General features: G+C 55.7%; 9 protein-coding genes, 4 long non-coding RNA genes and 1 other non-coding gene across 37 annotated transcripts; 8 read left to right on the top strand and 6 right to left on the bottom strand.

Annotated features, from left to right (window-relative positions):
- On the top strand, positions 7,360-11,965 carry MAPK7 (mitogen-activated protein kinase 7). 3 transcript variants are annotated; one of them, XM_021067952.1, is made up of 6 exons: positions 7,360-7,966; positions 8,503-8,668; positions 9,243-10,321; positions 10,421-11,007; positions 11,265-11,398; positions 11,505-11,965. In XM_021067952.1, the coding sequence occupies exons 1-6, from the start codon at positions 7,735-7,737 to the stop codon at positions 11,659-11,661; spliced, it is 2,355 nt and encodes a 784-aa protein (XP_020923611.1). In that variant the 5' UTR covers positions 7,360-7,734; the 3' UTR covers positions 11,662-11,965. The 3 variants fall into 3 exon arrangements, with proteins under 3 accessions (XP_020923611.1, XP_020923612.1, XP_020923613.1); XM_021067953.1 differs by having other exon boundaries at positions 7,362-7,966; positions 11,508-11,965; XM_021067954.1 differs by having other exon boundaries at positions 7,861-7,966; positions 8,508-8,668.
- MFAP4 (microfibrillar associated protein 4) lies at positions 11,889-14,615 on the bottom strand. Its single transcript, XM_021067955.1, has 6 exons — positions 14,492-14,615; positions 14,247-14,325; positions 13,927-14,081; positions 13,423-13,519; positions 13,165-13,347; positions 11,889-13,031 (listed from the first exon to the last, which is right to left on the bottom strand). The coding sequence occupies exons 1-6, from the start codon at positions 14,495-14,497 to the stop codon at positions 12,784-12,786; spliced, it is 768 nt and encodes a 255-aa protein (XP_020923614.1). The 5' UTR covers positions 14,498-14,615; the 3' UTR covers positions 11,889-12,783.
- Positions 19,212-23,654, top strand: LOC110255907. The gene is made up of 4 exons (XM_021066319.1): positions 19,212-19,243; positions 20,345-20,442; positions 20,997-22,274; positions 23,042-23,654. Exons 1-3 carry the CDS (start codon positions 19,212-19,214, stop codon positions 22,145-22,147), a joined length of 1,281 nt encoding a protein of 426 aa, XP_020921978.1. The 3' UTR covers positions 22,148-22,274; positions 23,042-23,654.
- Positions 32,032-38,651, top strand: RNF112 (ring finger protein 112). 3 transcript variants are annotated; one of them, XM_021067942.1, is made up of 15 exons: positions 32,032-32,472; positions 33,382-33,593; positions 33,771-33,811; positions 34,369-34,651; positions 34,746-34,952; positions 35,052-35,180; positions 35,297-35,401; positions 35,783-35,833; positions 36,086-36,142; positions 36,221-36,295; positions 36,389-36,506; positions 36,660-36,826; positions 36,902-36,955; positions 37,077-37,151; positions 37,305-38,642. In XM_021067942.1, the coding sequence occupies exons 2-15, from the start codon at positions 33,540-33,542 to the stop codon at positions 37,773-37,775; spliced, it is 1,887 nt and encodes a 628-aa protein (XP_020923601.1). In that variant the 5' UTR covers positions 32,032-32,472; positions 33,382-33,539; the 3' UTR covers positions 37,776-38,642. The 3 variants fall into 3 exon arrangements, with proteins under 3 accessions (XP_020923601.1, XP_020923603.1, XP_020923602.1); XM_021067944.1 differs by lacking the exon at positions 32,032-32,472 and having other exon boundaries at positions 33,228-33,593; positions 34,749-34,952; positions 37,305-38,651; XM_021067943.1 differs by lacking the exon at positions 32,032-32,472 and having other exon boundaries at positions 33,230-33,593; positions 37,305-38,651.
- On the top strand, positions 41,615-134,927 carry LOC110256117 (multidrug and toxin extrusion protein 1-like). Of its 7 annotated transcripts, none has more exons than XM_021067949.1 (18): positions 41,615-41,701; positions 48,995-49,119; positions 107,345-107,446; positions 108,909-108,977; positions 110,757-110,905; positions 111,856-111,898; positions 113,307-113,351; positions 116,304-116,401; positions 116,617-116,714; positions 116,825-116,938; positions 117,019-117,086; positions 120,649-120,757; positions 120,859-120,934; positions 125,055-125,124; positions 125,334-125,466; positions 132,175-132,269; positions 133,292-133,370; positions 134,325-134,927. In XM_021067949.1, exons 3-18 carry the CDS (start codon positions 107,360-107,362, stop codon positions 134,549-134,551), a joined length of 1,560 nt encoding a protein of 519 aa, XP_020923608.1. In that variant the 5' UTR covers positions 41,615-41,701; positions 48,995-49,119; positions 107,345-107,359; the 3' UTR covers positions 134,552-134,927. The 7 variants fall into 7 exon arrangements, 6 of the variants coding, with proteins under 6 accessions (XP_020923608.1, XP_020923607.1, XP_020923605.1 ...); XM_021067948.1 differs by having other exon boundaries at positions 41,662-41,742; XR_002337386.1 differs by lacking the exons at positions 41,615-41,701; positions 48,995-49,119; positions 134,325-134,927 and adding exons at positions 98,702-99,313; positions 128,318-129,014 and having other exon boundaries at positions 133,292-133,330.
- Positions 82,126-82,197, top strand: TRNAW-CCA. Its single transcript has one exon. It is a non-coding gene; the product is annotated as a tRNA-Trp (tRNA).
- Positions 135,933-179,075, top strand: LOC102157639 (multidrug and toxin extrusion protein 2). Of its 6 annotated transcripts, none has more exons than XM_021067938.1 (19): positions 135,933-136,637; positions 136,828-136,929; positions 145,175-145,243; positions 148,722-148,870; positions 150,219-150,261; positions 150,876-150,920; positions 151,298-151,345; positions 153,822-153,919; positions 156,036-156,133; positions 162,150-162,263; positions 163,185-163,252; positions 166,358-166,466; positions 167,604-167,679; positions 172,783-172,852; positions 173,747-173,879; positions 175,951-176,058; positions 176,926-177,020; positions 178,109-178,163; positions 178,449-178,704. In XM_021067938.1, the coding sequence occupies exons 1-19, from the start codon at positions 136,470-136,472 to the stop codon at positions 178,685-178,687; spliced, it is 1,887 nt and encodes a 628-aa protein (XP_020923597.1). In that variant the 5' UTR covers positions 135,933-136,469; the 3' UTR covers positions 178,688-178,704. The 6 variants fall into 6 exon arrangements, with proteins under 6 accessions (XP_020923597.1, XP_020923595.1, XP_020923598.1 ...); XM_021067936.1 differs by having other exon boundaries at positions 156,036-156,181; XM_021067939.1 differs by lacking the exon at positions 151,298-151,345.
- LOC110256119 lies at positions 147,477-149,700 on the bottom strand. The gene is made up of 2 exons (XR_002337392.1): positions 148,431-149,700; positions 147,477-148,100 (listed from the first exon to the last, which is right to left on the bottom strand). It is a non-coding gene; the product is annotated as an uncharacterized LOC110256119 (long non-coding RNA).
- LOC110256118 lies at positions 157,809-202,376 on the bottom strand. 4 transcript variants are annotated; one of them, XR_002337388.1, is made up of 4 exons: positions 202,187-202,357; positions 195,953-196,047; positions 177,096-178,459; positions 167,270-173,507 (listed from the first exon to the last, which is right to left on the bottom strand). It is a non-coding gene; the product is annotated as an uncharacterized LOC110256118 (long non-coding RNA). The 4 variants fall into 4 exon arrangements; XR_002337387.1 differs by lacking the exons at positions 167,270-173,507; positions 195,953-196,047 and adding an exon at positions 157,809-163,553 and having other exon boundaries at positions 177,096-178,813; positions 202,187-202,311; XR_002337389.1 differs by lacking the exon at positions 195,953-196,047 and having other exon boundaries at positions 202,187-202,376.
- LOC102157481 lies at positions 195,645-196,262 on the top strand. Its single transcript, XR_002337391.1, has 2 exons — positions 195,645-195,877; positions 195,975-196,262. It is a non-coding gene; the product is annotated as an uncharacterized LOC102157481 (long non-coding RNA).
- ALDH3A2 (aldehyde dehydrogenase 3 family member A2) lies at positions 202,426-219,265 on the top strand. Of its 3 annotated transcripts, none has more exons than XR_002337385.1 (11): positions 202,426-202,529; positions 202,666-202,826; positions 204,497-204,728; positions 205,374-205,459; positions 206,793-207,001; positions 208,011-208,128; positions 209,751-209,892; positions 210,889-211,055; positions 212,305-212,404; positions 213,516-214,505; positions 218,108-219,265. XR_002337385.1 is itself a non-coding variant. In XM_003132032.5 (11 exons), the coding sequence occupies exons 2-11, from the start codon at positions 202,674-202,676 to the stop codon at positions 218,120-218,122; spliced, it is 1,458 nt and encodes a 485-aa protein (XP_003132080.1). In that variant the 5' UTR covers positions 202,426-202,529; positions 202,666-202,673; the 3' UTR covers positions 218,123-219,265. The 3 variants fall into 3 exon arrangements, 2 of the variants coding, with proteins under 2 accessions (XP_003132080.1, XP_020923604.1); XM_003132032.5 differs by having other exon boundaries at positions 214,270-214,505; XM_021067945.1 differs by lacking the exon at positions 218,108-219,265 and having other exon boundaries at positions 214,270-215,593.
- Positions 220,208-236,550, bottom strand: LOC100525483 (multidrug and toxin extrusion protein 2). Of its 4 annotated transcripts, none has more exons than XM_021067932.1 (17): positions 235,561-236,550; positions 234,131-234,232; positions 233,858-233,926; positions 233,115-233,263; positions 232,401-232,443; positions 232,113-232,157; positions 231,905-232,002; positions 231,503-231,600; positions 230,613-230,726; positions 229,882-229,949; positions 228,947-229,055; positions 228,395-228,470; positions 227,912-228,069; positions 222,869-223,001; positions 222,695-222,789; positions 221,541-221,625; positions 220,208-220,748 (listed from the first exon to the last, which is right to left on the bottom strand). In XM_021067932.1, exons 1-17 carry the CDS (start codon positions 235,696-235,698, stop codon positions 220,325-220,327), a joined length of 2,004 nt encoding a protein of 667 aa, XP_020923591.1. In that variant the 5' UTR covers positions 235,699-236,550; the 3' UTR covers positions 220,208-220,324. The 4 variants fall into 4 exon arrangements, with proteins under 4 accessions (XP_020923591.1, XP_020923594.1, XP_020923593.1 ...); XM_021067935.1 differs by having other exon boundaries at positions 228,000-228,069; positions 235,561-236,542; XM_021067934.1 differs by lacking the exon at positions 235,561-236,550 and adding an exon at positions 235,155-235,481.
- Positions 240,959-242,197, bottom strand: LOC106505534. Its single transcript, XR_001300054.2, has 3 exons — positions 241,764-242,197; positions 241,500-241,672; positions 240,959-240,997 (listed from the first exon to the last, which is right to left on the bottom strand). It is a non-coding gene; the product is annotated as an uncharacterized LOC106505534 (long non-coding RNA).
- Positions 250,203-260,627, bottom strand: ALDH3A1 (aldehyde dehydrogenase 3 family member A1). The gene is made up of 11 exons (XM_013981363.2): positions 258,569-260,627; positions 255,808-255,974; positions 254,109-254,340; positions 253,590-253,675; positions 253,188-253,396; positions 252,441-252,558; positions 251,913-252,054; positions 251,548-251,714; positions 251,010-251,109; positions 250,523-250,653; positions 250,203-250,433 (listed from the first exon to the last, which is right to left on the bottom strand). Exons 2-11 carry the CDS (start codon positions 255,967-255,969, stop codon positions 250,419-250,421), a joined length of 1,362 nt encoding a protein of 453 aa, XP_013836817.1. The 5' UTR covers positions 255,970-255,974; positions 258,569-260,627; the 3' UTR covers positions 250,203-250,418.

Below are 262,597 nucleotides of genomic sequence, written 5' to 3'. Positions count from 1 at the left end.
TCCTCAAGGACGTGAAGGGGCGAGTCGTGCGTGGATGTGGGGTGGACGTGCCCGCCCCACAGTGTGTGCAAAGGCCCTGGGGCCCGATGTGCTGAGGAGCAGAGGCAGACTGGCGCCTGCTTGCACAGCCTCATGCGGACACACCAATGAACTGTGTGCACCTCTGCCTTTAGTGATGTGCTGCCAGCTTGAAGTCCGCCACCACGGAAACCGGCAAGTGCTGAAATCACAGGGCACTTTGTTCTCCCATCGTGGCGCAGTGGGAACGAATCTGCCTCGGAACTGTGAGGTTGCGGGTTGGATTCCTGGCTTGGCTAAGTGGGTTAGGGAGCCGGCGTTGCCCTGACCTGTGGTGTAGGTCGCAGACGCGGCTCAGCTCTGGCGTGGCTGCGGCTGCGCAGCACCAGTGTCGGAGGCAGGTGGAGAGAGCACCCAGGGCGGGTTTTGAGCTGAGGAGGGCTTTGACTGGGTCTCTGGCCACCGCGTGGGGCGGGGGCGGGGTGGGGGAGGCGGGGGAGGATGAGGTCGTCCAGGAGGGCCGCCAGGTTTCGCCAACGGAAATACAGGGTGCACGTGGGCCATCCAAAGCCAAAGGAGCCCTCACGGTGAATCTGACGGTCAAGCGCAACCGGGGATTGCGTTTCACCGGCAGCCCGAGCCGTGGGTGCCAGGCCAGAGGAGGTGGACGGCAACGCTGAGAGGCTGGCCCGGTCCCAAAGGGGCCTCCCCCAGGGCCCCTTCCTCCTGGGGTGACCCTGGCCCCTCCTCCCCGCCGGCCCACCCCCAGCTACCCTGGACCTGCCCCACCTGCCCATCCGTCCGTCAGCCGGTCCCTTGGGGCTTCCCAGCGGGTCTGCGGAAGTCAGCGGATGAGTGGAGGGGTGATCTCACAGGAGCCAGCCGGCCGGCCCCTTGCCACTGCCACTCCCCCGTCTGCCCCTGCCTGGCCGAGCAGGGCCTCGCAGGCGCGGGGTGGACCTGACCCCTGAGACGCGGGCGCTGCTGCAGACACGCAGCCTCATCTGTGTGTTCGGAAAAGTCACTCCGGCTGCTGTGCGGAGAGTGGGTTACAGAGGCCAGAGAGGAGGCCGGAGAGGACAGCAGCTCAGGAGACAGCGCTGGGGCCGGGACTGTCCACCAGTCCTGCCCGCTCCCCTCCTCTGCTGCTCCGGGTGCAGCGGCCATGCCAGGTGCATCCCGCCCAGGGCCGGGCACTCGCTGTCCCCTCCGCCCCGTCTCGCAGGGCCCGTTCCCACCCCGTCGAGGCCTTGCTCCAGCGTCACCGTCTCTGTCCCGCCTTCCCTGCGAGTTCCATGTGTTTCTGTGTCGTGACTGAGTTTTATCCGGGTGTAATGGACTCACAGTGTGGGTTTCGGGCGTTCGGCAGAGAGAATCGTCGTCCATACAAGCCTATGCCTTCCTTCTCCCACGAGGTTATGACACACTGGCGAGTGGATGCCCCTGTCCTCTGCAGGGGCTTCCCTCACCGTCTGTTTTGTATGGTCGTGTGGAAATACCACGGCTGGTGTGAAATCACACGCTCCTCTGGACGTCACACTTCCCACGTCTGTGCCCGGCCGTCTCTCTGCTGGTGCCTGTCACCTTCTGAGACGCCGACCCCTGGTGGGTGCCCTCCTGCGCAAGCCTCAGTTTCTCGAGAGCAGGCATTTCACCCGTTTTGTTCCTGCGGCCTCCCCAGCACCCGGGCAGTGCCCGATGCGCTGGGTATTTGGTGACGGGATGAATGACGGGTTTGGGGTTTGGGGCCTGCTTCGAAAGTGCCAGCTCGGTGTGAGGGTGACACGAGGGGCCTGGGTGGGGTGCCGGAGAGTGCGAGTGGTCCCAGGAACTGGAGCACCTGCAGGGTGTCCCCGGGAGGTGTCTGGGGAGCACGGGGGCTGGACTGGAGCAGGGCAGAGCCTGGGGAGGAGGGCCACGAGAGGGGACAGGACAGGCAGGTGGCATCCCCCTCACAGAGGACAGGCAGGCCCAGTGAGGGGACCACAAGGACCCCCCCACCAGGGGCATGGGCAGCCCGGGTGTGCAGAGGGTGGAAGCGGGCGCTGAGAAAGCACAAGCGGCCCAAGCCGAAGCTGTCAGGCCAGGAGGGGCCTCGGGCGGCCAGGGACAGCCACCCCCCTGCAGGCTTCCTGCTGTCCCGCCCACCAAGAGCACACTGCAGCCAGTCACAGGCGGCCTTGGGGAGTAGCCCCCTGCCCTCGGGAGACCGAGCCGTGGCCCCTGCCCACGCCCGGCTCCCCCACTCTGTGTCCCGTGGGCAGTCCTGCCCTGCATCCAGCCGCGGCCTTGCAGCTGGGCTTGGGCGGCGCCCCCGCCCCATCCCTCCTGGCCTGGGCTCAGCTCTCCAGGTTGGAGGCGCTTTCAGACAGAGACCTGTGGGGATGGAGCCAGCCTGGAACTCTGGGTGTGGAGGCCAAACAGACCCACGAGAAGCCCTGGAGGGAGGAGTGTGTGTGTGTGTGTGTGTGTGTGTGTGTGTGTGTGTTCCCGGAGCGCAGGTCCCAGTCATGCGTGCACCTGTGTGTGTCCCTGTGTGCACGTGTTTGCCCACGTGCGCAGATCTGTGCCTTTATGAATCTGTGTTGCAGTGTGTGTGTGTGTCCCCGCAGCCCTGTGTGTGGAACATGTGTGTCTAGCACTGCCCCATGCCAGCCTATGCATGTCACAGTGTGACTGTGTGTGACCTGGAGGGGTAGCCAGAGCTGGCAGCCAGCACCTGCCTCACTCCCAGCCCGGCCACACTGCTCGTCACCTGGAGATAGTGGCTCTGGGCCGGCGGGGGCCTTGGCGCCCGCCACCTTTGGGAAGGAGCGTGGGGCGCCCAGGGCTGGGGGATGTACTGGGGAGACTGCGGCCCAGAGTAAAGGATCCAGGGTCTCAGCCCCCAAGGGCCCCTAGAAGAGTTCTGCCTTGGTCTTTGTCACCAGGGCACCTGCCACTGGCCCTCCCGACCTGTAGATGCGGCTTTGCCCCTTCCACCTGTGAGCTGCCCACCCGGTATCTGTTCTCCACTTCTTCCTGACAAACCCTGATTTGGGGGCAGCAATGTGCCTTTCTAAGCCTCCCTCGCAACTGGGGGTGGCCATGTGACACAGTTCTGTGTAAGGGGATGGAAGTGCTATGGGGGGGCTACCAGGAAGGTGTTTGCTCTTGTGGTGAAAGGGGACAGATGTGGCACTGTGTCCTTATCCCTTTATCCTGCCTGGAGCATGAATGTGATGGCTGGAGTGCAGCAGCCATTTTGCAGCCACGAGTTAAGAGAGGCAAAATGTTACGAAGATCATAGCAAAGCAGAGGGATACTGCCTTAGCTCCTGACAGGCTTTATCAAGCAGCCAAACCGAGTGCAACAAAGTTCTTTGGATTTCTTGCGATGTAGGAAAAACGAATCTTCATGTGTTTAGGCCATGGTTGGTGGCCTACGGTTATTTCCAGCATGATTGTACCAGGCGGAAGCCTGGGAGAGCCAGCTGCCCTGGCTTGCCCTGTCCCTCCAGCCTGTCCAGAGCCCTGTCCACTCCAGCCTCTGCCTTTGTGTGGTTAACAGCAGGCCTGGAACCACTTATAGCTGAGACCGGCTCTGTGTTCACCGGATCACTACCTCACTACACAGACAGGGAGACGGAGGCTTATCTAAAGCCACCAGCCGTGGGAGTCGTTGCAAGGGCTCGTGAAAGCAGTTCTGGTTCCCAAACGCCCCTCACCACCCTGTCCTCCTAGTGCCTGAGGGCCCCGCTGAGAGCAGCCAGTGTTCTTTGCAGGTTCTTCCGCTCTGCGGGTGCCCTTCTTGGCAGGGTTCATTCTGTCCACAGTGCCCATGGGTTACCCTCTCTGATGGCGGCAGGAGCGGGAGGGCGAGGGACCCGGAGGAGCTACAGGCTGACAAGCATCTGCTCTCCAGAGAGTGGGCCCTGGAGCAGCTTCCTTGGCCTCTGCAGACGGCAGCGGGTGTGAGCTGCCTCTGGCCGCACCCCAGCCACTCACGGGTGACTCACGGCTGCATCAGAGGGGCGTGTCTGTGTCGGGAGAGGGGACTTGGGTACAGGAAGTCCCGGCGGCAGGGGGGCCGGGGAGCCCACCTTCTCCCACTCCCGCTGAGCCCATTTCTCAGCTGTAAACCAGGACTCCGCCTGGAAGAAGGCGAAGGTGCAGGGGTGCACACCCCCGAGACACGGCTCCGATGCCCCTGGGTCTGGGGTGGGGCGGCCACGGGAGTGACCATGGCTGGACCAGCGCCTCTGAAGGGCCAGGCCAGGGCCTGGGGCTTTCCTGGCTGTCATTTCTTAGAGCCAGGAAGGTCCCACCGTCCCGCTTGCAGCCCGAGGACAGGGCCTCTGCCCTCCCTCTCGGCCCGTCACCTTATGTGACCCTCTGCCGGCCGCTTCCACGCAGGTCTTTCTGTCCTCGGATGTGCCCTGTGCTCCCCCCGCGCCCTCTGCGGGCGACCCTGGACGTGCATGCGGCCCGGAGGGCTGAGCCCGGGTCTGTAAACGGGTGGTCGTTGTGCCCCCGAGGGCTGCCCTTGGCCTCTTCTTCCTCTTCTCCTCCTTTTTTGAGACGTGCCCTCCCAGCCTCCCTGTTTCCTGCTCTTGATAAGATGTAAGAACAGTGGTCCATGAACAGCGATACATGCCGTGGGACCGTCAGCCTTTGCTGGGGAGGCGGTCGGGGAGCCATGGGGACTGGGGTGAGCCGGAGAGCCCCCCCCCTTTCAGTGGTGGGGCTGCTGCCCGGTTACCGTCCACTAACACCTTGTGGAAATGCAGCTTTTGTGGACAGATCTGACTTTTTCCACAAGAAACCAGACATCAGGATTTTGAGGGGATGTCTCCCCCTTGTTAACACGGGCAAACGATTTCAGGCTTTTTATTTATTTATTTATTTATTTATTTATTTATATTTTGGCCTTGCCTGTGCGTGGGGACATTCCTGGGCCAGGGGTGGAACCCAAGCCACAGCAACAACCAGAGCGACAGCAACGCCGGGTCCTCCTGTGGCTCATTCTTGCGCACTGCTCGGGAAAGAATCCCAACTGGTGTCACTTCTAAGGACAGGAATGTGACGTCACACATGAACATCACAAGAGTGGATTTCCCGCTGTGGCGTGGCCGGTTAAGGGATCTGGCGTTGCCACCACTGCGGCTCAGATTCGCTCCCTGGGCCAGGAATGTCCATGTGCCACGGGGTGCAGCCAAAAAAGAAAAAAAAAAAAAATCGCAAGTGCAATACTCTTTAACTTGGCATACTCCCACCTCTGGGTATTTTATACACTCAGAATGAGGTGTTCAGGATAATGTTATCGTCACTTGGTTTGCCATAGCAAAAGTTTTGAAGGACTCTAAATGTCTGAAAAAGAAAAATAAAAAAAGGTTGACACATGCCACAACAAGGAGGAAACTTGAAAATGTTATACCGAGTGAAAGAAGTCAGGCACAGAAGGTCACAAACATAGGATTCCATTGATGGGAAGCATCCAGAATAGGCAAGTCCAGAGACAGGAAATAGATCAGTGGCTTCCAGGGGCCGGGTGAGGGGAAATGAGTGACTGATGGGGTTTTTTGGGGGTGGGGTGACAAAAATGTTGTGAAATCAGGCAGTGGTGATGGTTGCACAACTCTGCGGACACACTAAATCCACATACTGAACTGTACGCAGTATATGTTTTATGGTATGAAAATTGTATCTCAAAAAAGCTGTTAAAGAGTGAGAGATCCCCCTAGCTTTGATACTCAGTGATCATCAGGAAAAGAGTAAATGATTTGTTATCTCTTGTAAAGGGGAGGTGGATAAGAATGTATATTAATGGAGTTCCCGTCATGGTGCAGTGGTTAACGAATCTGACTAGGAACCATGAAGTTGCAGGTTCTATCCCTGGTCTTACTCAGTGGGTTAAGGACCCGGCATTGTCCTGAGCTATGGTGTAGGCCACAGAGGTGGCTCGGATCCTGCGTTGCTGTGACTGTGGTGTAAGCTGGTGGCTACAGCTCCCATTGGACCCCTAGCCTGGGAACCTCCATATGCCACGGGTGCGGCCCTGAGATAGCAAAAAAAAAAAAAAAAAAAAAAAAAAAGAGGGAGAGAGACCAAGATTTTTTTCACTTGAGTATTGTTTGAGTTTTGAGCCATGTGAAACAACTTTTTCTCAAAGTAGTCAGTTGTCAGATGCAGCGAGCTCATAAGGCAAGGCTGAAGAATGTTGGTTAACTGATGACTTTGGAGTTCCCTGGTGTCTCAGCGGGTTAAGGATCCAATGTTGTCACTGATGTAGCTTGGGTTTGATCCCTGGCCTGGGAACTTCCGCATGCCTCAGGCGTGGCTAAAAGAAAAAAAAAAAAAGGTGATTGATGGCTTTTCCAGGACGGAGTCACGGTGGAAGTAAAGCAGCTCATGGCGCATTCAAAAGTGAGTGAGAAACGGAGTTGTTGCCAGAGAATGCCTGTAACTTGTCTACCCATCCCAGCTAAAACATGCAGAGGAAGCACTTGAACGATTCACAGTTTGTCAACCTCTTCTGATACTTTCTGCTTTATTCCCGGATCAGACGGGACGGTCACACAGCCAGCCATCGGGTCCCCTGCGGCCTGGGGCGCCGCATCGGCTCGGGCCCCGCCCTGCCCTCTCCGGGCACAGCTGACCCTGCGGGCCTGTCTGCTGCCCCGCAGCCTCGGCGCGGGAGTCGCTGCACCCAGCCACCCTGCGGAGGGGTCGCGCCCGAGGCCGAGGCCCCGGGCCGCCGGAAGCTGAGCGGAGAGGACCAGCCACCGGAGGACCGGGATCTCTGGTGGGATGTGGCCGACCACCGGCTACCTGGGATGACAGATTCCCAGCGTTGGGTTCCCGGGACCCATCGGGGAAACGGAGGACGTAACCCCAGGGGTGGTAGGTAGGGGCTGACAAGGGAAGAGGCGCCTAAAGGAGGAGGACGTCCCGATGCGGCCGCCAGGGTGGCATCCGGCCACCTCATCCCCCCAAGCTCCCGGGACCAGCCGCGGCAGCTGGGCGCAGATGCCCCTGCCCGTGGGGAGCGCGCGCGCGGGGGGCGGTGCCTCCCAGTCTCGCGGCGCCCGGGGCTGCCAGCGCGCATGCGTGCGAGGCCGGCGCCAGGCCGCAGCGCCCCTGTGGAGCGCCGAGTGCCTGCTGGGCGGCTCCCGCCAGCGGACTGGCCGGCGGTGCGCGCGCTGGTGGAGGCGGGGCTTCCTCGGCAGGGGGGCCCGGATTGGGCTCAGCCAGTGGAAGGGGTGGGTGCCTCCGCCGAGGCCATCCAGGGATTGGCCAGAGCCTGCGGAGGCGTGGTCTCGGGGGGCGGGGCGGGGACCGGCCCGGCAGAATGCGCGCCGCTGAGGTGGTGGTGGAGGCGGCGGTCTAGGGAGCGGGAGGGTCTTCGGGTCCCCCACCCCGACCGGGGGCCGGGAGGCCGGGGACCCCAGGAGGCGGGGGCCCGCGACCTCCAGGGCTCGGGCGGCGTCGGGGTGAGGCGCCGGGCGCCGAGCGCGGCCCGAGAAGAGCGGGCGCCCCGCCCCTCGCTTTCTTCCTGGACCGCGCCTCGCGGCACCTCCCCCACCGCCGACCCCGCGCCCCGCGCGGACCTGAGCCCGGGGCCCGCGCGCGCGGTGGGGGACGCGGGCTGCGCGCATCGCTCGCTCGGGCCGGCCGGGTGCGGGGCCCCTGAGCCCGGCGGCGGGCCCCTCTTCCCCAGCGTTTCCGCGCAGACGCCATGGCCGAGCCCCTGAAGGAGGAAGACGGCGAGGACGGCTCCGGGGAGCCCCCCGGGCCGGTGAAGGCGGAACCCGCCGGCCCCGCCGCCTCCGTGGCGGCCAAGAACCTGGCTCTGCTGAAGGCCCGCTCCTTCGACGTGACCTTCGACGTGGGGGACGAGTACGAGATCATCGAGACCATCGGCAACGGGGCCTACGGGGTGGTGTCTTCCGCGCGCCGCCGCCTCACGGGTGAGCGCCGGCGGGCGGGCCGGGGTGTGCACACTGGGGGCCAGGCGCCCGGTGCCCGCTTGTGCAGGGCCCAGGTCTCTGCAGCCCCGGCGCGGTGGGTGCCAGCGCATCGGTTCGCGTCCTCCTCAGAAAGTCGAGCGTCCGGGTGAGACCAGGGTGCAGATTTCCCGGAACGTGTTCCGGAGCCGAGGCTGGCGCAGGCGGTTGGCGGTGCCATAGCTGGGGGCAGAGATGGGCCGAGCAGGGCGCTAGCACGGCGTTGGAGTCTAGACTCTACCCCTCGCCGGCTGGCAGCGCCGCCCGCAGGGAGCCCCGGCTCCACGTGTCTTCGTGGGCTCTGAGCACCTGCCGGGGAGAGGAGGAGGGGCAGCTGGTGGTGCAGGTGCTGTGCTGAGCCCAGGACCGGGCACACAGTAGGCGCTCGGTGCAGGGAAGCTGTTGTCCCTGCGTCTTAGAAGGGAGGGGGTGAAAGGGGCCGCGCGCCACTCCGAGCTCCGCCAAGGTCCCTCAGGGCATCCGCTTTCCCTGCGCCCCAGGCCAGCAGGTGGCCATCAAGAAGATCCCTAACGCTTTTGACGTGGTGACCAACGCCAAGCGGACCCTCCGGGAGCTGAAGATCCTCAAGCACTTCAAGCACGACAACATCATCGCCATCAAGGACATCCTGAGGCCCACCGTGCCCTACGGCGAGTTCAAGTCTGTGTAAGGAGGGGCGGCGGGAGGCAGAGCGGGCACCTTTTCGGAAGGCTGGGGCCATAGCGCTCAAGTTCTGGACCTTGTGCAAGGCAGGCTGGGCAACCTCCCACCATCCCAAGACCAGGGCTCCCTTGGGGTTTTGCCGGGGCCACCCGAGATTCCTCCGGAAGAGCGTGAGGTAGCTGCGTAGGATGGCAACGCGCGGGCTGGCAGAGGGAAGCCCCGCATTCCGTGTCTACCATGGCTGCTCCCCTAGCAGACATCACTAATCAATCACAGACTACGGAAGCCCCTCCCGTCTCCATCACCGTCTTCCATGAGCCACTACCAGACCTCCCCCGACAAAACCTATTGGCCAGGCGGGTTTAGCCCAAGCCCACCTTTTCTCTGGTGGCGACACTAGTAGTTTCCCTTAAGTTCATGGAAAGTTGTAGGACATCTAGAATCTTCACACCACCTGGGTGGCGCCTACAGCATCTGAGAGTTAGGCCCCGACCCGTCTGGAGCTGGGAGAGCTGGGTGAGGATGGGGCTGGAGCGTCACCAGGACCCCCCGCCCCCCGCCTCTCCCCTGCCCTCAGCTACGTGGTCCTGGACCTGATGGAGAGCGACCTGCACCAGATCATCCACTCCTCGCAGCCGCTGACGCTGGAGCACGTGCGCTACTTCCTGTACCAGCTGCTGCGGGGCCTCAAGTACATGCACTCGGCTCAGGTCATCCACCGCGACCTCAAGCCGTCCAACCTGCTGGTGAATGAGAACTGCGAGCTGAAGATCGGGGACTTTGGCATGGCCCGCGGCCTGTGCACCTCGCCCGCGGAGCACCAGTACTTCATGACCGAGTACGTGGCCACGCGCTGGTACCGCGCCCCCGAGCTCATGCTCTCGCTGCACGAGTACACGCAGGCCATCGACCTGTGGTCCGTGGGCTGCATCTTTGGGGAGATGCTGGCCCGGCGCCAGCTCTTCCCGGGCAAAAACTACGTGCACCAGCTGCAGCTGATCATGATGGTGCTGGGCACCCCGTCGCCGGCCGTGATTCAGGCCGTGGGGGCGGAGCGGGTGCGGGCCTACATCCAGAGCCTGCCGCCTCGCCAGCCCGTGCCCTGGGAGACCGTGTACCCGGGGGCCGACCGCCAGGCCCTCTCCCTTCTGGGCCACATGCTGCGTTTTGAGCCCAGTGCCCGCATCTCAGCCGCTGCCGCCCTCCGTCACCCCTTCCTGGCCAAGTACCACGACCCGGATGACGAGCCCGACTGTGCCCCGCCCTTTGACTTTGCCTTTGACCGTGAAGCCCTCACCCGGGAGCGCATCAAGGAGGCCATTGTGGCCGAGATCGAGGACTTCCACGCGCGGCGAGAGGGCATCCGCCAGCAGATCCGCTTCCAGCCTTCCCTGCAGCCTGTGGCCAGTGAGCCCGGCTGCCCCGACGTTGAGATGCCCAGTCCCTGGGCTCCCAGCGGGGACTGTGCCATGGAGTCCCCTCCGCCGGCCCCACTGCCGTGCACCGGCCCTGCGCCCGACACCATCGATCTGACCCTGCAGCCACCCCCGCCGGCCAGTGAGCCAGCCCCTCCAAAGAGGGAGGGTGCCATCTCGGACAACACCAAGGCCGCCCTCAAGGCCGCCCTGCTCAAGTCCTTGCAGAGCCGGCTCCGAGGTGCGTGGCAGAGGCGGTGGCTGGCTGGGGAGTGGGGCCGAGGGGACCCCCCCCAGCCTGGACGGGCTCTTAGTGTCACCCTGCCCGTCTTCCCCACAGATGGCCCCAGCGCCCCCCTGGAAGCTCCTGAGCCTCGCAAGCCGGTGACAGCCCAGGAGCGCCAGCGCGAGCGGGAGGAGAAGCGGCGGCGGCGGCAGGAGCGAGCCAAGGAGCGGGAAAAGCGGCGGCAGGAGCGGGAGCGCAAGGAGCGGGGAGCCGGGGCCTCGGGGGGCCCCTCCGCCGACCCCTTGGCCGGGCTGGTGCTCAGCGACAATGATCGCAGCCTGCTGGAGCGCTGGACTCGCATGGCCCGGCCCCCGGCCCCCGCTCCAGGGCCGCTGCCAGCCCGGCCTCCCAGCCCACCCTCTGGCCCCGCAGCCCAGCCCGCTGCGCCCCCGCCGCAGCCTGCCTGCCCGGCCCCGGGCCCTGGGCCTGGGCCTGCTCCACTCCAAACCGCTGCCTCCTCCGGCCTCCTGGCCCCGCCGTCGCTGGTGCCTCCCCCTGGGCTGCCCGGCCCCAGCGGCCTGAGCGTTCTGCCTTATTTCCCCTCTGGCCCACCCCCTCCAGACCCCGGGGGCGTCCCTCAACCCTCCACCTCAGAGTCCCCCGACGTCACCCTCGTGACCCAGCAACTGTCCAAGTCACAGGTGAGGGGAGAGGCCTGGCTGTGGGCGCACGCGGATCTGAGCCTAGGGGGAGGGTTTGGGAGGCCCTTGTTCTGTGCGAACCGAGCGGCAGGCGGGGCACCATCCCTCCTGACGGGTCCCCTTGCTCCCAGAAGGAACTCGGGTCTTTGGGGGCACCAGCTGCTCAGCGGGTGTCCAGGCAGTGCTGGGACAGGCGCCCTGCAGACCTGGCAGCTCTGGACGGTGCCTGCGTTGTAAGTTGCCATCGTCCCCTGCAGGTGGAAGACCCCTTGCCCCCCGTGTTCTCGGGCACCCCAAAGGGCAGCGGGGCTGGCTATGGCGTCGGCTTTGACCTGGAGGAATTCCTCAACCAGTCTTTCGACATGGGCGTGGCTGATGGGCCCCAGGACGGGTAAGTGCTGGGCCTCCGCTGGGGCAGGGGGTGCGGCTCCCCGGGCCGGGGGCCCTGCCTGTGGGACAGGCTGACGGCGCCTCTGCCTCCCCACCCTCCGTGTCAGCAGCCAGGCAGACTCGGCCTCGCTCTCGGCCTCCCTGCTTGCCGACTGGCTCGAGGGCCACGGCATGAACCCCGCTGACATCGAGTCCCTACAGCGTGAGATCCAGATGGACTCCCCGATGCTGCTGGCTGACCTGCCCGACCTCCAGGAGCCCTGAGGCCCCTCGTCTGTGCCTTGCTGCCAGGGGCAGACCCAGCTCCAAGACCCCTAGGGACAGTCCCCAGGCCTCCGGGACCCACAGGGACGGTCTCCAGGGCTGGAGCCGAGCCCAGCCAGGAAGCTCAGCTCGGTTCTCCTGCAGGTTCATCTCACACCCACCCTGCAGCCTTAAGCAGCCACCTGAGCCAGCACGAGCCACAGCAGGAGGGGAAGCCTTTATCCCCGTGCGATTCTTCTCAGTATTGTATTTTTATTATTATTATTATTGTTATTATTATTATTACACAGTTTTTGCCATCAGAGTGAAGCCTGTGAAATACAAGGTTCCTTTAGCGTCGTCTGCAGGGCGTGATTTTGGAGCTGGGGGCAGGGTGCTGTCAACGGGGCACCAGACACGCTGCATGCACTACAGCCAAGGCCAGGTCCTGAGGTTTATTGAGACCGCCACTCGCCACCTGCCCTGCCCCACAGAGGCGGCCCTCTGCCCTCACATGCTCACAACCGCCCCCCAGGGCAGGCAGGGGGCCCTCGCTCCATGCCTACCTTGGCTGGGGCTGCTGCGGGCTGGCCTGCGGTAGCTGTAGCGGAACACAGCTTTGGGGCTGTGCTTGGTGCCCGGGGCGGGCAGGCGGGGGCAGCGGGGGTCCCTGGGCTCACTGCTGGGGAGCGAGCTGGCGGGAGGAAGGTGAGGACGGGAGATACTCTGCCAGCCGGCGGGACTGCTGGGGTGTGGCGGCGGCCTGGCGTGTGCTCAGGGAGGGCCTGACTGCGCCGGCCAGACGAGCAGGCCACGCTCCGAGGCCGGCCGAGGTGGGCCACAGGCCCACAGCCTGGGAGAGCAGCGCCCAGCCCTCAGGCTCTGGGACAGAGTCCAGGTCCAGGCCGCTGGCTGTGCCACTTGGAGGAGGCCTGGGGCGCTGCTGGCAGTGTCGCCTCCGGTTGGCGGGAGGGGCGGATGCAGAGGCCAGGCCGAGAGCAGGACGCCGTGGGGGTGACGGGAACGGTTGGGCTGGAGCCACAAGGGCCCCTGGGCGAGGCCGGTGCTGGGAGGGCAGCAGCAGCACCAGGTGGGAGGCTGAGGGCGGGCGGGCCGGCAGCAGGTGCGGGCGTGAGGCCGCCCTCAGGCCCGGCGAATCTTCATCTCCGTGCGCCTGAGGGAGTAGTAGAAGCCCTTCCACTGGGCCCAGTTGATGCCGTTGGCGTAGGAGAGGTGGGAGCCGCCCAGGTAGAAGCCGTTGAGGTTGGCGAAGTGGCAGCTGCGGAACCAGAAGGCGCCCGAGGACAGGGCCGCGCAGTTCTGCACGAAGAGGTCCTGGTCCCGGTCGAAGGTGGAGAACTTCTGGCCGCTGTGGTAGGTCAGGGAGTCGCCTGGCGGAGGGCAGGGGCCCAGGGGCTGCTGAGGCGGGCGGCAGCCTGGGGACGGGGCCCCTCCAGAGCCAGAGGGCGGCCAGCGCCACCGCCTCCCCCCGCCCCCCGCCCCGCGAAGGCCGGCCCGGGGTACCTGCGCCGCCGTCCTCGAAGTCGGCCACGTAGAGGGTGTAGCCGTCCTCCTCGGCGCTGACGGCGTTGGGGGAGATGGAGAAGTCGTGGTACTTGGCGAAGGCCGTGTTGTTCTCGAAGTCCTCCAGGTCCACCCTGAGCTCGTACTTGTGCTTCAGGGTCAGCAGGTGCAGGTTCTGCAGACCTGGGAGCAGGGGCAGCCAGTCAGCACAGCCCTGGCCCGGCGCCCCCCGCCCGCACACACGTGGGCCCTACTTACCCAGCCAGTACTCCCCGTCGGCGCGGCCGAAGCCCAGCTTGTAGTCATTCCAGCCCCGGAAGAAACTCACGGAGCCGTTGAACCTCTTCTGGAAAACCTGGAGCAGAAAGGATGGGCCTGGGAGATGGAGGGCCCCGGGGGGCACGGCCCCTGGGACGCCGAGGCGGTTTGGGAAAGGACCGAGCTGGGGGCCAAGACAAGGCACGTGCCGGCACCAGGCCCCGCGGCGAGGGGAGTTGTGGAGTTGAGGCACTTGGGGCTGAGTCCGGGCCTGGCTGTGTGACCTTGGGCAAAGTACGGCGCTTCTCTGGGCTTCAGGTCCTCACTGCTGAAAGGTTCTTTGCTCCCAGGCGCACCCTAAGCCCCCAGCGGTGAGGGCGGCAGCCGTCACAGACTCTGCTGTGAGCCTTGGCCCCACTTGAGAGCAGCGGGCCCAGGCACGCAGCGGTGCGGCCGGGTCGCACAGCCGGGGGAGGACCAGGCCTCGGTGCCCCCCCCACTCACCGTCCACTTGCCCCCCTCGGTGGTCATGTCGCAGAAGACGGGCACGGGCAGGCTGGGGCCCGAGGGGTAGATGAGGTACACGCCGTCTATCTGGTAGCCCTGGGCGTAGATGTCGTCGCAGTCCAGGGGCTGCTGCGGGCAGAACTTGTCCAGGGCTGGGGGGGAGAAGGGACTGGGGCGTCAAGACCCCCTCAGCGCCCGCCGTCTCGGGGTCGGGGGGGACCGCCTGGCCCGGCCTGCAGAGCAGAGGCGGCGTCCTGCGGGGGGGCCCGGGCCTGACTCCCAGATGGGGCGCTCGGGGCGGGCGGGTGGCAGCTTACCGTCTCCCCGGATCCCCAAGACCTGCGGGGCGCAGCGGTCAGCGGATATGAGCAGCAGCAGCGGCAGGGCCAGGAGGGCCTGGCGACAGGAGAATGGGGTCACCCCAGCCCCCCTGCCGAGAACCCCTCATCTGCCCTGCCGCCCGCCCCCGCCCCGCCCTCTGGAAACCCCACTGTGGGACGGGCCTGTCCGGCCAGGGCCCTGCCATGGGGTGGGCTCCGTCCCCCAGCCCGGTGCCCGGTACCTTCATGCTGCCGGTTCAGCTCCGAGCGGCTGGGCGGCTGCTGTCCCAGACTGCGCCCCAGACAGCGGCTGCCCGGAGTTATGCGCTGGGCCCCGGCCAGCGGGCCGGCCCGCCTTTGCGGCTGCGAGGCCCCCGCCCCCCGGCCCCGCACCAGCTCGCTGTCTGGGGGCCCGTCTGGGGCCGGGGGGCGGGCCTGCGCCAAGGGGCCACCTGTGTCTCATTAGACCTGACGGGGCCAAGCCCCCCGCCCCCGGGCAGACATCCCCCGGCTGCGGGCTCAGACTGCTTCCCCAACCCCTCCACGCTGCCCCTGGACCCGCAGCCCGGCCCCCAGCGCCCCCAGCCCCTGCCCGGGCCCCCTCAGGCCCCACGGCCCCCCCCTGCACGCATCTGTTAGTCTCCTCTCCGTCCCTGGCTGGGTTTCATTAGCCGTCGGAGGCGGGGTGGGGGGGTGCTGAGCGGCCGTGGAGGGTGTGGGTATGTCTGGGTCCGGGGGAGGGAGGCGCTTGCAGGGAGCGGGGGGGGGCGGGGGTGGGCAGGGGCCGCAGGGCCAGGCGTCTCCTGGCAGGGCTGGGACATTGCTGAGCTGTGAGCACAGCCTGTAGGCGTCCAAGTGCCGGCCGCCCAGCCCGAGCCAGGGCCCCTTCCAGCCCCCCCTGCTCAGGCCCCCTCCTTTCTCCTCTCACAGAGGCCGCCTCTGTTTCCTTCACCTCCCCCACGCCTTCCTCCCCGCACCCCCCTCAGCCCCCCCGCCCCCAGCAGTGTCCTCAGCCCTGGAAGCCCCCCTGTGCCGCGGAACCCCCAGCCATCTCCCCCTCAGGTCCCGGCCTCCCCAGGACCCCGCCCTTCTGCACAGGCTGCCAGAACGGTCTTCCTGGGGGGCCGCTCTGCACCCCCAGCCTCAGGGCTGAGGCACGCTTCTCACCTTGGACCTGAGAGGAGTTTGGCGTCTGGCTCGGGCCTACCTCGTGGACCTAGTTCCTTATTGCTCACGACTCAGAGGATGCCCCAGCCCCGCGGACTCCACGCCCTGGAGCCCCCCCAGCCGAGAGGCTTCCGTCTCCCCCCTTGGCCTGGAGCGTGGGGTCAGGTTCTGCATCTCGGGCCCGCACCTGCGTCCACTCACGTCCGCGGCCTCCTGAGCACCTGCCTGTGCTGGCTGCCCCGGGGTGGCTAACAAAGCACCAGAAGGTTCTCGAGCACATTGCACGTGTCGTGAGAACTTTTGCGGGGTGTTGAGGGGTGACTGAAAGGTGCAGAGGCTCAAAGTAAGAGAGCAGCTCTGGCCCCCCACCCCACCTCATTCCCGAATCCAGGGACCACTTGGAGGCACCCCATTCTGTAACCTGGAGAGAGGTGCCCCTTGGTCGATGGGCCATGTCCGGGGGGAAGGGGGCAGGCTGCCCGCATTCAAATCCAGCTTGTGCCGCCTGTTAGCTGGGTGACCTTGGACAGGTGACCTAGCCTCTCTGTGCCTCGGCTTGCCCCTCTGTAGAAGCAGGATAGCAAGTGTCTCCTTCCAAGGCGGGCTGAGGATTGGGTCATTCGCACCAGGTCCCAGCACCGCGCCCACCAGGGGTTTGGTAAATTTGCTGTCACCGTCGCAGCGACCGTCCTGGGAATGGACCGCCCTGGGTGCAGTTGTACCCTTGGCTGCGGGAGCCATGTTTGCCTTCCTCTCGAAACCCTTCCTTCCCTTCGTCCTGAGAAGAACGGTCCTGATCTTGGGGAGGCGTTTGGCCAAGAAGATGCAGATGTGGAAAGGCAGCAGCTGCTCGCTCTCCCTGCCCTCCGTCCTGTCGCTGGGCTTGATGGCTGGCGCTCCGGCCGCAACCTTGGACCGTGAGGATGAGGCCCCTTCAGGGCGGCGGCGGGGTGGGGGCGGTGATCAGGGGGGAGGAGCTGGGTCCCCTGGACTTCGTGAGCGGATCCAGAACCTGCTCCGGACTGCCCTTCTCGGGGCCTCTCCTGCAGCAGAAAAAGAAACCTCTATCTAGTTTAAGCCTCTGTTGTTTTTTCTGCTACACACACACAGCTGAATCTAATCCTAAGACAGCTCTCTTTTCAGCCAATGCCAGCTAATTTTAGCCCAGGCTACAGAAGGGAAAATAAGGAAAAATCAGCCATCTGAACAAATAATAACATACGTCCTGAGTCAAGTATCAAAGTCGTTGGCTGAATACAACTAAGAAACACGGGAACCCACCCAAGCCAATCAGAAAAACCCCAAAAACAAAAAAGAAAGGGAAAGAGAGAATTGAGCAAGACGGTAGCAGTCATGTTTGGCCCATTCGTTTTTTCCTAAAACCTGAGCGTGTGCGCGTGTGCAGAGCAGGCACGCTGCTTTTGGGATGTGGTTGGGGGTTTGTTTAATGCTTTCGGGGAAGAAATACGGGCACAGGTACCGGGAGTCCGCTCTCCCTCTGAAGCTACGGCCTGAAGGCGACCCTCGGACGTAAGAACAGCAGCGAGGGGCAGTCAGTGGACGTGTTTCTGGCTGCCCAGCATGGGCATTTCTTCCTGTGTTTGGGAGTCCCCTGCCTGGAATGGGGGTGCAGTTGGTTGCTCGAGCTGATCTAGCGCACTGCTGAGGGCTCCACTTTGGAAGGCGCTGACTTGAGCAGGAGCGGGAGGAACCTGTCCTCGGGGTGGCGGTCACCCCGGGGGCCCCAGCATCCTGGGTCTCTGGCCGCTTGGTGGTGGCTTTGCAAGCGAGATGCTGAGTCCCGTGGGCGCTGCCTGGGCTGCGAGCCCTGAGCCTGGTGTGCTCTGCAGGTGGTTGTGAGTCTGAGAGACCCCACCTGCTGCGTGTGCCTGGGAGACCCGGGTGGGCAGGAGTGAGGGGCTCGTGGGGGACAGGCTGTCAGGGTGCTGCTGCCCACTGGACGGGCCCGAGGTGTCGTCTGCTGAGGAGCCCCATTCCAGGAGATGGGGCTCCCCTCCCAGGGCCTTCCTGGGGTCAGGTGCCACCCCTTGGCGCTGGCCTCTGCACGCCCCCTTTCTCTGTCCTGTGCCATGCCAAGGGCGACGCGGTTCCCACGGTCTCTGGCTCCCGGCTGGACTTGGCCCATGGGAGGCCCTGGCAGGACAAGGGGACGAGAGGTTGGGGTGTTTCTCGCTGGCCTGTCCTGCCCAGGCCTGCGGTTGTGGTAATGGCTGTGCCCCCTCCTCACCCCCGGTGACAGCTCCTGCCGTAACCCCCCTCCCCAATCACCTGTCCCCTGTCCCTTCCCTGCAGCCTCGGTGGCCCTAGGAGTGGTTTCCTTAAGGCCCACACCCAGGTGACGGGGCCATCACGAAATGCCTTTAAAAACAGAACAGCTGAGGCTGCCTTTGTTTCCTGCCAGGACCCTGCTTGACCCACAGCCTTCTTGGGTTTTGCCTAAAAGCCCAGCAGCCTTGGACTGACTCGAGCACAGCTCCGGACAGGGCCCCGCGGTCTCCCGCAGAGACTGGGTCTTCTCGTGGGACTTGCCACCTTCGGCCCAAGGAGGCGAGAGGGGGGAAGGGGAGGGGGAGGCAAGGGGGTGCGGGGGAGCCGGGCTGCCTTTTTGGGAAGCAGGGAGTCTGGCTGAGCCGCTGAAACCAGGCCCCTCCTCTGGGGCTGCTGCTGCCACGGGAGGGAGGGCAGTGGGGGTGATGGCAGCGGGCAGAGGCCAGGGCCCTGGTGGTCCTTGCAGGACAAGGACGTGATGTCCCTCGGGGTCCCGGAGGTGGCGTCAGCCCCCCACCCTGGAACCCCTCTAACTTACCTCCCTCAAGGCGCTGACTCCAGATGGTCACATTCAGAGGTCCTGGGGTCAGGGCTTGGGCGTGACTTTCAGGGCGCACGAGCCAGCCCATAAGCCCTGCGTGGGCAGCAGTGGACGGACACACAGCCCCAGCCTTCTGGAGCCAGAGAAGGTGACAGGGGTGGGGACAGCAGGGTGAACGTGGGCGGGAGGGGCGGCCACATGGGGGAGGTGACAAGGGCCTCCGGCGTGGGGTCCCGTCCCTCAGTCCCGTGTTTGTCTTCCTGGAAGGGAGGAAGTTGGGAGGGATTTGGGGGCCCCCTTTCTGGGTTGGGGGCAAGTTCAGTGGCTGGAGCTCCGAGTGTGGCCAAGAGAACCTGCGTCGTGTGTGGGGCCGTCGATGCGGGGCTCAGACCAGGGAAGCTGCGCCGAGTCCTCTGGGGTTGGAGGGTCGGGGCTTCGCGCCACTGGCGTTCATAGTTTTATTTCTGCATTTGAACTGCGCGGACGCACGGAACGGGGGAGAAAACTCAAATGGAAGTTTGGGGGTTTGTTCTAAATCGAATCACCGCGGCACATCTTGGGGCAAAGGATGCTTGAGGGCCCTCGCGCTGCAGGCAGTGCCCGCCCTGGTGTCCGAGTCCTCGCATTTCGTCGTGTGGCCACTTGGTGGCCCTTCCATGTGGGAGCCTGCGTCTTCCTCCGGAGACCGTTCTTAGCTGTTTCCTTCCGTCTGGCTTCTCTCTTTTCTTCCTGGTGTTTGTTTGTTTGTTTGTTTTTTTAATTTTACGACCACACCTGCAGCATATGGAAGGTCTCAGGCCAGGGACTGAATCCGAGCCGCAGCTGCAGCAACATCGGATCCTCAACCTGCTGCACCGAGTTCCCATCGTGGCTCAGCACTTAACGAATCTGACTAGCATCCATGAGGATGTGGGTTCGATCCCTGGCCTCACTAGGGGGTTAATGATCCGGCATTGCCATGAGCTATGTTGTGGGTCGAAGACCCGGCTGAGATCTGGTATTGCTGTGGCTGTGGTGTAGGCTGGTGACTACAGCTCCAATTCGGCTCCTAGTCTGGGAACCTCCATATGCCGTGGGAGCGGCCCTAAAAAGCAAAAAAAAAAAAAAAAAAAAAAAAAGACTAAAATCCCACCGCACCAGGCCAGAGTTGAACCCACACCTCCGCAGCGACCAGAGCTGCTGCAGTTGGGTCCTTAACCCACTTTGCCACGGTGGAACTCCTCTCTCTGATGATTTTATTGGTTGGGTACCAGGCGACCCAAATAAATTCATCCTTACTTGTTCTTATCTTTTCTCTAACTTTTCATTTCTGTTTTTCATTCTAATTTCTGTGCACTCTTAATGTCCAGCTCTCCTACTGACCTAAAAAATTTAGCAATCAGGAGTTCCCGTTGTGGCTCAGTGGTTAACGAATCTGACTAGGAACCATGAGGTTGCGGGTTCGATCCCTGGCCTTGCTCACTGGGTAAAGGATCCGGTGTTGCCGTGAGCTGTGGTGTAGACCAGCAGCTACAGCTCCGATTCGACCCCTGGCCTGGGAACCTCCATATGCCACGGGTGCAGCCCTAGAAAAGGCAAAAAGACAAAAAAAAAAAAAAAAAATTAGCAATCATAGTATTTTTATTTTCCAGTTCTTCCCTGTTTTGATGATAACTTTTTTTTTTGCCACCTGCGGCACACGGAGGTTCCCATGCCAGGGATCAAACCAGCACCACACCCATTGCAGAGGCCATTGCAGTGACAAACAGGTCCTTAGCCCACTGTGCCACAAGGGAACTCTCTTGTTTTGATGATTTATTGGGGGTGTTACCGAACTGAACTCAGGTCTGCTTGCCCGCTGTGTGGCAAAGCCTGTCCGCGGGCTCCGGGTGGTGCAAAGGGCGGGACATTGTGAGTTGCAGGCCCAGCAAGGAGACTGGGCAGCTCGTGCTCACGAGGCCTGACCCCCCCCTCCCCCCAGGGCTCCCAGGGGAGGGTCTGTAAAGGCCACCCTCGGGCTGAGGGTCGCAGGGGCCTGACCCGCCTGGGCCCCGCTCTCTGACTGGCTGGAGGGAGCAGGGTGGTGTCTGCAGACTCCGTCATCGCCCTGGGGTCCCAGCCCGTCTGGGGTCTGCGTGCTGGAGGTCAGCCTGCAGTTCCTGCGCCTCCCCTGGTGGGCGTCTCAGTGCCCGCAGGACAGCTCGCAGCCGGGCTCGGGTCCGGTCTGCAGCCCACAGCGGGGAACTAGAGATCCTGCCTCCGTCTTCGGGCCAAACTTGTGTTCTTCGGCCTCGCTTTTTCCCCTTTGTTTCTGCATCTTCTCACTCCTGTGATTAAATTTCTTCTTTGGAGGTCAGGCCAGGCTGAGGAGGCCAAAGGTTTTCTGCAGACGCGAGGCGGCTGGGGGACACGGGTGGGGCGTGTCCGTCCTGGGAAGGCCCCATAGGGTCCTGCTTGGTTACAGAGGTGTAATTTACAAGCTGTCAAGCCCACCCCCTGTGAGCACACAGTTCAACAATTATCCCTTAAAAAAAAAAAGACGTGGTTTTTCCGAGCACTTTTGGGTTCCCAGCAAAACTGAGAGAGAAGGGACAGAGCCCTCCTGCCATCCTCTGCCCTGACCTGGCACGGCCTCCGCCAACGGCGCCCCCCAGAGGGGACATCTGCTGCATGTCTGTGAACCTGTAATCGCCCAGACTCACCGCCGACGGCAGGTCAGGCGGCTCGTGCAAAGGCCCTGAGTCGGGAGGTGCCCTGTGTTTGAGCGGCAGGGTGTCAGCTGGCTGGCCGGGCTGCGAGGACACATGGGGACACAGGAGAGGCTAGAGGAGGCGGGGCAGGTCCTTCGGGGCCTCGTAGATGCCGGAAGGACGTCCTCGGCTTGTGTGTAAACAGCGGGAGGCGGGGGTGGGGGGGTGCTGTGACCGGTGCCAGGACCGGGCCTCATTGTCCTGAGGTGGAGCTGAGAGCCTGTTCTTTTTCCTGCGAAGGGAGCTGCTCCCTAAAAAGAGAGCCTCCGTGGGGGAGGAGGACCTCGCTTCACGCCCCTCCCTCCCCTCCCCCCCCACTGCGTTGTGGGGGGAGCGCAGGGCAGGCACCCTGCCAGCACCCAGCAGACTGGGGCTGGGCAAGGGTGGGGAGGGCCTGTGGGTTCCCCAGGGCCCAGCTCTCCCGGATCCAGCAGTGGCCTTGCCAGAGGGTGTCCCGTGACCTCCCAGGTCTGTCCTGGCTGGCCGAGGGTCATCTTGGCTCTTGCGGGGGGGTGGGGGTGCCCTCTGATCCTGGCAAGCTGAAGGCTGGTGTGGGGAGGGGTGGGCTGGGCCCGGCCCGCCCTGGCGTTTCTAGTGAGGCAGAATCCAGGACCAAGGTGCACCAGCCGGTGGAGGGGGTTTCTTTTTATCTTGCGGGGGCTGCAGCTCAGCGAGCTCCCCCTGGGCCACGCTGCTGTGTCACCTCCTGGGTCAGGAGGCAGGAGGCTCCCAGCGCTGGAGGGCCCAGCCCAGCGCGAGGGAGACGCTGTCTGCCTGCGGCAGCTCCGCTTCTTCCTGAGCTTCCCAGAACCGGAACCAGTCATCGCTCAGCCCCAAAGCTTCTCGCGTTTTTATGGTTCCGTGGAGTCGCTCTCAGTGTCACCTGGAGGCTCCTGAGGGTCTCCCAGGCCCTTTCCCGCCACTGCCTGAGCTTGCAGAAGCGTTTTCACAGCCACCGTGGTGTGTCATTTGTGCCCCCTGCCCCCGGCCACAGGCTGAACAGAGACACAGGCCCCCAAGCCCTCCTCCTCCCTGTTCTCTGTGCTGGGAAATCCTTTTTTTTCCCTTATGAGGGCCACACCTTCGGCATATGGAGGTTCCCAGGGGAGGGGTTGAATTGGAGCCGAAGCTGCCGGCCTACGCCACCGTTCACAGCGACGCCGGATCCTTAACCCACTGAACGGGGCCGGGGATCAAACCCGCATCCTCATGGTTGCCAGTCGGATTCGTCTCCCCTGCGGCCCATCGGGAACTCCTGACGTTCGGTCATTTTTAGGGAGACGTTGTTTCTGTGAGCAGGTGTGTTGTTGTTGTTTTCAGTGAACTGCTAAGTACACGTGTTGGGGTGTCAGTTTTCCTTTCGGACAGTGGACGGGCCGTGGGCTCCCCGGGGGGCCCGTGCGTGTCCTTCCCGCTGGCCTGTGGTGGGCATTCGGCTTGTTTCCAGCCTGGCCATTGTGGATGAGACTGCTGTGGACGTGTCTTCATGGACAAAGCCTGGCTCCCCTGGCATGTGCTGGGAGGTGGCCGCACTCACTGAGGGGGGGCGGTGGGGAGAGGCGGCTGCCACCGTCCCCAGCGCTTGTGCTGCTCACGTCAACGGTGTCCTGGGAGCGTGGCCCTGATGCCCCTGGGTTTGGTGGCTGTGCTGAGTCCGGCACTGGCAGACAGCGGCTCCTCCGCAGGGTCACTCTGGCGTCCCACCAACGTGCACAGTGGGTGGCCTTCCGCGCAGGCGCAGCGTGTACCCCCGGGGGGCTGTGAGCCGGGCGAGCAAGGGGACCCGCCCCCTGGGGAGCCCAGGAGGTCCGAGCAGACACCTGAGGATGCTGGAAGCTCCAGAGAGCAGGCTGGACGGATGGCAGGGGGCGCAGGGACGGCCGCGGGGCCTCTGTGGGCTGAGCTGGCTGAGGCTGAGGTGTGGGTGAGGAGGTGGGGGCTGGGGGACGCGTGGTGGCGGGGGGCAGGCCGTGTCAGAGTCTGACTGCCCTCTGGGTGACAGAAACCTGTCCAGTTTCCAGCAGAAGGGGACACCTGTCTTTTAGATGTTTATTTTTCCTTTTCAGCTGAGACCTGGTCTTGAGAAGGTCGTAGATGCACGTGCAGTTGTGCAAACGGACAGAGGGAGCCAGGGCGCCTCACACCCGGGTCCCCCCGTGGACTCCTCGGAAAATGGTCCTTCGTTTCCACAAGCGGGAGAGCGCCGGATGCCGGGCGTTGCCAGGACCGCTGGGTCCTTGTGTGGCCCCTTTACGGCCACACTCACGTCCCTCGCCCGACACCCTCCTCAACCCTCCAGCCGCCACCGGTCGCTCTCCATTCCTGCCCCTCGTCGCTTCAAGAATGCCGCGTAAATGACTCATACAACACACTGCAGCCCTGCGGACCTGGCTGTTTCAAACCTGAGTTTCCGTCGGTTCTCGGGGGTTGCTGTGCGTCAGGAGGCCCTCCCGTTATTGCCGGGCGGCCTCCCCAGGTGGACCTGTGCTTTGTTCAGCCGGGTCGTTTCCAGCGTTCTGCTGTGTCCTGTTCCGAACACTCGTGCGCAGGAGAAACGCCGCCCAGGGACGCGATGGCTGGGTGCTGTTGAGATGCATGCTTCGGTTTTTTTTGCCTTTTTGCCTTTGCTAGGGCCGCACCCCGTGGCACATGGAGCTTCCCAGACGAGGGGTCTAATCGGAGCTCTAGCCACTGGCCTACACCACAGCCACACAGGATCCGAGCCATGTCTGCGACCTACCGCACAGCTCACAGCAATGCTGGATCCTTGACCCACTGAGCGAGGCCAGGGATCGAACCTGCAACCTCCTGGTTCCTAGTCGGATTCATTAGCCACTGAGCCACGACGGGAACTCCGCCTGTTTCATTTGTGACGAGGGTGCCGGCTCGTTCTCCAGCGTGGTCGGCCGCCCGCTGTGGGCGAGTGGTCCCGTGTCTGCGCATCTGTGCCAACATTCGATCGTGCCATTGCTTTGTACTTGAACCCTTCTGATGGACCCGTGGGGGTGGCTCCTTGTGCTTCCAGGGTTCCTAACAGCCGATAACGTGGAAGGTGTTTTCACGGGCTCCCGTGCCAGCCGTGCGTCTTTCGCAGGCAGACGTCTGTGCTGGTGGCTTTTGCTCACGTTGGGATTGCGGCGTCTGCTCTTTGGCCGCCGAGGTCTGGGAGGTCACTCTGCGTCTAGACAGCAGGCCTCAGTCAGATCCGGGTGGGCAGATAGATGGTCCAGTCTGTGACTAGCCTTTCCACCCTCTCGGCAGGGTTGGTCTTTCATAAAGCAAGCACTTGCCATTTTGACGGAGTCTGACTCAGCCCTTTCTTTACAGATTGTGCTCTTGGTGTCCTGTCTGACAACTTTGCGGCTATTTCTCGGTCCCAGTGACATTCTCCTATTCTTTTTTCTTTTCATTTTGCCCCCACGGCATAGGGAGGTTCCCAGGCCAGGAATCGAATCTGAGCCGGAGCTGCAACTTAAACTGCAGCTGCAGCAACGCCAGGTCCGTGACCCACTGCACCGGGCCGGGGATTGAACCTGCACCTCCACAGCGACCCGAGTCACTGCAGAGACAATGCTGGACCCTTGAGTGGCTGTACCACAGTGGGAACTCCTCTCCTCTCGTTTTCCTAAAGGTGTAACAATTTTGCATTACGGCTGATGATCCATGTTGAGTTACTTTTGAATGAAGTGTGGGGCTTAGGTCTAAGGTTTGGTTTGGTTTTGCCAATAGATAGACCCCATCGCTCCAGCATCATGTGTTGAATTATTTGCGTACCTTTGTAAAAAAGTCAGTTGGCTGTATCTGTGTTTCTTTTTTTTTTTAATTAATTAATTAATTAATTAATTTATTTATTTTTGTTGTTGTTGTTGTTGTTGCTATTTCTTGGGCCGCTCCCGCGGCATGTGGAGGTTCCCAGGCTAGGGGTTGAATCGGAGCTGTAGCCACCGGCCTACGCCAGAGCCACAGCAACGTGGGATCCGAGCCGCGTCTGCAACCTACACCACAGCTCACGGCAACGCCGGATCGTTAACCCGCTGAGCAAGGGCAGGGACCGAACCCGCAACCTCATGGTTCCTAGTCGGATTCGTTAACCACTGCGCCACGACGGGAACTCCTGTATCTGTGTTTCTTTTGGATACATTTGTGCTCAATGCAACAGAGAGAGAAATGTATTTATATTACATGTATTTATATTTCTCCCTATCTATTCTATTGACCTGTGTGTCTATCTGCCTGCCAATACCCCAGTCATTTTTTTTCGTCTTTTTGCCATTTCTTGGGCTGCACCCATGACATATGGAGGTTCCCAGGCTAGGGGTCGAATTGGAGCTGTAGCCACCGGCCTACGCCAGAGCCACAGCCACGCGGGATCCAAGCTGCGTCTGCAACCTACACCACAGCTCACGGCAAAGCCGGATCCTTAGCCCAGTGGGCAAGGCCAGGGATCGAACCCACAACCTCATGGTTCCTAGTCGGATTCGTTAACCACTGCGCCACGACAGGAACTCCCACACAGTCTTGATTACTATAATGATATAGTAAGTCTTTTTTTTAGGGCCGCACCCACGGCATATGGAGGTTCCCAGGCTAGGGGTCCAATCAGATCTACAGCTGCCAGCCTACACCATAGCCACAGCAATGCAGGATCCGAGCCACATCTGCAACCTACACCACAGCTCGCGGCAACACCGAGCGAGGCCAGGGATCAAACCTGCAACCTCATGGATTCCTTTCCACTGCGCCACGATGGAAACTCCTGTGTGTGTCTTAAAACTGGCCAAACGACTCTGTCTCTCTTTATTTTTCTTTTTCAAAATGGTTTTGACTCTGCTGGTTCCTCAGCCTCATGGATGCTAGTCCGGTGCGTTAACTGCTGAGCCACGACAGAAACACCTCTGTTCATTTCTCTTTGGTGCATCTTTTTCTTTCTGTCGTCAGCTCGGGGAATGCCTATTGTTTTATCCCAGCTACTGCGGATCCCACCCCCGGAGCCTTTGCTTTCGGTTTTTGTACGTTTCAGCCCTCCAGTGTCCACCTGGTTTCTCTTTACAGCCTTCGCTGAGGCGTCTCTGTTTCCATTAGCTCCTAGTGGGCTGCTGCTTGTTGAGGCCTCTTAGCGTGGCCGCCCAGCAGTCGGTGACCGCCTAGTTCAGCATCTCTGTTGTCTTGGCCTCTATTGACTGTTGTTTTCATTCGCTGAGAGGTCTTCCTGGTTCTCGACGAGGTGACACCTGGATGGTTTTGACGTCTCATCACATTATGTTGTAACTGTTTCGGTTTCTTTTTGTTCTTGTTTTTTGCTTTGTAGGGCCGCACCCACGACATATGGAAGTTCTCAGGCGAGGGGTCAAATCAGAGCGGCAGCTGCCAGCCTGCACCAGAGCCACAGCAATTAGGGATCTGAGCCGCGTCTGCGACCTACACCACAGCTCACGGCAACGCTGGATCCTTAACCCACTGAGCGAGGCCAGGGATCAAACCCGCCTCCTCATGGATACTAGTCGGATTCGTTACCCCTGAGCCACAATGGGAACGCCTGTAAGACACTGTTTAAACCTGCCTTGGCACTTTCTCTGGCGCCCCCTGGCAGGGGAAGTGTGCTGCCTGAGGATGCAGGTGCAGGTACCTGTCCAGGCTCCTCATGCCACCTGCCTGACACCCCAGGAGGGGCTGTGACGGCTGAGCGGGTTGAGTTTGGGCTTCCCGGGTGGCTTTCACTACTGCTTTGGGGTCAGGAGAGCGCTGGTCACTGGAGGGAAAGTCCAGGCGCCCTACTTGGCCTCTGCTGGCGTGGACGGGGTGGGGCTGCGTCCCTTCTGCAGTGTGTGGCTTGAGCGTCTGTTGTCTACAAGTTCCCGCCTTGCCAGGCTGTCCCTCCCCTGGTTTGTCGGCTAGGGAGACAGGCTTTTACCGGGGCTGCTTTTGTCAGTGTCCATGGGTGTTTGCAGGCTGCCCCTGGGCAGCTCCTGGTCTGGAACAGGCGAAAAGAACACCCAAGGCACAGAGTTCCCACTGTGGCGCCCCAGAATCAGCATCATCGCCTGGGGAGCTCTGGGGCGCAGGTTCAATCCCCAGCCCAGCACGGTGGGTTAAGGATACAGGGTTGCTGCAGCTTAGGTTGTAACTGGGGCTGGGGTCTGACCCCTGGTCACGGAGATCCATAGGCCGTGGGGTGGCCAAAAAAAAAAAAAGAAAGAAACTCCAGGGCACCCACCCCCGCCTGGCTCCTCGGGGCCCCAGCCCTCGCTCTCCTCTCTGCCTCTAGAGTCTTCTCTCACCTTCTGCCTGTGTCCAGGGCTTAGCGGTCCTCGCACAGGAACAGGAGAAGGCGCACCTTCTCCGCCCCCGTCCCCGCGCCTGGGAGTCACTCAGCCCAGCGCTGATGCGGTGCTGTGTGCCCCGGTGCCTGTGCCCGGCGGGTCCCCTGTCCCAGGAAGGACTCCCTTTGATTTCCTTTCTTTAAAACCCTGGCTGGCTGGGCAAGGAGGGTGGGTTGGCAGGAGGCCGGGGAGGGAGCGGCGGCCGCTGGCGGAGAGCAGAAGCACATTCCGGGCTTCGGATCCCGCCTTTGTGACCTCCGGGGTCAGCTGATCAGTGCCCGTGACCTCATCTCACTGCACGCTCGTTTGGTCAACAAACAGGCTGTGGTGGGTCTCAGGGGCCCGGCTGCTGCGCTCAGCCCGGCCCGGGGTTTGAGAGAGGCGGGCAAAGTGTGTGTGTGTGTGTGTGTGTGTGAGTGCGACAGACAGGGAGGGAGGCCGGCAGAAGCCAGGCTGCCTGCCTGTGCCCCGGGCAGCCTCAGTCTCCTCGTCTGTACAATGGAGCAGTGTCTCCCCTGTTTTCCTCCAGGTCAGGAGGACGCGGGATCCTGTTGGTTGAAGCCCTCAGCGTGCACTCACTCTCATCAGTGGATGAACGAGCTGATGGCACTTTCATCTGTGGGCGTCGGGCACGAGCCCCCCACCCCCGTACCCCTTCCTTAGGAGTCTCCTGGCTTTCTTTTCTTTTCCAGTCTTTTTGCCTTTTCTACAGCCGCTCCTGCAGCATGTGGAGGTTCCCAGGCGAGGGGTCGCATCGGAGCTGTCGTCGTGGCTTTCATTTGACGGAGAAGGGGTCAGGCCCTGGGACGGAGGCCTCAGGGTCCAGGCGGGGGGCGCAGCACCTGGGGAGGTGCGGACCCAATGAGGGGAGCCCAGGCTGGCATTTATGGAGCACCAGCTGCATGCAGGCTCTCCATAATAACCCTGCCCGGGGGGGAACTGTTGTCTTTGGTTTTACTGCTGGGAAACTGAGCGGGCGGGCGGGGCAGAATCAGTGTCTGAACCTGCCCAGTACCCTGCCGCTGGTCCGGTCCGCGCTGGGGGGTGGCCTGGGCCTGGGCCCACAGGCCACTGGAGGTCTGGATGCAGAGGCTGGGCGCGCAGGGCCCGGCTCCGTGCAGTCTGGCTGGCCGTGTCCACCTCGGAGGGCCTGGGGGACCGGGTCCAGCTGCACGTAATCTGCGGGGGGCCGTTTGCTCCTCAGGGGCCAGCTGGCCGCGTCCCTCGCATCCTGGCCACCCGCCCGATGCTCCAGACCCGTGGGGGCTGGGAGTCCCAGTAGGGTGGCGTGGGGGAGGGCCTGGAGCCCGGACAGCCGCGCATGAGGGTGGGTCGGCTGGCAGCCAGGGACTCCCAGCCAGTGTGAACCCCAGAATGGTGCTCGGGGGTCTTCGGGCATCCTTGATGTCACCTCCTGCTGCCCCCACAGCAACCCGTGCCCCCAGCCTGTGCATCCAAGCTCCGCAGCCCAGCCTCCTGCCCCCAGGTCGGAGTGTTGGCTCCTGTGCAGGCGCGTCCAGCTTCTGCGTGAGGACCCGTGACCCACTCAGCCTCCTGGTCGGCGGCGCGGGCTGTGAGGGTGAGGAGGTGGGTCTCTCCCCCGTGCCCCCTCCCCCCCAGCCCCACCGACGGGCCCCCTGCCCCTGCCAGGGCAGCTCCCAGATGTACCCCAAAAAGCCCAGTCTTGTCACCCCGCCCTTTTATGTCTGGGCCTGGTGTTCTCAGCCTGACCCCAGGACCCTCCGCGCTCCTCTCCTCGCCGTCACGCGCTCGCGGGCCACTCGGGCCCCGTTCTGGGCTCAGTGTGCGCCCTCAAAATTCATGCATTGCAGCCCTAACCCCGCGACCTCAGAGCAGGACTGTCTTTGGAGGCAGAGCCTTTAAGTAGGTCACCGCGCCAGAATGGGGTCACTGGGCTGGCCCTGGTCCAGAGCCTGGGTCCTCCTGAGAAGAGCAGGCGGGGACGCAGACGTGCACAGAGGGACGGCCATGCAAGGACACGGAGGAGGCGGACGTCTGCACGCCAAGGGGGGCCTCGGGAGACCCCAAGCTGGCCGGCGCCTTCATCTCCGATCCCAGCCTCCAGGACGTGGGAAATATGGGTCTGTGGTTTAAGCCGCCCGTCTGGGTCCCGGGCGGGGGCGACAGTCTCCTCCAGGGCCTGGGACAGGCCCCTAGCCCAGGGCCTCACGTTCCGATCTCCGACTTTCGTTGCCAGCTGAATTCCTTTCTGTTTAAAGATCCATTGTAAACTCAGAGAACACGCGTCGCCTTCCAAGCCTGCTTGGCGGGGCCTCATTTATCCGCAGGCCAGAGCCTCTCAAACAGGGCGCTGGGCCTCCCTCTGCCTGCGGGCCGCGTCCCCCCTTCTTCTAAGGTCCCTGGGAGCCCTGTCCTCACAGGGCCTGCCCTGCCCAGGCCCGCGCACGAGGCGCCTCTGGTGCTGTTGCTGTGCCAGGAGGTCTGCCCACGGCGGGTGCCCCGTGTGTCTCGTATGTTCTGATCGGAAAGGCACTCAGCCTCGGTGGCAGGGGGCCGGTGCTGGGGGCCTCGTGGTCAACGACAGCTCCGCCCACGGGAGCCTGTGTCCGCAGTGTAACTATGTATTTATAGCTGGACACTCAGGATAAGTTCACGCTGCCTTCTCATGATCAGGAACCGTGTGTGCTTTGGGCGGCCTGACAGTCTGCGAAGCCCAGAGCCCCAGATCCAGAGACAACACCCAGCTTCGTCTTCATCGTGGGTGGCTGGAGCTGGCAAGGCTCAGGGTTGGCGTCGGGCGGGAGCGTGCAGCACAGCCGTCAGCGTTACAGCAGGACGCTGGCGACGCTCCGGACGCTGTCCCCTGAAGTCTGGCTTACAGACGAGCTTCGTGCCCAGAGGTGCCCGTGAGAAGCCGCCGGGAGCAGCGAGGTCCCCTCGAGTCTGTCCGTGTGGGCAAGGCGGTGGTTCAGGGATGCAGACCCTGTCACGTGCCTCCTGCTCAAGGTCACTTATGGTTCCTAGGGTCACGCGAGGGGAGTCTGGGATCTGCCCGGTGTCCGTCCGTGCTCTGTGTTCTGCTGACCACACCCCGGACCCTGGACCCTGGACCCTGGACCCTGGACCCTGGACCCTGCCTCACTCCCCTGACCCCAGCCTGGCCTGTGCACGTGCTGTCCTGGTGGCCGGCCCGTGCCCCCAGCTCCCTTCCGGCATGGCAGCCTCAGTGGCCCCAAGTCTGGGTGAGGGGCTTCCCTGGGTCCCAGCGTCCCCTGGGCTTCGGCGCCAGCAGTGACCACAACGAGGGCAGTGGTCTGTCTCCGTGTTTCGTGTCTGAGCCCAGCCTTGAGCTCCTGGGGCGGGGACCCCATCTGTGCCCTGTGGGCCTGGCAGCGTGCTCCGTGCTTGGTACGTAGGGAGCGTTTCCTAGATATCTGAGCACGGGGATGGGGAGAAAGGACGGAGAAGCTTCCTGAAGGGCGTCTGAGCCAGCCTGGGCCTGGGGGCTGCGGGGGACCCTCTGTCTGCACGGAGCCCACAGCGCGAGGGCGGCGAGGGGGCGCCATAGGCCTGGGCCTGCCCTCCTGGGCCTTGGCCTCCCCGCTGGAGGAGCTGGGCTGCCTCTGTCCGGGAATCAGCGGAGGCAGCTCTCGGCAAGACCTTGTGACCCTGGAGCGCTGAGCAAAGAGGAGAGGACTCCTGCTGTGAAAACGGGATGTGGGGGGTCGGGTCGGGGGGGGGGGGCTTTCCTCCTGCTGCCCGTGGGAAGTCCCTGGCGGCTGGCAGGAGAGGGGGTGCAGGGTTCCGGGCCCACACTGGCCTCTCCAGTGTCTGGACTGTGTCCCGCCCGGCGTGAAGCTCAGGGACCGGGCTCGGCGCCCCCCTCTGCTGGCCGCTCCCCACTGCCTCTGGTCACAGAGGCGGAAAGGACACACCCCTGGCCGGTGGCGGGAGGGCCACCGCCCTGGAGTGCGGCTTTCAGTCGCAGAGCCGTCTCAGGCCAGGGCGGGAGCCACCTCCACGGGAGGGGACTGGTGGCCCCTGGGGGGGACCATCCAGGAAGTGGAAGCCTGGTTTTCGCTCTGCAAGAGCAGGGCTTCCCCACCATACGAGGCCTCATCTTCATCTTTATTGGAAATAGACAGATGCCAGGCAGACAGGGCTGCTGTGGGGAGCAGGCCTCTCCCCCCAGCTCTGTTGTCCCTGGCCTGGCCCTTGTCCTTCCCCCCAAAGCAGCCTGACCCCTGGGGCCGGGTCTCTGATGCTCCCATGGGGGTCTGGCACGGACACACCTTGGTGAGGCTGGGTGGTCCCGGGCACGGAGGCAGCTGCGTCGGCCTGGGTGCCATACTCGGGGGCTGCTGCCTCTGCCTCCTGTCCGGAGGCTCTTCCTGATTTCAGTTTGAGTTTGTTTTATCAGCGAATTCTAGTGGGAAACAGAGCCTTCTCTGGGGATCTTGGGGCTCTGCAGGTTGCCTTCCCGGCTCCCACTCCTAGCCCCGGGCACCCCTCCATGCAGAGGTCTGAGCGTGGGCTCAAGCAGAACTGGGGACCGCCGAACTGTCGCTGGGCATTTTGGAGTGGGGCAGGGCAGGCCCAAACCCCTCCTTGGGACCCACATCTGCCCCCAGGCTCAATACGGTCCCAGCGGGAAGGTGGGTGCGGGTAGTGGGCCCGCGGGAAGGGGAGATTGGTTTTCAATCCAAATGCCCCCACCGGGGGTGCCTTGAGATGAGGGAACGGAGGCTCCGAGGGGACAGGGCGGCAGGCAACGTGCCCTGATGTGTCCAGCACCCAGGCCCCCCGGCCACCGTCTGCCAGGGGTGTGAGGCCACGTGACTCCCCTGCGGACGGAGCGCAGTGGACGCAGCCCTGCCCTCCCGACTCTACCACCAGCAAGGCTTTGCTGCCGACCAGTGGCTCGAGGCCTCTTGCTGCGTCTCTGCTCTGATTCAGTCCACAGAGGGGGTCCTCCGGTCCCTGGTTCGAAAGGCTGGGGTGAAGAAGACCCAGCCGGGGCAGCAGAGGGTCCCCGCCTGCCGTCTCAGGATAGGAACCCACCCCCACGCCTGCATCCCGGCTCAGGAAGAGCGCTCTTCATCCGGACAGGTGGCCTCCGTCTGCGGCTGTGACCCCTCCAGGAGCTGAGGGGCAGCCCCCGGCCCGGCTCACAGGCGCAGCTGCGAGGGAGCTAGGTCAGCCTGGGCCACGCCGAATCTGCCAGGGTCAGGTGCCTGGGCCCTCAGACCAGGTCCAGCAGGACAAGCGAGGCAGGGAGCTCCAAGCAGAGGCGGCCCCTGAGCTGGGCCTGCGAGGGTCTCCGGGGGATGGGGGGGCGGGCACTACAGGCAGAGGACTCCCTGAGCAAAGCGGTGGAGGTGGGGGAGGCAGGGCGGCTGACGGCAGTTCAGGCTGGTGGCCGCAGGCCGGGAACTGTGGGTTTTGAGCCGATGGTAGTAGGGAGCCATGGCAGGTGTTTGAGCAGCACGAGGTCGGCCGCGCTCAGGCGTCCATGCTGGCCGCACACGATGGGGGTGAACGGGAGGAGCCCAGGTGAGAGGCAGTCAGAAGGCCCAGGAGTAACCGCCAAAAGCTTGGACGATGGAAGCCCCCAGCAGAGGAAGACTCGGTCAGCCGAGGCTGCTGGGGGAGGAAGCGCGGGCCGAGTGCCGTGGGATGGCATCACAGTCCCTGTGCTTGGCAGCCGCGCAGGGCAGCGTCCGTTGTGGGAGGAAGGAGGCCCTCGAGACCCTGGGTCGGCGCCGGGTCCCACACCTCTGCCCTTTGCACCCCCTGCCCCAGGGCCCCGGAACAGCCCCCTGGGCCAGCAGGGGCAGTGCCAGCCTGCCTTGCGCGTCTGCCACGCACCCATATGGCTTCCCTCTCCATCCGTCCTCCCCCGCCCTGTCCTTATCTTTCCCTTCCGTCTCCATGGCGACTCACCACCTCGGCTTGCCTGCATCCCAGCCTCTGCCAGGGATTCTGAGCCTGGCGGTGTCCCTCCTCCTCGGAGCCCCGGTTCCCGCAGTCCTGTCTCCGCCCCTGGGGTGAGTCCAGAGGCAGCCTTGTCTTTCCCGACTGTCACTGTCACATCCATCTTCCAGCCCTGCCGAGTCGGCTCCTCCGGGGAGGACCACCCCCCCCAGCCTCCACCTGCCACAGCTCGGCCAGCCCTGCCAGGAGAAAAGCCCCCCTCCCGGCCCCCCAGGGCCTCTCGGCCTCCTCTCTCTGCTCCCAGACCCTCTCCCGCAGCCAGCCTCCCATGCCGAGGTCCGCCTTGTCTGTCATTTCCTTTTGTCACCGGCTTGGCAAACAGGCAAGTCTTTGGTCCTGAGATGGGGGAGGTGGGGGGGGCTGGGAAGGGGCCACCTGGGGGTGGGGGATGGGTCTGCGGAGGGGGAGGAGGGGCGAATGGAACCCAGGATGAAGAGAGAAGTCTGGATTCTCTTCTAAATAACGTTTTGGGGGTCCCCCCCACAATTTTCTCTCCAAGGAGAGAAAACGTAGCTTCATGGGCAATAGCAGCAACAGTTGGTAAGTGGCAGGGCCTGCGGGGTCGGGGGCCGGGCAGGAGCGCAGAGGCCTGCGGGGGTGGGGTGCCAAGCTGGCTCTGCCAGGCTGTGAGGGAGGGATGGGGGTCGGTGGGCACTGCAGGGAGGCTGGTTCCAGCTCAGAGCTGGAATCTTCCCAGAGTCGGAGCCATCTGTCCACCACGGAGGCCCCCACCCTCTCCTTCTGGTCCCACCGCCTGGCCTGTTTGAGCCGCCGCAGGGAGGTGGTAGAGGCTTCTCTGCTCCCTCGGGGTCTGGAGGAGTCGGTGCTCCTGGCCCCCCGCGCAGCCGGAGGCCGTGGGAGAGGATTACTGTGGGCATCTCCGGGCTCCGGGCAGGGCACTGCACCAGCTCCATTTTGTCTGGTGGGGAGGCAGGTGCTGCCAGCCGCCCCTCTTGGACCGCTGCAAAGGGGCTGGACGGGGCAGGACCTGCCCAAGACGGTCCCATCCGGGCTCTCCCCTCTGGGGCTCGCTCTCACGGCCTCGCCGGGGTCCCTGCACCCCGCATGCCGCTGTCCAACGGCCCGCCTGCCCCCAGGTCCCACAGGCCATTCCCCAAGTTGGAGCTGGGGCTGGGGTCCCGGCCCGCGGCACCCCGGGAGCTGCCCGCCTGCTCCATCTGCCTGGAGAGGCTGCGCGAGCCCGTGTCGCTGGACTGCGGCCACGACTTCTGCCCGCGGTGCTTCAGCACCCACCGTGTGCCCGGCGGGCCACCCTGCTGCCCCGAGTGCAAGAAGACGTGCAAGCAGAGGAAGGGCCTCCGGGGCCTGGGGGAGAGGATGAGGCTCCTGCCGCGGACGCCGCTGCCCGCTGCGCTGCAGGTGCCAGGGCGGGGATGGAGCGGGGGGACGCGCTCCAGACTGGGGGGCCCGCACCCGCAGCCCAGGTGCTCAGGAGCCCCCTCTCCGGGCCCAGGAGACCTGTGCTGTGAGGGCTGAGCCGCTGCTGCTGGTGCGCATCAACGCCTCTGGGGGCCTCATCCTGAGAATGGGGGCCATCAACCGCTGCCTGAAGCACCCCCTGGCCAGGGACACCCCGGTCTGCCTGCTGGCCGTCCTGGGGGAGCAGCACTCGGGAAAGAACTTCGTCCTCAACCACCTGCTCCGGGGCCTGCCTGGCCTGGTGAGGGCGGCCTGGGGGGCAGGAGGGGGTCCCAGCCTGGCCTGGGGAGGGCGCGGGGGCCGGATGGTCCAATGGCTGCTGTGTTTCTCTGCCCCGCAGGAGTCCGGCGAGGGCGGCTGGCCGAGGGGAGGGGGCTCCCTGCAGGGCTTCAGATGGGGGGCCACCAGCCTCTCCAGGGGCATCTGGATGTGGAGCCAGCCCTTCCTGCTGGGGAAGGAGGGGAAGAAGGTGAGGGGTCTGGGGAGGGCATTGAGCAGATGGACCAAAGGGCAGGGATCCGCAGGGATGCTGCGGGGGTGGGCGAGGCGGGCTGACCCCTCGGTTCGCACCCCGCCCCCACCCAGGTGGCCGTGTTCCTGGTGGACACGGGGGATGCCATGAGCCCCGAACTGAGCAGGGAAACACGGACCAGGCTGTGCGCGCTCACCTCCATGCTGAGCTCCTACCAGGTGAGGCCCGCCCAGCTCTCCACACCTGGCATCTCCGCCACCTGGCCCTCCGAGCGCCAGGACCCCCTGATCCCAGAGGCTTCTGGGTCTGCGGTCCTTGCGGGGCTGGGGGGCCCCCAGTCCGCGAAAGCGGGAACGTGGTAGGTCGTAAAGGCAGGTCAAGGTCCCTGGGGGCAGCTGAAGGTCTGTGCGCCCAGGCCCGGCCTGCCTTCCAGCCCTCACGGCCGGCCAGCCCTGCAGGCTCAGGGGCCCGGGCTGGTCCCTCGCGCGGACGGAGCCCCGCGGTCTGCCCGGGTCCCTCCTCGGCGGGGTCTTCCCAGCGCCTCTCTGCCTTCACAGACCCCCCCCCCACCCTCCCCGCCTTGTTCTCCTTGGTTCCAGATCCTCGCCGCCTCCCAGGAGCTGAAGGACACGGACCTGGAGTATCTGGAGGTGAGACCCCTGGTCCTGGGGCTGCCGCCTTGTCCCTGCAGTAACCGCGAGGCCAGGGCCTGGACCAGCCGGAATCAGGTGTCCTCTGGCTCAGGCCCAGGATTTCGAGACCTGGAGCAGGGTGGGGGTCGAAGGCAGAGGGGTGGACCTCCGGGTGGGGAGAGGTGGGAGGTTTTGGAGCTGGGAGCCCCAAGGGAGGGGAGGCAGGGTCCTTGGGGTGACCCAGCCGTGACCCTCTGTGCCCGTCCCCAGATGTTCGTCCGTGTGGCCGAGGTGATGGGCCGACATTATGGGATGGTGCCCATCCAGGTGAGATGCCCGTTTCTGGACTCGCCACCCCAGGCCCCGGCCCCCTGGCTGCTGGCATCAGCACCCCTTTTCTTACAGCACCTGGACCTCTTAGTGCGCGACTCCTCCCACCCCGGCAAGGCAGGGCAGGGACACGTGGGTGACATCATCCAGGTGAGGGAGGGGCCGGGCCGAGTGGGCGGGGCAGGGATTCAGGGGGGCCGGCGGGGTCCTGCAGAGCTCAGAGCGCTCTCTGCCCCCTCTCAGAAATCCTCCGGCAAGTACCCCAAAGTTCAGGAGCTGCTCCGAGGGCGGCGCGCCCGCTGTTACCTCCTTCCTGCCCCCGGGAGGCGGTGGGTGAGCAAAGGCCACGGAAGCCCCAGCGGTGAGTGTCCCCAGGGGCAAAGCCTCCCTCCCCCGCCCAGCCTGCCCTCCTCCCGGTGAACAGCCGGTGCCGCCCAGCCCACCACCCCTTCTCCTCCGAAAGCTGCTCCCGCTCCCCACCGCTCCCCCTCAGCAAGAGGACTCTCTTCCCCAGACACAGAGGACGACACGGGCCATCTCCGCGCCTACGTGGCCGATGTGCTGAGTGCGGCCCCCCAGCACGCCAAGAGCCGCTGCCAGGGCTACTGGAGCGAGGGGCGCCCCGTGGCCCGGGGGGACAGACGCCTGCTCACGGGGCAGCAGCTGGCTCAGGAAATCAAGGTGTGACAGCTCCCCGGAGCCCCAGGAGCCCCACTGGCCCCCGCGCCCTCTGACCCTCCGACGCTGTCTCTGCAGAACCTCTCGGGCTGGATGGGCAGGACGGGGCCCGGGTGCGCCTCTCCGGACGAGGTACGGGGCTGCGGGGAGGACGCACCGGGAGGAGGCGGGCGGGCACCTGGGATGGAGCCCGGGAACCGGCAGCGCCTGGCGGGGGTGAAGGAGGGAGGCAGCCGGGTTTTCCCGTGGACAGATGGCTGCTCAGCTGCACGACCTGCGGACCGTGGAAGCTGCTAAGAAGGAGTTCGAGGAGTACGTGCGGCAGCAGGTGAGCCAAGGGCCCAGGAGAGACCAGGGGTCTGGTGGGAGGGAGGCCGGGTGTCCAGCAGGTGGCAGCCCAGAGGTCCAGAGGGAGGGAGGCCAGGGGTCCAGAGCGCGGCTCCTGGGCTCTGGTCAGGGCCCCTTCTCTCCTCCGTCACAGGACGTGGCCACCAAACGCATATTCTCTGCGCTCCGGGTGCTGCCAGACACCATGCGGAACCTCCTGTCGGCCCAGAAGGACGCGCTCCTGGCCCAGCACGGGGCGGCCTTGCTGTGTGCGGGCCGGGAGCAGACCTTAGAGGCGCTGGAGGCCGAGCTGCAGGCCGAGGCCAAGGCCTTCATGGACTCCTACACCGTGCGCTTCTGCGGCCACCTGGCCGCCGTGGGCGGCGCCGTGGGTGCGGGGCTCATGGGCCTGGCCGGTGGCGTGGTGGGTGCGGGGATGGCCGCAGCGGCGCTGGCCGCGGAGGCGGGGATGGTGGCCGCTGGAGCTGCGGTGGGGGCCACGGGGGCGGCCGTGGTCGGGGGAGGCGTGGGTGCTGGGCTGGCGGCCACGGTGGGCTGCATGGAGAAGGAGGAGGACGAGCGGGTGCAGGAGGGGGACCGGGAGCCCCTGCTCCAGGAGGAGTGACCGCCCGGGAGCTCCAGGGAGGGGAGGGGGGACGTGGCGGAGGGCCCCCCCCCGAGTGCCCCTCCTCCCTGGCTGAACGCCCCGTCCAGACAGACAGACAGGCGGCCCTGCGAACCTGTGGAGGCCTCGGGCCGGAGGCAGCGTTGGGGCTGGGACAGCGTCTGGAGGCTTTCTGTCGCAGACGACTGCTAACCTGCCACAGTTCCCAGATGACCTGGGCCCTGGAGTCTCCCACCAGGAGCGTGGCCCCCTCCCCACCCTGGCTTTCTTCTGGGGTCATAGGGGGCTGAGCGGGTGCCGTCCTGCAAGTGTCTCCTCTCACAGATGGCAGCAGCCCTAGGATGGGTGAGCTCAGGTTCAAGGCCAGGGGGCGCTGAGGAGGGGCTGGGGCCAAACCAAAGAGTCCGGCTGAGGTGGACAGGGGCCGAACCCCTAGATCAGACTCTTTCCAAAGCAACCGCAGCGGGTCGGAGGGCCCCTCCTCCCCAGCCCCAGGGCGCCCGCACGTGCGCTGTGAACGGGTCCCTGTATGTGGGCCTCGTGGCTGTGCCCTCTGTCCAGCCTGGTCGGCGCCCGTGTTCTTGGAGGATGGCCGTCCCTGCAATGGGTCACATCCCAAAGACAAACGCCTGCCGTGGCACTCTGAGCTGCGCTGACAGCCCCGTAACAGGTCCTATGGAAGTCCCGCAGGGCACAGCGGAGGGGACACGGTCGCGGAACACACCCCCTGAACCCTCTGTCCGCGTTGGCAGGAGACCTGGGTGCACCCCCCCAGCCAACCTGAGCAGGACAGGGAAGTCCCACGGGGAGGACTTCTAGGCTATTAAGCAGCAAAGGGCGCATTAAATGAAAAATAAAATGTGTGTGTGAATGTCAGCTTCCCAGTAAGTTACTGCGCAGATTCCCAGACTCAGCCTCCACGGGGCTGCGGGCTGCGGGAGGAGGGCCCAGGCGCTCCGTGACGGCGACCTGTGGACGGCAAGGGGGACTGAAATTCCAGAGATCTGGGAGCTGAGGGCACGGCCATCTTCCCAGGCCTGTCCCCTAGGACCTGGGGTCCTCTCCCCTGGTCTCTCACGGTGAGTTTGCCACCTGGCATCTGGCTGGCAGCAGGAGAGGGCGGAGGAGGGGGAGTGGCTGCTGGAGCCTGAGGCAGGAGGAGCAAGGACCGCTCCCTTGGGCCAGCCAGCCAGGCACGTCCCTGCTGCTCCGCTCCCAGCCCCCACCTCAGAATTATAGCAGCTGTGGCTGCATCCAAACCCTGCATTTGACAGACACCAGCCCGCGGAGGGGGAGTCCCAGCTGATGCCCCCAGGCTGGCCGATGGCAGAAGCCAGGGAGCTCTGAACTCCTGATCCCTGAGCAGCCCTTCCCTGCAGAGGGTCAGCTGCGCTGAAACGGAGATGCTCCACCTGCCAGGTCCAGCTTGGCGAAGCAGTGTGGGGGCAGGGGTGTGGGGCTGCCATCAGCCGGCCGGGGACAGCATAAGAGGCCCCAGAGCTGGGCTGGCCGTGGCTCTAACTTCTGGGGTTGGGGCCCAAGCTCTGTGCTTGTCGAGAAATGTTTTCTAGAAGCATCTCGCCATGTTGTTCCCTTGTCATCTGTGGACCCATGAACTCCAGAACCCCCCAGACTTTGAGGCTGGCAGGCTGAGGACCTGGGGAAGCCTCAGAGGAGTAGGTGGGGGGGCCGCCTAGCTAGAACCCCACCCCCAGCACGGAGGGCCCTGCAGAGGGCTGCTCCCCTTCTCTGTGGACAGAAGGGAAGACTCCTCGTGTCTTACAGCTTCCAAAGCATCTTCCCAACGTCACCCCCCAGAGCCTGGAAGCCACTCTGCGCGGTACATCAAGTACCCGGTTTTACAGACGCTCCCAGAGATGACGTGTCTCCCTGAAAAAAAAAAAAAAAAATGGTCAGAGATGAGCCAGGGCTGGGACACGCCATCTCGGATGCCAAACTCCTTGCTTGGTGAGCCCGCCTCCACCCCCACCGTCTCCCAGATCCGGAGACCGGGACTCCGGGTCCCAAGCCCACTGCTCCCACGTGACTGTGTGCGGCGTCCCAGCCTGCTGAAGCTGGCTGGCGTCTCTTCTTGCCGTCACTTCTGTGACAAGCGTCGGGGGTTGGAGACCTGGTGATGCAGTGCCTGCCTTTGAGGTCACCCTTGTGCTGAGGACACGGCAGCACCACGAGACAAGGACAGCTGCATCCTCAATCCTGCTGTGGTCTGGAGTCCCCCCACCCCACCGCAGCCCCCACCCCGTTCCCATGTTGATATCCTAAGGCCCAGGGGTATGGTATTCGGAGGTGGGGCTTTGGGAGGGAATCAGGGCTCGAGGGTGGGGCCCTCGTGTATGGGGTTTCAGCCCTCGTTAGGCATTAGAGTCCTGGCTCAGTGGTTAACGAATCTGACTAGGAACCATGAAGTTGCAGGTTCGATCCCTGGGCTTGCTCAGCGGGTGAAGGATCTGGCATTGCCGTGAGCTGTGGTGTAGGTTGCAGACTCGGCTCGGATCCTGCATTGCTGTGGCTGTGGCTCTGGCATAGACTGGCGGCTACAGCTCCAATTCGACCCCTAGCCTGGGAACCTCCTTAGGCCATGGGAGCGGCCCTAGAAAAGACAAAAAGACAAAAAGAAAAAAAAAAAAAATCAGAGTCCTTGGAGTTCCCATTGTGGCTCAGAAGAAACAAATCGAACTAATATCCACGAGGACACAGGTTCAATCCCTGGCCTTACTCAGTGGGTGAAGGATCTGGCATTGCCATGAGCTGTGGTGTAGGTCGCAGATGCAGCTTGGATCCCGTGTTGCTGTGGCTGTGGTGTAGGTCGGCATCTGTAGCTCTGATTGGACGCCTACCCTGGGAACCTCCATAGGCTGCAGGTGTGGCCTTAAAAAAAAGACAGAAAAAAGAAAAAAAAAGAAAAGAAATGAGAGTCCCTGCAGCGCTCCCTAGCCCCTTCCACACGTGAGGACACGGCTGTCTCTGCAGTGTGTCTCTTGGCCCGGGTCCTGGACGTCTGACCGCACACCTGTGAGTCATGACAGTGGATTAGAAGCGGCCTCATCTGTGGATTTTGTTGCAGCAGTGCCTTGCTGTTGCCATTGACAAGGGGGGGTCTTTCCCTGGGCAAAAGCAAAAAATCCTTGGCTTTTCAATTCTGGTAGGAGGCTTATTTAGCCTTTAAAAACATTTGCATACATACCAAAAGGACAGAGCAAGCATTTACAAATACTAGTTTTCTCTCAGAAAAGCCCTAAGAAAACAGGGGGCGAGAAGAACTCTTTCCCTTTGGTCACAAGAAAAATCCAACCTTATCCTTATTTACCCTGACAAGGTCCCCCTGCTGTTGCTATTTTAGAGCAACGAGGTAGCTTGGGACCTGGGACTCTTTCCTGGAGGGCTTGCACCTGGACAAAGTCTCTTAGGTAACAAACAAGAAAACTGCAAGGGAAGTAACGCAATAACAAAAGAAAAATATCAAAAGTACAAGGGAGGTAACAAAAATACGAGGACACTAACCCCACGCAGGTGCCGTCGGGGCAACGCAAAGCAGCAGGATACAAACAGGCCACGAATCAATTACGGGGAGCAAAAGCAGGGTCCTGCGCATGCTCCCTGCACACGGCCCCGCCCCCTAGACCCGCCCCCCTCGCCCCCTATGTAAGGACCGGCTCTCCTCTCTCTGATGGAGTCTGGCGTCGGTTACTTGTTTTTGCCTCTTGGGCTGCAGCCTGAGTCCCGGAAAAGTCTTACCCGTGTCGCCTCTGCCCTCTGATCAATTTCGACTGATTACAGAGTCTAAGGAGCCCAAAGCAGGCTGCTAACACACTTGGTGGCAACTCTGTCCCTGGGGCCTTTTGCCCTTCCACCTCCCGGACGGCCAGGCACCTCTGGGACCACCTGACGCAGCTTCCCTGCCAGCGGTAAGCGCCGCCTGCACCTCCTGGTTCTGCATCTCCGTTTGGTAGGTCTGCCTTCGTCACCGCGAGGCCTCAGCGCCGCGTTCAGGCCCTGCCGCCCCGCCCCTTGTCCCCCTCTCGGGGTCTCACCTCCTCGCGCACCCTGTCCTCCCGAGGGGTGGCTGTGGGGCAGCTACAGCGCCGCTCCTCCCAGCCATGAGACTGGCTCCCTCCGGCCGGCAAGACCACCTGGACAGGTGACAGGCGGGTGGGCGAGCTTGCCTGGGACCGTGCAGATCGTGGCCCTGCGGGCAGTCTCTGATGGTCGCCTGAGCGGGCCGAGTCTGATCCGCCCAGTCTTGTCACCTGTACTTGCCTGCTGCCAAGAGACATCCCGCGGGAAATGGGCTGGGCACAGGTTTCTCCATAAAGACACAACTGGCCGGTTTCCGGGCTTGCGCAGCCTGGGGGGCAGTGGACAGGGTGGCCCTCCTTCACTGGCCCCTTCTGGAAGCAGGGCCTGGGGCCCAAAGAGACCTCGGCAGGGGACAGGTGGAACCAGCCGTCAGTCCCTCTCTCCCCCCACCCCTCCTCTTTGTGCCTTTTTCTCTGTCCCTTCTATGCCTCTTCCCTCCTCCCTCCCTCGGTTCTCACGCTCTCATCCCTTTCATCCTGGAGACTCTGTGCTGGGTCCCCTTTTTCACCACCCCCGGCGCTTTTCGGCATTGGGTTCCCAGCTCCGGCTGGCACAGGGGCCGTTTGAGAGAGGATCTGGGCTGGACAAAGTCCGCCGGGGACCATGCGTGGCGAGACCTTCTCTTTACTTCTTGTCCGTGTCTTGAAGTTTCTGTTGCTGGTTCACGTTGGGTCTCCGTCAGGGAATTTAAAATGATCTCTGTTGGATGTGGTTTGGTCCATCCAGCCTTGAGTCTCCGCTGCCCTTTATGCCTCCAAATGCAAGACAAGCCCACACTGCTGGAGATCCAGCCTTTGAGCTACCTGGTAGGACTTAAAAGGATAAATCTATTGATGAAAGTGTCCAAGGACCTGGGCGGGTCCCATGAACACCACAGTTTCTAATGATCTCCGCTGCCGTGTCCACCTTTCTCTTGGTATTTTGCAGCCCTTGAAGTGGTCACCGATGCTATGGTGAAATGCAAAGCCGAGAGAGGATCGGAACCACGAGTGGATGAATTCGAAAATTCAGTCCACTGTGGGATTTGGGGAGACCTCTTTCAACGGACACCAGGATTAAACTTGTAAAACTTTCTCGATGATATGAGCGGGATAATCTTGCCTTCAATTTGTTAAAACCAGACACCAGTTCTAACATGGAGTCACTGATGCTAAGCTCCACATCACGAAACTGGGCTTAAGTGCAGTTTCGGCCTCTCCCGGAAATGGGATCTTAAACCAATGAATCAGGAATCGTTGCTGGGCACCAATGAGGTCTCGTGCCTGGAGACCTCTGCCATCCCTGAAGGGTGCTGACCCGCAGCAACCAAGCCTGCACTCCCTCTCCCCTCTGTCTTTCACTTTGTGTAGGTCCTTGGGCCCCGTGCTGCCTGCTGGATGGGATGCTGTCCATAATTTATGAGTCATTGAGGACAGCCAATAAGAGCTTGAAAATGTCCTGCATTTTGTTTCTTAACATAGTCATCCAAATTCTCAGCTGGGGCCCCCGTAACCGAAGCCAGAGTAACTAGAGAAAAGCACCCAGATGTATCTGATGTAAGTTGGATGTGACTCGGGAGCCTGAAGAAGGGGTGACCCCTGAGTTTTTCGGCCGGGCTGGACCATGGGGGACGGTCCTGGAGAAAAAGGGAAGAGAGGAACAGACGAGAGCCACGCGGGGTGACCTGGGGGGACTTGGCGAGACCTGTTCTGCCCTCTCCTCCTCTCTTCCCTCCACCCTTGGCGATAAGGCTGCTCCTTCCCCCCCAGTGTGGGAGGGGGTCACCTCTCACGTGACAGTTGCACAGGTTTTGGGGGAGGTTCAGAAAGTGCTTCCTGAATGTGCTGTTTCTCAAAGTCCTTCAGCTTAAAATATTCAGCATGCCAAGGCATCAAATTTGGGGGCAGCGTGTCCTGAACCCCTTCGATAAACCACATGCAAAAGTTCCCCTTCTGAGGCACTTTTTTTTGGGGGGGGGGGCCATGCCCACAGCCTGTGGTTCCCAAGCCAGGGATGGAGCACAAGGCACAGCAGTGACATTGTGGGGTCCTCAGCCACGAGGCCACCAGGGAACTCCGCCCTTCTGCACGTGAATTTTACAAACGCATCCCTCGATGGCTGGCACCTGAAGACATTCAACTACAAATTATCCTTGAGTGTAATTTGGTTGTTACTCTAAGTCTCACCCAGTCTTGGCCTCGGGGAGAGGGTAACTCTAGGGTCTAAGGACCTAGCGTTCTAGGTGCCCTCCTTGTAAGACCTGGCACGTTTGTCCTGAGTTCCCTCAGTCACACGGGTAGCCCTGCGCTCCCAGGATAAGTTAAGTCCTTCCGTAACAGTCCTTTCCCAGACACGAAGCGCAAAGACACCCTGGCCGTCACCCAGCATCAGAGCCGTGCTGTGAGGTATCCTTGGGCGGGGTGCAGACTCCCTTTGCAGGGCTCGGGTGGGTTGACGTCTCAAGGACAAGCCCACTGAAGGGCCATTTTCCATCTCATTGCAATCGAGAGTGGGGTTGTTGGGGCGGGTCCGTCACGCTGAACTAGCGATGGGGCCTCAGGGCTGCCTTGCGCCAAAGCTCAGCGGTGCCTCCGAGACCTTGAGGGCGGTTTTTGTTCCAGCGTGAAATTATTTCCAAGAGCCCAATTCCAGAGTCCCCTCATTTCCACGGCAGCGGTGTTACGTGTTTTTGCCATTGTCTCAAAAGACTACGTTTATTAGTCAAAGTATTAGCATCCAAAAGCACCAGCTCCATCGCGCCTGTCCCATTCCTGCAAGGGTTGCATCTAATTGGTCTCCTTCTGTCCTTGGATGACCCCAAACGGGCTGCTTGGTAAACAGGCTCCAGGGGACCGGACTCCGAGTGTCATGGTGTTAATTAGCACCGTGGCGTCTGCCTTGGGGTTTGGGTGTGACCGAGACCCTCGCCTTGACCGGAGCTCTCGTCTCAGCCAGGCCCTGATTTGTGTTGCCTCCGCTGTTTCCTTCTTAGCATCAGTCGTTTGAGCCAGCATCTCGTCTCTCGGTATCTGACCGCCCTGGATCTCCGTCCCCCGGCCCCGCAGGCGATGTCCCGTCACCCTGGCTGACCTTCAGCAAAGACACCTGTGAGCTGGGTTCAGCCAGGCTCCCCCCGTTCCCTGATGTTTCCTGTTAGTCATTCTCCAGCCCCTGACTCCCACCCAGCTCCCACTTGTTGTACCTGGAACTGAGCCCAGTCTTTCCTACTGCAGGTTCCTACACTGACCTCAGTGGTGCTTCGTTTATTTTATTCATTTTTATTGAAGTATTTGAAGTTAATTTACAATGTTCTGTTAATTTCTGCTGCACAGCAAAGCGATTCAGTTATAATAGGTATACACTTTTTCTTTCCTGTATTTTTTGGCTGCCCTGTGGCATATGGAGTTCTCAGGCCAGGGGTCCGATCCGAGCCACAGTAGTGACCTATGCCGCAGCTGCAGCAACACCAGATCTGTAACGCACTATGCGGGGCCAGGGATCGAACCTGTGTCCCAGTGCTGCAGAGACACTGCCAATCCCATTGCATCGCAGCAGGAACTCCAATATGCATTCTTTTTAAATATTCTTTATGGGTTTTTTTTGTTTTGTTTTGTTTTTGTCTTTTTGCCTTTTCTAGGCCCGCTCCCGCGGCATATGGAGGTTCGCAGGCTAGGGGTCGGTTGAATTGGAGCTGTAGCCACTGGCCTACGCCACAGCCACAGCAATGCCAGATCCGAGCCGCATCTGCAACCTACCCCACAGCTCACAGCAACGCCAGATGGTTAACTCACTGAGCGAGGCCAGGGATCGAACCCGCAAACCTCATGGTTCCTAGTCGGATTCGTGAACCGCTGCGCCACAGCGGGAAGTCCTCCATTACGTTTTATCGGCAGGATACTGAATATATCTCCCTGTGCTCTATACTAGGACCTATTGCTTATCCATTCTGTGTGTCATAGCTTACACCTGCTAACCCCCAACTCCCTCTCCGTCCTCCCCTGCCCCCCTCCCCCTTGACAACCACAAGCCTATTTTCTGTATCCGTGAGTTCGTTTCTCTTCTGGAGATACGTTCATTTGTGTCATATTTTAGAGTCTACGTATAAGTGATAGCATATGGTATTTATCTTTCCCTTTCGGACGTACGTTGCTTAGCATAATAATCCCTAGGTCCGCCCATGTTGCTGTAAATGGCATTATTTCATAATTTTTTTATAGCTGAGTAGTCTTCCATTGTATGTATGCACCATGTCTTCTTAATCCATTCATCTGTTCGTGGACATGTAGGTTGTTGCCATGTCTTGGCTGTTGGGAATCGGGCTGCTGTGAACATGGGGTTCGTGTAGCTTCTTGAATAGTTGTTTCCAGGTATATGCCCAGGAGATTGGTGGATCACATGGTAGCTCTATTTTTAGTGTTCTGAGGCGCTTCCATACTATTTTCCAAGTGGCTGCACCAATTTACATTGCCTCCAACAGTGCAGGAAGGCTCCCTTTTCTCCACACCCTCTCCAGCCTGTGTTTGTTGTAGACTTATTAACGAGGGCCATTTGGACTGCCGTGAGGTGGTCCCTCATTGTAGTTTGGATTTGCATTTCTCTAATAATTAGTGAGGTTGAGCATCTGGTCATGTGCCCATTGGCCATCCTTATGTCTTTGGGTAAATGTCTATTTAGATCTTCCACCCATTTTTTGGTTGGGTTGTTTGTTTTGTTGTGGTTGAGCTATATGAACTGTTTCTATATTTTGGGAATGAAGCCCTTATGGGTTGCATCATTTGCAAATATTTTCTCCCATTCTGTAGGGTGACCTTTTGCTTTGTTTATGGCTTCCTTTGCTGTACAGAAACCTTAAGTTTGATTAGGTCCCATTTGTGCATTTTTGTTTGTAGTTCTATTACCTTGGGAGACTGAGCTAAGACAGCATCGCTGTGATTTATATCAGAGAATGTTTTGCCTTTGTTCTCTTCTAGGATTTTTATGGTATCATGGGTTACGTTTCATGGTGTGAGGGTGTGTTCTAACTTCGTTGGTTTACATGTGACTGGCCAACTTTCCCAACACCATTTTCCAGAGACTGTCTTTTTCTCTTTGTATGTTTTTGCCCTCTTGGTTGTAGATTAATTGACCATAGATGTGTGGGTTTATTTCTGGACTCTCTACTCTTTCATTGATCCGCATGTCTGTTTTTGTGCCAATACCATGCTGTTTTGATAACTGTAGCTTTGTAGTACTGTCTGAATTCTGGGAGAGATATGCCTCCTGCGTTGTTCTTTTTCTTCAGGATTGCTGTGGCAATTCTAGGTCTTTTGTGATTCCATGTGCATTGTAGGATCATTCTAATTTTGTGAAGAATGTCATGGGTCATTTGATAGGGATTGCATTAAATCTGTACATTGCTTTGAGTAGTATGTCCGTTTTCAGTACAAGAGCATGGGGTACCTTTCTGTTTCTTTGAATTCTTTTTAATTGCCTTTATTTAATTGCCAAGTTTTCCACCTCCTTGTTCAGATTTATTCCTAGGTATTTAATTTTGGGGGGATGCAATTTTAAAAGGTACTGTTTTTTCATATTCCCCATTTCTATTTTTAAATGTTTTAATTATTTTTTTAGGGCCACACCCGCAGCATACGGAATTTCCTGGGCTAAGGGTCGAATCAGAGCTGCAGCTGCCAGCCTATGCCACAGCCACAGCAATGCCAGATCCAAGCCATGTCTGCAACCTACACTACAGCTCACAGCAACACTGGATCTTTAACCCACTGAGCAGGGCCAGGGGTTCAACCCACATCCATGAGCGGGTTTGTTATGTCTAAGCTACAGCAAGAACTCCCATATTCCTTTTTCATGTAAGTATACAGAAATGCAATTAGATTTTTGAATGTTAATCTTATATCCTGCTACCTTGCTGAACTCATTTATTCAAGTAGTTTTTGTGTGTAGTCCTTAGCGTTTTCTATGTATAATATGTCATCTGCATATAGTGACAGTTTTACCTCTTCCCTTCCAATTTGGATACCTTTTGTTTCTTTTTCTTGTCTGAGTGCTGTGGCTAGCACGTCCAATCCTATGCTGAATAGAAGAGGTGAGCGTGGGCATTCTTGTCTTGTTCTTTGACTTGAGGTCTTGGGGCTTCCAGGGAGAGCAGCCCTTTTTGGTCTTGAACCTGATTATGAGAGAAGCCAGCACGGGAGTCCTGTGCCCACAGGGTGTGGACTCAGACCCAAGGTCATGGACTTGCCAAACAGGAGTCCGTAGGTTCAGAGGGGATGGTGGTGCTGCCGGAAGGGCCGCTCCAGGCTTCCCACATGCTTGATGGCGTGTGAAGCTTCTAGAATTGGACACATCCACCCCACTGTCTGGAGGGCTCGGGGGCCAGGGTGTGTGCAGCTCGATTCCTGAATGACAGTGGATATCAGGCCAGCTGGACGTATGGCAAAACCTCGGCACGAAACCTCCCACCTTCGCAGGTCTCAGTCCCGTGGAATCCACGGCCACCAGCTGCCTGGCAAAGTGGGCCCAGGAAATGTCCTGGCCTTGCCTAGCAGCAGGCTGCAAAGATTCCACTGACAAGCAGCACGGCTCTGGTACACGGTGGGCGCTGCCACCTGTGTGGTGACTCTAGGGTCCATCTTGGACAGTCCACCCACATGGTTCTGCAATGACACCTGCGACCAGGTGGGCAGGAGGTGGTGCAGGAGCTGTTTTGTTAGCTGATGGCCAGTGTCTGGTTGAACTTATTTCAGCCCCTTTCTCAACCTCTTTTTCCATCCCCTTCGTGAAGTTTTTTTTGTTTTTTGTTTTTTTGCAAATGAACAGCAGTTACTGTATCACAAGGAGGAACCGCAACATTTCGGCAGGGCTTCTGCGGCTGTGTCAGCAAATCCGCCCCCCTTAGAAACCCACGTGGATGCCCCCATGTGCCAATGCACTGGCTGTAAAGCCCCTGACAGCTCAGCTGTCCACTAATGAAGAACTGTAAGATAGTTCATTTCCCGCCGCTGCCAAGAATCCCCTGGTTTTCCAAATTTGCCCTGCTGCAAACAGAACAGATGTTTGTATGTCTGGAGATTTAAGTCCTGGACTGAGAGTGGTGGTCCCAGAAATGCTGGCAGTTAACTGGGTTTGTGCTTATTTCATTCCAGGCAGGACCTAAGCTTCCAGGATTCCAGGGGCACCCGTGGTGGCACAGGAAGTCTCAGTCATTCTCATCCCGCACATGACCCAGCAGGGACCGTAATTGAATCTGAACACGGGGCAGCAACATCAGGTGAGTCAGACTGTGTCTGGTGTCTTCCTCAGCTGCTGTTGTGTCGCCCGCCTGGCCGCTGACCTGGGCCATCACCCTGATGACGCTGGTCCACAGTGAGCCGCACAGAGCGGGGTCCCACACTCTTGAGAGAGGGTTCTCATGACACGTGGGGCATGCAGATAAATCCCATGACCCAAAGAGGGCTTGAGTCCTTTCAACACGTGCGTCCGCTGCTGCAGCTCTGAGGATAAATCCAGAAGCCCTGGGAAGCAGGATGGGGCCTGGAGTCTGAGGCTGACTTTGTTTTCCTAGCAAATCATGTGGAATTTTTTTTTCTTCAATATGTGGACTCCTCAGAGCTTGGGGAGAGATTCCAGGCAAACACAACCATTCAGAAGCTTCTTCAGGTTCTACGGATCGAATCTGAGGGTTTAGACTCTTATCAATCAATTGGTCCTTTTGAGGTTTTCGCCTTTGCCTGCAAAAGCTGGAATCCACTATGGAAAATCTACAAATTCCCCCACTTGTCTAAGTTCCTCCTCTGCCAGAGGGTGTTTCATCTGCAAAGGTGGCCAACTCCTAGAGGCCAGCATTCTGTGGTCTTCCCTGGCAGCTTCCCTGAGTATTTGACCTCAGACTGGCGATCCTGCAGTGTGTCTAGTGAGGTCTGGGTCTCTGCCGGGCGGGGGAGGAAATGTAACAAACTGGAGCATCAATTTCGTGTGACTGTTTAGTTTCCAAGGCTGCCAGTAAATCATCTACATATTGAATAATTTCGGATTCTCCCACAGGGCAGATTTTCCTAAGCTGTGCTGTCAAAGTCTAGACAAAACACTGGGAGTCCCGAAAAATGTTGGGAACTGTTCGCTATAAATGCTGAACTCCTGCATAGGTAGAAAGCCAATGAAAATGTGGACCCATGAGTTAGAGGGACAGAAAAGAAAAAAAAAAGGAAAAAGCAGAACGCAGGTTGACTGCAGAGAACAAGTTTGCAGGTGACAGAATTGACGTCAGAAAGAGCTGCAGAATTAAAGGGATGAGGCAGCAGAGAGCAGAACAGTGAGCCCCGTGACCTCTCTGAGACCTGCTACGGATCTGCACAGTGGCCAAACTTCTCTCCAAAATGTTGACAGGGCGTTGGGAGTATGACAGCATGAGTGTCTTATTAAAAATTGTCCCTGTTTCTCTGAATTTTTTAAATAACTGGTTTGATTTCCTCGAATTGGGCCCTTGGCAAAGCATAGGGTTTACACATGGCCTTGGGTTCCCACCCCCGACTCCCTGGGAGCAGTTTTTATTGGTCCTTTATCTTCGGTTAAACCAGCATCATTATTCCTGGGGGCCCAAGAGGTGCATGGACCTGCCTCGGCCAGGACTCTTTTCCAGCATGGGTGCCACCACCCCACCCACTGCTCTCTTCTGTCCCAGGCACCGGGTGACCAGGTCAGGCTCTGTGACATTCTCACCCATCCAGACTAGGGCAGCAGGGGGGGCTCTCCCCACGGATTTGTACTAGAAACCTGTAAAGAAAGCAGGACTGTCTTTCCTCTGTCAGAGGACCTGACTGCGTGGGGAACTCTGACAAAGACAGACTGTTGAAAAGATTCTATTGTTGTGGATGGAGTTGTTTTAACGTGTTAATTAGGTCAATGTTGATAGTGTTGCCAAGTCTGTATCTCAACTGATTTTGAACCTACTGGCTTATCAGATACTGAGAGAGGAAGGCTGAACCGCTAGCTCTCAGGTGGACCTGTCTCTGCCTCCATGCTTCCTGAATTTTGAAGTTCTGCTCTCTAGGTGCATCCATTATAGAAATGTTCAGTCGTCTTCTGAATGCAGCGTGATAGCGTTTTTATCTGTAACTCTGGTTATCGTCCTTTTGAATCCCCTTTGTCTGACATTAATAGCTCCTCTAGGAGTTCCCTGGTGGCCTAGTTGATAAGGATCCAGTGTTGTTGGTGCTGTGGATCAGGTCACTGCTGTGGCACAGGTTCGATCCCTGGCCCAGGGACTTCCACATGCCATGGGCATAGCCAAAAAATAAAAATAAAAAAAGCTACTCCAGCTGTGTTTGATTCAGTCGTTGCGTGGAATATCTTTCATCATTCCTGGACTTTTAAGTATCTCTGTCTTTATACTGAAAGTGATTTCTTAGGGGCAGCATATGTTTTGCTTTTTTCACACGTTCTCATAGTATCTGCCTTGTGTTTGCAGCATTTAGGTCATTTACGTTTAAAATAATTGCAATAGGATGTGTCTTTGTGTGATTATTTTTCTTTATGGTTTCTGTGGTTAGGGTGTGGTGAGCGTCTTGCATCTGTTCATTCCCATCAGTTTGAAAAATTTCAGGACATTACTCTTCAAAGTTTTCTGCTCCAGGAGTTCCTGCTGTGGTGCAGTGGGTTAAGGATTTGACTGCAGTGGCTCAGTTCTCTGCATGGGCATGAGTTTGATGATTGATCCCTGGCCTGGAGCAGTGGGCTAAAGGTCTGGCATGGCTGCAGCTGAGATGTGGGTCACAGCTCTGGCTCCGAGTCAGTTCCTGCCCTGGGAACTTCCACATGCTGAGTGTGCAGCCCTTAAAAAAAAAAAAAAAAAAAAAAAAAAAAGGTTTGTGCTGCTCCCTCTTGTCCTTGGACTTGAAAGACTTGAGGGACTCATTGACACTGTCTCACAGGTCCTGGGTGTTCTTTTTCCCACTTTGTTCATCCTTTGCCTGTCTTTTCTTCTCTCTTCTCGGTAATGTCTGCTCTGCTGTTATTAGTCTCAACTAGTCTGTCTTGTAATGTCTTCTTTCTGTCCTGGTCATCTGCCTTCTTGAGCATCCATGGCATCTTTGTGAGAGCTGTCTCTATGTCTTTGTCTTGTAATTGCCTCCTCTCTGTTGTTGCCGGGTGTGATTCTACTGATACAATTTTCTCCTACTTGTCACATCTTCCTGCTTCTTTTCACGCCTATTGGTTTATTATAATTTAAATGTTTGTAAAATGTATGTACCATAAAATTGACCACCTTCATCATTTTTTTTTTCTTTTTGCCTTTTCGGGGGCCACATGAGTAGCATATGGAGGTTCCCAGGGTAGGGGTCTAATCAGAGCTGTAGCTGCCAGCCTACACCCCAGCCTCAGCAACGTGGGATCCAAGCTGCATCTGTGACCCACACTGCAGCTCACGGCAATGCCGGATCCTCAACCTGTTGAACGAGGCCAGGGATCCAACCCGCAACCTCATGGTTCCTAGTTGGAGTCATTAACCACTGCGCCACGACGGGAACTCCAGTGTACAGTTCGATGGCCTTAACTATAGTCAGCAGCCCTCTTGCACGACTGAAACTCTGTCCCCGTTAAACCCTAACTGCCCTCTCCCCATCTCTGAAGCCCCTGGAAGCCACCCTTCTACGCTGTGAGTCTGCCAGTTCTCGGACCCTCATACGAGTAGAGTCACACTGTACTTGTCCTTTTGTGACGGGCTGGCTTCCTGGGGCTTAACAACCCAGGCTTCATCCAGGTTGTAGCACGTTCGCAGTTCCCTTCCTTTCTAGGCCATGCCTGTTGATTTTCAGGTGGATGCTTTTGACATGATGAGAGTGACATTTTGGGGTTCAAGGTATTAATTCCAGTAAAGAGGTGTGGGATTTTCTGTGAATAAGTAGCTTGAAAGGATCACACCAATCCCTGGTAGCTTTACTGTGTTCCCAAAAAAAATGCAGCAGCCTGTCAAGGAAGGCAGTATCCAGCCTCATGAATTATGGGGTCTTTGCTGTGCTGGAGTGCGTCCCAGCAATGAGGGAGCCCCAGCAACGGGGCCTCTACAAGTTCCAGATCAGATTGCTGGGGGTGGGGCACAACCTCAGGGGCATGGAGCAAGGTCCGTTTGAAATACCATTTTGGTGTTGGTGATGCCTCAAGACACCATAAATGAAAAACACAGGTCCGGTCGACCGATGCCTCTTATAATAAAGGATGCTTGTACTCCCAGAACAACGCAAGCTCCTCTGGGATGGTACTTCTCGTGTTCACATCACGCTTACCCTTGCCTCTCATGTTTTAACGTACCGAGTGTATTCTGAGTGCTCGTTAGAGCCATCCAGATGCTTAAAACCGCCACCGCTCCAGTCAATCGTAAGTCTGAAAAAGACTATTCAGGAGGTCCCGCATTGGGTCAGCAGCATCTCTGCAGCCCCCGATGCCTGGCCTGGCCCTGGGGGTTAAAGGATCCGGTGTTGCTGATTCCTGGCCTGGGAACTCCATCGGCCATGGGGTGGCCAAAAAGGAAAAAAGGAAAAAAAAAAAAATATCCAGAAGCTTCTAAAACATATGAACACAAGTCATTAAAAAATAACTTTTAGAAGGGAGCATCGATTCCCTTTTTCATGCAAACGCCACAAGAAACAATTCCCACAAGGGAACCAAAACCACCAGAAAAAGTGGTTCAGCCTTGTCTCTAGCCTTCACACAAGGCATCAATGAGCCGCATGTGTTCTGAAGGCCCCACTGACTAATCGAAATGCATTTGCTAAAGCAGACACTGGGGATCAGATAGCCCTTGAGTTGCCCTTAGCTTATCCAGAATTTTTTTTTTCAGATTTTTTTTCCATTATAAGTTATTACAAGATGTTGAATAGAGTTCCTTGTGCTATCCGCTAGGTCTCTGTTGTTTATTTTATTTTTATTTTCATCTGTCTTTTTGCCTTTTCTAGGGCCACTCTCGTGGCATATGGAGGTTCCCAGGCTAGGGGTCAAATCGGAGCTGTAGCCACCAGCCTACGCCAGAGCCACAGCAATGCAGGATCTGAGCCATGTCTGCGACCTACACCACAGCTCACGGCCACGCCGGATCCTTCACCCACTGAGCAAGGCCAGGGATCGAACCCGCAACCTCATGGTTCCTAGTTGGATTCGTTCACCACTGCGCCACGACGGGAACTCCTGTTGTTTATTTTATATATCGCAGTGTGCATCTGTTAATCCCAAACTCCTAGTTTATCCTTCTCCCACCTTCCCCCTTTGGTGACCATAACTTTGATCTCTGTGTCTGTGAGTCTATTTCTGTTTCGTAGGTAAGTTCATGTGTGTCATTTTAAAAACTCCACATATAAATGACAGGATGTTTGTCTTTGTCCTTGGCTTATTTCACTTCCTATGATCCTCTCTAGGTCCGTCCATCCATGTTGCTGCAGATGGCAGTATTTCATTCTTTTTTATGGCTGAGTAGTATTCCATTCACCTGTTGATGTGTTATTTCTGTGTCTAGTGCTGCTCTGAACATCAGGGTGCATGTATCCTTTCAAACTCGTTTTCTTCTTTTCTGGGTATATAACCAGGGTGGGATTGTCGGATCATATGGCAACTCGGTTTTTATTGTATTTTTTTTTAAGGAACCACCGCTACACCACTCTCCACAGTAGTTGCACCAGTTTACTTTCATACTAACAGTGTGGGACGGTCGTCTTTTCTCTCCACCTTCCCTGGCATTTATTATTTGTAAACTTTTTGATGATGGCCGTTCTGGTGTGAGGTGATAGCTCACTGTGGTTTCAATTTCTATGTCTGTAATAACGAGCAGCGTTGAAGATCTTGGCATGTGCCTGCTGGCCATCTGTGTGCCTTCTTTGGAGAAACGCCTCTTTCCTTTTTTTTAATTGGACTCTTTTTTGATGTTGAGCTGTATGAGCTGTTGATAGGTATTAGATGTTAACCCCTTGCCAGACTCATCCTGTGCAAATATCTCCACCCATTTGGTAGGTTTTGTCGATGCTTTCCTCTGCTGTGCATACGTGTTCGGTGCAGAGTTTTAAATGCTACTGCAAGCCATTGTCGCATGGCACGTTTCAGCAGTGCATCCTGCCCAGAAAGGAAAGGGATTAACCTGGAAGCAACGAAAGAGCACGTGTAGTACAATCTCTGTTCTAAGTCCACCGTCTCCACAAGGGTGAAAATCACGACATCACGGGTGAATGTTCTGTGGCCTGATGACATCCGTCTTCAGCCAGCAGAGGCACTGGGCGGGGGGGGGGGGAAAAGCAGGCCCGGACATCTGGAACTGATCTGATCCTCGCAGCTGGATCTCGGCACCGTCACGAGCTGTCTGAGGCTCACGGCCAGGCCGTTGTGTGCCGCTGGCCCCCAAACCCTCGCAGGCTGTCAACCTCCGAGGTTGCCGAGGTTACTCAGAGACCAGGGTGAAATGAAACGAGACGAGGCCACTGCGTAATCTTGTCTAAGAGCAGAGACACAAAGAAGGTGACCCTCAAAGCACCCAGGCATGGAACTGTCCCCAGCTGCCTGGTGCTGGTCCCTCCAGAGCAAATCCCGGCCTCTGTAGATGCTCCACCAAACCCCCTGCCCAGTGCGCAAAGCCTGTACCGGATTCTCCCCTCCGCTGAGGCCCCCTTGCTGCCCACGGTCCGTGTCCACCTTCCCTCCAGCCTGTGAGAGGCCGACGTGGTCATTCACACACGTTCCTGATGCGCCGGCCGCAGGGCGAGTGGACGCGCCCACGAGTGCCCGTCCACGGGGCAGGTGTGCCGGGCTCTGCCACTTTCCTGCTGCGCTCCCTCGTCCCGCCACTGCCACTCCCCGGGCCCCCGGCCCCCCTGTGCAGACCATAGGAACATTCTATCTCAAAGGGGGCTTGTGGCGGAGTGAGAAGAGGCTCCCGACTGGAGCACGATGGAAGCGAACATGCGAAAAAAATGCGTGTATATGTACAGGTGTATATACGCCTGGGTCACTTTGCTGTGCGGCAGAGGTTGGCACAACATTGTAGATCAACTATAATTTAAAAAACCATTTTTTTTTAGTGAAAAAAAGAGGCCCCAGAAGTAACAAAAGGTAACAGTGACATTACAGCTTTCTTGCCTGTCACTACTCCCACGTGTCACTACTCTCGCCTGTCACTGTTCTGCATGATTCCAACCACAGCTCAATCAAGGTCACCTGTCTTCCCAGGGGACCAAATGAGTCCAGGCCCAGTAAGAGGCCTGTGGCCGGCCAGGACCCTGGCCGTGGTGCCCACAGTCTCCCTGGGGTGGCGGGCAGGGTGGTCCAGGCGGAGGGGAAAGGCAGGCTGTGCTGGCCATGGGCCCGGGCAGCTCAGGCAAAGCTCCTCATAGGGCAGGGCCCCGAGGTCCAGAGCCAGCACCGCGGCTCCCCAGGCCCCCCAGGTGGGCCACGTTGGCTCAGGGAAGACTCATCCTCTAGGTGTGCACGGCGCCCGCAGGCAGGCACCCAACACAGCCTCACCCCCTGGGGTCTACCAGTGATTTCCTAGCTCCACCAAAGGGTACAGTGTTTTCTAAAGGAACAGGTGGTCAGACCCCACCTTGTGCTTGGGGCTGAACCCCGTCTCTGGCCCGTCCTCCCCGTGGCAGAAGGGAGGGGGTTGCAACAGGTCTCCTCCCTCCCAACCCCCCACATCCTCCACCCAGATCCGGGGCGGGGGGAGGGGGAACTGCACGTTTTAATTCACCCACACGTCTACATTTGTTTCAGTGGAAAGATTAATCTATTGGTTGTTACCGTGATAAGGATACATATCACGCAATGTACTCTTTTGACTATTTTTCAGCGCACAGCTCTGTGGCATTGAGTACAGTTTGTACCGCTGTGCAACCATGGCCACCACCCATCTCAGAACTTTCTCCTTCTCCTGAACTGAAACTCTGTCCCATTAGACATTCCCTCCCCATCCGACTCCCCTAGCCTGGCACCTCCGTTCTACTTTATAAATCAACTATACTTTAATTAAAAAAAATAATGGGGGAGTTCCCATCGTGGCGTAGTGGTTAACGAATCCGACTAGGAACCATGAGGTTGCGGGTTCGGTCCCTGCCCTGGCTCAGTGGGTTAACGATCCGGCGTTGCCATGAGCTGTGGTGTAGGTTGCAGACGCAGCTCGGATCCTGCGTTGCTGTAGCTCTGGCGTAGGCCGGTGGCTACAGCTCCGATTCAACCCCTAGCCTGGGAACCTCCATATGCCTCGGGAGCGGCCCAAGAAATAGCAACAACAACAACAACAACAAAAAAAGACAAAAGACAAAACAAAACAAAACAAAATGTGCCAATTTCTGCTGTACAGCAAAGTGACCCAGCCATATGCACGCTCACGTGAACACACACACACACACACACACACACTCCCTTTCTCATATTATCTTCCATCCTGTTCTATCCCAAGAGACTGGATCGAGTTTCCTGTGCTGTACAGTAGGACCTCATTGCTATCCATTCTAAATGTCATCGTGTGCCTCTCCTAACCCCAAACTCCCCATCCATCCTGTTCTCTCCCCCCTCTCCCTTGGCCACCACAAGTCAGGTCTGTTCTCTATGTCTGTGAGTCTGTTTCTGTTTTGTAGGTTCATTTGTGCCATATTTTAGATTCTGCATATAAGCACATCGTATGGTATTTGTCTTTCTCTTTCTAACTTCACTTTGTGTGAGAATCTTTAGGCGCATCCATGTTGCCGCAGATGGCATTATTTTGTTCCTTTTGATGGCTGAGTAGTATTCCATTGTGTGTATGGACCACATCTTCTTTATCCACTCATCTGTCAATGGACATGTAGATTGCTTCCATGTCTTGGCTGTTGTGAATAGTGCTTCTGTGAACATACGGGTGCCTGTGTCGTTTTGAACTGTAGTTCTGTCTGGATATATGTCCAGGAGTGGGATTGTCAGATCGCATGGTGGTTCTGTGTTTAGCTTCCTGAGGACCCTCCACACTGTTTCTGTAGTGGTTGTACCTCTATTCTGCTTTCTCTAAGTCTGACTACTTGAGATCTGTCACTTAAGTGGAATCACAGTGTTTATCTTTTTGTGACTGATTTACATCACTTAGCATAATGTTTTCAAGGTTCACCCATGTTGTAACATGTGTCAGCATTTAATTCCTTTTTTATGGCCAAATAGTATTCTATTTGGTGTTTACACGATGTTTTATTTATTCATTCATCTTTTGATGACCTGTGGGTTATTTCCACCTTTTGGTTATTGCGAATAATGCTGCTGTGAACATAGATAAACAGATACGTTGTTGGAGTGCCTGCTTTCAATTCTTCTGGGTATACATACTCAAAAATGGAATTTCTGCGTCATGTGTTAATTTCACATTTAATGTTTTGAAGAACCCCCAGGCTGTCTTCCACAGTGGCTGCAGTATTCCGCATTCTCACTCTCCGTGCGTAAGGGCTTTGATTTTCCCACCTCCTTACCAACACTTGCTGTTTTCTATTTTTGTTTAATTTTTAAAATTAAAACAAATTTTTTTTAGGGCTGCACCCACAGCATTGGGAGGTTCCCAGGCTAGGGGTCAAATCGGAGATGTAGCTGCCGGGCTACACCACAGCCCCGCCAGATCCGAGTTGTGTCTGTGGTCTACACCACAGCTCACGGCATCATCGGCTCACTGAGCCAGGCCAGGGATCACACCTGCATCCTCATGGTTGCCAGTCGGATTCATTTCTGTTGAGCCACGACAGGAACTCCAAAAAATTAAAACAGAATTGTTGGCTACACCTACGGCATACAGAAGTTCCCAGGCCAGGGGCTGAACCCAAGCCATGGCAGTGACAAGACCAGATCCTTAACTGCTAGGCCACCGGGGAATAATAGCTGTCCTGGAGTTCCCTTGTGGTGAAGTGGATTAAGGATTTGGTGTTGTGACTGCCGCAGCCTGGGTTGCTGCTGTGGCATGGCTGTGGCCAAAAAAAAAAAATAGCCATCCTAATGGGTGTGAGGTCGTATTTCATTGTGGTTTTGATTTGCATTATCCCAGCGACTGACCCTACTGAGCATGATTCATGGCTTCTTGGCTATTTGTGTATCTTCTTCAGAGAAATGTCTGTCTACCCCCCTCCCTTCTTAAAATTGGATTATTTGTATTTATCTTGTTGAGTTGTAAGAGTTCTTTTTTTTTTTTTTTTTTTTTTTTTTTTTTTTTTTTTTGCTATTTCTTGGGCCGCTCCCGTGGCATATGGAGGTTCCCAGGCTAGGGGTCGAATCGGAGCTGTAGCCACCTGCTTACACCACAGCCACAGCAACAAGGAATCTGAGCCACGTCTGCAACCTATACCACAGCTCACGGCAACGCCAGATCCTTAACCCACTGAGCAAGGCCAGGGACCGAACCCTCAACCTCATGGTTCCTAGTCTGATTCGTTAACCACTGCTCCACGACAGGAACTCCCTGTAAGAGTTCTTAATATACTCTGGATACTAGACTTTTATCAAATATAATTTGCAATTTTTTTTCCTCATCTGTAGGTTGTCCTTTTATTTTCTTAATGGTGTTCTTTGCACAGAAGTTTTTAATTTTTTTTTTTTTGTCTTTTTGTTGTTGTTATTGTTGTTGTTGCTATTTCTTGGGCCGCTCCCGCGGCATATGGAGGTTCCCAGGCTAGGGGGTTGAATCGGAGCTGTAGCTACCGGCCTACGCCAGAGCCACAGCAACGTGGGATCCGAGCCCGTCTGCAGCCTACACCTCAGCTCACGGCAACGCTGGATCCTTAACCCACTGAGCAAGGGCAGGGACCGAACCCGCAACCTCATGGTTCCTAGTCGGATTCGTTAACCACTGCGCCACGACGGGAACTCCAGAAGTTTTTCATTTTTATGGCATGCAATCTGTCTATTTTCTTTCACGGCTCATGCCTTTGGTGTCATATATAAAACCCATTGCCAAATCCAAAGTCATGATGGTTTATCCCCAGGTTTTCTTCTAAGAACTTTATGGTTTCAGCTCTTTATATTTAGGTCATTGATTCAAAAATTAGTTTGTAGGAGTTCCGGTTGTGGCTCAGCAGGCCAAGAACCCAAGTGGGATCCATGAGGACACGGGTTCAGTCCCTGGCCTTGCTCAGTGGGTTAAGGATCTGGGTTTGCCGTGAGCTGTGGTGTCGTTTGCAGATGCCGCTCTGATCTGGTGTGGCTGTGGCACAGGCTGGCAGCTGTAGCTCCAATTCGACTGCTGGCTTGGGAATTTCCACATGCTGCAGGTATGGCCTTAAAAAGCAAAAAAAAAATTTTTGGAAATCAGTTAAGAAAGGAGATGAAATAGGCATTTACATCAATTTTTATAATCACAAATCATCTCTCCACATTCCCTCTCTTTTTTTTTTCTTTCTGTTTTTGTGTGTGTCTTTGTGTGTGTGTCTCTCTGTTTGTGTGTGTGTATGTATGAATTTCCATCTGGGTTCAGTTGCTTTCAGCCTGAAAAACATTCTTTAGTATATTTTAAAGGTGGATCTACTAGCAATGATTCATTTTTAATTTTTCTGAGGATATGTTTTCTTCTTAAAAGATGCTTTTGCTAGATAGAAAGATTCTTGGTTGACAGTTATTTTTCCTTTGAGCATTTTTCTGATGAAAAATTGTTTCTAATGAAATGTTATATCAGGGTTCCCTCGTATGTGCCAAGTCATTTTTCTCTGGCTGTTTTCAAGATTTTCTCTTGGTCTTTTGGTATTTTTACTACGATGTGTCTGGGTGTGGATCTCATTGTATTTATTCTTTTTGGAGTTCCTTCATCTTATCGGATATGTAGCTTAATGTTTTTCAGCAAATTTGGGCAGTTTTCCGTCCTTTTTCAAGGACAATTTTGTTGGGTATAGAATTCTCAGATGACAGTCCCCCCCCCCCCCGTACTTTAAATTTGTCATCTCACTGCCTTCTGGCCTCCAGGATTGCTGCTGAGAAATGACTGACAGTCATGCTGAGGATTGCTGGGCCCTGAGGGTTCCTAATTTGCCATTTTGCTGATGCACATAGACTTTTTTTCCCCCCACTGTACAGCAAGGGGATCAAGTTATCCTTACATGTATACATTACAATTACATTTTTTCCCCCACCCTTTGTTCTGTTGCAACATGAGTATCTAGACAAAGTTCTCAATGCTACTCAGCAGGATCTCCTTGTAAATCTATTCCAAGTTGTGTCTGATAAGCCCAAGCTCCCGATCCCTCCCACTCCCTCCCCCTCCCATCAGGCAGCCACAAGTCTTTGCTCCAAGTCCATGATTTTCTTTTCTGAGGAGATGTTCATTTGTGCTGGATATTAGATTCCAGTTATAAGTGATATCATATGGTGTTTGTCTTTGTCTTTCTGGCTCATTTCACTCAGCATGAGATTCTCTAGTTCCATCCATGTTGCTGCAAATGGCATTATGTCCTTCTTTTTTATGGCTGAGTAGTATTCCATTGTGTATATATACCACCTCTTCCGAATCCAATCATCTGTCGATGGACATTTGGGTTGTTTCCATGTCCTGGCTATTGTGAATAGTGCTGCAATGAACATGCGGGTGCATGTGTCTCTTTTAAGTAGAGTTTTGTCCGGATAGATGCCCAAGAGTGGGATTATGGGGTCATATGGAAGTTCTATGTATAGATGTCTAAGGTATCTCCAAACTGTTCTCCATAGTGGCTGTACCATTTTACATTCCTACCAACAGTGCAGGAGGGTTCCCTTTTCTCCACAGCCCCTCCAGCACTTGTTATTTGTGGATTTATGAATGATGGCCATTCTGACTGGTGTGAGGTGGTATCTCATGGTAGTTTTGATTTGCATTTCTCTTATAATCAGCAATGCTGAGCATTTTTTCATGTGTTTGCTGGCCAACTGTACATCTTCTTTGGAGAGATGTCTATTCAGGTCTTTTGCCCATTTCTCCATTGATTGATTGGTTTTTTTGCTGTTGGGTTGTATAAGTTGTTTATATATTCTAGAGATTAAGCCCTTGTCAGTTGCATCATTTGAAACTGTTTTCTCCCATTCTGAAAGTTGTCTTTTTGTTTTCTTTTGGGTTTCCTTTGCTGTGCAAAAGCTTTTCAGTTTGATGAGGTCCCATGGGTTTATTTTTGCTCTAATTTCTATTGCTTTGGGAGACTGACCTGAGAAAATACTCATGATGTTGATGTCAGAGAGTGTTTTGCCTATGTTTTCTTCTAGGAGTTTGATGGTATCCTGTCGTATATTTAAGTCTTTCAGCCATTTTGAGTTTATTTTTTGCATGGTGTGAGGGTATGTTCTAGTTTCATTGCTTTGCATGCAGCTGTCCAGGTTTCCCAGCAATGCTTGCTGAATAGACTTTCTTTTTCCCATTTTATGTTCTTGCCTGCCTTGTCAAAGATTAATTGACCCTAGGTGTCAGGGTTGATGCACATATACTTTAAAACACAGTGTTTTAATGTGTATGCACAGGGACAAACACAGGGCTTGAAGGGATATCACTCTTCTGGATCAGTGATGCCCCATCTCTGTGTCCCTAAGGAATGGAAGCCACTCTCCACACAGAGACATCTCAGCACTGAAGAGCCACTCAGCTGATTCCCTAGGGCACAGTGTTTCCACATATCTCACTCGCAAGAACATGCATAACATGTCCTGAAAGTAGGGTCTCACAGAGAGAGAAATCCCTCCAAAATCCATGACCACAGTGATCTAAATACACTTCCTTCCAGAGTCATTACTGGGCAGTGTCAGTGCAGAACAGTATAAGATCAACACACAAAAACGAGTTCTATTTATACATGATAACAATGAGTAAAACCAAAAAGGAAATTAAGAGAACAATTGCACTTAAAATAGCATCCTAAAAGAATGAAATGCTTAGGAGTAAATTGAACCAAGGCAGTTTAATACTCATACTCCTAAAAACACCAGGATTGCTGAAAGATCTAAATAAATGGAAAGACATCCTGTGTTAATGGACTGAATATTGTTAGGCTGACATTATTTCCTAGTGAATTATTTATTCAAGGCAACATCACTCAAAACCCCATTGGCTTTGTTTTGCAAAAAATGGAAAGTCTGACCCTAAAATTTGTATAGGTCCCTGTTTTCCAGCCTCATAGGGCTCAGGTTGTCCTTACTGCTAATGTTTGAATAACTGTCAAATAGCTGGTGGGTGATGATTGTGGAGGATAATGAGAGCAGGGGGGGTATACAGTTTGGCTCCTGGTACAAGCAGAATAAAACATCACTCAAAAAAGAAAAAGGAGAAAATATGCATGAAGAGTGAGGTGATGAACACGTCAGTGTGAGGGACGACGTGGACCTGCTCGCCAGTGGAGCTGGTGAAAATTATAAAAGCACAACCATTTAAAGTCTCTAGAGCCATCTGGGAGCATAGACAAAATGAAGAAATATTTATTCAAGAAGATTGACTAGAGGTCAGTAAGCATGCCAAGTGTTGGTAGTCTTTGAATCAAAACCCACCCATCCTCCCCACTCAGCTCAGTGAGGCTGGGGGCAGCACAGGGCTCCCTTTCACTCCCGTTTCCACAAGAAGGTCTATCATCCCAGGAAGGGCAGGGCTTCAGCATTTCTCAGCTACCTGCCCTCAGCTACCTGCCGTGGAAGTTATGTTCTGTGCAAGTGCGGCCACGAGGTGGGGGTCCCTTCCTCCACAGGCCCTACTGGTGGGACAGGGTCTCTACCCTGGGTTCACCGCCATCAGGAACACCAAGGTCCTGACTGCCATTGTCTGAGTTTGTAGGGTGGTGCTTCCACACCCGGAGAGACAAGCCAAGAAGAGCTGTGTTAACTGCCCACCCCTCCCACTGAGTGCCCAGCTTCTCTTGGGCTGATAGCACTCAGAAGGGAGCCATTTCAGTCATCCTCAGGTCCAGACTCTGGCTCAAGAGATTTTGCCCAGGGCAGATGCAGGCCATAAAGCAGATATAGTCTCAACTCTTCCCAGAGGAACTGACTTCATTTTCAATAGAGCATGGAGAAGGTCAAGCCTAAGGGAGCTCTCAGCACTGGAGGATGTGGTGAAAGGCAGCTAGAAGGAGATTTGTGGGATCACCAGACACATTAGCTAACTGCAGGCTGCGTGGTTTGCCCAAAAATCAGGAAGGGATATAGCTGATCTCAAACACTCTACAAATATCCCTTCAAAGGAGTGGGAACTTTATGAGTTTAGGCTGTGGGGCAATTTATGACCCCAGGGTATTGTTGAAGCAATAGAAGAATCAGCACATAATTAGTGGTGTGTAACAGCTGGATGCAGTCAGGGAAAGAGAGAGTCAAAGAGAGTCCTGCCCGAACCAGTGTCATTCCAAGATGACAGCATGCACATCTGAGGCTGTGCCCCCAAGAACCTTATAAGCTTAATGCCACAGGCTTGGAAATAGACTAAAATAATTCATCTAATCACTAAACAAATTTAAAAGTCCAGGAGGAGGACCAGGACCCAGAGTTGCTATCACATATCCTCCAAAATGTTCAATGTCCAACAGAAGAAAGATGAGACATGCAAATAAACTGGAAAGTATGACCCACTCACCAGAAGAAGGAAGAAAAAGCAGACACAGAAACTGACAGTGAATGAGACCAGATGTTGGTTTTAGCAGACAAAGCCTTCAAAATAGCCATTATACATAAATTCGGAGAATAAAGGAAGGCATGATGACTGTGCTGCATCACATAGAAAATAAAAACAAAGTTAGAAATTGTTTTTAAAAATGAATCAGGAGTTCCCGTCATGGTGCAGTGGTTAACAAATCCGACTAGGAACCATGAGGTTGCAGGTTCGATCCCTGCCCTTGCTCAGTGGATTAAGGATCTGGCATTGCCGTGAGCTATGGTGTAGGTTGCAGACGCGGCTCGGATCCTGCTTTGCTGTGGCTCTGGTGTAGGCTGGCAGCTACAGCTCCGATTAGACCCCTAGCCTGGGAACTTCCATATGCTGTGGGAGTGGCCCAAGAAATGGCAAAAAGACAAAAAAAAAAAAAAAAAAAGAATCAAATGGATATTCCAGAATTGAAAGGCCAATAGCTGAAAAATGAAATCACTAGGGGAGTCTGACAGGAGATTTGTACCGGAAGAAGAAAGAATTTGTGAACTTGAGGACAGGTCCATAGAGATTTTGCAATCCAAAGAACAGAGAGAGGGGAAAAGGGATGAACAAGAAATGAACAGATCCTTTGAAAAATGTGTGATGCTTTTAAGTGCATTAGCATAAACATAATAGAGACAGGGGAAAGAACTGAAAAAAGTATTGGACACATAAAGGCTGAAAGGCCCCCCCCCCGATTTCTTGGTAGAAAAACATGTGCAGTTGGACTCACTGAACTCTAAGTAGGGTGGATGGGAAGATATCTACAAACAGAAACACAATAGTAAAAATGTTGAAAGCCAAAGACCGAAAAAGTTTTGAAAACAGCAAGAGAAAAACAGACATCTTCTATCAGGAAACTCAAATGAGGCTGACAGCTAACTCCTTCCCCAGAAACAGTGGAAACCAGAAAACGGTGGGATGATGCAAAGCATTCCGAGGAAACAAGTGTGAGACACAAAACCATGTGTCCATCAAAGCTATCTTTCAAAAAAAGAAGGCCAAACAAGACATTCCCATATAAACAAAAGCTGGGAGAGTTTGTTGCTGGCAGACTAACCTTACGTGAAATTCTAAAGGAAAGTCTCAAGCTGAAAACAAGTGATTCCAGATGGTAGTTCAAATCTACATGAAAAAACAAAGAGAAAAAGTAAAGCTAATTACATAAGTATTGTGGTAAATGCACATTTCCTCCTTTTCTCTCTTAAGAAGCAGTCATGTAACAAAATATGTATATAATGTATGCTTGGGCCAATAACATATTAAAATGGGATGTTTTTGCCAATACCAGCACAAGGGGGTGAGTGGGTGCAAAAGGAAATGATTCCAGAATTAATAAGAACAAACGAAAATAAGCAGAAAGGATAGATATAAGGTTAAAACAGCCAAAGCAATAAATATATGCTTTTATTTTCCTCTCTCAGCTTCTTTAGAAGACGAAGTTATATAAAGTAGTAATTATAAAAACACATTGTTGGGGTAGTAAAATTTATAGATGCTGCGTGTATAAGAACAGCACCACGAAAATGGGGAACTGGGAGGGGAGCCATATAGGTGTAAAGTTTCTATACTTCACTGGAATTAAGTTAGTGCAATATCTGAAGCCAGTTCTGATGAATTAAGATGGATATGGCAAGCCCTAGAGTGACCACTAAAGAAATAACTAAAAAATATATAGTGAGAAAAATCATTAGAGATTAAAATGCTGTATTAGAAAATATCCACATAATGCGTAAGGCAATTAAGGAGAAACAGGAACAAAAAACACACGAGACACATAAGAGGCAAACAAAAAGCAAACATCAGGTAAATCTGAGTATGCTAATAGCAATATTAGGAGTTCTCTTTGTGGCTCAGTGGTTAACGAACCTGACTCGGAGCCATGAGGACGCAGGTTCAACCCCTGGCCTCACTCAGTGGGTTAAGGATCCGGCATTGGCGTGAGCTGTGGTGCAGGTCACAGACACGGCTCGGATCTTGCGTTGCTGTGGCTGTGGTATGGACCGGCAGCTGTAGCTCTGATTGGACCCCTAGTCTGGGAACTTCCATACGCTGCAGGTATGGCCCTAAAAAAAGCTCCCCCCAAATTAGTAATATTAAATGTAAATGAATAAAACAATCCAAACAATAGGCAAAGTTTGTTGTACTGGATTAAAAAAAAAAAAAGAAGATCCTGGCTTTTCCCTGTGGCATTGCTGGTTTGATCCCTGGCCCAGGAACTTCCATATGCCATGGCTATGGCCAAAAAAAGAAAAAAAAAATCCAACTATAAGCTGTCTACGGGAGATACATTTTAAAGATACAAATAGATGGAAAGTTAAAATGTAGAAAACAGGTATCGTGTAAACAGGAACCACAAATAGGCCTGAATGGCTGTGCTAACATCAGACCAGATAAACTTAAAACAATTCCTGAGGGAGTTCCCATCGTGGTGCAGCGGAAACGAATCTGACCAGGAACCATGAGGTTGGAGGTTCAATCTCTGGCCTCGCTCAGTGGGTTAAGGATCCAGCGTTGCTATGAGCTGTGGTGCTGGTCGCAGACATGGCTCAGATCTGGCGTGGCTGTGGCTGTGGTGGAGGCCGGCAGCTGCAGCTCTGATTCAACCCCTAGCCTGGGAACCTCCATATGCTGCGGGTATGGCCCTAAAAAGACAGAAGACAAAAAAATCTTGACATATAAAGGGATAGTTTATAATGATAAAAGGGTCAATTCATCAGAAGCTACAACAATTTTAAACATTCTTGTACTTAATAACAGAGCATCAAAATACATAGCAAAAATGGGCAGGAATGAAGGGAAAAACAGACAATTTCATATTAATCATTGGAGACTTCAATACCCCACCCCCCTTCAATAATGGATAAAACAATGGATGAGAAGAAGGTCAATAAGTAAGTGAGATTTGAACACCACCATGAGCCAGTTAGACCAACAGGCAGCTTTGTGACACGCCACCAGACAACAGCAGAATATGCATCTCCTTGAGTGCCCATGGAACATTCCCCAGGGTAGATCACACGCTTGGTCACAAAACAGATGTACAATGGCAAGAATAAAATCGAAGTTAAATAACAAACCGAAAAAGAAGGCACCTAGCCTTACATCCTCCTTACCTTTATCCCTCCTCGTATCACCCATGATGTCTCTGGAAATAGATATTGATAACATCCCTAGAAAACCCCCATAAGTTCAATGAGTGTAGCTCAAACCTGGCTCCATGGCCTCCTTTGGCGGCCTTTTTCCTGGGCTTCTCTCCTATCTCAGGCTCCTGTCTATCTCCAGACTGCTCGTGCCACTTCCTCTGCCAAGAACACCTCACTAAGTTCCTCTGGAACATCTCAAGACGTAATCCTAGCCCCCCTCTCCTCTCACCCTACACACTGTCCCGTTGACTTACCTGTTTCCCCTGTTGCTGCTTCTTAGCCCATCACAATCTAATGGGCACAGCAGTGTCCATGACCTTTGTATGAATTTCCCTGTCGGAACCTAAAATGAAGTAACATCTCCTAGGGAAGCCGGACCTTCCCCTACCCCCAAACCAGCAGAGCTTATTCCTCCTTTAGTCACAAATCAATTAATATGTCCCCAGGCATCCGGAGATTAAGCTCTGAAGCTCTTCTCAGAACTACACAATTAAGCATTGCTGTGACCTCCACGTTGAGCCATATGTCCAACACACAGTCTTATCCCATTCTCATGTTCTTTCAGTCTCGGCTGGTGTTAATTTCTCAGAAACCTCTTTTCTGAACTCCACCCTAAATTCCATTGCTCTGCCTTCTTTTTGTCTGTTTTCTTGAATAAAACACTACCTTCAATACAGACTTATCTCTTTTATCACTATACAATTCTTTCTTTCTTTCCTTATTCTCCTACTGGAGCAACTGCAGAAAAATCAACCCCAGAATACTAAAGTAAAGCAGATTTCCCTCTGAATTATGAATCCAGAGGAATTCCTTGCCCACAAATCTGCCTTGGACTTCAATGTCCTTTCCCTAAAAATTGCCTGTCGTAGGCAGATGAGACAGTTATTTTCAGACTTAAAATTGATGAAACAGGAGTTCCTGTTTGTGGTGCAGTGGAAATGAATCCAGCTAGTATCCATGAGGATGTGGGTTCAATCCATGGCCTCATTCAGTGGGTCAGGGATCCGGCGTTGCTGTGAGCTGCAGTGTAGGTGGCAGACACAGCTTGGATCCTGCGTGGCTGTGGCTCTGATTTGACCTCTAGCCTGGGAACTTCCATATGCCACAGGTGCAGCCCTTAAGAGCAAAAGTAAAATAAAATTTATGAAATACAGTAGGTCTACCCTTATACACTACTGTATATAAAATACATAAACAATAAGGATTTACTGTATAGCACAGGGAACTGCATTCAGTATCTTATAATAAACTCTAATGGAAAATTATATATTTATATATATAAAATATACTCCATGACCTCCTTTGGGACCTGACTTTTTCCTGGGCTTCTCTCACATCTCAGGCTCGTATATATAACTGAATCTCTTTGCTGTACACTAGAAACTAACACAGCATTGTAAATCAGCTATAATTCGATTGAAACAAAGTAGGACTGTCCTGCCTGGGAAAAGTTCTAGTTCTCACCAGAACCCAAATCAATGGGAAATCTAGGGACACTGGGTTGTTGTCAAGGATACAATCACCACATTCCTGAGCCCCAACTCTCTTTCTTGTTCTAGAAAAGACATATTTTGATGTTCTGTCTTTTTAAGCAGTTGATAAACTCGCCAGTGGTAATTTGCAAAGGACACACCTGGTTAACTTGGATGCTAGTCAAGAAAAATCTCGTCAAGATAAGCCTTCAAAAAATTCCCCTCTGTTACATGAGTCATGTATATACGATTAAGGGAAGGAGGTTATGTCTTAATGCTGCCATCCTTCTAAAAGTGTCCAGAAACATCTGCATCCCTTTGTCTAGCGTCCTCATTGGATTTGGCTTCGTGGACTTGATGTTCTGGGCAGTGTTACAGAAACTACACAGCAAGAGCATCTGTCTTGCTCTTCAATTGTAAGACCTGCAGACTACCAATGTATAATCCTTATATCTTCCTAGGGAATTACTCTTATCGTTATATAATGTCCGTCTTGGTCTCATTGAGATTTTATTTTTGATTTTTAGGGCCGCACTGGTGACATATGGAGGTTCCCAGGCGAGGGGTCAAACTGGAGCTACAGCTCCACAGCAACACAGGAGCCGAGCCGCATCTGCGACCTACACCCCAGCTCACGACGGACGATGCCAGAGCCTTAACCACTGAGTGAGGCCAAGGATCAAACCCACAACTTGGTGGTTCCTAGTTGGATTCGTTTCCACTGAGCCACATCGGGAACTCCCTCACTGACATTTTTTGACCGAATGTCTGTTTTGTGTGATGTAAGCATGGCCACCCCTGCTCTTTTGGCTACCATTTGCATAACACTTTCTTCCATCCCTTCATTTTCAGCCTGTGTGTTCCTACGTCTAAAAACGTCTCTTGGAGTTCCCTCCAGGCGCGGCAGAAGCAAATCTGACTAGGAGCCATTGGCCTCCAATGTTACAGGATTACAGGATTCCTGTTTGTTTGCCGGAGAACTTTATGTTTCCATATGCTTTCACATTCCTCTCTAGCATCCTTCATTTTAACTTGAGGGGATGCCCTCCAGCAATTCTTATACAGTAAGTCTTGTGGTGACGAACAGTCTCAGCCTTTGATTATCTAGGAAGTCCCTTATTTCTCCTTCATTCTTGAGAGATAGTTGTTTCGGCTATAGTATTCTTGGTTGGCAAGATTTCTTTCTTTTACTACTATGAATATACCAACCCCCTCCCTTCCAGCCTGTAATGTTCCTGCTGAGAAATCTGATAATATAATGGGAGCTCCCTTAAACATGACAAGTCACTTTTGTCTAACTGCTCCCAAGATTTTTTGGAGTTTCTGTCATGGCTCAGTGGAAATGAATCTGACTAGCACTGGTGAGGACACAGGTTCAATCCTTGGCCTTGCTCAGTGGGTTGAGGATCCAGCATTACCGTGAACTGTGGTGTAAGTTGCAGTTGTGGCTCGGATCTGGCATTGTTGTGGCTGTGTGGGTGTAGGCCAGCAGCCACAGCTCCGATTCAACCCCTAGCCTGGGAACTTCCATATGCCATGGGTGCAGCCCTAAAAAGAGAAAAAAATTTTCTTTTACTTATATTTTTTTAAGGCTGCACCTGTGGGATGTGGAAGTTCCCAGGCCAGGAGTCAAATTGGAGCTTCAGCTGCAGCCTACACCACAACCACAGCAACACCAGATCTGAGCCATATTTGTAAACTACACCACAGCTTGACGCAATGTTGGATCCTTAACCCACTGAGTAATGCCAGGGATTGAACCCACATCCTCACAGAGACATCAGGTCCTTAACCCCCTGAGCCACAGTGGGAACTTCATCTCTTTTACCTTTGAGAGTTTAATAAAAAAATGTGTCTCAGTGTGGGCCTCTTTGGGATTATCTTAGTTGGAGTTTTTCTGGCTTCTTAAATTGGATGTTCATTTCCTTCCTCAGAGTTTGATAACTTCCTCAGACCATGATAACTTCAAACGAATGTTTCATTCCTTGCATGCGCACTCTCTCTCTCTCCCTCCTCCTTCCGGGTCTCCCGTAATGTCTGTATTGGTTAACTCGAAAACATCCTATGAGTTACTTGGGCTTTCTTCACTTTTCACTCTTTTCCTCTTTTTGCTTCTCTGACTCTACTTTCAAATGATTTGTTTTTGAGTTTGCTGATTCTTTTGCTTGATCAAGTTGGCTATGGAACCCCTCAAGTGAACTTTGAAATTCAGTTACTGTGTTCTGCAGTTTATACTTTGTATGGTTTCTTTTAAATAGTTTCTCTCTGTTGATGTTCTCATTTTGTTCATGCGTCATTTTTCTGATTCTATTTAGGTGTCTGTCTATGTTGTCTGGTAGAAAACTGAGCTTCTTTTACAGTTACTTTTGAATCATTCATCGGGTAATTCATGGATATCTGTTTCTTTTGGTTGGTTTCTGGAGATTAATTTTGTTCCTTTGACTGAAACATCTTTCTTTTTGTTCATGTGACTTGTGATTATTTGCTGAGTTTTATGCTTCGAAAAAGTAATTTCTCCTAATCTTTAGGGACTGTCTTCAAACAAAGAAAGATCCTCACTAATTAGCCCATCCAGAGATTCTTGGGCCTCTGAAATCTTGGGGAGCAGGTGCAAATTCTCTGGGTGGTTGTTTTGTTTTGTTTTGTTTTGAATACATAATCCCTTGCTCCCTCTGGTGTCTGTGTGTGGTACTGCATTTCCCTGGTTCTCTGTTGGTTCTCTGCAGCCCCCAGGCATCAGAGTTGGCCCCCTGCCTGTCAGCTCCCCAAAGCGAAGGAGATAGACACCAGCTCTCAGGCAGATCCTCCAAAAGCCAGGTTGCTGGACTCATGCTCTTCGTGTCTCCCTCTCTCCTGGGGAAGAAGCTGCTAAGTTGAGCATCTTCTGATCACACTGAGCTGCCCTGGCCTCCCTCTGCAGCACCACGGGTCCCATGTGCTGCTGACAGCTGCCCTCATTCATCCTTGCTTTCTGCACCCTCTGGACATCCAAACTGCATTGGCCTCTTTGCCCTCTGAGTCCAGAGAGACAGAAGCCATTCCCCGGAGAATGGTGACACACACCCCCCACCCCCACCCCCAGGGACAGGCTGTGCTAGCTGGGGGAGGGGCAAGCACAAACAAAGCCAAGGCTCTTCTTATACGTTTCAGCGTGGCTGTTCTTGGCTCTGCCTTTGCCTGGGGATTCTGCTACTTCTTAGCCAGTTTCTGGAGTTCTCCTGAAGGTATTTTGGTGTTTCCGATGTTAATTGGGTGTCTCTGTTGGGAGTAAGGGATGAGACCTCCTATTCTGCCATCTTGCTGGCATCCCCCCGGCTCCTGTTCTTTACTGTGAAAGCTCCCGTGAGGCGGCAAAGACGGACAGAGCCCATGATGCCATATCTGTTGAATGCAAGGCTGAGTGAGTGATGCAGACCAAGGGAAGACCAAACCTCCTTTAGGTAGTGAGGAAACGAAACATCACGAAGGCTATGGGAGATGCCCAAGGTCAAAGTCTTAGTCTGGAGCAACCAGAGACCCAGGCCATTTGCAAGCAAGAGACGGATCTGCAGTGGGTTGAATAGTGTCACCCAAAAAGGCATATACCCACCAAGAACCTCAGCTGTGGCCTTATTTGGAAACAGGATCTTTGCAGACACAGTTCAGCTAAGGATCTCGAGATGAGGTCACCCTGGATTTGAGGTCGGTCATAAATCCAGTGACCCATGTCCTTGTGCGAGAAAGGAGAGGGAGATCCGAGACAGACACAGAACTGAGGACGTCGTGTGAAGATGAGGCTGAGATGGGAGGGGTGTGGCTTCAGGCCAAGGGCTTCCAGCAACCCCAGAAGCCAGGAGGGAGGCAGGGAACAGGCGCGCCCTCAGAACCTCCAGAGAACCACCCTGCAACCACCTTGACTTTGGACCTCCCGCCTCTGGGACTGTGAGAGAACACACCTCTGTTGGGTTCTTTTGTTTTGGCCTTTTCTAGGGTCACTCCCATGGCATATGGAGGTTCCAAGGCTAGGGGTCCAATTGGGGCCGCGGCCACCGGCCTACACCACAGCCATAGCAACTTGGGATCTGAGCCGCGTCTGCGACCTACACCACTGCTCACGGCAACGCCGGATCCTTAACCTACTGAGCAAGGCCAGGGATCGAACCCACCACCTCATGGTTCCTAGTCGGGTTTGTTAACCACTGAGCCATGACGGGAGCTCCACATCTCTGTTGTTTTAAGCCACCCAGTTTGTGGTTCCTTGTTGCAGCAGCCTGGGGGGTCTAATATAGCATCTTACCTCTCTCTCAGAGCCATAACTTCTACTCATAATCCCACCACAGGCCTTGAGAAGGGAGTAGAGTCTGTCAAAAAAAGGAACAATAGGCCCCAAATTGCAAAGAATAGCTTAATATCTAAACTAATATCTCAACGTAATATCTTAATATCACTCGCAAAGAATAACTTAATATCTAAACTAATTGCCGGGAGTTCCCGTCGTGGCGCAGTGGTTAACGAATCCGACTAGGAACCATGAGGTTGCGGGTTCGGTCCCTGCCCTTCCTTGCTCAGTGGGTTAACGATCCGCGTTGCCGTGAGCTGTGGTGTAGGTTGCAGACGCGGCTCGGATCCCACGTTGCTGTGGCTCTGGTGTAGGCCGGTGGCTACAGCTCCGATTCGACCCCTAGCCTGGGAACCTCCATATGCCGCAGGAGCGGCCCAAGAAATAGCAACAACAACAACAACAAAAAGACAAAAAGACAAAAAAAAATAATAATAAAAAAATAAATAAATAAACTAATTGCCATCAGCCTCTCCCAGGAATAAGACCTTTAACAGTCAACCTGGAGTTGCCAGACCAGCACTAGGAGCTCATCTGCATGATGGACCCCCACGCCCCCCTCAAAGGAAGGGGACCCTGCCTGGAACGGTCCACTCTTTGTTGGAAACTTCTTTTTGCATTCCTTTTGCCTATAAAAGCCTGCCTTCTGTACAGCTCCTCGGGCTGCCTTTCTCCTTGCTGGATGAGAAGGTGCCTGATTCAGGAATCATTGAACACAGTCAATTTCAAGTTTACTTGGTTGAATTTTGTTTTTGAACAAGTCCCAGGCTTGTCACTGGTTGGAGAGCAAACTTGTAAAGACATTTGGTTGGGCTGTCTGACTGTCCGCCTCCATTGCAAATTTTATTTTGTGTAGCAGACTTAACTATTTCGTAGGAGCAGCCGTTGTAGACATTTCAGTCTAACGAAGCCGTGAAGGACCAGAGTCTGCAGGAATCCCCGAGGAAACTCCCTCTAAGCCCGAGGTCATCCTGCCGTGGGGACCCAGGCTTGCTGTTCCTCCGTTGATGGACGTTCTCAGACCCCATCTTTTTTCAGACTCAAGAGGAAACAGCAACAGTAACCGCTGAGGTTCTATCCTGAGCCATTACCCACACTGTTCGCCGCAAGAGGAAGGAACTGAAACTACAAAAAAGAAAAGCCAGGCGTTCCCACTGTGGTGCAGCAGGTTAAGGATCCAGCGCTGTCTCTGCAGCAGCTTGGGTCTCTGCTGAGACGCAGGTTTGATCCCCGGCCTGGTGCTGTGGATTAAGGATCCCTGGTAATGGGAGTTCCTGTCGTGGCTCAGTGGTAACGAAACCAACTAGTATCCATGAGGACGCAGGTTCAATCCCTGGCCTCGATCAGTGGGTTAAGGATCCCCTGTTGCCACAGCTGCCGTGTAGGTTCTAGCTGTGGCTTAGACTCAATCCCTGGTCTTGCAACTTCCATACACTGCAGGTATGGCTAAAAAAAAAGAAAAAAGAAAAAGAAAATCCAACAACTGGGAGGGAAACCACAGAGAAATTGGTGTCAGAAAAATCCATTCCATGGTTACATGTGGCCATAAATCCCTCTGAAATCTAGGGACTCGCCCGTGGCTAGACAAGAGACAGGACAGGAGGTCTGGTCTTCTAGGTACTGGTACCCTGGAAACTCACCAGAGAAACCTCCTCTAACACAAGGGATGCAAGGAATTGTTTTCCTATTAACAATTAAGCGAGGAGTTCCTGTTGTGGCTCAGTGGTAACGAAACCAACTAGTATCCATGAAGACGCAGGTTCAATCCCTGGTCTCGCTCAGTGGGCTAAGGGTCTGGCGTTGCCATGAGCTGTGGTGTAGGTCGCAGATGTGGCTCAGATCCTGTGTTGCTGTGGCTGTGGTGTAGGCCGGCGGCTACAGCTCTGATTCGACCCCTAGCCTGGGAACCTCCATATGCTGAGGGTGCAGCCCTAAAAAGACAAAACAAACAAACAAACAAAACCTGGAGTTCCCTTCGTGGTTCAGTGGTTAATGAATCCAACCAGGAACCATGAGGTGGCGGGTTCGATCCCTGGCCTTGCTCAGTGGGTTAAGGATCTGGCGTTGCCGTGAGCAGTGGTGTAGGTTGCAGATGCGGCTCGGATCCCACGTTGCTGTGGCTGTGGTGTAGGCTGGTGGCTATAGCTCCGATTCGACCCGTAGGCTGGAAACCTCCATATGCCGCGGGAGCGGCCCAAGAAATGGCAAAAATACCAAAAAAAAAAAAAAAAAAAAAAAAAAAACAAAAAACCAAAAAGCAAAAACAACAATTAAGCAAACAGAAATGCATAGACTGAAAATTTCCCATCCCAGAATTATATAACTCTCTCTAGAGCTCTTGTACTTATGTATTATGTATTACTTACAGTACTACTTTAATATACTTAAAATATACAGTTTAGAAGCAGATTGCAGTTGCCTAATGGCTCAGTGTGTTGAAGATCCAGCATTGTCCCTGCAGTGGTGTGGGTTTGATGCCTGGTCTGGGAGCGTCTGCATGCGAGTGTGGCCAGAAAAAAATATCAGATTGTATTATATGCATAGTTCTTCAACTTTTTTTAAAAAGCATATTAGATATTTTCAAGTAGCTAAATATACGTCTACCTCAATTTTTTATTTTAATTAATTAATTAATTTATTTATTTATTTTTTGGTCTTTTTAGAGCCGCACCTGCGGCATATGGAAGTCCCCAGGCTGGGGGTGGAATCAGACCTGTAGCTGCCGGCCCACACCACAGCCACAGCCATGCAGGATCCAAGCCGAGTCTGCAACCTGTGCCACAGCTTGTGGCAATGCTGGATCCTTAACCCATGGAGCGAGGCCAGGGAGCGAACCTGCGTCCTCCTGGATCCTAGTTGGGTTTGTTACTGCTGAGCGGCAATGGGACCTCCTACCTCAGTATTTTTAATTGCCACATAATCGCCACATTCACATTCAGTGAATGGCAATACGTTTTTATGTTCCCACTGGGTGGCCCATAGACATTCTTCCACTGTTGCTGATACAAACCATTTAATGGGAATAAGCTTTACATGCCTCTTGTGGTTATGCACTAATATTTCTCCAGGAGAGTTACCTAAATATATAATAAAACTATTGGTTCTAATGACCAAAAAAAAATTTACGTTGATAGATTCAGTCAGATTGACCTGGAAAACGTCCTTCTACAGTTTGTGCTTAGTTTCATGTATCAGCTTGACTGGACCACGGGATGCCAGATATTTAGTCAGATACTATGTGGGATGTGTCTGTGCGGGTGTTTTGGGATGAGATGAAAATTTGAATTGGGGGAGCTCCCTGGTGGCCCAGTGTTAAGGACTCGGCACTCTGGCCCCGGTTCAGTCCCTGGTCTGGGAACTGAGATCCCACCTCAAGCTGCTGCAGGTTGTAGCCAAAGAAAAAAGAAAGGAATGGTTAACTGAGAAGGCGTTCCGCCTGTGGGTGGCCCCCATCTAATCTATAGGGGCCCGAGCAGGACACTTGCTCTCCCTGAGGGGCTTTCGGCTGGGCCCCTGGTCTCTCGCGTTCAGAAAGGGGCTCGGACCGAGTGACACCATAGCTCTCAGATGGGACCTGTGCCACTGGTCGTCCTGGGCTCCAGGCTGCCGGCTGCAGCCTTGCAGCGTCTCAGTCTCCAGAACCACCTAGAAATGGTCACGCTACGAGAAGTGAGTCAGACAGTGAGACGCCAACCGCAGCATGTGGAATCTAAAAAAAAGATGACAATGGACTTTGCAGAACAGATACTGACTCACAGACTTGGCAAAACTTCTGGTTTCCAAAGGAGACAGGTTGGGGGGTTGGGGATGGCCATGCGGTACAGCTGGGTTGCGATGACCTTTGTACACCTATAAATGGAGTCAAATTCACTGAGTGAGTAAAAAAGGACCAGCTGAGACGACCCGTCATTCAACTCATTCAAATGCAGGGATTCTGGAGCTGGCAGCCCCCGCCCGTGAGGTTGGAGCTTGTGGTAGGTGACAGCCTCCCGTCTCTCCTTTAAAGGGGTCTCTTCCCCTCCTCCACCTCCGGGCAGCAGATTTTAAAGACGGGGGACCTGAGAAATGGTGGCAGCCTGAGATTGATCAGTCCAGGCCCTCACTTTCCCAAACCCGTGAAAGACCCCTAAACGGAAACCTTTTGAAAATCACAGACTCAGCAGGAGGCATTTTGCTCTACCTCCGTTCAGAGATGCCAGGTCGAAGAGGAGAGGCACACAGATGGCGTTGGTGCTTCAGAGTCCATGGTCCAAAGCCAGGCCTGGGTGGACAGGGACCTGCAGCGGTGGTTCTGACCCACCCACCCTGGGCCATGGGCCCCCACGCTCCTGGGAACCTCTGCTCGCCGTGTGAGTTTTCACCCTTCGTCTTCAAGTTCCCAGATCCGTTCTCACTCACGTCCCCAGTCTGAGCCCACCACCCATGCCCCAGGAGAGCATCCGGTCCCCGGGCTGCCTATGGCATCAGCAGAAATGGCCAGCAGGAGAGCTCCATGGCCTCAGGACCCACTGCCCCTCTGGAAACATCCATCCAAGAAACTGCATTGAGACTATAGGAAATTCCCGTTGTGGCTCAGCAAGGTACAAACCCGACTGGTATCCACAAGGACGCAGGCTGCCTTGCTGGCCTCGCCCAGTGGGTTATGGATCCAGTGTTGCCACAAGCTGTGGTGTAGGTCATAGATGGAGCTCGGATCCAGTGTTGCCCTGGCTGTGGTGTAGGCTGGTAGCTGCAGCCCTGATTTGACCCCTCGCCTGGGAACTTCCATATGCTGCAGGTGCGGCCCTAAAAAACATAAAAATAAAAAAAAAAATGAGCATATGGGAACTACAGTAGGCTCATGGCCTGTAGAAGAAACCCAAGTGGAGCAGGAGGAACCGGGTCCCAGGAGTGGCGAGAAGTTTTGACAGGTGCAGGCAGCCTAACATTGCAGAAACGTCGGAACCTCAGAATTGGGCTTCGAACCCCGGGTCGCAGAGGTGCGGGGGTGCAGTTCTCCCTCCGGAGGGACCCCTGGGTTGGCTGGCCAGTGGTTGTCCTGAGGGAGATGGGAGCCCAAGGCCCCGGCCGGAACTTCTTGAAGCCTCCTGGGCGCCCGTAATTATTCCTGTTTTATTCTTAGGATCACGCCCCCTCAGAAAGAGAGCATCTCAGCAGACAGGACAACAGATCAAGTGTTCACAGTATCTCTGCGAAAACGCAGGCGTCCTTATGATGCCAAGATGCGAATGGAAGCCCAAAGCTGAAAAATCCCTCCGGAAATTAAAAAAAAAAAAAAAAAAAAAAAAAAAACCCACCAGCAAAGGCTCCCCAAAGGGAGTTATTTCGAGAATGAGGAAGAACGGAGAACAGTGCACAGAGACTGCTGTTGGGCTGCAGTCCGCGTCCTCACCGGCCCATCGCTGGCTCCCGCGGGCCGCGTCCTCGCCCAGCCGTGGGCGGAAGATCGAGCCTGGAGTCCGGACGGAGACACGAGGATTTGTTGGACGGACACTCTTTCAAGGGAAAGGCGAAGGCCCTGGAGGACCCCCGGCCCCCCGTAGGGCAGAGAGGACAGGGGGAGGAGGCCCTCCTGGTAGGGGGCGTGACATTACCAAGGGGGGCGTGGGTGACAGGGGGCTGCTGGAAGGAACGCCGCTGGCCTAAGAGCCAGTGCTTCCTGCTGATTAGAGAACGTGCTGGAGCCGTCCCGTCCGAGGGCTGGGACGGTCGGCTGGGGGCCGGGCTGCTCGCGAGGCGCTGGCTGCTTGAACTTTCAGATTCAGAGGAGAGGCAGTCATGCCCATAAGGTGAGGGTGAGGCAGGGGATGAAGGACCGTATAAGATGCCTCCCATGGTGCCAGGGACACAGTGGGGCTTTGTAAAAAGTCATCGGCAATGTTGCAAAGGTCTGAGTTTCCAGACCACTCAGATCGGGTCGATGAGATACCTGGGGGTCATGACCCCCCATGTCCTCAGCCATCGGATGACACAAGGTCACACTGGCTAGTCCGGGCCCGCAGTTGGGGTGATTTGGTTGGATCTCATCACAGCCGAATCAGAGGAGAGCAAAATACACATTAGAGAGGAGAGGAGTTCCCTGGTGGCTCCGAGGGTTGAGGACCCAATATTGTCTGAACCTGCTGCGGCGAGGGTTCGATCCCTGGCCTGGGAACGTCCACATGCTGCGGGTGCAGCAACTAAAGTTTCAAAAGCAGAGGAGAGAGAGAAGCAACGTCGAGTGAAGACAGGAGCTGTGCCATCTGGCCTACGTGAACAGTAATTAGCAGCAGGCTGCAGCTGGAGTCTCAGCCCACTGCGCCCTGGCGGGAACTCCCATCTTGATTTTTCACGGAGACATTCTTGATTTCTGGTCACTGCAGCCTGTTCTTTCCTGGTGAGGGCAGATGGGCAGGGTGAGCCGAGGCCTCACGCGGGCGGTCTTAGCTACCATACACTTGGGTTAAATCGCGTCTAAGCCGGAGTGGCATCCCCACTCCTCGGTATAGGAAGACTTTTTCTGTTGTCCCCAGATCTGCTGAGGCCAGAGGTGTCCTGATCTTCCTTCACAGGCTGTGACTGCCCTTTCTTGTCAATAAACCAGGAGGCCACAGCTCCGAGACCTGTCCTCAGCCTGGGGCTCTGTATTACCCAGCACGACTCTCAGTATTTCCAACTGCAGTTCGGGTTTGATCCCTGGCCCCGGAACTTCCATATGCCACAGGCGCAGCCAAAAGCTATTATTATTATGTTTTTGGTCTTTTTGTCTTTTAAGGGCCTCACCCATTGCATATAGAGGTTCCCAGGCTAGGGGTCCAATCAGAGCTGTAGCCACCAGCCTACACCACAGCCACACAGGATCCGAGCCACATCTGTGACCTACCCCACAGCTCACGGCAACGCTGGATCCTTAACCCACTGAGTGAGGCCAGGGATCAAACCCCCATCCTCGTGGGTGCTAGTCAGGTTCGCTCACCGCTGAGCCATGACGGGAACTCCCAAGAAATTAATTTTTTAAAAAATTGATGCAAAAAAAAAATCCACGATGAACAAGGTATCAAAATTTTGAGTAAGAGGACCTGACCTGCACAGCTGCATGGCTGCCTCACCCCTGCAGCCTTGTGCGCAGCGGGCGCCCCCACCCTGTCTGCACCGACCACTTTAATCCCTTGGTCCCAGTCATGACTGCACCTCACACCTTGTGTGGGGGCACAGCGGTGCCAGGATTAAAAGCCGGGTTTTGCTTCCACTGCTGGGACGTGTGTGTATCCAAAGCTCTGAGCAGGGCTTCAGGAGCATCTCTGGTCTTTTCTTGGGGGCGAGGCATTCCTTGCTGTGGACTCGGCCCCGGACCTCGGTGGGGAGGCTCTCAGCGCTTGGCTGTGCAGCAAGTGCCAGAGGGTTTCAGCCGGGAGAAGAGGGGGATGTGTGGTCAGCCCGAACCAAGCCTCATTGGTTCCCACCACTCTCCCCCCCACCCCCGCCCCCATCAGGGTCCACTTCACCCCCTGGGTACCAAAAGCCCAAAGGAGGTGACTGGTCTCTGGCACCTAGGAATCTGGACATGGAATCAGAAATCATGCACTGGGCTGGCTGGCTGTCCCCACCAGGGCCCCGTGGAGCCTTGGTCTCTGACAGCCCTGGGGTGAATCCCAAATGCCTGCAGGTGTCACACTTGGCCACAAACACAAGCTGCCAGAGTCCTTTCCCGAGAGACAAGGAGGGCTCTCAGCTCCCCCCCAAAGGGGTGGTGAGCGCCCCCCACCCCAGCCCCAGCTGCCAGGGAGCACAGACGCAGCTCCTCTTCCTCAGCAAAGGCTGGGTCTTGCCTTCTCCAAAGAACACCAAGGTTGTGCCTGCTGTGTTTATTGAGCTGACTGATGCTTCCTGTCCTTAGACTGGGGTAGGGCTTTCTTGTTCAGTAGCTTTTTAAGACCATATTTACTCGTGTATTGAATAGCTGTATCGTTCTCATTTAAGAAAAACGTCCCTGTCCAAAAGCAGGGACTTAGGACTCCCAAGAGGTGGACAATGAGCCCTTTAAAATGATGCTATAAAATATCTTAACTGAAACAGGCGGACTCTCGAGTGACAAGTGAGAACATTAACAAGATGTTAGGGCAATAGCATCTCAGCAATGCATTCGAAGTGACTGGGAGGGCGGCGCTCACGTTGTCTCTCTGGATCTGGACGCTGGACACACACGGGCGTTCGCACTTTGTGAAGATGCACGGCTGTTTTTCTGGATGTGTGCTGCGGGTTCACTGAAAGTTCAATGGCATTTGGGATGTAGATGCGGCCGGGAAAGATCTGCAGCATTAGCCGTGGTTTTGTCTGGATGGTGGATGGTCAAAGATTCTAATTTTCTTCCAGACCCCGCTCTGACTTTGCTCAAAGACAATGCTTACTCTTACAGTTTAGAAATCATAATTGTAAATCAATTTCTTAAGCTTCAGTTAAAAATACGAATACAATGAGCTGATTTGATGAGTGAAAGGATAAAGTTGTTGCCTTTCGCAAGCTCGCTTATTAAGCCCTAAGTTTCTCCGCGATGGGAGACCCCACCCCTTTGCGGGTTTGGGGGTCACTGGAGGGAGCCGGGTCCCCCAAGCTCCGCCCCGCCTCCGTCCCGGGGTCGCGCAGGCGCCGAGCGGCCCGGGCGCCTCTCTCGGGGGAGGGCGGGCGACGCGGACGAAGTTCCTCCGTCTCCCAGGCCGCGCGCCGGCGCCGCCTCAACGAAGCCTTTAGCTAAGCGGACGCACTCACTTGCTGTGACCTCGTGGCGCAATGGTAGCGCGTCTGACTCCAGATCAGAAGGTTGCGTGTTCAAGTCACGTCGGGGTCACGTTGGCTTTTTTTCCTCCCAAGTGCAGGGGGCCGAACGATGGCCCTAAAGCCGGGATTTGGCCTCGCGCAGGGTAGTTATCCTCCGACAGAATTGAAAACGCGCTCATTTTCCTTCTGAACACGCGACTCGGCCGGGGACAGGCAGGGGGCGGTGCCTCGGGGCTGCCCCGCCCCTCGTCCCCCGCCCCGCGAGCCCCGCCCGTCGGGGGACGTTCTCCGGCCAGAAGGTGGACCCGGGTCCGGGAGGCGGGGCGCCTTCCGCACGTGTCCCCGCGAGCCATGCCCCCTCCCCGCGCGTCGCGGGTCCGGCCGCTCGTGAGCCTGGAAGTCCGCGTCCGCAAGTTGGTCCGCAGGTCGAACCCGCACCGGGAGCGTGGTTGACGCGCCGGGAGCTCCTACTTCCCTGCGGCCCTCAGAGCGGCGCCCCCCGAGGTGACCAATGCCCCGGGGCACGTGGGGACCGCCAGCAGCTCTGCGCAGCCCCGAGGCCCCGAGATCGTCCCGGGAGGTGGGATAGGGCTTCCCCGCGATGTGGAGCAGCCGGCAAAGCCCGCTTCTGCCCGATCGTGTGCAGGTCCTGAGCCGACGGTCGCCGGGCACGAGGACCGGCCCTGTCCCCAGGTGGGCAGGAGAGCCGGCCAAAAAGAAGAACTTTGCAGTCTTCAATGCTGCGCGGTAGCATCCGCGGCTGCAGACTAGCAGCCGGTTGGCTGAGCCCGGCGGGGCGGAAGGGCACGGGCCTAGCAAGCACCTCTGTGCCCTCGCAGAAGTCCCTAAGGGAAGCACGAAGGGGTGGCAGCGAGCACGGGCGTCTGGGGAGATTTGAGGTGGGGGCGAGCCTCTGCATCCGGGGTGGGGTGGGGGAGAGCAGGGAGAGCAGGCCCAGGAGTGGCCAGTAGAACCACAGTCCTGGACGAGAACCGCACCGAGCCAGAGCGAACATAATTTGGGAGTAAAGCCTTTTCAGGGGGTGCTACTGCGTGAAAGGAAGGATATTTATTTCTTTTTCTGACCTTTGAAAAATTATAGTTGATGTACAGAGCTGTGCGGATCTCTGCTGTACCGCAAAGTGGTTCCGTCACATATATGTGTGTGTGTGTGTGTGTAGATCTATATATGCACATTCTTTTTTTCATGTCACTTTCCATCACGGTCTGTCTCAGGATCCTGGGTATAATTCCCCTGTGATTGTTTGACCCTAAAGGAAAGATATTTATTCACCAGAGGCCACTAAGTATGTGAAAATGTAGGGTAATCTCTAAAGCAGCAGAGCTAATTGGTTGATGATGCAAACAGAACAGGTAATGATACGAAGATTTGACTAATTAATCATGTTGATCAGACGGACGCAGAACTTTGCGTAGGATAATTAGAGAGTGATGCTCTCGAGTCCCATGGAACAGTGGGAAACACAATCGCCTTCTAGACTATAAAGGAAAGAGCGAGTTTCAAAGCGTATGTGTTATTCAGGCCATTTTCGCTGAGCAAATTCCGGTTACATAATAAGCTTATTCAAATGAGGATATTTGAGAACTATTCCAAGTTACTCCATAGGTCAAAGACACTTAGACAGTTTTTAAAAAGGAGGTATAGGTATAGGCTCAGCGGTTAACAATCCCGGCTAGGATCCGTGACGATGCAGGTTCGATCCCTGGCCTCGCTCAGTGGGTGAAGGATCCGGCGTTGCCGTGAGCTGTGGTGTAGGTCGCAGTTGTGGCTCTGACCTCATGTGGCTGTGGCTGTGGTGTAGGCCGCCGGCTGTCGCTCCAACTCGACCCCTAGCTTGGGAACCTCCAGGTGCTGCAAGTGCGGCCCTAATAAAAAAAAAACAAGGTGTAGACATTGCAAAGGAGGAAATAAAACTCTCATTATTTGCAGAAGATATGATTGCATAGAAAACCTAAAAGAGCTGGAATTTATTAAAAAGAAAGGAAGTCGAAAAGGTAGCGAGATACAAAAGTAATGGTACAGAAACTGATAGTTTTAATAAAATCCACCAATGACGAGTTAGAAGGAATACGTTTGCAAGAGGGCAGAGATGGGACCAAACGTTGCACATGCATTTTTTATAATGTTTTGATTTTTGGCCGCAGTATGAGTATGTTACCTAATCCCAAACAGTCCCTAACGCCACTGAATGTCGTAGCTTCCCAGGGACACTTGGTTGTGGATAGTTTTTGAGGGCAGGGTGTTGGGCTGGCGGGAAGGGCAGACAATAAATGATGTCAGGGGCTGAAGGGTCAGGCAGAGAAGGTTCTAGAACAAAATCTCTGACAGAGGTGTCTAAGGGCTCTGGGATGGGATGCCCTGGTGGTGGCTTGTGTGAGGATGGGTGGAGGCCCCCGTGGGACCCCATGGGTGACTTCTGTATGTCGTGGATGTGACCCATTGTCCCTGACCCTGTTCCAATGCAACTTCTCTCCCGGGTCTCCCATGTGTGTCTGCATTTATAGCCCCTGTGTCTGACCCAGTGTATGACCCCCCCCTCCCCCGATGTGACACCTCTGTGCACTGGTCACGTGACCCTTGCCATCTGGCTTCCAACCAGCTGGCTGGTGCAGGGCACAGGGCAGGAAGGAAGCAGAAGGTGTGGACATGAGACCAGCAAAGGCTCTTCACATTGACCTGGGGTGAGGGCTCGGCCTCTGGCATGTGCACTTGGCAGCCACTCAGAGGCAGGTGGAGGCGGGCAGGAGTCCGTGGGCCGGAGTGGAGGCTTGGGGAGGCCCTGGTGAAGGCCATTATCCTGGAAATCTGGAGGCTGATGGGAAATGGGGCGTGCATGGGATGGGTCAGGGGGCGTGTTTGCCTTTCTCTGAGGTCCTGAGGTGGAAGCAGGGACAAAAATTAGGGAAGCTCTCAGTTACTGATCAAGGCTTGGAGGAGTTCCCGTCATGGCTCAGTGGTTAACAAATCCAACTAGAAACCGTGAGGTTCAAGGTTCGAAACCTGGCTTTGCTCAGTGGGTTAAGGATCTGGCGTTGCTGTGGCTGTGGTATACGCCAGTGGCTACAGCTCCGATTGGACCCCTAGCCTGGGACCCTCCATATGCCCTTGAAAAGGCAAAAAGACAAAGAAAAAAAAAATGGCTTGGACACATGGGGGTCATTGTAATTGGCGTTATTGTTCAGCTTCCTGGATTGTTGCTGGAGGCGGCAGCCTGCTTCCTGGACTGGTGGTCGCAGACGACAGGTTGGTTTCCTGGGCTGGTTACTGCAGAGTGTGGGTTGGGTTCTATTTTATTTGATTTATTTTTATTTTTGCTTTTTAGGGCCACACCTGCAGCAGATGGAGGTTCCCAGGCTAGGGGTTGAATTGGAGCTGTAGTTGCTGGCCTGTCCCACAGCCACAGCAACACCAGATCCCAGCCACCTCTGTGACCTACACAACTGCAGGCAAAGTTGGATCCTTAACCCACCGAGTGAGGCCGGGGATAGAACTCGCATCTTCATGGATACTAGTCGGGTTCATTGCCTCTGAGCCATGCCGGGAACTCCTAGGTCTGTTTACATTGGTCTGACTGTCATCCATATGTATATTCAGTCTCTCAAAGGGTGTGAATTCCCCAGCTGCCTCCCTACATCAATGAAACTGCAGCCTGGACAAGGGTTCACAGTTCCTGACAAGTGACTCCATCCCTGGGCCTTCTGTCCCCAAGTGCTGGGGCCATGCCTCCCCCAGGTCTGCAGGCTCCAGGGTGGCAAAGCCCAGGGCACTGTACCTTCCAGGACCTGGGGCAGGATCTGTGTGCTGAGGCTGATGCTGCTGCAGGGCCAGGACTCTCAAGAGGACACAGGCTGCATCCTGCTCCTTGGCCGCAGGGAGGTGCCGTGAGCTTGGGCATCAGAACCTGCCTCCCAGTAGGCTGAGTTCAAGTCACCAAGCTGAGAGAGTTCAGCAGCCTGTGTTTTTTTTTCTCTCTCTCTCTTTTCTTTTTTTGTCTTCTTGGCTTGTGGAGTCCCTGGGCCAGGGATCAGATCTGAGCCACAGCTGCTTAACCCACTGTGTTGGGCCGGGGATCGAACTTGCATCCCAGCGCTCAGAGGCACCACGGATCCCCTTGCACCACTCCTCCTTCTGTAAAGAATAACGGCCAGGAGTTCCCATCGTGGCTCAGTGGTTAAGGAACCATGAGGTTGCGGGTTCAATCCCTGGCCTCGATCAGTGGGCGAAGGACCCGGCATTGCTGCGAGCTGTGGCGTGGTGTATGTCGCAGACCAGGCTCAGATCCTGCATGGCTGTAGCTGCGGTGTCGGCTGTGGCTCCAATTCGACCCCTAGTCTGGGAACCTCCCTGTGCCATGGGCGCGGCCCTAAAAAGACAAAAAAAAAAAAAAGAAAAGATCAGTGTCTCCACCTGGAGTGGGAGGGCCTGGATCTTCACGTACCTCCGAATAAAAGAACTGAGTGAGTGAGTTTGCCGAGAGTGCTTCAAACGGGGCCTGGCTCTGTGGTTCGTATACCTTCCTAACGTCGGTACTATTTCCAAGGCTAGAAACCCCTGTTAGATGAATGAGTAAGAGCAGACGGCCGCCTCTCTGACCCTGGGGACGGGTCCTTCAAATCCCTGACCTGTTCCTGCTCCTGGGCAGCCGCGGGCATCCTGGCTCCGGCGAGGCGCGCAGGCGGGGATCCGGACCGCCCTGGGGACCAGAACCAAGAGGCCGCAGAAACGCAGCTCGCCAGCAGAGGGCGCCAGAGGCAAAGCCAACAAAAGCGGGACCGCGAATTCGGAACCTCTGGTCCCTTTAAGGTGAGACGTGCGTGCTGAGCCTTTTTGTCTGAGCGCCTTTCAAAGGATTTCCGGAAAACGGCGTACCCCTCGCATGTTGTCCAGTGGTCATCTAACCCCTTATGTAAGCGTGGCGAGGGCTGGCATGACGGAAATAGTAACATGTTAAAATGAAACGGTTACATCATTGTTTTAAATATAAACTGCAAGGTATAAACGCCACCCTGAGTTGATCTTAGGAGGGATTTAAAAGTACAAGAACGAGCTTTTCTTTAATAGATGTTTTGCATGTCTCCTTTTTCTCTTTATAGTTCCATTCCCTCCCCCCATGCATTTATGATAACATATTTTTAGGCTGAAAATCTTTATTTACATACACTCTGCCATAGGTCTCGCCACAAAGACACAAATACAGGCTGTAAAACATTAGTACAAATGTCTCATTTCCTGAGATCTCAGAGGCCTGAAGTGTTGATGTTTCTGTGCGATTGATGTTACTAATAATTAGTGTAATTATGAATAACCAGTGAATTAATATCATTAATATTAGCACAGCGCTGATACGAACTAGACAAATATACTGAGTTTTGATCCAGTAATTTGAAATGTCCTCTTGGCACTTCAGAAATCTTCACAGAAAGAATTTACATTTTTAGTAAGCCATGTAAACACAGTTTGAATGTGGGGAAATTAAAATATTTGAAAACCAATAAATAATAAATAAATTAATTAAACATTTGAAAACCACCTAATTGTTTTTATTAAAGTTTAGTGGATTTAGTGTTGCGTTAATGTCTGCTGTGTAGCAAAGTCATTCCAGTACAAATATATTCTTTTTAGTATTTTTTTTTTCATTATGGTTTATCCCAGGGTATGGAGTATAGTCCCCTGTGCTATATGGCTTCACATTAGGACCTTGTTATTCCTAATTGTTTTTGTTTTTGTTTGCTTTTTAGGGCTGCACCGGAGGCATCTGGAGGTTCCCAGGCTAGGGGTCGAATTAGAGCCGCAGCTGCCGGCCTCCACCACAGCCACAGCCATGCAGGATCTGAGCCGGGTCTGCAACCTACCCCACAGTTCAGGGCAACGCCGGATCCTTAACCCACTGAGGGAGGCCAGGGATTGAACCCGCAATCTCATGGTTTCTAGTCGGAGTCGTTTCTGCTGTGCCACCATGGGAACTCCCCTAATTGTTTTTTAATTTTGAAAAACAGTGATGGTTGGGAATTGAATGCAGGTTGAATCCCTGCTTTTTGAAGGTGCTATGGGATGCGTGGTCTTAGACGCTTTGAAGTGGCATGAAACGTGTGTCCTGATGTTAGGTATATTTCCGTTCAAATCCTGGTTGGATTGTGTTGCTTCTGTACAGGCTTCAGTTTTCTTATCTGTGAATGATAATTAGAGGGAATAACAGTGCCTGCCTGTGTTCCTCCCTCTTTCTTTCCCTTTTTTCTTTCCTTCCTTCTTCTTTTCTTCCTTTCTTTCTTGGAACCAAATGGGATAATTTGTTGTAGGGGCTGGCACTGGAGATGGCCTCTGATGGGGGTTAGTCTCGTGGGGATGCTGGCCAGTGGACAGTGTTGTTTTTCTGCTTCGCTTGGTCTCAGGGCCATGCCCTGAGGACACCCTGGATACTGTATGGCCCGTATCCAGTGTGAACCCTGGAATCTTCCCTCCAGCCCTGCTGCTGGCAGTGTGGTCCTCAGACCACGTGGAGATGTGTCCTCTCCCGCCCCTCGCCCTGTGCCACCCTCCCCGCTGGCTGTTCCTGAGTTCTTTCCTTTTGTCACCACACACAGGGTTGTGTGGCCGACACACAGGGAGGCCAGCCGAGCGGGGATGTCGGAATTTTGCCGCAGAGAAAGGGTGGCTGCAGGTCTGGGCAAGGGGCGCGCGGGGCGAGGGCCAGGGCAGGCAGGCGGCTCCCGCTCAAAACCCCAACGTCCCCGACGGTTTTCATAGATGGTTTTATAGGCAAAGTCGGGGCCAAGGGGGGCAGGTGTGTGGCTTTCTTCTGATTGGCTGGTGGGGAGGTCACTCCCGAGCATGCCCGTCAGCCTTGGGGGCAGAAGAACTCAAAGATAATAGGACATAGATTCCTTGAGGAGGAACCGGGACCCTGTCCCGCTCCTTCCCCCATCAGCAACCCTTGGAATCTGCTCTCTTGAACAGATTGAGTGAAGGCGAGTGAAGCCTCTTTCCTGCAAACGAGGAACAGGGGACACAGAGGGGACTTGCTCCCAGGAGGGCACCGCGGGGTCCCGGTCTGTTTCACTCTTATGATAAACTGGCGCGCAGTGTGTAAACTGAGTTCTCTGAGCCACTCTAGCAAACCGGTTGGACCCCAGAAGGGGTTATTGGAATTTACAATCCATAGATTCCAATCTGTAGCCTGTGGGTCAGAAGCGCAGGCGACCGCCTGACTGGCCATGGGTGTCCGAGGGAGGAGGGGCCGCCTCGTGGGCCTGAACCCCTAACCTGTGGGCTCGGACACCATCTCCGGGTAGACGGTGTCCGTGGAGTGGAAGGTCCCCCAGCTGGTGCCAAAGGGTTGTTTGGTGGCAGGGAGCCCTCCCCCACCCGCCGCCGCCACCAGGGTCCGGAAGCCGTTGTGGTTGTGATTAATATTCCTGGGGATAGAGTCGGATGGGCTAAGGGATAGAAAATGCTTCCAGCGCTGCCCCCGAATAACCCCCACGTCCTGAAAGGTCCCTGCCCCATCTCTTAGATTTCCTTTCGGGGCCGATGGAGCCCTGAGCCCTAGGGAACACCTCACACACGTGGCTCAGAGACGCCTGAGATTTGAGTCTTTGTGATTCTTACAAAAACAGTCCCTCGGAGGACTCCAAGTTGCCATTCTTAGCTGCACAGAACTTTCCAGAATGGAGGACGGGGTACTCTGTCTCCGCTGGGGGATGCTGTGTCTTAAGCCTCTTCTGTCTTCCCCCAGGCTGGTGCAAAAGCCTGCTCCCCTCAGCTCTCTTTAACCACGTGCTAAAGATGCAGTGCGTGTGGAATTTATGTTTTATGAGAACGAATCCTTCTTCTGTTGTAGACTTTAATTTCCTTAATCTATAGATTCTTGGACTTTTTAGAAATAAGATTGACACACTGCCTACTGCGCTAAGGAGGCAACTTCTTGGCCTTTATTTAAAAAAAATACAATGTTGTGTTAGTTTCAGGTGTACAGCAAAGTGATTCAGTTATACATATATGTGCATGTATATTTTTAATTCCATTCCATTGTAGCTTATTACAAGATCTTGAATCTAGTTCCTTGGTACCCATCAATTTTATAAATGGTGCTGTGCGTCTGCTAATTCCCACAGCCCCAGTTATCCCTCCGACCCTTCCCCTTCAGTATCCGTAAATTTGTTTTCTGAGTCTCTTTTTGTAAATAAGTTCATTTGTACTATTTTTTAGATTGCACATATAAATACTATGGTATGATATTTGTCTTTGGCTTACTTGACTTTGTCTGGTCATCTCTAGGTCCATCTATGTTGCTACAAATGGTGTTATTTCATTTTTTACGGCTGAGTAGTATTCCATGGTATAATTGTACCACGTCTTGTTTATCCATTCATCCGTGGATGGACCGTTGCTTCCATGTCTTGGCTATTGTGAGTAGGGCTGCTGTGAACATCAGGGTGCATGTAGCTTTTTGATCTTTTCTGGATATAGGCCTGGGAGTGGGATTGCTGGATCATATGGTAGTTCTATTTTTAGCTTTTTAAGGAACCTCCATACTGTTTTCCACAGTGGCTGCACCAATTTACATTCCCACCAACAGTGTAGGAGGCTTCGGTTTTCTCTGTCCCCTCCCCAACATTTATTTGTAGACTTTTTTGGGTCTTTTTAGGGCTGCACCTGTGGCGTATGGAAGTTCCCAGGCTAGGGGTTGAATCGGACCTGCAGCTGCTGGCCTACCCCACAGCCACTGCAGCACAGGATCCAAGCCGCATCTGTGACCTACACCACAGCTCACGGCCATGCCAGATCCTTTACCCCACTGAGCGAGGCCAGGGATGGAACCTGCATCCTCATGGATACTAGTTGGGCTCGTTACCACTGAGCCACAATGGGAACTTCCTGTTATTTGCAGACCTTTTGATGACGGCCGTTCTAACTGGTGTGAGGTCATACTTTATTGTAGTTTTGATTTGTATTTCTTTAATAATTAGCAATGATGAGCATATTTTCATGGACCTATTGGCCGTCTGTGTGTCTTTGAAGAAATACCTATTTAGGCCTTCTGTCCATTTTTGGGTTGGGCTGCGTGATTTTGTTAGTGAGATGTACGAGCTGTTTGTATATTTTGGAAATTAGCCCTTGTCGGTTGCATCATGTGCAGACATTTTTTCCCATTTTGTAGGCTGTCTTTGCATTCTGTTTATGGTTTCCCTTTGCTGTGCAAAAGCGTATAAGTGTGATTAGGTCTCATTTATTTTTCATATAGTCTTTTTAGGGCCACACCTGTGGCATCTGGAGGTTCCCAGGCTAGGGGTTGAATGGGAGCGGCAGCTGCCAGCCTACACCACAGCCACAGCCATGCAGGATCCAAGCCATATCTGCATGCTACACCACTGCTCACGGCAATGCAGGATCTTTAACCCACTGAGCAAGGCCAGGGATCAAACCTGCATCCTCATGGATACTAGTCAGATTGGTTACCACTGAGCCACTGGGGGAACTCCCCATTTATTTATTTATTTTTGCTTTTATTTCTATGGCCTAGGGAGACTGACCTAAGCAAACCTTCATACGGTTGATGTCAGAGAGTGTTTTGCCTGTGTTCTCTTCTAGGAGTTTTATGGTGTCATGTTTTGTATTTGGGTCTTTAAGCCATTTGGAGTTTATTTTTGTGCATGGTGTGAGGGTGTGTTCTAACGTCACTGGTTGACATGCTGCCGTCCAGCCTTCCCAGCCCCATTTGTTGAAGAGACTGTTTTTTCTCCATCCTATATTCTCGCCTCCTTTGTTGTAGATTAACTGCTGTAGATGTGTAGGTTTATATCTGGGCTCTGAATTCTGTTCCATTGACCCATGTGACCATTTTTCGTGCCAATACCACACTGTTTTGATGACTGTAGCTTTGTAGTATCATCCGAAGTCTGAGAAGGTTATGCCTCCAGCTCTGATGGTTTTTCCTCAGGATTGCTTCGGCATGGATTCTTGGCCGTTAAAATCACAAGTTCATTGAAAGAAATTAAGAGAGTAGGTTGCAACTCAGAGAATAGTAGTACATTCTTGTAGGACACACATTCTGCAAAGGATTTGTACTCAACATATATAAAGATGTCCTATAATCCATAAGAAAAATAGGCAACATGTAGCTCATCTAATAGAGAAAGACACAAAAGATGTGAATGCACTTTAAAAAGAATACACTCGAACAGCCAAAAAATATCTGAAAAGATGACCAACCTTATTAGCAAATGGACACTTCCTGCACTGCCAGTGGGTATGTCTGTGCGGCGGGTTATGTGGGGTTAGGGTTAGGTATGTGGTATCATCATAATTACGTAGTACAGTCATGATCAATGAACAACCTGCAACCACGCGTCCATCAAGGCAGACAAACCCCTGCATTGAGATAACAAGGGGGGAAAGAAGTCAGACCCCAAACACGTGTGCTCTGTAAATTCTGTTGGCATAAGTAGAAAACGGGAAACCAAATCTATGCTTATCTTGGTTTCCTAGGGCTGTTGTAGCAAATTGCCACAACCTTGATGACTTTGTTGTTGGTTTTTTTTTTTTTTTTTTTTTTTTTTTTTTTGGATCTTTCTGCCTTTTCTAGGGCTGCTCCTGTGGCCTATGGAGGTTCCCAGGCTAGGGGTCCAATCGGAGCTGTAGCCACCAGCCTACACCACAGCCACAGCAACATGGGATCTGAGCCACGACTGCGACCTACACCACAGCTCACAGCCACGCCGGATCCTTAACCCACTGAGCAAGGCCAGGGACCGAACCCACAACCTCATGGTTCCCAGTCGGATTTGTTAACCACTGCGCCACGACGGGAACTCCTTGACGACTTTGAATAAAAGAAGTTTACAGTGGTTAACGAATCCCACTAGTATCCATGGCGATGCAGGTTCCATCCCTGGCCCCACTCAGTGGATTAAGGATCCAGCGTGGCCATGAGCTGGGGTGTAGGTCGCAGATGCGGCTCAGATCTGGTGCAGGCCGGCAGCTGTAGCTCTGATTCGATCTCTGGCCTGGGAACCTCCATATGCCGCAGGTGCGGCCCTAAAAAGACAAAAAAATAAATAAATAAACAAACAAGTAAAGTCCATTCTCTTATAGTCTGGAAACCAGGAGTCCAAAGTCAGGGTGAACGTACGGCTGCCCTCTCTGAGAACATCACTGCCTTTTCCCGCTTCTGGGGCTCTGGGCTCCCCGTGGTCTTGGGCTGCCCGTGGCTCATGGCCACCTCCCTCCAGTCTCGGCCTCCACGGCACAGGGCCTTCTGCTCTGCGTCCGTGCCTTCCCCTCCTCTGTCCCTGCGCAGACTTGTCACTGGACTTGGGCCTCACCCAGCTGACCCAGAACAGTCTCCCCTCCAGATTCTTTTTTTTTTTTTTTTTTTTTTTTTTTTTTTTTTTTTTTTTTTTTGTCTTTTTGCTATTTCTTTGGGCCGCTCCCGCGGCATATGGAGGTTCCCAAGCTAGGGGTCAAATCGGAGCTGTAGCCACTGGCCTACGCCAGAGCCACAGCAACGCGGGATCCGAGCCGCGTCTGCAACCTACACCACAGCTCACGGCAACGCCGGATCGTTAACCCACTGAGCGAGGGCAGGGACCGAACCCGCAACCTCATGGTTCCTAGTCGGATTCGTTAACCACTGCGCCACGATGGGAACTCCCCAGATTCTTAATTACATCTACAAAGCCTTCGTTTCCAAATAAGCTGACGGTCCCCCCCTGTTCTGGAGACTGGCGCCTGGCTCTGTCTGGTGGAAGGCATTCAGCCCACTACTGTGCAGCTGAAAGCCGAGACCAGGCTTTTATTGGGGAGTTTACTGACAGGCCACAGGGGCTTTGGCGGGGGGAGTGGTCTGGGTACCGTTGCACAGGTGCGTCCGCGCTGCAAAAATTCATCAAACTCCGGGCCCGTGCTCTCCACACTTTGATTCATGTATGTTGAGCTACAATGATTTTTTTTTTCTTTTTTTGGCCACACCCATGGCACGTGGAAGTTCCTGGGCCAGGGATCGAACCTGCATCACAGCAGCGACCCAAGCCACAGCAGCGACAAAGCCAGGTCCTTAAGCCACTGAGCCACCAGGGAACTCTGACTTTTTTTTTTTTAATAATTCAGAAGGATTGGTAAAAATTGCTTACAGGCTGCCACTCTTGCCCAAGCCTTACTGAAGGGGAGACGGCTTTTCCGGGTCACCCCCCCGCCCCCCCACATAACTAACTTCCCACCCTTCACACCCTCTTGTGTCTTTAGTGGAGGATAGAATTTCAGGGAAGGGCTTTGGTCCTTGGGTGACTTGCTCAGTTTTCCTGGGTCTCTCCCATGTGTACAGGCTCTTAAACTCCTGGTCATCTGTCTCATGTCAGTTTAACTCTTAGATCAGCCAGAGAACCTCCAAGGGTCCAGCACAATGCCTTTCTCCCCGACTCAGGGGGGTTTATTCCAGGAATCAGTGGCGGTTACATGCTAGGAAAGCGACCATGCACTTCCTGCCCTAATAGAAAGGACACTGAAAAAATAAAAGTATGATAAAAGTCAACTTCAATACATAATTAAAAAAAAAAATCTCTTAGCCCAAAAAATTTTTAAAAAAATTCGGAGTTTCCCCTGTGGCACAGCAGAATTGGTGCTGTCTCTACAGCTGGGGCTTACTTAGATCACAGCTGTGGCTTGGATCTGATCCCTGGCCTGGGAACTCCCTATGCTTCAGGGAGGCCAAATTAATAAATAAATTTTTAAAAATCTCGTAGCAAGTTAAGAGCCACATTTGAATGTGATAATGACTGCTTATCAAAACTCCTTAGTAAAATCAGCAAATTGCAGAGGAGGCGAATCGAGCCGATTGGACTCGAAGAGTGAGTGGTTCTTTTGGTTGTTGCTGGTTTTGTCTTGTTTTGTTTTTTGCTTCTTTAGGGCTGAACCCATAGCATATGGAAGTTCCCAGATGAGGGGTCGCATCAGAGCTGCCAGCTGCCCGCCTCCGCCGCAGCCACAGCAATGCGGGATCTGAGCCACGTCTGCCGCCTACACTGCAGCTCTTGGCCATTCCGGAGCCTTTAACCCACCAAGCCCGGCCAGGGAACAAACCCGCCTCCTCATAGACACCAGGCAGGTTCTTAACAGCAGGAACTCCCAAGAGTCCGTGTTTTAATGAGGCGCATTCTTTCCGAATAAAGCTGCAGATAAAATGCAAGGTCAGTCAAACCCCAACAGCTGCAAGTTGAGCAGGCTGTTCCCCAGCCCCGGATGAGGTCACCCTTCCCTTCTCCGTGGAGTCCAGTGCCTGTCACATCCGCGACAGTCTCACGGGGGACAAGGTCCCTGGGCAAGACCTCCTTCTTGGCTGCCCGATCTTCCCTTGGTCTAAATGTCTGGTCTTAGGCTAACTGTATATTGGTTTAAAACTAATTATTGGGGAGCTCCCGCTGTGGTGCAACGGGACTGGGGGCAACCTTGGGAGCGCAGGGACCCGGATTCGATCCCCGGCCTGGCGCAGTTGGGTAAGGATCCAGTGTTGCTGAAGCTGCGGCTTATGCCGAGACTGTGGCTGGGATCCCTGGCCCGGGAGCTCTGTATGCCATGGGGTGGCCAAAGTGAAAAACAAAACAAAACTAATTATCAGCCAACAGAACTCTCTCCCCACTACCTTCTCAGAAAAAATTTTTTTTCTGCGTCTCTGCCTGTTTACACTCTCACAGGCACTTATAATCACTATTAAGAATTTTTAAAGCGTGAATTGTTTTGGAGGGGACTAAACCCCAATCTATTCATTGCAAAAGACTGGTCTCTTCAAGATCATGCACTTCTAGGAGTTCCCTGGTGGCCTAGTGGTTAAGGACTTGACCTTGTCACGTCTGGGGCTCAGTTCACGGCTGGGGCTCAGGTTTGATCCCTGGCCTGGGACCTTCTGCATGCTGCAGGTGCGGCCAAAAAAAAAAAAAAATCATGTATGTGTTTCTAATTAAAATATTTTCTAAAATTCATAAATGGACATCACATATATTTCACATTAAGATTCTTCTCCAGCAGTTTTGAGGATCCGCCCCAGCACAGAAATGCCTGTGCTCTGGCTGGAGTGCGTTTCGCTTTGATTCTTTTAATCCAGTGGCTGAAAACTGAAGAACATCCCAGCACACAGACCGGTGAACAGTTTCGTATGCATGCTCTTCCCTATGCAGAGTAAGCCCCAGAAGACACGTGCAAGCCCCAGGAGTTGCTTTGCAGGTGGAAAAGTGTTCCTCACGCCCCCAGCCTGTTCCGCTGGCTTTGCTGCCATCACATGTGACTCCCTGGAGGGCGTTTTCTAGCCATTTGCCCGTACTTGGAGGGGGTGCTCCGGGTCTTGCTAAACAGTAACTTCCAGGCGCTGAACCGCCACTGATGTACCATCACCGACTGAGGTCCCTGCCGCGATCGCATTTCCTTAGTTCTTGCCTAAGGTCCTTTTTCTGTCCCCAGATCGGCTCAAGCTCCACGTTTCCTTTTGTCCTCCTGTCTCCTTAGGCTGCTCTTGGCTGTGACAGTTTCTCACAGTGTCCTTGGTTTTGCTGACCTTGGCAGTTTTGAGGGGTACCGGTCAGGTGTTTGTACAGAATGTCCTTCAGTTGGGATTTGCCTCATGTTTTTCTTTTTCTTCTTCTTCTTCTTTTTTTTTTTTTTTTTTTTTTTTTTTTTTTGTCTTTTTAGGGCAGCACCTTTGGCATAGGGAAGTTCCCTTCACCACGGCCACAGCAACACGGGATCCAAGCCGTGTCTGTGACCTACACCACAGCTCGCAGCAATGCTGGATCCTTAACCCACTAAGTGAGGCCAAGGATTGAACCCGCTTCCGAATGGATACTAGTCGGGTTCGTTACTGCTGAGCCATGGCAGGAACTCCTGCCTGACTCTGATATTTTCCCTATGATTAGGTGGGGGGGAAGGACCTCGGCGGTCAAAGTACCGTCTTCATTACATCATGTCAAAGGCCCTCAGTTGAACAGGGTCCCCTTCCCCAAATCCACGTCCACCTGGAGCCTCAGCACGTGACCTTATTTGGAAGCAGGGTCTTTGCAGATGTGATGAGGTTAAGATGCGGTCGCATGGGTTGGTGGGTCAGATCCAATGCTTGGTGTCCTTATAGGAAGAGAAAACAGGGACACCAAAGCAGACACACAAGGAGGCCATGTGACGGCAGGGATGTTTATCTGCGGCTGTTGTGAACGCGGTTTCTCCTTCCACTATTCTTGTATACGGTATCACCAGTCCAGAGGGCTGATAGTATCGATTGGAGGACTTAGGTGTAGCAACGTGATGAAACCCCCTTAGTTAATCCTGTGAGCTCTTTTCCCCGTGTAATTTCCTTGGATTGTCTGGAATTACAACTGTGAGCACGGCTTCGGTCTCTTCTTTCTCACCGTGTACGCGTGACGTTTCGCTTTCGTGTCTTATTGCGTTGGCTGGCACTCCAGGAGAGGATTAACGAGGAGCAGCGATTGGAGATCTAGGGTACATCCTAGGATTTCTGTCTGTCGGGATCCCATGTGTAGTTCTGGTGGCATGACTGCCGGTGACAGACACCCAGCCCTTCGGGTACAGAGCTGAGCACAAGGTCTGGGGCTATTTCCCTGACTGTTCCGAAGGTGGGCAGGAAAAGTACACAGAGCCAGCCAATTTTTTTTTTTTTTTTTTTTTTTTGCTATTTCTAGGGCCGCACCCGCGGCATATGGAGGTTCCCAGGCTAGGGGTCCAATCGGAGCTGTAGCCACCGGCCTACACCAGAGCCACAGCAACTTGGGATCCGAGCCGCGTCTGCAACCTACACCACAGCTCACGGCAATGCCGGATCGTTAACCCACTGAGCAAGGGCGGGGACCAAACCTGCAACCTCATGGTTCCTAGTCGGATTCGTTAACCACTGCGCCACGACGGGAACTCCAGAGCCAGCCGATTTTTCTCCCTGTTTTTTGTTTGGAACTAAGGAGAAGCGGGGAGAGCCTTATTATCTGTATTACAGGGTGGGAAAGATGGGGTGAGGGTTGGGGGAGGCCCTCCTGAACAAGCAAAGAGAAGCTGCCTAAGAGAAAGAATGGGTGAGGAGAAAACAGAGAATATGGGAGAGGAGGGCAGGGGAGGGAGCTGGACACTCGTGACCTGGTTTAAAGTCCCCGAAGCCAAGCTTGTGGGTTATGTGAGGCTCCCCAGATTTATGCCTTCCTGTTTCTTTGCTAATGCTGGGTCCCTTACAAGAGAAGGAACTTTGAGGGTTACTGAAATATTCCTTGCGCGGGTAACCCACCATTTGTTAGACAGATATTGGGCACCAGGCTGAGAGCACGGTGGTCCACCTGTACCGTCCCACTGAATCCTCACCACAGCGGGCGGGTGTAGATATGACTTCGAGTTTACAGGTGGGAAAGCTGAGACTCTAAGGGGCCAGCACGTTGCCCGCACTCTCGGAGGTGGGGGGGGGGTACGCGGCAGGTGTCTCGCACGTTTGCTGACCGCACACAGCCTCCTGTTCTCCCCATCGGGCTGATGGATAAACAACCCAAGATCAGCAACCGTGAACCGCCGCCCTTGGAAAAGCGGCCTTGCTGCTCCCTCCCGGGAGAGTCGACGTTCCTTCGTGGGAGAAGAGGGGTACACACATTCCGAGTCCGTCTCCAAGGCTGCGTGCGGGGCGCGCGCCCTCAGAGCCAAGGGGTGTGTCGGCGCCGGCCGGCCGTGCGCCCAGCCAGCGCCCTTGGCCGCAGGGCTTCCCCGCCGCACTTGCAGCCCCTGAGCCCCGGGGGGAGGCGCGGAGCCGACGAGCCCGGCGCCTAAGGCTCCGAGGACCCAGCCCCGCGACGCTTTCCGCCTCTTTCCAGAGCTTCGGGACTTTGCCTCCGAGGCCGGAGGTCAGCGGGCCTCGGCGAGCGGCGCGGGCGGCCCGGGCGCTGCGGCGGTGCCGCGGGGGCCCAAGGTCGCGGGCGGCGGGCGACCCGGGGCGGGGACTGGAGCGCGGAGGCCCTGCCTTCCACGCGGCCGCCTGCGCGCGCCCCGCCGCCGGCGCCCGGCACATGGAGGCGGCCGAGGAGACGTCCGCGCCCGGGCAGGGAGGCCCGGCGCCCGGCCCCGAGCGCCGCGCGCTTTGCAGCCTGCCGTCGGCCGCCCTCCGCCGGGAGCTGCGGGCGCTCCTGTTCCTGGCGGGCCCCGCGGTGAGTAGGGGACCTCGGCCGGGGGCCGGGGATCAGGGGGCGCAGAGCGGGCCGGCGGCGGGCAGGCGGGCGGGCGCGGGCCACGGTTCCCGGAGCCCGGAGGCGGGCGGTCCCTGAGCCTCCGCGTGCACAGCGGGCGCAGCTGGAGCGCAGGGACCGGCCACCTCCAGGCTCCCGCCCCGGCACCTTCTCCGGGTGACGGTTCCCGCGAAGCGGACAGAAGCCACCGGAAACGCAAAACCCTGGAAAACTTGAAAACACGGAAAAACTAGCAGTCGAGTCCCGGAGCTCAGGTCTGCGGAGTCGCTGGGGGCAGGAGGAGGGCGGTGGATGGCCTGTCTCAGATTCACATCCCCAGAACGGTTTCTTCGGAATTTTCTAGAGCCAGCCTGAGCACGAGGAAACCACGGGCATTCTGTCCCACGCTCCCCCCCCCTTTCTTTTTCTTTCTTTCTCTTTCTTTCTTTCTTTCTCTCTCTCTTTCTTTCTTTCTTTCTTTCTTTTTTTCTTTCTTTCTTTCTTTCTTTCTTTCTCCCTTCCTTTCTCCCTTCCTTTCTTTCTTTCTCTTTTTTTTTTTTTTTTTGGCTGTTTTAGGGCTGCGCTCCAGCACGGCCTATGGAGGTTCCCAGGCTAGGGGTCAAATTGGAGCTGTAGCTGCCAGCCTACACCGCAGCCACAGCAACACCAGATCCAAGCCGCGCCTGCGACCTACACCACAGCTCACGGCAACACCGGATCCTTAACCCACTGAGCAAGGCCAGGGATCGAACCCGGATCCTCATGGATCCTAGTCGGGTTCGTTAACAGCTGAGCCACGAAGGGAACGACCCCCCTCCCCCGACCCCATGATTGTGTTCAAAAGAGTTTTGATGTGGTTCTCTTTGGGGTGGAGGTTTTTGTCTTATCATTAGTTTAGGGCTCTTTCCGTGTTGTCTCTTCACAAGTAATGTGGGTTTTCAAAACCACAAGAACCACAAAATATATAATCCCTTCCCTGTTCTGCCAGTTGGGGTGCTTTTCGTGTCCACGGGATAGAAGGAGCCCTTTAGGTGAACGCGAGGAATCCGATGTGGTTTGAAGGCAAGAATAAGCCTTTGGGCACGGGAGGGTATTTTGCACCTGCAGAGGCCGAGGCTGGTGGGCATGACCGGGCATGGGGACCCTGCTGCCGTGGGACCCTGAGATGCCCTCTGTGCTGTGCACGGGCGCAAGGACAGGGCCAGGGACAAAGCAGTGGCATGAAGATCCGTGTCGCCGGAGCCGTCGGTGCCGTGCTCCTACCCACAAAGGAACACCTGGTTACGAATGTCACCGCGTGGGGCCCAGCTCCCTGCTGTGAGCTCACGGGGGGCGGTTAGGAAACAGCTGCGTGAACCTGAGTACTGAGGAGGCATGAACCTTGTCCAGCCTCTGCTCGTCCATCCACAAAACCAGGGTAATAAGACGTGCTTTGCCCAACGCGCTCCCGCAGAGCTGCTCTGAGAAAGACCTGCCAAGACTGCGCCGCTCTGCTGGAACCAAAGAATAAATGAGTAAGCCAGGCAGTGTTTTGAGACCCAGCCCCTCCCAGGGCAGGCCTCTTGTCCCTGCTGTCCCCCCGCCATCGCCTGGTCCCCTTGATGGAGGGGACCTTGTGGTCTCCAGGGGGACCACACGAGGCTGACAATGCCGCCCCCCCACCCTTTATGTGTGTATATGTGTGTCCATGTGTTAATTACGCGTGCAGCATAGATTCCTCCAGGAAAAACAGAGAACCAAGACAAACAAAGGAAAAGTGTCTGAGATAGTTTGAGATGGTCTGAGAGAGAACTGGGCAATGTTCTTTCCGGCCCTCTAAGGGCTCGTTCCGAGGGACCGCTTTACCCAGTGAGACTGGACAGCTGTGGCACCTGCTGAGTCTCTTGTGGGTTGTGCGGGGGCCGCCTCCTGCTTTGTCTCCATCTCTGTAACCCTCTGCTGTGGGTTTTCCGTTTCTGGGGGCACGAGGGAGAGGAAAGGTACCCTACATTGCCGGTGCGGTGGCCCCCGCTCTGCTCGCCAAGGCTCCACTGTCAGTTAGGGGCGTGATGCTCTGGGGTCTCGTCTCTGGGGCTTCGCCTTCCCACTCTCCCTTCCAAGCCTCTCATATTGACCCTGACCCCCTGGGGATCCGAGGGAGGCTTCAGGCTGAGGCCTTTGGACTTTCTCTCTCCCCGGGAGCTCGCCGTGAGGGCTGGAAAGCGAGATTAATGCCCAACAGGGAGGAAGGAAAGAAATGAGCCAAGCGCTTCTGCTCAGAGGCTGGGGCACATCCTCCCTGGACCAGCAGAAAGCTTAGCGGCCACTGTGCCTTCGCTGCAGTCATCTAGCCCCAGGCATTTCCATCTTGCGTCCTCTTTGTCGTTAGCATCTCTCGGCCAGACTGAACTGTCAGTCGTGAAAATAATCCCCAAGGGGGCCTGGGCTGAGCACTGCCTTGTGGAGGATGCAGGGAGGTGGGGATGCAGGGAGGTGGGGATGCAGGGAGGTGGGGATGCAGGGAGGTGGGGATACGGGGAAGGTGGGGATGCAGGGGAGGTGGGGATGCAGGGAGGTGGGGATGCAGGGGAGGTGGGGATGCAGGGGAGGTGGGGATGCAGGGGAGGTGGGGATGCGGGGGAGGTGGGGATGCAGGGAGGTGGGGATGCAGGGAGGTGGGGATGCAGGGAGGTGGGGATGCAGGGAGGTGGGGATGCAGGGAGGTGGGGATACGGGGAAGGTGGGGATGCAGGGGAGGTGGGGATGCAGGGGAGGTGGGGATGCAGGGGAGGTGGGGATGCAGGGGAGGTGGGGATGCAGGGGAGGTGGGGATGCGGGGGAGGTGGGGATGCAGGGAGGTGGGGATACGGGGGAGGTGGGGATGCGGGGGAGGTGGGGATGCGGGGGAGGTGGGGATGCAGGGAAGGTGGGGATGCAGGGGAGGTGGGGATGCAGGGAGGTGGGGATGCAGGGAGGTGGGGATGCAGGGAGGTGGGGATGCAGGGAGGTGGGGATGCAGGGAGGTGGGGATGCAGGGAGGTGGGGATGCAGGGAAGGTGGGGATGCAGGGAAGGTGGGGATACGGGGGAGGTGGGGATGCAGGGAGGTGGGGATGCAGGGAGGTGGGGATGCAGGGAGGTGGGGATGCAGGGAGGTGGGGATGCAGGGAAGGTGGGGATGCGGGGGAGGTGGGGATACGGGGGAGGTGGGGATGCAGGGAGGTGGGGATGCAGGGAGGTGGGGATGCAGGGAGGTGGGGATGCAGGGAAGGTGGGGATGCAGGGAAGGTGGGGATGCAGGGAGGTGGGGATGCGGGGGAGGTGGGGATACGGGGGAGGTGGGGATGCGGGGGAGGTGGGGATGCGGGGGAGGTGGGGATGCGGGGGAGGTGGGGATGCGGGGGAGGTGGGGATGCGGGGGAGGTGGGGATGCGGGGGAGGTGGGGATGCAGGGAGGTGGGGATGCAGGGAGGTGGGGATGCAGGGAGGTGGGGATGCAGGGAGGTGGGGATGCAGGGGAGGTGGGGATACGGGGGAGGTGGGGATGCAGGGAGGTGGGGATGCAGGGAGGTGGGGATGCAGGGAGGTGGGGATGCAGGGAGGTGGGGTTGCAGGGAGGTGGGGATGCAGGGAGGTGGGGATGCAGGGAGGTGGGGATGCAGGGAGGTGGGGATGCAGGGAGGTGGGGATGCAGGGAGGTGGGGATGCAGGGAGGTGGGGATGCAGGGAGGTGGGGATGCAGGGAGGTGGGGATGCAGGGAGGTGGGGATGCAGGGAGGTGGGGATGCAGGGGAGGTGGGGATGCAGGGGAGGTGGGGATGCAGGGGAGGTGGGGATGCGGGGGAGGTGGGGATGCGGGGGAGGTGGGGATGCGGGGGAGGTGGGGATGCGGGGGAGGTGGGGATGCGGGGAGGTGGGGATGCGGGGGAGGTGGGGATGCGGGGAGGTGGGGATGCGGGGGAGGTGGGATGCGGGGAGGTGGGGATGCGGGGAGGTGGGGATGCGGGGGAGGTGGGGATGCGGGGGAGGTGGGGATGCGGGGGAGGTGGGGATGCGGGGGAGGTGGGGATGCGGGGGAGGTGGGGATGCGGGGGAGGTGGGGATGCGGGGGAGGTGGGGATGCGGGGGAGGTGGGGATGCGGGGGAGGTGGGGATGCGGGGAGGTGGGGATGCAGGGGAGGTGGGGATGCAGGGGAGGTGGGGATGCAGGGGAGGTGGGGATACGGGGGAGGTGGGGATGCAGGGGAGGTGGGGATACGGGGGAGGTGGGGATACGGGGGAGGTGGCGGAGCCTGGGCGAGGACAGGGGCCCTTATTTCCATTTTGGAGAAGGGAGTGCCTGGAACCCGGAGAGAGCGTGGGGACTTCAGGACTGCCGGGAGAGACCAGCCAGGTGAAGGGTTTCTGGCGAGACTGGTCCCCTGCATTCGGGATGCACATCCTGCCGGCTGATGGTCTGACGTTCATCCTGTAGGCAGCAGGAGATAATTACCAGGCAGCGCTTAGTGACATTATATAGGATTTGGTTGCTCGAGGCAGAGTCTGGGCAGAAAGTGACAGGGCCTGAAAGGAGGGGACAGTCCATCTGGGAGGCGATTCACAGGGCGGTGGATGTGAGGCCGAGGGGTATTCAGGGATGGGGCCAGTGGGCAGGGGAGACCTGGGTGGGCGTGGGTGTGGTCCCGGCCCCCCCGCCTCCTCCCCCGACTGCCTCTGTGGCCCCCTCTCCGCAGCCCACTGCCTGCTCCCAGCCCCCAGCTGGCTTCTCCTCTCTCCAGTCCGGCTGCCAAAACGCCCCGCGTGGAGCCACCAGACGCCCCTATCAAATGAGCTGTCACTGCCTTTCCCGGTCCTGTGAGGCCCTAGAGTTTGGCCCCTGCCCCCCACCCCCACCCCCCCACCTCGTTCTCTGTTCCTTCTGCCTGGAACGTTCTCCCAGATGGACAGGCCGCTTTGTCTTCACCCCCCTGTTCGCCGTCAGGTTCCAGCGGACCTGCATTTCCTCCAGAACCTTCTGTGACACCTCAGCTTGCTGTCACAGCCCCTGTGTCCTTCGTAAGGCCCATCCCGTGCGACCAGCTGTGTGGTTTCGTGACCATCTCTCCTGCGGCGCTGTGCGCTTCCTGGGGCGGGGATGACCACGTGTGTTCGTCTTGCCATGTCTGTACCCCCGTGCTTGGCGTGGACTCTGTGCCCACAGACGCTGGTGGTTCTGGGCGGAGAGTCAGGTGGTGGGTCCTAGCTGCACCCACGAACTAGCTGCATGCCTCAGGGCCGGCTGTTCAGCCTGCTCGCCGGTCCTTGTCCTGGGCTTGTGCCTCTGATGACCTGGCAGCCCTGCCAGTGCTGGCCTTCCCGCATCCCTGGGACTGCGGGTGGGTGGGCCCCTTGGGAACTGAGTCCGTATAGCACAGCGGGGTGGGGGGGCACCCCTTGCCCCTCTGGCATCTGGCTCCGGAGAGCACCCTTCCAAAGCTGCCCCGGGGTAAGACTTTAGTTCATGGTTGCGTGGCCAAACGTGAGCAGGGCGTCTGTGACCAGAGGAAGAGACAGGTGCGCAGTCCGCCTGGCTGCCCCTCTGGCCCCCTTGACTCCCTCTGAGCCCCCGACAGCGGCCCTTGAAATGCAGGGGGAGCAGACCTGCGTGCCGATGGGTTAATTCTCCGGGCACAGTGGCAGGTGTGGATGGGATGGTGCTGAACGGTCTGGTCTGTGACGCTGCCTCTTGATTGGGTGTGTGTTTTGGGGGGATATGTTGAAAGACAGATCTACAGCCGCTCTGCAACCCCCATCCATCTCTTGAGATGGGGGCGGGCAGCATGCTGAATGACGACACCCCCAGGTGACCCTCAGGTGCCTCCCCCTCCAACCCCCAGAGGCCTGAAACCAGGACCCGAGAACAAGTGTGTGGTGAGCAAACATGAGCCCTGGGCCGGGTTCCCCAAGACGGGGCTCAGGAAGGACTATGTCTGGCAGCAACGGAGAAGAAAAACCCAACTCAGCCAGACTTCCTGGCTTCTGATCTGAGGGAGCTTGCTCTTTGCACCCTTGCACGGGGCACTCGCCCTGAGAAAATGCCCGTCTCCACCCAAGTCAGAGGATGTTCCCTGCAGCAGGTGTGTAAAAGCAAGACCTGGGAAATGGCCCAGAGGCCTGGCCGTGCCGGACGGGAACAAAAGCCGCCGTCAGGTGGCCCCCTGGGGGACAGGGGCTGAGTTCTGGACGTATGGGTTGCACGGAGGTGGGGAGAACAGGTCCACAACAGCAGTTTGCAGTTGTCTTTGCATGTAGAGGCTTAAAAACAACCTGGGGCGGGAGTTCCCGTTCGTGGCGAAGCGGAAACGAATCAGACTAGGAACCATGAGGTTGAGGGTTCGATCCCCGGCCCCGCTCAGTGGGTTAAGGATCCGGTGTTGCTGCGGCTGTGGTGTAGGCCAGCGGCTGCAGTTCTGATTCGATCCCGAGCCTGGGAGCTTCCATATACCTTGGTGTGGCCCTAAAAAAGAAAACAAACAAACAAAAAACCCTCCCAAAACCAAAAACCAAACAACAACCTGGAACAATTTGAAAATATGCTGAGTTTACCCACTAAGGGCCCCGCGACCTTTAAAGTGATATATTTCACAAAGAGACGCCAATTCCACTCAATGAAACCACAGAATATCTGCCAGGTGGTAACAGTACCTAAATTGTGGCCGGTCCTGGGTTCAGGCCTACGGGGAGCGCCGGGTGGGGGGGCACCGCTCTGGCTTTGGGTTCTACAGCACTGGGTGGTTCACACCAAAAGCTTTTTCTTAACACCCTGACCCCCAGCTTGTCTTTGTCCCCCATCTTCTGCCTTTTGTTCTGGGGAGTTTTTTCTCTGGGAAGCGAGTGGGGAGGGCAGAAGGCCCCCGGGGCACAGCGGGAGGTTGATAAGGAGAGGTATGCACCCCCCCTCCCCAGCCCCACGGGTAGGAGCGGGTCTTCCAGGGTTTGAAGATCTGGGCCCAGCAGCAGCCGCCTCTTCCCAGATGCAGTGGGAGGAAGCGGGCAGTCACCTGAACTGCCCTGGGCAGGGCCAGATCTGGTCCCCATGTGGCGATTTGGGGTGACTGCTGCGTGGGCAGGTGCGGGGTGGCCGGTGGTGGTGGCATGAGGACCCCTGGGAGCCTCTCTGGGCTCAGAGCAGAGGCGCCTGCCCTGGGGGACTGAGAGGCAGCAGTGCCCGCTGGACCCTAGCGGTCAGCTTTGAACGGGGCTCGTGGGGCGGACTGGCATCCTTGGGCCTCGATTCTGTCTCCCGGGCAGGGGGGGTGGTCAGAGTCAGATGAGTCCCCTCTTGGGCCACAGAGGCTCCCAGGAGAGAGGGACTTTCGCAGGAGGTTCTGGGGGCCCCCCTGCCCCTAGCCCACAGACTGTGGGAGGTCCTTTTAAATGAACCTAAGGCAGCAAGATACGGGCCTAAAGCTGAAGCTCCAAGGTCCTGGAAAGTGAGCGAGATTGGCTCAGGGTTCCAGAAGCTGCATTTGCCCACATGTCTGAGGCCTCACCGAATCCAAGCATCCAGGCTGCTTGGCCTCACCCCAGAGCCTGCAAGCCCCCCGGTCCCCCGGCCTCGCGACCACGTGCCCTCCGTTCCGCCTCCGTTCCCCCTCGCTCTGGACGGTCTTGCTGGCTGTCGAGGCTGTGTTCCGCCGCCTTCAGCCGGGATCTCCGAGCTCGGGGTCCTTCCCCGGAGGCGGCAGTTTCAGAGGAAATACACACGCAGTCTGTGGCTGAGACTCTAGAGTGGAAAAGAAATTTCCAAGGCCAGCAGGGTCTTAGAGACGTGATTCTGCTGGCGGCAGCCAAGGAACTCAAGTCGTTTTCAAGAAGCGCCCTCAGAAACAGCTCCTTGCCTACAGGAGTCGGGAGAGGCTCAGGAGGGGCGGGTTCCTCTCTCTCCTCTCCGGGGGGCTGACTCGGGGAGGGTGGGGGGTGCCTGGGACCCCCACCCCCCACCCCCATAGTGTTGGCCCTCGCCTGCAGCTTCTGGTTTCCTGTCTCTTCCCAGTTCCTGGCCCAGCTGATGGTTTTTCTCATCAGTTTCGTGAGCTCCGTGTTCTGTGGGCACCTGGGGAAGCTGGAATTGGACGCGGTCACGCTGGCGATTGCGGTACGTGTGGGGCTTTCTGGCTCCAAGGTGGGAGGCCCGCCTGCCTGTCCGTTTGCTCTTTTGCTGTCACCCCGTCACCCCCACTTAGGGGCTTCACATAAGACAAACATCTTAGCAGTGCTGAGGTCGGAGCGGGGCTTCGCTGGGCTGAGATCCAGGTGTGGGCAGAGCTGCCACCTTATGTCATCTGTAGCCTAAGTTTCCCTGGCCAGGTGGACTGGCAGTGCCCAGGTGCCAGGGTCCGGAGTTGGGGGACATCTGGAGGGCCGGGGTTCTGCCTGCAACACCAGCTGATTTGTCACTCATGGAGCTCTGGCTCCCGCCCTCCGCCCCTTTCTGGGAGGCAGGCATCGCGAGGGGGCTGAGGTCTGATCTCACCAGGAGGAGCCCTGACACACACACACACACACCTCCCCAGTGTGTCTGCCGCCCTGAGATGCAACTGGAAGAGGAAACCCTGGTCCTGGCGTCCAAACCCAAGGTCAGGAGGGACCCCCACGTCCCCTCTGCTCTCCAGATGTGGCCCCACCACCCGAGAGAGCGGTCTCTGACCTTGGCTGGGGTTGGCCGGCCAGAGGGCCCTGCCAGCTTGTTTGGTTCAGCCAGCTGGGTGTTTCTAGGGGAGGGAGTTCGATGGCTTTCTGCGGGTGGGGGTCCCTTCCTGGGCCTCCCTGAGACCCCCGGGAGGCGCACGTCTGCCTCACCCGCCCGGTCCCTCAGGCCTTTGGGTTTACCACCTGTGAGCCAGGCAAGACCGCGCCGAAGCAGTCCCCAGGTATCCACAGATGGTGTCGCTTTCAGGGCAGCATGGACAAGCTGGGTGTCACTACCCCATTTGGTTCTGATGTTTGGGAATTTGGAGGGGACTCGGCAAGCCTCCCGCAGATCCTCTTGGCCAAGGAGGTGCAGGGAAGCTGGTGCGCGTGGGCTGGGCCGGCCTTGGCCATGGTCCCTGGGGGAGGCGGCAGGTGGGGGCAGGCGGAGCGCCAGCTGTCCTGTCTTGCCACTTCTTGCTTTGGGGGTGCTGCCGGGGGCCCCAGGGCTTTGCTGTTGACCCTGAAAGGCCTCGGGCAGCAGCCTTGACCCTGAGACTTGCCTCTGTGCTCCCAGAGTCCTCAGGACATGATCTGGGTGGTGCTCGGTCTCTGGCAGGTGGACCTACCGGGACTCCTCTGTGCCATCCGCAGTCCCCTTGAGAAGGACTCACGTTCCTCTGAAACCAGGAGCAAAAGCCCAAAGGCTTAAGAGAGAAGAAGGCGGTTGATAACCCCTGGCTTGGCATGTCCATTTCTCTCTGCACCTGCCTGCCCTCAAATTTGGGGTCCGAGGGGTCTGTCTGCACAGGGGCCCCAGGCAGATGGCAGGGCGGACGCGCTGGCCGCACCCGGGCTCCGATCGGGGCGGACCGAGAGCTGCCTCCCGCCTCCGCTGACTGTCCGGCCCTCCCTGTGCTTGTTTCCAGGTGATCAACGTTACGGGTGTCTCCGTGGGGTTTGGCTTGTCCTCTGCTTGTGACACCCTCATCTCCCAGGTAAATGGAAGCCCCGGGTCCCCTTGCTGTGACCTCTGGAGCTGGAGGAACCCCCAGGGGGGCAAAGGGCGGGGCCCCCCAGGCAAACCCTGCCGCATTCCAGCTCTCCGCTGTCCCTTTGAAGTGTGGCTGCAGAGGCTTTATCTGCACTGCTGCCTTAAGCCACATTTTCACAAGGGGACGTTTTGTAAAAGTCGCTTTTATCGCTTTCCGCCTCTGAGCTTGGTATCCTCCAGGGGTCCTCAGTCGTGAAGCGGGGGAACGTGGAATCACCAGGTCTGGGCGGGGGAGGGCGAGGTCTCCCGCTACAGCTCCTTTCAAGCTCCCGAAGAGGTCACTGAGCAGGGAGCTGGGGAGAGATGGGCACCGTGGGCTCACAAGCAGTGGGTGCTGGCCCCGGCCCCCCACGGGCTGTTCCCCACGGCTCTGCATAGTAGGTCTGGGGTGGGGCCCAAGACGCGGCTTTTCTAATAGGGGTCCAGGGGCTGCAACCTGTCTGCACGTTAGGATCACATGGACACTGGAAGCTCTTACCAATTATTGGTGCCTGGAATCCAGACTTACCTTTACTGAGCTCCCGGCATCAGTGATTTTAAAATGTTCCCCCCATGCAACAACCATTTATGATGATAACGCTCCAGAAGACGGACACAGAAGGAGCCTACCTCGACACAATAACAGCCATGTATGGCACACCCACAGCTAACATCACACTCGGTGGTGAAAACCAGAAAGCATTTCCTCTACGATCAGGAATCAGACAGGGATGTCTACTCTCGCCAGTCTTCTTCAACATAGTCTTGAGTTTTAGCCACAGCAATCAGACAAGAAAAAGAAATAAAAGGAATCCGAATTGGGAAGGAAGAAGTGAAATTGTTACGCTTTGCAAACAACATGAACTATACATAGAAAATCCTGGAGTTCCCATCATGGCTCAGTGGTTAACGAATCTGACTAGGAACCATGAAGTTTCGGGTTTGATCCCCAGCCTTGCTCAGTGGGTTAAAGGTCCGGCGTTGCCGTGAGCTGTGGTGTAGGTCGCAGACACGGCTCAGATCCAGATCCCGCATTGCTGTGGTTCTGGTGTGGGCCGGTGGCTACAGCTCCCTTTCGACCCCTAGCTTGGGAACCTCCATATGCTGCAAGTGTGGCCCTAGAAAAGACAGAAAGACAAAAAAAGAAAAAAGAAAAAGAAGAAAGAAAATCCTGAAGGTGCCACCAGGAAACTGCTAGAACTCGTCTGGTAAAGCTGTTGGATACAAAATTAATACACAGAAGCGGGTTGCATTCTGTACACTGAGGATGACATATCAGAAAGAGAAATTAAATGTTCCCTAGGGAGTTCCCCTTGTGGCTCAGCAGTAATGAGCCCAACTGGTATCCACGAAGACACGGGTTTGATCCCTGGCCTCACTCAGTGGGTTAAGGATCCGGTGTTGCCAAGAGCTGTGGCGTCGGTTGCAGACGCAGCTGGGATGTGGTGTGGCTTCGGCTGTGGCGTAGGCCAGCAGCGGCAGCTCTGATTCACCCTCTAGCCTGGGGACCTCCATATGCTGGTGGTAGAAAGAGACCAAAAGAAAAAAAAAAAAAAGGTGTTGGTTTCCTCCAAGGTGCGGCCCTAAAATAAAATAAAAGTTCCCTCAGTGATTTTAATGTGCAGCCAAGTTCGAGAACCGCTGGAATCTGAAGAATGAGGTTATCCGCCTCGTTATGAGGCGCGGTTGAAGGTGGGGCGGCTGCCCTCCTGTGCTGACAGGTGTGTTTTGGCTGTGCCCGCAGACATATGGCAGCCCCAACAAGAAGCACGTGGGGGTCATCCTGCAGCGGGGCGCCCTGGTCCTGCTGCTGTGCTGCCTCCCCTGCTGGGCGCTCTTCCTCAACACCGAGCACATCCTGCTGCTCTTCAGGCAGGACCCGGCCGTGTCCAGGTACCTGCGGGGACCCTGGGGAGGGAGCCCCCGGGGAGCCCCCCCCCCTCGGGCCGGTAGTCTCCGGGTCCCAAGCGCAGCCCCTCTGGGGGCCTCGGGGGGCCGGTTTGGGGTCCCCCACCCAGCCTGCTGCTCTTCAGGCCAGGGACAAGGCTGTACCTGTGGTGGGGGGATCAGCTGTCCTCAGCTGACTTTCCGCATTTGGCCCCTGGCATCTCGACCTGCCCCCACCTGGGTGACATCCAGCCAAAACAGCTTTGGGTGAAATAAGAGTTGCACACCCCTCCGTGTGCGACAGTAGTTTGTGGTGTGTGTTCCTGGTTTTGTGGTTCTTGTCCCTGGCGGATATAAACAGCACCTGGCTGCTTTTAAAGCCCACCCCCGGCGTGGTTCCCCCACCCCCACCCCACCCAGCATTCTGGTTTCGTTGGCCTGGGGTGCGGCCTGGGCATCTGTGTTGTCACACCTCCCCTGGGTGAGTCTGCAGGTGCTGCCGGGTTTGCGACCTGATGGTTTAGTTGCTAAAGACCTTTAGGTCCTGGGGCTGGACCCGTGGCTCTGAATCCAGCGGTGGGGGGCGGCGGGTAGAGGGGGGGGAGAGTTGAAAGGCAGGAGACCTTTCTGGATGTCAGAACTGGTGTTGGGCGTTGCTGCTGGTAGACACCCAGGCTGCTTCGAGACATCTCTGGACGCACAGGCTGGCTCCCTTGGCGAGAATTACCCAGCAGTGCCGAGTCTGAACCCACTGTCCTGGATCTAAAGACTCGGAGGAACCGAGCAGGGCCCCCGGGGTTGTGAGGGGCCCGGCTCTGTGTCAGTGTTCCCGTGGCTCCAGCACGTGACGCCCAGGAATTGAGGGCGAGCCAAGAACGAGGAGGCGGTGTTGGTGCCCGCTGCCCTCGCTGCCCTTGAGGGAGGCCTCTGACGCGGTTTTTCCCTCCGTCGCCCAGGCTCACCCAGAGCTACGTGACCACCTTCATCCCGGCTCTTCCTGTAAGTTTCTGGGGGAAGGGGGTCCCCCCTCGAGGTCCCAGGTAACAGGCAGCTGAGCTGCTGGGCTCAGCCCTGGGAGCCCCACGTGGTGCCAGCTCCTCCCAGGGATCGAAGTGTGAATTCTGCCCAGAAGGACACAAACACTCATCCCTAGAGAAACACCAGGGGCAGGGCGACCCCAGAGGCCGCTGTCCCCAGCTCCTGAGCTGGGAGCCCCAGGCTCACGCACGGTGGGGAGTCAGACCTTTTCTGCAGAGGCGTCAGTTCCTCCCAGCCCGGAACCCCGAGGGCCCCTCGGAACCCCGAGACTCCTGCTTGCTGAATGTGACACTGGTACCCCGTGCCTGTGCCCACCTGGGCAGTGGCCAATCAGAGCTACCTTTATTCAGATAAGCAGTGTAGCCGGGTGAGTCTGGGCTGCTGTCACGAAATGCCACGGGCCAGGTGCTTAAACATCGGTAACCTGGTTCCTCGCGGTTTTGGGAACTGATAGGTCCCAGATCAAGGCGTGGGTTTCTAGGAGTTCCCATCGTGGCTCAGCAGGTTAAGAACCTGACTAGTACCCAGGAGGATGTGGGTTCCATCCCTGGCCCCCACTCAGTGGATTAAGGATCCGGCGTTGCCACAAACTGCACCATAGGTTACAGATGCAGCCTGGATCGTGCGTTGCTGTGGCTGTGGTGTAGGCCGGCAGCTGCAGCTCCCATTCAGCCCTTAGCCTGGAAACTTCCACATGCTGGAGGTGAAAAGAGAAAAAAACAAAGGGGTGTTGGCTTCCTCCGAGGCCGCTCTGCTTGGCCTGCAGACGCTGCTGTCCTGCTGACTCTCCCCGTGGTGCCCACCCTCCCCGTGGACCTGTGCCCTTGGCATGTCCTCCTAGGACACCAGCCCTAGTGGATGAGGGCCCAGCCTGGTGGCCCCTGTTCAATGTCATCACCTCTTTAAAGTGTGTCTCCAAATACAGCCACACTGGGCGTTCGGGCTTCAGCACGTGCCTCGGAAGGGGTTACAGCTTAGCTCTTAAAAGTGGCCGTCTGTAACAAAATGCCACAAAATTGGCTTTGTGGTCTCTAAAATATCCTTTAAGAGGTAGCGTTCTTGAATCAGTCCACCGAATAAGACTATAGCCCAGTTGATAAAAGGGGGTGCCCCCAAGAGTTTGTGCAGGGGCCCCCTTTGCAGCCCTCCTCCCCGCCCCCCACCCCAAGAGTCCGGGCCAGATGCGCAAGGAAGCTGCCCTTCTCCGGACCCCGGGGATGCTAGGACCCTGTGGGTCCGCAAGAGGGGTGTTGAGAGACGGCCCCCCTCTGGCGCTCTGGGGGTGCAGGGGGGAGCAGAGGCGGCCAGGCCCGGGCCCCCAGCCCTCGGCTGCACGGCCCGAGCTGCCCTCTGTCTCTCTCTCTTGCAGGCGACCTTCCTGTACACTTTACAAGTGAAGTACCTGCTCAACCAGGTAATGCTAGACCCCCTTTTCTTTAAGGGGTAACGGCGTCTCCACCTTTGGGGGCGCCGGCAGACCGTGGGCGGCGGGGGAGCCACAGAGATGCATGGCCCGGAGTGGTGCATGCCGGACTGGTGTCGGGGAAAGGACGCGTTATCGTTGGCTCCGGAAAATTCATATCCGATTCCCGCTTGGAAATATTCTCATTGGCGGGAGGGGGCCGTTGCTCTTGGCCCTGTTCTGCCATCCAGCCGGCCAACCTCTCAGCTCAGGTCCCCTTTCCGCAGTGGGGACGTGCAAGCCCCCCTGGGATGATGGGACCCCAGGTCGTCAGGACCCTACATAGGTGACTGACAGCTGTGACCAGAGGCTGGGGGGCGGCTGCCCGGCTCGGGAGGAAGGGATTCACGAGGATAGCGTGTGTGGGGCTGTACGCTTGCTTGCAGGTGGAGCCCAGGGAAATAGGGTGCCAGGCGGGGGCTCCCGGCCACAGGGGCAGGCTCTCCAGGGCACCTGTGGTGGGGATGGGGCCAGGAGAGAAAGGGAAGCGTCCTACCTGTTGGACGGTCTTAAAATTAAGATACTGCCCTCGTCACAGAAAGACGTTTCAAATCTTTATTGGTGTTCAGAACTATATGCTTGAAATGCCCATGAAGAGCTGGAAAACAGGGAGTTCCCTGGTGGCTCAGCGGGTTCAGGTCTGGCATTGTCACTGCTGTGGCTTGGGTCAGTGCAGTGGCGCGGGTTCAATCCCTGACCCAGGAACTTCTGCATGCTGCAGGCGTGGCCAAAAAAAAAAAAAAAAAAAGAGAGAGAGAGACAAAAAAGTAAAACAAGGAGGTGGTGATCCGTTTGTGGGTGCCCCGGGCTGTCTCCTGAGAGTCCGTGACTTCGTTTGAGGTCCTTTGCTCTGACTCTCAGCCCCCAGCAAACATGAGCACCCCTCCCCGCGGGCTCCTGAGCCATCTAGTGAGGGGGTGGCTGGAGAATCGCGCCTTCAAGACCCCGAGAAGGAGGGGCTATGAGCTGAGGGTAAGGGGGTGTGACCTGGGCTGTGGGGGACACAGAGGGGGCTCCTGGAGGGGGAGGGGGGCCAAGCAGATGCAGGAAAGGAGGAAAAGACGGAGCCACAGACGGCGGGGTGTGAGGGACAGGCTGCGGGGGCCCCGGGGGCAGAGAATGCGGGGCAGTGAGGTGCAGGCCCATGAGGCCCAGGGGGACGTGCACACCCGGCCTAGGGGTCCCAGCTGCACCCCCTCCTCATTCTCGCTCCTGTTCCTCCTCTGCTTTACCTCGGGCGGGATCTTCCCCGGTCCTGCAGCCAGGCCCACAAGGGCCATCCCTAAAGGCACATCAGGAAATGCACTGCATTCCCTTGTGGTCACGCCCTCCTCCCGCGCCTGAGCCCAAGACCACAGGCCCCGGGCAGACAGGGCTGCAGGACAGGGCGGGGGCTCAGGGGAGCGTGGGTCTCCTGAGCTCTGAAGTGTAGGGTTCAGGTCAGAGCAGAGCAGGTGAGACTCAGGGGCCATCACCTGCCTGCCCTGCAGACGGACCCGAGCCCACCCTCCCCGCTGATGGCAGAGCTGGCAACGCTTCAAGGCTCGGCCCCTGCCTGGGAAATCCAGGCTGCCTTTTTGTGTGAAAGTGGCCTCACCCCCTGGGCAAGAGTGGATGTTTTATTTGGCCTGATGTGATTTCAAATAGCAAAGTTTCAAGCAGTCCATGAGTTTGGAAAACCAGCTTCTCAGAGTAGTCATTGGTAGCCAAAAAAAAAAAAAAAAAAAAAAAAAAAAAGAGAGACATAGTTGGAGTTCCCATTGAGGCTCAGTGGGTTAAGAACCCAGCGTAGTCTCCGCGAGCATGTGGGCCTCGCTGAGTGGATTAAGGAGCCGGTGTCGCCATGAGCTGCGGTGTAGGTCGCAGATGCAGCTTGGATCCAGTGTTGCTGTGGCTGTGGTATGGGTTCCGATTTGACCCCTAGGCTGGAGACTTCCATATGTCACAGGTGCAGCGGTAAAAAGAAAAAAAAAATTGGGGTACAGTGGGTGTAACAATATTCCATGAGTTCCAGGCATGCAACGTAGTGACAATATTTAAAGTTGTACTCCAGGTATAGTTACTATAAAATACTGGCTGCATTCCCTGTGCTATTCGGAATATCCTTGTAGCTTATTTATTTCCTGCATAGGAGTTTGTACCCCTCAGTTGCCCCCCCAACCCCCCCTTCCCTACTGGTAACCACTAGTTTGGTCTCTATGTCCGTGTGTCTGTTTGGGTTTTGGAAATAAGTTCATTTGTCCTGTTTTTAGATTCCACGTATAAGAGATACCGTAGTATGTTTGTCTTTCTCTGACTTAATTCACTTAGTATAACTGAGTCACTTACACTTAAGGGCTGAGTATGCTCAGCCCTCCAAGTCTATCCGTGTTGCTGCAAATGGCAAGATTTCACTGTTCGCTGACGACTGAGTCGTATTCCCTTGTCAGGCACCACATCTTCCGTGTCCACTCACCTGTTAAGGTGACGCCTTGCAGGGACGTGTCCTCACCCGGGAGAAGTGGTGCTTCTTCACTCAGCATCAGCGCTGGCTTCATCGGAGTGTGTTTTTCTATCTGGACGACCGAGGGACAGATTTTTAGCCCCTGGTCTGATGTCATTCCACTCTCAGCTTTTAAGTCTCCGTCCGAGATGAGGGAGGCCAAGACGGGGTCCACCCACACCCCAGGTCATAGGGTCCCGACCTTCGGCGTTGGTGCTGCTGGAGGGGGAGGGAACCCATCCCGCTGTGTGGTCCCGGCGGGCAGCAAGCTCCTGTGCCCAAGCATCTCTCTTCGTCCCCCAGAACCCCCACATCGCGGGCGACACAGGAGGGCCGGGCAGGGCGGTAGGAGCGTGTGGGGCAGGTTGGGGTGGAAGTCGGCGGCCCTGCCCGCGGGTCCCCAGCGCGGCCTCTCCCTTCAGGGCATCGTCCTGCCCCAGATTGTGACTGGAGTCGTAGCCAACCTGGTCAACGCACTCGCCAACTACCTGTTTCTCTATCCGCTGCACCTTGGGGTGATGTGAGTCTGGGGACAGGGGGCAGGGTGGCCTCACGTGGCTTCTCGGGGGGCGGGGGGCAGGGTGTCCACGCGGGGTGCCCCCTCTGGGCCTCTCTGGCTGCCGCAGCGGGGATGCTCTCTGGGTGGAGGTCCCCGCGGGGCCCGCCGCGTCGCTGGCAGGGCTGGGACAGGCTGGGGCCGGGCCCCTCTCACCAGGACCGCCCTCTCCTCCCCAGGGGCTCGGCGCTGGCAAATACGGTTTCCCAGTTCGCCCTGGCTCTGCTGCTCTTTCTCTACATCGTGGTGAAGAAGCTGCACCGCGACACCTGGGGAGGTAAAGGCTGCGTCCCCCCCCACCGCGTGCCCCTCCCCCCCCCCCCTGCGCCCGGGGCTGGACGGGGCTTTAGTCTCGGCTGGAGCGCCCGTGTCTGTGTCCGCCCGCAGGGTGGTCCTGGGAGTGCCTGCAGGACTGGGCCTCCTTCTTCTCGCTGGCCGTCCCCAGCATGCTCATGCTGTGCATCGAGTGGTGGGCCTACGAGATCGGGAGCTTCCTGAGCGGTCAGTGTGGCCACGGCCGTGGGGGGCCGGCGGGGCGGGGCCTGGCCGGGAGCACGGCGTCAGCGGTCCCTGTCCCGCAGGTACCCTGGGCATGGTGGAGCTGGGAGCCCAGTCCGTCGTGTACGAGCTGGCTGTCATCGTGTACATGGTGAGCGTCTGGGCCGGTCCCGGGGGCGGGTCTTCCCTCGGGGAGTCCCGAGCGAGGGTGTTCGGAGCGGCGGCCGCTGGTGGAACCATTGAGCCGGGGGTGCGTGGCGCGGAGGTTCCCTCTGGCGTGGGCCTGGCGGGGTCTAGGTGAGGCTCCGGGTGGCTCGGTCATGGCTGGTCCTCTGACTCCTAACACGGATCAGGTCTGAAGGGTTTGATTTGACTGCCGGACGTGCGGTTGTCGCAGCACAGATGCCGTGGGGACAGGTGGCGGCGCTGGGTGCGGGCCGGCAGGGCCAAGCGCCCGTGTCTCCCTGAGTCCACTCCCAGGATAGTCCATTCTCCTGAGATGCGGCTGAAAAGTGGGGGCACCACTCCTAGGTTAGACCCAAAGAAAGGAGAGTGGAGGCTCGAGCCGGTGTTTGTACGAAAGTTCCTAGGGGCGCTGTTCACAGCCACAGGAATGCAGAAGTGCCCAGGTGCCCACAGGGGTGCCAGTGCGGGCTCTGCACCCGGTGGGTGCCATGATGCCCTGGAGAAGGACCCTGGTCTCTGGACGCTTTCCTCTGTCTTTGTTGTATTGAAAACACCCGCTGACCTTCAGAAGGGTGTTCTGCTCCACCAGTGCCACTTTAGCAGCATAGCAGGGAGGTGGGGACAGAGAGGAGATGCAGGGTGGCAAGGACCGAGGCCCACATTTGTTTGTTGGTAGGATTTCCTCCCCGCCCCAGACTGGTTATATCTGAAAAGTACATAGAATAATGCATTTCCTGTTTCCTTGAAAATCACTCCCCTAAGCACCTATGCTTTTCGTTTTTTTCTCTTTTCTGCAGAAATTCTTAAACTCATATTTATCACTGCAACACTATTCGTTTATTTAATTTTTTTTTTCTTTTTGGGCCGCACTGCATATGGAATTTCCTGGACCAGGGATTGGATCCGAGCCACAGCCGCGACCTGCGCCGCAGCCGCGGCAACACGGGATCCTGGATCCACTTCGCTACACTGGAAACGCCAACACTTGTTATGTTTTACATATAGTTCATATTTCAGTAAGTTTCGTAAGTACATGCAAATCGAAATGCTTCATGGTGGAGGTCCGGCTGTTGCCCAATGGGATCGGCGGCCTCTTGGGAGGACGCAGGTTTGATCCCCGGCCCAGCACAGGGGGTTAAGGATCTGGTGTTGTGGCTTAGTTTGCAACTACAGCTCAGATCTGATCCCTGGCCTGGGAACGCCATATGCCGTGGGGCAGCCAAAAAGAAAACATGAAAAAGCTTCATGGTGCCTGGTATCCTACTGTACGGCATATAACTTTTTAAACCCATCTCCTTTTGTTGGCTATTTAGTTTATTTCCAATGTTTTGATGTTACTAATAACACTTGGGTGAACATCTTAGGACAAATATCTTCGTGAGCTTTATTTCTTTAAGATACATTCCTGAAGGTGAAATTTAATCACAGCTTTAGGTCTTTGGCAAATCTTGCTGTATGCTTTCTGACAGCTTTATAAGAATTTACATTTTATTTCTCCTTGGGAGTTCCCGTCATGGTGCGGTGGTTAAGGAATCCGACTAGGAACCATGAGGTGGCGGGTTCGATCCCTGGCCTTGCTCAGTGGGTTAAGGATCCGGCGTGGCCGTGAGCTGTGGTGTAGGTGGCAGACGCGGCTCGGATCCCGTGTTGCTGTGGCTCTGGTGTAGGCCGGGGGCTACAGCTCTGATTGGACCCCTAGCCTGGGAACCTCCATATGGCCTTGGGATCGGCCCTACAAAAGACAAAAAAAAAAAAAAAAGAATTTACATTTTATTTCTCCCTCATTGAAGGAAGGATTGATACCCTCACGCACGGTCACCAGTGGTTTTCACATTTTGCCCTGTTTCTTCACTCTGCCTTCCTCTCTCTCCACGTCCGTGTTTGAGCCCGTGTTCTGTTCACCTTTATCCTTATCTGCCTCCTGGGAGGCAGGTGTCTGGCCTCCCTCGTGTGCTTTAATCTAGAACGGATCCTCTGCCTTTCTCAACCTTGACCTTGCGAAGAGCGGAGGCGGCTCTCTGGAGACGTGTTGTCGCTGACGTGTCCTCACAGACAGACCCCGACGCTCTGTTTTTGGCAGGAATAGCACAGCCGGGACCTGCTTTCTGTGCCTCGTATCCAGTCAATATCCCGTTACTGGTGATAGTGACTCGGTGACGGTGGGGTCCGCTGGGTCTCTCCATCGTCAGCTTACTCGCTTTCCCGCTGGAAGAAATAAATAATTGGTTGTGAGACCCACAGGTTTGTTCCCACCAGCGAGTTTCTAGGCGGGGGGCTCAGGTCTTCCGTCCTCCTCGACGTGTGCCCCAGACTTTCGGGGACGCTGTCGTCGAGCCGTCTTGACGCGAAGGCATCCTTCGTCTGCAAACGAGTGATGACTCTTTTTTTCTCTACTAGTGCTCGTTTCTCAGTTGATTTCCAAAAACCCACCTGCTTACGGAGGTAGAGGTGATTTACGGTGTCGTGTTAGTTTCAGGTGTGCAGCCAAGTGATCCAGGCGCACGCATACACACATCCATCCTTTCTCAGCTTCTTTTCCCGTGTAGGTTCTTACAGGGTATTGAGCAGAGTTCCTGTGCTATAGAGCAGGGCTTTTTTGACGATCTATTCTACATACAGCAGCTGGCATCTCTTCCTCCCAAGCTCCTAATCTAGCCTTCTGCCCACTTTTCCCTTTGGTAAGTTTGTTTTCTGTGTCTGTGGGTCTGTTTCTGTTTTGTAGATAAGTTCGTTTGTAGGACTTTTTTAGATTCCACATATAGGTAATATCGTATGATATTTGTCTTTGTCTGTCTGGCTTATTTCACTCAGCAAGAGAAAGTCTACCTGCATCCATGTTGCCGCAAATGGCATTATTTGGTTCTTTTTACGGCTGAGTAGTATTCCATTGTGTATAGACCGCAATGGAATAGGCTGGTCTTTATGGAATAGGTAAGAGTGTGTGAGGTGTTACACTAATTGGTCCCTGGAAGGGAGAGGGTCCCTTTTGCAGAAGGAACAGCCGAGATCTGGAGGCGTCTACCAGCCGAGGGTCATGGGGCTTGAGCCCAGGGTCCTCCGTTCATCCCTGCAGCACCGCCCCTGTGTCCCCTCTCGCACCACCCGCTCCTCACTAAAAGCATCTGTCTGCCACCGACATGGTGTCTTCCTGTTTTCCTAAGTTCCGTTGATCCTGTATTTGGGGGAAGAAGAGAAAGGTCACCCTTTCAGGGCTCTGTCTTCTCACCTCGAGCCCCGAAGGTCTTTGAGAACAGACCTGGGGCTCCTGGGTCCCCAGGGCTGGAGCTGTGGGGGCTCCCCGCATGGGCTGGAAGCTCAGTGTGCGAGGTGGGTCCCAGCCCGGCCTGCACGCCCCACGGGAGCTGGACAGAGGGGATGGTGCCAAGTCCCCTCAGAAGTTCGAAGACCAGGTGTGACCCCTGAGGAGTGAGGCACCGCCCCCGGGTCCCTGTTCCCAGGAGGATGCAGGGAAGGCCAGGCTCTGACACCACCCCCAGCATCCCTGCCCGGTTCCCTTTTCGTTTCAGGTACCCACAGGCTTCAGCGTGGCCGCCAGCGTCCAGGTGGGGAACGCGCTGGGGGCCGGAAACATCGAGCAGGCCAGAAGGTCCTCGGTTGTCGCCCTGGTGGTCACAGGTGCCTAGACTCTCGGTCACGTGCTGCAGCCCGCGAGACCCCCGCCCTCCCTGCCGGCCTCCCGTCTCACCGTGCGGTTCCCTCTGCTGTTCCCCCTGCAGAGCTTTTCGCAGTAACCTTCTGCGTCCTGCTCCTGAGCTGCAAGGACCTTGTGGGCTACGTTTTCACCAAGGACCGGTGAGCGCTGGGACGATGTGACCCCGTGGCAGAGAAACGCTTGGGTGGCAGCTGCTCCCTCCCCACCCTCCACCCCGGGCTTCGTGGGCGTTCACGCCCTTGGGGATGCCCGAGTCCCTTGCGAGGCTGGGTACCTAGGTTGTTACCTGGCAAGAGCCGATTACATCCAGGGAGAGATTTGGGATCTGGGGCCAGCTTGCTGGTGGTCTGGCTGTCGGGTCGCTCATGTGTTTTAAAGGAGGAAGCTCCTTTTGGGGGCCTGGCTACCTCTTCAGTCAATTATTTCACCTTGGTAGCCCAGCCCACACGTGCCTGGAGTGCAGCTTACCAGATGCATTTGTCAGCCCGGACTGAGGTGCAAATCTCACCTCTGAGCCGTCGTCCCCACACGTCACAGCTGGTTACTGAGGGCACCTGGCCCTGGGCAGCTCCCCTGTGCTCTGTCACAGCTGGTTACTGAGGGGACCTGGCCCTGGGCAGCTCCCCTGTGCTCTGTGGGCTCTGGTTGGTGGGTTTCGTTGGTTTCGATTTGTTTTTTGGTTGGGTTTTTGCAGTTTGGTTCTGTTTGGTTCATTTTGCAGGTTCTGTTTGATTGGTTCTGTTTGTTTGTTTCCTTTTGGGTGGTTCTGTTTGGTTGGCTCTGCGGGTTCTGTTTGGTGGGTTCTGTTTTTTTTTGTTTGTTTGTTTGTTTCTATTTGGTTGGTTCTGTTTGACTGGGTTTTATGGCTTTGTTTCTGTTTGGCTGGTTTTGGGGGTTTGTTTCCGGTTGTTTAGTTCTGCTTGGGTGGCTTTGCAGGGTCTGTTTGGTTGGGGTTTGGGGGGGTTGTTTCTGTTCGGTTGGTTCGGTTTGGTTGGGTTTTTGGGTTCGGTTCGGTGGGTTTGCCTGCTGATCAGTGAGGCCAGCTGGTGCTTTCTGCCTGGGAAGCTGTACTGAGGGGCTGCCCCCCATTCGTGATCATTTATCAGAAGTTAGACCTGCAGAGCTGACTGTCTCTGCGGATTCACAAAGCAGGTGGTGTGGACAGATCCGACTCGCACGGTGTATTCCCCAGGCCTCTGTCCTTTGACTTCTGAGGGTGGATGTCCTCTCTGCCACGTGGCTGTGTGGAAGAAAGATGTTCAAATATCCCTCACTTCAGAGTGAATGGGAAGGCAAAACCAGCAGCCGTCCTCACGGCCTTCAAAGGGGGTCAGAATTCACTTGATCAGAAGGGGATCCTGCACGGATGGCTTCTGGGGAAATGTGCCAGATGTTTAATTCTGAATCTGTCCACCGCCTGAAACCATGCAGAGCAGGGAAAAAATGAAAAGCCAAAGGCCCACAGTCTGTATTTTTGATGAGATTGAGAGACATAGAACACTCACAAAATCAGGCCGTCCTCAAAAAGTCTACAGATAACAAGTGCTGGAGGGGGTGTGGAGAAAAGGGAACCTTCCTGCACTGTTGGTGGGAATGTAAACTGGTACAACCACCATGGAAAACAGTATGGAGAGTGCTTTAAAAACTCAAATAGAAACACCATAAGATCCAGCAATCCCACTCCTGGACATATATCCAGAGAAAACCATAATTTGAAAAGATGCATGTACCCCAGTGTTCGTAGCAGCACTATTCACAATAGCCAGGACGTAGAAGCAACCTAAATGTCTGTTGACAGAGGACTAGATTAAGATGTGGTCCATACAAAATGGAATATTACTCAGCCATAAAAAAGAACAAACCAGGAGTTCCTGTTGTGGCTCAGTGGAAACGAAGCCAACTAGTATCCATGAGGATGCAGGTTTGATCCCTGGCCTTGCTTCCAAAGTTGCTGTGAGCTGTGGTGTAGGTCGCAGATGTGGCTTGGATCCCATGTGGCTGTGGCTGTGGCTGCGGTGTAGGCCGGCAGCTGTAGCTCCGTTTCACCTCCTAGCCTGGGAGCTTCCATATGGGGCAAGTGTGGCCCTAAAAAGCAAAAAAACCCAAAGATATGCATGAACTTATTTGTAAAACAGAAAGACTCATAGACTTTGAAAACAGACTTGTGGTTATCAGAGGGAAGTGTGATGGGGGGAGATTCGGATTTGGAATTAGCATCTGCACGCTGCTATATATAAAACAGCCAGCCAACAACGGCCTACTGTAGAGCACAGCAAAGTTGGCTCAATATCCTGTAATGACCTGATAAGAATTTGAAAGAGAGTGGATATATGTGTGTATAACTGAATCACTTTGCTGTGCACCTGAAACGAACACAGCAGAGTAAATCAAATCTACTCCAATCTAAAACAAAAATTTAATTTGAAAAAAAGAGAAAATTCACAAAATCAAATTACTTGTGAGCTGACCAGACTCAGCTGAAGCTGGCAGAACCAATGACAGATTTTGACGATGACACAGATGCTTGACCCAATCAAAGGGGAAAAGGCCATATGCCCCACCCACCCCATGCAGAGTCAGAAACGGGGGAAGTTCCTTAAAAAACCCATTATTTTCCTAAAGCATCAGAGACGAGTTTTCACAACTTTTGCAAGTAAGCTTAAACATCTAGAAGGAATACATAATTTTCTAGGAATATAATTTACCTGAACTTAAGCTAGATCTAAGTAGACCGATTTCCTTAGAAGAAATAAGAAAAAGTCATTTCAAAATATCAGAAAGTGCTAACCCCAGAGGCTTCCAAAGGAGAGTTTTATAAAACTTTTAAAACATACTAACCCCAGTGCTGCTTTGGCAGTTTCAGAGCCCAGAACAAGGGACACTCATTCTGTTTATGAAGTATAATGTTGGTACCAAAATCTGACAGAGTTTGCACATTAAAAAAGAAAGAAAAAACAGAAAGGGGGTTCCCTGATGACACAGCAGGTGAAGGGTCCAGCCTCGTCACTGTCGTTGCTGTGGCTCCGGTTCAGTCCTTGGCCCTGAACTTCTGCATGCTGTGGGCACAGCCAAAAAAAAGAAAAAAAAAAAAAAGCAAGCTGCAGACTGATCTTACTTAATAGTGATTTTAAAATCCAAAATAAGGAGTTCCCATCGGGGCTCAGTGGAACTGAATCTGACTCGCATCCGTGAGGACACAGGTTCGATCCCTGGCCTCGATCAGTGGGTGAAGGATCCAGGTTGCCATGAGCTGCGGTGCAGGTCGCAGACGAGGCTCGGATCCCACATTGCTGTGACTGTGGCGTAGGCCAGCAGCTACAGCTCCAGTTTGACCCCTGGCCTGGGAACCTCCATATGCCGCAGGAGCGGCCCAAGAAATGGCAAAAAGACCAAAAAAAAAAAAAAAAAAAGTTGTAACCTGAAATCACACGAGTTTGGAAGGGACGTAGGATGCGTGTGTTTGCATTTGCTTTTATTGTCATCGGCGCTGGACAAATACAGGAAGAATTATTACACCGTTCAGGGGCAGGCAGTGGGGGGCCTGGGAAGGGAGTGGATATAAACTCTTTCTCCAAATCCTTTTCATCTCGTCTGGTTTCTTTTAACCGTTTGCCTCTGTTTCGTATTCAAAAACATAGAATACCGTTCGAATACGAGAACTGATCAGAACTGTCCTTCCGTCCTTTCTTGGCAGGAGGCAGTGGCATCCTGGTCCATGCCAGATTTCTTGTTTATTCATTCATGCCGCAAATACTTCTTTCCGGACCACATCCTAGGTTGACTCGATAATCACTTGAGAGCACTTGGCGCCCCACGTGTGTGGTTAAAGCCCCAGTGTCTGGCTTTAGAGGTCAGAGCCAAGGACAGGTCTGTCCGCTCCATCTCTGGCCTTTAGGACTGGCCACGTTGGGTTCCCTGGAGGAGCCTGAGCCTTATTCTGCCGTGTGTCCCTCAGACCCACGGAGGGACACGCCTGGGACCCTGCGAGAAGAAGGATGGCGCTACACCTCGGCTCGAAACCACTGATGGGACTGACTGTGCCAAGCCCCCGGACTGCGTGTTTTCTAGACGGCATGCCATGCAGCATGCAGAGGTTTCCTCTGCAGGCCCAGAAACAGTGGGACTGCCCCTAAGTAGGACGCGGGCAGAGTGCCTGAGCTGGGTTGCACACGGAGCCCTGCGGGGCTGTCACTGTCACCGTCACTGGGAGCCCCCGGCTCTCTGCTCTCCTGATGAGCTTCTGCCTTGTCTTCCTCGCAGGGAAATCATTGCCCTGGTGGCCCAGGTGGTTCCGATTTACGCTGTTTCCCATCTCTTTGAGGGTCTGGCGGTGAGTATCCTGCGGCATTTCCTAAAACATCTTTTGCGATCGTGCTGTTGCCTCGGATGAGGGTGGATGTGCAAACGCGGCACAGGGCTGGGGCCTTCGCTTGCCCAGATCCTGGATTTGAGGCAGGGTCCCACCGAGCGGGGGCTGCCGGGGCCGGAGTCTTGGCGGCACCCGCGGTGTCCACACTGACGAGTGCCCTCTGCCCGCAGTGCACCTGTGGCGGCGTGCTGCGGGGGAGCGGAAACCAGCGGGTCGGGGCCATTGTCAACACCATCGGGTATTATGTGGTCGGCCTTCCCATCGGGATTTCGCTGATGTTTGCCACTGGACTTGGAGTGGTCGGTAAGCCTCGAGGGTGGGAGTTCCACGGGCGCAGCAGGCGGCTGTGCACGAGACGTGGCTCTGGAGTGCTGGAGCTTCCGCGTTCCTTCTGGGCCCCGAGGAAGACAGAGCCGGTGGGGGAGCGGCAAGGGGGTGGCCTCCGTGGTGGCTGTACCTGCCCTAGAGCGACCCCCGCCCCGGGTCTTAGCCCAGGCCACCGTGACCCCCATCACCTCTCCCACCCCGTCCTCTGGCAGGTGGGGCGTGGGTGAGCAGCTCAGGACAAAGGCAGGTGGGGGAACTCGAGCCCCTTCCTACACTTGGAGGAAAAAACTTCATCTATAGCATCTGAAGGTACCAGAGCTAGTCATTAAAAGAGTAGGGAAACAGGAGTTCCCTGGTGGCTCAGGGGGTTAAGGATCGGACATTGCCACTGCAGTGGCATGAGTTCCGTGGCCCGGGAATGTCGGCATGGCTCGGGTGGGGCAAAAAAAAAAAAAAAAAAAAAGACTAGGGAAACACATGATTGCTCGGGTTTGATTTCTAAAATAATCATTTGAAACACACCGGGAGTTAATCCACGGTTATGTTGAAACTTGAACATGTTATCGTGGGGCGCGGGTGTGACCGTGCTCGTTTGTATCCCTCAGGACTTGGATCAGAGGCCATGAGACGCCATCTGATACCGAGACTCAGCTTTCGGTTCAGCGTACTTCATTCTGCTACACATGTTTCTGAGGTTCAATAATATTTTAATGAAAAACACAGGCGATGTTCAAAGAATGGCGTTGCCAACGCAAGGTTCACGGTGCAGAAAATGATCGAGGCTGCGTTTCTGGCATCACTCATGTTTTTTGGGATTTACCAGCAGCATAGCTAAGGGAAAAGTTGGAGGAATCCACTTAAAAATATAGCTCCCTCTGTGTCTCCAGAGCTGTACGCCGCCCACTCTGCCCTTTAACAAAACCCAGTGTGTGCAGAGCAGAGGGAGCCAAGAGAAATACTAGGGGACAGGGAGTTAGTTCCCTGTGTGGTGCAGCAGAAATGAATCTGACTTGTGTCCATGAGGATGCAGATTCGATCCCTGGCCTCGATCAGTGGATTGGGGAACGGGCGTTGCCGTGAGCTGTGGTATAGGTGGCAGTCGAGACTGTGGGTGCAGCCCTAAAAAAAAAAGAAAAAAAAAAGAAAGAAATACTAGGGTACGAACTTGCAGTGATTATAATTAATATACCGTAGTGTATATTTGAAAGTTGCTAAGAGAGTAGATCTTAAAAATTCTCATCCCAGAGTTCCCTGGTGGCACGGCAGGTTGAGGAGCCAGAGGTATCCCTGCAGTGGCTCGGGTTACTGCTGTGGCACGGGTTCCATCCTGGGCCCCAGAACTTCTGCATGCCGTGAGAGCAGTCACAGAAAAAGTTCCCATCTAAGGAAAAAGTCTGCAGTTATGTGATGAGGAATATTAACTGGATAAGTGAGTATTTCATAATCCGTACAAGTCACCCCCCATTATGGTTCATGCCTGAAATATAGCAGCTAACAGGTCAATTTCTACCTTTATATAATCCAAGGTGGATTTAAGTACCCTGGCAACTAGCTGAGTATTTTCATGCAGCAACTTAGCTTGTATTTTTGTTTCATTTTGTCTTGCTTTCTAGGGCCGCACCTGTGGCATATGGAGGTTCCCAGGCTGGGGGTCGAGTCAGAGCTGCAGCTGCCAGCCTCCACCACAGCACAGCCACAGCCACAGCCACGCCAGATCCGAGCCGCCTCTGCAACCGACACCGCAGTTCATGGCAATGCCAGATCCTTAACCCACTGAGCGGGGCCAGGGATCGAACCCATGTCCTCACTGGATACTAGTTGGACTCGTTTCCGCTGAGCCACAAAGGGAACTCCCTGGCTCGTGTCTATTCGAAATCATCCCGAGGCCCACGGCCATCCTGACCGGCCCGAGGTGCACCCCCTGCCCCTTGGGGTGCCACCCCATCCTGTTCTTCCTTCTCAAAACGGGGCTAGACCTTGAAGTTTTATAACAACCTCTTTGGATGCTCCAGAGATTTATCCTTTGAGGGTTTAGATGGGATTACAGCCCGACGGAGAGGCTTGTTTGGGGTAGCGACCTGCCGGACAGGTCCCGGCCTCTCTGGGGGGAGGAGCACAAGCACGTCTCAAGTTTCCTGAGCTTGTTTGGGGCTCACGGAGGCCAGAGGCATCGCAAAGCCATGTCCTTACCCCCGGCCTCCGGCTGGCCTGCCATCCGTGCGGAAGTCTGCTCTCCGGGCCTCGGCTGGCGGGCCCGCTCAAGGGAGCACAGTAACTCTGGGGCGGGTGTCGCCACAGGCCGAGGGCGAAAGGAGACCTTCCATAGTGACAGCACATCTGCTTGACAACCAGCGTTGTGCTGCGACCTAGCAACAGGGGACGCTGGGCCGGCGCTGTCAGCAGGGGCTCTCGTAAGTCTGCGTGAGGGCTGAGACCCCCCAGCTGAGGGCAGACCGCACCGGCCCCCTTCCCTGGGAGGCAGGCAGGATCAGGAGAGGCCCTCCGGAGAAAAGCCTTTCCTTCTAGGCTTGGTCTCTTCCCCTGCTTCTGCCTGCGTGGGATGCTGGGAAGTGTGGGTGGCATTTGATAGCTGTCTGACCTCTTACGGGTCCTGCCGCAAGTAGGACCCTGCTCCAAGCAGGGGGCTCCACTTACCCTGGGGTGTAAGGTACAGGGTTAAGAGCCTCGGGATCTGCAGCAAATAAATGAGAGGCAGGTTACATCCAGAATGGACACCTGGATTCTGAAGAGCCGTGTCCTCCGGGACCTCAATCAATAATGGCCCTGTGTGCATTTAATATTTAATATCACCTTTCCTTTTGCACAGGAAGCCGCCGCCTATGAAGCCTGCAAGGCAGCTGCCACTGAGCCACAGGTGTGGTTTTTTAGTCAAGGGCCCGAGGGAGAGAGCTAAGGATGCAGGACTGGGGAAACCTGGTTTTTGGCAACACCTGCCACCTGTGGGGTGCCTTTGCCACGAGGCAGAGGTTGAGCAGCGGTGGCCGCTGTGCCGTGGAAAGAGCAGCGCGTCCCCAGCAGGAACTGGGGAAGATGGAAGCTGGGCGTTTGCGGCTGGTTCACCCCGAGCATCGGAGAGGATGGCGGGACCCTGGGCCCCCACCTTAGTGGTTTGTCCTCCCGGCTGTCCCTTCCGTCTCAGCACCTGCAAGTCCTTGTCAGCAGGCAGCTGAGCGGCGGATGGGGGGCACTGGGGCGGGGGGCAGCTCATGTCGCCTTTGGTTCTCCTGGCGTTTTGGTGCTGAAGCCTTTGCAAAATGTTCTGCCAGGTGTTGTCACTCAGCCAAAAGGAACTATTTCCCGTTCCAATTTCTGTTCTCAACTAGGTCTCCGGTTTCAGGTGTAATTGTCTCACGGACAGAATAAGATGAAAGGCGCCTTCTTGAACCCCCGAACGTTGTTAAGATTATCTTCTAGTTTATCTTGGAAAGCTCTGATGGTTGCGTCCTGGTTTTGTTTGCATGATTGAATTATGGGCCCGTGAGTTTTTACTGGAAAGCTTTCAGGTGTGGATTTTTTTTTTTTTTTTTTTACTTTCGTCTTCTTTTTTTTAAAGTTTTATCGAAGTATAGTTGACTTACAAAATTGTGATCACTTGTGCTGTACCACAAAGTGATTCAGTTACGCATGTGGTTTTTGTTGTTGTTGGTCTTTTTGCCTTTTTTAGGGCCGCACCCGAGGCATACGGAGGTTCCCAGGCTAGGGGTCGAATCGGAGCTGTAGCCACCGGCCTACACCACAGCCACAGCAACACGGGATCCGAGCCGCATCTGCGACCCACATCGTGTTGCTCACGGCCACGCCGGCTCCTTCACCCACTGAGCAAGGCCAGGGATCGAACTTGCCACCTCATGGTTCCTAGTCGGATTTGTCAACCACTGAGCCACGACGGGAACTCCTGTGCTTGAGTTTACATCCATTCTCTCTCAGGTCCTTCTCCTACGTAGATAATCGCAGAATACTGGGTAGGGTTCTCTGTGCTCGACAGCGGGCTCCACATAGGGGCTTTGGTTGATTTTTCTGGCCTTTTCTCATCCTGGAGGTCCCTTTCCAGCCAGGCCTGTCAGCTTTTGCTGCTAAAAAGATCTGAGGTTCCAACCAGCACATGGTCAAGATGGTACAGGCTGGGTGACCCGGGGTACCCAGGAGAATTCTCACTTCTAAGAACATGTGCTGGTTTTGTTTGGGTTTAGGGAGCTCTTCAGAATTCTTCACTCAGCCCAGATCCAGGGTCTCTGGACCTGCCACAGTTGCCCGCATCCCTGGTTCATGGGAAGAATGGGTGCTTAGGGGCAGCTGGCCTTTGGGGGTCTTAGGAGAGTCAGGGTGCCGGTCAAGGGTCTAGACGAGGGCAAGAGGATGGAGGTGCCAGAGGGGAGAGGGCAGAGGACAGAAGCGGGGAGCTGGTTCTTCGGAGGCAGCGGCAGGACAGGGAGGGAGAGGCTTTCCTCCAGCAGCAGGTCAAATTTGTTCTTGCTTACTCTGTCCAGTTGCTCATTAACTGTAGCCAGCGGCTCTTTGAGTGAAGCCACCTCTGCTTCAGAATTTCCTCCCGAGTCCCTGTGATGCTGGCCACTGGGCTTGCGAACCCGCATGCCTTTCTTTTCGGAGGTATTTCTCAACGGACACCTTTGTCCAAGGCAGTGTTTCCCAGAGAGGCCACTGGAGGTGGCCCAGGAGCCACGAGGCCCAGGAGCGGTGCGAGAATTTGGATGTGGGTGAGAATGCACGGATGAAGCAGGCATTTCTGCAGGCAGAGGAGAGGCTGCAGCCGCCGGTGGCCACGAGAGGTGACCCCAGGTGGCAGGAAATTTGTGTGTCTCCTGTCTCAGGCCCTCAGCCTGATGGTTGGCTGCCCCCAAAGTGCACACGGATATGCTGTGTCCCCCAGCGGGTGGAACACAGAGAGAATGGCCCCGGGATCAAAGCCAGGCTCTCAGGACACAGAATTGAGACAGAGAGGACCTCGTGGGGTTTAGCGGTGACTCCCAGCCAAGGGGGCCCAGAGGCTGCTCGTCAGGTGGGGACCCACAAGCTCATGGGCCTGTGAGACCCACTTCCACGTGGGATTAGCGGGCCTCTGCCTGCGTTTTGCTCTCGAATCCCCTTCTTAGGACAGCGCTTTTACACGGCACAGCGCAGGGGCACAAAAGGCAGCAGAAAGGGTGAAAAGGATGAGGCCGACCCCACCAGGGATGCCAAGCGAATGGGACCCGACCAGACCCAGTCACCAAACCCAAGAAGAAACAGCGAGAAGCTCGGTGCAAAGCCACGGGGGCCCAGACCTGGCCCTTCCGCATCCCGTCCTCAGGCTCGGGACGAGCCACAGGCCAAAAGACGCCAGGGGCCTCTGAGGGCGCCACCCCTGGGGTCCACGGTGACAGGTGGCGCAGATCAGTCTTGCGGGGCCTCTGGGATTAACGGGAAGTAATGCAGACCGAGGAATGCCAAGGCCATGTATGCTGAGCTGCAGCAGGGACTCAGCCTCCAGCCCCTGCACTTGGCAGAGAGTCAGAGGCAGGCGGAGGAGGGGAAGGAGTCAGAGTGGGACCGAGGGGGGCCTCAGGGCCGCCTGGTGGAGGCTGTTGGCCTGGGGAGCCTGGAGGCCAGCCGACCAGAAGGGGTCGTCCTGTGTGATGGGTCAGGGGGCATGTGTGCCTTTCTCTGTGGTCCCGAGTTGGAAGCAGGGACAAAACTTAGGGAAGTTGTCAGTTTCGGGTCACGGCCTGTCCCTAAAGATAGCGATCTGGCCTCTTGTAAGTCTGACATAGGACAGGCTATTTCTGGTGGTTAATTACAGAAAAAGGGGTTGCCTTTCATTGTGGGCCAGAGTTCGGTGTGTGTTCACTTGTGCGTGCTGTCTCTCACGGCTGTCCTTGGACTTTCTGATTCTGCCCTTGGTTCCATCTGGACCAAAAAAACCCTGTCACTTGGGGTCTCCGCCTGAGTCCTGGTGTGGGGTTTATGGGACAGCGTTTGTTGGGTACTTTGAGATCGGCAAAGCTGCTCCCATCCTCTGCCCCCACTCAATGTCTGTGTGCATAACTGTCCCATGAGGTCCTAAGGTCACCGAGCAGGTCAGGTCCAGCATGAAGCAGGAGGGAGGGACAGAGGCTGGGGACAGCTGCAGTTTTAAAGGGTAGTCCCCCCCCCCTTTTTTTTTTCTTTTTAGGGCGGCACATGGAGGTTCCCAGGCCAGGGGTCGAATCAGAGCTGCACCTGCCGGCCTCCACCACAGGCACAGCAACGTAGGAGCCAAGCCACATCTGGGACCTAGGCTGCTCTGCCAGATCCTTAACCCAGTGAACGAGGCCAGGGATCCAGCCCACATCCTCAGGGATACTAGTTGGGTTCTTGACCCGCTGAGCCACAACGGGAACTCCCATTTGTTCCCTTTCTTGAGGGAAACTGGGTATAGTCCTGTTAAGAATAGAATATCGCTTGTCCTGGAGTATTTCCTATAATTGGCACTTTTCGAGCCAGCCAAGCAGGATGGTGGAAAAGGCCACCAAAAGAGCCTCTGGATGTTTGTTCTGACGTCCAGAAGCCGGGGAGGTGGCCTCGGGGCTTCTGGGCTTCCTGGAAGCTTCTGGAAACCAAAGGAGAGGGAAGGGGCAGGTTTATGGCTCTCCCGGAACCGGCGACTGTCGACCGCTCGTCTTCCAGGTCTCTGGCTCGGAATCATCATCTGCACCATCTCCCAGGCCGTGTGTTTTCTGGGCTTCATTGCGCGGCTAAACTGGAAAACAGCCTGCCAGCAGGTACTCTGCTCCTTGCTCTGCTCTCCCTGAAAACACAGAAGCAGCCTTGCCTCTCTCTCCCTGGTTTTGGAAGGTCCTTTTCTCTTTTATTATAAATGCTACTTTTTTTTTTTTTTTTTTTTTGCCTTTCTTTTTGGCCATGCCAGCAGCACATGGACGTTCCCAGGCTAGGGCTGGAACCTGAGCCACGGTGGTGACAATGCCAGGTCCTTAATTCACTGAGCCACCAGGAAACTCCGTCACTATTGTTTTAACTCGACTTCATTCTTTTTTGTTTGTTTTGCTTTTTAGGGCTGTACCCGCAGCATATGGAGGTGCCCAGGCTAGGGGTCTAATGGGAGATACAGCTGCCAGCCTCCACCACAGCCACAGCAACACGGGATCTGAGCTGCATCTTCGACCCACACCACAGCTCACGGCAACGCCAGATCCTTGACCCGCTGTGCTGGCCCGGGGATCGCACCTGAGTCCTGGCGCTGCATAGGTCCCGTTGCGCCACAGCAGGATCTCCTGGGCTCTATGCAGATGTGAAGAGCCAGGGAGCCTGGCTCTATACGTTCCCCTTGTTTATTTCATTGAATAGAAAAATGGGGGGCTGCTTTCTTCCTTGCATCCTATGCGAGGGTTCCGCCCTCGTGCCTGAGACGCCAATTTCAGGAGGAGGTTTGGAACTGGAGGGACAGGTGGGGGGCCACCGGTCCATCCTGGTACTGTTTCTATGACCCACAGTATTCCCTTAAGATTCCCGGGGCCTCTCTCTCTGTCCACTTCCTACGGTTGACATAGGGTGGGAAATAGCTGAGAATGAGGAAGGGGGGGGTTCCTCGGGCTTCGGTCCCCACCCCACCTTCCCAGCCCACTGACCCCACGTGGGTCGTCATGAAAGACTGGTAACTAGAGAAGCGCCAATGTTACGTGCCGATAAAAGAAAATGGCTTGTTTTTCCTAAACGGGGCAGTCAAGCCAAGTGTCGGGGCAGCTCTGTGGTGAAGCCTGTGCATTGACTTCATTTTGTCTCCTAGGCTCAGGTCCATGCCAATTTGAAACTAAACGTGGCCCAGGACGGGACCGCAGTTCTCTCGAGGGAGCCACCCTACCCAGGTATGTCACACCTGCCTCCGCTCCTGGAGCACGGCCTGCCCAGGTGGTCTCAGAGGGGTCGTCTGGGGGACACGGCTCCGTTGGCTGCTCTGGGCACCGGTTTATTTGTTTTATTTGTCTTTTTAGAGCCGCACTCACGGCATATGGAGGTTCCCAGGCTAAGGGTCAAATCATAGCTGTAGCTGCCTGCCTACACCACAGCCACAGCCAGGCCAGATCCGAGCTGCATCTGCAACCTACGCCACAGCTCACGGCAGTGCCAGATCCTTAACCCACTGAGCAAGGCCGGGGATCGAACCTGCGTCCTCATGGATGCTGGTCAGGTTCGTTTCCGCTGAGCCATAAGGGGAGCTCCTGGGTGCCCGTGTAAATAGGGCCATGATGTTTCAGAAACAAGTGATAACACGCAATTTCAGGTCCACAGATCTGAAGCTTGTTTGCTTTAACTGCAGACACAGAGGTACCGCTGTTGGTGATGAAAGGCGGCAGGTGGCCAGTTTGGTACTTAGGTCAGCATTTAGGCTGTTTTCCTCATTGTTGCTCCTGCAGGGTCGGGAGGCTCAGTCTAGGTCTGGGTCTCTAGCCTGCGTGGTGCTAAGCAGGCCCTCTCTCCCCTGGGCGGTTATCGGCTTTTAAAAATCCCTTAGATCTCTCTCCTCCGCTGGCCTTATTCTCTTTCCAAGATGCTAGTTCAAGGGGGCTGGCCCCTTGAAAATTTTCCCTGAGACCCTTAACCTAAAGAGCTACCTTATTTGCTGGGGCAGAGCCCCCGAGGAGCCAAGCTGATCTGTGTCTGAGTGAGCAGACAGCACCTGAGTTACGATCTCTTATTATCCACGGCAGCACCTGTTTCCCAAATTAACAGCCTCCCAGCTCGTAGCTCACATTTGCCTCTGCTTTTATACAGATGAAAAATACATATTAAGATGCTCGCTAAGTTCCTTTCCCCTCCAGTGGGCCCTGAAAACCTCGGAGGAGTTTTGCTGAGAGATGTTGCCAAAAAAGAGGCGACCCCGTTGGGTCAGCAGCCGCCCCAGGAAGAGCACGTCGAGGTTCATCCCAGAGCCGAGCCGACCTTGTCCGGGAGACAGTTGCTGCTGCGTCGAGGGCTGCTGCTCCTGGGGGCCGTGTCCCTCTTGCTGGTGGGGATTTTAGTGAGAGTGTGTGTCAGGATTCAGTGACGGGGCAGGAGAGGGTCAGGTCACGTGATGAGAGGGAGACCGGCAGGTCACGTGATGCTTGTGCTGCCGAACAAAGAATTCACCGGCCCTGAGGCGGCAGTTCGTTTGCAGGGGACTTTATGGATGTCCCGAAGGGAGGGTTCCAAGGTATTTTCTGATGAAGAAAAGGAACTAATGTAAAAAAATACATGTTAGCCCAAGACAGCACCTGTTGTAACCGAGGACCCCAAGCGCTGGCTGCCTGGATGGAGGGCTTTGATGTTTCTTCTGCTTACTGGTTTCTTGTTCTTTAGACACAATCCCACATACCGAGGATACTTAAGGATTCTTACTCTCTGAATTATTTAAAATATATTTTACAATGTATCTTTCCTGCTGCCTTGAGTATTATTCAGCGGGTGACGTCATTCGTTAATACTCCTTTGGGGTCCAGATCTCAGGGGCTGAGGGGGGTGGACACGCTTGAGAAACTGAGAGGGGAGAAGACAGAGGGCCACGAAGGAAGGAGCCGGGGGGGCATCGGTTACCATCCATGCTTCCTCTTACGGGCCCGGGTTGGGTTTGGTTTGGTTTTTGCTTTTTAGGGCCGCACCTGCAGCATATGGAGGTTCCCAGGCTAGGGGTTGAATCAGAGCTACAGCTGCCGGCCTCCACCACAGCCGCAGCCACGCCAGGTCCGAGCCACGTCTTCGACCCACACCACAGCTCACGGCAATGCCGGATCCCTAACCCACTGAGCAAGGCCAGGGATTGAGCCCTCATCCTCTTGGATACTAGTCAGGTTTGAAACCGCTGAGCCACGACGGGAACTCCTGGGTGTGTCCTCATCTTAAAAAAGGCACAGGTGTATCCAGAAGGTTGTGTGTGGTCCCATTTCAAAAAGATGAGGTTTTGGAGTTCCCACTGTGGCTCAGTGGGTTAAGAACCCGACATGGTGTCCGTGAGGATGCGGGTTTGATCCCTGGCTTTGTTTCGTGGGTTAAGAATCCGCGTTGCCTGTGAGATGTGGCGTGGATCACAGATGTAGCTCAGATCAGTGTTTCTGTGGCTGTGGTGTAGGCCCACACCTGAACCCCAGCCCAGCAACTTCCATAGGCTGCAGGTGCGGCTGTAAAAAGAAAAAGCAAAAAAAGATGAGGTTTTAATGAATGCGCCCTTCTTGGCCTTGGAAGTCCTTAGGTAAGTGGAGCTCTGAGAATCCAAACCATTGCTCACCCCTCTCAGCAGGTGGGAGGGCAACCCTTCCACAGCAGCCTTGGATTCAGCGGTGATGCTGCAATGCAGGTTGCCAGGCTCCACGCTGTTAGCAAGCCTCAGGGCGGGCCAAGTACCTGCTCGCTGGGGTGGCTACAAACAGCCGGCCACGGCTTTTGCCCTGAAGGAACAGACCGTGGACAAAACCGAGAAAGTTTAGCTCAGGCGAGTGAAAAACACCCTAGGGTACGTTTCTGGGGGGGCTCCCCACGCGGAGCGCTTCATTCCTCTTGGTCCGTAAGTGGAGGGCCATGTTCTAGGGACCAAGATAAGGGCTGCAGCGAACGTGGCCCCCCAGTTGGGCCGTGGCCACGCCGGGTCCCAGTTTTCCACGCCCTCGCACCGGGCACCCCGAGCCCAGCTGAAGTTTCTCAAGGCCTCCCTTCCCAGGGAGCCGCAAAGGCAGCAGCAGGGAGCTCATTATTTGACCTGGCGGGGGAGGGGGCGGGGGGGGGGGAGCGAAGCCACCTGCAGAGCCCGCGGATGCTAAGCCGGCCCCTCTCCGGCCCCTTAGAAGTACTTTTCTCACCGGCCTCCCCCAGGCCCGCGGGCCACGGTGGGCGGGGCCATCCATCGCCAGCCCCGCCCACCGCCCCGGCCGCGCCCTCCGCCTGCCGCGCTTTCCCGGAGCTGCTGCCCCGCCGTCCAGGCCCTCCCGCGCCGCATGGAGACCCCCGCCGCCCCCGCCCCGGAGACCCCCGTGGCCGCCCCCGACGGCGCTCAGTGTCCCAGGGTCCCCGGCTGGCGCAGATGCCTGCGGGGCCTGCGGGGCGCGCTGCCGCCCGACGTGGGGCGCGAGGTGGTCGAGCTGATGATGCTCGCGGGCCCCGTGGTGCGTGCGCGGCCCGGCTCCCCCGCCCCGCGTCTCCCCGAGGTCCCGCCGTGTCTCCCCGCAGCCACCCCTCCTCCCCGGCGGTCCGTCTCTCCGCGGACCCCGCGTCCCCCGAGGTCTGGCCGGTGCACCGGTGCGGTCCCTCGGGCCGGAGGGTCGAGTAACGCGCTGTCCTCCGCTTCCTCGGCAGTTCCTCGCGCAGCTGATGACCTTTCTCATCAGCATCGTCAGCTCCATCTTCTGCGGACACCTGGGTAGGGCTGAACTGGACGCCGTTATGCTTGCGGTCTCGGTAGGTTTTGACTTTCTTATCTTCTTCTTTGGGCTGAGGACACGGAAAAGACTGGAATTTGAATTGCATGATGTCTGACACGTGCTCCTTTGCGGGGTTCCCGCTTGACCCAGGAGGCTGCATTGCCCTAGCTTAGACTTGCAAAGTGCCAGCTCCTTAGAAAACGCGGGCCCCCTCCTCTCAAACCACCCGGTGGTGGCTGAGCGCTAATTCCCGGGGGGGACAAGGTGTTGCAAGGAGTTGTGTAGCAATGAGAAAAATTCTACTGGCAAAAATAAAAGAACTGCAGCGTGCACGCGTGCGTGCATGTGTGTGTGTGTGTGTGTGTGGTGTATGCAGTTAAACCAGAGAACTTAGACTATCAAGTTGGTTGCCGTTCGTTTGAAGCATACAGTTCGCTGAGGGCCGCGCTAATTCATCCTTGTACTAAATCATCTTTTTTCTGCCGTGGCTTGAAATGACACCTCCTTTAAAGTCCTGTGTCCCTGCATTTTTGTGGGTGATGCAGTGGAAAGTCGCCTCTCTCCTGCTTTCCTTGGGGATTTCAAAGAAGGTGAAAAATGCTCCTTCTGCTGGTGATGGTGGCTGTCCCCACCTAGGTGGGTGTGGCCTTGAGAGCGTGGCGGGCCCACACTTCTTAGGGTTGAGCCCCCTGGGGATGTGGAGTGAGATAATCTGCAGGTTTCTTACTGGGTGAATTAATTCGGGTTAAGGGAGATTGCAGCTTCCTTTGGACGTTTTGACTGGGCCGCTAGAAAGTCCGGAAAGAAGAGAAGCTTCCTGTTATCCGTCCAGGAAGGACGAGCTTGATGCCTCTACCGCGCAGCGCAACGCGGCCTTGGCACAGACTATCGTCTGGTCGCCCTGCTCCCTGGGAATGGACATGCGCAGTGGGTCATTATCTGAATCTTGAAGGGACACGTTCACCAGTTTCTCCGCAGGGGCCGGGGGTGGGGTCCACCTTTTCCTATCACTGCTTCCAAACCGTTATTCTTCAGGGCCGTTAGCATTTTTTAAAAATTAATTAATTTAAAACATTGAGATAGGAGTTCCCACTGGGGCTCAGTGGACGAACCCAACTCGTATCCATGAGGATGTGGGTTTGATCCCTGGCCCTGCTGGGTGGGTTAAGGATCCGGTGTGGCTGTGGTGTAGGCGGGCAGCTGCAGCTCCGATTCGACCCCTCACCTGGGAACTTCCATAGGCCGTGGGTGCGGCCCTAAAACGCAGGGGAAAAACATTGGGAGATAATTGACATATAACATTCTATTAGTTTTAGGTGGCAGCGTAATGATTCGGTATCTGTACATATTGCAAAGTGATCACCACACTAAGACTACCTGTCACCTTCCGCAGAGAATGTTCTTCCTTGCTTCTGAAACCTTGAGGGTTTGCTCTCTGAGCACCTTTCAAACATGCAACACACTATTCACAGTATTCTTAGCTGCAGTCACCACGCAGGACCTTACATCCCAGCTTTCCTTATCTTCTTCCTGAAAGTTTGTACCTTTTGACTTGCTTCATTCATTTTTGTCCACCTCCCATGTCTGGCAAAACCACCAGTCTGTTCTCTGTATCTTCGGCATTCTTTTGAGTCGTAATTTTTTAAAGATTCCACCTACAAGTGAGGTCAAACAGTAATTGTCTTTTTTGGTCTTTATTTCACTTACCATAATGCTCTCAAGGTCCACGTTTTCCCAAACACAGGATTTCCTTTTTTGTGGCTGAAGCGTATTCCATTGTCTGGATATAGCACCTTTCTTTATCCACGTATCCATCAGTGGACACTTAGGTCGTTTCTGTGTCTTGGCTATTTAAATAATGCTGCAGTTCTATTCATAATAGGCAAGACATGGAAACAACCTAAATGTCCATTGATAGATGAATGGCTTAAGAAGATGTGTTACGTGTATACAGTGGACTACTACTCAGCCATGAAAAAGAACAAAATCATGCCATTGTAGCAACATGGATGGAACTAGAGACTCTCATACTGAGTGAAGTAAGTCAGAAAGAGAAAGACAAATACCATATGATATCACGTATATCTGGAATCTAATATACGGCACAAATGCACCTTTCCACAGAAAAGAAAATCATGGACGTGGAGAACAGGCTTGTGGTTGCCGAGGGGGAGTGAGTGGGAGGGACTGGGAATTGGGGGTTAATGGGTGCAAACTATTGCCTTTGGAATGGATAAGCAAAATTGACAGAACACTTAACTAGCTATACCTGGGAAAAATCATTATAAAATAAAAATAAAAAAAATAATGCTGCACTGAACATGGGGTGCAGGTGTTTTTTCAAGTCAGCGTTGTCATTTTCTTCAGATAAATAACCACAAATGGAATTGCTCGATCATAGGTGGTCCTGTTTTTGATTTTCCGGAGGCGCCTTTGTACTCTTTTCCATGGTTGCTGCACCAGCTTATACTCCTGCCAGCTGTGCACAAGGATACGCTTGTCTCTGCATCCCCGACAGCACATGATCTTTTTTGGCGAGAGCCATTCTGGCAGGTGCGAGATGATATCTCATTGCGGTTTTGATGTGCATTTTCCTGATGGTTGGTGATACTGAGTCCTGTGGGCCATCTCTATGTCTTTTTGGGGGCTTTTTGTTTTGTTTTTTTGGCTTCCCCGAAGCATATGGAGTTCCCAAGCCAGGGATCAGATCCGAGCCACAGTTGCGACCTGTACTGCAGCTACGGCAGTGCCAGACCCTTTAACCCACTGGGGCAGGCTGGGGCTCTAACCTGTGTCCTGGTGCTGCAGAGACACAGCTGATCCCATTGTGCCACAGCGGGAACTCATGTATGTCTTTTGTGGAAAAATTTTTATTCAGAGCTTCTGTCTACTTAAAATCAGATTGATTGTGTTTTTTTTTTTTTTTCCTAGCTCCTGAGTTATATGATTTCTTTATATATTCTGGATATTAGCCCCTTATCAGATATATAGTTTGAAAATATTCCTCCCATTCTGTAGGTTGCCTTTTCATTTTATTGATGGTTTCCGTTGCGGTGCAGAAGCTCTTTAGTTTTATGTGGTCCTGTGCATTTTTGCATTTGTTGCTTTGCTGCTTTTGATTTTGGTGTCACCCCCCAAAAAAAAAAAATTATCCGTAAAATCCATTAAAGGAGCCCACTGCCTGTTTGTTTTCTTCTAGGAGTTTTATGGTTTCATGTCTGAGGTTCAAGTCTCTTATCCACTTTGAGTTGGTTTTGTGTGTGGAGTGAGAAAAGCGTCCAGTTTCCTTCTTTTCATGTGGCTTCCGGTTTTCCCAACACCATTTGTTAAACAAACTTTCCTGCACCCATTTATTGGACAATCCACCTGGTTTGCCGTCCTGTGCTTTTCCTTGTCACTGGTATCTCTGTGGCCACTTCTGTGTTCCCTGAAGGCTGCAGGGTCTGAGGGCTTGTCTTCCTGGGTGTGTGGGTTCCCTCCCTCCATCGTACTGGCTTCCAGGACCCCCACATCTAAGTCAGGCCCCACCCCCTGCATGTGTATGGCTCAGCGCGCACCCAGGGCAGATGTTTTCAGCTTAACGCTGCCACCCACCTCTCACCCCTCAGCCTGCCAAGTCCTCACCCCTCTCCAGCCTGGCCTCTGACCTCAGGGCATCTCCCGGTGCTCTGATCCCTCCACAGCAGCCCCACCTGGTCCCCTCCAGGAATCTAGGGCCAAACAGTTCGTGCCTGACCCTGACCGCCCCCGACCTGGCCTCCAGCCCTGCCCCCTGGGCTCCATCACTCTCCTAAGACTGGTCCCCCCACCACCCCCCAGGCTCAGAACTTTCCTTTCTCCTCCAGCACCTTCCTTTTAAGTAGCAGCTCTACTGAATTAGGGTAAACATACCCGCATCTCTCCTTCTCTGTAAAAACATCTTTATCTGCCGTCTCCTCCCTGCCCAGTCCCCCCTCCCCCGCCCCTGCATCCCGGCCTCTGTTCACTTAGGCTCTTTGCAGAATGGCTTCATTTTCTTTTAACCCCCTCTCTCAAAAGCTGTCAGCAACCTCCAGGGCTTAGGACCTGTCCTCCCTGGCCTCCATCCGGGAACTCTGAGCCCGGCTCCCCGCCCCTCCAACCCTGCTGTTTGTCGGGGCCCCCAGGTTGTGACTCTGTCCTTGATGGGTGTCTTGCTACTTGAGGATGGATCTGCTGGAACACACCAGGGACTCCCCCCAGCGCCCAGGAAGCATCCTGCACCCCCCGCCCCCATGTTACACCTGCATCTCCATCAGCAAACCCTGCTACCTTAATTCCCCACATTTCTTAAAATAACCTCTTTTTTTTTTTCCTGTTTTCTGCGACACTCTCCCAGCCAGTGCCTCATCCCCACCTCACCCCCGAGCCTGACTGGCCTCCCTCCTCCCACCCCAACTCCATCCACGGCCAGCGTCTAAACCCACAAACGCAGCTTGGCGCCCTTCGGTGACAGCGACGTCAGCCCGCCTCAGCCCCTGCGGTGGTACCCACTTCCGTTACCTGCCTGCGAGGTCCGGGCATGTCTGGCTCAATGGGGCTGGGGGCACCTGCAGAAAGCTGCCCCCAAGGACCCTCCACAGTGCCTAGTGTCCTGTGTCCCCCCTGTCTTGGCTGCTTTGTGCTTTGCCGACGGTTTGTCCCGGCCCCAGCCTGCTCTCGGGTGATGGGCCAGTCCCTGGGAGGGTTTGCGAGGCCTGGTTGCTGGCACCCATCTGGCTGCACAGACATCTCAGAAATGCAAAGCTCGGGGGACCCTGGGAGCCGGCTCTCGCCCGTGTGTCTCTTGAACTTACCTTTTTCTGCCCTGAGGCACGTCTGTTTTCCCATCTGTGCCGTGGTGAGGGTTTGAGGTCGGCGGGTCGTGTGTAGTGTAACATGTCTCAGCTCCTGTTCTTTCGCTTATTTCATCAGAAGTATTTTGAAGCCTATCTTGGGGGAGGGAACGGAATTAAGATTTGGGTGATGCTCCCCTCTTTCTCTCTGCCCCTCCCCCCACGCATCACCCAAAGGTAAGAGGGCAAAAAAAGCGTTCCTAGGAGTTCCCATCGTGGCTCAGTGGTTAGCGAATCTGACTAGGAACCATGAGGTTGCACGTTCGATCCCTGGCCTTGCTCAGCGGGTTAAGGATCCAGCGTTGCTGTGAGCTGTGGTGTAGGTTGCAGACGCAGCTCGGATTCCCACGTTGCTGTGACTGTGGTGTAGGCTGGCAGCTGCAGCTCCAATTTGACCCCTAGCCTGGGAACCACCATATGCCGCAGGAGCGGCCCAAGAAATGGCAAAAAAAAAAAAGAAAAAATATTATTAAAAAAAAAAGCATTCCTACTTTTTGAAGCAAAACTAATAGGAATACACCCAACAAAGACCTACTGTATAGCACAGGAAACTATATGCAATATCTTGTAATAAGTTGTAATGGAAAAGAATCTATAAAACTATATAAATTTTGTGTGTGTTTGTATGTATACACACATACATGTGCATATATATAACTGAATTGCTTTGCTGTATGTGTGGAAATAACACAACATTATAAATCAACTATATTTTGATAAAAACTAAAGAGATTGTGTGTGACTACCGAGAAAAAATAGTAATAGGAACACAGTGAATACAAGCGTAAAATTGGAGAGACAGGGCTGAAAAGCACAGGTGGGAGATGGTATGTCCCAAAGCCAGGGTTTCTGTGGGCAGCGTCTTAGATAGGGGGGAATCTGTGCCTCCTCCCTTGGGCTGTGGGTGATGATACTTTGTTTTTAATCAGCTGTCAAATAGTAACCAACTGCTAGGGAGACAGTAGGCTCATTTTGAGCGAATTTTTTATGCAAGCCAGATACCGGTTGCATTGTTTTTTTTTTTTCACTTTGTGGAAAATTGTGCATAGAGTAGGTGAGGATTTATAAAAGTGTTTGGTTTTAAAATTGAAGAAGCCTCATTTATGGCCACCTGTTCTACAAAGAATTCGAGTTGGTTTATAAAAATACTTTTGATGCAGAAGGGTAAAAACCTGGTTGCAGAATCGGGTCAAAGAAACACGGATGGGGGAAGATGCAAGGGGGGGCAGTGTGTGGCATCTGAGAGGCTGCCAGTCGGCTCTCAGCTCCCCCGCCAGGTGTCCAGAGTGCCTGAGCCAGCGCGCTCGGGGGATGGCCTTGCCCGTGCTGAGTCGTAGGGAGCTTGTCTGGTGGGGTTTCATAAAGCGGCCACTGCTGCAGGACAGGTCCTGGGGGACACTTGGGAGCCGTCTGTGGGCTGCGTGGCGGGGAGATGTGGCGTCGGCGTTCGTTGGCTTTGACCAGAGCCGCCTCTGCCGAGGAACCTGACTCGCGAAGACTCTAAGCCCGAGGGGAACGTGGCACCCAAATGCCCCCGGCGACCAGAAGCCCATTTCTCCGGGCAACACCCTTCAGAAATTGCCCTGCTCCATCTTCGTCTCTCCCTGGAAAGTCAGGGTGACAGACGCTTTCGTCCTGATGCCACCCTGAGCGGTTTCAGAGCAGAAGGCGTCTTGGGGTGGATGCTGCCTCCTATTCTGGGGGTGGCCTGTTGCTGACTCCCGTGGACTGGAGTTTGTGGTCCTGGTCCTCCAAGGAGGTCAGCCCGGGGCGGATCAGCACCTGTGAGCCCAGGAGGAACCAGGGTCTTCCCCCCTCCCCACCCCACCAGCTCTGTTGGAGATCGGCACCTTGGGCTCGGACCCTTACCCGCAAGGTTATGGCTTTACCCTGGGTGTCAGGGGTGCTGGGTGGGGTCCAGGCCAGAGGGTGACACAAAACCAGTCCTGCTCCCCTCCTGCACTGTGGTGGGATGCAAATCGGTGCAGCCACCCGTGGAGGTTCTTAAAAAACTAAAAATAGTGTTGACGTATGATCCAGCAATCCCACTCCTGGGCACATATCCAGAGAAATGATAATTTGAAAAGATACATGCACCCCAGTGTTCATAGCAGCACTATTCACAATAGTCACGCCATAGAAGCAACCTAAATGTCCATCAACAGAGGAATGAAGAGAGAGATGGTACATACACACAGTGGAATATTACTCACCCATAAAAAATGAAACAATGTAGGTTGCAGCAACATGGAGGCAGCTAGAGATTATCATCCTAAATGAAGTAGGTCAGAGAAAGACAAATATATGTTGTCACTTATTTGATAAAAATGATACCAATCCACTTATGTACAAAACAGAGACTCACAGACGTAACACACAAATTTATAGTTACTGAAGGGGAAGGGGGGAGGGGTAAATTAGGAGTCTGGGATTAACATACACAGCACTGCATGTAAAAGGGACGACCAACAAGGACCTACTGAGCAGCACAGGGAACTCTACTTGGTATTTGGTGGTGACTTACAAGGGAAAAGAATCTGAAAAAATAGGTTTAACTGGATCACTGTGCTGTACACCTGAAATCACACAACCTTGGGAATCAAGTATATATTTTTTTTTCCTTTGCTTTTTTAAGGCCACACCTATGGCAAATGGAAGTTCCCAGGCTTGGGGTCGAATCAGAGCTATGGCTGCTGGTCTACACCACAGCCACAGCCACACCAGATCTGAGCTGCATCTGCAACCTACACCACAGCTCATGGCGACGCCGGATCCTTAACCCACTGCACGAGGCCAGGGTTCGAACTTGCAACCTCAGGGTTCCTAGTCGGATTCGTTTCCACTGCGCCATGATGGGAACTCCCAGAATCAACTATATTACAAATGATAATAATAATAATCATCATAACTTAGAAAATTAAACAAAAACTCCTCCTCTTCTTCACTGGAGGACCAGAGCCTGATGTCAGGCTCCCAGCCTCAGGTCGGTCACTGAACTTTCTGTGACTCACTCAAGTGACCCATAAAATGGGAGCCGCGATCCTAGCAGCATGTATGTGAAGGGCTTGGCATCACCCCTGCCCGTGACACGTGCTCCGGCCACGCTGGCAGCCGCTGTCATTAAATCCACACCCCTGCAGGCATTAACCACGTTACCTCCAAAGGTACAAACTGCGCTGTGTTGCTTGAGAACACCTAGGTTGTCGGCGCCCCTGCTTAACACAGTGACTGCGATCCTGTCGCTGGAGGCTGTTGTGTGTGATGGACAAGGCGGGGTGTGGACCCCCTCGCGAGCGAGGCCGTGGAGCCCCAGCATATGCAGTCAGTCCCAGGCTGCTCCTCGGGTCCCTCGGGGGGGCCGCCTGTCAGCGCCGCTGCTCCGGCCTGGTCCCCAGCTGCCTGCCACCCCCAGTCTGCTGTTCCTTGCAGGTTGTGAATGTTTCTGGCATTTCCATCGGAACGGGCTTGGCCTCAGCTTGCGACACGCTAATGTCTCAGGTGAGAGCCCCACCCCCAGACTCTTTCTTTTTTTTTTTTTTTTTTTTTTGGTCACTTAGAGCTGGTCTAGGGGACTCTGGACAGGCTAAGGTTTTGCTGCCTTTAATTTGTCAGACACCTGCTGCTAACGGCTGTAAATGAAGCAGAGCCGGCTTTACTAATTCGCCTCCGGGTCCATCTGCTCAGGGGCTGTTTTTCTTTTTTCCATCCTGTCCGATCTCTCCCTAAACCATCCTCCTCTGCCCTCGGCCACACTCTCCTCCCCTTCACGCCAAACTGCTTGAAGATGTTTCTTGTGGTCTCTGGACACCACCCTCGACTCCGTCCCCACACATCCCCCCGAGCCTGGTCCTCAGGTGAACGCTTAGCGGGCTGCCTCCTCCACTCCCTGGTTGCCATGGTTACGGACCCTCCCTGGCGGGTCCCTCTCCTTCCATGGTGGCCGTGCTTCCTCCTGCCCCTCAGAGCCCCCTGCCCTCACCTCCCACCATGCCCCCCTCCCCAGCTCGTCTCCACCCGATCTTGAAGACTGACATCCCCCGCTGCTGCCCACACCTCTTCCCTGTGGGCCGGATGCCATGTCTGTTGTGTCCTCAGACCCAGCTCCTCGAGGGCTAAGCCCACCGTCTTCCCCACGCTGAACCGCGTCTCCTGTGCCGCTTCCTCCTGCAGGAACGTACCACCCTCTGCTTCGACAGAAGCCCTCTGCTTCATCCGCATGTCCACACGTTAGCAGAACTATTGATTAGTATTGACTTTGACTCTGCTCTCGACTCTGCTAATTCTCTTCATCCTCAGTGCCTGTCGTGGGTTTGGGCGCTCTGGGTTGGGGTGCAAGCATCACCGGAGAAGAGGCCAGTGCTGGTCGAAGCCTTTCGCTCCTGGCTCTGTCTCTCCTCTCGCCCGCCTGGTCTATAACCACAGTGATTTTCCTTCTAGACTCCGAGCTCCTTGAGGAGAAAGGCTGTGTCCCTTTCAGTCATCCAATCCCTGTGGTTCAGCATTGTGCTTGCTGGGTAGCTGGTACCGTGGAATCTGCTGAATGAGTGACAGGGAGGGAGAGGAGGCAGGGATGGATGGGTGGGCGAGTGGCTGTGTGAGTTGGGCGGGTGGATGGATGATGGATGGATGGATAGACGGATGGTGGAGGGACAGATTCATAGTATAGGGTGGACGGGTGGATGAGGGGGTGGGCGTATGGCGGATGGGTGGGCAGATGAGTGCAGGAGTGTGTTACGACGGATGATGGATGATGGGTAGGTGACGGATGGGTTCATGGTATGTAATGGAAAGATGAGCGGATGGTGGATGGATGAATGGATGGGCAGGGGGATATACGGGGTGATGGGCGGGTGGTTGGATGAGTCCCATCTTTAAGCCCAGAGCCCGGGAGAGTGAGAGTTACCTACCAAGGAAGGAGCAGCCCTGAGCAGCCCTAGGCTGTTGCACTGGGCTCCTGCTGAGTAACGCATGAAGGCATCCTGAGAAGGTGTTTAAGGGCCGAGCCGAGCACGGCTCTGAGAACTAAATGTGATTTAGGCTAAAGCCTGGATTGGCATGCTATAGGAAATGTTACTTTAAAAAATAGTTTTGTCCCTTTTTTGGTACCATTTCAGTCTTTTTTTTTTTTTTTTTTTTTTTGTCTTTTTGCCATTTCTTGGGCTGCTCCCGCGGCATATGGAGGTTCCCAGGCTAGGGGTCCAATCGGAGCTGTAGCCACCGGCCTACGCCAGAGCCACAGCAACGTGGGATCCGAGCCGCGTCTGCAACCTACACCACAGCTCACGGCAACGCCGGGTCCTTAACCCACTGAGCAAGGGCAGGGACCGAACCCGCAACCTCATGGTTCCTAGTCAGATTCGTTAACCACTGCGCCACGACGGGAACTCCCTCAGTCATTTTTTATTCATATGGGTTTTTTTTTTTTAAAAAAAAAAAACAACAATAAAAAAGACTACCTTTCACTTCTTTCCCCATCTATCAATATAAACTGGGCATCTTCCTCTATTATTGAATATATTTCCAAACACACATTGTTTCCCAGATGTTTAAATAGCTTCTAAAAGAGCTTCTAAAGGCCAAACACATTTAGAAACTTTAGGTCATCTAGGAAAATATTAAAAAGTTAAAAAGAAATCTCTAAATCTTATCCCTGCTCCCAAGTTACCTCTATTAGCTTTGGAGTCTCCTACAAATAGTTCAGCCTGTGAACATTGAAAGACCCACACAATTCTAAACTTTACATACGGTTTTATCTTTTCCTCCTGTTAAACCATGTGTTTGGAGAATGTTTTGTTTCCATAAGTTGGTGCACATTCCCCCTTTTAATATTTGCATAATGTTCTGTATGATGTCACCGCCCTGTCCATTCGTCTGTGGTGGAATATTTATTTCCATTGTAGCTCTTTTTTTTGGTTATGCCCACAGCATGAAGCTGCTCCTGGGCCAGGCATCGAACCCACGCCACAGCAGTAGCCAGAGCCACAGCCGTGAAAATGCTGGAACCTGCTGAGCCACCAGGGATCTCCTCCACTGTCTCTGTCTATGTCTCTGTCTCTCAGTTTTTTTCGTCTTTTTTAGGGCTGCACCTGCAGCGTATGGAAGTTCCCAAGCTAGGCATCGAATGAGAGCTACTGCCGCCTGCCTCCACCACAGCCACAGCAACACAGGATCCAAGCCGCGTCTGAGACCCACACCACGGCTCATGGCAACACTGGATCCTTAACGCCCTGAGCGAGGCCAGGGATGGAACCCCACATCCTCATGGATACTAGTGGGGTTCATTTCTGCTGTGCCAGGATGGGAATTCCTCCTCCATTGTCTCTTTGAGTGGGTGTGGAAGCAGATTCTTTTTTGGCTGCAGAAAGAGACAACCATTCAGTTACTTGCAGAAACAGGAGCCTGGAAGGGGCTGCCCAGGCCGGTGCACCTCCATCTCCACCACCAGCTTGCCAGGCTGGGCCTCCCAGCTGCTCGCGCACAGCTCCTCTCCTCCCTCTCTGCCTCTAGGTGGTTCCGGTACTGGGAACTCTCCAGCGGCCCACGCCTCCCCGGCTCTGCCCAGCCACGCCCCCAGCCCCCCAGGGGTCCCCCGCTCATTCTCTGGGCTCATCTTGTTGGTTTCTCTCCGGGGTCACCGTCTCCCTTTCCCGCTAGAAAGTCAGCTGCACGAGACCCGGGCTCCCACCTGCCTAGTTCCCTGCCGGCTTAGTTGGCAGCCGCACGCATGACTGGCACGCAGCAGGTGTTCCAGACGCCTTGGTCGAAGGAGTCTGGGAGCTTCTCACACGTGCCCCCTTCCTCTCACCCCTTTCAAGCTGGGGGCTCTGCTGCCCGGTTCCCAGGGCGCCCAGCTCGGGTGCCAGGGCGGGAGAGAGGGCAGGCAGCGCCCGCAGGCCTGCGGGGGCCGTGCGCGCGCGCGTGCGCAGCGGGGGCCTGTGTGCGGCGCCTTCTCCATCACCGGGTTGATTTTCCCCAGTCCTTTGGCGGCAGGAACCTGAAGCGAGTGGGGGTCATACTGCAGCGAGGCGTCCTCATCCTGCTGCTCTGCTGCCTCCCGTGCTGGGCCATCTTCATCAACACTGAGAGCCTCCTGCGGCTCCTCAAGCAAGACCCCGAGGTCTCCAGGTCAGCAGCATCCCCAGCGTCCGAGGCCCCCGGGCGGAGACAGCGGCCCTCTGCTTTCCTTCCATGGCTTCACGTCCCCGGCCAGTCAGTTGCCCTTGAACCCTCTGGAAGGTGGAAGCTGTGCCTGTGGCCTTTGGGACCCTGGCTTGGCCGGGTCGTGGCCCCAGCTGCCCGGCCCGGAGTCTCTCCGTTTGGCAGACGCAGCGTATCCTTCTCCTGATGAAGAAGAGACAAGCGGTTGCCGTCACGTTTACTTTTGGAGTTGGGATTTTTTTTTTTATAGCAGCTACATTTTTTTATTTAAAAAAATTTTATCGAGAGTTCCCGCTGTGGCGCAAAGGGATGGGTAGTGTCTTGGGAATGCTGGGACACGGGTTCGATCCCCAGCCCAGCACAGTAGGTTAAGGAGCCAGCGTTGCCACCGCTTCAGCTTAGGCTGCAACTGTGGCTCTAATCTTGATCCCTGACTCGGGAACTCCGTAAGCTGCGGGGCAGCCCAAAAAAATTTTTTTAATTGAAGTATAGTTGATTTACAATGCTAATTTCTGCTGTATAGAACAGTGACTCATTTCTGCACATACATAATCTTTGCCATTTTTTTTTTGTTTAAGTGAAAGCAAGTTAATTTAGAGAGAATATTCCACAGGTGGGCTAGGCTTTTCCATGATGGTTTATCACAGGCTATTGAATGCAGTTCCCTGTTGTTGGAGCTGGGATTCTTCTTTTTTTCTTTTGGCTTTTTAGGGCTGCACCCGCAGCATATGGAGGTTCCCAGCCTAGGGGTCGAATCAGAGCTACAGCTGCCGGCCACAGCCACAGCCACAGCAATGCCAGATCCGAGCCATGTCTGTGACCTACACCACGGCTCACGGCAACACCAGCTCCTTAACCCACTGAGCGAGGCCAGGGATCGAACCCACAACCTCATGGTTCCTAGTCAGATTCATTTCCACTGCACCAGGACGGGAACTCCGGAGCTGGAATTCTCAACCCACAATTCCAGATGCTCCCTTGTGTTGCTGGGGAGGCGGGAGGTGGGGGCTGCTTCCCCTGAGGGAGCTCAGCCCTGGCTCTTTCAAGAGGCTTCTGGCCTTTGCCCAAGTTTTAGTTGATTCTGCTGCGTTCCTTCCACCTTTCCTGCCTGAAATGAGCTGAACGATGTCAAGTCCAGCTCCCGTTAATAAGCAGACATTTCAGCGTCTGATGGGAGTCCACTTAGAATTGTTCCATTTCTCCCATATAAGTTATTTACGGTAGTTTTGCAAAATGCTCTGTGGACCCGATGTGGAAACAGCATGGACAGCAGGTGTACCGGTGGTGACTGAGGCTGTTTTCTTGCTCCTTTCAGGATGGCCCAGATTTACGTGATGACTTTAATCCCTTCTCTTCCTGTAAGTGTCAAGCGCATCCTTGTATAAGGAAGCAGCTCGTGGAACAGGTCCTGTGCTCACCTCCCCGCCTTTGTTTATTTTATCAGAGAGCCGTTCATGAAGAAGTTGAGCTTTTTAAAAAGTTTATTTCTATGTTTGCTTTTTAGGGCCGCACCTGAGGCACATGGAGGTTCCCAGGCTAGGCGTCCAATTGGAGCTGTAGCCACCGGCCTGCACCACAGCCACAGAAACGCCAGATCCGAGCCGCATCTGTGACCTACACCATTGCTCATGGCAACACGGGATCCTTAACCTGCTAAGGGAGGCCAGGGATCGAACCCATAACCTCATGGTTCCTAGTCTGATTGTTTCCACTGTGCCACAACGGGAACTCGTAAGAGAGTAGACCTTAAAAGCTCTCATCGTGGAGCTCCAGGGTGGCACAGTGGGTTAAGAATCCAGCATTGTCACTGCTGTGGTGTGGGTTTGATTCCTGGCTGGGGAACTTTTGCCTGCTCTGGGCATGGCCCAAAAACAAGAGTAAATATCCTACTAAAAGCCAGAATTGATGGGAACGGTTGGCATTATAGTTTTTTTTATCAATAAGATGTATTTGTTTCCTATTTTATTTGCAGGCAACATTCCTGTTCCAGCTGCAGGCAAAATATTTACAAAATCAGGTACAGATTTTCTATTTTTCCTCCGTAATACCAAAAGTGTATAGTAAATGTTTGTTTTTTTTTCCCCATCTCAACCCGGTATGTCTGCATTTTATTTGTTTATGAACAATAGTTTGTTTCATTTGCTCTGTGCCAGACACTGTTTTAAATGCTTTATAACTACATTAACTTCAAGCACACGCAGTATGAGTAGGTGCTGTTGCTTCCATTCTCGGGTGAGGAAACTGTGGTAGGGAGTTTGCGTGACGTGCCCGAGCTCCCGGGGACCGTTGGCCACAGAGCAGGGAGGTGCACTCATCCTGGCTCCACAGTCTGAACCATGTCACCAAGTCACCATCAAAGTTTTCCACACTCAGACGTCTGTCCTTCTGGGACAGGCTTTCCCCGGCTCCGGTTTCATGCAGACACACCCAACGCCATGCCAAGTGAGGGTCGCTATTTGTCTCTTGGAATCTTGCAAGAGAGTAATTTTTTACCCAGCTTTACGGAAGAGAAGCGTCAGGCCTGGAGAGGGTGGATCGACTCGGGATTCGGATTTTTTGCTACAACTAGGATGAAACGCTTCTGCCTTAAGGACCCTCGTGGAGTATTTCTCTTTCCAACACAGCAGCCCAGCGCTGGGCTGGGCCTGAGGGCTACAGTGGAGGGGGCTGCAAGGCGGGGTGGGCTGGGGACCGGAGGCCACTGACACGGGCAGTCCCATCTCACACCTGCCCCTCCCCTGGTCTAAGTGAGACGCGGGGGCCTGATAGAACCGCACCTTTGGCTCCGTGCAGTTGGGGGCTCCTGGGACCTGCCCCCTGCCTCTGCCCCTCCACTGCAACCTCTCCATCCTGGCGGCATCCTCTGCCCGACCCCCTCTGTGCTTAGACAGAGGTGCACCTCGTCGCAGAAAACCGAGGTGTCCTCCCGGCCCCCCTCAGAGTAAGTAGCTTAGGGAATTGTCCATTAAAGTAACGGACACCTTTTTCCTGAAGCTCCACCCCCAGCTCTGGGAGAAGGGTTTTTCGCCCAAGAGATACCCAGTCGGTCCCATCCTCCAGGCCACCTGCTTTCTCTCCGTAGCCTGCGCGCCACCCCAGTGGTGCCGGGGGCCACCTGCTGGCTGTGCTGTGGCCTCAGCCTGGCCCCGGAGCCTCTGTTTTAGGGGAGGAGGACCCAGCATCCCTCGGCCACCCTCCCAGCCACGCACAGGGCCCGTGGGGGACGGAGGTGAGGGCCCGCCCTGCCCCCACCGTGAGCCCCCTGCTGTACCCGCATCACCGTTTGCCCCCCCCAGGCCACTCCACCTTGACAGTGGTCGGCGGTTTGAATGCAGAGGTCTTACTTCCAGAAAGTACCAGTCAAAGGGGCAACAGGGACAAGCGAGGGGAGCCAAGCAAAATAAAGGGGTGACCACTCACTGCACCCCGCTGTGCCGCCAGCATCGCTGCGGGCTCTGGATGCGGTGACCTGGGGCCCCCTCACCGCAGGCCTGCAGGACCTGGACGGACTGGGCTCAGGTGCCTCCCAGGGGTGTGTGCCCTTTGGGGTGTGCCCTTTGGGGTGGTCCTCTCTGCCACTGTGACGGAAGCTGGGACCTGACAGGTGTGCAGAAGCATCTCCCAGCTTCCGGTCGGTCTGGCTCAGGCAGCACCAGCAGAGAAGCCCCATGGTTCCCGCTCCTGGCTCTTGTGGGTCTTGTGTCACTTTGCTGTCATGTAACGTGGTCACTTGTTTAACTCTTGAGTGTTCAGCTGTCACCTGTGTGAGAAGAATTCCTTCTCCTGTTTCTCCTTTATGCTTACATGTCCACACTCACAACGTCTGACGTCGGATTGTATAATTTTTTTTCCTTTTTGTCTTTCTAGGGCCACACCTGCGGCATACGGAGGTTCCCAGGCTAGGGGTCGAATTGGAGCTGTAGCCGCCCGCCTACACCACAGCCACAGCAACATGGGATCTGAGCCGCGTCGGCGACCTACACCACAGCTCATGGCAACGCCAGATCCTTAACCCACTGAGCGAGGCCAGGGATCGAACCCGTGTCCTCATGGATACTAGCGGGGTTCATTACCGCTGAGCCACGATGGGAACTCCCAGATAGTGTAGTTTTCCCGCAGCCTGAAGGTGGGTTTCCAGGCACCGGCTGGTGCCCTCGTTCAGCCCGGCGCCGACACTGCGTGCCTGGGGGCGCGTCAGGCGTCAGACCCGCAGTGACCGCCCCACACCCCAGACGCGAATCCCCAGTCCAGGTTAGGTCACCTGTGCTGCTGACCTTGCGGCTATAAACCGGAGGCTCCCGTGGTCCTGTCTGGAGTGGAGTCATGTGCCCGAGCTCGTCACAGAACCCAGGGACACTGTCCCACTGTCACAGTTCATTGGGACAGGACACGGTCAAGGGCACGGGTGAGCGTCCGGGCAGAGGTGGTGCACAGGGCAGGTACAGGAGGGGCCTGGGGCTTCCACGCTTTCGGGGCAGCTGGCAGCTGCCTGGAGCCCCGAGCCGTTGGGACCTTACAGAGGCTGCCTACCAAGGGCGTGGTCCTTTAAGTTCATTGCCTGCCCCTCGCCCCTCTCTGGAGGACGGGGGACGGGGAGCCTGAAAATGCAGAGCTTCCGCTTGATCGGGGGGACCAGCCCCCTTCCAGGAGCCCACCGGGGTCACCTTATTGGGACAAAAGATGCTCCTGTCACCCAGGAAATTCCAAGGGACTCCAGAGCCCTGTCAGGAACTGGGATCAAAGACCCAAGAGCCGGGGACGAGATGCTTCCGGTGGCCTCGCCCCGAGGGGATTCCAAGGGCCGGAGGGCCCTGTGCCGGGGCCGGGGGCGGAGACCCATAGACGTGTTTTCTGTTGTTTCACCACCGAACGGATTCGCTTTTGAACCTGCTAACGTTCTCCTGTCTGGGGGTCTCAGGGCATCATCCTGCCTCAGGTTATCACCGGGATCGTGGCCAACATCCTCAACGTGGGCATGAATGCCCTCCTGCTGTCCGCCCTGGACCTCGGGATGCAGTAAGTCGTGACCCCGTCGGCCACCCGAGTGTCCGCGGGGCCCAGAGACCTTTGCAACCTCTTTCTCACCGTCCCGTCGTCTCTGGGTTGTGAGGAGCCGAGACAGATCCCGCCTCGATGGAGCTGGAGCCCGCGTGGGTCACGCAGAGACAGCCCTCCTGCCGGCGCCCCATGTGCCAGCCCCTCTCTCACCCGGGGACCCCAGGGCCGGCTCCCGAGTGGCAGGCGGGCCTTGCTGGCACGCATAGACCGGCCCCGGCAGTTTGCAGCATGTTTCTTTACAAGTGGAAACCAGTTTAGTGGGGCATGAGCAGCACTTTACAGAATGAAATCTGTCGTGGGGGAAACAGAAGAGAAGAGGTGGCACTACGGGGTATTCTTTATGAGCCTTAGGTTTCTGTGGCCTGTGTGCACACATGCTTGGGGGTACTGGGTAGTGATGGAAATTTATTTCTTCCTGTTGGTCACAGGGGAAAATATATACAGAGGCCATTAATTAAAGGACTGTCGGGGCGGTCCCGTCGTGGCGCAGCGGAAACGCATCCAACTAGAATCCATGAGGATGCGGGTTCGATCCCTGGCCTCACTCAGTGGGTTAAGGATCCGGCGTTACTGTGAGCTGTGGTGTAGGTGGCAGATGCAGCTCGGATCCCGTGTGGCTATGGCTGTGGCGTAGGCTGGTGGCTACAGCTCCAATTCGACCCCTAGCCTGGGAACCTCCATATGGCACGAGTATGGCCCTCAAAAGCCAAAAAGTAAAATAAAATAAAACAAAGGGAGAGTCGGAATGTAAGAACACGCAGTGAAAAACATTTATAACACCTTCCAGAAAACGGCCAAGGCCTTGGCCGAGGGGGAGTTAAAGTTGGGGAGGGGGCAAGTTTGAGTCGCGGCGATTTGACGCATGCGGGCCCCTGAGCCGGCCTCCGAGGGTGTACTTCGGGGCCCGTCTTTGCGACGTTTCCTGACCAGAGACACAAAGGGCCGTGTGGGGGCAGGTGGGGAAGAGGAGAGAACCACAAGGCACAGATTAAGGTAAAACCTGAGGGTTGGTCAGGAGTGAAAGGAAAAATAGCAGAAAAAGCAGAGTCCTTGGCTTCCTGTGCCAGAGGGGCGCCAACCTCTTTGTGGTGACAAGAAGGCCTCTACTGAAGATGCTTGAAGGTTAGTCTCTAGGAGAAAAATTTATTGTAATCCCGGGAAACAGACCCATGATGACCCGACACCAGTTTTTGGACACAAGAGCTGTTAGCTATGTTCCTTTTTTTTAGGGCTGCACCTGCAGCATATGGAGGTTCCCAGGCCAGGGGTCGAATCGGAGCTCCAGCTGCCGGCCTACACTGCAGCCACAGCCATGCAGGATCGGAGCCACGTCTGTGACCTACACCACTTTCACGGCAACACCAGGTCCCCAACCCACTGAGCAGGGCCAAGGATCAAACCTGTGTGCTCAGGGATACTAGTCAGTTTGGTTACCACTGAGCCACAGCAGGAACTCCTGCTATGTGCTCTTTGATGGAGCATGTGTAAGAATTGATTTGATGGGTGCTTTATTTTATTTTATTTATTTATTTATTTATTTTGTCTTTTTGCTATCTCTTGGGCCGCTCCCGCGGCATATGGAGGTTCCCAGGCTAGGGGTCCAATCGGAGCTGTAGCCACTGGCCTACGCCAGGGCCACAGCAATGCGGGATCCGAGCTGCGTCTTCGACCTACACCACAGCTCACGGCAACGCCGGATCGTTAACCCACTGAGCAAGCGCAGGGACCGAACCCGAAACCTCATGGTTCCCAGTCGGATTCGTTAACCACTGCGCCACGACGGGAACTCCCTGATGGGTTCTTTAAAGCTGTCAGGACAAGGAAGGGTGAGCGTCTTTATGTCCTTCTGCTTTTGTATTGATGAGCAGTAACACAGAATTCAACCTTGGGGGAAAGAAAACACGTCCATTATAAGTGGGTCCAGTGTTTAAAGTATTAAAAGACGGCAGATTCGATGCGCCCCGGGCTCATCTGATAACCCTGATCCTTGCACACAGCCGAAGCGTGTTGGGGTCGGTTTACTCCTATTTGGGAGGAAGACACTGACAGGTGACAAAGACCCTTTTTCCTTCAGGGGATCAGCCTGGGCCAACACCACATCCCAGTTCTTCCTGTGCGCGCTGCTCTTCCTGTACCTGCGGTGGAAGAAGATCCATGTCGACACGTGGGGCGGTAAGAAGGACGTCGCTTTCTTCCATGTAGTTCGTTGTTCAGAAAAACGTACGTAACTCCGGTTTCTGGATTTTTTTTTTTCTATTTTGATACACTTAAAAGTTATAGAAAATAATTAAAAGCCGCTGAAAATATAAAAGTTACAGGCTCGGTATGAGATATTTTTTTTCATCTCTGGAGGTAGCCTTTATTCAGAGGCACCTACGGGGCTGTAAGAATGAGTATTACATGAATTAAAATTGGGAATAAAAAACTCCCAGCTGTTTCCTAACCATCATCCTGCTCTATCAAAGTCAAGTTTGATTAATGTCTTATCAGATCACACAAACAGATGGAACTCACTCAACCAACCAGTACCACTCACGGCTCAGCTACATTCCCTTAAATGGTTCACCATCCATTGGCGAATAGAGTGAAATAGATTCGTTTTTGTCTCCTATTTTTTGGCACCGTGGTTAAGGTATACAGAATGTAAGATTTGCTATTTTAACCATTTTAAGTGTACACTTCAGTGCTCTTACCATGTTCGGCATTTCTTTCTTTGTTTTTTTTGGTTTTTAGGGCTGCACCTGCGACATATGCAGGTTCCCAGGCTAGGGGTTGAATCAGAGCTGTGGCCGCAGGCCTACCCCACGCCACGGCAACGCGGGATCCAAGCTGCGTTTACAGCCTGCACCACACCTCATGGCAGCGCCGGATCCTTAAGCACTGAGGGAGGCCAGGGATTGAACCCACGTCCTCATGGATGCTAGTGGGGTTCGTTAACTGCTGAGCCACAAAGGCAGCTCCCAGTCTGTTTCTGTTTGGTTATATTCATTCCTTTATTTTTTAGATTCCACATATAAGTGATACCATATAGTATTTTTCTTTGTCTCTCCGAATTATTTTTCTTTTTTTTTTTATTTTTCTTAACATAATATCCTCTGGGTGTCCAAGTTGTTGCAAGTGGAAAAATTTCATTCTTCTCTATGGCTGAGAAGTATGCCATTGTGCAGATGTGTGTCTGTGTGTGTGTACAGAAGACACCACGTCCTCTTTATCCAATCCTCTCTTGTTGGACACGAAGGTGACTTCCGTATCTTGGTTACTGTAAATAATACTGCCTTTAATATGCAGGCATGCATGTATCTTTTTGAATTAGTGTTTTCATTTTCTTTGGATAGATAGCCAGAGCGGAATTGCTGGATCATACAGTAGTTCTATTTTTAGTTTTGGGGGGAACCTCCATACTGTTTTCTCTAATGGCTGTACCAGTTGACATTCCACCAGCAGTGCATAGGGTTCTGTTTTGCCCATATATTCCCATCAACATTTATTTGTGGTCTTTTTTTGGGTGTGTCCTTTTGTCTTTTTAGGGCTGCACCCGCAGCATATGGAGGTTCCCAGACTAGGGGTCTAGTTGGAGTTGTTGCTGCGGGTCTACACCAGAGCCACAGCAACACCAGATCTGAGCTGCATCTGTGACCAACACCACAGCTCCTGGCCACGCCGGATCCTTAACCCACTGAGCAAGGCCAAGGATCAAACCCGCAACCTCATGGTTCCTAGTTGGATTCGTTTCCACTGCACCATGACGGGAACTGATGATAGCCATTCTGAGTGGGAGGTGATACCTCACTGTGGTTTTAATTTGCACTTCTCTGATGATTATCTATGTGGAGTATCTTTTCATGTGTTTGTTGACTATCTATATGTCTTTGGAAAAACATCTACTCAGTTTTCCTATCCTTTTTTTTTTTTTGATAGTGAATTGAATGAGCCATTAATATATTTTGGATATTAACCCCTTATTGGTCATATCCCTTGCAGATAGATTCTCTCATTCGGTAGGTTGTCTTTTTGTTTTGTTGATAGTTTCCTTTGCTGTGCAGAAGCTGTTAGGTGGAATTAGGTCCTATTTGGTTATTTTTGCCTTTATTTCCTTTGCCTTAGGAGAAAAATCCAAAAAATATGTTGCTCTGATTTATGTCAAAAATTTTCTGCCTATACTCTCTTCTAGGAGTTTCATGGTTTCAGGTCTTACTTTGAAGACTTTAATCCATTTTGAGTTTATTTTTCTGTATGGCATGAGAGCATGTTCTAACTTCACTGATTTACTTGCAGTGGTCGTTTCCCAGCTCCACTTGTTGAAGAGACTGTCTTTTTTCCATTGTATATTCTTGCTTCCTTTGTTGCAGATCATTTGACTGTGGGTTTGTGTTTATTTCTAGACTCTGTTGTGTTCCATTGACCTGTGTCTGTTTTTATGCCAGTACCATGCTGTTTTGATTACTGTAGCTTTGTAATATAGTCTGAAGTCTGGGAGGGTGATACCTTCAGATTCGTTCCTTTTTTTCAAGATTGCTTTGGCCAGGGCCTTTGTGTTTTCCATAAAAACTTTATGATTATTTGTTCTAGTTCTGTGAAAAGTGTCACAGGTATTTTGATAGGGATTGTGTTACATCTGTAGATTGCTTTGGTAGTATGGCCCTTTTAACAATATTAATTCTTCGAGTCCAAGAGCATGGGATATCTTTCCATTTCTTTGTATCACCTTTGGATTCCTTCATCAGTGCTTTATAGTTTTTAAAGTATAGGTCTTTCACCTCCTTGCTTAAATTTATTCCTAGGTGTTCTTTCTTATTTGATTTCAAATGGGATTTTTTTTAACTTCCTTTATCTGATATTTCATTATTAGTGTATAGAAATGCAACAGATTTCTGTGTATTAATATTGTATCCTGTAACCTTGCTGAATTTATTTACTAGTTCTAATTGTTTCGGGGTGGAGACTTTAGGATTCTCTATATGGAGTAGCATGTCATCTGCAAATAGTGTCGGTTTTACTTCTTCCTTTTCAATTTGGATACCTTTGATTTCTTTTTACTGTCTGATTGCTACAGCTAGGACTTTCAATACTATGCTAAATAGAAGCAGTGATATTGGGCATCCTTGTCTTGTTCTTGAATTTAGTGAGAAGGCTTTCAGCTTTTCACTGTTGAGTATTATGTTGGCTGTGGGTTTGTCATAAGTGGCTTTTAATATGTTGAGGTATGTTCCCTCTATACCCACTTTGATGAGAGTTTTTATCATGAATGGATATTGAATTTTTTCAAATGCTTTTTCTTTGAGATGATCATGTGGTTTTTATTCTTCCTTGTGATAATGTGGTGTATCACATGATTGATTTGTGACTCTTGATCATCCTTGTGACCCTGGAATAAATCCAACTTGATCATGATATATATTGTTGGATTTGGTTTGCTAATATTTTATTGAATGTTTTTACATCTATATTCATCAAAGTTATTGGCCTGAAATTTTCTTTTTTCTGTCATATCTTTGGGTTTGGGATGAGGATAATACCAAAATTATTATGAGGGTGGCCTAATAGAGTGAATTTGGGAATGTTTCATCCTCTTCAATTTTTTGGAATAGTTTGAGGGTCAGTATTAGTTCTTCTTCATATGTTTGCTAGAATTTCCCCATTACACTGTACAGTTCTGGACTTTTGTTTGCTGGGAGTTTTTAAATTAAAATTCAATTTCACTGCTAGTGATTGGCGTGTTCGAATAGTTTGTTTCTTCTTAATTTAGTCTTGGCAGGTTGTATGTTTCTAGAAATGCATCCATTTCTTCTAGGTTGTCCAGTTTGTTGGCATATAACTGATAGTAATATTCTCTTATGATTTTTTGTATCTCTGTGGTATCAGTTGTTATTTATTTTTTTCTTGTTTTATTTGGGCCCTCTCACTTTTTTATCTTGGTGAGCCTGGCTAAAGGTTTATCAATTTTGTTATCCTTTAGAAAAATCAGATCTTGGTTTCATCGATCTTTTTTGAGATTTATTAGTCTCTATTTTATTTATTTTCCCTCTGATCACTATTATTTCTTTTTTTTCTGCTGACTTTGGGCTTTAGTTTTTCTTCTTTTTCTAATTCCTTTGGAAGGTAGATTATTTGAGATTTTTGTTGTTTCTTGTGTAAAGCCTATAAGACTATGAGCTTCCTTCTTTGAACTGCTTTTGCTGCATCCCATAGCTTTTTGGAGTGTTGTGTTCCATTTTCATTTGACTTGAGGTACTTTCTGATTTCCTCTTTGATTTCTTCATTGACCAGTTAGTCTTTTAGTACCATGTTGTTTAGTCTCCACATGTTTCTTCTTTTCCCATTTTCCTCCTGTAGTTGATTTCTAGTTTCATACTACTGCGGTTAGAAAATATGCTTGAGGAGTTCTCGTAGTGGTGTAGTGGTTATGAACCTGACTGGTATGCATGAGGACGTGGGTTTGATCCTTGGCCTTGCTCAATGGGTTAAGGATCCAGCATTGTTGTGAGTTGTGGTGTAGTTTGCTGACACAACTCAGATCCCAAGTTGCTGTGGCTGTGGCATAAGCTGGCAGCTACAGCTCTGATTTGATCCCTAGCCTGAGGACTTCCATATGCCATGGGTACAGCCCTAAAAAAGACCAAAAAAAAAAAAATGCTTGATATAATTTCTATCCCCTTAAATTTCTTGAGACTTGTTTTGTGGTTTAGCATGTGATCTATCCTCAGAATGTCTCACTTGCACCTGAAAAGAATACGTATTCTGCTGTTTGAGGATGTGATGTCTTGTAGATATCTATTGAGTCCAACTGGCCTATTCTGTCATTTAGAACCACTGTGGCCTTATTGATTCTTCTGTTCATTGATGTAAGTGTGGTATTAATACTATTATTGTGTTATTGTCAGTTTCTTCATTTATGTCTACACATTTAACAATTCTCCATGCTTCCTACCCCCAGCCCCTGGTAATGACGATTTTCTTTTCTGACTTGATGTGTTTGCTCTAGATACCTCATATAAGTAAAATTATACAGTATGTATCTTTTTGTGACTGGTTTATTTCACTTAGCGTAATAATCTCAAGATTCATTCATTTTGTAACATGTGTCAGAATTTCCTTCCTTTTAAAGTTTGGACAATATTCCATGGCATGTATAGGCCATATTTTCCTTATTTATTCATCTGTGAATGGATATTTGAGTTGCTTCTACCTTTTGATTATTGCAGATAATGCTGTTACGAACATGGGTGTAAAAATCTTGGAGATCCTTCTTTCAATTATTGTGTGTGTGTGTGTGTGTGTGTGTGTATCTGGAAATAATATTGCTGGACCATATGGTAGCTCTATTTTTTAATTTTTTGAGGAACAACCATACTGTTTTCCCACAGTGGCTACACCATTTTACATTGTCACCAACAGTGTACAAAGGTTCCAATTTATCCACATCCTCACCAATACTTGTTATTTTCTGTAGGTTGTTTTTAAGCAGCCATTCTGGTGGGTGTCAGATGATATCTTATTGTGGTTTTGATTTGCATTTTCCTAATGATCAGTGGCATTGATCATTTTTTTAAAAAGTTCTTGTTGACTATTTGTGTATCCTCTTTGGAGAAAGGTCTATTCAAGCCCTTGGCCCATTTTTAAAATCATTGTTCCTGTCAAGGTGTAGGAGTTCTTTCTATAGTCTGGGTATTATGAGATCCAGATATCCTTATCAGATTGATGATTTGCAAATATTTTCTCCTGTTCTGTGGGCTACCTTTCATTCTGTTGATCGTGTCCTTTAACACAGAGAAGTTTTACATTTGGATGTAGCCCAATCCATCTTATTTTTACTTTAGTTGTCTGTGAGTATAGCATATTGAAGACCTATCTGTACTGCCATGTGTACGCCCAGTGGTCTGCTTTTACCTGTAGTACGCATCCACCACATTTTTCTAGTTCCCTAGTGATTGTCTCTCCCCCTACCCCCATACAAGCACACCAACCCAGTGAATACCCTCCAAGGTTTCTTACGGGGCTCAATGAAAGTTTCTCTGCTGTGTGTGTCAGCACACAAACACTGGTCTCGTTGACATCTTTGGACTGTATGACTTTTCTGGTGAACAGTGGTCTCTCCCCGTCTCTGGGCATTTGGGGGAGGCAGGCATGTAGAATGGAACTGCTGGTACCAAACCATGGAAAGCTAAGTGCTGTTGTCCCCATCCTCTAGGCTGGACCATGGACTGTTTCCAGGAGTGGGGGTCCTTCATCCAGCTGGCCATCCCCAGCATGTTCATGGTGTGCATCGAGTGGTGGACTTTTGAGGTTGGAACCTTCCTTGCAGGTTTGTCAAGAGTTCAGAGGAAACCTGTCAATAACCTGGCTAACCATGTCTCCAGAGCTTTTCCGGGAACCCAAGCTGGCTTCTCCTTCCTCTCAGCTTCATTGGGCTCTTGTGGAAGGTTTCAGTTTGGGTTTAAATCTTCATCCGACCATAAGCATCTGCAGGTTGGTGAGGCTTTGTGCTACTCCACTCCCTTTCATTTCGTAGCTTCGCAAGGGAGGCTTGCCAAGATCATGGAGCAACCTGCCATGGTCATGGAGTGAAGTGCTGAGGTCATGGAGTGGCCTTCCAAGGTCATGGAGTGATCTGCCAAGGTCATGGAGCAGGAGAACAAAACCCAAGTCTAGTTCTTGACTCTTTGGCCACCTTCTGTCTCAGCTGACTTGTGCTAGGCACCGTGCCAAGTGGCCAGGGCATTGGCAGAGTGACTGATTTGGCTCTGTTGTAGCCTTGCTCTGTTTCTTTGAGACTTGTAATGCCTTTGGTCATGGGCGTTCACCTTGGCCTCCACCGCTAGTGAAGGAATAGAGAAAACAGAGATGGAGGACACTACTTGAGTGGATATTTCTGTAGACACATGAATGGCCCCATCACTTCTCATGGGTTCCTCGGCCCTCTGTCCTCCCATGCACGCTGTGGCCCTCTGTCTTCCTGAGGGATGACCTGTGCCTCTGGGCACCTCGTTGTTTTCTACCATAAGCCCTGGGCGCTGTTCCCAGGTGGAGTAGGCACTTCAGGAACAAGCCTATATGACAGCATAGCTGCTGAGGTTCTCAGAAGCTTCCTGGGAGTGGACTCTGGGGTTGTCCTCGGCACAGACAGTGACTCCTGTCACTGGGTTATGCTTCCAGGGGCAATCTCCTCTTCTCCTCTAGTTTTTTAAGGAAAACGTTCACTTTACTCCATTTTTGAACATTTCAGGACTGATAAGCGTGACAGAGCTTGGCGCCCAGGCCGTGGTTTATGAACTGGTTACTGCAGCCTACACGGTAAGGCAGTGCTGTGCTATCCGCTGGGATAGGAGTGAGACAGCACGGGGACAGGGAAGCCAGACTCACTGCTGGGTGTGGGTCCTGGCCAGGAGGCTTCCCAGCTGTGTGCTGCTGGGCTTCTTACTTAACCATTCTGAGCTTCAGTTTCCTCATACGCAAAATGGGAAAAAGAATCCCAACTTGGCAGGTGAAGACTGAATAGGATAAAGCATATGAAATCTTCAGCACAACACCTGGCAGGCTAATTCAGCAAACATGGGAGGGAGGCAGTCCCTGCCAGCAGCTTGTGGCTTTTGGTCTGGTGAGACAGAGACAAACAGGTAAACAGGTGAATAAAAGCATGATGGAGACACATGAGTGTACCACGAAAGAAGCAAAAAGAGTCCAACCTGCCTGAAAACAGAGGGACACGCTTTTTCAGATGGATTGGGAATGGTCCTTCTAGGTGTCTATTTAATCTGAGACTTGGATGGTGAGAGGGGACCAGCCTGGGAAGCTGATGGACAGAGGAGACCACAGGGCTTGAGCAAAGGCTCCAGGATGGAAAAGAGCCCTGCGTGTTCAGGGACCTGGTTGAGGGGTTAGTGAGGAAAGAAGCTTCTTGGCACCGTGCAGAAGCTGGCTTGGAGGACAAGTGCGGGGGTGGTGGGTGGGGGGCAGGAAGGAGGCTGTTGGAATCGTCCAGGGGAGCAAGTAGAAGGCTGCAGGTGCCGGAGGGGGAAGCGGCGGCGTTAGTTATGTGGTGGGGCAGAGCCGAAGGGGCAGGACCGGGTTTGGACGCGGAAGGCAAGGCGGCCAATGGAAAGGATTGCCAGGAACCCCAGGGCTTCTGCTTGAACAGCTGCGTGGGGGTCACGCCTTGTACCTTTTGATGCTTTGTGAATATTCCAGCCCGTACACCTAAGACCTTGGCTTTGTTTGTTCCTTATTTTTTAAACACAGATGCCATCTGGGCAGTGGGATGATAAGCTGTTTTTGTTTGCATTGACTTGTGTATTTTCATCTTGAAAATGAAGGAAAGGGTGAGTGGGAATTGATGTGGTCACCCAGGAACGAAAAGGGACAGTGTCTGGAGCAACCCCGACATGCAGAGGTCAGGGGCTGAGGAGCTGTACCATTTACATTCCAACCAGCAGTATGTACATACCGATATTTCCACATCCTTGCAAACACTGAGTTTCTTTTTCTTTTGTCTCTCTCTTTCTTTTGTTTTGTTTTGTTTGTTTGTTTGTTTGTTTTTTGCTTTTTAGGGTTGCACCTGTGGCATATGGAGATTCCCAGGCTAGGGGTCGAATTGGAGCCTACACCACAGCCACAGCAACGCCGGATCCGAGCCATATCTGCGACCTACACCACAGCTCATGGCAACACTGGATCCTTAACCCACTGAGCAAGGCCAAGGATCAAACCTGCATCCTCCTGGATACTGGTCAGGTTCTTCACCCGCCGAGCCAGAATGGAAACTCCCTTTTGGTCTTTGTTTCTGAGAAGGGTGGCAGCCACCAGCACCTCTGTCCCTGTGACTGACTGCTAGGACCTCACGTGGACTCACAAAGAATACAAATAACTGCCTTCAGGTCGCCCAGGCCCTGTGCAGGGAGCTTGAGAGGGTGGTGCAGTGGGCAGTGCGGCCTGGCCGAGCTGTCTGTCCCCAGCACTGCTCACGACTGCTGCGGTGCTGGGTCGAAGCTTCCCGCCTCCTGGGCGCCCCCTCGAAGAATACAGGGACCAGGCCTTTCCTGACTCTGTTCTGGACTTCCGCTTCCTGTGGGCTTCTCTCTTCCGGAAGCTGGTCTGTTTCTACTCTCACTGCTGTTGATGGGTTCATTTTCTGGTAAACAGCCTCACGGACATCTTGGTGGCATTTGGGGACAGAAGAGGGTTCCGCCTGTGAACAGGCCATTCGTTTTGAGCTGAAGCCACAATGTGTACTTGGGGTCTGCAAATCTTGCACATTTTTATATCGCCAGGTGCATTGTTTTTCCAGTTCTTAATCTTAACCATTTTTAATACTTTTTTAAAAATCAACTTAGGCTAGTTCTCAAACCGCAACAAATTAGCTCTCAGGAAGAGGCTGCTTCTAGTGGGAACACGAAGTGAAAGCTGATGTATAAGTTACTGAAGGCAGACGCGGGCGCTAAAACCAGATTACCACACAGCCAGTGTTTCACAAACGGCCCCCCAGGGCAGCACCGTGTTGCAGGGTAACAGGAGGGGGTCCAGGAGGTGAGCCTGCAGCTGGAAGAACGGTTCGTTTAAGCAGCAAGCAAGCTTATAGCGTCAGATGTTCATAATCATGAATTAATACGGTTTTGGCATCTGAAGGGACATGATTCAATTAATTAATTTTTTTAGGGCTGCACCTGCGGCACATGGAGGTTCCCAGGCAAGGGGTCGAATCAGAGCGGCAGGTGCAGGCCTACGCCACAGCCACGCGGGATCCAAGCTGTGTCTGCGACCTACAGCACAGCTCACGGCAATGCCGGGTCCTTAACCCACCGAGCAAGGCCAGGGATGGAACCCACAACCTCATGGATGCTCGTGGGAATCGTTTCCTCTGAGCCACAACGGGGACTCCCACGTGGTTCAATTTAACGGGTAATGAGACACATGGAAAGTTGGGCACCCAAGGTGTGACGGAGTCAGATTTCATCACTTTTCGTGGAGTTCCCCCAGGGTGCCAGGCTTTGTTCCAAGTGCTTTGGCACACGGTTCACTTAATTTTTACAGCTTGCTTACTTGCGTGTGGCCCATTCCGTCTCGTGGAGTGAGACGGGTTGAGTGGGCTTTCGAAAGAATGTGTTTTGCTAAGCAAAGAGGTGCTTGTCCTCGGGTCCGGCACCTTGACGAGGCTCTCCTCTGATGCCCTGGATGTGGGCAGCGGCCAGGGCGGTCGGCACCGCCTGTGCGGGGCAGAGCCTGGGTGGGTGGGGCCGAGCTGTTTGTTTCCAGTCGCACAGCAGAGGACGTGCTGGAAGCAGGTCTAGAACCCGGGTCTCCGACGGGCTCTGGCTGCCTTCCAGGTAGACTCCAGGGCACCCACATATTTGGATGTTGGGATCCTCTCACCTCTCCTCGTGACTTGTGCTCGTTCATTCCTAGGTGCCCCTTGGCTTTGGCGTGGCAGCCAGCGTCCGGGTGGGCAACGCGCTCGGGGCAGGGAATCCTGAGCAGGCGAGGCACTCTGGTGTCACCGTCCTGCTGTGTGCAGGTGAGTGTGGCGTTTCTGCCCGCTGGCTTCCGTCCTGAGTATCATGCAGCTGTAAGTGTGTCTAGATGACATAGAGCTCCCCCTGTGGCTCGGGGGGTTAAGAACCCACCGTGGTCTCTGTGAAGATGTGGATACGATCTCTGGCTGCGCTCCAGACTGGGTTAAGGATCCAGTGTTGCCTCAGGCTGTGGTGCAGGTCACAGATGGGGCTCGGACTCCGAGGTGCTGTGACTGTGGTGTAGACCTCAGCTGCAGCTCCAATTTGACCTCTGGCCTGGGAACTTGCATATGTTGCAGGTGTGGCCATAAAACATTTTTAAATTAAAAAAATATATATATGTCAGGAGTTCCCGTCTTAGTTCAGTGGTTAATGAATCCGACTGTGAACCAGAGGATTGAGGGTTTGATCCCTGGCCTTGCCCAGTGGGTTGGGGATCCAGCGTTGCCGTGAGCTGTGGTGTAGGCTGCAGATGCGGCTCGGATCCCATGTTGCTGTGGCCGTGGCGAAGGCTGGCGGCTACAGCTCCGATTGGACCCCTAGCCTGGGACCCTCCATATGCTGCGGATGCAGCCCTAGAAAAATAAATAAGTAAAGGATAGTAAAAGGATTTAAAAAGAATATATATATATCAGATTTGCCCTAGTAATTGACTTACACATATAAACTCAACCGAAATCTTTGTTCTTTACGCCATTTCCAGGATACTCAGTTAAGTAAAGCTTCTAAGCGTGATTTTCTGCTACTAGGTACCAACTAAATTCTGTTCCACTTGGTACCAAGGGGATTGTTTCGAAGGCAGTTGTTATCATGGGCAGGCTTATTTCTGACCAGAGTCTGTGTGTCCAGCTCTCCTGGTCCCTGGACCACTGCCTCTCAGACAGCTGGAATGTCCTGGAATCTGCGCATCAGAGACTTTCCTGAGTTTGGTGGTGTCTACTGAGCATCTCTCCGAGTCTCCCTTCAAAAAAGGAGTTAGACTCTCCCGACTTAGTTGCTCTTTTCCTCTGCGATGAGAAAAAAGTTTCGTGATGACATTTCTTCAATTATTGACCCAGATCCCTAGTGAGCAGTCAGTCCAGGGCTTGGTCCCTGCCTGCAGAGCTGCCATTTCCCGTTGTCTTGTGTGTTTTTTCCAGGTGTCTGTGCACTTGTGATAAGCACCGTGCTTGCTGCTTTAAAGGATGTGGTTGCCTATGCGTTTACCAGAGACAAGTAGGTACCATCTTCTCGAAGATGCTTGCTTTCTTTGCTGTGCTTTTCTGGCTCTGAGAGGTGGGTCACTTTTTACTTCTCGGGAAAATCTGCAGGCGGCCGGGAGAGCGAACCACAGTACCTAAATCTGAACAAGGTGGGAGGAAGGAAGCCCATGGAAGCCACTCCGACACCCGTTCATTCATCCATCAAACCCAAGTGGGGTTTCTCCTGTGCTCAGTGTGGTTTTGCTCAGAGACACACAGGAAGAGCAAAGGGAAAACCCTCTTCCCAGGAGAGGCACCTCCCTGTCCAGGGCACAGCATCCCCAAGCACCTCTGGGTCATCTGGGCAATGTCTGCATAAACCATGGACCCAATCTTAGGTTGAATGTCACTGCATTCTCTGTAATTATGAGTGTGTAATTATTTAGATACAAGAAACTATCTTGAATTAGCCAAATCCTCATGAAAAAGCTTCAGTAATTTAAACCAGTTGCCTCAGATTCCGCATGTAAAGAAAATCAGTTTTTTTACTTCCAAATGTGCTCCCCTTGTTTGACCCGACCCCATTGGTTTTCGACGAGTGCTTAAACATATTCTCATCAAATCTCAGGACCGAGGAGCTAGTCAGATGGAGTAATAGGAACTAGATTTACCCTCATATCTGAAACAACTAAACTTGGGGACAAAATCTGTATTTAAAGAAATGGGGATTCCTGCCACGGCTCGGTGGTGAATGAAGCCGACTGGCATCCATAAGGATGTGCGTTCAGTATCTGGCCCCGCTCAGTGGGTTAAGGATCCAGCACTGCCGCGAGCTGGGGTGTAGGTTGCAGATGCAGCTCGGATCCCGCATTGCTGTGGCTCTAGCATAGGCCAGTGGCTATGGCTTTGATTCAACCCCTCGCCTGGGAACCTCCATATGCCACAGGTGCAGCCCTAAAAAGACAAAAAGACAAAACAAAACCAAAAAATGGTTTCAGACATTGGACAGCAGGCAGCACAGAGAAACCGTGCAGGGAGACGGATGGGGAGAACCCTTTGACTGCCCCAGTGTACCTACCGCAAGGGGATTCCCAGGACAAAGCACAGACGGGGCCCTGCCAAGCCACTCCATCTCCTGGGAGTCAGGGAGGCCATGCGGCCGGGTTCCCAGGCAGAGTCCCAGTGCAGGGAGGGCGCCCAGAGAATGAGCTTTGGAGGGCTGCAGACTTCGAGTCTTTAGTTGACCACTGAGCTGATCATGCCTGTAAGGATCCTACTTGAGGCTGGGGGAGCAGGGTGGGGGTCTTGGGGGGACACCAGAAAGGAGCAGGCAGAACAAACTAAGCCTTGTAGTGTGTGGGATGGCTAAGGGAGTTCCCTGAAGGACCTTTGCCTCTACAATGGAGGAAAACGAGCCCTAGGATGAAGGCTGCTCTGGTCCCACCAAACAAGACTTAAAAGAAGACTTGGAAAGGATCAAACTGCTTCCAAGAGAGTTAACTGTATCACAGTCCAAGAGTATTTAAAATAATACAAGAATATGTAGTACCTGGCAGAGTAAAATTCACAATGCCTGCATCTAATTAAAAATGACTAAGTTGGAGTTTCTGTTGTGGTGCAGTGGAAACAAATCCAGCTAGTATCCATGAGGACGTGGGTCAGGGATCTGGTGTTGCCGTGAGCTGTGGTGTAGCTTGCAGAAACGGCTTGGATCCCACGTTGCCACGTTGTGGCATAGGCCAGCAGCTGCAGCTCTGATTCAGTCTCTAGCCTTGGAACCTACATATGCCATGAGTGTGGCCCTAAAAAGCCCAAAAAAAAAAAAACAAGCATACAAAGGAGCAAGAAACTAAAATCCATAGAAACATCAATCAACTGAAACTGATCCAGAAATGAAACATATGATAGAATTAGTACACAGGGATATTAAAAGATTTAATAACTATGTTTTGTATTTTCAAGATGGCAGAGGAAAACATGAGCATGCTCAAGTAAAACATCAAAGATTTTTTTTTTAAAAAAAAAGCAACAACAGATTGAACTTACAGAGCTGAAAAAAATGTCTGAAAGGAAAACATTTTGGATGACAGTAACAGCCGGTTAGACACTGCAGAAGAAAAGATGAGTGAACTTGAAGATATAGCAATAGTCCATATTCTAAAGGAAATGCAGCGAGAAAAAAGACTGGGATAAAGGAATATCCGTGAGATGTGATTTGCCTAAAAAAGAATGTAATCATTTTCTAAGCAGAGAGAGGACAGGGAAAAAAAACTTGGCAAATCTTTCTTCATTTGGTAAAATCTTAGAACTAAAGGGATCTAAGAGTCTATTTGATATATAATTACCCAACTTACACTGGGATCCCTCCAAATCATTCTTGCTGGGCTGTCCAACCTCCACTTTCATAACCCCTGTGGTGAGGTTGTGCTGCCCCCCTCCAAGGAAGCATCATTCTCAGGGCACCTTTCTTATTTTGAACTGAAATCTACCCATAATTTCCACCCACTTATTCCAGTGCTTGTAGGAGTCTAAATCCATTTCTGAATTACAGCTGGCGGATGTTTGAAGGTGTCTCTTAGGCTCTGTATGTAACCATCTGGAATTCCTTCTGACCTGCCCCATGGAGTGTGATTTTGAGTCTCCACCATCTAGAATTTGTGAGACCTGAAGGCTGTGCTCTTAGCCCATTTAGAGCAGAACTATGTCCACTGTACCTCGTTCTACATGATGGGTTTCTAGTGAAATACCACAGTCAGTCTGACTGTGGGTGTGCTGTGACCAGCCCAGCATCCACACCCTGCCTTCATGTGGCTGTTTTCTTGAGCCGAAATGCAGAGCTTACATTTCATTTGTACCCAGAGTCTTTATTATTTTGGGACTCATCCTGACATTTTTCGTTCCTAATTCTGTTAGTGACAGTATTTCCTATTCTTTCCTACTTCTGGCATCTGTATGGCATGTGGAAGTTCCCAGGCTAAGAGTCAAATTGGAGCTGCAGCTGCCAGCCTATACCACAGCCACAGCAATACGGGATCTGAGCCACATATGTGACCTACACCACAGCTCACAACAATGCTGGATCTTTAACCCACTGAGCAAGGCCAGGGATCAAACCTGCATCCTTATGGATAATAGCTAGGTTCTTAGCCTGCTGAGCCACACGGGGAACTCCTGATATATGCTTTGATATCTCCATGTCCTCTTTTGCCTAAATCTCTGGCATCTTCATTAGGCTCTTCTGCCCCCTCCTGTCAATTCTACCAGCATCCTGGTTGAGCTTGGTATCCACACAGATGAGCTACCCACTGCCCCAGCCCCTCTCTCTAGTGCCCTTGTCCTCGCCCCAGTAACCTCTGACCTCCCCATTTGGGAAGTTTTCAGCCATTCCTTCTCCCAGTATTTTTCCTGTCTTTCTCTCCTCACCTCTGGCACTCCCACTGTTATGTGTGCTGGTTTCCTGGGTGTGTCAACAGTCTCTCTTCATTTTCCTTCTTTCGTTTTTCTTTGTGTCCCTTGGTATGAATAATCTCAAGTACCCTACCCTCAAGTTCACTGAGTTGTGGGATTTTTTTTTTTTTTTTGGTCTTTTTAGGACTGCACCCACAGCACATGGAGGTTCCCAGGCTAGGAGTGGAATCAGAGCTGCAGCTGCTGGTCTACACCACAGCCACAGCAATGCTGGATCTGTGACCTACATCCCAGCTCACAGCAATGCTGGATCCTTAATCCACTGATGGAGGCCAGGGATTGAACCTGTGTCCTCATGGATATTAGTCGGGTTTTTAACCCACTGAGCCACAACAGGTACTCCTTCCTTTAGCTTTAGACATGGTTTTCCTTAACTCTTTGAACATATTTAAAATAGCTGATGTCAGTATTTTTTAGTGAGTCCAAGGTCTGTGCTCCCTTAGAGACGATTTTTTTCATTCCTTTTTGTACCCTGGGTAGGGCGCATGCGTACTTGTTTCTTTAAAGGACTCATCATTTTTTGTTGAAAATTAGGTATTTTTTAGTGGTATAATGTGGCAATTCTGGAAATCATATTTTCCCTTTCCCTGGGCTTTGCTGTTGCTGCTTATTGTTGGCTCAGTGACTTCTGTGACCTAACGTGGGCGAGTCTGCATTGTCTGCTGAGTGTGGCCACTGAGGGCTCTGCTGCGTGGCCTTAGAGGTCCACCACGACTGGACAGTTCCTTCAACGTCTGCACCCAGCCCCCTCCCAGTCTTTGCTGGCGGGGCGGGGAGCTCTCTGCAGGTGTCGCAGCCCCTCCAGCGCTCAGCCAGGCAGCCCACAGCTCAGCCTTGACCTTCGCCTCCTGCTTGGGCAGAGTCTCACGCTCAGCCAGAGGGGGAAGCACAGGCCTCCTCCATTCCTCCCCCTCTCCTTCCTCTCCCCCTCTCTCCTTCCCTTTTATAGCAGCACCCGCCGCACATGGAGGTTCCCAGGCAAGGGGTTGAAACAGAGCTGCAGCTGCCGGCCTCCACCACAGCAACAACACGCCGGATCCGAGCCACCTCTGCGACCTACGCCACTGCTCACGGCAACCCTGGATCCTTAATCCACGGAGCGAGGCCAGGGATCAAACCTGCTTCCTCACCAACACTATGTCAGGTTCTTAACCCACTGAGGTGTTTTCTACATAAACACTGGCCTTCCCTGGTGGCTCAGTGGGATACGGGTCCAATGTCGTCACTGCTAGGTCTCTGGTCACTGCTGTGGTGTGGGTTTGATCCCTGCCCCGGGAACTTCTGCATGCTGTGGGCGTGGCCAAAAAACATTAAAAACAAAAAACCCTGGCCTCCAAGTGCCTTTCTGAGGAAGACTCTGGTTTGCCGAGGAGGGTGGTCGCGCACAGGTGGAAACCTGCAGCTGTTTCTTCCTGACCCACGGTTTATACTCAGACCAAACTTCAGTAATCACCTGCTACAGCGGAAGTCTAGCCACATCCCTTGTCACCTACACTCTGACTAGTAAAATTTGGGTGAGTGAGGTTTTCTCACGTCCTCATTTTATCAAACAGGAAAGCAGCCTTTGGACTGTGCTGACTGATCGGTTGGGCGGGTCGGTGGTGGTTATAAATGCTGCACACTCCACTACGGCTTTTGCGTCACTGACTGCTGTCTCTTCCTCCCACAGAGCAATTATCTCCCTCGTGAGCCGTGTGATGCCTATTTTTGCTCCCTTTCATCTATTTGATGCACTTGCAGTGAGTACACGGATTTTACTGCCTCTATGAAGAAAAAGTTGTTTTGCGTTTCTGGTTTTGATTGAAATGGCTGTGATTTCATCTTTGCTGGCAACGGTTGGGGCTGTGCGAGGGGCAGGCAGCTGACCCAAGAGGGTAGCGCCTCAGGCGGGAGAGACCCGGTTAGCCCGCCTCCTTGGCTGCACCTGGGCGCAGATGCTCTGGGTACCTCCCAGCCAGATGGCGAGGGGACCTCTGCGTGGCCTCCGAGGAGGGCCATGCTCCCTCAGAGGCAACTCTGCCGACGAGAAAGTTCTTCTCCTGGCTGTTCCTCTGTAGATTTACAGGTATTTAAAGGCCCTTCTGCTAAACCCTGGAATCATTCCTTGAGGCTTATTCCTGGTTTCAGCAATTAGTCCTGATGACATGACCTCTGGGTCCACGTGCCACCTTGCTTTTCTTCCCAAGGGTTTTCTTCTGCTGAGTCACGGTGACTCAGAAGATGTGACGTCATGATTGGACGCTGGCTGTGGCATTAAAAAAAAAAAAGTGCAAAAGACAGCAAGATGGTTATCACCACTCTGGCTCTGGGCATTTCTGAAGCCTGTGATTGCATTAATATTCTGCAGCCCTGGTATCAGACTAGTTTCTGATGAGCGCTCCATCCGTGAAACCCCTACATTAAAAAAAAAAAAAAACACATACGCTTTTATAAACATTTTTGAACAGAGATTTAAATGCCATAAGCGGGTGGGTTTCTGGTGAGAGATGCTAGAGCCGCTGTCGATGCCATTGGAGAAGCAGATGCTTTTCTCTCTTTTGAGCCCGGTCAGAGCTGTGAACTGTCAGGGTGCTGTTCTGACCCGATGCCCGGCTGCATGACGGCAACGCTGGCTTTGGTTTTCCTCTCTTTAGGGCACCTCTGGCGGAGTCCTGAGAGGCACTGGAAAGCAAAAGATGGGGGCCTTCTCGAATGCCATTGGTTATTATGTCTTTGGTTTCCCCCTTGGAGTATCCCTGATGTTTGCTGCTCATCATGGGATAATAGGTGAGTGTCTGGTTCCTTGGTGATGCTCAAGTCTCACCTGAAGGTTCAGGCAAACCGATGAGGAACACAGCGGCTGTCTGGAAAGTGGGCCCCAGGGGATAGAAAACAGTATTTTCTCCCTAAATAGTTACTCTGTATCTAGAATACACAATTGGTATATTCTGTATACAAAAGCAATTTGTGTATGCTGTACACAAACACACTGGAAATGTTGGGTCTTGGAGAAAATAAGCACGGTCCCGCCCCCAGGATGAGACTGAGATTAAGAAAGAAATCACGCCCGTATTCCATTTGGGTGAAATACTGCAAAAGAGAAGAACCGGGTGCTGTGAGCACCTGTGACGGGCTGGAGGAAGCTGGCTGAGAACAGCTTCCTGGGGTCGTAACGCATCGGTTGAGACCTGAGATGCCACTCGAGTTGCCTAGAGGAAGTGAAGGCATTTGCTGAAAAGCTGGTCTTTGTGGCATGGTCTGGCATCCTCGCCAGAAGTCAACGAGCCACAGAGGCGCGGGTTTATTTCTGCACTCTGTTCTGCTCACGCAGGTGCCACACCGTTGGGGTGACGGTAGCTGGGCCGAGAGCTTTGAAATCAGGACGTGTTCGTCCTGCTTGGCTCTTCTTTTTCCCTTTTGTCTTGACCATTCAGAGCCCCTGCGTTTCCACGGAATGTGAGGATCAGCTTTTCCATTTTTGCAAAAAAGCCCACTGGAATTTTCTTTTTTTAAGTCAGGGCTGCCCGAAAGCTGGAGACTGCTTTGGGGGGATACTGCCTTCTCAACGAGGCTAAGTCTTCTAATCCATGGGTGGGGACCGTCTTTGCATTCACGGGGGTCTTGCAGGTCTTCCGCCAATGCTTTGCAGTTGTCGCTGTACTAGTCTTCCGCGTCCTTGGTTAAATGTAGTCCTAGAGGGTTGATTCTTTTGGATGCTATTGGAAACAGAATTGTTTTCTTAATTTCCGTTTCAGATTGTTCTTTGCTGGTATGGTAATACACAACTGATTTGTGTGCGCTGAGCTTTCCAGTGAGCTGAATCCATTTATTTGCTCTAGTATTTTTTGTGAATTCTTTAGAACTTTCTCTATAGAGGATGCCATATGTCAACAGAAATCATTTTACTCCTTCCTGTCCAATTTTAATGCCTTTTATTTCTATTTTTTTTTTTTTTGGTCTTTTTCCCCCCCTTTCTAGGGCCGCTTCCCACGGCATAGGGAGGTTCCCAGGCTAGGGGTCTAATCAGAGCTGTAGCCGCCAGCCTACACCAGAGCCACAGCCATGCAGGATCCAAGCCACATCTGCGACCTACACCCCAGCTCACAGCAACGCCGGATCCTTAACCCGACCAAGGCCAGGGATCGAACTCTCAACCTCATGGTTCCTAGTCGGATTCGTTAACCACTGTGCCACTATGGGAACTCCTATTTCTATTTCTTGCCTTATTGTTCTATGATAAAATCTTAACCTTTTGTCTGTACCACCCACCAGTACTTTTAACTTAAAAAAGTAAGGTAAGGCTATAATCTATAGGGTGGGAGAGTTTCACAGAGGGTCTGTGCAGAAGTGCGCTAACCTTTCAGGTACATACGTCATTTAAATGTACGACATCAGATACGCTCTCCTGTCAGCTCCTTTACACACGGAGGAGCCAAGGCCTCAAGAGTTTAGATAACTCGACTCACAGACAGTAGGTGATAAGACAAGGTCCCGACCCAGGTGGCTGCCCCTAGAGCCACTCTCGTTTCTGCAGTGCGTGGTGTCTGTCTCACTCCAAGGTTTACGATTCCTTCATTCATCTCCCAGATGTGTGTGGGACCGGTGTGTGTGCGTGTGTGTGCACACGTGCATAGGCATGGATGCCCCATCTTCTTTTTCCACACATCTGTTGATGGACACTGAGGTTGCTTCCGTATCTTGGCTGTTGTACGTACTGCTGCTGAGAACGTTGGGATGCATGTGTGTTTTCGAACTAGTGTTTTGGCTTTTTTGGATGTGTGCCCAGGAGCGGAGTTGCTGGATCACGCGGTACTTCTATTCGTGGTCTTTTGAGAAACCTCCACGCTATTTTCCACAGTGGCTGCACCCGATTACATGCCACCGGCGTGCAGGAGAGCGCGCTTGTCGCCACATCCTCACCGGCGAGTGCTATTCCTGGTCTCCTTGGTGGTGGCCATGCTGACAGGTGTGCGGGGGTCGCTCGCTGCGGTTTGGATCTGCGTTTCCCTGGTGACGAGCGACGCTGAGCATCTCTTCGTGTGCCTGTTGGCCATCTTTATGTCCTCTTTGGCAAAATACCCAAGCAGTTCTGCCATGTTTTAATTGGGTTGTGGTTTTGGTTTTACGATGTTGAGAGAGGCGGGTTTCCAAGGGGGTTTTGAGCACGCTGGGGGCTCACACACTCTCCCCAGTCTGGGAGCTCCCGGTGGGGGTGGGCTCGCACCTGACTTGGCATCAAGCCTGGAGCCTTCAGGGCTGGAACGCTCTTCCCTGACCTCCGCCCCCCCCCTTTCTGCACCCCCCTGGGGCCAGCCTGCCCTCCCCTCTGCCCGCGGGCCCTGCCTGGAGCCCCACCACTGGCCCGTCTGCCCTCTGCCCGCACCCTCCTCCTGGCGGGGCTGCAGGTCACGGCTCGGCCCGCGTCCTGCTGGGCCCTGGTCACTCTTAGCAGCGTCGTGTTTCCTTGGCCACCGGGTGTCTCCCCAGGAGCTCCTAAGCCTCGTGAGGGCGCTGACCCCCTCGGCCTGTTCCTTCCCATGTTTCCAGCCCTTCCACCACCACCCAGCCCAGACAGAGCCCGGGAATACTCGTCGGGGCCGCATATAAAGCAGCAGACAGTCTGGGGGGCGCTTTTTATTGTGACTGATGGACCGACTGCCCCGGAGAGGCCAGGGCACGCAGGCGGCTGACCCTGGTCCCTAAGGACCGCGCGTCTCGGGGCGCTGTTCTAAGTGCCGTTCGCTGTGTGGACACCGCGGGGCCGGGACAGCGCTGCGCTGACGGTCGCAGGATGGAGAAAAGCGAAACGGGGTCCCTCGCTTTGCACCCGCAGGTCTCTGGTCCGGACTGACGGTCTGCGTGTCCCTGCAGACCCTCTTCTACCTGGTGCACATCTGGAGGACGGACTGGACCAGCGCCGCCCAGCAGGTGAGGGGCAGCGCGGCCCCGGGGAGGGGGCCCCTCGGGGTCAGAGGGCAGCCACGCACTGGCAGCCTGACTCACCTGGGCTCGTGGTGCGCGTCGCGTGTGGGTCGGGGCCGAAGAAGGTCTCACGCCAGCAGGTGTTTGTTCCGTCAATACTGAGCCCTTTGCGTCTGCTGGGGAGGCTCGGCCGGAACCAAACCAGCCTAGAAAATACTTTGCAGAGTTCCCGTCAGGGCTCAGTGGAAACCAGTCTGTCCAGCACCCGTGAGGACGCAGATTCCATCCCTGGCCTCTCTCAGTGGGCTAAGGATCTGGCGTTGCTGTGAGCTACAGTGGGGCTCGGATCCTGTGTCGCTGTGGCTGTGGTGCAGGCCGGCAGCTGTAGTTCCGATTCGACTCCTAGCCTGGGAACTTCCTTCTGCTGTGGGTGCCCCCCCCCAAAAAAAAAAAAAACCGCGGTGTCGTCGCCCTGGGCGAATAGCGGTGTGTCCTGTTTCTCCTGCTCTGTCGTCCGGATTAGGCCTCCTGAGAAAACCCCGTGGTCGGTGGTTCCCTGTAAGCAGGGCGAGCGGCCCCTGCCCCGTGGGAGGGACGCGGGACCGACCTGCGGGCAGAGGCCCGGGGGGGACCCTCGGCGTCTGGGCCCCGAGCGCCCTGTTAGCTGGTCGGGGTCTGGGGTGAGCGGCTGGGGGCGGGATCCCCGAGGAGAGGGGCCTGGGGATGGACAGAGGGCGGGCAGGTCCTGTCCGCCTCCCCCGGACTGACCTGCGGACACGGCAAGTGCCCAGGACGCCAGGCTGGACCCTCGGCCCTGAGCAGCCGTCGGCGCTCATCTTTAGACTTTCTTCCGTGCGTCGGTGGCGGGAACAGGGCGCAGCGCGGAACCTCGGTTTCGCTTGCGAGTCTAAAGCAGGGCCGCCTCTTGGGTCATTTTTGGGAGCGGCCAGTGGCGAGCCGAGTGCTGGGTGCGGCCCTGCCGTCCCTGGCGTTTTCCGGACGTGCTTGGATTGAAACCCCAAGCGGGAGCTTGAAGCGAGCTTCCCACCAGGCCCTGGGCTAACCTGACCACCCTGCCTTTACCTCTGCGACAGGCGCAGGTTCGAGCCGGGCTGCGCAGGGTCAGAGCGGCCGAGCCCACTGGCACAGGTAAGGCCCCCCCCCAACCCGTGCCCTCTGCTGCCACCTCACTCACCCGGGACCTCGCGCGGCCCAGGTGCTCAGGGCACACTGACAAGGGACAGGAGCTGCTGCCCTGTCTCTGCCCTTACCTGGAGACCCCGCCTGGGTCTCCTGGGGACGGCCGTTCTCGAGATCCCTCCGGCACCAGCCAGTGCTGCTGTCCCGGCCACAGCGTGTGCCTGTGTCACCTCCGGGAAGGTCCCTGTGCTCGGACTAGCACAGCGGGAACCGTCTCTCGTTCTCTGCGAACAGAGCTGCCCATCCTGGAAAAAGACGGGCCCCGCGGGGTGATCCTGCCGGACGTCGTCCGACCGGAGCGCCAGGCCACGCAGCTGATGGGGACGGAAGGCAGCGACCAGGACGCGGTGCCCACCGTCGGGGCGGTCCTGACTGGGGGCCAGCTGCTTCTCTACCGCGGGCTGGCTTGTGCCCTCGCGGTCGCTACTCTGGCCGCGGGAGTCGCAGTCAGGCTTCTCCACGGCCGCGGGTGACGCAGAGCCGTCGCCAGCCTGCGCCGCGGGGCCGCGCCTCGGCAGCCGCAGCGAGTTCGCCCTCAGCCGCGTGCCAAGGGGCATCAGCGACGGCTTCCTCGTTGTCCCGCGGCGACTTCGCGCTGTCTGGCGGGAGAGCGGGGGTTACAGTTCTAGAGACCCATCTTCCCCCAGCGCAACTCGGCCTCCGCGGGTGCTCCCTTCTGTCTTGTCTTGTGTTGAGGGTCTGTCCTCCCCCAGGACAGCGGGTCCCCGTCTGCCCAGACCCAGTGCGACAGCCTCTGCCTGTGGCGCTCCTCTCACTGAACCCGTCCCGCTGGGCGGGTGGACGGGGTGCTCGGAGGTCCTGTCTCGGGGAAGCTCTGATAAAATAAACACCTTAAATGTCGAATGTGTGTGCATAATATTTTTACCTAAATGATAACTTTTAGGATTTTTTTTTTTTTTTTTTTGCCTTTTAGCCAATTTTTGTTCGGCTTTCATGTTAATTAAAAAATAAGCCTATGCTCTCTCCCGCTGCCCAGGCCCCAAATGCCAGCAGGTGCGTCCCCACCTCCCTGGGGGGTTTAGAGCCTGGGACAGGGGATGTGACCGGCCCACACAGGCGGTCCTGAGAAGAGGGACGGCCGCCGGAGCTTCCCGACACGAAGCCCAGGGGACGAGCAGAGCGCAGCGCTGTTTCCAGCCCCCGGTGAGCAGCAGGCCCTGGGGGGAGCGCGGGCAGGGCAGTTATTCGAGAACACGGCTGGAAGGAACAAAGCCTGCGGGACAGTGCCGACCACTGTCCCCACCACATGGACCGCGATGCTGCGGGATAATCACTCAAGACACACGTACCGAGGGAACATTCGCCTCAAATTAACCTTCCGCGGGCACAATTCAGTGGCATTGGTTTTTTGGTATTTTGGTTTGTTTTGCTTTCTAGGGCCGCACCTGCGGCATATGGACGTTCCCAGGCCACGGGTCGAATCGGAACTACAGCTGCCGGCCTCCACCACCGTGCCAGCCACGCAGGATCCGAGCCGCATCTGTGACCCACACCACAGCTCACGGCAACGCCAGAGCCTTGACCCCCTGAGCGGGGACTGGGATCGAACCTGCATCCTCATGGATGCCCGTCAGATTCGCTTCCCCCGAGCCCGCCGGGAGCGTCTGTCGTTGCAGCCTCTGCATTTCTAATGCACGTCACCAAAGGTATCGTCACCTTCCACAAATTTCCTGGCCAATGTGTATCTTTTTTGGAGCAATGACCCATTTTTTAATTGAATCATGCGACATTCTGCTGTGAGCTCTGAGAGTTTTAATATGCTCTGGATGCCAGGCCCTTGTCAGATGGACGGTTTGCAAATATTTCCCCCCGTTCTGGAGGCTGTCTTTTCACTTCCTTAACAGTGTCTCCTCGGATGCCCAGAAGGTTTTCAGTTTTTTTCTAGGGCTGCACCTGCAGCGTATGAAGTTCCAGGCTAGGAGGTGAATTGGAGCTGCAGTTGCAGGCCTAGGCTGCACCAGATCCTTAACCAATGAGCGAGGCCAGGGATGGAACCCACAGCCTCATGGACCCTATGTCAGCTTTCTAACCCGCTGAGCTACAATGGGAATTCCTTTTTTTTCCTTGAAGTTTTCAATTTTGATGAAGCCCAGTTTATCTACTTTTTCCTGTGTTGCATCCACTTTTGACATGGCCAGAGCTCCACTGCCAAACTGTCAGGAAGAAACCAAGCACTTTCAAAATAGAAAAATACCGCAGAAGAAATTTAAGACCAGACCAGAGCCTGTGTAGTGTGATGGGTGAGGGGCCTGGAGGTCAGCATCCGTCCTCAGAAAAAGGCACATGGCACCACGGGTCATTCCCACGCTGCCCCCAGACTGTGGGGTTTGCACGCCCACCACCGAGTCCCCAAATCTCCCAGCGCCAGAGGACGATCCTGATGCCATCCAGCCCTGCCACGAACTACCCGGAGGGGGAGGCATCCAGCGGCTGTCCCCGACGTCAGAGCAGCTGTGGGCCCAGACCTCCCGCACCTTCCGCGGGCCAGCTGTGAACTGGCCCCTGACCCTTCGATTCTATCTGGGAGCCACCGAGAGTCACTTCATCAGCAACAAATAGTCAATGGGATCAAAGGAGAAGAAAGCACGGGACCCAAAGAGAAATCCTGGAGCTGAAGTAGTGTGACAGCAGAAATGAAAACGCCCCTGCAGAGTTTGTGGCCGCTGGGCCAGGCAGGAGAGCAGGCCGAGAACTGGAAGGCGGGAGGGCAGTGCTGACACCAACTGGGAGTGGACGACGCCATTCAAGGCTGACACTCGCTAACTGGAAACAGCATCAGACCCGCAAGCTAGGGAGCCAGGTCTCCAGAAAGGCTGCAGTGCAGGTGCCAGCCGCAGACAGCCGATGAGCACGTCAAAAGGTACCCAACAGTCTCAGCCATTTAGAAACACAAATTAAAACCACAAGGAGAGATCACCTGACAACCTATCACGACGGCTGCAACCGGAAAGTAACCGTTTTAAAAGTGAGTGTCGGTGAGGGGATGCAGTCAGGGGCACCGGCCGTGCCCTGCTGCCGAGGATGTAAACGGTGCAGCCACTGTGAAAACCCGGTTGGCAGCTCCCAACAAAGCTGAACGGAGAAGCCGCCTCTCAGCCGGCAGTTCTGCCTCTAGGCTATTCCCCAAAGACTTAAAAGCAGGGACTCAAAGAGATACTGTAAGCGAGAACCATGAGTGAGTGAGGGACCTTTAGAGGTCCTGCTCAGCCTCGGGTCAGCACTGGGGTGAGCCTTGCCCCCAAGCAAGTGACAGAGAGTGACCTTTGGCCCCTTCCCCCTCTCCTTTCTCAGTATGAAAGGAGCCTGAATTCGGACTGAGGCAAGATGGTTTTTGAGACACTAGTCTGCTAGCTTCTCAGCCTGCTAGCTTTCTGATCAAAGTCGTTATTCCTGCCTGAACGATGCTCTCTGAATGCATCGGCCTGTTGTGCGGCGAGCAGAGCGAACTTGGCTTTCGTAACACTTTTTGGAGAGCAGTCAGGAGCCTGGCTGGGGCAATTTTCTGGTACGTTCCTAGCAGCTGCCAGGACCACTCGTCCTGAGGCTCTTGCCCTCGAAACTCCCTCAAGTGGCACCGGCCGCCCCCGTGCTTGGCAGCTGGAGCAAGGAGTTGACATGTGGGAGCCAGCGGGCTCCACGCGGTCGGGTAGGCCGCTCTGGTGTGTGTCACCGGGAACACGCGCCTCTCAATGTGGACTCTTTCTTTAGGGAAAAGCCAGTTTGTCCTGCATCTGACCGCAGTACCGTGTGACAGAGGGGAACTCCTGGTGGCTTCTACCCGATGTGATCTGCGAACCGGTTCATTTGCTTTTGTTCTGCTTTCATCCACGACGGAATCTGCTCGCGCCTTTGGGACTGGAATTTGCGCTTTTTGTGCTTGGTGCTTCTTCAACTTATAAATACGGGAACGCCTCCATCTGTCCCTAAGGAAGGCCCTTCGGGGCGTATCTTAAACAGCTGGGCAAAAGAGAGCTGGGGCCTGGGACTAGGAAAGAGACGGTCGGCTACTGCCGCGGCGTGTGGTCCCCACAGGGGTTAGGATCTGGAGAGCAGTGGCCCCTGAGTGGCTCGCTTACACAATCCCGCAGTTAGAATGGTTTTGAGAAAGCGCAGGTGAAAAAGGTGAGATTGCAGACGTAGAAGCATTTACGTTATTGCATCAGGAGGAAAAGGAGTCAGACGGCTGCCGCCTTGTCTGAGGGCAAAACCGAGGGAGAACCGGCTCCACGAGCGGGGGCGGGAGTAAGTGTCAGCGAGGGCCTGCCGGCTCAAGCCTTGAACCCCTCCAGCCAGCCCCACTCGCCCTGTCGCTGAGCGAGCTCCCCTGCCAGGAGTGTTTTTACCCTCTCCTGTCTCCCCTCCTTAGGGGGGATCAACTAGAAGGTTCTATTGAACCCCTGGAGCTCAGGGAGTCTGGTTTGGTGTTACCATCTAAGACCCCACAGGGCACCCAAGTTGGACCCGGAGCCACGTCTGCAGCAGGACAGTCTCCCTTGTGCCACCGACCCGCAGGAGGCCTTAATGCAAACAGCCAGCTGCGGGGTTTCTATGGCACACAGGCCATTCTCGACTTCTGACGGGTTTAACTGGAAAAAGCTAAATCGTCCTACTTGCCCAGAGGCCCCCCTTCACCTGGCGGACCTTTTCACATCCAGCCCTGCCACCCGCCATCCCTCCCGGGCAGCCGTTCACACTCGTAGAACACGACGCTGGCTGGGACGACCCGAGGATGGTGCTGACAAGGCCAGAGAGGAGGCCCCGGCGGAAGAGCCCGGAAGCAAGTGTGGCGGCTGCCACTGCGGAGCCGGACTGGGGTCCCCTGATGGTGATACGCCCCTCCCCCCCCCCCGCACTACGGCCGGGCGTCTCGGTGGGTCTGCCAAGGGGGCTGCCTGGGCAAGGAGCTGAGACAAAGTCCAGGAGATGCACCAGAACCCAATGAGGACCCATCCGAGTTGGCAGGAGGAATCTATCCAGCTTATGGGCACTACACTGCTGCAGACCCTGAGGCCCCCGAAAATACGAGAATGGAAACAGAGCGCCCCAGATGTAAGAGGGGAATGACAACAGCGAGAGGGTGCTCGCCAAGTGTTCAGCCACAGGGACCAACGGCGGAAGCCAGAGGGTGTGAGACGAGGCTGCCTTCTGGCAGCAGCACTGGTTTCCCCGAAGCCAAGGCACCTAGTAAGAGAGGGAGCCACCCGGGCCTGGGGAGCAGAGCGCCCGAGGCTGGAGAGTAGGACAAAACCGCTAAAACAAAGGCGGGAGCCTCTGCTGGGAGAGCAAGAGAAGCCTCTGATGAGGAACGGAGAGGCCCAGGGGCTCCCTTGGACTTGAGGCGCCCAATTCCAACATCCCCACAGGAGCCCGGGTGACTCCGACGGCGGGGCCCGTGGACCGGCTTTCCGATAGATACGCGTGCGACACACCCTGTGGTAAACACCCGGGTGGCACAGGAAACACCCCATCCATCCCAGTTTTGGGAGTTTCTGGAGAAGGACCAGTTGCTCTTTCTTACAACGGCTAGAACGCCGATGAGGGGACCTCACCCTGAAACCCAGTTGCGTACACGCGCCAGCGCGTCCGATCCATCGTCTGGGCCGCGATCTTCTTTGTAAATTAAATGCTCAAGTCACTATTTTGCCAGAAGGGCTTGTCATCAGAGTCCCACGGGAGCGCACCGTGAGCCTACACATGGCACTCGCGGATGCCCCAGCAAAGGAGGCAGCGCCCCTTCCCCCAGAGGCCTGCAAAGAGGTGAGGCCGGAAGCATGGGCTGAAGGCACCCAGGGCGGCCCAGAACGCCTGGCTGATACAAATGCCGTCATAAAGGGATGCTGAGACACCTCATCTAAAACAGTGCCCTCTGAGGCAAGAGGCCAAAAGGGAGCTCAGCCAATTCTCGAAAAGTGTTTTTGTTTTGTTTTGTTTTTGTCTTTTTAGGGCTGCACCTGAGGAATATGGAGGTTCCCAGGCCAGGGGTTGAATCGGAGCTACAGCTGCCAGCCTGCACCAGAGCCACAGCAAACACAGGATCTGAGCCGCGCCTGCGTCCTACACCACAGCTCACGGCAACGCCGGATCCTTCACCCACGGAGCAAGGCCAGGGATCAAACCCGCAACCTCATGGTTCCTAGTCGGATTTGTTTCCACTGCGCCACGACGGGAATGCCTCGAAAAGTTTTTGAAAACAGGTTTGATTAAACCTTGCAGCTCCCCACATGACATCCCATCCTCCTGGTAAAAAAAAAAAATCCAAACCCAGCAAGAGTATCGTTTTGCCCAAGACGCGAGGGCTGTTACCGAGACGGCCCACGATTTGCACCCTGTGGTTCTGACCCACCCCCTACTCACACCTGTGCCGGGAGAAGGCGGCTGGGTGACGGTTTTAGACTCGAAAGGTGCTTTTCTCTGCATCCCTATTGCAAAAGAATCACAGCAGCTGCTGGGCCTGGAATGGGAGGGCCCAGAAACAGCACTGCCCGGCAGTCCTGCCCAAGGATTTCAGAGTCCCCCTACCTCGTTTGGGGGAATGCTGGCCAGGGACCTTGGAAACTTCACACAGGACGAAGGACTCTTACCCACCATGCGGATGGACGGCCTGCTCACGGCAAGCCCGCCCTACCATGCGTGTCGGCAGAAGATCCGCAGAAGCCGGCTCCTCCCAGACGGAGGCTCCAGTCTGAAAGCAACGAGTCTCGCGTCTGGGTTTGGCCCTTTCCCAAGGACAGCGGAGTCTTCTGCCCGAGACAGCAAACAGGCACCTGCAGGCTTGGGCGCACCTGAGACTCGCCGGCACCCGCGAGGGTTTCTGGGAATGGCAGGATTCTGCAGGATCTGGACCCCCTCATCGGATGCGCTCATCGTCAAAGCCCCTCTGAGGCCTTAAAGGGACATGACCTTGAGCCCCTCACGTGGACTACGGAGCGCCAAAGAGCCTTGGCGACGAGAAAGACAAGGTCAGTGGAACCCCGGCCTGGGGACTGCCAGACCTAAGAAACCTTTCAAATGGGGCGTCCATGAGATACATCTCGGGGTGTTCACTCAGTCCCCGGGGAGTCTCCCCCGGCCTCTGCCTGCTTCTCAAAACAGCTGGAGCAGACTGCCTCCGAGCTCTGGCAGCTACCTGTGACCCGCCCGAGGAAGCTGAGACGTTTACCCCGGGGCCGCCCACCTCTGTGTGTGTCCCTTGTCCTCTCTTTACCGGAACAACAAGGGGGCTACTGGCTGACCCCCAGGAGGACGGGAAAGCACCAAGCCGTCCTCTTAGACAACTCTCACTACGACTTCAAGTCACTTCCGCCCCAAGTCCAGCCGCGCTGCTCCCGGTCGATGCCGCACCGTCCCCAGAGCGCGGCTGCCTCCGTGTCGCTGGGCTGGTGAGCTCCAGGACACGGGACCCGACGGACCAGCCCTTGGCTGAGCCACACGTGGGACGGTTCACGAGGCAAACGGCTTCATGGACCGAGGGCGGCGTCGCCATGAGGATGCGCTGGTGACCCTTGAAAATGCTGCTGAAGCAAAAGCCCTGCCGCCCGGGAGCTCGGCTCAGAAGGCAGAGACCAGGGCTCTGACAGGAGCCCTGCGGCCACCGGGGGAAAATGCAGACACACGGGCACAGACCCTAAGCGTGCCGTCTCCGGGGCGCACGCCCTCGGGGCAGTCCGGAGACAGGGGCTCCCCACTTCAAACCATAAAGACACAAAACCTGTCCCTGTCAGAGGCAGTCCATACGCCCTCACAAGCGGCCAGGATGCCCCGCCCAGGCCACCGAAAGGGCGACGCTCAGGGAATGAAATGCAAGCGGACAGCTGAGCAAGCTGCAGAGGAGCCGCAAAGGAAGGCGGTTCTCCAGCCGTCAGGGTCCCTTCGCCCGGACGGACTTGTCAGAATAGCAGCCGGTACATCCAGAAAAGGACCAGGAGAGGGCCAGAGAGTGGGGTTCAGTCTTGACCAGGCCTCGCCTGGCTGGAAATGCAGGGCACGAGGAGGTGTTTCAACCCCCGAGACCCTCCTGGACCCAGTGCTCCAGCGCATTCCTAAGCGTCCCGCGACGGGAGAGGTGCCAGCTTGCCACGGATTCAAAAACTGATGATGAGATCTGACCTATAAAGCACCATCCAGCGAGTCGCTCAAAACTGCATGCTTTGTGCTCAAATAATCCAAAGGTTGCTGTGAGGCCTCCCCAGATGGGGACCCAACACAGAGGGACCTGCCCCCCAGAAGACTGGCAAATAGAATCGAGCTGCAGGACCTTTCCGATACCTGCTAGTATTTGTGGGCACTTTTTCAGGATGGGTGGAGGCCGATCCTATCAGCACAGAAAAAGCCTCCAAGGTGGCTAAAGCCCTCCTGAAGGAAATCGGGCCCCGAGGTGGGCCCCCTAACTCCCTTCGAAGGGACAATGGGCCTGCTTCTGTCCCTAGCACGGCCCAGCAAGTGCCGAAAGCCCCGCCCGTTAATTGGGAGCGACATTCACCCTGGAGACCACGAGCCCCAGGAAAGGCCGAGAAAACGAGCCGACGCTAAAGAGGAGCATGGCTCAGAGTGTCAGGAGACCATTTACCTGGGGATGAGGCCGGGCCGGCTGCCCTGCTGTGGGTCACAGCGGCTCCCAGAAGCAGGCTTGACTGAAGCCCCCTCGAAACAGTGTGTGGTGGGGGCGGGGGGTGGGGTGTGTCTGTCTGTCTGTCTGTCTCTAAGTGCTCTGAAAGTTCCAGCAGTTGCCAACCATGCCAGGACTCTGGGCACTCCGCCAACCTCTGTTCAGGAGTTTGCTTCCAGCAGGTCTGCCCATGCACCTGAGGTAGCTTACACCCTTTCTGACCTGGAGACGGAGTCCTCCGTACACCTGGAGAGAAGAAGGGCCCGAGCGCCAGCTGACTGCAGGTGGGCAGGACCCCACGTGGCGTTACCGACACGCACTCACCCGTCAGGTTATAGCCGGAGTAAAGCCTCGGATTCGTCACGGTCAGAGGAGCCCCACTGCCACCAGGCAATGACCTGACTCCCGAGGGGCCCAGGGAGCCATGGGTTTGCGACCCCTTCAAAGACATATGGTTGCTCTGGAAAAAGGATAGGTGCTGAGATCAGAGCTTCAGTGGAGCAGGAATTTTACTAGGTTTAAATAGTTGAAGGTAAAGAGACCTGTATTGCTTCCTATTCCCAGAACAAGGCTGATGAGTCCCATCCATCATCACCCCCCACCGCCCATGGTCGGCAGGAAGTCGCCAGGAAGGTCGAGGCCCCCTTCCCACGAGCCCGTGGAATGGACGTGGACGGGGGGAGCTGTGAGCGACAGACCGCCAGTGAGCGACCTTTAGTGGCCCTGCTCAGCCACGGGTCAGCACTGCAGTGAGCCCTGCCCCCACGCAAGTGACAGCTCGTGAGTGACCTTTGGCCCCTCCCCCTCCCCTTCTCAGTGCAAAGGAGCCCGAATTCGCTCTGAGGCAAGACGGTTTTTTGAGACCCCCGTTTGCCACCTTCTTAGTCTGCTAGCTTTCTGATTAAAGTTGTTATTCCTGAATTTGCTGGCCTGTCATGCCGTGAGCAGAGCCACCTGTGGTTTAGTGTCGGGGGAGGAGGAAATGGGGCGCTGTTACTCAGTGGGTGCAGAGTTTCTGTTTGGGGTGAGAAAAAGATTTGCAAGTGGAGAGCAGTGGCAACGGAACAAGCTCTTGAATGTAGTTAATGCCTGGGACATCTACCCTTCAAAATGACGAAAGTGACAGAGTTTATGCTGTGCATATTGTCAGACAACGAAAAAGATGAAAGGCAGGAAAATGAACGCCAGCGCATGTGCTGCTGTTCTGGGGAAAAGGAACAGGACAAAGGGAAGCAAAGAGGTCAAGCAAGAAAAACAGCATGACGTCTGTGCCCCAAAAAGCAGTACAAAGGCGCATGTAGCCTGACGAGGGTCCTGTCCTCTGATCATTTCTAGTCAGAGAAAGACAAACATCAGATGATATCACTTACATGCGGAATCTAATAAGAAATGAGACAAAAATTATAAAACAGAAACACGCTCACAGATGTCAAAACCAGTCTTACTGTTACCATAGGGGAAACCGGGGGGGCTTAGGAGGATGGGAATAACCTATACACACACTGACACAGAAGAGAGACGGGAAGAACCCACCGTAGAGCACGGGGAGATCTACTCAACAGTCTGTTACAACTTACATGGGAAAAAAGAACGGAGGTGTGTGTACACACACCCACACACACACCCACACCCACCCCCGAACTGATTCACTTGGCTCTACACCTGAAACCAATACAACACTGGCAGTCAACTAAACTTCAACAAAACTTAAAAAGGAAAAGAAAAACAGCAAAACCCCACAAACACATGGAGACTACAGAATATGCTATAAACAACCAATGGATCACTGAAGAAATCAAAGAGGAAATGAAAAAATACCAAGACGGGAATGAAAATGGGAACCTCAACAATCCAAAATTTAGGGGACACAGCAGAAGCAGGTCCAAGAGGGAAGTTAATAGCAATACACTCTTACTCCTGGAAACAAGAAAAATCCCAAACGACCTCACTCTACCCCTGAAGCAACCAGACAAAGAACAGACAAAACCTAAAGTTGGTAGAGGGAAAGAAATCAGAAAGATCAAAGCAGAAATAAATGAAATAGAGACAAAGAAAATAATAGAGAAGATGAATGAAATGAAAGATGGTTCTTTGAAAAGATAAAACCGATAAACCTTTAGCCAGACTCATCAGGGAAAAAAAAAAGTGAAGGCAAATCAATACATTAGAAATGAAAAAGGAGGAGTTAAAACTGACATCATGGAAATACAGCAGATCAGAAGAGGCTGGTACACCAACCACATGCCAAGGAAATGGACAACCTAGAAGGAACGGACAAGTTCTTCGAAAGGTGCAATCTTCCAGGACCGACCAAGCACAAATACTGAAATTAAAACTGTGATTACCAAAGTCCAGGACCACACGGCTCCACAGGCAAATTCTATCAAACACTTAGAGGAGAGTTAATGCCTACTCTTCTGAAACTATTTTCAAAAACTGTAGAGGAAGAAATGCTTCCAAACTCATCCTACGAAGCCTCCGTCATCCTGATAACAAAACCAGACAAAGATACCTTGAAAAAAGAAAATCACAGGCGAATATCACCAATGAAAACAGATGCCAACGTCCTCAACAACCAGATACTAGCAAACCAAACCCAACGGTACATTAAAAGGCTCATACACAAGGATCAAGTGGGATTCATCCCAGGAATGTAAGGACCTTCTGACACCTGCAGATCAATCAGGGTGACACACCACACCACATTAACCAAGTGAAGAGTAAGAACCACACGGTCATCTCAATAGATGCAGAGAAAGCTTCTGACAAGATCCACCACCCACCTATGATAAAACCTTCCAGAAAGTGGGCCTAGAGGGAACCCACCTCAACGTCATAAAGGCCATATATGACAGACCCGCAGCTCACATCATTCTCAATGGTGAAAAGCTCAAAGCATTTCTTCTAAGATCAAGCACAAGACAAGGATGTCCACTCTCACCACCGCTGTTCAACATAGTTTTAGAAGTCCTAGCCTTGGCAATTAGGGAAGAAAACCACATATAAGGAATCCAAGCTGGAAAACCATAACTAAAACGTTCGCTGTCTGGAAATGATATGATACTATACATAGAAAATCATAAAGATGCTACTAGAAACCTACTAGAGCTCATCAATGAATTCAATAAAGTTGCGTCATGTAAAATTAATACACAGAAATCGCCTGCATTTCTATACACTACAATGAGAGTTCAGAAGGAGAACGTAAGGAAACAATCCCACTTGCCATCACATCAAAAAGGGTAAAATATCTAGGAATAAACCTACCTAAGGAGGAGGCAAAGACGTGTGCTCTGCAAAGTACAGGATGGTGATGGAAGAAATAGACAACACAATCGGAAAGATACACCATGTTTGGGGATTGGAAGAATCAATACTGTCAAAATGGCTATATTACCCAGGGCAAGCCACAGATTCAGTGCAATCCCTAGCAAATCACTAATGACATTTTCTTCAAAGAACTGAAGGAAAAAATAATTTTTAATTTGTATAGAAACACAAAAGACCCTGAACAGACAAGGTAATCTTGAGAAAGAAATATGGTGCTGGAGGAATCAGGCTCCCTGAGTTCAGAATATACTACAAAGGGAGTTCCCGTCGTGGCTCAGTGGTTAACAAATCCAACTAGGAACCATGAGGTCGTGGGTTCGATCCCTGGCCTTGCTCAGTGGGTTAAGGATCTGGTGTTGCCGTGAGCTGTGGTGTAGGTCGCAGACGCGGCTCAGATCTCGAGTTGCTGTGGCTCTGGCGTAGGCCAGTGGCTACAGCTTCGATTAGACCCCTAGCCTGGGAACCTCCATATGCCTCAGGAGCGGCGCAAGAAATGGCAAAAAGACAAAAAAAAAAAAAAAAAATACTACAAAGCTACAGGCCTCAAAACAATATGGTACTGGCACAAAACAGACATACGGATCAGTGGAACAGGATAGAAAGCACACAACTAAACCCACACACCTGTGGTTTACTAAGCTATGACAAAGGAGGCAAGAATATACAAGGCGGGAAAGACAGTCTCTTTAATAAGTGGTGCTGGAAAAACTGGACACTTACATGTAATAGAATGAAATTAGAACATTCTCTAACACCATTCACAAAAATAAACTCAAGATGGATTAAAGACCTAAATGTAAGGCTGAATATGAAAAAACTCTTAGAGGAAAACATAGGAAGAACACTCTTTGACATAAATTGCAGTGATATTTTTTGGACCCACTTCCTAGAGTAATAAAAATGAAAACAAAAATAAATGGGGAGTTCTTGTCATGGCTCAGGGGTTAATGAATCTGACTAGGAACCATGAGGTTGTGGGTTCGATCCTTGGCATCGCTCAGTGGGTTAAGGATCTGGCGTTGCTATGAGCTGTGGTGCAGGTTGCAGACACGGCTCAGATCCTGCGTTGCTGTGGCTGTGGCGTAGGCCGGCGCCTACAGCTCTGATTAGACCCCTAGCCTGGGAACCTCCACATGCTGTGGATGTAGCCCTAGAAAAGACGAGAAAATAAAAGTCATAAAAATAAACAAATGGGACCTAATTAAACTTAAAAGCTTTTTTGCACAGCAAAGGAAACTACAAACAAAACAAAAAGACAACCCACAGAATGGGAGAACATATTTGCAAACGATGCACCCACAAGGGATCAATTTCCAAAATGTACAAACAACTCATGCAGCTCCATATCAAAAAACAAACAAACAAAAAATGGGCAGAAGATCTAAGTAGACATTTCTCCAAAGAAGACACACAGGTGGCCAAAACACACATGAAAAGATGCTCAACATTGCTAAATACTGGAGAAATGCGTATCAAAGCTACAATGAGATACCACTTCATACTGGTCAGAACGGCCATCATTGCTAAGTCTACAAATAATGAAAAGGGTGAAGAGAGAAGGGATCCCTCCCACACTGTTGGTGGGATGGTAAATTGGTGCAACCGCTACAGAAAACAGTATGGCGCTTCCTCAAAAAACTAAAAGAGAACTACCATGTGAACCAGCAATCCCACTCCTGGGCATATATCTGGACAAAACTCTAATACAAAAAGATCCATGACCCCCTATGTTCATAGCAGCACTATTCTCAATAGCCAGAACATGGAAACAGCACAAATGTCCATCAACAGATGAATGGATAAAGAAGGTGTGGTACATATATACAATGGAATACTACTCACCCATAAAAAGGAACGAAATAATGCCATTTGCAGAAACATGGTTGCAACTAGAGACTCTCACACTAACTGAAGTCAGTCAGAAAGAGAAAGACAAACACCCTATGATGTCACTCATATGTATAACCTAAAATATGACACAAATAAACCTATCTACAGAATAGAAACAGACTCAGAGACATAGAGAACAGACCTGTGGTTGCCAAGGGTTGGGCGGGGAGTGGGATGGATGGGGAGTTTGGGGTTCGTAGATGCCAACTATGACATTCAGAGTGGATGAGCAATGAGGTCCTGCTGTGCAGCACAGGCAACTCTATCCAGTCTCCTGGGATAAACCAGGATGGAAGAGAAGATAAAAGAAGAACGTACATGTACGACCGAGTCACTTCAGTGTGCAGGAGAAATTCGCACAACACTGTAAATTGATGATGCTGTAATAAAGTTTTTTTAAATTTAAAAACCAATTAAAAGCTATTCTGATGACGGGGGTGGAGGGGATTATATACATACGTGAAAAAGCAACTGGCCCGTCCATGCCCCAGAGAATGTGCTACAGGCCGTGACATGGCCAAGAACTCTCCAGGGCAGCAGTTATCCCAGAAACGGAGAGTTAGGCGAAGACCACACCCGAAGCTTGCATCTCTGTGGACCCCCATCAGGGACTCACAACTTGGAGACGGTCCCTTGACCCTTTGAAAGCCAGAGTGTCACAATGTGACCCCACATTCACTTTGTTAAAAAATGTCTATGATAGAGATTCCCATGCTTTCTTGGTTAATGGCACTCTTAGTGTTGCAGTGTTTTTCTTCAGGGCACCCCAAGGACAAAAGACATACCTGTTTGTAACTTAGGTCTAAACAAGTTAATAATTACCTATGTGCTAACACTTTAGCAGCTGCTTTAAAACAATACACATACATTTTAAAAGATTATAGTGTCTTTCGGTCTCATTCTTTAATAACCGCCATTACTTCCTAGTGGGACGCCTGAACCTGTCGGGCACTTAACTTCTCAGACGCTGGGGTCGGGGTGGACCTGCTACCCTCACTTCCTATTTCACGCTGACTTCACACAGTAACTTTTTATCACAGCAACTGCTGACATCAGTTTTGCAAAGATAACGGTAGCGTGACGAAAGACACGATGCGTGTAATGTTAGAACTGTGAGTACCTTTAGCTGACAGCTTGCGTGGTGGCTGACAGGTGTCACACCTCATTCTGTTGCCCTTGAAATTTTCATGTACCCTGAATCATCCCTATGGATGTACTGCTGTCCCCTGAGCACCGTGGCCCAGAGTTTGGGAGCCAAACTCAGTAGGCGCACAAAGAAAGAAGCCTGGAAGTTTACAGCATGTTAACAGTAGATACTTCAGAGGTATGCGGGGTTTTTTGTTTGTTTCTTTTGCCTTTTAGGGCCGCACTTGCAGCATATGGAAGTTTCCGGGCTGGGGGTTGAATCAGAGCTACAGCATTACTTATACAGTGAGGAAAGCAAACAAGTAGGCAGCTGCCAAATTCCCCAAAATCAAAAATGAAAGCAGGGAGTTCCCACTGTGGCTCAGTGGAAATGAACCCACTAGCATGCATGAGGACGCAGGTTCAATCCCTGGCCTCACTCCGAGGGTTAAGGATCCGGCACTGCTGTGAGCTGTGGTGTAGGTCGCAGGTGGGGCTCGGATTGGACCCCTGCCTGGGAACCTCCATATGCCTCGGGTGCGGCCCTAAAAAGACAAGACAAAGAGAAAAAAGGCAACGACAAGTGTGGTGTTTGCAGTCAGCGGGGTGTTACGCAGAAGGGGAAGTGGCTGAATTACGGATGCCTGCTCTCACGTGGGTGGATTTCACAAGAGCGAAGCTACATTCAAGAAATGGGGAACAAAGAAGCATGTAAGAACGGCTCCACTTAGATAAGTGGGAAAAACATGCAAAACTCAAGCACAAAACAGATGTTTATGGAAGCACTTATAGATAACAAAACGAGCAGAATCGAGCGAGTGGTGTGGGTTCGATCCCTGACCTGGCACGGTGGGTTAAGGATCGGCATTACTGCAGCTGCGACACAGGTCATAGCTCTGGCTCTGATTTGATCCCTGGCCCAGGAACTCCCATGTGCTGCGGGTGCAGCCAAAAAAAGTATGTTGTCATGGAGTTCCCATCATGGTGCCTCAGAAACGAATCCGACTAGTATCCTTGAGGATGTGGATTCAATCCCTGGCCTCGCTCAGTGGGTTGGGATCTGGCAGTGGCTGTGGTGTAGGCCGGCAGCTGCAGCCCTGATTCGACCCCTAGTCTGGGAACCTCCAGATGCTGTGGGTGCGGCCCTTTAAAAAAAAAAAAAAGGCAAAAAAAGCATGTTGTCAGGATAACATGCTAGTAAACCACAATAATTATCTCAGGAATTAAGAAAACTTTAACAGGTTACTGCTCACGTTAAAAGGCATACTATTTAAAGACTCCTGTATAGTAGGCTGGTATGTGTTTTCAAAAGACTTTTTCTTAATATACAGCGCTTTACTAAAGATTAAAAACATTACAACCACAAAAAAAAAAAAAGAAGAAGAAGGAGGAGTATGAACACTCCAAAGGGACAATCGGATTTGTACATTTAAAAGCCACAGGAGCATTCACGTCGAGGAGAAATTTTTACTTAAAACTCGGGCGCCCTGCAAGGTCTCCAACAGGACACTGCGGACCTTCCCAATGATGGGCACACACTGGCATCGGAAGCACCGCAGCGGGTGGAAGCCGCGGACCAGGCGAGGCGGCGGCGTCGCGAGCGCCCCGTTTAGGATCGTCGTCAGCTTTGTGACCATGACGGGTCCGCAGGATCATCGCCCACGCGGCGCGGGGGCGGTGGGCGCGCCTCCCGGCTTAGTTCCGGTCCTTGAAAACATTTCTTTTTTTTTAATAATTTTTTTTATTTTCCCACTGTACAGCAAGGGGGTCAGGTTATCCTTACATGTAAGAAAACATTTCTTAAAAGGGAGGCGAAAGGGAGAGAGCGAGGGCTAAACCGACGCCGCCACAGAGAAGTCCCCCTTGCGACAGGTGCAGGCGAAACCGAGGTTCCGCGCTGCGCCCTGTTCCCGCCACCGACGCACGGAAGAAAGTCTAAAGATGAGCACCGACGGCTGCTCGGGGCCGAGGGTCCAGACTAGCGTCTTGGGCACTTGCCGTGTCCGCAGGTCAGTCCGGGGGAGGCGGACAGGACCTGCCCGCCCTCTGTCCATCCCCAGGCCCCTCTCCTCGGGGATCCCGCCCCCAGCCGCTCACCCCAGACCCCGACCAGCCAACAGGGCACTCCGGGCCCAGACGCCGAGGGTCCCGCCCGGGCCTCTGCCCGCAGGTCGGTCCCGCGTCCCTCCCACGGGGCACGGGCTGCTCGCCCTGCTTACAGGGAACCACCGACCACGGGGTTTTCTCAGGAGGCCTAATCCGGACGACAGAGCAGGAGAAACAGGACACACCGCTATTCGCCCAGGGCGACGACACCACGGCTTTTTTTTTTTAGGGGGGCACCCACAGCAGAAGGAAGTTCCCAGGCTAGGAGTCGAATCGGAACTACAGCTGCCGGCCTGCACCACAGCCACAGCGACACAGGATCCGAGCCCCACTGTAGCTCACAGCAACGCCGGATCCTTAACCCACTGAGAGAGGCCAGGGATGGAACCTGCGTCCTCACGGGTGCTGGACAGACTGGTTTCCACTGAGCCCTGACGGGAACTCTGCAAAGTATTTTCTAGGCTGGTTTGGTTCCGGCCGAGCCTCCCCAGCAGACGCAAAGGGCTCAGTATTGACGGAACAAACACCTGCTGGCGTGAGACCTTCTTCGGCCCCGACCCACACGCGACGCGCACCACGAGCCCAGGTGAGTCAGGCTGCCGGTGCGTGGCTGCCCTCTGACCCCGAGGGGCCCCCTCCCCGGGGCCGCGCTGCCCCTCACCTGCTGGGCGGCGCTGGTCCAGTCCGTCCTCCAGATGTGCACCAGGTAGAAGAGGGTCTGCAGGGACACGCAGACCGTCAGTCCGGACCAGAGACCTGCGGGTGCAAAGCGAGGGACCCCGTTTCGCTTTTCTCCATCCTGCGACCGTCAGCGCAGCGCTGTCCCGGCCCCGCGGTGTCCACACAGCGAACGGCACTTAGAACAGCGCCCCGAGACGCGCGGTCCTTAGGGACCAGGGTCAGCCGCCTGCGTGCCCTGGCCTCTCCGGGGCAGTCGGTCCATCAGTCACAATAAAAAGCGCCCCCCAGACTGTCTGCTGCTTTATATGCGGCCCCGACGAGTATTCCCGGGCTCTGTCTGGGCTGGGTGGTGGTGGAAGGGCTGGAAACATGGGAAGGAACAGGCCGAGGGGGTCAGCGCCCTCACAAGGCTTAGGAGCTCCTGGGGAGACACCCGGTGGCCAAGGAAACACGACGCTGCTAAGAGTGACCAGGGCCCAGCAGGACGCGGGCCGAGCCGTGACCTGCAGCCCCGCCAGGAGGAGGGTGCGGGCAGAGGGCAGACGGGCCAGTGGTGGGGCTCCAGGCAGGGCCCGCGGGCAGAGGGGAGGGCAGGCTGGGCCCAGGGGGGGCAGAAAGCGGGGGCGGAGGTCAGGGAAGAGCGTTCCAGCCCTGAAGGCTCCAGGCTTGATGCCAAGTCAGGTGCGAGCCCACCCCCACCGGGAGCTTCCCGACTGCGGTGAGTGTGTGAGCCCCCAGCGTGCTCAAAACCCCCTTGGAAACTGCCTCTCCAACTGCTGTGGGGGAGAGATTACTGGGAACCAAAGGCCCCCCCAAATACAAACAATGCCTGTCTCCTTAACAAAGGGCCCCCCACGTACAAACAATGCCCCTCTCCTGAAGCACTGAGGGATCCTTATGTCTCCAAGAGGAAAGAGCTGCTCACATCCCCAGCGGGGCACAGGCAGGCTGTGTAGACCTGAGCTGGGACAGGGCATGAACCGGGAGTCAGCCTGAGCTCATCCTCCCGCATCTGGGCCACTCTGGGAAAGGAGCACGGAGGCAGGTCCTCCCACAGACCTGGCATTTAACGGGAATTGGCTCTGGCACCGAGCAGCAGGCAGGCTGACTGTCTACACCCTGGGACGGACGGAGCCCGCTGCCAGGAATCCATCCTGAGGAGAGGCTGGATAGGGGGACAGACTCAGCATCACCCCGCGTTTCTCAATCACAGAAGAAGTGCTGGAATACAAAGCATTCGGAACGGCTGAGAGACGACACCTTGAAATGCCTCAGCTTTTACATGTGAGGTGTGAACGAGAGGTAATTTTAACTTTCTTCGTGTTTTTATGTTTTTTCAGCAAATTTCCCTATTGCATAACTTTAAACATTTAAAAGCAGGTGCTGTTTAACAAACCTGAGTACCTGCTCAATACAACAGCAAGAAGCACTTTGAAGGACAGGAAGGGAATCTGATCCGTTCTTATGCTAAAGGAGCTTGGAGTCTGAGACGAGGTCCTTGAGGTGTTTTGCTTTTTTCAAGTGAAGCCGCTTATGCAACCCCAGCAGCTCATCGGGGCAGAGGCTCCTGCTGCTTGGCGGAAGAGAATGTCCCCTGTGTCCAGGACGGGGGTGGGTAGAAATGAGACAGTAATAAATAGGTGACAGGTCTGTGTCCCAAAGAGAGTATGACAAAGTCCACCTTGACATGCATCTGATACCCGCAGGCGCCCAGTGCCCCATGGTCACCCAAGAGAGATGACGCCGAGGTCAGTTACTCATTAAGCCATCAAAGGACAGCAGTTCCAGAAAGTCGTGGTAAAGCCACGGAGCACCTGTGTGTGTGTGTGTGTGACACGGAAGGCTCTCGATGGCTGTAGGACTGAAATTCCACAGAGCAGCAGGGGCAGATGCAGACCCGTCTGCATGGTGAAAAGCTACTGGCTGGACCCAGAGCAAAAGCAGTCCCTCAAGGACCTTCGCCAGCATTTGGTCCATCCTGCTCTCAGACTTTTCTGAAGGAGGTAAAAGCCTGGTCACTGCAGGGAATGCAGATGTGGGTGTCACCACACAGCCACCTGCCCCAGAAGCACGTGACAGGCTGTGCTGCAGAATTATGCACGCGTAGAATCTGGACAAGATGGATACATTTCTGCAACTCTGTATCATTTGCCGAGTTGACCCCCCCCCGAAGATAATAAAGTCTAAAGGAACTTGATTTTCAGAGAAGAAACTGTGAAAGCTGCAACGACAAACTCCTCAAAAACACCAGCCGTGACAACCGCACAGAATTCCACCCGCGTTTTATCAGACAGACCTTTCCTGTGTTTTGGAAACGTTTCAGAGCCTTCATAAAGGAAATAGCTTTCATTTTCTTTATGTACAGTATGCGTGTAACATGAATGCCATCACCATCAACCCTTAGGAAGATGTTACACAAAAAACTGAAGCCACGATCAATGTTACCTGAAACCACCATTGCATAATTCTTAAGTCAAATATTAACATAATCCAGCAGCTCAGAACAGCACATTATATTCAGGATTACTTAACACGAGGAAACCACTTAATATGGTTTATCATCCCAGCACATTTAAGAACAATGAGAGGGTCACCGCCAGAGGCACCAAAGAGTCAAGACAGGAGTTCCCGCTGTGGCTCGGGGGGTTAAGAAGCGGACTAGTATCCACGAGGATGTGGATCTGATCCCTGGCCTCACTCAGTGGGTCGAGGATCTGGCATTGTCGTGAGAGGTGGTGTAGGTTGCGGATGCGGCTCGGATCTGGTGTGGCTGTGGCTGTGGCGTAGGCTGGGAGCTGCAGGTCTGATTGGACCCCTAGCCTGGGAACCTCCATATGCTGCACGTGCAGCCCTAAAAAGCAAAAAAGGGGGGCGGGGAAGAGTCACAACAAAATCCTCAACCCTCCTTGTTGAAAACATCCAATGAAGCTGACCCCATGGGTACTTCCTGGACACGGTTTTTTAAAAGATGCACACATTAATTTGTTTATGTGTGTGTGTGTTTATGTGCTAAGGATGTATTTAAGATCATTTAAAAATCAGAAAGGGGAGTTCCCGTCGTGGCGCAGTGGTTAACGAATCCGACTAGGAACCATGAGGTTGCGGGTTCGGTCCCTGCCCTTGCTCAGTGGGTTAACGATCCGGCGTTGCTGTGAGCTGTGGTGTAGGTTGCAGACGCGGCTCGGATCCTGCGTTGCTGTGGCGTAGGCCGGCGGCTACAGCTCCGATTCGACCCCTAGCCTGGGAACCTCCATATGCCGCGGGGGCGGCCCAAGAAATAGCAAAAAAGACAAAAAAGACAAAAAAAAAAAAAAATCAGAAAGGAAGCCACCACGGGTCAGGCACCCCAAATGGAGCCGACTGGCTGCTGTGGAGGTGGCTTCAGACACGTTCGTGTCACCCTGGGCACCTGAGTTTTCTCAACCATGTCAGAGTCCAGGACACCAACACCTGACTTCAGAACAGTGTCTGCCAGCAGCTGCCAACTGCAGCTTTATGGTCTCAAAGTCCCCCTTACACAATCGCACCCGTTTCAACCCCAAGCAATCCCGGGCTCAGTAGCAGGCTTGCTTCTTGCCAGCGCCAAGCCCAATTCTTGATGCAGTTTATGCCTTTGGAAAGCCTCTCGATTCGTAATCTTGGAAGAAAACAATCCAGGGGCTTCCCGAGTCTGCGTCTCGCAGGCGACTGCTCAGATAAGACCCTCTCTGGTTCCCGGATACAGACTGTTTACTGATCACTGCTGCCGACAGGGTTTACGTCAGCCCCAAACCCAGGCTGCTATGTAGCAGAGCAGCACGAGAAGCACTACCTCTGACGCCTGAAGACGACAAGCACTGCCACCTCAATTAATTACATGACGAACCTAATACTAATTATACAACACCCCCCATCAATTATACCAGCGGAGGCGGCACCCAGAAAAAAGCCATCAGTGGCATGACATCTGGAGACGAGAATATAAAAGGATCTGTCGCTGCTAGGACTGTGTCCTTGGAAAAACCCATGAGCTTGCCCAACCACGAGACCACAGGGAGCACGGAGCATCGATGCAAAACCTGGAGAAGCAAAGACAGGAATTCAGAATTGCTTCAACATAAAAAAAAACCTCACGCGCCGACTTTTAACACCTCTCAACAGACAAACAACAGCCCTTCAGAATCTGGAAGGAAAGAGAGGGCCACGCCCACAAAGGAAACAAAAGGGATGGAAACTGTGAAGGATGAACTTAACAAGAAAAGGTTACGCTTTACCAGGAAAATGACCAGAGCACACCTGAGCGGCTCGCGCCTCTCACACGTCTGCCAGAGACTTGAACCCAACAGCTGAGACGGTCCGAAAAGCACCCAGTTATTCTAAATGTCACAGGAAGCCACTGGAAAGCCCTGAGCAGGGACGTGACAAGATCAAGGGCCTTGAGAAAGGATCACAGCCAAGGGGAGGCCAGGCCGTGGCAGAGCGTGTCAGGGTCCAGCCCTGGAAAGAGAAACCGCATTCATTACTGCAGCCAGAGAGCATCTGAAGAGTAAGACGGCAAAAGCAAGAACGGGTGACATCCTAGACTCACGGCAGCTAAAACACAAGCCAGTGCCTGTGCCCCCCCCCCCCCCGGAGATGCCCTGGCTGGCATCCTGTACTCAGGACAGAGGGGCCCTGGACCGAGGAAAGGGCTGCTGGAGTCAGGAACCGACTGAGCTTCACTTCACTACAGGCCACGTGGGTGCACGTGGGGAGAGCTGCTGTCCTCTGCTGCCTTCTGACTCCTGCTCCTCCTGCCCCCTGGGGAGAGCTGTTCACACCCTCTGGGGTCTGCAGGACAGACTGCAAACGGGCCTGTGCAAGACGGAGCAGGAGAAGCAAGGAACCCAGCAGGATGCCATACAACCTGCAGGTGAAAAGGATGATGGCTTCCACTAGGGCACAAGGGCTTCGATGCCATACGTTTTCAAAGCTAGGGCCACAGAGAAGCATCCAGCATGATTCCAAGGAGGGCGGCCTTAGTAAACGGGATAAAGCCTGGCACCGTTTACCGAGCCTAGCAACACTGGGGGAGGTGTGCGAATATGTTTGGTGGATACGGATACACCCCACGTTCAAAGATGCCCATGACAACTTTCAGGATGAGTGGCACGTGGCTGAGCACAGCTGCTGGAGCTCCAAGGGTGGGACTGGGGAGCTCCCTTCCTGGCACAGCGGAAACGAATCCGACTAGGAACCATGAGGTTGCAGGTTTGATCCCGTGGGTTAAGGATCCTGCGTTGTTGTGGCTGTGATGCAGGCCCACAGCTGTAGCTCCGATTCGAGCCCTGGCCGGGGTTGTTCCATATCCTGCAGGTGTGGCCCTAAAAAGCAAAAAAAAGGGGGGAGGGCGGGGGCGGGAGTGGAGATGGGTTGTGAAACCCTCTCTGACTGCCACCCATGGGAATAGATAAGGTTCTGACTGTGGAAAGAGAAGAGGCCCAAGGACTGGACCGCAGGGCACTGAACACTTAACGTCTGTGAGAGGAGGAAGGTCGAGCACAGAAAAACCCAGGGAGAGAAATGGAAACGCGAAGCGCACAGGTGTTGGCGCTCCAGCCGGTGTCTCCAGCGAATGGAAATGACCAGCTGGGCGACTGCGCTGAGAAGAGGAACCAAAGAACAGCGGATAGTAAGGCCAGAAGAGTTTTTTCCTGGCCAAACCCAGGACTACACCCAGGGGCCCCGTCTCCCCCACGGAGGGAAGCGCTCTGGAGAAGCACGGTTTCCAGCAGTTTTATCTCTTCCGGACAAAGAATATGCCCCAACCACGACGGGATACATTCCTTGAAGGTTTCAAGAGAAGCACAGGAGCGAGCACGCAGCGAGTCAGCAAGACGCCGGCGTCTGGGAAGGGAGCCCCAGCTCTGAAGGAGCACCAGCCCTGGCGTCCCAGGCAGGGGCCCTCCTACCCGTCTGGACACCGCATTCGTTCCCGGAGAGAGTAAAGCAGATGCACAGGGCACGACAAACAGACCACGGGCAGACGAAGTGCACGGCAGCCCCGGTACAGGCCAGAAAGGGTCCTCCAACCCGCACAGGTGAAGCGCAGAGAGCGACCGGAGCTGCGCGGATGTGGCAGGGGGGCAGCACGACAGGGTCCGAGAAGCAGCCCCTTCCTGGAGGAGCTGCGCCCACGGAAGGGGCCTGCGGGACCCTTTAAGGAGGGCTCCGGGCGGCTGGGGCGAGCACTCACCTGGGCGGGATCCTGCAGACGTCCGCAGCGGGGTCCAGGCGGCTCCGGCGGAGGAGGGGCTGTCGGGCGGCCCAAGGGCAGCCCCGCAGGCTTCGAAGCCGGTGGGCCCCGCGCCTGCCCATGCCCCTCGCCCCCGGGGCCACGCTACCCCGCAGCCCGCATCCCAACCCCACCCGCCGCCCCCGCCGTCCGAGTCCTGGGGGCGGAGCTGCGCGCGGCGTCCGGCCTGCGGCGGTCACGTGGGCCGCGCCAGCCAATAGGCGCACGCCTCGGTGTCGAACCCGGCCTGCGGGGCGCGGGTCGAGCAGTTGGTGGCGGCGGAGCGAGCGCGCTCGGGACCGAGGTGCGGCCGGGGTGGCAGGGGCCGGGATGGCGGGGGTCCGGAAGGCAGGGTGGGAAGCCGGGAGATGGGGGAGGCGCCGCCGGCCTCCCGGTGTCCGGGCGGCCCGCCACGGCGCCCGATCGCCCTGTCCCTGCAGGACCGGCCATGGAGCGCGAAGTCCAGCGATTGCGCGCCGCGTTCCAGACGGGCCGATCGCGCCCTCTGGCCTTCCGGCTGCAGCAGCTCCAGGCCCTGCGCAGGATGGTGCAGGAGCGCGAGGAGGACCTGCTGGCGGCCATCGCCGCGGATCTGAGCAAGGTGCGCCCCGCCGGGCCGTGGCTTCCCGCGGCCCCCCTTCTGCGCTGCCCTACACGTTCCTGCCCTTTCCCCTCCGTGTTTGCGGTCGTTCCCCCCGAACATCCTGTGTCAGCTTCGTTTCTTTCAGACCTCTGATTCCGAGGCTTTTCTTGTCTTTTAACTTTGTGGTTTTTATGTAGACACGGGGTTTTTGCTTGTCGTACTCAGATTTTTCCTCCATGACTTAGTGTTTCAGACCCTCGCCCCCCCGGCGAGTCACCTGGGGACCTTGTTAAAATGCAAATGACGCTTCGGTTGGTCTGGGAGGCGGGTCAGAGTTTCTAACAAGGTCCCAGATGAGACGGTGCTGCCTGTTTGGGAACCATGCTTTGAGCAACACGGCTTTGGGTGGCCTTTGGGATACACACACTTTCCCTGTGTTTCATAATAATCTCGTTAGCATTTTGTTTTTACTTTTTATTTTCATTCTAGGGGTAACAGGGCCTTGCTCTGGCTTTGTGAGCTCCGTTCTCACGCTGTTCTTTGTGAGAAACGGTTCTCACTTACTCCCAAAGATTACCTGGTAGGTGGTAACATCAGTTGTGACAACAGCGACTATAAAATTTCCTTTAGAGTACTTTTGGGGCAGAGGGCCTGGGACGCCTGTTAATCAAGGTGGATTAAGTACGATTCCAAAGTCTGAATCGTTCACTTTAAAAGCATTTGTGAGTGTGTGTGTGTGTAAATATGCAGGATTGCTAAAGAAGTATAAAGGGGAGTTCCCGTTGTGGCTCAGTGGAAAAGAATCCGACTAGGGACCATGAGGTTTCGGGTTTCATCCCTGGCCTCCCTCAGTGGGTTAGGCATCCGGCGTTGCCTTGACCTGTGGTGCAGCTTGCAAATGCAGCTCCGATCTGGCATGGCTGTGGCTGTGACACAGGCCGGCAGCTACAGCTCCGACTGGACCTGTAGCCTGGGAACCCCCATATGCTGCGGGTGCGGCCCTAAAAAAAAAAAAAAAAAAGAATATACTAAACTCTTTGCTCTTCAGGGTTTTAAATTCGGTTGGGAAACAAAATGTACACAAATATGCAGTCGTAAAGCCAGTGAAATATTAAGAAACAGTTCAGCGTGGCGTCGCTGTCATTTATAAAGTGTGATCAAGGCACACTCTTAATTAGGGACGTCTTCTCCAGAGTGGTTTTTTTTGTTTTTGTTTTTTTTTTTTGTCTTTTTGCCTTTTCTAGGGCCGCTCCTGTGGCCTACGGAGGTTCCCAGGCTAGGGGTCGAATCAGACCTGTAGCTGCCGGCCTACACCACAGCCACATCTGCGACCTACACCACAGCTCCTGGCAACACCGGATCCTTAACCCGCTGAGCAAGGCCAGGGACCAAACCCGCAACCTCATGGTTCCTAGTCGGATTCGTTAACCACTGCGCCACGATGGGAACTCCGAGAGTGTTAATGTTTAAATCTGACTTCCAATGGTCTGGATCAGTAAAGAAGGATTTAGAGGGATTGAAGATATTAGAAAGGGAGTTGGCAAGTCCTCCTCGCGGGCTGGGAGGGGCAGAAGGCTCTGCGTGGCTGGCAGCTAGTCCGACCTTCCAGCTGCCTCTGTGGGCGTGCCCAGCCCCGAGCTTCTGACACTGCGGGCTCAGGAGGGTTAATTGTGATCCTCTCCTAACAGAGCAAACTCAATGCCTACAGTCAAGAAGTCCTTACGATTCTTGGGGAAATTGATCTGGCGCTGGAGAAGCTTCCCGAATGGGCTGCAGCTCGGCCAGCGGAGAAGAACCTGCTAACCATGCTTGACGAGGCGTATGTCCAGCCAGAGCCCCTGGGTGTCATGCTGATCATTGGCGCGTGGAACTACCCCTTGGTTCTCTCCATCCAGCCTCTGATAGGAGCCATCGCTGCAGGTCTGACGGCTGCCCCCGGCTGCACACCTTCCTCCAGGGGCTTAGTCTCTGATTGGTTGTAAATTAAGGAGTGTGTCTAGTTGAGTACTTTCGCCTGGGGGCTTTGCCCTGGTTTACTGCGGCAGTGCATTGAGAATTTGTAACTGTGTCCATTACCTGTGCAGTGGGCTCCAAACATGTGTAGGGTGACTGTTTTGTGAAGCCTCGGGGAATGGACCTGCCAGGGTGCAAAGGCAGGCGTGACCCGGCAGGCCCAGCTTTGGAGTCAGGCACCTGTGGTCTCCTGCGGTTTCAGCTGCCACCTCTGGCTTTGGGGTCTGACCCGTTTCTTTAGTCACATACGGGCTGCGGGAGTCATGGTAGCTTGGGCGTGGAGCACATGCTGGGAGATGAAGTTCTTATCTTGTTTGCACAACAAGATGACAGGGCACAATGACAGGGCAAGCAGGAAAGTCGGAGGGTGGGAGAGGGTGGGAGGAGACAGGCTGATGTGGCCAGGCCTGATGGTGGGAACTGAGGAGGCGGGGCAGGGTGCAGAGCCCGGGCCACTGGAGGGCTTGGCCTGTGCCCTCTCCGCGGGCACCATCTGGGCGCCTGGTCAGCTCCCCGAGTCCGCGACAGCGCTGCCCACTTTGTGCTCTCTAGGAAACGCGGTGATTATCAAACCTTCCGAAATCAGCGAAAATACAGCCAAGATCTTGGCGAAGCTCCTCCCCCAGTATTTAGACCAGGTGAGAGCAGCTCACGTCTCTTGGGCGCATCCGCCTGGCAGGCTGAACCTGCAGTGCCCTTCCCGCCGGCACCTGTCCTGGCGGCCAGGCCTCCGGGGTAAGACTCGCGCGCTTGGCTTAACAGGAGGAGTTTGGTTCCAAGACAAACTGAAGGATGGCTCAGCTACTGGGGGGGAAGGTTTGTTTAGGCCCATGACAGCGTGGGCAGACCCCACCCCCACCCCCCGCCATCTGGCGTTTCACGCCGACCCTGTTTGCGCCGACAGGGCTTCAGGTGCCCTCACCGACCGAGGGACCTGCCGAGGCGCAGTCCTCACCGAGCACGTCCGTGTCTAAGCGGGTGTGTTGGTGGCCCGAGAACTACAGAAGGAAAATGTCCCCCTGGACTGAGCGTGGACCCTCCCCCGGAGTCAGTGACCCGAAGCCGGGGCAGGACGCGATCTGCGGTGGCCCCGGCGCCTCCGAGGAGGGGCTGTGATGCCCGGCGGAGCTGCTGCCGGGAGGCGTCCTGGGCGAGCGTCACGGCTGCCGACGTCCTTGGGGCTCACAGCCCAAGGGCAGCTCAGAAGGGTGGGGAGACAGCGAGCCGGCCTGAGCAGGATCTGGAAGCAGCAGGGGGAGGCCCACTGTGCTTGTGGCAGGGAGGGGGCAGTCGCACACGCTCTGCGGACGAAGCCGTCGGCAGGTCAGAACTGGGCCGGTGAAGGTCGGGTGGACGAGGCGTCAGCAGGGAGCCGGCGGGAGCCAGGCCCAGGCCTCAGAGTCTCCCCAACTTGGCCCTCTGCTGCCGTCCTTGCCACCTGGCTTCTCCTGCTGTCGTGATCTAAGATGCCCGCTCTTTATGTAGCTGCTCCCGATGGCACAGTGCTGAGAAGGGCCCGGCGTGCCCCTTTGTGCTGTTCCCCCCGCCCCAAGAGGAGGCTGAGGCTGGGAGCCGGCAGGCTCAGGGTGCAGGTGCAGCCCGGGTCCCACTTGGGGACTTGGGCCCTGACCGGGGAGCCTGGCACCTGTTCGGTCGGCAGGCACTGACCTGGCTCCCACACGGGCCGAGCCCCGTGCAGAGGGACATCCAGGTTAAGACCCCGGCTGGGGGCCCGTCCCCTGGTCCCCGGCAGCAGCCGCGGTCTCAGGGAAGCCTCGTTTCACTCGCGCAGTGCCTTCCCCGGGTCGGGTCCAGCCGCCCCTCTCGTCCACTGGGCTCTGCGGTCAGTCCCACTGCAGGTTGTGGTTCCCCGCTGCCATTGGACCCTTGCCGCGTCTTCCCAAGTTCTACCGCTCGTGTCCGACGGCAGGATCAGCGGGAGGTGCAGGTGTCTGTGCTTCTTCCTTCAAGGACCTGTACGCTGTCATCAATGGCGGCGTTGAGGAAACCACGAAGCTGCTGGAGCAGCGATTTGACCACATTCTCTACACGGGAAGCACCGCGGTGGGGAAGATTGTCATGGAAGCCGCTGCCAAGCATTTGACCCCTGTGACCCTTGAACTGGGGGGGAAGAGCCCGTGTTACATTGACCCAGACTGTGACCTGGACGTCGCCTGCAGGTGAGACTGGCCCTCTGGCTTCCCGAGTGTCCCAGCCCGGTGAGACGCCTCCGCTGGGGCCGCCGGGGCCTCTTTGCCCTGGACCCTGCGCCTCCTGCTCCGGGGTGGGTGGTGTCCTCACGGGGGAACAGGGCTCTTTGGCAGAGCGCTTCCCGATACCGTGGCCCCAAGTGAGGGACACGGGGTCCGGACAGCCCCTGGCTGACCGCAGGGATGACGCAGTGTTCTTTCTGTTCCCGAGGTGGTAGATGTGGCCAGAAGGTTCCCTGCTGCCTGACGGTCCCAGAAGTAGACAGTGGCGAGAAGGGCATTAAGCCCAGCTCTTAACCGAGTTCCCATGTGGATAAAAGCCGGTCTTATTCACCCCTCAGGGTAGAGCAGCATCTCGCACCCATGAGCTGGGAGACGAAAGGTTTCAAGTTCTCGCTGCTCAATCAGTGGAGCTGATAGCAAGTGCTGAAAGCCACAGCCGCCAGTGCTCAGGGCCCCTTCCCCGCTTCAGAGAAGGGGGCGGGGGTTGGGCCCGGGCCCAGGGTGGCTTTGTAAGGAGACGTCGACTTGCTGGAACAGGAACCCCTCAGGGGGCGCATCTGGGGCACAGCTTTCCAGCGCGGGGCACGGGTGCTTTACGGGTGCTTGTCTGGCCTGCACCTGGCGTTTTGCAGCGGGGCCCAGAGCCTCCGCAGGAGCAGTGGCGTCTGCGTGGGGTCCTGTCCGCTGGATGTCCCCTTGGCTGGAGGGAGGGGAAGGTGCCCGAGGCTGTCGCTCCCTTTTGCTGCGGTGGGCAGCGGCTCCCCCGCGTGCCCTGGCACGGGGCTTTCCCTGCTCCTTAGCACGTTCTAGCCTCAGTTCCAATGGACTGATGGAGCGATGAGTTTTTAAAACATTTTTCGATAAAGATTACCAAGTCCGTGGGCGAGGAGAGCTGGCTGAAGACCATTCAGCCAGCGCAGGCGTGCGGGCGGGTGACCGGCGGGCTCAACCCTGTGGCTCTCGGGGCTTTTCTCAGACGCATCGCCTGGGGGAAGTACATGAACTGCGGGCAGACCTGCATCGCCCCCGACTACGTCCTCTGCGAGCCGTCCCTCCAGGACCAGGTCGTGCAGAAGATGAAGGAAGCCGTGAAGGTGTGTTTCACGGGGACCTGGAGTGAAATGAAATCAGCTGTTCGCAGGGGCTGTCCCCCCCCCCCCCCCAGGAAAACTCCAGGAGCACATGTGGCTGAACTCACCTCCCAACTGAGGAGCGAATGCCCCGCACGCTCTTCCTGGGGGGTCCACGGCGCGGGCTTGGGTCTGTGTCACACGCACTTGCGCTGTCCAGGGGGTCTGCCGGGGACAAGAGTCCTTAGTGGAATTCTTGCTTTAAGACAAAGTAGCTGTTTGGTGGTTTGGGAGGATGCTGCCAGCCCCCTGCAAGGCAGGCAGCCTCTGGCCTGGGGCGCTGCTGGCCGTGGTCGCCAGCTGGGCGGGGGGGGGGCACTCAGATGTGTCTGGTGAGCTCTGGACACGGCCACCCGTCCTGTGGGGTGTTTACAGCCATGCACTCTCTCGAGGGGGTTGAGGAAGGCCACACGGCAGTGTCCTGGGCTGAGCCTGAAGAAACGGGGGGTTTGGGTTGGAAGAATGGATGGGGCGAGGCCCTCTGACAGCTCCGTGGTGGTGGTGGCAGCGGGTCACGGAGCCCCCGCGGGGAGAAGTTACTGGAACAGCTCGGTGCAGACAGGAACTACGGAGGTGCGGGGGGTCTGGGTGTGGACGTCGGGCGAGCGTGGTGACCCCCGAGCACCTGCAGCCGTGCTCTGAGGCGTTGCAAATCTTCAGCCCGCGGGTCTTCGCCGAGCTTCACCAGGAGCTGTGGACGGGGTTTCCAGTCCTCACGCCCCCGGGACCGACTTGGGGCCCAGGTGTCCGGGTCCTGAGCTGCAGCTTGTGGCTCCGGAGTGGGGGCCCAAGGACATGCGTGTCCACTCGCTGTCCAGATGGAGTCCGTGAGTGGGGGGCAAGCCCACAGCCTGTGGTGGGAGCGTAATTGAGAGTTCCCACGGGCTTGATGTCCTGCTGATTGCTTGGTTTTTGAGGTTCTTTTCCTTTGGAAAATTTTTTGGGTTTTTTTTTTTTTTTTTTTTTTTTTAATGCTTCTCAGGGCTGCACCCGCAGCATATGGAAATACCCAGGTTAGGGGTCGAGTCGGAGCTACAGCCGCCGGTCTACACCACAGCCACAGCAGCAACGCGGGATCTGAGCCACATCTTCAACCTACACCGCAGCTCAGGGCAATGCCAGATCCTTAGCCCCCTGGCGCGAGGCCAGGATCAAACCCGCATCCTCGTGGACCCTAGTCGGTTCGTTACAGCTGAGCCACGACGGGAACCCCGTTTCCTTTGGACCATTCAGCCAAACTACATTGTGATGTCTTGAGGGGCTTCACGATTCTCGGTGAATAGTTAGCTTTGCAACCACAGGGTCTCTGCCGCCGCCACCTAGCTCCCTGCCGGAGGAGAGAGGCTGACGCGGGGCAGGGCCTGCCTGGAGCTCACCCCAGGAGGGAGCAGAGGAGCCCCTGGCAAGTGGGAGGTGTGGGGGTGCGTGAGTGCTTGTCCTCGACGTGCCAAAGAGCTTCGTCTCGCCGCTGCTGAAGAAGCCGGGAGGCGGGGGGTAAGGCCTGGTCTGGGGGCGTGCGTGAGTTTGTGATGACTACGAAATGAAGACCCGGGCCTTCTGCGATGAGGAAATTCTGCTTTAAACAGGAATTTTATGGAGATAATATAAAAGACTCTCCGGACTATGAAAGGATCGTCAATCTCCGTCATTTCAAGAGGATACAGAGTCTGCTCGAGGGACAGAAGATAGCCTTCGGTGGGGAGACGGACGAGGCCACTCGCTACATAGGTAACGGGAGCTTCCCTGTGGGAAGAGGCAGTGGAGCGGTTCCTCCTGTTTCCCGACGCAAAACCGCCTCAGGGATGCACAGTGTTTCCTGAGCTATTCAGCACTGCTCTCTGGTCACCCCCTTGTTACAAAGCATTGGAAGGCGACGTACATGGGTTTCACAGCGCCCCCTGGGTTGCACTGGTTGCGTATGGTGTTGCAGACGTTTCATCGCATTTTCTGTCTCCTGGCATCCTTGAGAAGCAGGAGGAAACCCCTCGATGGCAGCTGTGGCTGTGAGAACAAGCAGCCCAGGGAGGGAAGGAGCTCTAACTCCACGACTGCCACGGGCGCCCTGCTGTGCTGGCCCTCGTCGTCTGGCGCTCTCTTGTGTGTTTTGGTTTTTGCCACAAGAGTGTATTGCCATTTTAAACACATTCATTTAAAATTGGAGTTCCCGTCGTGGCGCAGTTGAATGCAACTAAGAACCATGAGGTTGCAGGTTCGATCCCTGGCCTCGCTCAGTGGGTGAAGGCTCTGGCGTTGCCGTGAGCTGTGGTGTAGGTTGCAGACGTGGCTCGGATCCCGCGCGGCTGTGGCTGTGGTGTAGGCCGGCGGCTACAGCTCCAATTCGACCCCTAGCCTAGGAACCTCCATATGCTGCAGGTTCAGCCCTAAAAAGACAAAACAACAACAACAACAACAAGGAATTGGTGTTGGTTTGACCCGAGGAGGGGCTGTCTGCACTGGCCGTAAACATCACCTCCTGTTACGTGGGAACACAGCACCCAGCGGGGTCACAGGTGTACAGGATTCACCCAAGTCTCTCCCCTTGGGCTGCCTGAGGGTCCCCACTGTACCTGCTTGGAGATTTTAACATCTGCACAGCTCACCCACGCACCCGGGACCTTTCTCAGGAGATGACACTTGGGTGGGAGGCGGGGAGAGGACCCCATGAGCCCAGCATCCTGGGCTGCTCCTCCTCCAGCGTTTTCGTTCTGCTGCTTTCTTTTCCAGCCCCAACAATACTTACCGATGTTGATCCTGAAGCCAAGGTGATGCGAGAAGAGATTTTTGGACCCATTCTTCCAATAGTGCCTGTGAAGAATGCAGACGAAGCCGTAAAATTCATAAACGAACGTGAAAAGCCCCTGGCTTTCTACGTATTTTCTCGTAACAATAAGGTAAACGTTACAGCGGACGGTCCCCGGTCAGACGCCACGACCGGGGCCGTGACCCCCGTTCCTTCTCTGCCGCAGAGCAGGGGGTGGTTATTTGTGATGCCAGACACCCCCCCCCCCCCGCCCCCGTGGGGCTGTGCTCACCGGCGCCGTCTTGGGTGATAAGGCCCTGGGGTCAGAGGCACGTCCTGGGAGTGGCACAAACTCCCGCGTCCTGGGGAGACTTTCATACGCCAGCCTCAGAAGCTCTCGCTGTTGGTCCCTCGGGCCTCCCAGACGGAGCCTCCCTAATCCCTGCCTGGTGCCCATGGCCACTCAGCAAGGCTCAGGAACTGGTCGAGACGTCTTCCGAGACGGTTCACTCCGTGGCGTGACTCTGTGGTTGGAGCGGTGCTGCCATGCCAGCCTGACCGGCAGATCACACATCCCCCAGGCCTGGCCGGCAGATCACACCACATCCCCCAGGCCTGGCCACCCCACCCCGACTCTGCCTGCAGCTCGACCATCCGCACAGGCGGCGACTGGCTGCTGCTGAGGGGCAGCGGCCTCCGGGTGGGCAGTAGGTTCAGGCGCCCCTGGAGAAAGGGCAGGTGTGGCAGGCGAGGGCAAGCAGATCCCACATCACGGGCCGAGTACGGTCCTGGGACCATGTCTAGAGCTGCGATGCTGTCGGGGTCGTGACCTCTGCAGCTCTGCCCAGTGGGACGGACACAGGGCGGACTGTAGCCACAGCAGCTGACAGATGAGGTGACCTCAAGCAGCGGTGGACGGAGCAGGTGCTGAGGTCCCAGGAGCTGTGGGTGGCGGTGACATTGGCACAGAGGACCTAGCTGGCGGGCAGCCAGGTGAAAGCGACATCTGCCAGTCAGGCAGGTTGTGCCTGTTCACGACCTGGGCCAACCAACTGCTTTCTTCACAAGTAGGATGCTGTGTCTGAAATCTGAAATATTTTTTGCATTTCCTAAGAATCAGATGCTATCTGTTAACCCCATGCTGTGACTTAGAGCAGAGAAAGAGCAGCCACTCTTAAACCCTGGGAAACGTCCTGAACGGTCCCTGGCAGGAGGCTGGGGCGGGTTCGGGGTGCAGCGTGACCCCGCGGGAGGGACTCGGCAGCTGTCACGCTGGCCGAGCCGTGCCCTCTCAGGGCTCAGGCTGGCATGCTGCCCCGACTGGAGGGGCTGCTGGCCGCGCCAGGGCGTGCATCCCAGCCGTGGGTGCCAGCGACGCGGGCCTCTGTGCTGCTCCTCAGCTCATCAAGCGGATGATCGAGGCGACGTCGAGCGGGGGTGTCACGGGCAACGACGTCATCATGCACTTCATGCTCAGCTCCCTGCCCTTCGGAGGCGTGGGTGAGTGCCCCCCGCCGCCGTGCCCCCGCAGCCCGTCCGAGGGGCCCCCTGCCCTCCCAGCGGGGCCCCGCTGAGGTCTCTGTGTCCTACCGCCCCGCCCCCGCGCGGCCATGTCCCTTTTCTTGCTTTATAAGCACCTGTCGCGTTTTGAGTGAGGAGCGGGAAATCAGCTGGGGGCAGGAGTGTCCCTTTGCCACCTGAGCCCCTCCCAGTGCCCGCACAGCGCCCCCCAAGGTGTTTCATGATTCTAGAAGAGCAAGCCAGCGCCCCTGTCCCAGAAGGGGTCAGGCAGGGCGAAACCTGTTCTCGGTGAAGCTCTGTGGACACAGCGGGGCCCTGCTGCCCCCTCTGGGCTGTGCTCTGCCTTCCTGGCCACACCCGAGAGGACGGGCCCAGCCTATTATTTCCCTTCGGGGCACAGGCGGTGGCTGCTTTCTCTCCCATCTGATGGCGTTATTACCAAAGGGCGAACCTGTAGAGCAAAGAGCAGACAACAGAAGCCTGGGTCTTCAAGCTCCCCGTTCCCCTCTCGCCTGTAATAGCTCCATAGCTCAGGCCGCAGGGATGCAGGGGCCAGGTGGCCTGTGCCTGGTTGAGGCACTTGTCCCACAGTTCCCCTGGTGGCCACGTGTCCCCCCGTTCTGGTGTAGCTGTATCGCCAGCGCCTGGCACTGCTGGCGAGTGTGAGGGGTGGGGAGGTGCCAGGTCAGGGGATGGGGACTCATCGGACCGGGTCGGAGCTGGCAGACGGGGACCGGGACCGTGGGGGGAGCCTGCAGGTGTTTCCGGGGGTCAGGCCTTGGGATTTGCTGATGGGCTGAACGCGTCGCGGGGAAAGAGGTGGTGGAGGAAAGAAAGGGCTGGTGGTTCGGGGCTGGAGTTAGGATGCTCTCACTGCCCAGATCCCCAAAGGACCAGGGCGGACTGTGTCACCTCTAGTTCCTCAGGCCCCGCACGCTTCTGACCCCACCTCGCGGCTCCTGTGACATCAGTGGTGCTCCAAGGGCGAGTCTGGTGGCGTGGGGTCAGCCCCCTGCACGACAGGCAGCGGCACGTGGCGGCATGGCCACACGTGCTTCTTCATGACAGACGGCACCCTTGTTCCCCTAAGTGCAAAAGGAAGACAGCCTTTTCAAGAAAACCTGGGGAAGAAGAGCCCAGAGAGGAAATGTAGGCTCCCCGAGACCCGACTGTTGGAAGCTAACGTCCGGCGCACGTGCCAAAGTCCACTCCCTGCGGGTGTCTGCGAGGCAGGACCCGGGGCCACTTAGGAGGAAGAAGTCCTGACTTCCAGGCACAAACACGGGCGGTGTCGTGAAATACAGCTGAGCTTTTTCTCTAGAACACACACCTTGGGACACCTGTCGGCAGCTTCAGCTGCCCCCTTAATGCTGCCCCACAGCCTGGCCCCAGTAAACCGCGCCCTGGCCCCGTCACCTGGGCCACATGCCTGAGTGGAGAGCGCAGCTGTGTGAGGGGTAGAGGTGGCCGCGTCGCCCTGCCGTCCTGGCCTTGGTTACTTTCCAGGAGCCCTGGGGCCATGGCCAGGGGGGCAGGGACAGTGTGACCGTGGGGATAGGCGCCCGCAGCCCTCGGACTCGGCACGTCTGGGGTCACGCTTGGGCTTTGCACTTTTCACCTTGGGCAGGTTACCTGCTTGGCAGCAGGGGTGCTGGTGACAACGAGCACTGTCCCCAGCACCAGTGACACGTGGCCCCTGGGAGCTGCCAGTCCCGGCTCGACCTTCGGGGAGACAGCCCTGGAACGAGCGGGGGTCCTGGTGGAGCAGCCGGGGCTCCCGGTTCCGCCACCGTGAGGCCGGAAGGAGCCTGTCACCTCTGGTGTCCTGTCTCCCTTCATTTCAGGTTCCAGTGGGATGGGAGCTTATCACGGCAAGCACAGCTTCGAAACCTTCTCCCACCTCCGGCCCTGCCTGTTAAAAAGTTTGAAGGGGGAAGGTGCCAACAAGCTCAGGTACCCCCCCAACAGCCAGTCCAAGGTGGACTGGGCCAAGTTCTTCTTCTTGAAGCGGGTCAGCAAAGGGAGACTGGGCCTCCTGTTCCTCGCGCTGCTGGGCGTCGTGCTGGCCGTGCTCCTCAAGGTGGGTGCGGGGGCGCCTTCCATCCCGGGAGCCCCGACCTTGGAAACGAACAGCGTCCTATGATCCCTCTGGGCCTCAGGTCCGGCCCTGCGCATCTCCGACTGCTTTGGGGTCCCAGCCACAGGGCTGAGTCGTGGCCGCAGGGACCGTCGGGCCCCGAGCCTCGGTCAGTGCAGGGGGCGTGAGCCCACCCCCTGCATTGGAGCCTGAGCTGCGGGCCCGGAGCCGTCCGCTCTGGGTGCCTCGGCTGCAGCTGTGGCCTGGGCTGGGCGGGGACCCGGCGCGGGGGCTTCTGTGCTGGGGAAGCGTCTTGACCGTGACCCCTCCTGCTGAGCGCCGCGGAGAGTCTGCCTCTGGAGATCAGCGGTCGCAAGGTGGGCTCCCCAGGGCGGTCTGTAAACTTGGGTGATGGAGAAAAGGGGGCGGTGAGAGCGGGCGGAGTTGCCGGGTCTCCCGGCCGCTGGGGTGCGTTGAAAAGGCCTCGAGCCCATGAAGAATTGGCCCCGGGGCCGCGGGATTCGGGCGTTTCCTGGAAGCAGCTGTGGTTGTACCATTATTTTGTTTAAAGTGGGAGAGGAGCCGGCTCGCCTTGGCGCAGCCTTGTCGGAGCTGGGCTCCCGGTTGCATTTGGAATCAGCTGGGTTTTCTGAGAGATCCCAGGCTGTGCCGAGGACAAAGGCCCTGCTGGTTCTGCTGGCGGCTCCCAGACCAAGCCCAGCTCCCAGAACCGGTTCCCATAGAGGAGGCAGGGCTCCCGTTTCCTTTTTCCCATAACCCAGGCCAGCTCAGGGTGTGTGTCCTTGTAGCTGTTTTTCTGCATGTGGAGGCTTACGTGTTATCCACAAAGAAAGCCTATCTCCAGTCCCTTCGGACTTGGCCTTGAGGATCCGAGTGCTGGCTCTTAGCCCGCGTTTCTCAGGGTGAGAGGTACTGGCTTCTCTGGGTCCAGGTGAGGCCTGCTTCCCTTCCAGAAAGGACAGTCACAGGTGTGTCTACCGTCCTGGGGACCTGCCCGCTGGCCCGCTAGGCCTAGTCACCGTTCCTTGTTTCACAATTTGAGAAAAATCTTATAAAAAGCCCTGAGTCGCTTTTTGTTTTCAGTTGTTTTGTTTTTTTAAATAAGTTTGACTTGGAGTTCCTGTTTTGAGTCAGTGGTAATGCACCTGACTAGTCTTCACGACGACACGGGTTCGATCCCTGGCCTCGCTCAGTGGGTTAACGATCCAGCATTGCCATGAGGTGTGGCGCAGGTTGCAGACACGGCTGGGATCTGGTGTTGCTGTGGCGTAGACCAGAGCTGTAGCTCCAATTGGATCCCTAGCCTGGGAACCCCCATGTGCCTCGGATGAGGCCCTGAAGGAGGAAAAAAAAAAAAAAAAGGCAAAAATTAAAAAAGGTCAACTTAGAATTCATGTAGCAAACTTGGGGAATCAAAACACGGGGATCTAGAACTTTCCGTCTTTTCTTTCTTCCGCATCCTCCTGAGGTCGGAGGTGTGCTTGGGTCTCTGGTCCGTATCTGCCCACCTTCTCCCAAGACCTTGGTCCCCAGCCTGACACACATCTTCTCTGTCCGGATGGAGTTGCTTAGCCTCGTGGAAAATCCAGAGGCCCAGGCACGGGGTTCCCGGGAGGCCTTTGGGTACAGAGGCCCTCCCAGACAGGTTGGGCAGGCCAGGTAGCCCGCCCAGAGTCCCCGGGAGGCTTTGCAGACCAGCCTTTCTCTGGTCGGGTCTAGAGAAGCAGCAGGGTGTCATTCAGTTGGGAACAAGAAAGTGCGGCTTTGATTTCAGGTTCTGAGAGGGACCTGACTGTGGCCTTGGGCAGGGTGACAGCGTCTCCCGAGCCCGTCCTTAGGCCTCAGCCTCTGCTCGTCCGCAGGAGGGTGGGGGTGCGAGGGAGGCCGGTGCCCCGGCAGCCCCACCTCCCTGCTCTCCTTCCTGGGAGCCGGAACCGGGTCAAGCTTTGAGGTTTTTCCTCTTTGCTGCTTCTCTGCTCTGCTCTTGAGGCTTTAATCATCTTTCTCAAATCACTTCTTACTTTTAAAAAATGACTCTTGAGGGTTTCCCTGGTAGCTCAGCAGGTTAAGGATTGGGCATTGTCACTACCGTGGCTTGGGCTCAATCCCTGCATGCTGTGGGTGTGGTCCAAAAAATTAAAAAAAAAAAACGATTCTGAATCTAAACTGTACATTTACTTGAGAAAGCTTTATTGGCTGTAATTGCCACACATTTTCCTGAAATTGCTTTTTTGCACTTTGTAGTTATTTGTTTGTATACTTGGATATGATTTTGGGGGGGGCTTTTTTTTTTCTTGCTTTTCAGGGCCGAACCTGCTGCATATGGAGGCTCCCAGGCTAGGGGCTGAATCGGAGCTGTAGCCGCCGGCCTACACCACAGCCAGAGCAATGCGGGATCTGAGCCGTGTCTGTGACCTACACCACAGCTCACGGCAACGCCAGATCCTCCATCCAGGATCTAAGGCCAGGGATTGAACCCGCGTTCTCATGGATGCTAGTCAGGCTCATTACTGCTGGGAACTTCCTTGGGTATGATTTTAATATCACTTGACTGGTGTTAGAATGGAAATAGGAAGCAGCGACTATCAATCCAGCAGGAGCACCTTGAACCTCAGTTGAGGGGGATTTTCTCTGTCCACTTAAAAATATGTACAGAAGTACACAGAAGCCACTGCGCCCCACTCCCAGGTGGCAAACAACCGTCTCTCCCATTCCTCTGCCTCCCATCGCCGTAACACCAGGGGCTGCCGCCTGAATTCAGCCCATCTCAAGCAATTTGAAAAGAGCTCTAAGTTCACAGTACTCGCTGCCCGAAGCGAGTTTCCAGAAACCAGCTTTCCTCCAAGGTTACTAGCCTGGGCCCTGGGTGGGCCACACAGAGCATATTTCCATAATCCACGGGCTCAGATCTCAAGAGAAGGCGCGCGGTCGGGGCGGGGGGAGTTCCCTGGTGGTCTACTGGTGAGGGCTTATCACTGTTACCGCTGTGGCCCAGGGTTCAGTCCCTGGTCTGGGAACTGAGATCCCACATCACGCCTTGGCCAAAAATACACACACACACACACACAGTCAAGTCCCAGCAAAACTCGACATAAGCTACAGAAGGCACTGGAAGAGCTTTAAAAAGTTGAGGACTATAAAAAGTTAAAATGAATCGGGGTCGTTAGGCCTTTGAAAATTAAACGAGACGTCTGAACTCTGAGGATGGGCAGCTTCTGAAACCTCAGGGGCGCTGGTGAAATCCCGCGCGCACCCAGGAGTCTGGGGAGCAAACGGTGCGTCACGGTCGGAGCTCGTGCAGACGCAGCCCCCTGCTCCCCACCTTGGCCGGCGAATGAGTCCCTTCCACTCCTGTCTCGCCCTGGCCCAGCACCCTGTCTCCTCTCCTCCTGTCCTGTTGCTGCCGTTCTCGGGGGAGGCCTCACTGCTCATCCTCAGCCCCCCACACTAGACTCCTCGGGGTACCCGGGCCCTTTAGAGGCTCCTAGGAAGTGGCGCAGGAGGTACCTGTTAGGGCCCCGATCCAGGGCAGGGCGGGTGGGTGTGAGCCTGCAGGTGACCGGACACCTCTCTCCTCTCCCCAGGCTGGATACCGCTGAAGGAGCTGCCTGTGCTGCCGACGCCTTGTCTCTTCCATTTTTCTATTAAACAGCTAATGAACCAATAATTTTTAAATCCTACCAAAAATAGTAGAAGATACACAAACGCACCGTGATGGAACCTGAGAGTCACTGCCACTCACTGTCTTTCCAGCCAGAGCCCCACGCCCCCACCCAGGGCTAAGGGTCCTGGGAGGACCCCATCCCGCTGGGTCCCGGGCCCTGGAGCCCTGGGCTGGGGAGCAGCGCCCACTCCCCCCCCCGCGAAGCATCACCCGGAAACCTTCCAGAGCCAGCCCCGCCCTGGTTTCCAGGCCTTCCCAGCCTCCATTCCAGGTTCGAGGCCCTCGAGCTAGGGTCGGGCTGGGGTCCCCGTCGCTCACCATTGAGACTTGAAGACCAGACCCGCGGGCATCTCCCTTTCTCGTCTCTGCTCCGTCCTGTCCTGTGCTTGGGGTGCGACGGTCCCTTGTGGCTGTCCACACTCGGTTTCCGACGTCGCTAGAGCGTCCAGTGCGTCCTAAGGCTTCCTGGAAGACAGCGGCCAACGCGTGCACGCGGCTTTCATCTGCCCTCCTCAAGTGGAGCTGCTGCAGAATTTAAACCCTAACGTGCATTTTAACGCTGTAACAAAAGTGCTTGTAAACTCTGCGAGGACAGCGCGGGCCCCACGGAAGGGGACAGAAGACAGGAAGCGCCGGGGTTCTTTAGCCAAATGGAAAGTCTCACAAAGAGCCTGGGGCGGGTCCTGGCCACAGGCCCCACTTCCTCCACCCCCAACCCCTACACGCACGCATGCACGTGCTTGGCAAAATCCACCACTGAATCGGCAAATGTGACTCACTTTACAGGACGTATAATTCACTCTGGGGGATGAGTGTGTTTTGCGTCTCATTAGGCGTCTGTCTGGAGGATGTTGCCTCACAGGGCGAGGTGTCAAGAATTAGTCACGAGGCTGGTTTAGGAACAAGCTGCTGAGACGGGCTCCACCTGTCAGAAGCACAAGGCATCTCAGACAAAACTCCACCACGGAATGTTCATTTGATACATTCGATTGTACATCACTTTCTAGCTAAACGATACTGACTTGTCTACTAGTAGATTCTGCTTCGAAATAAATACATTTAGTGAAACTGCCATGAATTATGATAAAAATGCTGGTTATTCAGAGCTGCTCTGTGGGAGACACGTCTACGCTTTCTCCAACTCTGAATCCATGTTTTGCCTTTATCCCCCAACGATGGCCCGTGGCCAGCTGTCTTTAGGTCCGGCTTTCTCCTTTTAAGTTCTCACCCAAGAAGATCTTCTCAAGCTTTACCTGGTCACTCGTAGGTCTTTGCTTTTTCAAGTCGTCTCCACAGCGAGTGGGTTTTTCCCCACTGTGTTCTCCTCTCCCACGTGCTGACCACGGGCACATTCCCAGGACGCCAGCCCCACCCCGATCCCCTGCCGCCCGCGTGGCCAGAGCACCCAGCAGGGTGCTTGCAGTCTGGGGGCTTCAGAACCTGAGCCGCGCTGGCGCCTGTGGTTTCCCAGACTTCCTGCAGCCCCAACCCCTGCCTCAGTCCTCGCTCTCAGGACACACGATGGCGCTGCCCCTGGCCCCTTGCTTTAGGGGCGCGAGCTAAGCTATTTGTGTCACAGGCGAGGGTGCCGGCTTTGGGGGCTGGAACCACAGCACGGGGATGCTTTGGCACCGGGGTTCACACACCCTTTCCCCTACTGGCCATTTGGCCAACGTGTTCATTGCCACCGACGCCGCAGGGATAGTGGTGACAGAGGCCACACGGCCCCCGCCCCGGGCGGCGGGGCGCGGCCTGGAGCCTGTCCCCAGGCTCAGAAGCATCCTAGAACATGGGGCAGCGCCACAGTCCATCCTGAAGCCACGTGGCCAAACCATCCGGGTTTCACGGGCCTTGTTTGTATCCCAGCGCTGCCGAAAGAGGCGGTTTCTCAAGGTCTGCGACAAGTGACAACGCGGATGCCAAGGAAGGGCTGGCGGAAGTGGGGCGGGGCTTAGGCGACCGCCCCGCCCCCACCTGCAGGGCGCGCGTGCGCAGGACGCGGATGGGGGTTGCAGCCAACTGCCTAGAAACACGTACTTTTTAATGTTACAGCCACGTTTGCAATTTTGATTCGAAATCTCCCGTCTGAAACCATTTACATTACTGAGTAACAGTAGCGACACCCGAGGGCCATCGCTCAACTGGCTGGTGTCGTCTGAAGAGCAGTCCGAGTCAGAGGACCAGGCGATCTGCCGCGAAGCCGAGTCCCTGTCCCAGAGGCGTCCCTGCAGGGAGGCCTGGTTTTGGGGGTGGCCCCAGGCGCCCCCCGCTCCCGGGTCCCATCGGTGCTCTGATGGGTGGGCGCCTGCCCTCGCCTCCTTCCTGTGTCCAGCTGTCGGGCTAGGGCCTGGCTATCAGGACCCTGATGAGCAGCCCGGCCAGCAGCGTGGCTACCGCCACCCCCAGGGCAGCCCCGCGGCGCAGGGCCAGCTGCGTGGCTGACAGTCTGCTGGAAGGAGCCGGCAGAGCCTGCGCTGCCTCTGGAGTCCCCGAGAGGGCCAGGTGGCACTCGGGCCTGGAGTATGTCGTCAGGGTCACGCCAGGAGGGCTGCCTGTGGCCACTGCAGAGGCAAATGGGGGCAGGCTCAGCCGCAGGGCGGGGGAGGCCCGGCCTGGGCTGCACGGCAGGGTCAGAGGGCGGAGTCACGTGGGAGAGCATCTTAAACTGCAGATCTGACGCCCAGGCCAAGCTGGGATCAGACGCCATGTGGGCCTGAGCCTGGGTGGTGACATCTGACACATGGTCGGGAACTTTCACCGGCGACTTCGGACGGCACGTTTCGTGCTGCCTCACGACGTCCTGGTCATGGCCCAGGCTCCCTGCTGCACCCATCGACGCCCAGCCCAGGCCAAGGTGAGGCGCCTAGGTGACCAGGGCTCTGGGCTGTGGCCATGCCCACCTGGCGCTCAGCATCCCTCGGGGCGGCAGAGCACCTGGGACCTGAGCCAGGCTGTCACCTGATCGCGCAGACGACATATTTAAGAAGTGCCTGTCTGATGAGGTGCAGAGAGACAGACAGAAGGTGCCCCCACCCCAGGCTAGTTAGTGGAGCCAGGCTGACCTGCCTGGACAGCCAGCTGCAGGCTGGGATGCGGCCACCGGTGACCGCACGCTCTAGGCCCTGGCGGCCCAGGCCCTGACCTCGTCCCTCCTCTCCAGCTGCAGGACGAGGAGGGGACCTAAGCGCTTCCCCACCTGAGATGGGACCGAGGCCCACTGCCCCCCAGGCCAGGACATAGGGGACCTGCTTCCCGGGACCTGCTTAGACGGCAGACGTCCACTGGCCCTCCTGGCACTTAGGACGCATGTTCCATCACACTGAGGGGGAAAAGCAACACCCAGGGTCTGTTACCTGAAGACGTGACCACTTTCTCGGGCCCGGGCCTGGGGGCCGTGCTCTCGGTGCTCCTCGGCGGCAGCCCCACGTTTTTCTGAGCCTGGAGAGAGAGGCGCCTGGGTCAGCCTGCCGGCCTCCGTGCTCCTGCCTCACCTTGAACGCCCTGCGGGCTGAGCAGGACCCAGCCACACCTGGCCATGCCTCGGAGGCCCCAGGTCCCCGCAATAGAGCACACATCACAATGTGCACAGGGTTTTCTGGTTTCCTGGCGCATGTAAAAGTTGCATTTGCACTATACTGCAGTTGGTTAAGCGTGCAATAGCGTTATACCTAAAAAAAAATCCTTAATTAAAAAACACTTCACTCTGGAGTTCCCTGGTAGCTCAGCGGGGTAAGGACTCAGTCCCTGGCCTGTAACTTGCATCCACATGCCATGGGTACAACCAAAAGAAAAAGTACTTTGTTGCTAAAAATTACTACCGTCTTCAGAGCCTTCACTGAGTCACCACCTTTTTGCAATAGTAACAGATCACACCTCAATTTAAGGACAGAATAAGAAGAAGAAAGTTTGAAATGTGCTGAGGATTAGCCACATGTGACACAGAGTCACAAAGGGAGCAACTGCCGCTGGGAACACAGCGCCCACGGACCTGCTCAGTGCAGGATCACCTTGAACTTGGAGAAACTGCAGTGTCTGAATTGCAATAAAGTGAGGTCAGCCTGTGTTCACAACTGGGAGGCTTTCCAGCGGTGGTGTTTGCAATCTCTGTTAATCTGCCGTCTCAGACGCCAGGAGAACTTGATCCACAGTCCAAGGCCACCCTCCACACCTGGCCTTCAGCCTCTGCTGTGGCCTAAGTGTGTCAGAAAGGCCAGTGCCAGCCTGCCCTGTTTGAGCTTTTCCAAGAGCATGTGGACAGGCTGCTGCCATTACCTCTCCCCGAGTCCCGGCCACCCTCGGGGCTCCCCCGGGGGCAGCGGGCCGGAGCCCTTTGCTCAGCTCGGCCTTTGGCAGCAGGGCTGCAGGGGGCAGTGTCTGGCGGGGTTTCGCTTTGCAGCTTGAGGGGCCCCCGCTGACACTGCACCACCTGGGGTCTGGAGGCGGCGACGGAGCCGATGCTGCGGCACGGGGGGCCCTCTGACGCCCACCCCAGGGACCCGCCACTCACCTCCTCTGCAGCCTGCTTCCAGTCCATCCGCGCCGTGTAGGTGACAAAGGCGACAGCGGCCAGCAGGGCGCAGGCCAGCATGCCCAGCCAGAGGCCTGCGGGACACAGGTGACCGATGGGCGCCTCCGACGACGGCCTCCCAGGCCTCCCCCGGGCTCCCCCCACACCACGTACCCAGAATGCCCATCCTGACCACAAAGGTCAGCACGATGCCCAGCGGGAGGCCGACGGCGTAGTACATGATGGCGTTGACAATGGCCCCGAAAGCCTGCCTGCCGGTTCCTCGGAGGACCCCGCCGTAGACACACTGCGGAGGCAGGGGAGGGTCAGGGGCGCCGAGGCTGACGCCGGGAGGACCTGCGGGACTACACCTGCGTCTCTGCCCACCCCCGCCGCCGCCCAGGCCCACGGCACGGGCCCAGGATGGGCACCTGCCCGGGTTACCCAGAAGCAGCTGCATTGCCGGCACCATCTCCCCAGGCCACAGCCCCGGGCTCCCCACTGTGGCTGCCTTGCCAGGACTGGGCAAGGGGGTGCCTCTCCCCACCACGCTGGTCCGGGACACAGTGTGGGGGGCTGGATGCCTGTTGCTGTGGCAGCAGGTTACCAGCAGCTTCTAATAAGGATGCTAATATTTTTTATATTATGATAATACAATAATAACAATAATATAGGTGGTTTAAACTGAGACACGTGGGAGTTCCTGTTGTGGCGCAGTGGTAACGAATCTGCCTAGTATCCATGAGGATGCAGGTTTGATGCCTGGCCTCACTCAGTGGGTTAAGGATCCGGCATTGCCATAAGCTGTGGTGTAGGTCCCATACGCAGCTTGGAGCTGGCGTGGCTGTGGCTGTAGGCCGGCAGCTGCAGCTCTGAATTGACCCCTAGCCTGGAAACCGCCATATGCCTCGGGTATGGCCCTAAAAAGAAAAAGAAAAAAAAGACATGTATGTCACATTTCAGCTCCTGAGATTAAAGGGCTGAAACGGTCCATGATAGAGGCAGGGCGGTTCCTTGTGGAGGCCCCTGGGGGCACCTAATTCTTTCCTTTCCAGATAGCAGAGGCACCTACATTCCTGGCCCATGGGCCCTCAGCAGCAAAGGCCTCACTCTGACCTCTGCTCCTGTCATCACATCTCCTGACTCTGCTCCCTCTCTCACTTCCTAGGGCCTTCGTGACAACACTGGGCCACCTGGACAACCCAGGACAGCCTCGCTGCCTCAGGACCCTTGGCTCAGTCATGTCTGCAGAGACCCCTCTTGCCACGTAACATCTACAGGTCCAGGGGCCAGGGTGCCAAGGTCTGTGGGCTCATGAGCTAAGCTTCGGGAGGCTGCCAAACATCTCAGAGTGCACAGGGCAGTGGCACGTGGAGCCTGGCACGTGGACAGAAGATGCAGGAGGACCCAGAAGAATGTAAAAGCTGGGGCGGACTTGAAAACAGCCCCCGCCCCCACTCGGACCCTTCCGCAGAGACTGGAGGCCCTACCAGCTGTCAGAGGTGCCTGAACACCACCTCCAAACAGTGATGGGCTGTTCAGTCTGAGATATGTAGACACAGGGGTGATCCCTAGGAAGCTAAGCTGAAAGCTAAAAACAAGGGTAGTTCCTGTCATGGCTCCATGGTTAATGAACCCAAATGGCATCCATGAGGACGCAGGTTAATCCCTGACCTTGCTCAGTGAATTAAGGATCTGGTGTTGCCAAGAGCTGTTGTATAGGTCACAGATGCAGCTTGGACCCTGTGTTGCTGTGGCTGTGGCATAGGCCAGCAGCTAAGCTCTGATTGGACTCCTAGCCTGGGAACCTCCATATGCTGCAGGTGTGGCCCTACAAGAAAAAAAAGCAAAACTAAACACAAGAAAGAAAATACCAAACTGAGCAGAGACAGCGGCTACAGTTTGTGGAGGAGGCAGGATGCACAGAAAAAGAAGAGTCCAGGCACATCGCTAAACAAAACAGCAGTCCTTGGGGAAAGGACGGGCTCTGCATGGACCTAGGCTAGATCACCAGACAGGTCTCAGTACACTTAGACTGAATTCATACAGAGTATGTTCTCTGACCGTAACAAAATTAAACCAGAGGTGCCACCAAAGAAATCTGGGAATACCCCCAAATATCTGGGAACGAGGCAACACATTTCTAAACCCACATGTCAGAGACTAAATCACAAGAAAAATTTTTAAGCATTTCGAATAAGAAAACAATGTATCAAAATTTACCAGATGCAGCTAAAGCAATACTTAGAGGGAAATGCATAGCTTTACATTAGAAAAGAAAGGTCTCAAACCAGTAACCTAATATTCTACCCTAAGAAACCAGTAAATCAGAGCAAACTATACCTAAGCAGAAGAATAGGAAAAACAATGATTAGAGTGGGAAACACTGGACTAAACAGGAAAAAACAAAATCAATGAAACCAAAAATTCTAGTTCTTTGATCCACAAAACTGAAAAACAAGTACTAAAGATTTGACCTCATTAAAATAAGGCCAAGAGGAAAAAGGAAAAAAAAAAAAAAAAAACAAGACCAAGAAAACAGGAAAGTAAAGTTACAGATTACCACAATCTGGGATAAAAGAAGGGACATTACTACTGAACATGAAAAAAAAGGATTATAAGGGAATAACATCAGCAAGTTCACGTCCGAGATTTAAACAATTTAGTTCAAGTGAATAAATGCCTAGGAAGACACAAATTATTAAAACTAATGCAACAAGTCACAGAAAGTGAATAGATCTCTACAAGTACATAAACTGAATTAATTTAAAATCTTCTGACAAAAGCCCGGGCCTAGACGGCTTCACAGGTAAATTCGATCATGTGTTTAAAGAAGTAAGGCCAATGCTTCACAAACTCAAAATGTACAGGAGAAGTGTACACTTGCGAATCACTCTATGAGGCCACTGACACCTTCCTTGATACTCAAGCCAGATCAAGACGCAAGGAGGAGTTTCCACTGTGGCACAGTGGAAAAGAATCCAACTAGTATCCATGAGGATGCGGGTTGGATCCCTGGCCGCGCTTAGTGGGTCAAGGATCCAGCGTCGCTGTGAGCTGTGGTCTGGATCACAGTCATGCCTCAGACCCCCTGTGGCTGTGGCTGTGGTGTAGTCTGGCAGCTACAGCTCCGACTGGACCCATAGCCTGGGAACTTCCCTATGCTGCAGATACAGACCCCCAAATAGGCAAATAAATAAATAAACAGGGAAATGGGAGGAGGAATTTATGGGAACACTCCATTTTCTCAATTTTTCTGTAAGCCTAAAACTGCTCTTAAAAATAAACCTGTTTTTGGAGTTCCTGTGGTGGCGCAGTGGTTAACAAATCCGACTAGGAACCATGAGGTTGCGGGTTCGATCCCTGGCCTCACTCAGTGGGTTAAGGATCCAGCATTGCCACGAGCTGTGGTGCAGGCTCGGATCCCGCGTTGCTGTGGCTGTGGCAAAGGCCGGTGGCCACAGCTCTGACTGCACCCCTAGCCTGGGAACCTCCATATGCAGCGGGAAGTGGCTCTAGAAAAGGCAAAAAGACAAAAACAAAAAAAACAAACAAAAAACAACCACCTGTTTTTAAAAACCTTTAAGACAAACAATATCAACAATTGACCAGGAAGGGCAGGAACTGGAAACCCTGCGTGTCACTGATGGGAAGGCGAAACAGTACAGCCACTGCGGCAAACAGTTTCATGGCTCCTCAGCAAGTTAAGCATAAACTCGTCCTTCACCCAAACAATTCAACTCCTAGGACTCCACCAAGAGGAGTGAAAACCCACGTCCACACAATGACTCGTACGCGCCCGTGCCCAGCAGCCTTAGTCGCCACAGCCAACACAAAAAACAACACAGATGCCCAGCACCTGGTGGTCTGAGAGGTGTCAGAGCCACACAAGGGGCTGTCACGCAGCCACAAACAGGAACGAAGTCCTCTCCAACGAGGATGAACCTCCGAAACATGCGGAGAGATATAAAAGCTCGGACACAAAAGGCTACAAACTGTATGATTCCATTTCTACAAGGTGTTCAGAAATGCCAGGTTCATACGGACGGGAAGCAGGTCCGTGGACTGCCTGGGCCTGGCTGTGGGGCCGGGAGTGACTGCAAAACAGACGCCAGGACATCTGTGGGGTTGATGGAAACAGCCCCAAACTGGATTGCAGCGCTGATTGTGCACCTCAACTGTATCTTCAAGGACTGAATTATGTACTTAACTTGCATGAATGTCATGGCATGTAAATTACAACCCAGGAAAGGTGTGAAAACAGGAAATAAAAACTAGGTCCACGGAAAACATAAACTAACAACAACACAGCAGGGAGGAAAGCTAGTGGGGACACCAGCCACCAGGCCCCTCACAACTGCTGGCTGTAAGCTTGCTTCTGGGCTCCCTGGTGGGCCAAGGGAAAAGAGGGGTGCTGCCCTAGAAGCATCTGGTAAAGCAGAGCTCCCTCTGACCTTACACTGTGGGAGGAATTTCTCAGCTGTGACCTCATCTCAGAGCTAGAGGAAAAGTAGTGACAGGTCCTTGAACCTGTCCCACGACACCAGCAGTAACAGGATCCATAAGGTCATCCCTTTCAATGCCCTGCAGCAAGAGCTGCAGGATTTCATGGGGAAACGCAGCCAAGAGCAAGCAGTGCTGCTGCGGTCAGAAACGTGGTCCAAGCCTGCGCCTGGCTGGATTCAAAAGCCAATCCCGGAACATTCACCCTCTGTCCCGGACAGAGAACGAGGGCAAATCCTCCACGAACACAATTTCCCTTAAGGCTGTTTTGTTCCATCTGCTCGTGACAACCCCCCTCACACACAGAGCCGCGCTCCTGGGAAACTCACGTGACCTGCGTACAAAGCAGAAGTCACGGGATCTCCAATCTCCTTCTCAGACGGGCTTTGTGTGTCTCCTTTGCTATGCCATGCTTTTAAAAGCGGCCATAAATCAAGCCTGCACTACATGGGACCTGTCCCGTGATCAAAGGAACACAAATTCAGGACCCTCCCACTCCGAACTGACTCAGCCTCAGACTTGTCCCTTCGCCCCAGTGCTCCTGACCGGGCAGGGCGGGGACGGCCCAGCTCCTGGGGAACCAGGAAGAAGATCTGTGAGCTTCCACGGGGCCGGGGGGTCAGGGTTTCGCTGACCTGCCTGCATCGCTGCGAGGTGAAGTTGCAGAAGAGAAATGGGGCTTGTTTGAATGACAATAGACCCTGTAAACCTTACTCCCCGTGGTGGCCCCTTCCGTGTGTCCCTGCACTGCCTCAGGGAGGGGTCCTGGCGGGGAGCAAGTGTGTGTGACAGTGGGACTCACGCAGGTGGCCTCAAACAGGTGGAAGACGATATAAAGCGGCAGGGCCTTGTTGACCAGGGCGACCACTTCCCTGCAGAAGAGACGCAAAAGGCCTCATGTGCAGCAGGCAGACGCGACACAGGGTCGCACTCGTGTCCCTTCTCTCCCACCCCTTCCCCTAGTTTGCAGCGTACAGGTGGCTGTCCCACACCAACTTAACGGACCCTCCGTCTCTGAGCTTCCCTAGGTTGGGGGACACGTCTTAACCCCCCCCCCCAGGGTGTCGCTTAGCGCCTCGTCTGTGCACGGGCGAGTGGGGGAGCCTGTGGCCTGGGGACCAGCAGAGAGCACAGCTGGGGAGCCAGGCGGGCGACAGGGCTCCGAGAACCAGCCAGGAGAGAGAACTGATTACCTACTCGTCATGGGTGAAGATGTGGCCCAGTTTATTCCTCAGGATGCTCAGCAGGGCGCCCACGACCATCGCGGCACCAACTGCAAGAGACCAAGCCCAGCAGGGCCACCCCCGCCCGTGGAGGAGCCTGGCTGCGGGGGCCGCGCCAGCCCAGGCCTGCGTTCCTTTGGACCAAGACCCTCGGGTGTGGTCCCGGGGTCTCACGGTGGGGTTCCCAGACCAGCTTCGCCTGGGGGCTGGTGAGGCACGCAGATTCTCCCACCTCCCAAGCCGGCAACTTGGGAGTTTTGAAACAGCGCCCCCTCCCCAGGGCTGAAGCCTGAGAAGCAACGTTCTCCGGGAGGGGCCAGCCACAGAAAGCAGAGGCGGGGTGGACCCAGGTGGGTCCCTCCCCAGAGCTGGGATGGGCAGGTCCCAGGCCCCTCGGGGCTGCAGGAAGAGGCAGCAGCAGGGGAAGGTGGGGAGGGGACAGCGGGCCTGTGGCAGGGTGACAGATTTGGAGGGCCAACTCTTGGCTCACAGGCCCCCCGCTGGCCGAGGCCTTGACCTCACTCACCCGTGCAGAGCATGCCTGAGACGGCCGATCGCTTGGCCTGCACCGTGTCTGCAGCTCCCAGAGCCGTCCCCACGCGGACACAGACCGCGATGCTGAGTCCCATGGGAATCTGGGCTCAGAGAGAAGAAGGTGTGGTCAGGGGGGCCCCCTCCCGCCCCCAGGCCGAGGGGGCAGGTGGCCTGAGGAGCTGGGGCACTGCTGCTGCTGGTGACCAGCCGAGGCCTGAGACACCCCCAGGGCGCCAGCCAAGCCCACCCGCCGCTGCCCCAGACATCCTGAGCAGCCCCAACACGCTGCCCACAACTCACAAGCAAACCCCTTTTAGAGAGGTGAGTGTGATTGTGTGTGGCAGAAAAATTGCTCTTAAGAAAAAATAAGACTTGGTGGAAACCATTTGTAACAGCAAGAATCGCCTTACAAATTAGCTTTGCACCTGCAGGTTTTTGTGACTCCCTTTGCTTGCAGCTGGGGTCACAGACTGCGTGCCCCAGGAGGCTGGCAGGGTGGGCACAAGGGACCTGGGACAACCCAGGTCTCCAGGGAGGGGAGGGAGCTGCAGGGACCGAGGCGGAGGCAAGGAAGGGCCCCCAGAAGGGCGCTGTCCCCCAGGCCCGGAGGCGGGGCCGTACAGGAACGCGGGCTCACTGCTAAATGGAATGTCCCATCTTTCAAGAAAATGCAAAACTCCAGATGGTGTTACGCAATCTCCCACTTTTAAGGGGTGCCAATTAATTTTTTAAAAATGCCAGCACCGCGAGGTTCCCTATTACCCTTGGCGGTGGGGCTGTGGGCCACGGGCGAGGTCTGGTGGGGCCTGGGCCGGGTGGGTCCCTCAGGAGACAGAGTTGCCCTTGGGGGAGGGAAGACCCACCCCTTCCTCCTCTGACAGCCCAGGCCACCAGGGGGCAGGACAGGGCACTCTCAAGCAGCCTCACCATGTAGGTGACAGTGGCCACCTCGTAGATGATGGCCTGGGCAGAGAGGTCCAGCACGCTGAGCAGCCCTGCGGGGAGGCGCCCGGTCAGTGTCCAGCCAGGCCCCTGCCGGCCCTGGGCTGGCAGGATGCCCCGTGCTCTAGGGGCAGATGGTTTCCGAGCAGGAACCCAGCAAAAAGGATCCCTGCTCGACCTTCAGCCTTCCAGAGCCCTGCTGGGATGTTACAGAATTTCCTACAGGCTGTTCCCTGATGGGTCAGGGCCAGGGCCAGGGTCAGGGTCAGGGTCAGGGTCAGGGGGTCAAGGTAGGGTCTCTCTTCTGAGTAGGAGGTGTGGTGAGGGAGGGTCAGGAGTTCAGGTCTCAGGCCCGCTGGGGTGTGATTCCGGACACTCTTGCTCTTGGGGCTCGATTTTCCCATCTGTAAGTGGGCTCGGGATGGACAGGCAGGTCTCTCGGGGCCTCTGCAGCCCTGGCTGTCTGGACTCTGTTCCGAGTCCACTGCTGAGCAGACGGTGTGCCAGGGAACGCCCCACACCTGCCAGGCCTGTTCACGCAGCAGCTCCTAAAATCTCAGGTCCCCACTGACTGACCACCCTGCCTGGGCACCTGCTCCATGCCAGGCCTGCTTCTGGGCCTCACAGCCTGGTAAGGAGGCGGGCCTGGCTGGTGAACTGCCCATCTGGGAATGGAGGCCTCTGAGCTGGGGGGCCACCCACACGGTTCCACGTACCCATGAGGAAGCTCCCGATCTCGTAGGCCCACCACTCGATGCAGGTCATGAGCATGCTGGGGACGGCCAGCGAGAAGAAGGGGCCCCAGTCCTGCAGGCACTGGCAGGACCAGCCTAGGAGCAGAAGCCCACCGGCTGAGCCGCAGTCCCGCCAGGCCCCAGCACTTGCCAGCCTGCAGGGCCGGGCCAGCTGCTCCAGCGTCGGGGGAGGGGATGCGGGGACAGGGCACCAGCGGGCGCGGGACAGCAGCCTGTGATGCCACAGGGTCTTGGACACCCGCCGTGCCCTTTCTGAGCCCCATTTCCTCATCTGAAAACGTCAGTCCTTAGCTCTGCCCGCCTCCGGGAGGCTGTCCGGGGGGCGCCAAGGCAGAGGGGGCTGTGCAGCGCGGGGCTCCCGCAGCCCCCCCCGCAGCCCCCGGCGCCCGGCAGAGAGCTGCTCCTGCAGCCCCGTGAGAGGAGCGCTCGGTCCGCAGAGTGGGCTTTCCGGGGCTGAAAGCTTGGTGAGTCCTGGCCCCTCGGGTCCCACCTCTGGCTTTGGGGGCAAATTACTCTAACTCCATAGCAACTTCCTCCGTGTCAATGCGGAGAACCAGGCCAGGCGTCACTGAGCCGGGGACGTCCCGCCGCTGCCACCTGGGCTTTTACCCGTGTTCAGACTCCCACCTCCATCCTGACGGCTCCCGGGCCCGTCCCCGCAGGGCTCGGCCCCGTGGCACCCTGGACGGGAAACCCCAGGCCTCTGGGGGTGGGGGTGCGAGGGGTGGAGCAGAGGGCGGGCCCTGAGGGCAGCGGAGCCCGCCCCAGACGGGGCCCCTCCATCGCCGCCCCCTCCTCCAAGCCAATGCTCCCCCTCCCCGTGCCCGCTCCGCCGCAGGGCAGCCCCGCACCTCCCCACGTGTCCACGTGCAGCTTCCTCAGCACAATGTAGAGCAGGAGGAAAAGTGTCTGCATCAACTGGGAGATGGTGTTGGCGTAGGCCGAGCCCCTGGAAGAAGAGGCAGAGGAGGGAGAGCCGGCTGGGCGGAGGGTGGACTCTGGCCCCTGGGGGAGGGGGGGCGGGGAGGGGGGGGCGCAGGCAAGGCTGGGTCCTCACCGCCTCCTGGGATCCGCCTCACCCAGGAGCCACCAGTGTCCTCTCCCCACCTCCAGTCCTCCACGGCCCCCACCTCTGGGCGGCACAGGCAGCCCCCAGGGTCCTTGCGGTAGGAGAGGCCAGGACGGTGCCTGGCCCTCCTGGTCAGGGGTGGTGCTTGGTGGGCAGGGCTCGAGACCAGGCCCCTGCAGCTCACCTGACCCCCTGGCCCAGCGTGGACACCAGGATGTAGTTGGCCAGGCCGTTCACGCAGTTGCCCACGATGCCACTGAGAACTTGGGGCCAGACGACACCCTGAAATAGGTGCATTGGGGTGGGGGTGAGGTGTGGGCTGGACATGCAGGCCCAGCAGGCTGCTATTCGAGGAACAGGGCGGTGGGGGAGGGAGGGGCAGCCACACATACCTGGTTTTGTAAATATTTTGCCAGCAGGCAGTAAAGAAAATTCGCCTGTATCAAATAAACACACAGATACAAGTAAATTCCCAAACGCCACCAGATGACATGAACAGGTATTTCTGAGCTTGGGGCAGAGGCTTTACTAAATTATACCCTGCCCCCTGCTCCCACGGTGGGAGGGAGGCCCCGAGTCTCCCGTTCAGCCCCAGGGAAGCGCGCTAGGGAGGGGGGGAGGGGGGGGACCGGCAGGTGGGGAGTGTGGCCGGGAGAGAGCAGCTTCAGAGGGGCCCTCACCGGGAGTGCAGGGATGAAAATCTGCACGTAGTCCTGGGCCAGCCTGCAGGAACCAGAGCCCTGAGCTGAGCAGCCTGCGCCCCGACATGGGGCCTGGGCGGCCGCCCCAGGGACCCCCCGGGCACCTCGGGTTTGAGGACAGGCTTCAGCCAAGACAACGGAGCCTCAGCCACCAGGGTGCTGCCGCCAACGTGCTAGCAGCTAGAAGGCACCCGGAGGTGAGGCCCAAGGACCCAACCCTGGGGCCCCAGGGCCAGGGAACTGAACCCTGGGGAGAGGCACAGTTTGTAAGGTGGAAAAAGGTTATGGCTTATTAAGACATAACCCAATGAGGTGCGCGTGACAGAAAACGAGCAAGGGTTCCCCTGCCAGGGAATCGAAAATTAAGCAGACTGTGTGATTCATCAGAAATCGGGCTCGGTCCTCTTTCTCCGGTCCGGGAATGGGCAGGAGTACATACTTCCTTTTTCTAGGCTCCAACCACACGCCGGGACACAGCTGCCAACTCAGGCAACTCCCTTCTGCCTCCTCCATTTAAACGGGCTGCTTGTCTGCCCCCTGCTGGTCACAGCTGGAGCAGCAGGCTGGGTGGGAGACCCCAAACCGGCCCCCCGAGGCCCCAGAGGGGCTGTGCTTGGGACCCGGAGACTACCGGCCCGAGGGGCGGGGGGGGGGGCTCCCCGAGGGCTCCCTCCCCAGGGTCCCCGCAGGTACCTGGACACGGCCGGGTCCTGCCTGAAGAGCAGCAGGATGTGCTCGGTGTTGAGGAAGAGTGCCCAGCAGGGGAGGCAGCAGAGCAGCAGGACCAGGGCGCCCCGCTGCAGGATGACCCCCACGTGCTTCTTGTTGGGGCTGCCGAAGCTCTGCAGAACAGCCGGGTCAGCCCCAGGCCCCCGCACCTGCCCTCTGCCCCGAGCCCGGGAGAGGGGCCGGAGCTACAGCAGCGACTCTTGGCGGAACTCCCGTCTCTGTCCCCACCATGCTGCCCAGTCCCCAGTGGCACCTGGTCGGGAGGACACGGCCCCCGCCGCAGCGGAGGCAAAGGGGCTCCGGAGCGCCCGCCAAGTTTCCGTGGGGGCGAGCGGCAGCCAGGCCCACTGCGAGCCCCGAGTCCCCAGAGCTGAGCCCACCGGCCTGTGGGCCCCCACGGGCAGGAGGCCCCCCGTGCGCCCTCAGCACGGGACACGGAGGGCAGGGAACAGCCTTTCCCTCCACCGCTCTCTTGCCCAGCTGCCCAGAGTCTGTTCAAGGGGAGTCTCTGGTCCCCGAAAGCACGTGGCCCTCGGGGGTGGGACCAGACAGCTGCCCACCCCTCTGCCCCCCCGCCCCCCGGCCTGTGTGACGGGCTCCCAGGTCCAGGGGGCACTGAGGGGCCTTTGGGGAGGCCCCACCCCCACACTTCCTGCAGCAGCTGAGGAGGGGCCTCACCCCTGCCCGGGTCCCCGAAGCCCACCTACCTGGGACATCAAGGTGTCACAGGCCGAGGACAGGCCGAATCCAATGGACACACCACAGACATTGACAAACTGGAGGCGCACACGGGGGAGGACAGGCTGTCAGGTGGAGCCTGACGAGGGGGCCCCACCAAGGGGACTGCTCGGGGCTGGAGACCCTCCTGGCCGGGCCCGGCCCGCACTGTGTGCCCCGACAGAGGCCCTGCGGTCCAGCTGGGACGGCAGCCGGCACCCCTCCCTGGGGCAGAAGGTCCCTGCGGGCCTGGCTGTACTCACGGCCACCGAGAGGGTCACTGCTGCCAGCTCCACCTTGCCCAGGTGTCCGCAGAAGACGGAGCTGACGACATAGATCAGGAAGTTCAGCATCTGGAAGAGGAACTGGAGGACGCGGCCAGGGTCAAGGGCCCCGCTCAGCCCCGCGGAGCCCTCAGAGCCCAGCCCCCCAGGAGAGGCTCGCCAGGTCCTGCGCGGCGGAGCCAAAGGCCCTCAATAGCCCCTCGAGGCCCCCACGCGAGTCACCCGTGGGCGGGGGGAGCGGCAGCGAGTGTGTGGCTGAGGCCATCCACCGGCTTATGCTCTGAGCTCCCGTCTCCCTGTGGGAGAGGCAGGTGTGCCTGTGACAGCTCCTCAGGCCACAAGCTGTCAGCCCGGGATCGCGTGCACCAGAGCCTCAGGAACGGCTCTGTCTAGGTGCTGGAATTAGAAATAAGTTCCTTCTGGAGTGCCCATTGTGGTTCAGTGGTTAACGAATCCGACTAGGAACCATGAGGTTGCGGGTTCGATCCCTGGCCTTGCTCAGTGGGTTGAGGATCCGGTGTTGCCGTGAGCTGTGGAGTAGGTCGCAGACGTGGCTCAGATCCCGAGCTGTTATGGCTCTGGCGTAGGCCGGCGGCTACAGCTCCAATGAGACCCCTAGCCTGGGAACCTCCATATGCTGTGGGAACGGCCCAAGAAATGGCAAAAAGACAAAAAAAAAAAAAAAAAAGAAAGAAATTCCTTCTATTGGATTGTCATGATCATTGTACAGCTACAGATATGATAAATTCGTTGAGTAATTAAAAAAAAAAGAAGTTCCTTCTAACTTTCCATTTGGCCTGAAACTCTTAAAGGGAGCACCCATGCACCTGTCTTTACCTAAAAGCATCCAAGGCCGTTCTCCCTTTGGAAACAAAGCAGGCAAAGACCCCAGGGGGGACCCCCAAGCTCCCGCGTCAGGGCCGCACTGGTCCCCTCCAGCAGGGCGGTGAGTGCCCGCGGGCTGTGCCTGGACAGCAGCTGGCCCCCCACCCCTCCTCCTTACCAGGGGTCCCGAAAGAACAAACAGTATCCGCGCCTCCGCCCCGAAGCCCACGGGGACCAGCCTGCGGAGGGCAGGGCAGCGGCTCCCTCGGCCCGGGGGGACTGTGTCCTGGAGACCGTCCATTCCAAGCCCGCCTGCCACACTGCGCGCCTGAGCGCTCCCCGCCAGCCTCGCTCCGCTGGCCCGGGTGGCCTTGCAGCCTGGCTAATGAGTACGGGGAGGAGGAGGAGGGGCCGAGGTGGCCACCTGTGCACGGCCCTGCCCCCCAGGTACCGCAGCCCGGCTGCCCTGACGGGACAGCCCTGGGCACCTGGAGTCCCCCAGCCTCCCAGTCACCCCGCGGGAGTCAGCAGCCAAGGCCCAGGAGGAACACGCGTGGGGCGGGTCTGGGCCTCAGGGGTCTTACCTCCCGGTGTGATGGGGCCACAACTCCCATTTCACAGATGAAGACAGGGCGGCTCCAGGACCCAGCCGGGTTGCAGCCAGCGGGGTGCGGTGGGAGGGGGCAGGGGCAAAGCCCTCTCTGCCCCCCAGGGGAGGGCATTCAGTGGAGCTGCCAGCGGCTGCTTCAACCCAGGGCCCCAAGCAGGTCTGGATCTACGTGGTGCTCCCCAAGGGTGCTGAGCCGGTCAAGGTCAGCTCATTGCCTGGAGGGCAACTTCTTGGCTGAGGGTCCTCGGAGTCTGGTTCCACCAACATCCCCTCCAGCGGGGGCTTCCCAGGCCTCCTGGTGCCCACACACTGACCTTCAGGCCACGGCTTCCAGGCTTTTCCAATGAATGCCTTCCTTGAGCTGTGGCGACTGCAAATCCAGCCAGCGCCAGTTCAGTTCAGCAGCCCTGCAGGCTCAGCCTCTCAGTCTGGTTTCCCAGTGTTTCTGCCCACGGCCGCGGGCGCGGAGTCTCAGAGCAGGGCAGCGCACTGTGGCCGGGTAAGGACTGCAGGGCCGTGCGCCCCTCTCTACTGTCCACAGCTGCCAAGAGTGGCCTGCAGCCCCTGGTCCCTCGTCCACGGGGCTCAGAGACCACCCCCCGACCCCGCCAGTGGAGACGGATGCCAGGACTTTGGGAACCTCTCCCTTCTCGGGTGAGAACTTGTCCCCGAGCCCCCGTCCCCCGCGGCCTGCCATTTCCCCCTTCTGCCAAATGTATGTCCGTCGTGGTTCCTCGATGGAAGCAGGACAAAGCTAACTCGAGACAATGTGGAGGGCGGGGATCAGTACTGGCAGGTGATCTAGAACGCAGCTGAGAATGAGAAAACCAGGGTTTTTAAGGGCAAGCCCGTTCAGCTCCAGAGGCAGACTCCCGGAAAGGAGGCTGGGTCAGAGCCAACCCATGAGGAGAACAGAGGGGGGGTGCTGGGGACCTCCTGGAGGGGCAGGTTGGTCCCCCCAAAGGATGAGATAAGAATGGGACCTCCTGTATATCCTGCTCGCTTAGACCACTGCATAAAAAGGACCCCCGTTCAGGTCCTAAGTCAGCCACCATTTATACCACGTGGGCTGGGATCAGCTGGCTGGGGTTTTCGCTGCACCTTCGTCTCTGTGTCTGTTGCCCTGAGGCTCGCCCAGGCAGGACGGTCCACAAGGCTGCTCGGCTGGGGCCCTGTCTTCCTTCCCCAGACCTCTCTGGGCAGCTTGGCATCCCATGGCGTGGGGCTGGCATGACAAGGAACGTTTCAGGAGCGCAAGAGGAAGCCAGGGAAGCTACACAGGTCACCTGTGCCTGTTGGGAGAGGAAAGAGTTGCCACCTCCTGCTGCCCCTGGGATTTGCTCCCCTCGCATCCCCCTCCCCACGCCCAGGCCCAGAGCCAGAGCAGAGAGGTGAGGTTCTCAGGGCTGCCAGGACCGTCACAGGGAAGAAGGGCCCAAAGCCACCAGGCCCTGGGGATGGGGGGTGGGGACTCGCTGCAAGCCCCCCCACCCTGGGACTGGGGAGACTTCTAACCAGGGAGGGAGAGCCTCCCCTGGAGCTGTTCTGGTGCCTGGCAGCCTCACTGTGCTATGAGGCACTGGCACGTATAGGAAGGAAGCCCGTGTGGAACCCGGCCCGAAGCCACTGACCTGGGCAAAGTGGGTGACCTGGCAACCTCAGGGGGAGGGCGAGAGGAGCTTGGGCGCCCCTATTGCCACAGACCGAATGCCAGCACAGAGCCACCCCAAGAGGGCCTGTCTCAGCCGCAAGTCCTGCAACACCAGGACCTTGCGTCCCCCTGGGGACGGGCCTGGCCCTGGGCCCTGCCCTCAGGTAACTGCCAGGCACAGCTGGAGGCCCCTATAAGCGTTTCCTCACTTGGTTACCCTTCACCAGGGCTGATGCCTCTGCACTTGCCCTTTGGCTGCCCTGAGCCCTGCACCCTGGCCAGGGGGCCAACATCCCTCTCTCTGTCCCCTCCTCCCGGCCCCGTGACTGCCCAACCCCCAGCTCTCCCTGGGGAGTGAGGGACTCTGGCCTGGCCCCTCAGCGCCACGTACATCTCCAGGGCAGAGGACACGGCACCGAGAGCTGCGAGAGGCCTGCGGCCCCCCGGCCCCCACCTCTCCCTCCATCCTTCGCCTTCCCTCCTCCAGCCAGACCACACTGCGGGGAGGGTCAGAGCAGTTCTGGAGGCCCTCGCGGGGGAGCCGCCAAGTGCAAGGGCTCCCAAAGCCTGAGGGGGGCATGCCCCGCCAGGGAGCCGTTTACAGGAATGCAAAGGAATACTATTCAGTGCTAAAAAGAAAGGAACCATCAAGGCACGAAAAGCCAAGGAGGAAGCTTAAGTCACAAGACGGGCGACAGAAGAAATGCTTCAGCTGTGGGGCAAAATCTCCCTCAGCCTTGCGCTCCAAGTCGGGGGCCAAGGTTGCAAGGTGCAAGAAAGCACAGCTTAAGAGGAGTTCTCGCTGGGGTGCGGTGGGTTAAGAATCCGACAGCAGCGGCGCAGGTCCGGGTTGCTGTGGAGGCGCATGTTTGATCCCCAGCCCGGGGTAGAAGGTTAAGGGATCCCGGATCCCGCGTTGCTTGCAGCTGGGGCTCAGATTCAGTCCCTGGCTCCGACCATCCATGTGCCCCTGGGCAGCCACAAAAAAAAAAGAGAAAAAAAAAAAAGCACAACCTGAGAAGCAGGAGAGCTGGCCTGGGGGTTGCTGGACCTCAACAGACGCAAAGGGGAGGCCATGAGCTTAGGGAACAGAGACTCCAGCCTTGGAAACAGAACGGCCCCCGGGGCGCATGTGGCATCCTTGCCACTGGCCCCTGGCGGCCCGGCCACAGCAAGGGCCCCGCCCACGTGGACCCCTCCGTGAGCTCCCAGTTGGCACGCCGCGGCCCCGGGGCCGCCTCTGGCTGACCTTGAGATGCCCACCCCAAAGCCCTTCGCATTCCCTGCACCCCAGTTTCCACATGAATGTCCCCAACATGCCACATGCATCTTGCTGGGAACTGGCACGGGTTGACGGCCGCCAAATTGTCACGGATACTCTCCGGTCGGTCGGTTCCTACCTCCGGGCAGAGCAGCCCTGACCAGGCGTTCTCCACTCCTGGGGACGCAGGGGATGGGCTCCTGCCCGTCACCCTGACCCTCCTTCCCAACGCGGCCTCCTCCCCCGGGGCCTCGCGTCTCTGGCCTCCCTGCCCCCAGGCCGGCGTCCCTCCAACCCATTCCTCGCCCGCAACAACCGGCAGGACTGCTCAACAAAGTCTGGAACTTTCAGTCAGCGCCTAGCGAGGGAAAAGGGAGAGGTGCCCCCTCACGGCAGGTCTGGGCACATCCAGCAATCCCTACGTGGACCCCATCTTTTCATTCAGTGACATCTCAGGGGCCTCGCTGACCCTGCACAGACCGCCCCTCCAGGGCCAACTAATTCCTAGAAATACAGACAGCTCTGCCCCGCTGACAGAACCTGCACCGTGTCCTCCATGGACTAGGCTGCCACCCGCCTGCCTTCATCACCCCAGGCAGCTACCCGACACGGGGGCACAGTCCTAGGCCTCGGAGCCAGCGGAAGTTATTCAGACGAACCAATCTCAAGCCTGACTGCCCCTCCCAGCCGCTCACAGTCCCCCGAAAGCACGTTAAAGGCTCTTAGGCGCCTTCTGCTCCGCGCAACGGACCCTGGTGCCACCCCCGGTGGTCCCCAGGGGCAGGTGCTGCCCCCGCCGCTTGGGAACTGCAACGAACTATCTTTTCAAAGGCCATCATCTCCTGCTCTATGGGCCTTGTTGCACCTGAACGATAATAAAACCTACATTTTAAAACCGTCTACGGGAGTTCCCGTCGTGGCACAGTGATTAACGAATCCGACTAGGAACCATGAGGTTGCGGGTTCGGTCCCTGCCCTTGCTCAGTGGGTTAAGGATCTGGCGTTGCCGTGAGCTGTGGTGTAGACTGCAGACGCGGCTCAAATCCTGCGTTGCTGTGGCTCTGGCGTAGGCCGGTGGCTACAGCTCCGATTCGACCCCTAGCCTGGGAACCTCCATATGCCGCAGGAGCGGCCCAAGAAATGGCAAAAAGACCAAAAAAATAAAAATAAAATAAAAATAAAAATAAAACCATCTACGGGAGTTCCTGTTGTGGCTCAGTGGTAACGAACCTGACAAGCATCCATGAGGTTCTGGGTTCAATCCCTGGCCTCGCTCAATGGGTTAAGGATCCGGCATTGCCGTGAGCTGTGGTGTAGGTTGTAGATGCAGCTGGGATGCCCTGCTGCTGTGGTGGAGGCCGGCAGCTTCAGCTCTGATTCAGCCCCTAGCCTGGGAACCTCCATGTGCCACAGGTGGAGCCCTAAAAAGCAAAAAATAAAATAAAAATAAAACAGTCTAGAAAAGGAGGAAGAAGCCCCCCAGTGCCTAGAGAACCCGAAGCTTGTGACACCCAGAGGTCCAGGGAGCCATCCTGCCCCAGTTGGTGCTGCTCTGAGGCACACTGTGTCCCCAGCCCAGCACTTCCGGGACACCCTCCCGGAGAGGGCGCTCAGCAGGAGGTGGAAGGGGGCTGTGGTGTGTCGTGCACCATAGGAGGTACCCCTCCCCCCAAAAAATGCAGTGGGGTGGGGGACAGACTCAAGATCCAGGTGGTGGAACACACTGGAAAATGTAGGCTTTGTGTATTGTACCGGCGCAGGAAATCAGACGCAGGGAGTGTTTACAGATGAGTCAGCTCGTCGCTGCTCCCCTGGCTTTTTCTTCCTGACTACAAGACGGCTACAGCAGCCCCGAGCACCTTATTCTCCCCCGGTGACAACACCTGTACTCCAGTCTCTGCCTCCGACTCCTTTTAGGAGCAAAGCTACCTTTCCCAGAAGTTCCAACTTCCTCTAGTATCGCACACACCCGTGCTTAACGTAAGCGCATCGCCAGGGGCTGGGGTTATTGAATTTAGGGTGAAATCAGCCGTTCTAACCCTAGACTGCATTGTAGAATCACCTGGGAAGCTTCTTCTAAAAAATACCCCTAGGAGTTCCTGTTGTGGCGCAGTGGTTTGAGAATCTGGCTGCAGTGGCTCGTGGTCATTGTGGCCCAGTGCAGTGAGTTAAAGGATCCTGTGCTAAATCCCTGGGAACTTTCACATGCCGAGGGTGAGGCCAAAAAAAATAAATAAATAAATAAATAAAATTAAATTAAATTAAATTTGGGAGTTCCCTTAGTGACTCAGTGGTAACGAACCTGACTAGGATCCATGAGGAAGCGGGTTCGATCCCTGGCTTCATTCAGTGGGTTAAGCATCCGGCACCGCCATGAGCTGTGGTGTAGATCGCAGACGCGGCTGGGACCCCAAGTTACTGTGGTTGTGGTGTAGGCCGGTAGCTACAGCTCCGATTCGACCCTGAGCCTGGGAACTTCCATATGGCATGGGTGTGGCCCTTCAAATAAAAAAAAAAAGAAAGAAAGAAAGAAAGAAAAAAGTTTAATGCTGTAAAAAAAATACCACTACCCAGGTCCCACCTCAGATGTTCCGACTTAATTAACTGAGGCAGCAATTTTGTTTCCTTTAACATTCAAAGTATACCTCTCACACAGAGGAGCACACGTGTATTAAGGATACAGCTCTATGAGTTTTCATAAATTAAAATGCACCTGAGTGACAGCTGCCAGCTCAAGAGACGGGACTTTACGAGCCCCCACCGAGGAGAATCACTCTCTTGATTTTCAGCGCCAAGGAATTCCTCTTCCAGGCATTCTTTCAGAGTCACCAGGTAATTGTCCTGAGGGCAGCTGAGGCTGAGAAGCCCTGGCCGGGTCACCTTTACACATGCTCCCAGCACAGCACTGCCCTGGCACACCCCACTTGAAGGAAGGATGAAGGGGTTCAGCGGCACCAAGCTTAATGGTTACTTCAGTAAACTGAGGCAGGTCCCAACTCACCTTCTCCCAGGGCTCCGGTGCAGCAGGGGCCTCCTGAGCCTGGCCTCCGGGTGGTTCTTCCCAGAGACCCCAGCTGTCCAGAGATGCATGTCTCTTCCAGAAACTGCCAGGCCCTCTGGGCTCAGTTACCTGCTACTCGCCCGCTCCGACCTTGGCCCCCGGTCCTCCGACACCTGTGGGTTTGGAAGGCATGTGGGCTGGGAGAGCCCAGCTCCCAGGAAGGCTTATCCTGGGGGGACGCATGGTCAGGAGGCTGCTGCTCACGTGCTGCGGGGAGTCCTCGGGGACCCGTCAGCCTTGCCAGATGAGGTCCGTGCAGCCCCAGCAGGTGCCATCCAGGGAGGGGACTGGGGACTTGGGTGCCCTCTCCAGTGAGAATCCCGAGGCTCTGTAGTCGGCAGGCGGTAAGCCGCTGGCCCCAAACAAGGGGCTCCTAAGGTCAAGGCAGGCCGAGCCAGCGCACCGCCTTGAGGGCTGGAGCGGGACCCACCCGAAAGCGGCAACAGGAAGCCAAGCGCCAGCTGTAGGCGGCCCACGTGGGAAAAATCTCCTTGTTCTGCAAACGAGCCTTAATTCACACCAGCGTCGCGCGCAGCCGAGGCCGGGGAACCCCGCCGCGAAGCCGAGCCTCCGGAGCCGGCGTCGGGCAGGGCCAGCACGCGGCGCGCGGGCACCAGCGCCCTCAGCAGCGCCGCCGCCGCCACAGCCCCACCCCGGCTCCAGCGCCCGCAGGCCCCGCCCATGGCGCCCGGCGGGGAGGGCCCCGGGGCCACGTGACCACACGCCTCCGCCGCTGCAGCTTATTGGCCGCCTTGGCCAGGCCGGGCCAATCAGATTCTCTCCCGGGACTTCGGGGGTGGGCCTGGAACAGGGGGTGGGTCAGAGGAAAGGCGGATCTGGAGACCTCTGCTCTGCCCCAAGGCGAGTGAATCCCGCGCAAAATCAGGGGCTGGAGGCTTGGGCCCGCGAAGGCAGCGCAGTGGGGGAGAAAAAGAAGAGCGGTCCCCGTGAGGGGCCACAACAGCATTCATTCATTCAGTCAGTCAGGCACTCTTTTTTTTTTTTCCCCAATATCTTTTCCATGTCTGGTCACTCTGTGGCCTGGCTGTCACTCTTCCCTACAAGATGATGCCTCGTCCTTCTGTCCTCATGAGATGACCCGAGGGGAGGTCGGTTTCTTGCCACTCCGCGACCCCTGACTACAAAGAGCCCGCCAGGTGTTCTGCACCTGCGGCTCTCTCCCCACCCCCAGCGTCGTGTCTCCGCAGCGACCCCACTGAGACTTACTGTCCTCCACGTGAGTCTTGCTAGGGAAGCAGACCTCCCGGGCCACCTGGCAAGAGCTTCCCCACCCATCTGATCAGAGCCAGCCTGGGAGGAAAGAGGACACCCCCTCCCCCACTCCGTCATACCTACAGCCCCTTATTGAGGTGGTTTTTTGAACCCGCCGTTTGCGCAAAGGAGTGTTATGTTAGCTAAACAAGAAGGCTTACGTAAGCAAACCCAAACCCACGCCTGGAAATGACTCAAGGTGAGGAAATCAAAGCCTAAGGACCGCCAATCTCAAGAAGCCACAGGGAAAGGGGAGGCATTCCAAGCGGCCACTGATGATGAATGGATAAACCACATGCCTATCCAAACAGTGCACCGCTGTGCACCCTTCCTAAGGAAGGGAATCCTGGGAGGCTCCCCTGTGGCTCAGCAGGTTAAGGATCCAGCGTTGCTGCCACAGTAGGGCAGGCTGCACGTGGCTCGAGGGTTCGATCCCTGGCCCAGGAACTTCCACATGGGGGTGCGGCAAAAAAAAAAATTTAAAAAAAGGAAGGAAATCCTGACAGATGCCGCATCCACAGAATCAACACTAAAGACAACATCTTGGGTGAACTGAGCCGAAAAACCAACACAGTATGAAGTACCATATAAGGCTCTGGAGTCACCACATTCACGGGGGGGAGGGGGGATATTTAATGAGTTTAGAGTTTCAGTTTTGCAAGATGAAAAGGGTTCTGGGGTGAATATGCTTAACGCCCCTGGACCACGTACACTTTAAAACATTTAAGATGGTTAATTTTAGGTTATGTGCATTTTACCGCAATTAAAAAATTTTTTTAAATGTTTTTTCAAGCCTCACGGAAAGTATTGACACAAGAAGTAAATGAGTTAACATTTGCAGAAGTGCCTGGACCCTTGCAGGCATTTATTAGCTGTTAGAGTCTTTTCTCTGCCTTTCTTCCTTAGAGTCTGATTTGTGTGTGTGTGTGTGTGTGTGTCTTTTGTCCTTTTAGGGCTGTACCCACGGCACATGGAGGTTCCCAGGCTAGGGTTCTAATCAGAGCTAGAGCTGCTGACCTACACCACAGCCACAGCCACACAGGATCCGAGCCGCATCTGTGACCTACACCACAGCTCACAGCAATGCCAGATCCTTAACCCCTGAGCAAGGCCAGGGATCGAACCTGCAACCTCATGGTTCCTGATTGGTTCATTTCCACTGCGCCACGACGGGAACTCCCTTAGAGTCTGATTTTTGACTCCCAATGTTCTAAAGTTACAGACTAGATGAGACTAACTTAAAAATAGCCCAGATTTTACCTTTAAGTGAGTGAACGCTGCACAAGTCCTTGGGTTTCTTAAGCAGTTTAAATAATCTACATAACAAATGTTGCACCACAAATCTTTTGGAAGGAGAAGAATCTAGAGAAAGCTGAGTCCATAGATTTCCTGCAAAATGTGTGTTGAGAGGAGTGTGTGTTTGTGAAATGGTGTGTGTTGCAGGTGTTTCCTGATTACATGCTAATTGGACCAGCAATATTAGACACATGATGGCATTTGACCTTGTACCAGTCTTTTCAGGTGGCTTTGCTTATCTTTGTTGTACAAATGAGGGAACTAAAGCTCAGGGAAATACGGTACTTGCCCAAATAAAGGGGCGGGGGGCGGGCAGAATATGAGGCTGGGTCTGTATTGTCTCCAAAGTACGTGTGCTTTCTGCTCCACTTGGGATGGCAAAGCACTCTCCTCCAGCCTGGCAGCTCCGCTCCATGGATGTTGCCTGGCACGGCTGTTGGGAACCTCAGCCAGTGCAGCAGTGGAGTCTGGGATCAGCTGGCAATGTCTGCTGGGGGCGCGGGGCAGAGGAGAAGCAATGGGTATCTGCCCATCTAGCAAGTGCTGGCCTGTCCTCTGAAAAAGAGCTCCGTGTTAAAATGTTCCTCCTGCCAGGACACCCACCAACCAGGCCAGGTCTTCTCTGCTCCCACCCTCTGCCTTCCCACGAAGACGTGTTAGTCCAGTTTCCACCAGTTCCCGGCCCTGTAAACTCCTGCCAGGCAGACAGGCTTGGGGAACTGAGGGCTATTGTCTCTCCAGCACAACAACGAGCAGCGTGAACCTTTATTTCCCAGAAGGTCACATGAGGACTCGTGAGCTCATGTCCGGCCTTGGCTGAAAGGGCAGAGGCGCCCTGGGACCAGGCCTGGGCAGCGCTCCCAGGTTGGCAGGGCAGTCCCTGGGGGAGCTTGGCACCTGCAGGGCGTCGTTGTCATGTGAGGGAGCAAAGCGTGTGAAGCTCGAGTCAAGCCAGAGAGTGGAGAACACGTGTTCACACACCCCTGAGCCCCCTCCCCTCCCGCTTTGCTGAAAGGCTGTTGCCACTTGGAAGAGCTGATGCCAGCCTGGAGTGAACACTCAGTGTCTGGCAGTGGGGCGGTGGGGGGCTTCACCTCAGAGAATTTGCTGCCCAGCAGGGAACTGGGGCGCCACTCAGCCCTCAGCCAGGGTGGCTGGACCTGCCCTCAAGCGCACACAGGAATTCCCAGCAGGGAGTGGACTGACGGGGAGGCTGCCAGCGCTTCCTGTCCTGCCGGGCCTGGCCCTCAGCCTGGGCAGGGGCTGTGCACGTGGCCTCCTCGCCCACAGGAAACATCTCTGTTGCCTTTAGGAATTGAGCAGCTTAGGCCATACCCAGTGGATATTTCCAAAACTTCTTATAGAAGAGTCAATACGCAGCTTCTATAACACCCCTGGAAAGCCAGTAGTTCCAGGCATGGCCGAGTGGCTGGCGCGTCTAGGGAGGCTGGTGCTGAAGGAGAGCCTTGGTTGGCCGTGGCCATGGCGGGGCTGCCCTGTCAAGACCACCGGTGCTAAACTTCCGAAAGCAAACGCTCCACCCAGGGGGGACCTCTGGGGCCCGATTCGGAGAGAGGCTTGGAGAACCAGGCCACCAGCAGGAGGGCGTCTCAGCGACAGTGAGGAATGCTCAGCAGCCCCTGCTCGGGCGCTGTGCCACGTGCATGCTCGGCAATTCTCCCTCCATCCTCTCACCAGCCCTAGGAGGGAAGGGTTGAAGTCAGAACACTTGGAGATGAAGCAGCAGCTCTGGAGCGTTGCACAGGTCCTCGGGCCTTTAGCATCTATTGCTTTCAGGCTAGCCGCTTTCCATGTGGCTAAAAACTGCCTTTCCCAGACTCCCTTGCGGCCCCGGGCTCTAGCTGAGAATTCAGGTCTGTCCTTAGACACAGGATAGGCTGCTTGAGTTGTCAAGTTTCCTGCCCAACCATCACGTGCCCAGGCACCGTGATTAGGCAGAAGTTTGTATTCTATTACGGTTAATCACACAGGGATGTTGCTTATCAGCTCTAATCGTGCATAACGGCCCGTCTCTGGGCCCCCTGCCTCGCAGGTCAGGAGCGTGAACCTCAAAGGCCTTGGTTCGGCCCCAGGAAGCGTCCTGACCTGGCCCACCTGTGAAGGACTGCGGGCAGGCAGAAAACGAACACGTCCCCTCCAGGGGCGCAGGGACTGCTTCACGTTACTCCCTCCCCCATTAGTATAAAAGGAGCCTGGATTCTAACCCAGACTAGACGGTTCTTCGGACGCTAGTCCACGCTCTTCATCGGCCGGCTGCCCAAATAAAGTCGGTATTCCTGCCTCAGCACCCATCTCTTGATTTATTGACCTGCCGAGGGGCGAGCAGCAGGAGCTGGGACTCAGGAACAGCTTGGGCTGTGGTCAAGAACAGTCAGGGTGGCAGTGCCCCTCCCCAGCCCACTGCCCACGGCAGTGAGCCCAGAGGTGGAGGGTCACTCTCCGGACGGGCCCTTCTCCTGTGTCCTGGGAGCGGTTCCCAAGGCCTCACCCAGCGCCTGCTCCTCCAGCCCCTTCCCGTGTCAGGTAGAGACCGAATTCCCTCTATTGAACCTCTTGCTATTAAAAATACCTACCATGGATCCTGCGTCCTGTTCTGACCTGGCTGATGCGCTCCCAGAGCAGATCAGAGGCCAGTCCTGCCTCCAGGCGCCCCCTCTGTCGGGTGTGGGCGGGCTTAGAATCAGGAGGCCCCGCAGGCAGCTGCTGCAGGGGAACCTGCCAGAGAGCGCCAGCAGGGGTCTCCGGTAGGAAAACAGCCCTGCTGGGAAGACGCTGAGACAAGGAGGGACTGAGGGGAACGGGAGATGGACACCAACTGGGGAGGCGAGGAGTTGGGAGTCTGTCCCCGCAGAGCAGGTGAGCCCTTCTGTCCGTCCAGCTGCCTGCACATGCAAGTAACTGAAAACACACTTCCGATGGTTTTTTTAGAAGGACACGTGGAGCTCCCTTGCGGCTCAGCAGGTTAAGGATCCGGCATTGTTATGGCTGTGGCATGGATCCCTGGCTCGAGAACTTCTGCATGCTGCGGGCACGGCTAAAAAAGGGGGGGCATGTAATCCCCACATATGACGAAGACCCTAAGGACAGGCAGTGCCAGCAGCTCAGTGACATCTTCCGGGACCGAGTCGCTCATGGTCACGAGACGGCTGCACTACTCCAAGTGTCACATCCAGACATAGCAGACTCTAAGGAGGGGACCTGTCCCTTCTTGTGCTTCTGTTTCCATCAGGGAGGAAGCTTTTCCAGAATCCACCTGCAGTGGACTTCTCATCAGCCCACTGCCCACAACTGGGCAAACGCCCATATCCTCACCCAGTCGCTGGCTGGGAAAACTCTCTTTGTTACCGGCTTACGCCAGGCAGTGCATTTTTTTTGTTTGTTTGTTTTTAGGGCCACACCCGTGGCATATGGAGGTTCCCAGTCTAGGGGTCGAGTCGGAGCTACAGCTGCCGGCCTCCACCACAGCCACAGCAACGCCTGATCCGAGCCGCCTCTGCAACCGACACCACAGCTCACAGCAAGACTGGATCCTTAACCCACTGAGCAAGACCAGGGATCAAACCCACATTCTTGTGGCTACTACTTGGGTTTGTTTCCACTTACCCGCACGGGAAACTCCCCAGACAGGGTATTAAAATTAAAAATATCTGGATGGGTAAATGTCCAGGGGTCCTTGACACTGATGTGTCAACACAGGTTCACGGACGGTGACAAGCCCACCGCTTGGCGCAGGAGGCATGTGGGAGATTTCTGTGCTCAACTTTGCGAACCTAAAACTGCCGTTTAAAAAAGTCTACTTAAAAATTATTTTTAAAGCTCAGGATCCTCGGAGGACTTTTGGCTTAGACCATTTGAGATTTATCTCTGAGCTGGGGACAGAGTGACCTTTCTCAGAGGCAACGCTGAAGGCAGTGGGATTCTGCTGGTGGGGGGATGGACTTTGCACAGGCAACTGTCAGAGTCAGTCAAGGCAGCTCCAGAGACGTTCTGGGGGAGCAGGAGAGTCAGAGAAGGGGCCGTCCTGCGGTCAGCAGAGCGTGATGCTGGCCGGGGAAGGGGCAGGGCCACCAGAACCTCAGGAGCAGAGCTGGGCCCCGGTCCAGCCCTGGCACCTGCCCTTCCTCTGGGGCGGGAGATGGTGCGTTTCCCTGCCGTTCGACCTTGACCGGGTCGGGCTTTGGAGGTGGGAGGGGCAGCTGGCGGGGGTGGGGGGGGTAGGACAGGAGGGACGGGGCGTGGCCCCCCTTCCTTTGCAGGCTCCTCCCTCAAGGCCAGCGGGTTCTGCTCATTCACGTATCAGGCCGGCCGGGTGGCAGAGATGCTCACAGCCCAGGGCATCTTCCCAGCTGTGAGCGCTGGGGGTGCGAGGGGTTCTGGCTACGGGGATGTGAGTGGAGGCGACCTGTGTGCGACCCCCCAAATCTCCCTCCCCTGCTCAGGGAACCCCAAGGCCTCCCCCCGCGGGGCCCTTTCCCAGCGGGTGTTTCAGGGAGCAGAGCCCCGCCAAGCTCGCGCCTCCTCAGCCACAGCCGCGCCGAGGCCAGCCTTTCCCCAGACGCCCCAACCACACACGGCTCCTCAGAGCACAGGCCTTGTGTGTCCCCCCCACCCCCTGTCCCCAGCACCCAGGACAGTGCACTCAGTGTGTCTTTGCTGCAGGGACAAATGAGGGAAGGAAATCTCCTCTCATTTGGTGACAACTGTGACCACGACTAATTGGTTTTTGTCTGAGAGTCGAAACCCCAGAAGCACCAAAGGAGGGAACCGAAGGACGGTTTGCTACAGGGTGGCTCCTGGGCCACACGTCGGAAGTCACAGGTGCGCTCTGTCATCCCGGCGGGGGTGGCGAGAGCAAACCGGGAGGTCACCTGCTCTCGCTGGTGACGCTTGACTTGGGCTGGCTCTCGGGCACTTATGTGTCGAAGGATGGCAGTTGTTTGGAAAGCTTGACTTGACTGTGCAAATATTTTTCAGCCCATTCCTTAGTCCGGAAAAAAAAACAGAGAGAAAGCAGCAGAAAGAAACAGCAATAGATGGAACCACGACGCTGGGGTGAGAGAAGGGTTTTCCCCCATTGTTTTCTTTTGAGTTAAAATCTACTTTGGAAATAGGATTAGTCCAGAACGGGTGGGGTTTGGGGCCTCACAAATAAAACGGTGCCGCCGGGAAGCTTGCGGGAGGGAAGAAGAGGAGGCGGAGAAAGAAGGCCGTTCTCCCGAGGGCGCTGGTCTGCCCTCCAGAGGGACCGATCAGGGCTTTGGCAGCCCGGAGCCGTCTCCTCTCTGAGCTGAGATCTCCCCAGCAAGGGTTTCGAGGCCACACTTCTGTGGGGTCAGGAAGGAGCAGGTGCTCCAGAGACACAGCCCCTGTGATTGGCACATGGGGACCAGGTGACATTGCCCCCACCCCCACCCTGGCCTTGGCGTCCGCATCTGTTGCTGGGGCATGGGGGAAGGGACAGAGGCCAAGGGCGGGGCAGGGAGGGCAGTGTCCTGGCCCAAGTGGAGGGCAGGTCTTGATTGGGAGCAGGGACGCTTGGGGACATGTGTCCTGGGAGGGATGGCAGCGGGCAAAGCCCCCAGGCAGGGCCTGGGCACCTGGGACGGCTCATGGTGACTCTGTGAGCTCCATCCCAAAGCTGGCCAGCCCGTCGTCACCACCCGCTGCTTGCGGGACAGCTAGCAGGCCCCTCTCGGCCTGTCTCCCCCACCCGCCTGCGCACCTGCCCGCCCAATGCTTGACCCCTGCTCTGACCAACGCCCTGCTTCCGAATGTCCTCGCTGTCCACCCTGTCCCGGCTCCTCAGGCCCCTCTGACCAGATCCCTGGGCCCGGGCACTGCCCGGCACCGTGGGTCCTGTGGCTGCCTGGGCTTCCTCACCTCCCTCCCCGGGACCATCCCTCCGAAGGCACCCCCAGGGGACGCACTGAGGGACTCCTGCCTCAGCCTCCTTGGTCACCTCTCCAAATGGAGCTGATGTCCCCAGGCTTCGGGGAGAGAATGGGGGGGTGGGCTGGAGAGGGTGGGGCCGGGGCTGCAGAGACCACACCTGCCTTCCAGGTTGGAACCTTTTATTGTCTCTATGTCTGCGGGGGCTGGAAACTTTTGTTGTTCCAGGTTGGACACTTTGATTGTCTCTAGTCTCTACAGCGACGGGGCTGGACCGGGAGGTTGGGGGCGGGAGGCCAGGGTGCCCAGGGAGCAGGCGGGGCGCAGCGAAACCTTCCCAGGCTGGAGCGCGGGCGAGGGCGCAGCGGCGCCAGGCAGCCTTCAGTGACGGGGCATCTGTGGGGGGACACGCGGGGCAGTGAGGCTCTTGTCGGGAGCCCCGTGGCTTCTGCACCCCCCGCCCCCGACATACGCACACCTCTCACCTTGGCGGGGCTGGGGGGGTACCTGGCCCTGAGGGTCTCTTCGTTCAGCAGAGGCCTCACCAGGCAGGAGCGGCGGTGGGAGAAGGTCTCGAAGCTCTTCTTGCCGTGGTAGGACCCCATGCCGCTGTTCCCTGCGGGGAGCCGGCTCAGGGGGGCCTGAGACCCCCACCACCCTCCTGTGCCCCTTCTCCCAGCCGCCTGGGGGCTCTGATCCCTGGGGTGTCTGCCAGGGTGTCCAGGGGGCAGGAAGAGCGGCTGGGAAGTTTCACCCCAGCTTCGCCACCAGATGGCTCTGTGGCCTCTGGCCCTCAAGGCCTCTCCGGCCCAGGCCCCTGGTAACCCTCGGGACCTCAGGGGTCTGGAGCTTAAATGCGGCCAATGGATGTGCCGGCCGAGGGCCAGTCTGGGGCGTCTGAGGCCCTGGTCCTTCCTGAAGTCCCAGCCAGGGGTGGGGGACACGCAGGAGCCAGCAGGAGGGGAGACTCACCCACGCCCCCGAAGGGCAGAGAGGGCACGGTGATGTGGACGATGACGTCATTGGCCGTCACGCCTCCGCTCGAGGTCTCGGCGATCATCTTCTGAATCACCTGCCACAGCCCCGCCCCCGCCTCAGTCTCCGCCCCCCACGCCGCAGCCCCGCCCCCGCCTCAGTCTCCGCCCCCACGCCGCAGCCCCCTCCCCACCCTGCCAGGGCGGGTCCTGGAGCCCCGGAGATGTGAGCTGGTGGAGGCAGAGCCCGGCCTCGGGCTGCCCTCCTCGAGCCCCAGTCGGGGCCCCCCCATCTCCCCACGCAGCAAGTGTTTAGGGCCCCAAGCACCGCGCTGAGGGGCTGATGCCCGCATCCAGGGCTCCGAGGTGGGTGTCACTGTCCTGACTGCGGAGCTGAGAGGAAAGGGGCTCGGGAAGGTTACGTAGCTTGCCCAGCGTCACACCGCCGTGAGCAGGGAGGCTGGGATTCGCACCCGGGTCTGTGAAGCCCGGGTCCTGTTTGCACGAGTGCCAGTCCCCGGGCGCCCCAGGCCCACCTTGTCATGGAGGGAGAACACGTAGAGAGCCAGGGGCTTCTCGCGCTGGTTGATGAACCGAATGGCCTCCTCCAGGCTGCCCACACACACGATGGGCATAAGGGGCCCGAAGATCTCCTCCTGCATCACCTGGGACTGGGGGTCCACATCCGTGAGGATGGTGGGGGCTGGGCAGGAAAGACGCCAGCGTCAGCAGGTGCCGAGCCCACCTGCTGTGCCCGGACTCTGCCCGCCTGGAGCCCCAGAGCCAGCCCGGGGCACGAGGGAAAGGGATCGACGCCCCCGGGTCCCCGCTGGCTGCCTGCTCGCGGGGACCCGGCAGCTCGGGGGTGGGCGGCCCTCTTCCGAGGGGCTGGCGCACACACCTATGTACCGGGTGGCCGCGTCGCCCGTGCCTCCGTAGGCGACTTTCTGGCCCTCCAGCAGGCCCATCACCCTCTGGAAGTGCCGGGAGTTAATGATTCTTCCGTAGTCACGGGACTTCCTGGCATCCTCCCCGTAGAACTCCTGTGGGGAGACGGGTCAGGACGAGGCCCCCCCCACCCCCGCATCAGGGCCACAACGGGGGAGAAGGTGTCCAGCCCACCCTGGAATACACGTGGGCGGGGACGTGGCACAGTGACAGCCCCAGGGGGCCCGCAGGTTCTGCTGGGAGCCTCACTATATCAAAGGCGCACACGCCCGGCGGTGTGGACAGTGCCTGCCCAGCAGATAGGAGACGGGAGGGAGATGCCAGGCTGGCAATGCCTGTCCTTAGGTGGCAGAGTTCTGGGCAGAGCTAGGATTACCTTTATGCTGGGGGTGGGGAGGGGACCCAGTCTTTTTTCAAGTCCCCCCCCCACCCCCCATCTCACTGCCCTGCAGCCCCTCCCCAGCCCAGGGTCAGCACTCACTTTCAGGGACTTTTTGAGCTTCTCCACGATTTGGTTCTGGATCGAGGGGTCACAGAGGATGTAGTCGGGGCCCACGCAGGTCTGGCCGCTGTTCATGAACTTGCCCCAGGCGATGCGTCTGTTAAAACCCCAGATTAGGCTGCCTTCCGCTCCCAAGGGCGGCGCCCCAGGAGCAGACTCCTTGCTCGGTTACCAGGGTCAGGGCCTGAGGGCTGAGCCCTGGAGGAGACGCCAGGGCTGTGAGCTGTCCCCTGGGGAGAGGGCCTCTCAGCATCCACTGGCTTCTAGGTGCCAGCTAAGCTGACCTGTGACCCTGGATGTGCTCGGGGGGCCTGTGGTGACCCCATCACTGACTGGCCAGGGAGGTCTGGGGGTGTCTGGGGGGCTGGGGGGATGTGGGGGTATCTGGGGGGATGTGTGGGGGTGTTGGGGGACGTTGGGGGGTATGAGGGGGTATCTGGGGAATGTCTGGGGGATTCCGGGGGGATGTCGGTGATGTCAGGAGTTACCTGGGGTGGGCGGCCTTTGTACCCTTTCATACCCTTGAGCCCTGCACGGGCACATGTCACCGTGCTTGGGGTCCCCTCACCCCAGAAGGCCACGTGTGTGGGAGATGAAGTGGGCAGAGCTCCGCAGGAAGCCTTTCCCGCCCCTGCCCCCACCCCCGGCACTCCTGCCGGGACTGCAGGTGACCCGGGCGCGGGAACAGTGTCCACGTCCCTCAGTGAACTGGCCCCGCCTCCTCACCTGCAGGCCACGTCCAGGTCGCAGTCCTTGTCCACGTAGCAGGGGTTCTTGCCCCCCAGCTCCAGCGTGACGGGGGTCAGGTGCTTGGCCGCAGCCGTCATAACGACCTTCCCGATGCCTGGGCTCCCCGTGTACAGGATGTGGTCGAATCGCTCCTTGAGCAGCTCCGTGGTCTCGGGGACGCCCCCGGTGACCACGTGGTACAGGTCCTTCCGTGCGAGGACGGAGACGAGGCTCAGACAGGGCCTCACCCCTGCTCTCAGCCGGGGCTCGGGGGCTGGATGAGAGAGGCCAGCTCTCCTCCCCGGGCCGCGTCTTGGCCCTGCTGCAAGAATTCACTACTTCTCCACCCCGAGGGCCTGGCCCCGCCCGGCTGTCCCCGTGCCCTGGAAAGCGGCTCACCTTGTCCAGGTACTGAGGGATGAGGGTGGCCAGCAGGCGCTCCGTGTTCTCACTCAGCTCCGAGGGCTTGATGACCACGGCGTTCCCTGGGGAGCACGCGGGTCAGGGCTGGGCCCGGGGGCCACCCCAATGCTCTGCCCTCCCAGGGTCCAGGGCTCCCTGTGTCTCTGGGTCCTCGGAGGAGTGACCAGAAGAGCCGCGGGGAGAGGCCGCAGGAGCCGCACCCCTGCCGTCTGCAGGTGCCGAGACGGGAGGTGGGAGAAGAGCTTGGACAGGTAGCGCTCAGAGCCCCCGCCCGAGGAGAGCGCGTCCGTCTTGGCTGAGAGCAGGAGGGGCAGGCTGCGTGGACGCCCGAGCCTGGCTGGACCTCGGGCACCAGGGGGTAGGGGGCGCTGGGCTGAATTCTCTGGCCCGCAGCCTCCTCGAGAGCCTGACGCATCCAACGCTACCTGGCCCCAGCCCCCACCTTCTCACAGGCCCGAGCCCCCTCCTGGCCCCCACCCGGAGGGGCGCTGGCACCTGCAGCGATGGCGCCCACCATGGGCTGGATGGTGAGGTTGAAGGGGTAGTTCCAGGCGCCAATGATGAGGACCACGCCCAGGGGCTCCGAGTGGATGTAGGGCTCATCCTGCTGGGTCTGGGGGGTCTTCTCCACGGGCTCGTCCGCAGCCCACTCGGGGAGCTTCTTGATCACGTGCTCGATCTCCTCCAGGACATACACCATCTCCTCGTAGTAAGCGTTCCATTCGTTCTACGGGGGGAGGGTTCCGTGGGACGCGCGGCCCCCGGGGCCTGGGCCCCCAGCAGAGGCGCCAGGGCCGGCAGGGGTCCTGGCTGGCTGCGCCCTGCTTTGTGACCCTGGAGGAGCTCCCCCTCCGCTCCCCACCTCAGCTTCCCGGTCTGCAGAAGGGGGCTGCTGGGGGAGCCCGCGGGCAGAGCCTGGTTCGTTCAGCGGCCGGAGGGATGGGGGCCCTTCACTGTGGGCGCCCCAGCCTGGGGGGCCGGGCCACGGGCGGAGCTGAGGATTAGCCTCCGGGGTGAGGGCCACTCTCTGCCTGTGCTGGGGACCCAGGAAGGGGGGGCATGTGGAGTTCGAGGGGCCTGCAGGGACCTTGGACCTGAGCAGAGATCTGAGGTCACGGCGAGTGCGAGGAGAGGACTGAGCCGTGTCTGGGGAGGCTTGGACATGACACTTGAACCCAGACTGGAGCCCTAAGATCACGCTGAAGAAGCGGGTACAGGAAAGAGGCCGCCGAAGAGAGTCAGGAGAAAACCCAGGAGACCCTCCCAGGTGAGGGAGGGGCGGGGGAGGTGCCAGCCTGCACGGGTCCAGAGATGGGCACAAAATGGACTGAACCTCTCGTCCCTGAACTTGGGCTGTGAAGAGCCAGAGAGAGGTCCTGAGGTCAACAGTGGGCTTTCTTGCCTTTGGTTTTTGTTTTAAGATGTAAAATCTTGAGGCGTTCCCTTCATGGCTCAGCGGTTAACGAACCCGACCAGCATCCATGAAGATGCAGGTTCGATCCCCGGCCTCGCTCAGTGGGTTAAGGATCCAGCATTGCCGTGAGCTGCGGTGTAAGTCACAGACGCGGCTTGGATCCCGCGTTGCTGTGGCTGTGGCTGTGGCCGGCAGCTGCAGCTCTAACTCGACCCCTAGCCTGGGAACCTCCATATGCCCTGGGAGTGGCCCTTAAAAAAGCAAATAATAAATCAATCAATCAAGATGTGAAATCTTGAGAGTTAAAAATTTAAAAAAAGGACAGCAGCTAAGGCCTGGGAAATAGCAGGGGTAGGCTCACGGCCCCTCCTCCACTCCCTGCCCCCCCCCCGGCAGATGGAAGGGTGGCAGCGAGGGAGTGGGGCTGAGAATTTGGAGGGTGCCCAGCGGAGCAAGTGGCCTTGGGCCCGGCCAGGCTGCGCTGCCCCCAGTGTGGAGAAGCCAGTGGCCCTTGTGGGGCTGAGGGCTGGAGGAGCTAGGGAGCCAGAGGGTGTCATGTCAGCAGGAGATGGCTGATGCAGTGGCCTCAGGCTTGGGCTGGAGCAGAAAGTGATGCCTGGGGTCGGGGGGACAGCAGACAGAGCCCTGGGCCCTGTGCTGGGGCCGTGGGACCTGCGGGGGCCCGTTTCAGCGGCTGCGTTCCCCTCCGTGGAGGGGTCCTGAGGCGCACGGAGGGTTTGAGGGGCAACGCGGGTTGTCCATGAAGGGCCGGGGGCGCACCTTGTGGAGGTCGGCGGTCAGCGCACCCACGAGGTCCTTCTCGCGCTCCCGGATCAGGCGCCGCAGCCCCTCCAGCTGCTGGATGCGGAACTGGAGCGGGCGGGTCCTGCCCGAGAGGAAGGCGGCTCTGGCCCGCTGCACAACCTCACCAATCGTGCCCATGGTGCCTGGGGATAGAGAGAGCGCCTGGGAGTGGCAGGAGGATGTGCCCTCACTGCCCGGCCCCTGGGCCCTGGGTCCCCAGGGCAGCACCTGCCCTCGCTAGAGGGAGACGAGCTCCTGGGAGCACTGCTTTCTCGGCTCCCTAACCCCATGGCCTGGACCCTTCTGGCCGCAGGACACCCTGCCACCACCACCAGGCTGCAGTGACCTGCGGCCCTAAGTGTGTACACAGGGGCTGCTGGGGGGGGGGGGGTGCTGGCAGTGTGCGGGGGGCAGGCCCCTCCCGGCACCACCACCTGCATGCAGAGCTGGTGATGCTCCCGGCAGACAGCCCAGCACCCTGCACACCCAGCGAGGGGGCTCTCAGATCAGTCTGGCTGGCGCAGGTGGCGCCTCCTCCCTCGGGCAGTGAAGGAAAGCCCAGCATCAGAGCACCTGCGCTGCCTCGCGGGCTCAGCCGCCGTTCTCAGAAGCACTGGTGGCTTCCTAGGCTGAACCGGCCTGGTTTGCTTTTTAGGGCCACACCCTAGGCATATGGAGGTTCCCAGGCTAGGGGTCTAATCGGAGCCGTACCCGCCGGCGTACACCACAGCCACAGCCACGCCAGATCCGAGCCGCGTCTGTGACCTACACCACAGCTCACGGCAATGCCAGATCCTTAACCCACTGAGCAAGGTCAAGAATTGAACCGACAACCTCATGGTTCCTAGTTGAAATCATTTCCGCTGCGCCATGATGGGAACTCCAGAACCAGCCTGGTTTCTAAACCGTTTGTTCCTGGAACACCTATGGACAGGGCCACTCACAGAGCTTCCAGTTTCCGCCTAGAGGGTGGAGGGGCGCCTGGGCCCCAACGGCAACCAGGCTGGCCACTGGCACGGCTCAGCTGGGGGGCATTTGGCTCCCTTTAGCCAGAGCCTTTCAAATGTTTTTCTCCATGACACATCCCGGAGGTCACAGCAATCAGAGCCTCCCTACTCGCTCAGGAACAAGAATAGTCAGCAGGTTTCCAAGGAACAGAAGTACCAGAAACACCCTCAAAGTCCGTCAGCAGGAGACATTGTCACTGACATCTGCCACCCCCTCAGGAGGGGGGTTGTGCAGAAATCAGGACTTTTCAGCCTCTGCAGACGGGGCGTCCACGTGTCCAGGCACAGGCGACAAGGAAGAACACAGAGGACAGAACAGCAGACACCCAGGTGGATGCACCTGCTCGTGCAGGGAAAGCAGAGGGCGGTCCCCGCATGCTGACCGAGAGTGGGGCAGTTAGGGGGACCCTCGTTTCCGTCTTCCAGAGGGTGTCACTTTTTGGCAGTGAGCTCGCCTTTTTTTAAAAGATGTTTGTTAACTTTCTGAATAGGGAACGGCAGAAAATGTAACAGATACCAAAGGGACACCAAGAAAAATGTCCCCCTCCCTTCTCCCCCCACTGTCCCCCCAGAAGTTTCCACCTGCTTTCAGACACAGTGTAACCTCTGACATCAGAAAAAATGCAATAAGCCTATCTTGCCAAAAAAAAATTATATATACCACATATACCACGTATGTGTGTAAATATATATTTTATATACAAGGCATATGTGTGTGTAGATTTCTATGTAAGGTATATATAAATTGATGCAAAATGGAAATAGTTTTATAGATATATATGTATTTTTCCACCTGCTGACCACCCCCACCCCCAGCCGCTGCACAGAGAGGAGGTCCCAGGCTGGCATGCAGGGCACCCGAGCATGGGGTGCCACAGCCCGTCCTAGGTCTGATGGGAAGCTTCAGGGAACCCTCTGGGGCCTCTCACTCCTGCCTGCCGTGGGCCAGGCTTCCTTGCCGACCATGGCCCCAGCCACCCTGCCCTGCAGGAAGGTGCTGCTTCCCTCCCCAGCTCTGCGATCAAAGCAGAGCAGCAGCCTCTGGACATTGGCCACTAAGGCCAGGCGGCCCAGGGCGAAGAGCCTGGTGTGAGTGAGACAAGGAGGGCGTCTCCCCTGCTCAGTGCTCAGAGCCGTGTGGTATCTGGGAGGGAGCCTCCTTTGTGGGCAGCGTTATAACGGCCACTCACAGTCCTGGCAGAGATAAGCGGAGAGCGCTGCGCCTGAACGCCCATCCCAAGAGCGCAGCTGGAATTCCTCCCCAGGGCCGGGCCCACCTTCCCGTGTCCCGGCCCGCTGCACCTGTGCCACCTTGCCTCCAGGTGTCCCCACCTCCCTCGGCCCCTCTGATCCTCGCCAAGGCCTCCCCGAGAAGCAGCCCATGAAGAAGGAACCCTTACGAGTCTGTTTTACAGACGAGGGGATGAGCTGCCTAGGATCCCCCAGTTAGCAAGTGGCAAAGTCAGGATTTGAACCCACGTGTGTCTCTATCTGCTGCTCACGCCTTTAACCACGGGGCTCTGCAGGCTTCGGGCGTGAATCAAGGCTCCTCACCCACCGTCCCCCAGTCCCCTGCTCCGAGGGTCGGGGTTGGCACAGCTGCCAGAATTGAGCTTCGGACCCCCGGGCACCTGCTGAGAACTCTCAGAAGATGCTGCTGGGGTGGGGACCAGCCGCAGAGGTTGCAGCTGCATGTCCCGGGAGGTGAAGGGAACAGCCCAGAGGGTTACCTTGGACAGAGACTTTCCTGTGGCTGGAGCTCCGGGGATGGGCACCAGCCTAGGGGGGACGCCTTTAAGGCCCCTTCTCCCCGCCCCCTGGGCCCTGGAAGGCCCTGCCCAGGAAGTTTGCATAACAAGAACAAAACAACTTTCCAACCTGGGGGTAGTTAATCCTGCCTCTGCCCCCAGTTTGGGGGATTAGGCCGTGGGCTGGCTGCTCTTGCTCTTTTCTGAAATGCAGGTGGAGGCCTGGGTGGGGCTCAGGTCCAAAGGAGCCCGGGTGTTTGCCCTGGGCGTGGGGGTGCTGATTGATTCGGTCTGACGGTGGGCTGGCTCCAGATTCCCCAAGAGCAACTGCCAGCTGCCTCCTCCCCAATCTCCCTGGTTACATAAGGACGGGTCAGGCGCTGGTCACGCTGAGTGTGCACATGGCTCCTGCACAGGCCCCATCGAGGCGAGGTCTCCAAAGCTGGGGGCTGTCTGCCCTCCCCAACAGCAGTGATGGGGGCCACGAATCGGGACCAGCTGCTTGGAAGCGCCCGGGAAGCCAGAGCTGCTGGGGCAGGACTCTGCTAAGTCCCGGTGTTTGTGGGGCGTCTGCTCCACGGGGAAGGAGGCGGGTGTGAAAACACATCTGGCCACTTCTCACACCTCCCTGCTGCCACAGCCTCTGGGCCTCCTCCCACTGGGCACTTCCTGCTACCCTCGCCCACCAGCCAGGTTCAGGGTCCTTGCTTCCCTACAGGAAGCGATCCTGCCCTCCCCCTCCCCCACCTGGAATGCCCTGCCCAGTGAAGCCACCCACATGGCTCTGCCCCCCAATCTCACCACCACTCTCCGTCCTCTTTCTCCTGCTCCTTTTCCTCTAGAGCCTGTACCGCCCTCTGACATGCCATTTGTCTACTTATGTTGTTCGCCACCTGTCACCCTCCCGCCAGAAACCGATCTGTTCACTGTTGTATTCTCAGCACCTAGAACGGTGTCTGGCTCGTAGTAGGTGCTCAATAAATGAATGATGGCATAAACAGAACGTTTCCCCCCCAAATAGGAAAGCTGGAGTGACTGGAATACGCACAGGATGCTCCAGGGATTCAGAGGAGGGGCCCATGGGAGGGAAAGGGCGTCTGAGCTGAGTGGGCAGTGTTTGGGCAAGGAACAGCAGGGGGCATGGAACAGCAAAACAAAGGCACAGAGGCAGGGAACAAAGTCATGTGTCCCCACACGACGGATGCCGGCAGGAGGTGAGGGGGTGGCTGAGGCCCCGGGGCTGGGCCAGGCTGTGCAGGTGGCAGAGCCCAAGGGGCTGAGCACAGAGGCCTGTTTCTGAGACGCGCTCAGCAGCGGGCTCAGTCTCACTGAAGTCCAGGCTGAAAGCCACAGCTCCCAGTGAGGCGGGCGAGAAGTTGCAAGATCCCAAATGAGACCTACAGAAGGGGCGGTGTTCAGAACAGCAGAAGGGCACGTTGGCAGGGTCTGGACTGGGCGCCCGGGCTGGATGGTGGGGGCCGGGGGCACACCCCTGAGACGGCGAGGTCCAGGTTGGGGGACAGCCCCCCTACGCCAACCTGGAATCCTCCCCCTTCTCCGGGGCTGGCACCTGGCTGTCTCCAGAGAATGCTCTGCTGAAGCCCAGGCAAGGTGAGCACGGCCCCTGAGGCCGCCCGGACCCCCGGCCCCTGATCGAGTCGAGGGCAAGGCCCTGGCGCTGACTCATCCTGACAGCGGCTCCCTGGAGAGGGGGCCGCCCATCCGCTTGCTGGTTCCAGGACCGCCCTGGCCTCCACATGCCCAGGTCTGAAGCTCAGCTCCTCTTCAATCCAGCGGAAATAAACTCATCTGACTGCTGACCGCTACCAGCTGCGTGTCCTCGGGCCTGTTCTTCATCTGTAAACGAGGCAGCGGAAAGAAGCGGCGAGAGGGCCCCGGGGCCCTGGCTCCTGGTCCCAGGGTCCACCCCCCTTCCGTGAGGCCCCTCCACGGTGCTCCCTGCCTCCGAGGCGCCCTCGTCCATCCCACTTCCTCCTTCATCTTATATAATGTGTATATTCATGCCCATGATGTGTAAATACATATACGTATATATATATATATTTTCTTTTTGTCTACACCTGCGGCATATGGAAAGTCTTGGGCCAGGGATCAAATCCAAGCTGCAGCTGCTGGCCTATGCCACAGCTGTGGCAATGCCAGAACTTTAACCCACTGTGCCAGGCCAGTGATCGAAGCTGCACTGCCAGAGATAACACAGGATCATTAACCCACCGTGCCACGGGGGGAACAGCTCTTTTTATTTTTTTGTCTCTGTGTCTTTTCTAGGGCCACACCCATGGCATATGGAGGTTCCCATGCTAGGGGTGAATCAGAGCTGCAGCCACCGGCCTACACTACAGCTCACAGCAACGCTGGATCCTTAACCCACTGTGTGAGGCCAGGGATCGAACCTGCAACCTCATGGTTCCTAGTTGGATTCGTTAACCACTGAGCCATGATGGGAACACCAACGGCTCCTTTTATAAAGGTTTGAATGACCAAGTAAATAGGCTCAAAAGTTTCTTTGCCTAAACTTCCAGGAGGCCTGAAGTTAGCCACCAGCTGTCGGGCAGGGAAAGAGACTTCCCCTGTCAGAGCAGACAGGAAGCGCTGGCAGTGAGTTTGCCGGGCGGCTCTGTCTCCTCCGTTAGACTTGGACCCGCGGGGTGGCTTGGGGGCACCCCCGGACTAGAGGGTCGGCTCAGGCCTTGCCCCTGAGCTGAGTGGGCAGGCCGGGCGGCCCGGAGCCACCAGCAGGAGAAGAGCCAACAGAAGGGGCTTTGCTGCCTGGCGGCACCAAGGCTGCACATCCAGGGTCCGAGGCGGACGTTCGGAGAGGCAGAAAGCCCCCTGGAATCAGAGTCTGCCACAAGAGGCTGGGGTGCCCGCCAGCAACTTGAAACCCCGCAATGGACACAAACCCCCTCATGGTGCCTCCTGCGAGCCGGAACATTCAGGAACACCCCCAAACTCGGCCACACTGAACTCTGTCCAAGCACAGGCCAGGTGCGGAGTCTAATACTCAGAGCCTTGCGCTTTCTGTGGAGGAGGATTTGTGGGCAGAGGGGCTCAGGGCCGGGACAAGGATCCCCTCAGAGTCCCAGGAGCCGGACTTCTGCCGACCAGCGGCCGGCCTTGCACCCCACCCCCACCCCGCCACCTCCCGACCCCCTGGCCTCCTCAGCCGCTGCAAACAGAGAGAGAGGCTTTGGCACTGCTGACTCTGCACTTATGCTTGTTGTTGTAAATCCATACCTTTCCCAGTCATCCTGGGGCCACCTCTCAGACTGGCCACCTGGGCAGAGCCGGCCATTCAGCTGCTGCCCCTGGAGTCAGGTGCCCCCAGCTCTGGTTTGTCTCTGGGCTCTTCCCTGCCCAGCATCTTCCCTGCTCCTGAAATCGGGTCCTGCTCCCGTCCTGCAGACACGGGCAGCTTTCTGGGCTGTGAAGCCCAGAGCCTGAGCCACAGGGAAGTGACCCAGCGTCCACGGACTGGAAGACATAGTATTATTAAGGGCACGATACCCCCAAGTCAATGTACAGATTCAGGGCAATGCCTGTTAAAATCCCAGCTGGCTTTGCAGGAAGAGGAAAGCCGATCTTTTTTTTTTTTTTTTTTTTTTTTTTTTTTGTCTTTTTCGTTGTTGTTGTTGCTATTTCTTGGGCCGCTCCCGCGGCATATGGAGGTTCCCAGGCTAGCGGTCCAATCGGAGCTGTAGCCACCAGCCTACGCCAGAGCCACAGCAACGCGGGATCCAAGCCGAGTCTGCAACCCACACCACAGCTCACGGCAATGCCGGATCGTTAACCCACTGAGCAAGGGCAGGGACCGAACCCGCAACCTCATGGTTCCTAGTCGGATTCGTTAACCACTGCACCACGACGGGAACTCCCGGAAAGCCGATCTTAAATTCATATGTACGTGCAAGGGACCCAGACTAGCCAGCACTATCTTGAAGAAAGGAGAACAAAGCTGGGAGACTCATCTCAAAACTCTAACAAAGCTGC

The sequence above is a fragment of the Sus scrofa genome, chromosome 12 (genome assembly GCF_000003025.6).
Source record: "Sus scrofa isolate TJ Tabasco breed Duroc chromosome 12, Sscrofa11.1, whole genome shotgun sequence".
NCBI classification, from domain to species: domain Eukaryota; kingdom Metazoa; phylum Chordata; class Mammalia; order Artiodactyla; family Suidae; genus Sus; species Sus scrofa.
Note: the sequence above shows the minus strand (reverse complement) of the source record. Positions and strands in the feature narration are given on the sequence as shown.

Coding starts and splice junctions, on each gene's coding strand:
- ALDH3A1 (XM_013981363.2), bottom strand. CDS start 255,969: ATGGGCACGATTGGTGAGGTTGTGCAGCGGGCCAGAGCCGCCTTCCTC. Junction 253,676..254,108: donor GGTGGGCGCCATCGCTGCAG/GTGCCAGCGCCC, acceptor CGTGCTCCCCAG/GGAACGCCGTGGTCATCAAG. Junction 252,055..252,440: donor AGCTCAAAAAGTCCCTGAAA/GTGAGTGCTGAC, acceptor GTCTCCCCACAG/GAGTTCTACGGGGAGGATGC.
- MAPK7 (XM_021067952.1), top strand. CDS start 7,735: ATGGCCGAGCCCCTGAAGGAGGAAGACGGCGAGGACGGCTCCGGGGAG. Junction 7,967..8,502: donor CGCGCGCCGCCGCCTCACGG/GTGAGCGCCGGC, acceptor CCTGCGCCCCAG/GCCAGCAGGTGGCCATCAAG. Junction 11,008..11,264: donor AGCAACTGTCCAAGTCACAG/GTGAGGGGAGAG, acceptor CGTCCCCTGCAG/GTGGAAGACCCCTTGCCCCC.
- ALDH3A2 (XM_021067945.1), top strand. CDS start 202,674: ATGGAGCGCGAAGTCCAGCGATTGCGCGCCGCGTTCCAGACGGGCCGA. Junction 204,729..205,373: donor GATAGGAGCCATCGCTGCAG/GTCTGACGGCTG, acceptor TGTGCTCTCTAG/GAAACGCGGTGATTATCAAA. Junction 208,129..209,750: donor AGATGAAGGAAGCCGTGAAG/GTGTGTTTCACG, acceptor TGCTTTAAACAG/GAATTTTATGGAGATAATAT.
- MFAP4 (XM_021067955.1), bottom strand. Junction 14,082..14,246: donor CTTGGGGATCCGGGGAGACG/GTAAGCTGCCAC, acceptor TCTCCCCCCCAG/CCCTGGACAAGTTCTGCCCG. Junction 13,520..13,926: donor CCGAGGGGGGCAAGTGGACG/GTGAGTGGGGGG, acceptor TTTCTGCTCCAG/GTTTTCCAGAAGAGGTTCAA.
- LOC110256117 (XM_021067946.1), top strand. CDS start 99,176: ATGGAGGCGGCCGAGGAGACGTCCGCGCCCGGGCAGGGAGGCCCGGCG. Junction 116,939..117,018: donor GATCGGGAGCTTCCTGAGCG/GTCAGTGTGGCC, acceptor CCTGTCCCGCAG/GTACCCTGGGCATGGTGGAG. Junction 125,467..132,174: donor CACTGGACTTGGAGTGGTCG/GTAAGCCTCGAG, acceptor CTCGTCTTCCAG/GTCTCTGGCTCGGAATCATC.
- LOC102157639 (XM_021067936.1), top strand. CDS start 136,470: ATGGAGACCCCCGCCGCCCCCGCCCCGGAGACCCCCGTGGCCGCCCCC. Junction 151,346..153,821: donor CACACCCAACGCCATGCCAA/GTGAGGGTCGCT, acceptor TGGGGGTCTCAG/GGCATCATCCTGCCTCAGGT. Junction 162,264..163,184: donor GGTTGGAACCTTCCTTGCAG/GTTTGTCAAGAG, acceptor TGAACATTTCAG/GACTGATAAGCGTGACAGAG.
- RNF112 (XM_021067943.1), top strand. CDS start 33,540: ATGCCGAGGTCCGCCTTGTCTGTCATTTCCTTTTGTCACCGGCTTGGC. Junction 34,953..35,051: donor TCCGGGGCCTGCCTGGCCTG/GTGAGGGCGGCC, acceptor TCTGCCCCGCAG/GAGTCCGGCGAGGGCGGCTG. Junction 36,507..36,659: donor AGGCCACGGAAGCCCCAGCG/GTGAGTGTCCCC, acceptor TCTCTTCCCCAG/ACACAGAGGACGACACGGGC.
- LOC110255907 (XM_021066319.1), top strand. CDS start 19,212: ATGTTGTGGGTCGAAGACCCGGCTGAGATCTG. Junction 19,244..20,344: donor GAAGACCCGGCTGAGATCTG/GTATTGCTGTGG, acceptor CTGGGGTCCCAG/CCCGTCTGGGGTCTGCGTGC. Junction 20,443..20,996: donor CAGCTCGCAGCCGGGCTCGG/GTCCGGTCTGCA, acceptor TTTGAGCGGCAG/GGTGTCAGCTGGCTGGCCGG.
- LOC100525483 (XM_021067932.1), bottom strand. CDS start 235,698: ATGCCCTCCCCTGGGGGGCAGAGAGGGCTTTGCCCCTGCCCCCTCCCA. Junction 231,601..231,904: donor ACGCTGGGCCAGGGGGTCAG/GTGAGCTGCAGG, acceptor CTCTTCTTCCAG/GGGCTCGGCCTACGCCAACA. Junction 222,790..222,868: donor GGTCAGGATGGGCATTCTGG/GTACGTGGTGTG, acceptor TGTGTCCCGCAG/GCCTCTGGCTGGGCATGCTG.